We start from the raw sequence: 247,697 nt of genomic DNA on the forward strand, positions 1-247,697 counted from the left end.
ACGGACTGTCTCTCAAATATATGATTTATTTAGACTTCTAATTAAAGTTTTATTTTGGTGCTTGGAGGATATAGTAATCCACTTAGTAAAGCATTGCTTTAGTAAAAATACACCACAGAAAAGTTGCCAGATTTTTGTGGTGCAATTCTGGAAGGATCCAGGACCCTTCACCCCAACCCACTCCAAAATTGGGGCTGGACTGATACATGGTGGTGTAATGGTCTAGAAGCAGCAGCAGCTGGAAATTAGTGTTGGGGAGGGGAGGATTAATGTATAATCCATTTTGAAATTGGTTATCAAGGAGTAAAAGAGTACAGATAGTCCCCAGGTTAAGAACACCCGGGTTACAGACAACCCATAGTTAAGAACGGAACCTACTGTAGCAAAATTCGAGTTAAATACACAATCGTTCAAGTTCATTACACAATACTACTTATACAATATTATACAATAATACGGTTCTGGCTTACAAACAAATTCGACTTAAGGACAGACCTTGGGAGGGGAGCTCATTCTTAAACTGGGGCTACCTATAATAAAATCTCAGCCAGCCTTAAGTGGCTGGGTATGGGTGTCATTTTATGCTAGCTGTTTCCAAGTCTTTTAGCGTGTAGAACCTCTTTCCCTTTACTGACCTATTTTCTTTCACACATTATTATTTCTACAATCGCTTTTCCAAACACAAAAACACTGCTATTCTCCAGAGCAACACCGTCGGTACTTAACTTTGTCCACGTCCCACAGACAGTCTTAAAAGTTAGTGAACGTGTTGCCTTGCCTTTATAAATGGCTTCCGGCAAACAGCAATTACACACTAAATCTTGCCAGTTTCCTATAATTATATTATAGGAAGATTCATCACACAAATGAAGTACGATAACTTTGGTTTTATAATGTACTGTGTGACAAAGCCTTTTACATTTCACAGTTTTTTTAAGTCGAGGCCTGTTCTTGAGGTTGAAAAGTATTAGGAAATTCCAGAAATACTCAGTTAAAAGGCTGAAACATTTTGCTCTAAAAAGGTGGCCATCATGAAGGCAAGCGTGAGTCCTGGTGACTTCATGGCTACATCCGTGTTATTTCCTTAGCAACAATGCAGAGAACTTTGCCATTGCCTTCTTCCTGGATCTTCCTACCCTAGCCTGCAGTCCAGGTATTTTCAAGTGGTCTCCCATCCCTTTATTAAGCAGATCCAGCCCTGCTTAACTTCTGAGATCAGCTTATCAGTCTGTTTCGATGGACCAATCAAGAGGCGGTGCGGCAGTTGTAATGCGCTTGTGCAACTTATAGTGAAACATGGAACTAAAGCTTTCGTCAAACCACGTTTACACACCATTCAGAAGAAACAATAAGCTAAGAAGGAAACCAAAAGACCAGACAACATCCTCTCCAGCAGCCTCCACCCAGATAAGCAGGGATTAACACCAGACAAACAATGAAGCAGAAAACAATAATCAAGGAACTACCAAGGAGAAAACCGCAGCCCCACCAACACTGGCAGGGCAAGCTACTGTATATAAAGAGACAAACCACCCTTACTAGCACTGATGAAGTTACTTAGTTGGGTCACGAAATGTCTGCAAGCAAACCACCAAGCTCCGAGAGCACCAAGGACCCCACAATCTTAGCTCCACGATAATGAGCCATACTTCTAATTTCCACAGTGTTTCTTGAGTCTTTAGGGCTTGCATTTTAACCTGCTCCCAGCAGGCAGCCTTGTTCTTTTTCTCCTCTCACAAAATGCATTGCTTTTCCAATGCTCTTGGAAACGCTGTTAACGGCATGTCTCTTTTTTTCTTTCTGAAACGTGCGCCCTATTTAAAGGGGAAAACGAGCTACCCAGTTTTTGTTTCTTTTTTCCCCCTGACTTTCTTCGCAGAATAGCATTTTGCTATAATGCACTTGACCGGCTTCGTAATTGCTTCAGGTTGCGTTATGAAAAATAAGATGCTTTGGCTTTGGCGTTTGGGAGCAGATTTTCATAGCCTTGGATAATGTGGCTTCCTGTTTACAGAAGAACAAAAAGCAGAAAGTTGTTTTAAAAAAAAAAAACCAAAGAAACACTTTCTGTTCGGCAAAGTTCATCTGCCCAATCTTAGGGAGTGATCGCTGCCAGAAGGGAACGTCACAGGAGATGTACTATTAATATGAAGTTGCTTATTTGATCGATCCTTTAATATTACAGAGTTAAATATTCAGGATTAGGGCTCTGTTGAACCATCTCCAATGGTGATGATGGCGCGTAGTCCCCGTCATCCTCAATCAGCGTAGCCTTCATATGGAAATGGCTGGTGTGGGTGATCCTCATCGTGCAAATAATGTACAATTTCCACATAGGTGTATTTTGGCCGAAAGCCGTGCCCTTATCTTGTGGAGGGGCAAAGTAGATAGGTTGCTACTGAGTATTCTTCACTTGCCTTCCTCTTTGGCATTTCAGATACCTGCCATCATAAGGGTTTGGTAAGTGGAGACTTTCAAGAAAGTGCATTTTGTGGAACTCTGTTTATAGGAAGCTCTGGGGGTTATTTCTGTATAACAGATGGAATGTAGACTCTCCGTTTCATGGTGTGCCAGTACCCTGATCCCTATGGGATGCAAACTGAATGCCGTAAACTCAATTTGAACTTAGATTTACATGTCTGATCACCATCACCACCACCACCTGGCTTGGTGATCTGGATCTCTCCTGCCATCCCCACCCCACCTCCCTTCACGGTCTTGTCATCTTTTGCCATAGTTACAATCTCATTCCTTCCACTTCTGCTTCTGATGCCATTTCAATTAGCGGGAAGTGTAAACGGGCAATTCAGCTTCTTGCACCCGCTTGCAAACACCCCCAGCTGGGCTGAAAGCGTGAGCTATCACTTTCCTTGACAGACTCCATTTATTTCTCACAAGCTTGCAAGTTTCCTGGTTTCTCAGTCCTGCAGCTTGACACAGAACTGATCCTCAGAGCAGCAATAATACAGCAATTCTGTCAGATGGTCCAATGGCTTGGCTTGAAAGCAAGAGTCCCATACTTGACCTCTACAGTGCACCTCCTGAAACTCTGCTTTCCCATCTAGTAGTTTAATCTGCTCTGAGTCCTCCCCCCACCGCCCAACCTCCACAAAAAAGCACACCGAGTGATCCTCCAATTAAATGTTTGAACCGTATATGGAGGCAAAACAGGCTTAAGTTTGTGGATCATTTAACCCAGTATCCATTCTCCCTCAATGGTGAGTGATTCAGGTGAAAGCTGTGATGGAGCATAGTTGAGTATTCAGCATCTTTTCTGGACTGGCCAATGAATAAGAGGCCCTCTTTGGAGCTAGGTTCACACATTATCCTAAAATCTATCCAAACATACAGACCATATTATGTGCCAAATATGATAAGTTGGTTCTTATAGTACAGCAAAACCATAGCTGGCTTTCTGAACCACAATCCACTTTGGAATACTGTGCAAATCCAACTTTTCTGTCAAAATACATAGAATTGGTTGAAATGGTGAGTCACGGTAGACAATATTGATAAGGCCATCTTTGACAGGAGGCTGATTTGAAGAAGGAGAGTTGGCCTTCAAAGTTCATGAGGAGTATGAGTTGGCGGAGGAAGAGGACGCAAATTTTTGAGCCTTTTTTCAGGATGGGGTAGGGGCTCATTTCAGATTTGGTTCTTAACCCTTGCATTTTCAGATTATAAAAAGTAAACATGGTGCCAAAGATAATGTGATGTGCTGTCGGGTTTTGGTGGTGCCTTCCTAGAGGACTTTGAGAACCACAGGAATAGGTCTGGGGAGGCACAGATTGACTACCCATCCAAGGGTTAAATGGATGAAGGGCTGGACTCAGCTCACAGACAATCGCCACAAACTTTTAATCTACAGCACAAAACTGTTTTTATATTCCCCACTGATCAAAGATGAAACTGCTTTACTCTTAAGCATTCTCAAGTAGGAAAAGTGTGCCAGGAATAACATGTGAAATTAAAGGTTGCCTTTTATCCTGTCAATAGCTTGACGGGGAAGCAGCAAAGAAAAATACCTTTTTAAAGATTTTGGGCCTCCAGCATTATAATATAAGTGTAATTGAGCATCACTCGAGAGAAAAAACAGGGAAGAAAATACGCAAACAGTGGATAGTTGGAGGTGTTCCAGTGTGAAAAAATCCATGTAGAATCAAGTGGAAGAGAAATAATACTGGTATTAGACTAATTTGATTATAACATAACTGTCTTCTGCTTGCTTAAGAGAATTACTCTTCCCTATAAAATAGCGTGTTATTGTTTTGTCCATGACTTGCTGATGGAAAATAAAAAGGGGTCTTTTGGTTCAAAGCAATCAGTGAAGGAAGGAGCCATGGATCATTCACATTTTCGAATACTAAAGAAGCTAAAGACTTTGGGGATGCATAAAAAGGCTAAAAAGAGTTGCTTCATTATAGATATCTGTAGATTGACAGATTAGGCGCCATCAAGACATCGTCAGCTCCTAGCAACCACTTAGATTTTCTCCATGACGATCTGTCCCTAACCTGATCCTTCAGGTCTTCCAATAATGCCCCCATCGCCACTGTAATTGCGTCCATCTACCTTCCTGCTGGTCGTCCTCTTCTTCTCTTCCATCTTTCCCAGAATTAGAGCCTTCTCCAGAGAGCGAGATCTTCACGTAATGAGACATCTGTAGACTTCCACATGAAAACCAGCAATCAAACAAACATATATTGTGTATTGCAAAGGACATCAGGAACAAAGAGATGCCGACGTCACGCCCCCAAAAGCTGAGAGGCGATGCTTTCAAATGTCTGTCATCATCTAGGAAAGAAAAACTCATTGACGTCTGTGAGCCATACCCCCAAGCCATTGGTAGAGCTTGTGATATCATAGAAATGATGCAACCTGGATTCTACAGTCTTGGAAATCAAATACCATGAGTCATGAGATGATAAGCCATATAAAGCAAACAAAATGATTTGCATTAACCAAAACCTCTAACCAAAAAGTGTTTTCTGACCTTCTTTGGACCCTGGTGGGCATCCATCTCCACAGGTTCTGGCAATTTAATCGTACGAAGAACATGCACGATCTGCAGTGGATGCAAGCTCTGTTTCCAGCTGTAAACCTACATTGCAGCTGTTCTTCCGGACAGAACAGTTTGGGGATATTCTCATTCATGCATCTGTTCAATAACATGGGGCCAAAGGCTGGGTGTGCATGTCCTGCTATCAATTGTTCTTTAATAATTTCTCTAATAATTTAATCATTTCTCTAAAGATCTACCACCTCTTTGGTTATTGTGGCTCCATTCAATTCCATCCTTCTGTGTTGTTGTTTTTCAGGAAGAGTATTCCTGCCCTTGAGAATTTCTTCTTCCTTTAGAGAAAGGTGGCCCAGTCCATCTCATCTCCCTGTCCAGGTGGAGAATTTTGAAAGGCCGTTGGTAGCCAACTCTAGCTTCCACGTAACAAAACATAGGCATGCTTATTTTGACTTCCCATCTAGCCACAGGACATCCATTTGGATATACAGAAAGAAAGCAAACGACCCCTTTGGCTCAAGTTCTCCAGATAACTCTGATCCTCCGAGATCTTTAGATATTTGTCCTTCCTTGATTGCGCCTTTGAAAAGAGGAAGAGCAAACTAATATTGCTTTTCAGCTTTCCTGGGACAACCTGGAACACATCAACAATGGAAGTTGTCTCTTAATATTCTTGCAAAGATTTTGCCTTCTGAATCTTCTTTTTTTTTTTTTTTTAATAAATGTTTTACTACACCACCGAGGCAGTATGGCAATGATGAAAGATAGAAAGCCTTTGCTTCCAACTCCTACTTCTATATAATATTAATAACCACTTAGCTGACCCATAAATTTGTTGAAATGGGTCTGGGCATAATTGAAATAACCCACACACATTTCCATTAGGGTAATTGGAGAAAGGGCAGGTTTTCATTCCTGGACTGCCTAGAGGCAAATATTAAACCCATTCAAAAGATACTTTTTGCAAAAGCCAGAAATAGCTGAAGTGCCTCCTTGAGCAGGAGGGAAGAATTCTGAATCTCGTCAACAATCTTGTCTAAAAGTTAACTCTACAAAGATAATTGACAATATTTGGGAGGTAAAAGAGATTTTTTTTTTCCTTCTTTCAACTTTCATTTCTCACCCCAGCACACACAATACCCATTTCTCTCCCAGAATTTGCATATCTTAAAAGTTTCTCCATCCCTTTCCCCATCTTTAGTAAACATTTTACCAAGCTGAACAAATGGATCTATTTGCTGTAGTTTTTTTGTTTTTTGCTTATGTATGACTTACTCTGTTTTCCTTGGTTAATAGATCACTTACCAAGATAAATTAATTTTCAGATCTATATCCTCGTTGCATTATACAATCTCTCCAACATTGGCTGCAAATCATTTCCATGTTCAGCTAATAATATGGCACCATTTGCCTAGAAAACGACACATATATTCACATCCCAACCCACACACCTCTAATGTTGCCACAAACATTCCTTATCCATATATTCACAGATATATTCAAAACAGAACAAAAACAAGGGGATTGACTTTTTCTGGAAAGAAAATCTGCAGCGGAGAGAGAGGTTTAAAAAAAAACCAATCTGGCTATTATGATTGCAAGATAGACCATCATCTGGAGGTAAGCTAGTTCACTTTTCATTCCCTGAAGTACTGAATTTAGGGGATTCAGTTCTGAAGTTAGAAGATTTGCAGATTCTGACCTGCTTGTCATTCACATTGAATTGATGCTTAGAAAGATGAGAGCTTTTCAAAATGTACAGTGTTAAAAAGAAGACATTTGCCCTTCAGGACCTTCACTTTCTCCCCAAAAGTAGAATAAATGCTTTGAGATGGAACAAATCAGGCTGGATCATCCCAGCCTGCCTTAGAGTTAAAAAATTTCCACAAGATACCACACTTCTTAAGTGACACTTGACCACAGTGAAGATTAAAGGCAAGAATTTCTGACAATTTTTTTTTTCTTCAATCCACAATAGACACTTGGCTAGGGATCTGCTATAAATGCATAGTTGCAAATTGCCAGTTAAGTTCACATTTTGCAATCATGGAAGAACACATTTATTTTTGCTGTAGAAAATGGGATGGCTTTTCACTCTGCCTAAGTGTGCTAAAATGAGTACAATATAGGAGTTGGGGAAATAATTCTAAAAAAAAAAAAATCGAAAAAGCCTTTGCATTACATAGCAGGGGTTTTAAAATTACAGTGCTATTTTCAACTTCGGGGGGGGGGGAAACCCACGGCCGGACTTTAGGTCGACCCTCTTTTTTCTTTAAAGCAAAGCCTCTAAAGTTATTTTTGAGAATTTGCTTTAATTTCTTATTTGTTCCAAAATGAGGCAGAAGCATCTTTAGTGAATAAATTGCCTGAAAATCATTTACCGTCCTGTTTCCTCGCTTCTAGCCCTGTTCAAAGCAGTCATTTACAATTTAGTTAGAGAACCAAACTGAAATTTTTCAGAAATTATTTTTCTCACACACTCCACTCTCCCAGAAGAGTGGGGGATCATGAAGAACATTTTACATGGTGCCCAATATCTTGGAATAAACTGAAGTCCTGGGAATCTGGTGGGGGAATGCAAGATGAGAACTAAGCAATCAGCCCATGCGTTGTATCAAATCCACTGTCATCTATAACAGGGTTCCTCAACCTTGGCAACTTTAAGACAGGTGGACTTCAACTGGCTGGGGAATTCTGGGAGTTGAAGTCCACCCGTCTTAAAGTTGCCAAGGTTGAGGAACCCTGATCTATAAGGTCTGACAGCAAATCACCAGGGTTTTTAGCAAGTTTGTTTAAGGCAAAGCTATGTTTATACAGCAGACAAAGCAAAGTCCAAGAACCCAGAAGCATTCAAGGATGAAGATAAATCTAAAAGAAAGGTGATAGAATAAATGCTGTTTTCACAGCTGGGCTCTGGAAATTGAAAAGTCGATGTCGCTATGTCAATGGAAGTTTGTATGTTGCCAATTTTCTTGGGTGGCTGAGTCCTGAACATCCCACTGAAGTCTTCCCCATTCACGGTACTCATGAGCAAATGAGGAGGAGGGTGGGTTTTTTTTTTAAGAAGATGTCCCTTGGCATGGCTAGGGAACCACCACCACCACCATGGCACGATGGGTTCTAAACTGTGCCATCCTGCCCCACAGCAGAGAAAGTTCCTTTCTGAAACCAAACCAAGCGATTCTGTTTCTCCATCGTTGCTGCTTTTTGGTCTCTGATCAGGGCAATCGGTTGCCAGATGCTTGGTAAATGTCTGCAATGAATCCTATGGGACAATGTCCTTTTTTTTAATGTACAGCCTTTCACTGTGAGGGTAAAACAATGCAACGATCCATATTAAGAACAAACAGGAGGTAACAGATTTCTCCATGCTTTACTGCGTGGAAATTACAGCCGAGCGGCAAGGATAATCATTTGTTAAGGGGCACAGAGGAGATGTTGGGAAAAAGAAGACACTGAGGTGACATCTTCTCCATTATTTTATATCACATCACTGCTTGGAACATGAACAAGGCATTCATTCACCTGAATTGCGGGAAAGCCACAAAGGGGACCCACAAGAAAAAGTAACAATGAGGATCACAACTCAGGATAGGAAACATTTTGTTCCATGTTGGTTTGAGTGTCTCTCCATAGGATCCAATGGTGTTCTCCTCCACCATCTGAAGGATGGTCATTCAGAAGAAGGATTGGACTTATCCTCCATCACCCCAGAGGACAGGACAGAACAAGCAGGTTACAACTATAAATAGAAGGTTGTGGGTGGACATCAAGAGAACTTCCAACAGGCTGCCACATGAAGTGGTGACATCTCCTCTTTTTGAGGTCTTCAAACACAAGCTGGATGGCCACCTGTCAGAGATGCCTTAGTGGATCCTGCACTGAGCAAGGTGCTGGACTTGATGACCCCTGATGTCACTTCCAACTCTGGGATTCTATGATCAGAAACCCACCCAGGTTCATTACCGGACTTAAATTTGTCTGAAGCCATGAACATCTGTAAATCTCGGCACCAAGTCAAAGGCAATAACTGCCCTCTTTGGAGTCTTTCCATTTGCCAACCTGGAGCACTTAGGAGTTTGAAGAGAACCACTCCAAAGAGGGCAGATATGCTCCCTATTTCTCATTGAGGAGCCACTCAACATCATGCCAGTATTATTTAATAATCAGGTGATGGAAGTCGAGTGGAATCTTTGATGCACAATGAAATAAACCAGAATATTGCCTTTTGGGTATGAAGTCCCCTGAACTATCCTGATGGAATGCTATAGCCATGCTACTGTGGTTCTAGCAACAATGTTCAGTCATCCAGTTCGAACTCATCTATTTTCTCCACCCCAGAAGATGAGTTCAATGTTGAAACAAGGTACAGCCAGATTATAATTAGGGTTTTTTCTTTTCCTAAAATAATTGGAACATATAGATATGCAGAAATGGAGCCTCCAAAAGCGTTGAGTATCAGCAAATGTTTTGAAAGCTTTAGTCGAACAATGGATCAGACTATTAAGCGTGTGGAAGGAAACCAAATGAATTAATATTTCTCTAATTGTTCTTCATTGTACTTAAGCTGAAAATTAAATCAAAGGTACTTTGTCACAGACCCACCCGCCCACCTTTTGTATTAGGTTCCTCCTAGTTTTCTGGAGTGCAGCCCTTGGCATATTAATCCAAAGGTAAACGTGTCCTTTAGATCAAAAAGTTCCAGATTCTTAAAGGCAAGTGGGGTCAGCTAACCTGAACTGTGAGAGTTTTGGAGTCACACCATTCCTACTTCTGCTGAGATGTAAACCTGTCTGTCTCCTCAGGAGCTTCATGTTGGAGCAGAAATTCAACTCAAATTCTCTTCCCAAGCCTTAAAATGAAGCAAAGGTTGACCATAACCTGTCCATTAAAATTAGTCACCCTCCCTGGTCTTCTCTCTTTGCATCTTCCCCATCTCTGTGGACCATAAAGGATTAAGTTTGCAACATCTCTGGGATGCAGAGAACTAGCCCTCCAAACTGCGTCGGCATGGACAACTTCATTAGAGGCAGGCAGAGAAGGATTTTAAACTAACCTTCATAGGAACGTAGATTCCTTTGCTGCAGCCATGAATGAAAGATGAAGATAAGTTATGCAATTCTTCAGAAAACATCAACTTTCTGTTCTTTCCGTTCTACTCAACTCTGTATCATCAACCTGAGAACGTATCTCATAAAGATATAGAGGTTTTTCTTGGCCAAAATTGATCTTCCAAAATGAGTAGCTGCTTTGCCTACTGATGAAATCTCTAAAAAATTGATTTTAATTTTGAGTAACAGTAAAGATTCAGGTCATGATGGATTTCCTGTGGAATGAGACAAAATATTTTCTGATGCACGTCTTCCTTAACCTTTTCATTTCTACAATAATATTTTGGGAGATGTTGTTCCATCATTATCACTTAATGAAGCCTGTAGATACAATTATATCCAAATCAGGGAAAGGTCAAACTCCACACTTCAATTATTAACATATCTCTCTGAATAATATTGATCTAAGGTGAAAACATTTAAGATGTGAACCTGGGGGCAAAACTTGTGTTTTCTCTGTTTTGGGCTGTTATTTTCTCCAATGCCACTTTTTTTTTCCCACCTGAAATCCTATTTAACATGTTTTGTCATCCAGAAAATCAACTCTGAGTAGAAGGTTAAATATGAAAGAGATCTGGGATCTGGAAAGTGAAGCTACGGTTTCTTCTCTCCGTTGTAGCTTTTTCATACCTATGGATACCTCTTTAACCTTTTTAATCAGGCAGACATAGTTCACCCAAAGTGGTAAGCAATAAATCATGCTTTACAGACCACGGTGCCTGTGTTTACAGTGTGAAATCAAGCAAGCCACATTATAGTTAGTACATTGCACCAAGGAGTGCCAATCAATTTAGTAAATGGAGTCAAATAGAGTCAATTTGGTTAGATACTTGAGTTTGAAAGTTGGATTGCTTGATTTGCTTGCTTTCCTGAATCTGGAAAAAAACGTTGTGTCCAATCCATTGTGCTTGATTTTCTGAATAGGTGAATCATTTCTAACCCATCTGATTCTATTAGATTTGACATTCCAAGACTTTAAGTCAGTTCAGTTCAGGGATTCAGTCTAAACTAAACAGGATCTAGATTAAGACAAAAACACCTCTTTCTAACATCTGGGAGCAGTCAAGGAAAATATCACCTTGGTAAAAAGTGCCAAACAGTGACCTTTAAGATCAAGAAAACAACTTATTAATTAATAATGCCTATTGTTTGACTATGCTAACTATCACACTGATGCAGTGGAATATTTTATATTACTAAATGTCTGAATTAATGCTTTTGCAATGCAGGAAAAAATCCACAGAGAAGGGGGAAAGTGCTCAGGAGCAACAGATCTAAACTGAAAGATCACACAGTAAAATGGGAAGTGAAGTTTTCTCTAAATCTTTGAAAGTGATGCATGTGGAAGATGTGAAATATATATTCCCAGCTTTGAAAAGATAAGGGTGCCTTATCTGAAGTAGCCTCACAGACTATTGCAGAGAGTTTTAAAGAAGATCTTTATAACATCTTCAGTGTGACTTCATTTATCTAGAGATTCACTCAGGAACAAATACAGTTTTATGCTTTGTTCATTGGCTTTCTGAACTCAAAGCTTTGCTCACCTACTGAGATATACCCACACGCATTTCTACCCAACTTAATGTCTAGCTGGCTGGTTTGAATTCCATAAGAACCCTGGTGAGAAATCTACTGTGCGTAGTATCTTCTTCTGTTGGTGACTCCACAGTATCTTCTTCTGTTGTTGACTACTGTTCCCATCCCCTTTTATGACAAAACTTGGCCAAACCACATTTACTCATCTTCTCATAACTCTTGATACCTTTCCTCCAGAGGTCCAGGGTCTCATCCAGTTCACATGGAAACCATCTCTTGTTTGAGAACCACTTTGGGTTTAGAGACCTGTTTTGTTCAGAGAATCATCCTTTGTTAAGTGTTAGTAGAGATCTCTATTCTAACATTTACCCACATGCTACATAAGCTGAAATTTTCCCAAACAAATCCTTCTGCCTCTATGGCCTACCTGGAATGCATCTCATGTACTCCATATTTCATACATGTCTATTCATACCTTCACCCTAATACACAGTGCAAGGTGTAGATATAGGAAGCGAAAAAATGCAGATCAATATTTATGATACCTACAGAGTAATGCTGGTGACAATATGGCCACAAGACAAAGTCCCAACACAACAGTAGGGATCCATCAAGAAAAAAGTCCATGACAACCCTAAATGTAAAACACAAAAATGCTGGGAGCAATCTTGTAGAAAAACCCACATCTTAATGCACTTTAGGACTAGTAGTATGCACAACTACTCTGGAAAAAAAAGAGAGAGAGAGAGAGAGAAGGATAAACTGTAATGAAGCATCAAGGGTGGCTGGAAGTAGAGGTGGCAGGCAATGTCACCCATCTGGTGATTGCCCATGCCAATAGAAGAGAATGTATGTAGCTCACGATTGAACTATGATGTCTTTAGAAGTTCATTTGCTGGTTTTTATGAAAGACGCAAGAATATCGGGCAGACCAGATAGGATGGTTTTCAATGGAGTTCCTCGGAATGCCCCTGGATCTATCCTCTCTCATCCCTTCCATGAAGCAATGTCCTGGAGGAGACACACAAGATCCTACTGTTACATTTGGGGGAATTATCCAAGCCCTTGTTAAAAGAAGTAGGTTGATAGAATTTCAAGCTGCAACCATGAAACAAGGCAAGAGAATATGGAGTGGAATGCCGAAAAAGGAGTTGTTCACCAAACAAAGGACTTAAGGCAGGCACTGCAAAGGTGCAGCTCAATCCTATGCAAAAGATGCTGGGAAGACTCCCCAGGGAAGGCGCGCTCATACCTTGTTACCTACAGCATTAATCCTTCTTGTTTCTTAGAGTCACTTTGTTCCAAACAAGCATCAGAAAAGGAGAACGGCTTGAAACAGGATGCCTTTGTTTTTCTGGATCACCAAGTAAAGTCCTTTCTTGCCCCCTCCTCACCATCTGTGCCTGGAAAGCCCCTGGTGAAGAAATTGGCAACACAGAGCTTCTTTCATCTCGAGATATTTCCTTCAAAGAAGCTCTGCCAGGTCTGACTCAGATAGGAGCTGACAACCGATCGAGGATTTGCATCGTTTAATCACTGTCTTCCCTACTATCGTGAAAGGTTATTGTGTTTAAATTATAGGGTGAGTTTCCAGATTTGCACATTATGTGGCAGAAAGAGAGAATGAGTAAATACACAGAATCACCCTTTTTATTATCAATTAAGTTTAAATAGGAATGAAATCAGATTTTGGTTTTGTCATAACCCCATCTGCTGCATTTGGGTGGGCTTCTCTCCAACTTGCCACTCAAAAGCTAAATGCAGCCCAGAGAAAGGGTTGGGTCCTTGATCCCGGGCATTGTGAGAGACCATCATGGCAAAATGATCATTACGATCTATCACTGCAAGAGCTGGAATGAGGTTAAATGCAAGAGATGCTGAAAATAACTTACCTAAATTTCTATTCAAATAAAGAGTTGTGGGTTTTTTTCTTTCTTTCAATACACCAACTGTATTAAGAGAACTGTATTTTTTTCCAAAATGAAATAGCATATGGGGTAGTCCCACAACTTGGCCTGTCCTAAGGATAACATCTGGCCATTTTTTTTAGATGAAAAAATATTACCTATCATATACACAGAGAATAGGATCCAAGGCATATGACTAATAATTCCTTCTTGGTTGTAACATATCATAGATCATAGAGTTGGAAGGGGGGAATCCTACTGGTTTCTCCAACAAATGGCTGTCCAACTTTAGCTTGAAAACCTTCAGTGACGGAGCCCTCACAACTTCAGGAGACAAGCTACTTCACTTCTTCATCGCTCTCCAATCAGGAAATTCCCCCTGATTTGAGTCTTTACAGTCTCCCTCTGTAAAGTCTCCAACCTAATGAGGATTCTTCTGAAAATCCCTGGCTTGGAAAATATACACCAGTCCTCCTGAACCCTGGGAACTGTGCAAGAGAGATGCTGAATATGTGACCACACTCAAACAATTTAATGCAGTCTAAAATATCATCCTCACCAGTGGCTTGAGAAAATCCTGCAGGGTTCCCACCATGTAAAGGATTACAAATTGGGATTTGCTGGTCTTCCACAGTCTTGCTTCAAAAGTTCCCACATTCCTGTGAAATCATCTTCAAGGTCTGCTGGTCAGAACCAGAGAAATATTTATATCTAATCTGGACATGGGAGTCACATTTCAAAATTGTGCCAAGTTGCCTTAAGTGAAAGTAGGGCATCTTTCACAGTCCCAAATTCACCAACCATGCAGTTTTGGCATCTGTGAATTTCTACAAGTTGCTCAAGGGAATGCAACTGTTTTGAAATTGGGGAATGTGGGCCAGAAGAGAAGGACTAAATATGCAGTAAAGTTCCCAGGGTTGGGACTTCAAATTGCTTTCCCTTTTCCCATGGAGATTAAGAATCCCTTAAAGTCAACACAGATGATTTATTTTAATGCCCCTATTTTGCATCTCTCAAAACCATGAAAAATGGTACAATTGAATTGCAGCTGGAAAGACCAAGCGTGCTGCAAAATTAGGTTGGAGGGTATTCTGGGCAGCCCCCAGATTGGTGCTTGTCCACTCCTGCTGCACTGAAGAGCTGTCAGCCTTGCAAGGTAGTCTAGATAAGAAGCACACCCAGATGAACTAATTCTACCTTATTGTAAGGTTACATTAACAAAATCTTGCAAGTCTGAAAGTTCATTTCTCCCCCATTGCCTTTACAGCCCAAGAAACTAGGGAGGGTCCCTTCTGAGACGTTTGCCACACCCTCATTCCTTCTGTGGGCTCAGCCACCTCTTATCTGACCATTGCCCTGGCTGTGGCTCTTCACCCTGTCTCCCAAGGTCCTTCTCACATACCATGACAAGAACATTCACATCTTTTGAAGGATCTCATAACTGCAACATGCTTTTGACCACCCAAGAGACTCCCCCCCGCAAAAAATCTATCCAGTTGCACAACAATGATTTAACAGCATCATTAAATATGGATATTACTTCCCTCCACAAGATGGCTTTTTATTAAATAGCTATCTTGCAATTGCTGAATATGTTCTGGTTTATAATCTACATGATTGGAAGGGATACAAATGGAAAGATCTATTTTCTCTTGCATCTCTCTCTCTCTCTCCCTCTCTCTCCCCCCCCCCTCCTTCCCCCACACCCTCTCCCTCTCTCTGATAGGTGGAAACCAACCTGAAAAGAGAATTTGACTAGTCAAGGCTCAGAGGGAACAGAAAAAAGAAAACAAAACATTCTTGGGGTGATACAAAGCACACAGAAAGCCCCACTGGAATGTGTTTTGGTAAACTTTTAATACTTTCCCCCCCCATCCAAATATCATGAAATACAGAACCTTTCACAAGGGGTTGTAAAGACAGAGATGTCTTTGTTTTCCTTTGATAGTTCTCTAGTGTCTTTTCCTTTGGTTGTATTATAAGCAATTACTGCAGCTTTAATTCGGAGGTGTGGATGTGTGAATATGTGTGAATATTGCAGAAATAGTTAGTGCTCCATCTCAGAAACTGATAGTCCAGTACAGTGTTTCTCAACCTCAGCAACTTTAAGATGTATGGGCTTCAACTCCCAGAATTGAAGTCTACACATCTTAAAGTTGCCAAGGTTGAGAAACACTGGCCTAGTAGACTACAACTTCCCAGAAATATAATCAAATCTGAAGAAGTTTCTTCCAAGGATGGTAGATACCACATTGAGTCTAGAAAGTACTGTAGATCCTTCCCTAGTTTGTAGTGTAATTAGTAGTGCTGCCTTCAGTCCTAACCCTTGACTTCTTGATCTCCATTTCTCCTATACTTGAACCTTCTGCCTGGTTGTGTGATTTGGCCTACCATCTTATGTGAGTCTAGCATTTGCAGTTATGTAAACCAGGGTTATGGCTGATCTAAGTTGTGGACTTGATTGTGGAATATTTAAAAAAAACAAAAACATGGATTACCACATGGAGAACCCAGTGTCAGGATTCCCTAGAACCAGCTGCTTTTCTGAAGACTGTATAGTTGGAGGCTTTGATGAAGACTCTGCTGGGGGACAGGGCAGTTGGCCTGACTCCAAACTTACTATCTACCCATCTTAGAACTTCCTTAGATCACCACTGCTAAGCCAGATTTCTGACCATTCAGAGTCCACATCCTCCTTCTCTAACCTTTTGCATCATTGCTTGCCTGATGCCTCTGATCCTCCTGGACTCCAATGCGCTTGGCACTAACAGTTGAACCATTCCAACTGCTTGGAACTGCCAGGAGTAGTCATTGTCTGGCAAAGCAAAGCAAAGATATTTGGTGGCGTTAAAATAAATCAGTGTTCCCAGCATCTTTCTGATGTCACTCAACTAGTCAATTACTCCAACTGAAAGAGCACTTAAATAGATGCCTTCAAAGAGAAAAATGGTTCCTGAAGCACCCCTGAGGTGACATGTTTGGCCTGCAGACAAGCCTTCTTAGCATCACTAACTCCCTCCAGGTGACCAAGGGCACCTGTCAATGAAATTGGTCACCAGCTTCTCACCGTGCAGTGCAGAGTTTTTGTCCTTTGCTTCTCCCTCATCAAGAAAAATGGCAAAAAGCTCATTAAAGACCCATCATGGGAAAGGCAGCCGTTCAACAAAAGCTTTTTGCAAAGGGCAACATTTCACAGCAGCAGGAAGGATAGATATGTGCTTTCCAAGGCTGTTGATGGTAATTTCTTCCAAATGATAGACGGAGAGCAAAAAGATCAAGCTTTCCCCTGCCTTTAGTAATCCTTTTCAGTTGCTTCTAGCTGCCATTCTTGCAAAGGAAAATAAAAGTCTTCTTCTTATGCTGGGGACTGTTGGCCAAATCCATACTTTGGTCAACACTTCAGAAGGCTTCTCTCAAAGCACTGGAGCACCTCTAAATCTCTAGTTGTTGCTGAACTGAAGCTTCCAACACACCTAGACAGTATGGCCAATGACAAGGAATGTTGGGACTTGTAGGTCCCTCGTGCTTGTTCTCTTCTGTTGGTAGCCTTCTGGACTCATTAGACTGTGATATTTTCTCCTGCGCTTTTGAGAAAGCTGCCCATGTATTTAGTTGCTCCACCTTCTGTTCAGAATGTGACTTCCCAGCTTGCAAGAAGATAAGCTGGGGAGCAGGGCTGTTTTCATACAGCATGCCTAGTTGGTTTGCCTGGGACTCTTCTTCAGAGTATCTAAAGTTGAAAGTTCCTACAGAAGCCCCCAGGCCCCTGGCCCTGCTCAGCACAGGAATCCAAATTAAAGCACCCACAGCAAAAATCTAGCCACTTCCACTTAAATCTATCAACCAATGGGGAATCTATCACCTCCTTTGATTGTCGATTCTATTGTTGAATCACTCTTAGTATTTATATAGTACGATCAGTTGGAATCTACCTTACTATAACTAATAAATCATTATTCCAGAAGGCAGGTGATCATACAGACTATATTCTGTATAGGATCTCTCTAGGTACATGACACTTCCTGATCTAGATTTGGAAGGGGACACCAAATCCAACATCCTGATTAGTGTAAGAATCCAAATTAAGATCACCCCATATCTTGGCTCTGCTTGAATGCTTCCAGTGAGTGTCCTTATCCATGCGATTCTTGCTGTAGCAATGTGTCATGTGCTTTACAGCCAAAAATGTAAGCCATGCAACTAGGATTTCAATCAAAAACTCTTAAAAACGTTGTCAAAAACCCTTGTGGTTATTCCATCCAGGATATAGAAAACATTGGGTTACACATATTAGTTCCCTGTGCAACGTTTGGGAAACAGGAACATTTATTGCAGGTAATTGAATTATGGGGGTTGAAGTCCAACATTTCAGGAGGGCTCCAGCTTAGAGAAGGCTGATGTGTTGAATTTTGTCATTTGCATGGAGCCCTTCAAGTGACAGCTGCTGCCTTTGAGATGGGACTGCTTGGCTGTGTAGTGCTATATCTTCTAGGTAGGTTTAGCCTTGGAAAAGGAATAGTATTCTTCAGCTTCGTTGTAGGATGTCATATGAGACAAAGCCAGGATGGTTTTATTTCATGGTGGAATGGGCTTCTCTTCAATTGCTGTGTTCAAGCAAAGGCTGGACAATCATCTCTCAGGGATGCTTCAATTTAGGTTCCTGCAAAAAACAGGGGGGTGGGCTTGATGGTTTCAGGGACCTGTTCCAACTCTTGGATTCGATCTCCTCTAGCTCTCTTGCTTGCCATTTTTAGAAAATGAACACTACTGTGCTGTGAGGAGGTCTTCTGCATTTTTTGAACCAACCCAACGTTCCTCTGGTCTGCTAGAGAAAAAAGATATGCTTATCTACTGGGGAAATAGAGTTTCTGTTTCCCAAATCAGCTTGTTCAATGCAAATGCTAACAGGAGCCATTAATGTGTGTGTTGGGGGAGGGGGATAGAATAAAAAGCTATCATGGCTTGGAAAAAGAGCTGATTAGAACCAGCTGAAAGTTAACAGTGGGAACAAATGAACACCGGGCAGATAGCAGAAAAGGAGAAGCACAGATTTAATGTAACAAATATGTCCAGGACGTCGGTATAATTGGAAAATGAAATTGTCCAATTGTCGCATTCCATGTTAAGCCTCCCAGCAGTTGTGGGGAGGAAGTTTTCTATGGTAGCTTGTGATGCAAGACAATTAGAAAATATTCATGACCTGAGTTTTTCCTTCCCCCCCTTTCTGAAGGAGACATTATTTTAAAATGGCATCAAATTTAAGCCAATGTATCAAGCGGGCAAATTTGCAAATGTTGGATGCTGAAATTCCTTCTCCTTGGCAGTGAAAGCAAAAACAGTTTTTAAATTTGCTGAAGAGACCAAATGGCTTTTAAAAAAAGAAAAAAGCTAATTCTACAATTCAGATCTGCATCTTATCCCACTAGCAGTCTTGCAGGATTTATGTCTGATAGCATAAAAGCAGTTTTCTGTTCCTCTACAGAGTTTTTATTTAATCCAGATATTTATGAATTAAATACATTTCAGTTTTAGAATAAAATGCCAGGGCCTGAGAGAGAAAAATATCCCAGCTCATTCTCTTAGGTATGAAAAGGCTCAACTGTTACCAAGTGCCATGCTGACATTGTTTTTCCTAGTAAAATGGGTGCTCCAAAACAATCAGGGATCATAAGGGGTGACCCAAACAATCAGCGATCATAGTCCAATTGGGATATCATCTCCATATTGCCCCCCAAATTCAACATACAGTGGTTTCCTGATTGTCATGTCTGGGAAATCTGAGCTAAATGACTTCTCCATTTGCTGTGGCCATCTACTACACACCTCTGTGAGGATAAGAAGAACTGGTATGCCCAAGTAGGGGAGTGTTTGTGTGTGTGTAAAGAGGGAGTATTTGGCTGATTGTATTAGAACGCCTCATTCTGATAATGCCTATGTCTGTTTATATATGGAGTAGGAAACAGGTTCTCATGATCAGGCAAGTTTTAGGCATCTGTGTGGAAATAGCAACTCCATGTTTGGACCTAATTGGTTAGCTAGGGTTGACATGAGATTTTTAGAAGAAAATAGTTAGTCATAACTACTCTGCTTGGCAGGGGGGCTGTGGGTGGGTATCATGAAGCAAATGAGAGAAGTCAAGTTGGAACCTAACACCTTATCTATATAAAGCATGCGTTGTTCCGCTTAGCTATAGATTGCATTGACATATCATGCCACGCAGAGGTTGCTTAACCCAGGTGTAATGAATAAGCCACAACACTGGGTTTGTGTAACATGCCACACCAAAGCTATTTAAACCAAATTATGGCTTAGCACAGTAGGTGACTGCAGTCATTTGCTAAGCTGACTCAACCCAGTCATCGTTTAGCTAAGTGTGATGTGCAAACCCAGCTGTGGCTTCTTCTCTTTCCCTATCCATTCTTCTGTGCGACTCTCCTGATTTGGATCCTCCCCATCCTTACTATGCCCCCCTTTAACAATCAGTATAACTTAGGCCTGCTAAGGAAATGAAATTCAGAAGAGAACAAGTTCTACCATTCAAGGCGACAAAGGACATCATGCCCACAACATCTCCACTGGCCATTCACTCCATCTCAGCTTGGGATGAAATTGTAGTTTACTTTCAAGGTAAGAATGAAAGTGGACAGGGATCTCTTTTGCAACCCAAACACACCAACCTTGTGGCTCAAAGTGGACCCCACCTACATTCTCCTGGCTTTGTGCTGCTCTGCAGGAAAATGGTTGATCTGCCCAGAGTCCTGTCAACTGCCAAGTGGTGTAATTCCTAGTAAAATAAGGATTATGAACTTAGTGGAAAAATCACTCTAGCATGATGTTGCTAAGCAATGTGTGACTTGTCACAAAATACTCCAAGGTAATATTACTTACAAATGAAACGCGGCAGGCAGCATTTCAAAACACGCCTTGAGGGGTTTTAATAAGCACCAACTGATAATTATGGTGATTTTGGCAAAGACCGGATTGAGTGGGAAGAGAAAAGATTTCCCCAAATGAGTGAAGCAGGTTTGGGATAGGCGAATGAGATGGAGCACGCCAGGAGGTTTTCAGCTAAGCTCAGAGGGGAAGGAGAAGATAAAATATGCAGTTAGGGAGCAACGAAACTGGTTGCTTGAAGAGTATCAAAAGATCAGGAGTTATGATAAATTAGCCAAAGTTGCGGGAAGGAAAAGTTTTCCTTCCTTTCATCGTCTCTGCCTTGCAAGTATTTCGAAGGGGTTGCAATCCCTCCTGAGCTATGGATAATTTCCCCAACACAAAGAAGTCATGTCCCATTCTGGAGTGATTCCCATCTTCTTCATAGCCTTCTTTGACCCCATCCTCCCTTTTTGGGCAGTGGGGGTGTGCTGACTTGGTGAGAGACTACTTGGGGGAGGAGGAAATGGAAATAGCACTAGGCTCCCTGACTTACCTGCCTTTAAAAAAAAGTTTGATTTTTTTAAATCAAATGGGATGCTGGGATATTCTGTTTCTCAGTACTCAATCAGATTCCAATGAGACAGGAAAGCCACAAGCAAGATTTAAGACTTACTGATACAGCAAGTAATGTAATACCTTTATGATCAACATATTATTCCTTCCTTACTAAAGGTTATGTATAATTCCTGATGTCAGCATTTGCCCTACTGGTAGGCAAAGGAAGAACGGTGTGCCTGGGTTCAAACACTCTTAACATTTTCATTTAACCTTTAAATAGCTTGGGTCTATTTTTCCAAGGCAGGAAGGGAAAAGCTAGACTAAACTTAAAAACTGGGTCAGCAAATTTTACCTGAGCCCAGACATCATTGGTTAGGGCTTAAAGAAATGAATTACTGAAATATGGGAGATTTTTGGTGAGATCTCTTGAGATGCTGGCATTCTCATGAAATCTCATATTTCCGTATTTTTTAAATGTTATTTGAGGGCCCAAGTGGGCGTCTCTAGCAGATTTGGCAGGTCCCTGAGATTGCAAACTGCCATCATGTAATTTGTGACACTCAACAGCCTTGGGGGTGTTCTTATCTTCCACGTTCCTGTCCAGTCCCCCTTTTAAAGCTGTTTATAAAAAGAAACATTGATCTATTTAAAACCTAAGTCAAACTATTCTCTTTCCACTATACAAGCAGGAACAGTTCCACTCCTAATCCTGGAACAAAAAAGGAGTATAAAGGAGTGTTATCAGTGCTGCCTCCTCCTCCTCCTCCTCCTCCTCCTCCTGACAAATAATTATTTCTTCTTCTTCTTCTTCTTCTTCTTCTTCTTCTTCTTCTTCTTCTTCTTCTTCTTCTTCTTCTTCTTCTTCTTCTTCTTCTTCTTCTTCTTCTTCCCCTTCCCCTTCCCCTGCTCCTGCTCCTGCTCCTGCTCCTGTTGGTTCACGCTGCTTTTGAACTGAGACTCCTCCTCCTCCACCTCCACCTCCTCCTCCTCCTCCTCCTCCTCCTCCTCCTCCTCCTCTTGTTCTTCTTTCCCTTGTCTTCTTCTGACAAGTGAGTATATCAGTGTCTTCATGCACACACACACATACCACTGGCAGCTTCTGTACTGAGTGCACCCTCAACATATTTTATTCCAACCATTCCCCCCCTCCCTTCTTATTTAGAGCTTCTCAGATTATATTTTATTTGCTGTTTGTGGAATATGTTTTATGGTGCTGTTCAACTGCTGTGCCATGCCTCCTGTTTTATTGGCAGAGTTGTATTTTAATTTGCTTTTCTTTAAAATGTGTGAGGCTGCCTTATGCATTGTCATGGCAAGGTGAGAGATAAATACTGAACTGAATCAATAAAAATAACATCCTATTGACCGAGAAATCATACAAGTTTCAGGTAGTGGGATAAAAACATAAAAGACAGGGATCGGGAACAAAGTGGAACTCAAGAGCGGAATTTAGAGGGGGTGGAGCTTTAACTTTGCTTCTCCATTAAGCCCCACCCCTAACACTATCTTTTATCCTGGTTAAACTATCTCAGGATGACTAAAACAAAGCCCACAGTCATGTGTGCTCCAATAATGGTCTGCAGTTGGTCTGCACGGCCAAGGTTCTCCATCCTTCGTTGAAAGGCTGAGAAAAAAATGTTGTTTCTAATCTGAAATCAAGAACCCCAAACATAATAAGAGTATTTTTTCTGCTTTGCTTTTCAATGAGCTCCCCAACAGTCAGTCTACTTCCTTTTAAGACTTCTTCCATTGACCATAACAGAAGTTTGTGAAGACCAGCCTTCAGTCTCCCCGCATGTATAACTGAGCAACAAGCAAATGCTAATATAATTCTGTGCAAAAATTTATGTTCTTCCCATTTAATGCAATTCAGCAGGATTTCCATCCCCGGCTTCTTGCATCCCAAGATGTGTTAGCAAATTAAATCACACGGTTATAAATGAAAGATTAGTAGCAGAAGAAGGGGAGAGAATAGGTAGAGACAGAGCAAAAAAGTTTGTGAGGTTGAGAATCAGAGAGAACAATGTGGATTTTCCAGAGGAAGGACAGTAGTGGTGAAACTCCATAGCAAAGGCCTACATTAATACAGTTTTGGAGAGGGGGGAGAAGCCAATTTCCTCCTGTTTGTGCCTTTTGTCAGGAGCATGGAAAATTAGAAAGCCCACCAGGTGTTTGGTTGCGTGTCTGAGAAAAAAGAAGATAAATCGAAGACATTGTAAGAGGAAACCACTTTTTAGTTTATGGTAGCAAAAAAAATCAGGCTGGCAGCTACATCTCACGAAAGCTTCTGCCTTTTAATAACATTGGTTTGCGGGGAAAAGTGCCCCAGACTTCTGCCGAAGATAAACTGAGAAGCGATATAGTTACGGTGGCCATATTTTCTTGGAAAAAATGAAGAGCGAACCTGAAAAAGGGACAAATCTGAAAGAGGTTCATAAGGATCAAAAAAAAAAAAATGTTTATGTTTATGACTTTGCTTCACCAAGGAAAATTCAAAAGCAAAACCAAGAAAAACTTCACCCAAAGGCATATTCTCATAAAAATATGAGGACATAAAAAGAGAGTTTCTGAAAAATAAACTCATTAACGGACAGTTTTCTGATAGAAAGAACTGTCCTTTATAATAAAGAACATATGGTCACTGTAGATATAGGGTAGCAAACAGGAGGCTGAGCTGACATTAGAAAAACTCCTGTTCAAAGGCTGTTTCCGCCCCGAAAGCAGCGGTTCCTTTCACACCATGTCCTCTTAATCTGGTTTCTGAATGAACTCAGGTTCCAGGTTGGCCCAACAGCTCAACCTCTCAACTCACCGGAAGGCCTGGGTTCACCTCACATACTCAGCCCCAAAAGCTAAACTCAGATTAACCAGGTTTAAAATGTGGCGCCTGTCAGTCACTGCCCTGTTGTGGGAACACAATGGATCAAAGGGCTAAAGCAAGCCCTCTACATGTGCGCGCGCACACAGAGAGACACACACACAAGATCCAGACCAACTCACTAGTTCCCCACCGAAGGCTTAAAACCCACTATCCGAACATCCCTCATCAAATGCCATCATTGATTTATTTATCAGATGTATGTAGCTCCTTCTCTCACAGGACTCACCCAGGTTTCCTACATCCAACAATTCTGAAAACGACAAGCAAAATTTCACGGTGGTCACATCCCCACTGTCACCCTGGCATAGTTGTTTCGTTAACCAAATGAATAACTGCAAGAATTGGGGCCATTTTCCTGGCAACCCAGGTCAACCTTTTGTTTGCTCCCTTTGTCGTCGTCGTTCTGAAAAGCTGCATTTTAATGGCTGGTTAAACTCTTAAAAATGGCTATTTAGCTTTCTCTGCAGGGGTGTGCGTGTTGTGTGTGTGTGTGTGAATTGTTATTGTTTGCCTCGTCTTTTGCAAGACCCCAGGGAGAATGAGTTGGGTGGTTTTGCGCTGTCTCCGAGTAATAACATCCCCCTGAATGATGATGATGATGATGATGATGTGGGAACCGTGAAGGAAAGAATAGCGCCCCTTCGACCCGCTCCGTTGAAGCGGAGCCTCTTTCAGCGGAAAGGGAGCGCTCTAGCGCGCCAAGTCGGGACAGGACCAGCCGCATCCTCGCCCCATCACCCAAAGCCAGGGACGGGCTGCGCCCTGCGGCTCTTGGGGCGTCTCTTTGGCCCCCTTCCCGACGCAGCCCCGATCTCGCAGGGCTCCCCCCACTCCGGCCTCCTGCCCTCTGCGCCCCAACCCCCACCCCGCAGAGGCGCAACCCGCACCCGGGCGCGCGGAGCCCTCCAGCTCCGCTCGCCGCGGCGCTGCGTCTGGGCGCGCGGGAGGGAGCCCCGTGCCCGAGCCCGGAGCGCGCGTCCTCGCTCGGCAGCGCCCCCTCCGGCCTGCCCGGCCCGCGACGGCGCCGCCTCCGCCCCGCCCGCTCCGCCCTCCTTCGCCTGGCTTCTCCTCCGCGGGCGAAGGACTACCGCGGCCGGAGCTGCGCTGCCTTCAGAGTCCGGCGGCGGCGGCGGCGGCGGCGGCGCCTCGGTGTTTTGCTGGGTGGCGCCGGCGCCCCTTCGGGCAGCTGCTGGAGCGCGACGCCGAGCCGAGCGAGCCCGAGCCCGAGCCGGGGCTGCGGGTCGCCCCCCGCCAGGCGCCCTCCGGAGCGAGGCGGCGAGAGCCGGGATCCGTCTCGTCTGCGGGAATTCTTCGCGGGGACTCTTCGGGGAGCGCCCGAGCGCTTGCGGGGCGCTGCCCGCCCGGCTGCCGGGCGCACCGGTTGCGCGAGAAAAGTTGGAGCCGCAGCCGTCGCCGTCGCCCGCCTTCGGATCTCAGCCGGTCCTTCTTCTGGCAGACTTCCGCCGCCGTCCCCCCCCCCGCCCCCGCCCCGGCCCCGCAGGCCTCCCGGCTCCGGCCCGGAAGCGCCTGCCGCTGCGCCCCCCGAGCCCCTCGGCTTGGCGACGCGGGCTGGAGGGGCGGCTGCTGCTGCTGCCGCTGCGCGGGGAGCGGCTTTCCCCCCGCGACAGTCCCCGCCGCCAGCCCCAGCCCGGCAGCGCTGAAGCGCGGATGTCGCCCTCCGCCTCTTCCCCCTTGCGGATCGCCGGCGGCGCCCGGCGTCCTCAGCAGCCCTGCTCGGCGGCTCCGCGGCTGCAGGCGGCGGCGGCGGCGGCGGCGGCAGAAGACTAAAGGGATGTTGGGCAGCTGTTGGCCCCGGCAGTGTGTGCCCCCCCAGGAGATGTTTCTGATGCTCGCCTTTTGCCTGGCGACGCGGCGGACCCTGGCCGCCCCGACCCCCACCGCCGAGGAGATTGCGCGGGGAGTTGTAAGTGGAGCCCTTCCGATCGTTGGTCTTTCTTTTTCCGGGGGGGGGGGGAGCTCCGGGTGAAGAGATGCGAAGAGGTCTTCGGTGGGAAGGGAACGGCTTGAGAAACCGGGCATCCGATCCGCCGGTCCGCACAGCCGGGCCAGGACGCCGCTGCCGCCGCCATCATCCCCAGCCGGCATGGCAGGGGGTGATGGGCGCCGTGGTCCCGCCAGTGCCGGAGGGGCTCCCTGTGGGGGGGGGGGGGAGGATTCTTGGATGTCCTGGTCTTTTCCCCTTTGAACGTGAACATAAGAAGCCGGTGATTCCATTCCTCCCCTGGCTACCAGCGGTCAGCAGATCAAGGAGAAGTCGCTTTCCTTTCTTCTGGGCTTGAGGGAGGGGGTCATTTCTTTCGGGAGGGGGGAAGGAAGCTGGTTGGCAGAGCCGAGCCGGTGGTAGTCTGGCAGAGCCGGGGGGGGGACATGTTGCCTTGCAGTTGGGCTTGGGGGCATCTTAGCCTGGAGATCAGTGCCTTGATGTCCAAGGCATGGAATTGCCTTCTTGCATTTCTCTCCTCCTATGTTTTGAGACCGGTGGGTGCTCGGGTAAGGAAGTCTCACTAAGTTCAATCCTCAACAGAGGATCCTGATCTCTCTAGGAGTTGAAGGAGCCCTGTTGAACGCGGGGGACTTCTTTCTTCTTCCGGAGAAGCCATCCTCACCTGGTGGAGGCTCTGAGGTTGGAGAAGGGAGCTCCGTAGCTTTTAGCATTGTCCACCCACTTCCCATTCCTTTACTTCAAGGGAAACTCAACTTTTCTTAGCATTCGCATTTCCTCATTGGCGGGGGGGGGGGGGAATCTTAGGTCTTACATTCCTTGTGATTCTTTGAGTTAATAGTAGCAGGTTTTGATAGCTTGTATGTTCTCAAGGGCGCTCCCTTGTGCACATACACACGCTTTCTCTTGTATCGAAGAAAAGGGCTTTTCCTCTGAAAGAATCCAGGTTTTCTCCCTTCTCTGGTAACTAGAGATAGTTCTCACCTTCAGCCGTCTATCTCATCCTACCCATGTTACTAAAACAACTGCAACCTTCTGTAGAGAAGAGGATGCTCTGTGTGAAGGAGAGAGATGGATCTCTCAAACTAACATACAAAATGGCTCAGATGGAAAACAGGACACGGCAGTTCCTGACTCCTGAGCTGTGTGGCTGTGGGATCCTGTTTTTTCCAGCCCAACCGTGTTTGCTTTATAGTTGGAAACCCTTTCTGTAGAGCTGCATGGTGGCTTTTTGGGGGCAACAAAAGCTATTTGAGGGCATTGCTGACACTCGGTTTCCACTGCTGGTTGAAATGGTGGTCAGTATGATATTCTGTCCTCCAGAAAGAGCAAGGTCTGTTCTCTAGCTCAGGAGTGGCCAACTTTGATATTCCTAGGACTGCTGAATTTACCCATGTTTGGATTTCTTTTGCATCTGTTTTTGACCATTTGTCCTTTTCCGTTCATGGATTCTACAGTTCTGGATTGGATTGTTTTTCTAGAGGTGTAGACAGAGGTTGCTGATAGTGAAAACCTGTAAGGGAAGGCTGATCTTTTAGCAGCTCTGAGGAACATGTTTAATGAAGGATTCCTCCATCTTGCCATGTTCCTCAAAATCTGTCAGGCCCCAGATGAGAAGAAAGGAAGCATTTTCCCTGGTTGACCATTTCTGCTCCAATGGTGATGTGTAGGGAACTTCTGTGGCTGGTGCAAATTGAGATACTTTGACTGTGGAACAAGTCACTGTTTCTGATGGGCTTGAGGACATGATAGTTTGAAGCTGTAATGAAGTACTATGGTAAAGGTTGCCCAAATGATCGGATTAATGGAAATGGTCATAATTTTCTCTTATACTGAACATTTCAATTCCCAAACAAAAACATGTTCCAGAGAAAAGGAACCGTCTCAGTGTGGTTGCCTACAGAGTTCCCAACTTCTTGAGCTAGCTAGGTTGAGAATGTCTTCTGCTAGCCAGTTGAATGGAATCCTTAGGGGCATGGAGAATGTGTGGACCTCCAGAGGTTGCTAACTCATTTCCTAGCCTTCTTCAGTGTTGACCATCCTGTGTACTAGAGGTTGTTATTCAGCAACATCTGGAAGACCATGAGTTCTTCAATTTTGGAGTAGATAGCACCAAGCTGAGTGGATTGTTCTATTCTTTTAAAACTTTCAATCCTTCTGAGGAACCCATATTGAATGGGGATTATTCTGCAGTTCCATCTTATTTAATAGATTGGTAGCAGTCATCTCTTGAGCAGTCCCTAAGAGAGGACTGCTCCTTAGCGCTCCCTGGAGGTCTCTACTTCTGCAGCTGGTACTTTTATCTAGAAGGTAATCCACATTGGTATCATTAAGAGATTACCTCTCAATTCAGATGCCAGATTCAGAAAGGAAACTTCTTTTATAGAGCAGAAAACAGAGGGAAACAGGTCAAACTTTCCCTCTCTCCATCTTTGCCTCCTCCTCCTCCTCCTGATGTAGTTGGTTTAAAAAAAAAAACTTCTGGTTAGATGCAAACCCAGATGGTTTCGCTTGTATGTTATTACTCTGTATCACCCTGTTTCTCTCTGCCTCCTCCTTCAGGGCCCGAATTTTATCCATGGTTGCCCGGTGTGTTGGAAATCATTTGGGGTGGGCTGCCCTGCAGGTTGAAAAGGGATAGATGAATGTCATTTCCTTAAGCAATAAAAAATTGAGGCTCACTTATAACTGTTGCTCTTGTCACTGGGGAGGTTCATGGATGGGTTGATAGCAGAGAACTGGTGATGATGTTCAAAAATAAATGGTCATTGGTGCTACTGAAAATGCTGCCTTCATCCATTTGGTGTTGCCTTGATGCCTGCAATATTCTCAAGGGTTTGGGAGGTGAGTTTGCTGATAGGAACGACCCAACTGGTAAGTAGAAGAGTCAGCTTTTTTCCAGAGTCAGTCCTTCCATTATAGTGCTCAGTCCCTTGTAATTGGGTCTGTTGGGGTTGTAGGTTTGCTCCAAGACAATTTAGACTCAACTATTTTATAGGTTCCCAACTCCCACCCCACTCTGCTCCAAATCAGTCTTGATTCATGCAGCTTTCTTGGCAAGATTTTGGGAAGTGGGTTGCCACTGTCATCTTCCTAGAGCTGAGAGAGAGAGAGTGGCCCAAGGTCACCCAACTGGCTTTATGCCTAAGGCAGGATTAGAACTCACGGTCTCCTGGCTTCTAGTCCAGTGCCTTTGATCACTACACCAGTCTGGATCCTTGTTTCGATGCCTTCAAATCAGTTTTGAAGCCTTGTGACTACATGGACAAGTCCACACAGGTTTTTTGGCAACATATTTGGAAGTGGTTTGCCCTGGCCTTCTTCTTCCCAGGGCTCAGAGAGCCCAAGGTCATCCACTTGGCTTTTGTGCTTAAGGTGGGACTAGAATTCACAGTCTCCTACCTTCTAGTCTAGTGCCTTTAACTACTACACCAGACTGACTCTGTTTATAGTCCTTAAGGGTGACTAATTCATTTCCTTTAATATGTAGGAATGTCATCTTTCTGCCTTTGTGCCCCACTCTTGACTGGGCACCTGCCTGAAGATTCTGTTTGATCATCCCTCTGTTGTATAAATGTATTAAGTATGTTTATACGCATATGTGGGTTAAAAAACAGTATAGACGCAGATTTAATCTGATTCAGTCTACTTCTATATAGATGTATTCAGAAATATGTCCAATAATGTTTGGTGAAACTTGGTTCCTTGTAATCCCATGTCTAGGATTGCAGGTCAAACTCAGAGCCTCCAGACGTTGTGGCTTAAAATGGTTTATTGCTTCCCCTACCTGGGCCATCTCGCAATTATGAAGACTTCAATCCCCAGAATTCCTTAGCTGGCTTAACTATTCCTGGGAATTCTGGGAGGGATGAACTCCACACCTCTGGAAGGCATCAAGGTTTGGGAAGACAAGCTTGGCATGATGTGTGAACTCAGCTGCTTGTGAGTCATGTAGCAAACTGAGGTTAAAACAAAAGATGGCTCAGTGCAGTGTTTTATTCCCAGTTAGTGGATGACTTAGGCCATTAATTATTTCTCAGCTATGTGAAATGAGAATCACAGATTCATTAAGTTGGAAGATAGTTCAGAGTTCACCTAGTCCATCCACTACTCAGTGTAGGATCTAACCAGAGAAACCTTCCCCAACCAGATATCTCTACAGATATGGGTGATTACAAACCCCATCATGGTTGGGGAGAATGGGAATTTTAATACCACACTTCTGGAAGGTCTTGAAAACTAGGTCAACTGAGTTCAGAGGACTGACTCTCTCTTTTCCACATATCAGCTGGGTTAAACTATCACACTAATTCTGTCTGTCTTTTATATTTATCTATCTATCTATTGGCTGGATTAACCTGTCCCATCAGCTGACCAGCCATAGTAACTAGGTTCACACCTCCTATTAAGTCAGCACCAAGCAGGCCACATGAATGGTTTAGCCCAGAATATAAACCAGACATGCTGTTTCAGCCAAAGCACAAGCCAGCATGATTGGGTTTGCCCTCGTGTTGACCCCCAGCCCTTAAGAGGTTTAGAAATAACCAAATAAAAAGGAAGAAGGACAATGAATCGCTGTTGGATGAAAAGCTCTTTTAGAAATGCTACCTTCTAATTAGTTCATTTGAAATTGGGATTATCTCGGTTCTTTTGGAGCTGGGAGAAGTAGGCTGAGGAAGCGTTCAGGGGGCTTTTCTGCCATCCTTGTCTGGCTTAAGACGCAGAGCCAGCTTAGTGCTCAGGTATAGTTTGGCTACCCTCTGTTTTATTTTATGAAAATGTAAACCTGGCTTTTGCAGCCCTCTAGGGGCCGTTAAAGTGACTTCTGTTGCATCGTATCAAGGCGCTGTGAATTAAGGTGGGAGCTGAAGAAGAGGAGCTTTAAATAGGTTTTCAACTCTCACTCTTAAGCAGAGTATGATGGAAAGAAAGAAGAAGGAAGGGAGGGGGGAGGAAAGAAGGAAGGAAGAAGAGGGATACAGAGAAAGAAGGAAGGAAGAAGAGAAATACAAAGAAAGGGAGGAAGACAGAAAGAAAGGAAGGAAGAAGAGACAAAGGAAGGAAGAAGAGAAAGAAGGAAAGAAAAAAGGAAAAGGGAGGGAGGGATACAGAGAAGGAAGGAAGGAAGGAAGGAAGGAAGGAAGGAAGGAAGGAAGGAAGGAAGGAAGGAAGGGACTCTCCTACAAATGAAACCAGTGATGGTATAGATTTTACCCTGATTCCCTTAGGATAATATACAGCCAAGTAGAATGATGATTACCATCCTGTGCAGACTTTCTGGCTGAGTTCAGACAACACGCTTATCCGGTTGACAATCTAGTGTATCTGCATTCATCAAACTTCCAATGCTTTTGTAGTTTTAATCTTGGGAGGTGCATCCAGCCAATTTGTTAACTGAATCCCCGAACTAAACCCCTTGTGCGAACACAGCTGGTGATCTCAGCTTCACTAGATACAAGACATTTATTTTCAGAGCAAATACGTGTAATAATGCACTACCAGCTTTGCAAGTGGGTTTGTGTTTGGTTTAGCCCTGGTTTGGAGAAGACCACAGTTAGCTAGGCTCATACAATAATTTAATGGGGGGGGGGGTTGAAAAGCACAATCTGTTCTTCAGAAGTGGCCTCCAGTGAATTTAGTGGGATTATCCTTATACAACACACCATCAGATGTTATCTTTTAGTTACTGTTACAGATCTCAACTGATGGGGAAGTGTCCGCCCTCCCAGGTAAACCAGACAGGAAACATGACCAGATGAACTAATTCTACTTTATTAAAAGGCTATGTTAACAGCATCTTACAAGTCTGAAAGTACAAATCTTCCGCCCTCCCTGCTTACTGCCTGAGTAGTTAGGGTGGATCCTTTCTGATTTTCTTTCTCCACCCATTATGCAGCTGTGGGCTATGCCCTCTCTTATCTGATTGTTCCTAGGCAGCATCTCTTTCCCCCATCTTCCAAGGCCACCCTCACACTCCATCACAGTAAGAGATGCAAGGGGTCCTCTTCCAAATAGGATCCTGTAGGACCTTTGGATTTAAACATGTGTTAAACTCACCTTTCCTTCACAGCCCTTTTGCTAAACTCAGCATAACCCTTTTCTAAGATTTCCAAAGATGCATATCTATGGGTACTTTCCTTCAAACAGCTGTTCATTTCTGCAAGCACTTTTCCCCGAAGCAAAATAGTTTTCGGCATTGGTGGGGGGAAAACAGTGCCTTTTTCAGCCAGGGCCCTTCTCCCTAAAGCATGCATCTTTGCCTGCATGTTTTAAAACTGCGTCACCAAAAGTGGACCAGCACAAATCTGGTATCGGTTTGGGAAATCCGAGCAACTGCGCTCTGCAGAAGCTGGAAAGGTCATAAACAGATAAGGCTCTTGTGGAATGCAGCCATCAACTAAAGCAGAGGCATCTTTGGGGGAAATTGCATTAAAAAACAAACCAGATAAATGTCCTTCTCTGATCACTGCTGTATTAAGTAGCTCTCAGCTGAAGCAATAAACCCTTTTGGATGAATAAAAAAGGCTTTGTTTTGGGGAAGCTAGCAATAATGGATAGGAAGGAGTGGGAAGTCCCAGAGAATTATAACAGCAGCTTTTGCTTTTGGTAGTGCGAAATTACTGCATAGGGACTGTGTTCTTTCTCCCGAAGAGACCCTACTTTGGAATGGAATCTTGTAGGGTAAATCAGCAACCCGAGGCCCTTGAAACATTTCAGTTGTAATATTGGGAGGCTGGGAAGAATGAAGCATGAACTCACTTTGAATTATATTTGGGGATTTCAGTAGGATTCTTCTGAGTTTGGGCTGCAAGAAATTGAATGTCAACCGAAGACAGTTGGGGTACAAGCCACCCCCCTCTCCTCTTGAGCCGAGAAGGAACGTTCTTGACTAACCATTAAGTTGATTTTTATATTTAGGAATTCAGAATGAATTGGGTTAACTAGGGTGAATTGAACTAAAAGCAAAACATGGAAAAAAGAGCAGTAGTTTAACAAGGGGGAAGGCTGAGGCTCTTTTAGTGTTGCAGCACGGTGGACTGGATCCCCCTGCATGGAACACGGGGTTGGATTGGATGACCTCGATGCCCCTTCTAACTCTATCATTCTAGGATTCAATGAAGGGTTAAAGCCCTCTCTTCTCTTTTTCATTTGCTTCTCCCCCTTGCGCCCCACCCCTTCCTCAATTGCTGGAACAACTTCTTAAAAGTGGCCTGAAGCAAAATTCAAACTAATTCCCTGCTCTTTTTTTTTTTCTCAATTATATTTTGCTTTTATAAATTAGGGTTGTTTACAGCCTGGGCGACTTGATGACTGTGCCTCTTTTAGTGCTGAGTAAACAGGCATAGGGTTCCCCTGGAAACTGCATTCTTTTAAATCAGATTGTGTTTTCTCTCCACCTGTAAGCACCCTCTTTCCCCAGCCTTTGCCTGCTCCCACCTGATGGGAGAAAGGCTGAGTAACCTCCTGGTTGGGTTCACGCCTTGCTCAGAGCCATCCTTGGCTCAGCTGCAATTCACTGAAAAAAACCCCACAATTGCTGGGTTCAGACATTAGACTTAGCCATGAATTATGGTTTGCACATTGCAGCGGTGGGATGTCTCAGCACACTGAACTAAACGGAATGAATGATACAATGGCTTGCTTAGTGTAGTACGTTTGCTGCATAAGCCACATTTGGAGAGAAGAAGCTTTCTACGTTTCATCACGGGAGGTGTAGCCACGATGTGACGCTTGAGAAAGGGCATATGTTTTTTTCTCTAGCCTCTACAATAGGTAGCTTGGCTTGTTTGCAATGATTCCTTCAACCTGGCAAGCTTTTTCTGGCTTTCTCTTTCAACTGGTGGCAAATTGTTGCTCAAATTATGGGTTAACCTGAGCTGCTGATGTTAGATTCTGGTCTGGGGTGGTAGCTCTGTTGAGTTGGGTTCATCTGGCTGCTGATCTTGAAAAAGCTAAGCAGGATTGGACCTGGTCAGGACTTGGATGGATCCCAGTCTCGATTGGAAAGATGAGGAAAAATTCTTCCCAGGGGAAGGCTGCACCAAACCAGTTCTGTCCTCTTGCCGAAAAAAATACAGGTGTGACTGTGAAGTCAATAGGATTTAAACTCACCTTGGATGTATCGTTCCTACTTCTCGGGCAACAGGAATGATCCAGCTATTATTTTTACTACTGTACCCTGTAAGCCACCCAGAGTTGCACAGATTATAGCGTGGCCTATAAATTGAATACATAAATGGATGGATGGCAGAACAAGGTGAAACAGAGGCTGAAATCGGGGGGGGGGGAATGGGATGTCCTTAATCCAGTAAATGCCTGATGCTGTACCCATGGCAAAATTCCCACAACACCGCCAGAGAAATCACGTGGACTTAGCAAATCTAGAGTTACTCCTGGACAGGAACCAGTTTTAAAACATAGTTTGTTTCTAGATTGTTTTCTCCAGTTGTAGTTAAGAAGACTTTCGTCTTAGATGGCATGCTAAAGTGGTTAATTTAAAAACAGGGCCAGTGTTTCCAAACAAAAGATGTGGAACTGAGGTTTAGGGTTGTGTTGGAATGCAATCATGAACTAAATAGTGGTGAATTTCAGGATGAGCGACAATCATGTTACCACCATGCTTCAGATTGTATGCTGGAGTTGGGGAAGAGGTAGGAAAGACTTCTGCTCATTTTTGGAAGCATTGAAGCTAATCATGTAAAGCAGAGTTTCTCAAACTTGGCAACGTTAAGATGTGTGGACTTCACCTCTCAGAATTCCCCAGCCAGCTTGCTGGTGAACTTTAAGTTGGATGGACTTCAACTCCCAGCATTCCAGAAGTTAAAATTCTGGGAGTTGAAGTCCACACATCTTAAAGCTGCCAGGTTTGAGAAACACTGGTGTAAAGAAATGGTGGGGTGGCTTTGCATGAGGCATTCACAAGACAGATAGTCCTCAGTTTAAGAACAAGTTCCGTTCCCAAGGTCTGTCCTTAAGTTGAATTTGTACGTAAGCTGGAACAGTATTATTGTATAATGCTGTATGGGTAGTAATGTGTAATGGACTCAAACCATTGTGCATTTAATTCAAATCACTGTATTTAACTCGAATTTTGCTGCAATAGGCTCCATTCTTAACTACGGGTCATCTACAACCTGGGGACTCCCTGGACGTATGAAAAACAACGGGGCCCTTTAATTTGGGAGGGAGGGAGGGAGGGAGGGGTTAGTGAGTGTGTAAAATAGGCACCGCTGTAGCTTTTTTCAGCTGCTAACAGCTGCACAAATCTTGTTGGCAAAAACAAGCAACGATGTCTTTTGCATCTGTGGAAACTTGGAAGAGAATATGGAATGCAACGCTTAATGGCAAACGTGTGTGCTGTGCGCTTCTGTAGGTAGCAAACCCTCGCGGAGACGTATCTGTAAAAAATGCATTCTCTTTATCTGGAACGAGAGTCAACCGGTGGTGTAATAATTAAGTGGGTTGACCTACTAAGAGATTTACGCTTTGTAATACAGTTGTCTTCCCCCACCCGGCTTTCAGATTTCTGGTGTTTATCTCTCTTCTTTCTAAGCGCTCTGTGAAAATTGTGTCTTTTCAAACAGATGAACTTTCCATTGTTCTTTGAACTAGGCTGCCCTCACAGTGCGGCTGTGTCGATGTGTTCCTTAGAGGCACCGAATTCCCACTCCCCCCAAATCATACAGACTTTTGTTTTGGTTAACAACAGAGAGGAGAATCATACCTTGAGTAATATAGCCATTCCCGATCTCCCGTTCTTTGTCCCCTCTCTCTTGCCTTGTGATACCACAGAAACGTCTCCTGTTTCTTCAATGAGTCATGCTGTTTGCTAGCATCAAGGGTTTCTTCCAAATAAGATGACCAAGTCAAGCTTAAACGATAGGCTGCGATTTAAGCCTGAGGTTTGGAGCCAAGGTTTGATGCAAGAGAAGTAAATTGGGCAAAGGGTGGGCTGGGGGGGAGCCCAGAAATCTCATCTGAATGCCTAACCCTACTTCGGGGACACGGGAAGAGCCTTCAGGTGACAAGGCCAACCTGATTTTGAAGCCAACTTCAGAATGCGAGGTGTTTTCTCCGCTGGTCATTTTGCTATTTCAAAGATACCCAATCAGATTCTGACGGGTAGTTAAACTCAATTACTCTCCGTGAGGTTTGCTAGAGGGAGCTTGGAGGCAAGGAACCGGGGATGGAGGTCTGCCAACGTTTCTACTGTAACGCATCCCTCACGAAAGGCCATATTTCACAGGGCAGCCATCCAATCTCAGTTTGGACTGGACTTACTTCCTGCTCGTCCCTGAAACCGCTGCAGTGAGGTGGGATTTGGTGAGTTTCTGCAGATCTCACCAGAGCACGGAGCTGATGTTTGCCATCTGGGAAAACAGCTTGCTGGCTGTTACGTTACTGAATTTTTTTGTCCAGCAACACAACATGGACTCTCAGGTAGCCTGGTGTTTTGGCCCATTGTGTGCAGATTCTGGTGCCAATTAGCCCATAGTTGGCTTGTGGAATTCAAGCAGAAGCATTAGAAGCCGTTAGCCTTCCAATCCTTGTAGCTAAATGGGAGCAGGGGTTTCTGGTTCGTTCAAACATGCAGATGGATAGTTAAGTCACGGTGGGGTGTTAAATCCATTCCTGAATTACTTTTGGCTAACTCCTCTGTTTCAAAGTCGAAGAATAAATGAGTATAGGAAGTGTTTGTATTCCAAGTCACAGACTGTGCTGTGCACACTAGATTAATGCAACATGTGCACCTAGCTATTGTGATTGGCAAACCATGATTGATGGCATAGTGAATTGCATGAACCCAGAGCTGCAAATCCCAAATCCCTAGGGCTAGGGCTAGGGCATGTGTGCAACCTTCAGAAAACTCCAAACCTATTACAGTATGGTAGAAGAATTTACTCAGTGGTTCATCTAACAACCCGGGGCTTAGGGCAAACATGTGAACCCCACCACCCCACTGGTCTATTGCATCTGCTTCCTTCAAGAGCTGTGCCTGGAGGGCAAATGGAGGGGAGATGGGGTGAAGTGGGCATCCATCTGCGTCTTGGTTGATAGTTAAATTTTCTGCAGCAGATCTTCCACAGGCACTTCTAAATCTCTTCTGGCAGAGGGGTTGCTTTTTTCAGCCCAGTTTTGCAACGTGCAACTTCCTTCTCAAGACGTCAGTCTCAGCAATCTGTTCTGCTGACTTCAGTGTCTAGGCTTCAGTGTCTTTGTCTTCAAGAGTTGGCAAGGGCCAGAAGGAATCCAGTCATTCTCTAGAACCATCAGCAGGTTTGCTTTTTTCAATACCACCTCTACAAACACATCTCTGGAGGCTTTGTTACCTGGATTCCTCATGAACAGCTGCCTTTCAAAACAAGTCTTTAAAAGTCTACATCCAGATGGTCCTTGTGTTCTCTGTTTGGGGAAGGGGGGGACAGCAAGAGGATCTCTCATTGGCTGAAAATATTTGGCAATGGAATACATGCAGTTCAACTTCTAGGACAGACCAAATTGTCAATTTGGCATGTTTTTGGACCTTGGGGACATCCAGCAAATAAACACAATGTGAGAAAGAAAATGAACATGGTGTGATCCCTACTCACCTGGAAAAGTCTCTTGGGATGATCTCCAAACAGTTGCTGAGCGTGATTCTCATTGTCGTTCTGAGGATAAAAAGAGAGAAGAGGGGGGGAAAAATCATGGGCTGTCATTCAAAAAAAGAGACTCCAGTTTTGTACTTTTGAAGTATGTAGTTTAATACCCTTGGATTCCTATTGATAAACACACTTCATGCTGGAATCTGCAGGTAGCGGATCCCACCATAAACATAGAAGCGAGCTAGGGGGTGACTCTCGTGGTGAAGGAAAGCTGGATAGCAAAAATACCTTCTGCCTGGAAACACTTGCTCTCTTTAATGAAAATCACATTAAAGAGGTGAATTTAAGAGTCTTTGGGACTTTCCCCCCATGAGAACATGTATGAGTATAAATTAGGGAAAACGGAGATGAATTATTCATTTCCAATGTTTTTAAATGAGGATCATCTCTGGTTTCCAGATCAAAGTATTACGAGATTTGAAGTTTGTATGTAAAAAAAGAGGAAAGAACCAAGTTTCCTTGAAGTTCCTTCCCTGCCCAACAGAAGCAAAAAAAGTTCAGGGTACAAGGTCTGAGAAGGTCCTGTGGCAAAGCAATTGAGATTTGGATGAACGTTCTCATCACTGATTTTTTACTGTAGAAAATGCAAGTTGACAGGAGGAGGAGGAAACACTGTCATTCCCCACAAAACGAAGTCTTGAAGATGCAGAGATATTGATTAGCCCTAATGATTAAGTCAAAGATGGCTGGGTTTAGCTTATCATCCCGATGTAATGAAAAGTGAATGTTTACAAGAAGGGGGAAAGTAAGGCTGTAGATAGCCGGTATGATCAGATCTTGAAACTCAAGGCTGATGGTGACATCTCAACGTGGTTTCTTGGCTGAGCAAAGGAAATGAGGCAAACAACCATTTGAGGTCCCTTCCAGGTCTATGATTCTATGCCAGGTATATGGTATGGTATTGGCTATAAAAAATGGCATAATTAGAATCTCAGCTTTTGCTCAAGAAGGGGAGTGAAGTAAGCAGGATTTGAGCTGTAACAAGGAGAGATTTGAAAGGGTTGCAGCATTTCTGCCTGAACATTCTTGCTGGCAACCACGTGCTGTTTAGTCCATGCAGTGAATCTGTCATTCTTTGGTGATGTTTTATTGCTGTATGAATACGAGTCATGGCTTTTGGGTTTCATTCTCTGCTGCTATTTTGCTTGGATTCATCTGTCATGTTGTGCAGTGATTTAACCATGTTCTGTTGAATAAACCACCTTTGGTGGGAGTCACACACCCTGCTAAGCCATAAGCCAGTGTCTGCAAATCGCAGCAGCTGGGTTTATCATGGCAAAGTACGCTAAAACCAAAGAGATCACTTTCTGGCTTGCTATGATCTGGGCACCATCTCCCTTCAGATCTGCAGCGTATTTCTTTGTCTGAATTCCCATGCCAGGTTGACTCATCAATCTGGACAAGGATAGGAAAGATGCTAGCTTCATTTTGCTGTGGTTTGTTGAACAAGGCTTTCTGCACTTGTGTGTGGTGGGTTGATGTGTGTGTGTGTGTTCGGTGAAGGGATGATCCAAGGTCTCCTTCACCCTGGGATGGTAATCTGTTTTGCCAGAAAATGTAGCTCAAAAGCCCAGGCTCTTTTGGGCTTTGGGGGATGGCTACATCTGGAGCTTGGTTATTTCCACATCTTTGTTCCCTTTTGAGCAGATTATGGAATGATGGTTGCCAAGGCCACTGGAGAAAAATTGTGATTGTTGTGATAGCAACCGGTTGAACAGTCTATCTATGCCACCTGTCCAAGTCTGCTGCACCTCCGTTGTGCCATATCCCTCTAGACTGATGGACCACTGGACCATCCATTTTTGCCACTGATGGCAAAACAAATCTAGAACCATATAAATATATTTTGTTAAGGGAGGAGGAGATCTGAGTGGAGGTTTCTGTGGGGTTTTGTGTGTGTGTGTGTGTGTGTAGTTTGTGTGTGTGTGCGTTTTAAAGAAAGTACCGAAGGCATGTACTCTTGATGGTGGCATTTGTTACAACATCTGCTTCATGGCACTGCCATGAGCTTTCTTGTTTACTGGGACACCTGAAATGTCTCCTCTCCTGAAATGTCACTTGTGAGTCCAAATTGTTGGTGAAGTGAACAGCGTGGTGTAATAGTTTGAGGATGGGATTGAATTGGGATGATCTCACAACAGATGTTGTTTCTCAGCCTAACACACTTCTTCTTGTTCTGTGGATAAAATGGGAGAGGATAGACGAGAGTCCTGGTCTGTTGTTTACGAAAAGAGACAAATGTCCTCAATTTTGCATCTCTGTCCTCCTCCTCTTTTTGTATGGATTCTGTAGGTACCCAATTTAATTTCCTTAGATCTTTGTAGAGGGCCAGTGTGGTGCAGTGGACTGGGAGTGGGGAAACCCAGGTTCTAATCCCCTCAACCACAGAAGCTCACTGGATGACCAGACCAGTCACACTCTCCCAGCCAAGAGCCAATATGGGGTAATAGTGAAGGTTCTGGAAGCTCAGATCAGAAGGAACACTGGTTGCCTGAAAATATGAGCCCTTCTTTCTCCCGACTGTATTCTGAAGGTGAAATTATACAATGGAAACCTGTTCTAGGACAGGTGGCAGCTGATGTTCCAAGAAGGGATGTAATGGTTGAAAAACATTTCAGTTGCTACATGGGAGTCGATTCCAATGTCACTCTTGTGTTGCTCTTTGGCCAAACAGCCCCCTTGAAAGTTCAGCACCTTGCTTGTTGGAGAGCTCCTTGGTCTTATCAAAAAGGTGGAGCATCCACCATAGGAGATATCAGGAAGGTGGCACCAAGAACCTGTAGCACAATGTTTCTCAACCTCAGTGGCTTTAAGAAGTGTGGACATCAATGCCCAGAATTCCCCATGCTGGCTGGGGAATTCTGGGCATTGAAGTCCACACTTCTTAAAGCTACCAAGGTTGAGAAACGCTGCTGTAGCCTAGGTGCATCTTCTAACATGCTTGTTTTCTCCCCTAATCAGTCAGAGAAGACCCTAACTTTTGCTTGCCAGACGAGGAAAAAGTCTGGAGCCATTGTTAGGCTGAAGTGAGGAACTGGCTTTGGTAAAACAGCAATACTCCAAAGGAAGTCTCCTTTAGATCTACTTTCTGAAAGAATCCTTTCCTTAATGAGTAGGAGCACGGATGACGTGTTGATGGGACGGTGCTGATGGGGTATCTCCAGGTCTAACCAGCATGGCTTCCTAGGCATGGAACCCAAGTTGGCAGACAGCCTTTCTGTTTTCCTCTTCTGATTCTCCACTGAAAAGGATAAGATCTGCCAGGAGAAGATTGGGGTGATGATGGCAGTCATAAGATTTCAATGAGTGCCTGAAGGCCCTACAGCAATTGCCTGCAATGACCCCTGGATAACACAGTGGTGCTCTAGAGCATTTTACTGTTAACATCATTGATCATTCAGCATTCATTGAAATGCCAATAAGGGAATCCCAAGGCAATAGTATCAGCTTTAGAGGAGTCCTGGCAGAGTCCCAAAGATGCAGCTCAGTCTGGTGTGATGCAGAAGTACAATTCATAAGGAGTCCTTGGTGAAGATACTGTAGAGAGTAAGAGAGATGATTTTGACAGAAATATGCAAGAACTGTTGCCAAGGCAAAGAGGGCTGAAGCAGTCCTTAAGTCCTAGGCAGCAAAATAATATTCAGAAGCAGCTGAGGCAAATGCCCGTCGGATTCATAGGGATAAAGATTGCGCATTCAGACTTGAAAGATTCTGTGTAATGGGAAGAAGGAATAACCTTGAGGAACAGGAGGAAGAGCCGCAATCAAGACAACAGTCAGATAAAAGAAATCTGAGTCCGGGGCAGAACTGTAACCCGAGTAAGTGTCACAGACAAGACCCTCCCTAAAATAGCTGGCCACTATTTTAGTCCCCTGCAGCAATTCTGCCTGCCTGGAGGAGTCACAGCTAAGCCAGGTTTCTCCTTACAGTTTTGTGAAGCCCATAAGATATTCTGCAGAGAGCCGCGAACTTGCTACCTTAGCGACATGGCAAGTTTACTCATCCTGCCCACCTATTAAAGATTCAGCAGCGTATCAATTGATGCTCATTGGGGTCACCCTCAGCTGCCCTTTCTGTCATGCTCCCACTTTGTTCACTCTTGCGCTGGGGCGCTGCATGCGTCATGAACTGTGATGAGCAGAGAAGGATTGTCATAATAAACTTTCCCCTGGCAAGGGCATTTTCTGATTCTGCTGCAGTTCCATTCCTGGGCGTGATTGTCTGCAATGCCTTAAAGCAGAAGGCAACAGATGTTGTATCTCCTTTCTCTTTCCCTAGAACTCCTAAACGCTGCAACCAGATTAAGATTTTTTAAAAAAAAGTTTCCTATCATGTTCACGTATAGTGCTAAGTCATGGTTAGCGTGGCAATATGGCTGATGCTTTTCATAAAGGAAAAAAGAGACAACTGACTGACCAACTCCTGGGCACTTAAAGAGAATCGTTATCCTATTTTGCTATTCAGTGTCCTCTAGAAATCACAGATTCCCCACTCTTACAGAAAACATCCTGCAGAAACCTTCCAAATATGGGTTCACCCAACACTTTTATTTTTTATTTCATTGGCCAAATTTGTCACCACCCATCTCGTTGAAATGACTTTTGATCCAATCCGATCCAAACCCATTTGCGTGATGGCTCCAAGGGCTTTGTTTGAGGATCCAACCTGTAGGAAGGGAAAAGAAAAGAAGAAAAACTGTAGGCAGAAGTTCTTAAAATTGTCATTTCCGTCTTGATCGGGAGAGATGGAAGAATGTGTCCCCCAGCTGTTGGCTGGGGGACAAATTAAGAAGGTCTCGTGGGCTGCTGCTTGATTTGGTGGCATGTCAAGACAGGTATTCGATTGAACACATTTTCATAGGATTTGTTTTCTCACTCTCTTTTTTCCCCTCTCCAAAAAAGAGGTGTGAATATCTCTCACCCTGTGCCTGCTGAGGCTGAGGGTCTGAAAAGCAATGCTGTTTGGAATTGCAGATGTTGGTGGCAGGTTGGAAGATCTTAAAGTTTCTGCAGAGGTGATCTGAAGGGGTGCTGGGCCTTCTGGCTGAGAAGGACTGGGAAAGCATCTTTGCAAAGAGGAAGAGGCCAATTCATCATCGTTGGGTGACATTTGGACTTCTGCATTTCGCATCAACCAGTACGCCAGGGCAGGTGGTAATGAGAAAGCTGTTTTCAAGGCAGGAGACAAGAAATCTGCTAATATGTTGGGGGAAAATGGATAGGACACATCTATAATTAAGAGGACTGACCATCTGTAGAGCAAGTATATGGCTTTCAGAAGCAGGAGTTCACGCTAGAAGAATAATGGGGGGGAAAAAACACTTTGGGCACCATTTTTGTGGCAGATGGTGGCATTTCCAGGCACATGAATTCCACGGGGTGCTCTGTGCTAGCTTGAAGATGTTACACATTTTGCGGGTGTTGCCTTTCATAGGTAACAAAACAATTCATCACATACGGCAGAAAGTAAAGAAGATGACCTTGATTAAATATGCAGGAATTGTCCCCTAGCCAAAAGGGTCTGAAGCATTTTGAAGTCCAGAAAAATCAGATAACATTCGGAAGTGACCGAGACAGACACCTCCCTCATTCACATGGGGATAGGAAGGGGAGGAGGTACAACACAATCAGGCTTGCAAGATGCTGCTGTTATAGCCAATTTCAATCAAAATAGTTCTAGCCTTCCAGTGCAGTGGATTTTCTGGTCTGGTCTACCTAGCGGGGCTGACAAATATTGCCAGTGACGGTTGAATGGGAAACACAATGGGATGTTCTTCTTCTACAACCTTTGATGGGTGATGAACAAATTGATTTGGCTGCCTGGCTCAGGCAGATCATTCAAATCCCCTTCTGAATGGATCTCCAGATTGAATATTCACCCAGCCCTGTTAGTTTCGCCACAGCTAGACTACTGCAACGCAGTCTGCCTGGGGCTGCCTTATCCTGCCCCAAATCCTTCCTACTTCCCTTCCTGCTTCTCCCTTCCCCTCAAAACTATGGGGAAAGTCCTCCTTGAGTTTAAATAAGTGGGGTTTCGGCATCAGGAGACAACCCCACTAGATCATAAAGAGCAATTATGTGTGTCTTTTGGGGATTCGGGAAAAGGCTGGCCGTGTAGGCAATGGAGGCGCCCAAGTTGTTGCCTTCTTGATCCAGGGGCTAATTCCGATTTTATGTTTTTCTGTTATCCTTGGCAGATCACTGCTGCTATTTCCAAATGCTTTTAGACATCTATTTAACCAGCAGCGCTGGCAATAATGGCTGAGAAATCAGCTAATTAGATGGGATAAGTGCCATTGTCTGGAGGGCATTTGGGCTGAATTTCCAACTTCTGGCATATACCAGGGGTGTGTGTGTGTGGGTTTTACACATCTTGTTCCCATTTTTTTCAAGACTGGCAAGCTGCTGACTGCTTTGGGAAGGGCGCGGTGGGATGTCCTGCTAGGAGTTGGGCTCCAAAGGCCATGTTGGCTGTGAATTCTTGGAGATGTAGTCCATCTACTGGAGGGACATACAGGAGAAGAGCGTGATAGAGAATGAAAAAAAAGCAGAATTGACTGGGGAACAACCAGGTTTGTAAGCCCAACTGTAACTTTGCAGTTTGTCCCAGTTGCTCACTGAGAAGTTGTCCAGATGAGTATTATAGACCATAAGTCTGGCTTATTGATTGTCTTATATTACCCCCCTTTTTTTTCCCTTTCCCATAATGAATCTCAAAGATGGTTCTCTGTGGATTTCTAAATGGTCTCCCATCCAAGTAATTGTCTCCCTGGAAAGGACCTTACATAACATACTGTTGGTTCCATAACTTCCAAGCACGAAACAAATAATTTTTATAATCTCTGAGTGCTGTGACTGTAAACTCAGGCCTTTCCTGTTTGTTTTGCTTTATTGTAAAAACGGGAAAAAAAATCTACTCCACCACCTGTTCTTCTCTAGACTTTGGAAAGTTCATAGCATTGGGGTGGATGAGTAGAAAATCATAGGACTGGGAAGATGCCTTTCGTCCACCAAATCCAACTTCTTGCTCAGCGCCGTACTCGGATGGGAGACCACCAGGAAACCCCCGGATTGAGAAAATTGAAAATTGGGAGAATGCAGTGGCAAATCATTTTCGCCACACTGTCCAGAAACCGCTGGGTTGGTTTTCAGGTGGTCTCCAGGCATTGTGTTTGACTTGAGGGGGTCTTTACCTTTCCCTAAACCATCAGTGCTAGTCCCCATCTCCTGAAAACCCAGGAATTTGGAAGTGGAAATGTGTAGATCAGTGTTGTCCAAACTTGGCCACTTTAAGCTGGCTGGGGAATTCTGGGAGTTGAAGTCCACTCATCTTAAAGTGGCCAAGTTTGCACAACACTGGTGTAGATCAATGTGCATTGTGAATACAGTACAGAATTCTAACTCTTGGTCGTCTGTCTTGGCAACCTTGTTCAATGTTTGACTGGGGAATAGAAGCTTCATGCTATGCCACAATGCTTCCAAAGCGAAGAAAGGTGCTTTTGATGAAATTCCCACGTCGGAGCAGCTCTGAAAGGCTGAGCCTCCGTGGGCATCCATGCACAGAAGCTCAGGAATGACCAGGTTGTTAATGCCAAGACTCTTAATGCAACAGGGTGGGTGGACAGACCTATGGCTTGTGGGGTATATCTGCCAGGGGTGCCCTTCCAAAAACAGCTGCCAAATGATACATTTTAAGACTTCATTTTTAATGGGGAAATGAATTACCCAGAGAGCACTCACGGTAATGCATTTAAACTTAATAAATACAGTCCTTCTCCCGGCATTGCTCGGTTTGGGCCAACTGCTTGCTCCTTGAATTTACATGCTGCTATTCGAGCCTCTGCTGGACTACAAGCCCCATCAGCCCTTTGCCATGATGGCGCTAAAGGGCAAGAGCCTGAAAAGGGGGCTGGCATTTCTGCTCAGATGGTCATAAAAGTCATAGAAGCGGTACTCTTCCTGCCACGCCTTTCCTCCCCAGAAAAACGGTTTTCAGTCTCTCGAAATCATTCTTCGCACATTTTCTTTACGCTAACTTTTCTTCATCTGGTGTGGTCCATGAGACACCGAGGCCAGAAGACTGTGAAAAAGGCCTGGCATATAAATGGTGATGGGGAAGGAGCACACAAGCGATGGAATATGGAGTTCATATTCCGTCTCCGCACAAAAGTAACACAATCTTTCTCCCCCTTGAAAATGGCAGTTGAGGCTTCTGCTGGAGGCATTTTTAGAAAAACCCAGCGACAGCTGCTAAGAGTGATGTGGCTCTGTGGACTGACAGAGCTGCAAACACGCCGCGTCTCTCCTTTAGCTGCTTCTTGGAAACGCTCCCTCCCTTAAAGCAGGACCTGATTTCCTCTTCAAAGAGAGATTTTCCCAAGAAGGGAACCTGGCAGAGTGAAAATTAAATGTATGAAATGGCAAGGTCCTAGCAGAGCTCAGCAGGCTGCAAAGAACCCTGAGAGTCAAGGAGACGTGTTGTGGAAATTGCACTCCCCTTGCCACATGGCCCGTGTTGCCTTCACCACCGGCTCTCAGCACTCTTCCTGCAGAATCTGTTTTTGGAGGGGGTCAGCTACCAGTTTCGGGTGGGGGGAAATCCCAGCCTTTTACGCTCAAGTATCCTCTGGGTTTTGGGTTGTACAGAGTGAAGAGAGCCAGTTGGGCATCGTGGTTTAAGGCACTGGGCTAGAAACTGGAAGGCTGTGAGTATCTAGTCCTGCCTTGGGCAACAAAAGGCAGTTGGGGGACTTTAGGCCAGGTCCTCTCTCTCAGCCCCAGGAAGAAGAAGGCATGGGCAAACCACTTCCAAAAATATATCAAGAAAACTAAAGGAACTCCATGTGGTCCATATTCATGTAGTCACGAGGAGTCAAAATGGACTTGAAGGCACCAAGAAAGGAGATAGTTTGGTGAAGTGGTTTAAGGCACCAGACTAGAAACTGGGAGACTCCAAGTTCTTAGGCATGAAGTTGGGGGACTTTAGCCCAGTTCCTCCCTTTCAGCCCTTGGAAGAAAAAGGCAAGGGCAAACCACTTCCAAAAATCTTGTCCAGAAAACTACAATACAGGAACTTGTCTTAGCAGTTGTCAGGAGTCAAGAATGACCTGAAGGCTACAGAGGATCTTGGGTCAGGCAGTTGTCCCTCCCTCCCTCCCTCCCTCTTCAAGACTTAAGTCGTGTAGAGATGTGTTCTCCTCTGCAAGAAGCAGTTCATTTGTACCTGGAGGATTCTTTAAATTGTCCCTTCCCCCTCCCCCATAGACATAGATTGATTTCTTATCTGCCATTTACATTCTTCTCTGGTTAGATGCAGAATATGTAAATAGATTAATTCCTAACCATTCTTTCCATCCGTTCTACTACTGTAATGGTGAAGGTATGGCCTTGCTTAGACCTCTTCCAGCAACTTGTCAAAGCTGTCTCTTCTGATTCCGCTTTTCTCCTTCCTTTCTCAGACAGCTGTCATGGCTGTTTACTAGCATTTGGGTTCTGTGACTTCCAACTTTTCACCATTGCATTGTTCGATTTTGGTATCTAGATCTGTTTAGGACCAAGACTTTTTTTGGACCCTGCTTGGAAACGGAGATGAACAACAATCAGCTGTTGATTTGTTTGGTTCTCGAACCTTTGTCCTCTACCCTTTCTTCACAACTTTTTAGTTTTTCCATTCAAAATAGTTACTCGGTCTATAAGCCAATGAGCAAGGCAAGCCTTTTTTCCCCTTCTTGATTTTAATTTCATGATGGGGGAATGACAATAATCATAGAATCTAGAATAATAGAATCATAGGGTTGGAAGGGACCTTGGAGATCTTCTAGTCCCTGCCCAAGACAGAAGTCCTCATACCATCTCGGACAGGTAGTGGTCCAATCTAATGTAACTCATTATCAGAGCAAACAATTTGCAAACCGAAATTCCAGCAACTTTGTGTTCTAGATTAAGCAGTCTGAGAGCAGCTCCTAATCAAAGCTGACCAGAACTGGAGATGCTGAAGCCCAAGGTTGCAGGAGAGCCCTCAGACACTTAGGTGCCTTTCAAAACGTTGCTATCAAAATACATACCGTGATGCAGAGAGTTTTGAAGGTTAATATTGTGAAGAAACCAGAATTCTTTTTATCGGGACTTATGGACAATGAACTAGAAAAGACTCATGGGAAATTGATTTTGTAGATGGTGACTGCAGTAAGAGTATTGTGTGCATGGCGGTGGAAGAACACTGACATTCCTACAATGGAGGAATGGATGGTGAAATTGTCAGAATTCGCAGAAATGGTAAAACTGACCTCTTTGGTCTGAGAAAAAACAGCAAGTACTTTTTTGAAAGACTGGAAACCTTAGATGGACTTTTGGCTGAAGGAAGAAACAAATGAAATGATGATTTATGGATTTGAGGACTGAGCTGCAGATTAAATAAAGGGGTTGAAAGGATTTATGTATTATCCCAGAGGGAGGAAGGATAATAAGTTGTAAATATCTTTTGAAAAGAAAGTCAGAAGTCATTTCTTTTTTTCTCTTTTTTCTTTTGTTTCTTGCACTCTCTTTTCCTTTTCTTTTTTCTTTCTTTTCCTTTTCTTTCTTTTTCTTTGGAGTCACCTTTTACTTTATGGACAACTCTTAATAAAAACGATAAAAACAAAACGCTGCTATCGAACTGTATCACTGCAGTGCAAATAAAGGAGAAGACCTAGTTAACCTTGAAGGAGGGAAAAGGTTTTGCCTTGGAAAGAGAAACTGCAAGAAAGAGCAAAGAAATCTTCAAATATCTGAAAAAAGTCAACCCCGAAGAAGGCTCAGAAGGGCCAGGTTGTGGTGAAGGCTAGGGTAGATTGGTGGGATTCAGGACCCATTTAATTTGGCCCTGCATTTTGCCTTCTTTTGCCACCTTTCAAGGTTGCTTTGGACATTGGTCCTACCAAAAGTCGTCTTTTCAAGCTTTTTGGTACGGTGCACTGTTACAGAATCTGCCACCTAAAATGGCAAGATTGGAGGCTTCTTATTGTACAGTTCCTGTACTTAGGCACAACTACATCATCAACAGGCCTTAATCCAGTAGAATTGTTCAGGCTAATTGATGTTTGCTTGGTTTGCTGGTTGCAAGTTAGTTGTTGAGTTTGATGGGGCTTATTTACAAGCCAGCTGTAAGTTCAGTTGTTGAGTACAATGGGTCTTACTTATAAACTGGTTGCAAGTTCAGTTGTTGAGTTTGATGGGGTTTATTTACAAGACAGTTCCAAGTTCAGTTGAGTTCAATGGGGCTTACTTATAAACTGGTTGCAAGTTTAGCTGTTGAGTTTGATGGGGTTTATTTACAAGCCAGTTGCAAGTTCAGTTGTTCAGTTCAGTGGGGCTTATTTACAAACTGGTTGCAAGTTCAGTTGTTGAGTTCAATGGAGCTTACAAACCAGTTGCAAGTTCACTTACTGAGTTTCATGGGGCTTACTTACAAGCCGGTTGCAAGTTCAGTTGTTGAGTTCAATGGGCTGACTTACAAATGGGTTCTAAGTTCAGCTGTGGCGTTCAAGGGGGTTGACTTACAAATACATGTGTCCAAGAGTGCAACATGCATTTAGGATCTGGGCCTACATTAGTGGACGCTCTCTGTAACATTTGGCTGCATTTCTAACCCTTGGACTGCACGGACTTTCACAGAACTGCCAAGTGCTGTCATTGCCAGAACAGACATTAACGTATTTCACGAACACTTAAGAATGGAAACTTTGAAAATAACTCTTCTAAAACGGCTGGGTTGCATTAATTTTCCCTTCCTAAGTAGCCCACTCAGCGGCTAATTCTGAGCCAGAGTGAATTCGATCAAGCTGTCTCACACTTCTGTCATGTTTTAATTCGTGGGGCATCTTCGCTGCCAGGTATGAAGGGATAAGGGAAGAATAATGCATTCCCCCCTCTTTTCATTTCTATAATGATGGCGCTCTGAACTCGGTAGAAACCGAGTGGCTTTGCCAGACGACACACTGATTTTCGTCCCCGCAGGATCTGATAGCATTGTTAATGCAGCTTCGCTACATAAAAGATGAAAAAGGCAAATTTGAATGGGATTATCTCACGCCTCCCCAGCACATTTCATTACCATAAATGCCTGTCTTGCAGAAGAGAAAGGGGACCCCAAATGTGAACTTTGGGGCCTGCAAACCTTGATTTATCCAGACATGCAGGTTCCTCTTCAAGAAAGCGTCCATGTTCTTCAGCTGTCACCTTCAATCAGATTCAGTCTGTTGGCAAATACGTCACGGCAGGTGATTTATTTTCTGAAGGAGGGCTTGGAAAGTTAAATTTCTCTTTAAATGCTGTTTTATAACAGAGGTAAAGTTTACGGATTGAGGGTTTGCCTGGCCTGGCCCTTGTAAAAGGGGCAGCCAGTTGCCGACCTGGCACGCTGCTCTTGGACTCAGCTGCACTGGTGGGTTATGCCTTTCTCTGTGTGTTCACTATGGCAGCACTGAGCACCAGCGGGGTTCCAAAAAGAACATTTTTGAACACTTTTTGAACACTTTGACCCAGTTTCGTTTATGGCCCGAAACTGTGGTTTGCTCATATACCACCATCAATTAGAGTCACACACATTACAAAGCCAGAGACAAGCAATACAGGGAGGGGGAATGATGATTTATGTATCAGGATGCAGACCCCCATGATTTAAGAACCTACGTCCGACATTGTCCAATGTTAGGATGTAAATACAGAAGATCAGGGTTTGCGTTGTGAGGTCACAACGCCGTTTCATCATTTTCACTCATTGGGGCTTGTACAGATGTCTAGGACAAGCAAGCCCATTTTTACTTGGGATGGGAGAACACCAGAGCACGAATCCCGGTTTGTATGTCAGATGCAATGCTGAATAAGGATGTTCTTTAGGCTACTTGATCTAAAACAGGGTTCCTCAAAGTGGCCAATATTGACCCTTAAAGGGTCGATGGGACTATCCAAGGAGTTGTTCATGATGACGACGATGATTCATAGTACTGTTACTTAAAGTAGTATTTATTAAATTATTTTCATAGAATAAATGTTTGGGGCTCGCTGAACAATCTGAAACCTCGATGGGTTGAAGAGTTTGGGGACTCCTGACCTAAAATGTGGTACCCATAGCATGCGCTTACGTTACACCAAATGTGGATTGTCCAGCTCTAAAAAGAATAAAAGACTTAACTTCTTGCCGTTCTGGCGCTAGATGCCAGGTGAAGACTGTATTTCCCGTTTTTGCAAATGCATCACAGTGCAGAGTAAAAATGGAAGAAGGGTACTTTCAGACTTGCAAGATTGATGTCAGCCCAGACCAGAAGCTCCAACCATGAGTACTATCACTACCTTTATTGTAAGGTTACAGTAACAGAATTTTGCAAGTCTGAAAGTCCCCCTTCTGTCTCTTACTTTTACTCTCCTGAAAACTAGAGGGGGTCTCTTTTGAGACCCTTTCGCCACTCCTTCGGACTCGAATTTCGTTTATCAGACCATTGTCTAGGTTGTGGCTCCTCCTTCTGTCTCCCAAGATCATTCCCACAGACCATTACACTTTGCCTCTTAGTAGGGCCGGCTCTGCTATAGAATCCTCATCTGGTAATAGTCCTCCAGAGTTGAGGAATGTCAGGATCATGCAAAGTCTGCTATTTTGTTTTTCGCAGTGGCTAACCAGATGTTTCTGGGGTGCTCACAAGCAGGAGATGGAGACCCACTCTTCTCGGCTCTGGGTCCCCTGCAAAGGTATTTGGAGGCATGCTGCCCCCCAACCCAGAGGTAGTGTAGAGTCTTCAAGGCCATTTGGCCCCAGTAGACCCATCCTTCATGGGTTAATCCGATCTCTGTTTAAAACCATCCAAGTCAACGGCGGTCACCACAACTTGCAGCAATGGATTCCATGGGTTAATTAGCCCTGCATAAGGACGTGCTTTCTCTTGTCTCTTTTAAATCTCCTCCTAGTCAGCTTCATTTCGTACAGAAGGTCTGTAAGCCTTTCCTTGGGACCTTTTACATGCCAACTAGATCTTCTACTACAAAGCAGATTAGACCTACCGTGACTGAGCTGTAGTTTCAGAGGCGCTGATGCAATGCCAGCAAAATCACACACGCGTGACGGAAAAGAGATGTTACTGTGGTGCGAAAGGGTTGCACCTCCTTTTCCACCCTGTCTCAAAAACATCTGCCCCAGGGAGGTTTCTGTTGCCATGGGGGAGTCTTTTTCCCATGCATTCCCCCCCCCCCCGTCTCTGACGCTAGCCTGATTTTCCTTTGGAGAGTCTCCATGACAAAGTTTGGGACATCTGGGGACCCAGCCAGCATTTGAGAGCTCTTTCTGGCAGACACCGGTGTCCCTTTTTTTCCAGGAGTGACAGCTTGCTGGGTCCATCAAGCAGACATTACTGGCGCTTAGAGACATGGTGGAAAAGTACAGCAGGAACCAGGGATGGCAAGAATGAGAAGCAGGTTGTCTGGCTCCCTTCTGCAGATACAATGGATCTGCATAGGAGCAATGTGCTACTGATAACAACTGCCTCCTTGCCTATCATAGTTTGAGCAGTCAACATAGGGAGAGGGTTGGAAATGGAGGAGGAATGCTCTCTTGGGTCTGCATGGGGAAGCACCATGAGATCCTCCATAAAATATTCTCAGGAAAGATCCTCTCCGTAATTTTTTATCTCTTCCATGCTGAGCTGTGCCCTTCCACACCATGGGCAGAAATGCCCCAGGATGCCACTGGATGAAAGATCTGGTTTCTAAGCCAAGGTAGCATCTTCCACCATTGGAGAGAGTGCATTAACTTTCTATTCCTTTAAAATTAGGTTCGCCAAAGCATCAGAGAAAAACCAACTGCATGTGTTCCTCTGTCTTCTGAAGCAGCTGCTTAGGAAGTCTAGCCCCAGGGCTGAAATTTTCAAGATGAATGTTATTGCCAAGCGTATCAGTTGGAGGGCACAACTGCACCAAATCATTCTTTCTGCTTCTAAGTACGTTAAGAATTGATTTGGGAGCCAATGTCTAGCCAGAAGGGGTTGGGAGAATTGTGACCAGAGATTTGGGGGCTGCAGATAACTTAGTCCAGATCTAGAAAGAAAGAAGTTTTGTTTTGTTTTTAAAACCCAGAATAGCATTAGCTGTAATATTGAAAATCGGGTGGTCCTTAGCACAAGTTAGTGTCACATTTCAAAGCTTGAGAAGATGCTGATTAGATCTGCCCAACGATTCAGTTTGGGGATTTGATTGAAAGGAAACTTGATGGGAGTCACCTAATCGAATTAGGTGTCCAAATGCTGAATTAAATTGGATATATCCGAACTGATTTTGTTCAAACTGATTGGAATTCCTTGTACACATATTCACGAGCCTTCATAGCATTCAGGTTGAACCAGCCAAGTTGTTCCAGTTCAATTCAAAAGACTGAATTGATTAAAATATTCTGAATGGATTTGACAGTTCGAAGGAAACTGGTTCAACAAGTTGATTCGGATCAAGCTGACCATTCAAATAGGTTTAGAGCGAACTTGCACCCTTTTTATTTTATATTTTACCTTGACTTCATTCTCTTTTTCTCGCTGTTGAGTTAGTCCATTGCCAGAGAAGCCTTCAAGGCTGAATGGGTTTTGTGAGTGGTTATACATCCTCCAGTGGAAACTGAAATCGTGGTGGGAGCACACCCGTGTGAAACTGATCCGTATGGTGCAAATTTGCTTCCAGACCAGATTTGCCACTTGGATACCAGAATTTACACTCCATTGAAGACCGTACTTTAAAGCAAGCCTGGATTTTGTCAAGATTTTGCTCTTTTCAACAAGAACGTTTTGAAATGTTTTCGTCTGCTTTGCAAAAGCCGAGCAGGGACCGTTGGAAGCAGTGAAAATAGCAGTGTCGGTCTTAGATTGCTGGGCAAGGGCGTTTGATGAATCATCATAATTTATTAAATTTATATGCCACCCCACTCCCAGGGACCCTGGGCAGTTTACCCTTGACTTCGTTCTCTCTTTCTCACTCTTGAGTTGGTCCATTGCCAAGACTCAATGGGTTTTGCGAGTGGTTCTACGTGCGCCCATGGAAACTGACATCGTTTTTGGAGCGCGCCAGTCTAAACGATCTAAAAACACTCAAACTTGGATGAATTTTTTTTTAAAAAAAATAAAAACCATTAAAAAACGCTAAAGAAATTATCATGACTTTTTGGGAGACATTTTAGGAGACCGCGCACGCACGCACACACCCCACCCACCCCCACACAAAAGTTTTGCTAGGCCTTGAAGTTGCTGCTTCTTGCCGGGAGGCACGACTATTCTAGCAAAACACTTCAATGCACTTGAGTAATGTTCACTTAATTCTAAAACACTTTTCACGGAGAAACTGCCACCGCGATGTTGTGGCATCCTTCATTAACGTTCAGCGTGTTGTTGCGTGACAAGCGGATAACGGCTTATGCTAGGGACCCTAGAAAAATGGATGGGAATAATTAAAGATTTTGGCTGCGAGGCTGGTTGTTTTTTGGAAAAGGATAAAATAGGAGCAGAACCTCTGCAAGGTATAGGAGATCCATTTTGCAGAAGAGAGCACACCCAGATCACCCCCCACCCCCAAAGAAACCCTTAAAAATTTAAGCCCTGTCCTCTTGGATGACATGACAGCTATAATAGCCATAATTTTGGCCCTTCAAGATTTTTTCTTTTTTCAAAGTGTGATTTGTAGGAGTTGGGACCTTGCCCACTCCCAGTCTACAGAAACACAGTATCATATCTTAACTTTCAAGAAGAGTGTTTTTCAACCTTGGCAACTTTAAGATGTGTGGACTTCAATTCCCAGAATTCCCCAGCCAGCATGGCTGGCTGGGGAATTCTGGGAGTTGAAGTCCACACATCTTAAAGTTGCCAAGGTTGAAAAACCCTGCTCTAGACCTATCCAATAATTTGCTCAAGCTGGGGGCTGGATTCTTGTAGGGGCTCAGGTGGAATGATGCAAGCTTTCAGACCTCCAAAGCGATTGCTATTTTAAAAAATAGGGGTGTGAGCACGTGTATGAATGGTCAGACAAATTCTATCCTGTGCTTTTTCTTCCTCCTCAGAAACATTCTTTCCAGTGGTTTTTGACAAGGGTGTTGGGTTTTTCAAGATCACGTTGGTTTAAGCCTTCCTAAAAGAGCCTTCCCAGCTTCTAAAATTTCCATAACGAAACAGTAAAACCGGTGCATTTTTCCCCCCAGCCCATTCTTGGCTGGAGAGGAACTCTCTTAGCAGGGCAGATGCTTAAATCATCTTAATTATTGCCAACCGAGTTTCTTTCCTCCTGGCATCAGGGAACCGTATCCCATCTTTTCCTTGCAATTTCGGATTGCTGGGTTTCAGATAGCCTTAATTAGACCCTACAAGCGTGTCGCTTTCAGTTCTGACAACTGAAGCTGCATCATGGAAACGGAGAGACACGCCGTGGAAGAGTGAACTCGCCACTCGGAGTAAGCAGACGTTTTTTCCCTCCTCGGATCCAGAATTTAGATGCTAAGGGGGGTTAAAACAGCCCCATCCTCTCTTTAATTGGAGAGTTTGCTTTATAAAAAAGAACGGAAAGCCTAGAATTAGCATTAAGTTTAGAAGTAAAGGAATAGGAGCTTATGTTTGTACAATAGAACAGCTTTGTGGGAGAAAACAAAGGCAGTCTTCTGTACCATATTAAGAAAAACCCCTAACACACACCCTTAATCCAAGGTGTCTTCTTCAAAAAGGTTCATCCCAGATTTGAGGGCTCCTGTTGACAGAGTGGCCCTTTTCTTTTCCGTACCAAACCTCCAACTTGTGGGTCCATCTGGCTGAAGGAGATGTTTTAATTCTGTGTAGTGCTTCTGCGGTCAGTCCATCAGCTGCCTGTTGTGCAAATTTGGGGACAGCATCTTCCCATTCCAAAGGGCTGGGTTCCAGACAGACATATTTGAGTCCACAAAGCTGGACTTTCTGGCCATTTGCATTTTAATCAGAAAAACACCAAGATCTGGGCATGTACATTAACGGGACGTGTTGCTGTAATTAAGTTGCTAAAACCTGGGTTAGCAGACCATGTCTTCCACCCAAAATACACAGCCCATTTAGCTTGCTAAGTAATGTCATGTTTGCACTTGCTCTGGGTGTGTATAAACTGTGAACTGTAGTTGTTAAAAGATTTTTCCCCGTCTGTGTAAATCACTAGTATTTATTTTCTTCCATCTGGTAGCGCTTAGAGTAGAAACAGTGTTGAGAATATAACTGGGAACAGATTCTCTATATTACTTGATAGAATCTCCTCCTAGTCTCTAGACACTTAGGGCAAACTGATGGTCCAACAGTTGCCTTTCTTGCGTTTACTTAACAAAGCCAGCTTGATTGAGGATGCCCTGGAGAAAACCCTCCAGCTCCAAGTGACCTGGTGGATGTTCCTAGAGCCCAGTGTTCTTCTGAAAGCAACCCCAGATTTTTGACTGGGTGCAGATGTTCCTCTTTTAACAAATCAAGACCCATCTGCTGCTGGAAATAAATTCAGCCAACTTCATCCCAAGGGGCAGATTGTCCCAATGTGAAAGCAGATTGCATCATCTCCCTCACCAGCTGCATTAAAAAGAGCAGGCTGTCCAACCCAACTGTGGTTGTAAGAAGAGAAGTTGCTCAGGAGACATCTCAGGAGACATCTCCGTAGATCCCTTGGCTTCCAAAGCCACCACTTTGTCAGTGTCTTGCATTTCTAAGAGTGTATCCTGGGACGCCACTCAACTGCATCATACAGAGGTGGTGAGAGTCTTCAGACATCCAGCATAAAATAACATGATAGCAAATCTGGCCATTGTAAAAGCAAAGAACAAATGGAGACAGACCAGTCTGCTCAAAAGAGGGGGCCAAGGGGCCAGTATTTAGGAAGGGAGCAAAACAGAAACACAAGAGAGTTTGAACATCGTTTCTATCTATTAAGCTTGTTGTTGAAAGATAGGAGAGCTGGTGTGGTTAAGGTGCAGGAAGATCCAGGTTCTAGTCCCCTCTTAGGTATGGAAGCCAAATGGGTGACTTTGGGCTAGATTTGCAAGCAGCCCTAGACTGGAAGGTCAAAAACATTGGTCTACCAACCTGCATTGGATCAATATGGTAGGTTACTGTCCATAACGTTCAATGAAGTGGTGACCATGGGCACTTCTCAACTGAGAGGCATGTTATCCAGCTCAACCACAAATTGATTGTTGTTGCCTTATATCTAGGAATAGAACTTGAGATACAAAGAGATCTGTCATGGTTAGGAGTTGGTTGATCCCCCCATTTCTTATCATCAGTGTGAGGGCTCTATGAAGAAACCAACCCCCAGAAGATGAAGCCTAGGAGAGCAGATTGGTTGGAAAGTGTCCTTTTTCATTTTGCTGCTTGTCTTTTTCTGTGGGAGGGGGAAGGCCATCCACAAATGTCTGCATTCGGATGGATCTCTGCTGGAGCCTGCCAAAAACGCTTATGTGGTATGTTGAGAATGGTGGCGGTTTGCAAGAAGAAATTGCTGGAGGGAGACTACAGCAGAGGAAACATGGGCCCTCTCAGCTGAGGAAGGTGATTAGCCTACATTACTGGGAAATTACCACGTCGCTAAGGACATGGCTACTGACATAACGGGGGGAGGAGTCACTGGGTTTAAAAGCAGCTCATGAACCCAGCAAAAAATGTAGGGGAGGGCCTATGGCTGAATGCACAGAGATTTGAAAATGTAGGCTTGCACATAGACAACCAACAAATGCATTGGAGCTAGGACTTGGCCGGCCTGTAGGATGCTGACTGGAGCTCATTTAAATGCAGCTGTTGGTCCGTCTCCTTCCCGTGGGATGCGTCCAGTTAAGCTCACGTAGTGCTTGGGAGCTTCGAGGATGTGCGCATGGCTGTTTAAGGGCAAAAAGGCACTGTTTCTCAAATGATGGCCAGTCTTCAGGGGCACTTGGATGAGTCCACTGAGAAGAAGACAAGTCCTGCTTTTCTCTGCATCTTGTGTTCAGGAAAAGGCCAGTGTGACGGAGCAGCAGCTGAGGAGTCCCTTAAAACTGGTGCAACTTCAGTTGAATAAGAACCTGTTGGGCCTTCGAGAGAGACCAGACCAGGAAACCAAAGTTATGAACACTAATGCTACTTTTATTATAGGGTTACGGTAATCCAATCTTGCAAGTCTAAATGTGCCTCCCCCTTCCTGCCTTTATGTTCAAGAGAACTAGGGAGGGTCAATTCTGAGATGCTTCCTCAAATTACAGTTCTGCGCCGGACTCAGATTTCATTGATCTGGCTGTTGTCTTGATTGTGGCTCTTCCTCTTGTTCCTCAAGGTTATTCTTACAGCCCATTACAGAACCTTGTCTTTTGACTTGAAGCAGATCCATCTCCTGCTTCTGCTGTTGAGAACAAGAACTCAGGTTTGCTTCTAGTTGGAACAGAAAGTCCCTTTTAGAAGCTCTTTCTCCAGACCTCCTCCTCTACCTTCTCTGCCCCCAAGTTCATTCCTCAACCCAAAATGATTTTTAAATAGTTCAGCCCCTAGAAAAGGAGTGGGGGGTGGGGGGGGGAGACTAGTTTTTCATTAAATGCCTTGACATCTTGCAGCTGGCTTGCAAGGCCAGCTTTTAAACAATGCAGCTGATTGATAAAATAGTTATGCTAAGCAATTGCTATGGCAACCCTGGGCAACAAGCTGGTGGGATTCACAGATGGAGAAATACACCTGTTGCAATTTAAAAATCCGGAGTGTGCCAGGTGTGGCATCCGTAAGTCAGTCTTACAATTTCCAGCTTTGTTGACTAAGTTGCTCAGCCTTTGATTGTATAAGAGGCAAAGCCAACGGTGAGGTCTCTGATCAAATTGCTGGGAGCTGTGCAGAAAAGACAGGGAGAAGCAGGCTGGAAATAGAAAAGATTGACAGAAGATATACTGAGTCCTCGCTCTCCCTCGCTCCTGTCAGCCATACCATGATTACAAATGATTGGTTGTCATTTGAATGGGCTGTTGCATCTCCAAGTTGCTGCATGTGATCATAAACTAACTGCCTGAAAAGCTGAGAAACTCATATGAAGTTTCTACGGTAGGAAACAGTTTAGTCCAAGATGTGTATCTTGCACCAGGAATATGCAAAATGTTCTGAGCTTCAAGTGTCCCAAATTTGGAATGGCCATTTCAAGTGTTTGGAGCTTGGAGCAAAACATTCCATGTTCTTAAGTCTTGGCCCACGCTCGTTTTGTTCCATATTGTTTTGAGTATTCCGCAATTGGGAATGAAGAGCATTTGAAACCAGGCCCCTGCTTCCTCATTTTTTCATCTTAGAGAGCACAGAAGCATTCAGTAGTCCATGCTGAATGCTACCCACCATCCAACCTACAGAAAAATCAGCCAAGAAAATTATTTTAAATGTTTTAAAAATGTGCAAGCAGACTACAAAAAGCAACTTGAACTGCTGTTTTTATTGTTTTTTTCATGGGAATTTCATAAATGTTTTGAAAGCTTGTTTTTTAATTACATCCTGGAGATCCTTGTGGGAAAAATGGAATATAAACCGCATATGGTAATAATGAAGGCTCTTTTTAAAGCCTTAAGATAAAGTTTTTACTTCTGATCTAATATTGATTTCCTTTTTCCTTGGAAAGCCAGAAGAGGTCAATGCCTGTTAGCCATGCAAGGTAGTCTAGACAAGAAGCAGAACCAAGACTTCTAGCTCTATCTTTATTGTAAGGTTACATTAACAGAATCTTGCAAGTCTGAAAGTATTTCTCCCCTCCTTTCCTTTTTACTCTCTGGAAAACTAGGGGGGGTTTCTTCTGAACCCCTTAACCTCTCTTTTTCTGTGGACTTAGATATCTTTTGCCCGATGGCTGTTTAGTTTGCAGCTCTTCCTCCTGTCTCCCAAGGTTATTCTCACATACCATTACAATGCCTGGGGAAAGAAGGCAGGTTGGGGAAAAAGAGGTAAAGTCTCTGTAAAGTACTTGCAAGCCAAATGGCAAAGCTCAATGCGCCAGATTAGTCACCCCAGAGGTGCATGCAATAATACACTTGTAGTACCACCAAGAATTGAGTTTCACTTTTTTTTTTTTTTAACCAATTCAAAAGCAGGGCAGCAAATGTCTTCTCACTTATGCCTACCCAGCTAAGGAGTGAGCAGAGCTGTGGAACATGTGTTTCCAATGGACTCTTTTGGAATAGCAGCTGAGCCCCAACAAATTCCATCTACCACAGCATTAACCAATCCAAGAACTGTTGAAGGTCACATCCCTGTGCTGTGCCATCAGAGAAACTGAGTCTGCTGGCAAGAGAGAGCTGTTTTCACCAATGCTGGGACTTTAAATCAGCTGAGATAAAATGATAGGTTTTGAGGCACTGAGATGAGCTGCCTGGGCTTCAGTTCACCACCACCAGAGCTTCAGTTTATTCCAGAATTCCTGCTTCTCCTTCTCTCGCTGTTGATCCCTCATTCAAGAGGCAGATATCAGCCTTTGGAGTAAAACCATTGGCCCTTGAATAGGCAAGAAGAAATCAACAGCCTCACACATGCTTTGGAGGGGGTGAAAAACAAGAAGCCCTTCCATATGTGTCCTTCTAATTAATGGGCATGGTTCCTAGCTTGGTTTGGAAATAATTGCCAGAACACGTACAAGATTGGAAAGGTTGCCAAAGTCACAAAAAGGAACTGGGAAAAGGGGTGGGTGGGTGTCCTTGCATTTATCAAGCTAGAGGAAATTTGGACTGAAAAATCAAGTTGATGGAGAATCATCTATCTGGTAGAATTTCCCCCACCCCCAACCCCCAAAGAAAATAAATCTTTGGAGGATATGATTGTGGGTATGTCATTCTTGTCCTTGCATGAAAGGCCAAGAAGGAGGTTCCCATCATTGCGCAATCCCTTCTCCAATGATCTGCATCTTCCCTTGCTTCTTGAGCTTCAGTTAAATTTCATAGGACTCCCCCTGCCCATGGAAGTGGGGACAGCTGGAGAGACATATGGGGTGTAACAAAACCCCATATCTGCCATCCTCCACCTTGCAAGGTAGGTTCAGACCCACCGTCCAAAGGAGTACAAAAGGAATTTTAGAATGCTATGAGACTTCTTCAAATATCAACACTGTGTTGTTACTCAGCAAAGCCAAGCGTTTCTTACATTGCTGGACTTCTCCAGCCCTTGGAGGAAAATCACAGGACTACAAGGTAAGATGATCCTCCTTTTCTCAGAATGAGGAACCGATCAACCCATTTTCCACGATGTCCAAGAAAGGTAGCAAAGAGGTCATTACATTCCAGCCAAGGGGTGGGAAATATTTTCTAGGCTAGGGTGTGAGAAACAGTGTCATTTTTTTCTTTTGCTAAGGATGAAAGCTTTCAGTGCAGAAGTCTTTTTTTCATAACGTATATTAGCTGTCAAAAACAGAGAAACATGAGGGGGAGAGAAGAAAGGCAGACTGAAGAAAACAGTTGGAACATCACAGCATTTTCTTGGCAGACTCTTGCCTTAATGTGCTAAATTCTAGATAGCCCAACTGTGTTATTAAACCAGTGGCTGGCTGGCTGGCTGGCTGGCTGGCTGGCTGGCTGGCTGGCTGGCTGGCTGGCTGGCTGGCTGGCTGGCTGGCTGGCTGGCTGGCTGACTGGATGGATGGATGGATGGATGGATGGATGGATGGATGGATGGATGGATGGATGGATGGATGGATGGATGGATGGATGGAGTCAGTTTGAAAACTAAACAGAGACAAATCAGATAATTATGTTATTGGCTGCCCAAAGTCAGATTTGTAAGATGGACAGCCCTGTAAATCAATTTAATAAAGAGATACAATTAATTCATTGATCTTGGGTTTCCTGGAGATTGACTTTTGAGTGAAAGGCAGGGATAAGGAAGAGAACCAGGAAGCCCTAAACTCGAAATAAGCAGGACTTTGAAAAGGGTTGATAACACCTCTCCCAATTTGAAATTGGTGAATGTGGGTTCGTGCTTCAACTGCATGAAGGCTTGCCAAACTGATTGGATAGCAACCATTGTCCTGTGCTTCCACCTTCTCACTGTTGTTGTTCTCTTTTAGCTTCTGAGTTGCGAGCAAAACCTTCTGTTCCTCAACGTCATGTTGGAATCAGAATTAGGGTCTGCAGACTTCCTATGAGACAGACCGGTTGCTAAGCCCTAGAACTACAACTCGACGTATCGTAGCCAGGTTTAACTAGTTGACTTTGAGTAATTAACTCCTTGTTTGCAAGATTGGAGGTTGTGTCCCTGTAGGGATGATTCTCACTGCTCAGCAACAACAGAAAACACCACTCCAACTGTGTTGTGGTAAAGAATGACAGAAAGGAAAATACCATGATGGTTTTTGGCATCTTTTAAAAACTTTTTTTTTCTGAGCATCAAAACAATGACAGAGGGGTGTATGTGTACGTGTATGTGTGTGCCCCCCTGCAAACCTTTTAGCATTCAGCAAAAGCACCAGAATGAATGATTTAAAACAAGAAGAACAATATCATCAGCCCATTGCAAAAGGCAGCTTAACTTGGAGCAGCTTCCATCCTGCTACGATACCTTGAACACCATCAAACAACATCTGCCTATCCCAGGTCCTCGGGAAGGGCTCGATAGGTGGATAAAAATGCCAAATCCAGTCTAAACATCTGGATGACTGTGCGACCAACCATAAGAATAATGCATTTGCTTCTCCTTACATTTTTGCTATTTGTGGAGGAACTTTTCGAACGGGAAGGAGAAGGTTCTCCACGTTAAGCATTGTGCAGTTGGTATGAAAATAAAATGGTAGAAACATGTGTTATTTTTGAAGGATTCTATATCCTGACAACTTTGTGTAAGAGATTTGAATGAGGTCTGGAGTGGGGAGACCCACATTCAAGTTCCCATTCACTGAAACCAATGTTTTGGGGCATCTTCATCTGACCTCTTTCGTATGAACGTGTGTTGGTTTGTTGTAAGCATAGGAAATACCACCATACTATTCAATTAAGAGGTCACCTTTAGGCTGGACTACTGTAGTACATGCGTCTGTCCTTGAAGATGATGGGCAAACATCAGCTTCTGTTTAATTTCTGACAATTATATCTAGTGGTGTTTCCTACGATTTCAGCGAAGGGATGGGCAACAGCCTCCTTACAGAAATGCTTCATAAGTAACAAAAATGCATAAATTCAGTAACTGTCAAGTCCACGATGTCCAACTCTCAGTTCTGAAGCATTCTCACGCAACCAGACTTGGGTCAGATAAATACTTCTTTATTAAGAGGTACATGTAGCTTGTAAACAGAACATTGCTAAAACTAACGCCTTGGGTAAACCTCCCTCTATTTATCCCCCCTCCCCTTATAGCCTGGTGTCGTGACTCCTCTTCACCTGTTGTTGACCTCTCTCCTTCCTCCCCGAGCTTCTTCCGGGCTCTTTGGGCCCCAGCTGCCTGGCCGGCAATCAAGCCAGCCTAAATTGCCCATATATGGTTAAGCTGCTTCCCAACTCCCCTTACAACCATTAACAGCCACCCCCCCCCCCAAAGGTACAAGTGACAGAAACAAATCAATCCAACTCCCAACGAATGCAATACAATGGAAAACAACAACAGTTGGGTGATGCAGGTTCTGACAGTAACATCCCAAAGGTTCTGTAATGATTAGCAACCCCACCTCATTGTAATGGAGAAAAGCTGATTATTCTCTGCCAAGCATTGGCCATTGACGGGGCAGCATAGGTTGATCTGTCAGAGGTGATTTGTCAGGAGACATCAGGACCAAATTAGGTACCTATTTTCTCTCAGAAACGCATTCACTGTGCAAAGGGATGAATTGCTGCAATCAAGAAATCTCTGGGCTGGCTTTTAGGAAATTCGTCTAGCATGACGGAAGAGACACCTTCTTGAGATGTTGAGCAGTTAAAATCAGCTGAGAAGAGCAGTCAGTGATGGGATTGTGAGGTTGGGTGGAGGGGAAGGAAGGAACGAAGGAATGAAGGAACAATGAAGGAAGGGATGGTCTAGGAAGGAAGGGTGGACAGGTTTCTATAAGGAAGTCATTTAAAAGAGGAATTGATGGAAAGATTGAACAAACAGCAAGTGTTGTAGGGAAGAAGCAGTGGATGAAAGAAAGATGGGATAGATGAATGAGTTCCAATGTCAACAGTGCCGGCCCTACCATAGGGTAAAGTGATCGATTCCCTTTAGGTGGTAGTTGCTACTAAGTGGCAGTAGGGTGTTAGCATTGCAGATGCCAGATGGCCTGGTTTGTATCGCCTAAGCAAGTCTGCTGTCTTTAGGTGTGATGAGACATACTTCTATATTGTGAGTGTTCGAAGAAATAAATTCAGCATTTCAGCCAACAAACCCTCCCTCCCTCCTCCTTTCCCCTTCCTTTCTTTCCTCCCTCCCTTCTCTCACTGTCCTTCCTTTCTCCCATTCTTCCTTTCTTCCTTTCCTCCCTCCCTCCTCTCACTGTCCTTCCTTTCTTCCTTTCTTCCTTTCCTCCCTCCCTTCTCTCACTGTCCTCCCTCCCTCCCTCCCTCCCTCCCTTCCCCCTCCCTTTCTTTCCTCCCTCCCTCCCTCATATTTAACTGCAAACCACATAGTTAAACGTCAGATGCAAGAACATCAGTAGGAACTCACATTTGCATGAACCCATCTGTTTTCATGTGGATTTGATGAATGTTTTTACTTTTCCTTGGAAGCTTCCCAAAGTTGTTAAGATGGTAGAAGGCGTATGATTTTTCTAAACTCACTAAATAAATAAAGTCTCTGCTTTTAGAAGCAAAACGCCGCCTCTCATTCCCCTTTGCATCATCAGTGCGAGGATGATTGAATCCGTGGTGGAAACCTGAATGCTAAAGAAAGTAAAACCCAAGTGGGTGGGAGGGAAGGACAATCAGGGGAATGATCTGCTATTGTGCCCCAATAGCCCTCCTGGGGGCAGCTAACCTATGAAGCAATCAAGCAGTTGTGTTTTAACCTGACATTGCTGCCTGACATCAATCATCACAAAGAGCGACGTTAATGGGGCTATTGAACAAATAGAAAGCTTGGATCGATCGCAGCCCTACCAGCTCAATAGTTTGCTACATCTTGGATATCGGTAAAGAAAACTCTTGTTGTCACAGCAATTACCATCTTCTCCAGAGATCAGGATACGCAGAAGATTGAAATATAGTAACAATCAAAATGAAAGGGATATTTGGGCCTTTTGAAGTAAGGAAGGGGGTGGCTGAGAAAAAGGCCAGCCTTTGCCGGATAGAGACAACCACACTTTAGTAAAGTAAATGTAGATGCTACCTTTAGGATAAGTCACCAAGGCTTCCTTACTTTAGAAGCAGCTGCTTTTGCCTCCTAAAGAAAGAGTTGACCCCATAGTAATCAACCATCCACTGTTTGTCAAGCTGAAAATAGCTGCACTGCAGGTACTTCTCCAGACTGGAATCTTTCAGGCAGATGTTCTGAAAACAGCATGCTTGCATGATGCAAAAGCCGAGGTTAGGAAGTGGTCTTGTCTCCCCTTCTGTGGATGCTTGAAGCTTGCACTGGAAGCCAGCAACATCTGAAGTCAAATCAAGGCAGGTCAAGGCCAGTTGAGCTAGATGCAGGTTCCAGCTGACAAACTCAGTACAAGAAGCTTTTAGACGGTACACCAGATAGATAAATATGGTACCTTGGACAGTTCCGAAGGAGCCCTACTAGCTGGAATTCTTGGGTAGATGTAGAAGGACGTTTGTTGTCTCAGGGAACCCATGGAAGCATCAAGGGAGCAAATGAGGCTTACATTGTAATTAGTTGGACGCCTTAGATGTTCTGATCCAATTGTTAAAAGGTTCCTCACCTGATTTTGAAGTAGTTGATCTGGAAAAATGGACCTTCTGCCAAGGACTCGGCCTCGGATGGGGAAGTTGGAGTCAGGGGCTGTATCCTCTGGCAAGAAGGTCTGAATAAGGCAGGGAGAGTCTGCCTTCTGAGAAGCAGTCTGAGCTGCATCAAGGTCTTCTATCACACACGACGAGATTCACTGTCTAGGGTAGATAACAAGGGTCATGGTTGAGTGGAGATGGGACTGTCACATGTCTGCCCCATCACATGTTTCCTTTTCCATACAAGCTGAATGGGTAGTCATGGCAATGACCGAGGTGCCTCGCTGCAGAACTTCCATTAGACGTGCAAATGTTGCTTCGGCGTTCTAATCATTACATCAAACCTATTATGGATGATTAGCAACCAAAGGCAACCATAAATAGCCTGAGAAAAGCTCCAACACAGTTTAGGGTGTGAACAGGCCCTTCCGATGCTTTGTGCTTCTGCAACAGTGTTGGCTAGATCTACTTTTGCGTTGTCTCATTTTCCCCGCTTTCTAAGTGCCACACATTCCCATTTGTGAAAGAAACCCTTTTGTTTGTTCAGAATGGGAGTAGCTACAGCTCGTGTTAGGATCTTTCCTTACTCTCTGCTGAACTCCCAAATTAATGAGCTGCCAGTTCCAACAAGGTAGAAAATCAAAAATGGAGGTGTACACCATGTCATAATCAAAGATGTTTTCTTAGTCGGTTGAGAAAATTAAATGTCAGCCCTGGAATGCATGAAGGTCATTGGATTCTGTTACTTAAACTAATGTACACAGATCTGTCTTGACACATCCATTTGTTAACAAGGAACATAGATATATGGATATTTAAATGAGTGAGACTAGATGAAGCAGAATCAGGCTTTCGGCTTTACTGAATCCTCTTCTTTCTCCCTCCTTTCCTTTTTGAATAGGATTGGCTGACAAAGTTTGGCTATCTGCCCCCGCCGGATCCCATCACAGGACAGTTGCAGACCCAAGAAGAGCTCACCAAAGCCATCATGGTGATGCAACAGTTTGGAGGCCTTGAAGCCACTGGTATTCTAGGTCAGTGAGGGACCAGGAAGGGGTGGGAGAAATACTTCTGTTTCCATTCCTTAAAGCAAAGGCTTTGATGCAGAAGTCATTGGATGAATTTCCAATATCTCCAGGGAGATCTGTCATAACGGGAAGAAGAACATTCTGTGTTGGAGAGTTTCTATACTTGAGAGTTGGGCCGTAATTTATTGATGCCTCTTGGGCTTCCCCTAGACCAATCTTGGAAATTGAAGGCTTGCAGCCAGAGATTCAAGGACACAGTTCTGATAAGATACATTTATTGCAGAAATGCCCTTTGTCATGAAGAAAAGCAGTGGCTGCAAACTCTAGGATTGAAGCCTTATGTCTAGCAGTCTCCAGATTCAATCCGACATCTTTCTCCAATCCTTGGGTTGTAATGGATTGAGAACCACTAGATTCTCAGCAGTAGAAGTAGTTGGCATCTAAGCATTGTTATTGTAACAGACCACTCTAGCTTCAAGTCCTTTGTGCCTGACCTTGCAAGCTCTAGCTCTCTCAATGCTTGTACCTGTTGGCCATCATTGGACACAGAGAGCAGAAGTAGATAGGCCTTGGGTCTGTCACAGCATGGATTTTTTTCTGTTCTTATATTAGATTCAGGATAGTAGCCAAGTTCACATATAGCCATGGTTTTTAAAGCTGTAATTTATGGAATAAACCACAGTTGATTGGGTTTACACAATATGTTATGACATAAATCCTAGTTTACACACTATAATTGCTGGATTCACCTAATGGGTTAAGCCACAAACAAGCAAATGAGATTGTGACTCAGGGTTTAGTATGACCCCCTTGGACTCAACAAGCAAGCATGTCCATTTGAACTCAACTAATAAACATGCCCATTTGAACTCCATCGATAAACACGCCTGGGGCTGAAACCTCACTGAACTTCCTGTGCAGTTATGAATTTGAACGCTAAGCCTTCATTCAGGTCTGGGGCACGAAAAGTCTGTACTATGCTGCCTCTTGGTGATGGTTGTAATAATGAGAAGGGGCTGAACCCATAAGTGCACATGAAAACGAAAACCCCTCCTTGGGTTTTGACATTTCAGCACTGCTTGTCCACAAGGATATTTCCTTCCTCCAAGTGCTAGAACTTTGTGGCATTTAATGAGACCTGAAAGTCTCCGGGAGCTACACTTGGTACATATCTGTATGTTTACAATGGCTTTTTACTTTACTTCCTTTCTATCTGATACGGTCAATAGACTAAATCAATAAAGTTGACTAACTGATTGGTACACGGTTCCTCCCCACCCATCCCACACTCCATTCCCTCCTCTAAAATGATGCACAAGGCTTGTGCTGAGAGGCGTAAAAAGAAAATATTGAAAGGGAGTGTGGGCCATTCCCAGGGTGGGTACTGGTGTCAAGGAGCTACGGGTGGCCCAAGCCCATTCTTTCAGCCAATGGAGATCCAGAACTAAAGAAAATCTCTGCATGCTTTTACTCCACAACTGTGGCTTCCTTTGGAAGTGTGAAAATGCTTGCACATGAGAATCCCGTGCTCCGGGTTCTAAGGAAACCATCGCACGGCTCAGGAGTGTGGCCACCTGTTGCAATCCACCCACAGTCCCAAGCAAGCAATTATTTCACACAGGTACCCTGTTTGCTTCTCTTTCCCCCCATTCAGAGTCTGTAAACTCAACCAATTGTAGCTCTTGCTTCCTTCCCTAAATCATATTGCAAACGAAAGAGGGGAAAAGTCCTCCCCTCTTTCTTTCTTTCTTTGCTAATTAATCCAGTCAAGTCAGCCCAAGGCAGAACTAAAGCGTTTTTCCTTTCTGGATGAGTGTTCCCATTCTTGCCATTTGCGGTGATAAAAAGAAATGTGAAGTTTGAACAAACACGGGGAACCAATGGGTAAACGTCTTTGCCGCTTTAAAAAAATAGAATGATACTGATTTTCTTAAGGTACGGATGGGGGAGAACAAAGCCCGAAAGCCCCCATGTGTAAATGCAATTTGGATAGTACAAGCAAAAGGCTATATTAAAAAGAGGGGGAAAAAACCCTCTAAATAATGTAGACAAGTTCCTACCTACAGAGAAACATTTTAATAAACTCAAACATGAGAAGAGAAAAAAAAGAGAGTAGGGGGAAAGGATTTGCTGAAGGACAAGTATTTTGAAGGATTTGGGGCGCTTTTGATCTCTAAAGCAGCATTTCTCATCCTTAGCAGGTTTAAGACATGTGGACTTCAACTCCCAGAATTCTGCAGAATTCCCCAGAATGCATGCTGGCTGGGGGATTCTGGGAGTTGAAATCCACACATCTGAAGCTTGCCATGCGGCCTGGGGGATTCTGGGAGTTGAAGTCCACACATCTGAAGCTTGCCATGCTGGCTGGGGAATTCTGGGAGCTGATGTCTGCACATCTTAAAGTTGCCATGGTTGAGAAACACTGCTCTACACAAATGCCCCTGTTGAGATATTCCCTCTGGTTTTCCTCTTCTCCCTCCTGCATGATGCTCAAGGGGGAATATATTTGCTGGATTTGTGGTGGGGAGAGAGAGAAAAGAAAGGAATGACCTCATTGTGAGTCAGAGCCTGGGATCCCACATTGCTGTTGCTAAAAGCAGGAAGCGGGGTACGGAGGATGCAACGCAGTTGGCAGAGGGCGGCCATGGTGAGGCAGCAATGTGTCACCCTCCTTTTTCTTGCAACCCCCTACTTCTTTTCACTGTGCGTGACTTGGATTAGTCGCAGGGTGATCTTGACACCAAAGACCCCAATCTCTCTTTGGCTGCCTTTAGCCCTTTCCTGCTATAGCAAAGCCTGCGTCCCAGTGATGCAGTGGGTCTGGCTATGGGTTAAAAGTAGCTCGGGCCATAGAGGAAGGAGACACCCAATTCCTCAAAAGCAGGGTTGTGCAAACCAAAAAAAAACTAACGTGACCCCCAAATGTCTTTCCGTGCTCAAAGAGGCCTCTGTTTTTCTACTTTACACTCAGGAGGCTTGAGAATTTCTTTCCAATTTCTTTCGGTGGTGTTTCTGATTCTCTGTTCTGTTTGGAAGAGCGGGGGGGGGGGGTAGTCCGGCGGTTTTCTCCCACCCATTTTCCATCCCACTCGTACGTCCTTGTTGGAAAGAAACCCACTTGTCTGAAGTATAGGAAGGCGAGGAGTGGAGAAATCCCTTTTGGTACAAGATCTCCACCTTGCTAGCACGAAGATTAAGAGGCCGGGTTGCCTGGTTTGTGAAACTGGCATGGTTTTCTGTACCCTGTGCCATCTTCTGCCCTGGAGTGACTTGATGCTCATTACAAAGTCCCGTCCCTTTGCAAACAAGGAGGGTGGGGCTGCCGATCAGCCGCTTAAGGGTTCAACAGCTATTTGCCCCAGCCTGGGAGCAACCATTGCCAGAGCTCTCGGCCTTGGGTCTTAAATAGATGTAATTTTTTTTCCTCTTTCCCATCTTACGAGATGCTCTGAGTTGCCTGGGAGCCAAAAGGAAGAACGGTTGATTTTTTTTTTCCAAGTGCATTCACTCCGTGCGTTGAGATGGAGAAGGCACGCCGCTTAACGTTTAAAGCCGAGCGTGCAGTCTCTTCCCTCGGAAAGGCCAATTGAAAGAACATTTGCAGAAAAGAATTGCAAATGAAATTCTTCTTTTTGCCCTTTTGCTACAGTTTTTTTTTTTTTCCCTTCCATGAAGGAAAAGCAAAGCAATTCTCAACATCGTCTCTCTTCGAATACCCTCTGGATTGTGTTGCTCTCTTTAAAGCCTCCTTGAGCTTTACTAGTTTCTTTCTCACTGCTGGCAGGTAAATTGATTTGATTTCCAAGGATCTTCGCCTGGGGGGGCCAGAAGAGTCATGGAAGGGCCAAAGAAAGTTGGGCATTTTTCCCCCTCCCTTTTGGGAATTGCGGGGAGGAATGGGTTAACCCAAAATAGAAACGTTAAGTTAGCAGAGGCTGATTTTCATCATGGGTACCTGCACACAATTCTGTCAGAAAAGTGTGCAATTGGAAATGACTGGCTGGCTTCTGAATCGTCTGAGTGTCCAAAGGGGGACAGAGTGGCCACAAATTAAGAACTGCTTACACATACAGTTGAATCTCCAGTCCCCTAAAATCATTGCTTTTCCCACCTTGAAAAGTATATAAGGGACAGGAAATCAGGCTGTTCTGTATTGGTGAAAGTAATCCTGCAACTTTCTGCTCTGTTCCTAAAGCTTTTTCAAATAACTGCTCCAGGTGGGGCTTCTCCATTTTTTTAATTTTGGAGTTGCTGTGACTGTGTGCTTCTTGCTGTCCTTGTTACGGTTTCCACTGATATGTTTCTTCGGGTGATATATCATTTTTACGAAAGATTTTAATGACAGTACTAAAACCGAGTACCAACGAAACTCCGGGAGAGAAAGGAAAGTAAAACGAGAGCATAAAAAATGCAAAGAACCACAAAGTAAAAAAGAAAAGAAAAAGGGAAGAAATATCTGAGTGACCTCCAATCTTCACAGGTATAAACAAGTTTGGTAGCTCTTACAAACAGATCTCTCATCGGTTTCTACTATTAGGTTCGTATAGGTTTAAAAAAAATATATCCCAAGTGGGATGTTATAGTCATGCCCTATATGAGTTGAGGAAGATCCAATTTTCTCTCTTTCGGGTCTTTGGGGGGGTCTCTAGATGAAGCCACCCTCAAACTGATGAAGACACCCCGTTGCTCTTTGCCGGATCTTGTGGAATCGAAGACGAGGAGGAAACGCTATGCCCAGGGAGCCACCAAGTGGAACAAGAGGAATTTATCCTGGAGGTAGGACATTAAATCTTTCATTCCATCACCACCACCTTTGGGTGGGTTGGAAGGGGCCCTTTTAGCCAAGGATAAAATAATAACCTAACACCAAAGACGCTGTTTAACATGCGTGGGATGCAAGCGCTCTCAAATTTGGTCTCCACCATCATTTAAGGTTCTGAAGTTTCTTGGGTCCTTCAACCTCCAGAAAGAGGAGCGGCTTTCATGTATGGTCCAAACTGAGGATACTTAGCTTGTTGGATTATTGGGTGAGCTTTGTTTGTGGTTGACAAATCCTGATCCGGGGAGGATTGGCCAGCATTGTGGTTTGTGACGTGCTCCACAAATACATCTTAGTGATTTAGGGGATAGTAGAGTCATTCGTGCTCTAGTAGAGTTTCCTTTTGACCCAGGAACTGGACTGATTTGATTGTCTGGTTCAGGGAAATATTTATTTATTTTTCCAATGAATATTTTTCCATCTCGTATTATGACTCTCGGTGGCTTACAAACAGGTAAAACAATGTAAAACAACTAGACAATACAACAATAAAAAAAAAAAATACAGAAGCATATATCTTGCACTAATTAGCAGCCTAGTTGCCATATTTTGCTTCAACAGCAACTGTGAATACTTTTTAAGGGTATCTTGACATCCCTGTTTCTCAGCTTTGGGAATTATGGGAAGCAAAGTCCAATCTATCCAGAGGTCCACGAGATTAGGGAAAGATGATAGAAGACATGAATAGAAACTGAGTGGAAGTCTTCAGTTTAGAGGAGATCCATGACTATAGAGCAGTGTTTCTCAGCCTTGGCAACTTTAAGATGGGTGGACTTCAACTCCCAGAATTCTCCAGCCAGCCATGCTGGCTGGGGAATTCTGGGAATTGAAGTCCAGACATCAAGTTGCCAAGGCTGAGAAACACTGCTCTACACAAAACAGATTCTTGTGTTGTGTTGTGTTTTTGCTTGGTGTAGTATTGGGATTGGAGGTGGGGTTGTTAGGCTTCTTGTTATTTCAATATTTTCTTGATCGCTGTAAAAACAACATGTAAAAATTAGAAGCGTACCTGTGTTCCGATTTGCACATGAATCCAGACCGGGTGGGTTTTCCTAAAAATGTAGACTAAACGAAGCGTCTGTTTGGAACGAAAACCATAAGGATCTAGAAATCAGGCTGGAGAGGCTGAGGGGGAAATAGAAATGGATGCTTTCGCAAGACGGATTGCGACTTCTAAGGTTCAGACCTAACCAGAACATTTGCAGCTTTCCTTTTAAATAAACACTCTTAAATACTGCTCCCTTGCCACCCAGGTCTTCAGATCTGAACTCCAATCATGCAGGAAAAAGATAAGTTGGGGCTTTGGGTATGAGTTATTCCCTCACTTGGACTCTTAACATTAACGTTAGCTGGAGATCATTCTCCCTGGAGAGAATTTTGCAGGAAGAGTAAGTTCTGTAGTTGGCTTCTTCTGACCCCCAGCAACTCTTCCAAATTCAGCGACGTGGCCAGAGCGCCCTCTACTGCCACTAACAACGTTTGAGTGTGTGTAGAGCTGATGACAATGACCAAGACCGTGTAGAAATGCACGCCTGGATAAAGCCCCCTTGAGAACAAGGGGTCCCTAGGCTGCTGCTGTATTCCTGAGCAGCATCATAGCTTTCAGAAGAAGACCTCCTTCTCCAGCCCCTGCTGCCCAAGGAGAGCAGCTCCACCAGTCTGTGAGCCAGAATGAAGCACTGAATGCTTGTTGCTCTACAGTCAAGCCAAGAACCGGAACGGGCAGGAGCGGCGTAGTCAAGGCCGTGGAGCTGAAGGGAGGATTGCTGAGCTATTCATGGAGAATTGAGAAGCTCTGGATTCCAACCTATCAGTCTTTGATTCTGTGGTTCTGCTCAGGTTTTTACAGTTGGCTGTTCAAGCTCAACGTGCTTGCCGTGGGCCAGTCGTGTGGGGCACTTTCAAGATCAATTACTAAGCAAGTAGTCTCTGCGGAAGGGAGTTGTTGTGGTTGGTGAAGTGAAAATGGAGTGAGGAGGGGAAGGGAGGGAGGGCACACTACTTGTTTCCTTACTTGCCATTTTCTCTGGAGTAGTGAATGGAAGAGCCAGTTTGGTGTAGTGGTTCAGTGATGTGGTTAGGTGGTTAAGCCAGTTTGGTGTAGGGGTTAAAGCATCAGACTAGAAACTGGGAGAGTGTGAGTTCTAGTCCCACCTAGCCAGCTGGGTGACCTTGGGCCAGTCCCTTTCTCTCAGCCCTAGGAAGGAGGCAATGGCAAACCTCTTCTGAAAAACCTTGCCAAGAAACCTGCAGGGACTTGTCCAAGAATTGGACACGATTGAACAGATTTTTTTTAAAAAGTGAATGGAAAGCAAGTGAGTAATGGTGAAGAAGGAAGAGACCCCTTGTCTACCTCTCATGAAATTATTTTGAATCCCCAAGCAGCCATTGTGGGATTGAGAACCTTTACCAGTCGTAGCTGGTCCACCAGTTGCCTCCACATCTGGACTGGGGTAATCTGCTCATTCATGAACTGGATTGATACCTGGTGGGGAGATGAGGCAAAGGAAGATCACTTCCTTTGCCCATTCCTTGTGAATTATTTCCTTTCATGCTTTAGACACCAGCCTGAATCTAGTAGGGCATAAAGGAGGCTATAAATGCAATAAATTAATAAACCAGTGCCTGGAGCTCGGTTTTATTTTATAGACGAGGATGTCTGGCCACGTTCAATGGAGGGTAGGAAGACCTTTGCACTGCCAACACTGAAGGGGAAAATGCTTTATCTGTATTCAGAGATAGTGACCCATTTTCTGCCTTCTGGATGTCCAGTGGGGGTTCATTCATTTACACTTTGAACCAAAGAATTTCTCCAGTTGGCTTTGTGAAAAGAAATACATTGCCAACTCGAAAATGGATTTCTCTCCCTTGGGATGGCCAGATCAAAAGCGATGGGTTTCCAAAAAGAGTCCCACTCCAGTTTTATCAGGAAGCTATACAACAGCGTTGAGCAACCACAAGATGGGTTGATGATCATTGTTGCTCCAAGTCCTTCCGGGACTTATTTTGCTGTCACCTCCTACAACTTACTCTCTTTCAGCCTTCAATCCTTAAAAAACCCAGCAGGAAGCTCCTACCGATAGATCACCAAAAAAAGAAAGAAAAAAAAGGATTTTGAAAAAGCAAAGTTACTCAGTAGGGTTAAACTCATAATGCAGTATTATCTGGGAAGCGATGGCGCTTGGTTTTCCAGTGGTTTATGGCAACCGTTGAGAGTCGAGCTTTGCTCAGAAGAACAAATAATTTTTTTTCATTCAATCATTTGGTGGATGTTTTCTTAGATGCAGGGAGTAAACATTGACTTTGGGCAGACTTTATGAAATGGTGAAACTCTCCAGTTCTATGAACTGTAATTAAGTTGGGCCAGGTCTAGACAAGGAAATCCATTTTGCTGCATAAGTTGCTCTCTGTGGAAATGTGGCATATGATATATAGACTATTTTATCAATGTAGACAGATGCGTAGTTTTAAACAAATGACTTAAATTTTATTTTATTGATCAGCTCTGCTTTCTTCAGCTAGGTAACATGCTTCATTTTTAAATAAGTTCATTGTCTGGTTTTATTGCTTTTTTTTTTGATAAGCTATAATGAACTTCCAGTTGAATAAGTAGGCAGCCTTCCTACGCTAGGAATATTGGAATGACAGTTCTCCAAATTTCTAGGGTTTTTTTTCAACTAGGCTGGGAGTTGGAGGGCCACAGGCTAAGAAAGACAGAGATACGTCATGGTGGTTCGAAGAAGAATGCATTTCTGATCCTGGCTCCCATCTTTCGTTTCAGAGTTCGAACTTTTCCCAAAGAATCCCATCTGGGCCATGACACAGTTCGCGCCCTCATGTACTATGCCTTGAAGGTGTGGAGTGACATCACGCCACTCAATTTCCATGAAGTGGGAGGCAACAATGCTGACATCCAGATCGACTTTTCCAAAACAGATCACAATGATGACTACCCCTTTGATGGCCCCGGTGGCACGGTGGCACACGCTTTCTTCCCAGGAGAACATCATACTGCCGGAGACACTCACTTTGATGATGATGAGTATTGGACTTTCCGGTCATCAGGTATGTCGGGGCAGGAAAGGGGCCAAAGAATTTGTGAGGGAGGGTTTTGTGTTCCTTCATCAGCACCAATGCAAGATAAGCGGGCGGGGGGGGGGGAGAATAAAGGAGAAGGAGGAAGTCCAAAGCAAGATGTGCTAGAGCTACCCAACCATGGAGACACAGTAGGATAGAAAAAGGTCTAGATGTTGCACCATCAACATCAGGACAGCAAAGCCAGACTGGTGTTGCAGAAGAATTGGATCAAGCACTAGTGTTGGGTTTGAACTTAAGAAGACATTGCACCACAATGGCAGGAGAGTTGAGGCAACCTATAGCAGAGGATGGCTTTCTACCAGTCAGCCATGGTAAGCAGCTGTAGACAGGAGCTCAACATTATGCACTGGTCCATGTATGTCTTCACTATTATTTTCAGATACTGATGGAATGGATTTGTTTGCTGTGGCGGTCCACGAATTTGGCCACGCTATCGGCTTAACCCACATCTCCGCTACTGAATCAATCATGAGGCCTTACTACCAGGGACCCGTTGGAGACCCCCTGAAATATGATTTGCCTTATGAAGACAGAGTCCGGATTTGGCAGCTGTATGGTGAATGTCAGGCTCCTCCCGGCTAATTGGACTAATTATCAAAAAACTAAATAGCCATTGCAACAGAACTCAGATGACTGCTGGGCATCAAATGCGAGCTCTGTTTATAATAATCCATATTCATAGTTGTTGTGCCTCTTTCTTCTACTCACTCTACATAAAAGGCTTTCGGGTTAGAGTTAGAGTAACCATCTCTTTCTGGTTTTAGTAACAGGCAGCTTTAGTATCAGGTAAAAGTAAATGCTAACAAAAGGAGTATTTACAAAAGTAGAATGTGTGAGAACCAACTTTCATGGCGAGTTGGCCTTTTTTGGGCCCATCCTGTCTCAGATGGGTAGAAGAAAAAAGTATAGGTGACCAAGTTCTTAATTCAGAGATGTATCAGGTGCTCCGATGTTAGGGTTGGGGTATGGGTTAGTAATCTGGAGTGATTTAGGGATCTGGAGCTCACATTGAAGGGGGATCATCAGATGCCAGAGTAGGAGATGAGAAGGCCTAACGGAAAATGGTGGAGAATATGATAGTGGGATGTCAGAAGATACTGTCCCTGGAAATATCTGCCCCCTGACCAAGCTGAGTAATATGTCCACTACTGCTCTAACCCATCCTTGTTTTTTCTGTGCAGGAGTCAGGGAATCTGTGTCTCCAACTGCTAAACCTGAAATATCGAACGCAGATGACCATCCCATCTTGCCAGACTTTCCTGAGAATCGCTCCACTGTTCCGTAAGCTAAGCTGAAACTGTTCATCCCCATTTCTTTGGGAAGGAATAGAAACTGAAAGGACTATTGAATTAGGATCAGGTGAAATATTGGTTGCAAATGAGCAGAATTGTGATGGAATGGAATTATGAAGGCCAAGATCAGGGAGAGAAACATTTTCTTAGCTCGCCAGAACCGCGTGAGAGGAACAAGAGGATGAGACTGGCACCTCCCTGAGGAATTCACACTGTTGTGGCTGGAGGACTTTGGGAACTGGGGTTTTAGTCTGGGAAGATTCTTGCTAGAGGTTGTAGCTAATAAACATAGCTGGACTGAATTGGCATCGTCTCTTGGAGTTCCTTGGGCTAGGCCTGACATCAATCTTCCCAGACTAAAACCCCAGTTCCCAAAGTCCTCCAGCCACAACAGTGTGAATTCCTCAGGGAGGTGCCAGTCTCATCCTCTTGTTCCTCCCACGCGGTTCTGGCGAGCTGAGAAAATGTTTGTCTCCCTGATCTTGGCCTTTATAATTCCATTCCATCACAAGAATATAAGTTCTGACATCTCCATTGGAGATATCATATCTTCTGTTTGAAGCAGAATGTATTTGAATGAATTGATCAGGTGCATATATCAGACATGTAGTACTTTAAACAAGGAAGGTGCATAGCAACCATCTTCTGTCTGAGGTTCTCAGAAGAACTGGATATTATAGGATTGAAGCCCAAATTCTGGAGGGGAAGATGCTAAGGCAGATTGGTATGTGTCATTTTTGTGCCCTGAATTCCCGTTTTGGAAACTGGTGCTGGTTGGAGAAAAGCAGCCAAACGGAGATTTGGAACACTAATGGGACTCTCCTATACATTTTAAAACTGGAATTTCAGCAAGTTTCTAATGTGACTGAATTATATATGAGAACTTTATTGGGATTAAAAAAGAAACTTAACAATAAAGAGATGGGAAGCACTTAGATTTTGAATTCTGAACAGGCAGTCTGTGGCTCAGAGCTGAATAATAAAAGTCATCATCATAATTGTCAATAACATTATCATCATCTACATATCACCATCATACCCAATATCTCCAGAACATGCATAGAATTAAAATGCAACTGAATGTACAGAGCATACGATCATAAAACAAGTAACAGTAGCCTAAAATTGTTTATATGCCTCTTTTACAAGTTGTGGTTTAAAGGCTTAGAAGAGAGACATTTAAACAAGGAAGGATAGCTTGAGAGATAGGCTGGGCCAAAAGGGTCCACAGCATCAGAGACTTTTGTCAAAATGATGAAAAGCAGTATTGAACTCTGGCAATGCAATCCCTGCCTTTTTTGTACATGCATGTGATGTATAAAAAGGGTGGAGCCTGGGTCACAGGAGTGCATCATTTGTCCCCCCCTTGACCCATCCTGCAGATGCCTGTGGTCTGGGCTATAACCATGAGCTTCAAACACAATCTTGAGCTCCAAACACCATCTTGAGCTTCAAACACCATCTTGTGTTTGAACCTGGTTCTCTTTGGGAGATCCAGTATGCACCTGATTCTCGATGGACATCGTCTTGGATTCCAAGATTTGTTTTGATTTTTCACCAATGCGCCTGAAAACTGAGTTGGCCTCCTTAATCCCATTCTTTGGGGAGAGAGCCATAGTTGGCAAATAACGAAGAGATCGCTTTCTGATCAGAAGGCAAAGAGGTCATCCTTCCAAGAAGATCTAAAGGGCTTCCACTCTAGACCATGAAGTAAGCTTGCAATTCAGCGGCTCAGTCTGTTTCAAGGAGGAAACTCATTCTGGATAAAAAATTGAACCCTCCTTGCAAGCGGCTAATCTCTCCTGTCCCATTTTCACAATCCCCGGTGATTTAGAGATATCTGTGGTGCTCTCTCCTTCAGGGGCATTTTTTTTTCAGGAGGCAATGTGCAGGTAACCGCTTCCAAGCCAACTAGATTTCACCCCATTTCTCTCCTCTCAGCAGATGTAATTTTGAGATAACTTTGGATGAATTCAAGCAAATGTGAGCAGAGGGATTTTTTTAATGCCAGGAAAATAGGTCATCCCTGCATACATGCTGCCTGGCTTCTTGCAAGCACTGCGATGGGGGAGACATGGTTGACAAAGAGCCCCCTCCCAGAATGTTCAGATTTCATTTAAAAAATAAATGAAAGGGGAAGATCTTTGATGCAGACAAACGTAGTCTTCTCAGCTCCCTTTGTTGTCGTTGGTGGACTTCGGTGCATGCTTAAATTTCTCACTCTGGAATTGGCAAGAATTAAAAAGGCTTCCTTTCAACCTTGAGCCAAAGGTAGATTGGCCAGGCAAGGGTGAGTTAATGATTGCTTTGTTTATTTTATTTATTTTTAATCTCCCCCTTTTCATTAGGTTTAGAAGAGACATGCCAAATAGATGCAGCACGCATTTTGACGCCGTGGCTCAGATCCGTGGAGAAGTTTTCTTTTTCAGAGGTGAGCTGATGTGGGGAAGGGCAGAAACATGGCAACCAGCTTCCCACTTCTGTATGCAGAAAGTTTTGGGTTTGGTCCCCAACTTCTCCTGGGCAGGGCTAGGAAAATGCTTTACTAAAACCCTGGGGAATTACTACTACCCAGCCTTGATACTACAGAGCAAGTTGACTCAGTTTCTTTCAGCCTTACTAGGTAGACCAGACAGGAGACACAACCAGATAGGCTAATTCTATTTTACTGTAAGGCTACATTGGCAGAATCTTGCAAGTCTGAAAGTACAATTCTCCCCCATCTCCTTTATAGCCTGAGAAACTAGGGAGGGTCCCTTCTGAGCCTTTTGCTCCTTCCATTATCCAGCTGTGGGCTATGCCACCTCTTATTTGACCATTCCCTTGGCAGTGTCTCTTGGCCCTGTCTCCCAAGGTCTTTCCCACATACCTTTACACTTTCCTAGGTTTGAAATGAGGGGACAGATTTTGGTGCATTTGTCATCTGCCTTCTATCATATTAATTCCCCTAATTTAGTATTATTGTCAGCCCTTCAAAGACAAGAAGCAGATGGCACAAGGATTCCAGGAAAGCTACTTTGCTGTTGTAGGGTATGATAACAGAATCCTGCCAGAGTTTTTCTTTACTCCATCTTATACCAAACAGAATCAATGTACCCATTTTGAGTCTCTTTTTCATGCATTCAACTTTCCTAGGTCTGTGGGATTTTTTTTATCCTGCCTTTATTATTTTTACAAGTAACTCAAGGCAGTGAACATACCTCATACTCCTTCCTCCTCTTGTTTTCCCCAGAACAACAACCCTGTGAGGTGAGTTGGGCTGAGAGAGGGGGACTGGCCCAAAGTCACCCAGACAGCTTTTATGCCTAAGGCAGGACTAGAACTCATGGTGTCCTGGTTTGTAGCCTGGGGCCTTCACCACTAGACCAAAATGGCTCTGTTTTGTTGCTGTTTTTGTTGTTGTCGTTTTTCCTCCCTTAATGGTTCATCCATTCCTTCATCAAGGTTATCCCCACATTCTGTTACAATTATTTACACCGGGGGGAGGTTTAAGGGTGAAATAAGGAATTTTAACCTCTGCTAAATTCAGTTTCCCAGTTTCAGCCCTTTAGAACTCTTCCCAATATTCCACTCCTGGTTAACCTTGACTGGTCTCACCTCTTCAAGGAATCAGGCAGGAATTTTCCATCCCAGCCTGGAGCTGCCGTGAATTAAATCTGAAGGTTTTGGTATGCAAAGCTGGTGCCGTCCCCATCCCCACATAGTTCATGCATTTCTCCCTCCTGTCAAATTAGCTTCTAGAGCGCTTTGAACTTTGAGCTTCTAAAATACTGTTTAGAAGGAGAAACCACTTAAATCAATGGCATTTCTCACAAAGATATTGGAAACTAAACGGAGGGCCTTACCCCATGGCATGGTAAAAGCTTCATTACGGATGCAAAGAACATCCTGATTTAATCGTGTATAGTTCCCATAAAGATGCAAAGAGACCCAATTTGAACACTGCTTTCCTCTACCTCCCATATTTCCTCCGATTTCCTTTTTAGCAAATTTGAAAGGGTTTATAAATCCCCCTTCTTCAGGATGGCACATGATTCACGCATAGATCAATGTCATATAATGCGAAGGAGGAAAGTAGAGCAAAGTGGTATGAATTTGTATAATGGGATTTACAAAAAAAACCCTGAACCATCCTGCAGAGGTTCAAAGGCTGAAAGTTCTGCCTCCTTTGTTTTTCAGCCTGGGCTTAATGTCCCTCCGGTGTGGAAATACAATGTCACCAGCTGCTAAAGCTGTGGAAGGCCAATGCTCTCTTGAATGTATATTTGGAAAGGGCTACCTTGATTTACAGAAAATATTTCTGCTCTGGGAAGATTTGGGTTTGCAGGCTCTGCCCTTAGAATGCCAGAAATCTTTAACGATCCATACATGGCCTCAACTGAGCTACACAAATCTCTATAGCATTGGGAAAGGACTTAACCCTTTCTCACTACAGGTAGTCCTCGACTTACAACCACAATAGGGACCAGAAAATTTGATAAGTGGTGCAGTCATTAAGCAAGGCATCATGTGACCACACCCGATTTTACAACATTTTTTTTGGCAGTCATTAAACAAATCACCATGGTGGTTAAATGAATCACATGGTCATTAAGTGAATCACACAGTTCCCCATTGATTTTGCTTGTCACAAGCTGGCTGGGAAGGTTGCAAATAGTGATCGCATGACCCTGGGACACTGCAACTGATGTAAATACATGCTGGTTGCCAAGTGCCCGAATTTTGATCATGTGATCATGGGAATGCTGTGATGGTCATAAGTGTGAGGATTGGTTGTAAGTCACTTTTTTCAGCACTGTCTCTAAATGAATGGTCATAAGTCGAGGTCTACCTGTACCTTTTTGGTCTAGTATCTTCTGGAGAAGAAGAGAGAGTCTTGCAGAATGCTAATCCACACTTTTGATTGCCATATGAATAAAGCCAGCTTTCCTCCCCTCGTTACTAACTGGATCTTCTCCATCCAGGCAAGTATTTCTGGAGACTGACTCGCAACAAGCATCTGGTTTCCCTTCAGCCAGCTCAGATCCATCGTTTCTGGAAGGGATTGCCTCTCAACTTAGACAGTGTGGATGCTGTGTACGAGAGGACCCATGACCATAAGATTGTGTTCTTCAAAGGTAGAAGGAAACATCTGCCATGCTTGACATTTGTGACTCTCTCTTTCCCAGACTTTTGGTTTCCCCACTGTGTGAAAAGCTTGCTTCATTCGTTAGCCGAGGTTCAGGCTGAAGGTTGTTTTCATTTTCTTAATGCAGTGTGAGCTGATGCCATCATTGACTTATGGCCATTCTGGGCAAGGTTGGCCCAGAGGAGTGAGAAGGCCAGTTAAGCTCAATTTCAATGTATAGAATAACATCCTAGAATCACAGAGGTTGAAGGGGACCATCAACTTCCAACTCAGTGCAAGAATCCACCTTGAAGCATCCCTAACAGATGAACGCTCAGATTCTACGTGGGCACATCCAGCCCACAGGAGCCCAAGGGACTGATTCCGTCAAACCGCTTTTAATAGCTTGCTAACATTTGGTTGGAATCTGCCTTACGTTTTACCTAGAACAGATTAGAACAGTACAATGGTAGGGTTCCCACCGTGATTAAGCCATAATGTTGCTTGTTTGGCGTTTGGCTTAGTATGCTGCCCTCTACTGGTTAGGTCTGGAACAAATGTTCACGCAGAAGAGAGTGTTCAAGATGCTTTTCCGATTTGGCATTCCTGTTCTTTGCCTCTGGGCTCTCAAGGCACCTCCTCAATGTTCTCATGGACTCAAAAGCCATATCACTTTGTCCAAGTCCAGAATTGCCACACTAGGTGTGGAGGAAACCGATTCCCTCGTGGGATCAGATGTGGCTGATGTCAATAAGAAGTCATGGGACAGATTGCTTACTTGCCTCTTTCTTCTCCCCAGGAGACCGATACTGGGTGTTCAAGGACAATAATGTTGAAGAAGGCTACCCCCGGCCAATTTCGGATTTTGGCTTGCCCCTAGGAGGTATCGATGCTGCCTTTTCCTGGGCTCAGAACGACAAGACCTATTTCTTCAAGGACAATCTCTACTGGCGCTACGATGACCACGAGCAGAGAATGGATGCAGGTTATCCTTTAGAAAGCATGTTGTGGAAAGGCGTTCCCAACCAGTTGGATGATGCCACGCACTGGTCAGATGGTGAGTTTGGACGTTCAAGGGGGTTATTGTGAGACAAACTTTGCTAGAAGTAAGGAGAATGCTTGGAACATCCCCAAATTAGGCCAGGACACCAAACACCAAGCCAGTTGGGTGTAGTGGTGAAGGCACCAGGCTAGAAACCAGGAGATGGTGAGTTCTAGTCCCACCTTAGGCGTGAAAGCTGGCTGGGTGACTTTGGGCCAGTCCCTCTTTCTCAGCCCAGCTCACCTCACAGAGTTGTTCTTCTAGGGAAAATAGGAGGAAGAAGAAGTATTAGGTATGTTTGCCACCTTGAGTTATTTATAAAAATAATAAAGGTGGGACAAAAAACCTTATATATGCATACATACAGCAGAAGGTTCCAGTTGCCTAACCAGCATTCCTTTTTCATGATGCCCTTGTTGAAGAATTCTTGCCTTAGGAAGTTTCTCTTAATGTTTAAGACAAAAACCACCTTCTTGGCCCTGTCACCTCTTTAGCCCTTACATTGCCCCTTGCAGCAACAGAGAACAACTCTGCTCCTTTCTTCAGACCTTTGTGTCAACCATTGTGTGAAGCCCCCAGCCTCTCCCTGAAGAGGAGAGATGTAGCCTTCCACTTCTTTGATGACACCTATCTCAGAAGACTTCATCTCTGCCCAAATAATATTGTCCATCCAAGGTGTCCATGCTGAAATACAATTCTTTCTTTCTCTCTCTCTCTCTCTCTCTCTCCCTCCAGGGGCCACCTATTTTTTCAAGGGCAAGGAATATTGGAAAGTTGCAGACAACGATCTGGAGGCCGAATCGGGTTATCCGCGTTCTATTGCAAAAGACTGGCTGGTGTGCAGTGACATGCAGGCAGATGCTCCTGAACCAGCTGAGAGCTCCAGGACTGGGGGGCGTTCCAAGCAGGGCTACCATGATGAAAGCCGATCTGAAAGTGAAGTCTGCTCCTGCACGTCGTCATCTTCTGAACCCCTGCCATGCACTACCGTCAGACTCTGTGGGGGCCTTGGGTTGGTCACCCTGTGGACAGCGGTGTTGATGCACGGACCTCTATGACCGGTGGGGTTGCCTTGGACTGCAGTGATTCAGGGGTGCAAAAGGGATGTTGGGATGGCGCAGACCCAGGTCACCAGTTGTCACAGTATTAAGGAAGCAGCATCTAACATTCCTAGCAATGTGATGTGGAATTAGTTTCAAATTCTCCATGAGAAGCAAAGAGCATTTTTAATTATGATTATTATTGTTCTTATTTCCTTCTGTTGGTTGAAGTTGGTTTGTGGTCCCCCCCCCTTTTTTTTTTTTTTAAGTTAACTTGCTTTAACACCAGACTCTGCAGGTTTCTCACGTTTCCCCCCTTCGTCTCCTCATTCCCCGGCATTTAAACCATCGGAAAAATAAAGTTTCTGACTAGCCGTGCAGTCAGCCATATTCCCATGGAGTTATTTGCTCCCTCGCTTGGGGTATATTTAAAATACACCCCCCCATCTCCTTGCAAAAAGAAAAAAAAATCAAATGACCTTTTGCTTCCGTGTTTAGCAAGGTGGGACGTCTGAGAATTTAGTTCCAGCGTACTGGGAAGTGCAAGACTGTAGCCTAACTGTGATTTAAAAAAAGAAAAGAAATCATACATTGCCAGCTGGGGGCAGAAAAGATTATTAAATTTGGCAGAACAAAGCCAGATCTTTGGGAACAGAGGAGATTTTGTAGAAAGGATTGGGCTCTATGTACAGGTAATCCCCAGTTTAAGAACAAGTTCCATTCCCGAGGTCTGTCCTTAAGTCGAATTTGTACATAAGTCGGAACAGTATTATTGTATAATACTGTATAAGTAGTATTGTGTAATGAACTCGAACCGTTGTGTATTTAACTCAAATCATGGTATATTTAACTTGAATTTTGCTACAGTAGGCTCCGTTTTAACTATGGGTTGTCCGTAAACCTGGCATCCTTAACCTGGGGACTATCTGGATTAATTCCAATGCTGGGATTGCATTGCTCTGAAAAACCCTTGCCGAGCCCATCAGAAGTCTTTAAGTCCTGTTGAGAACCCTCAGTTGTCTTCGGAAAATGAAGCACAAACTTAAGCCACCTCCGTGAGACTATAAAAACCTGAACCGACGTCACTTGAGTGGGATTGCAGATGTAGTTAATTCCGGTTATTGAGTCCAGGTATTTAATCCCATGTTTTTGTGTTGTTTACATAAAAACATGCTGTAGTGTTTTCCAAGGAGAAAGCAAAAGGAAGAATGGGAGACATGATATGGAAATGCACTATGCCAGAGTCTTTCTGGAAATTGTGGCTTTTGGAGAGAAATGTATTACAGTGGCTGAAGGTTTGGAGGTCAACACACAAGGAGAGCAAAGGATGTGGGTGGAAATCTCTGCACCATTCAGAGTCTAAATGGAGAAATAGCCTGTTTTGCACACCACACTAAGCTATGTTTGGCTAATCCTGCTTATGGAAGAAGCCCTAATTGGTTGGAGTCCCACAGCACCAACCATGAACCATGCTTGAGAAGCCCCCCTGGCCAGGTTCATGCAACCTCTGATGCCAGAATCAAACCAGCCACCCAATAGTTTAGTGCAACATGCAACATTAATGCCACCTTCTCTGGGTGCATGACATGTAGTGTTAGCATCTAGTGTTAGCACATTGATTCTTGGTCAAAAAAGTTGGAATCACCCAAATCTGGCTATGAAACCACCCCTCCCCACCCTAAGTTTGGTTTTGACTAAGTGGAATCTCTTCTCTCCTACTTTCTTTGCTTCCCTGGGCTTTTGATGCATGATGAATGGAGACATTTATTCCACCTGCTGATAAGGATCTTGGCAGTCAACTGTAGGACAATAAAAACAAACTGGAAATTAATGGCTGGTACAGAGACCATTCAAACACCTAGTTTGTTGATCTGGACCATTGCCAGCTCAACAGCTCTACTGATAGCCAACAACATCCATCTGGGCAAATGTCTGGAGCGACGAAATGTGCTAGCACTGCATTTCTTAGGAAATTTGGGGAGGAGGATGCAATGATGGGTGTTTAATATTGGGTTGGGGCTCAGCATGTTGTCCTTCAAAGTCCTTCCTTGGCTTCCACTGGTGAAAGGTATCATGGCTTTCCATTACATTCTTCAAGCAAGACTATTTTTAAGTGACCGCCTCTTAGTGTCGGTTGATGCTGGCATCCAGCAAGAAGGCAGGAGTGCCTTGAAAAAATTACTAGCCATCCTTGAAGCATAAAACACACCCAGAGGGACCCATCTAAATCACTTCTTCCCCATCTTCACTTCCTTTGCCAGAGACAGTGCCCAGGTAATCCCTACAGGTAAAGCCATTTTTTTTCTTTTTTTTCCTTTTCTTTTTTTCCTTACAAGGTCCGTGTGAGATGGAATCAGCAGATCTAGGAAAGGTCAGTCGGAGCTCAGAAAGTTGCCAGTGAAGCACAGCTTTTGAAAATGAAAAAGGAAAAGAAAAGAGAGTGGGAACAATGCAGCAGCCGCCGCCAGAGGAAAAAAATAAGTAAACAGTGGAGGACTGAGATTCGCCTAAACGATTCACTACCTAAAAGGTGCAAATAAGGTAGACATGGACAAAAATAAATAAATAAATGGAGGAGTATCTTAGAGATGCTAATCTTCCACCTATAAAACCATTGCCCTCCCAGCGAGCGATGGCTCCTCCTTATAACCCATATATGCATCCAATCCAGTACTGTTGACCCTGACTTGCAGTACCTCTGCTGAATCCCAGGCTGAGGATCAAATGTAGGACTGTCTGCATGCACAAGGATTCTACCACTTTCCAAAGGACCCAGACCGTTGCTCCACCGGGCCCTATATTGGCAGCTCAGACTGGTAGCAGCTTTCTAGCGTTCCCAGCTGAATTCTCCCAACCCTGCCTAGGGATCACATTTGGGGCTTTCTGCACCCAAAACAGGTGGCATAGCACTGAAGTATGGCTTAGAGTTTGCCACTTGAGCAAAAACTCAGCCTCCGCTGTCAATCGTTCTTGGCATTTGACACCTAAGGAGGGCAGCTGGAACATGTCCTGGACCTAGACTTGGAAAGGCATAGTCTTTACGAGGAGCTAAAGATAAAGACAATAGATGATGTCAACTTCTGAACCAGCTTGGTATTTGAGGAAAAGCAGGACCACACAGAACCCTTCTGTAAAGCTGCTGGATGAAGCTGAGTGCGAAGAGAACTTTGAATGGCCTACTCAGAAGGGAAAGAGAACAGGAGCCTGGAACCAAGTTTGTAGAAAAGGGGGCTGAGAAAAAAAGCTGAGGAGTCTCCCCCCATCCCTTATTAAAGATCCTTCTTGGCAGCTGGTTGGCCTATAAATGCAGATGTTTGGTGTTGGGGAAGAACGGCAGCTTGGTTTTTAAAGAGGTCCTGCTGTTTCAAAGAGGTCTTCCCTGAAGCAAAGTGCGATTCATCCACCTTCTTGATCGGCTGGATGGAAGGATGGTTGGTTGGTTGGATTTTATTTAATACCACCTTGCCTTTTTTCCTACCAGATCTCATTCCATTTGACCAAAGAGAAGTTGCTTTAGGATTTCAGAGAGAGTCCTACAGACAGAGTGCAGCTTTCTTGCCCACTGAGTGATGAGATGGTGAACGGGTGTGCAAATATCTTGTCTCTTGTACCAACAGTTGGCAGCCTCCAGGGGTGACTGTAAGGTGTAGTCAAATGATCAAGATGATGGCCATAATGATGCTCTGCTTGTTTTTTTTTTTATGTGATTTTTTTTTAACCATATCTTGCAGATACTTTGGGCAATCTCTCTGGCTTCTCACCCATCCATGTCAAAAGATAACTCCAATCATTTTTAAAAATTATATTATTAGAATTGATGCTTCTCTCATTGCTAAGCGGGAATCCAGCCCTTGAAAAATGATTAGAAAATGTCTCCGTCCACTGGAGAAATTCAGGTGTGATCACACAATAGGGTTAACCTGGTTAATGAATTAAACTATTTTCCTGGTTTTCACAACACAGGGAATCATAAAGTAAACAAGCAGGTTTGCACTATACATTAAGCCACACACACGCACAAGCCCTAAGTAAGGTTAACACTAACCAAGCTTAAGGTGAGATGTGAGTTCAACCATTGAGCCTTTAACTGACCTGTGTAGCTCCCTAAATTTGGTTCAGAGTTTGGAAAGGTATTTTTGCTCCACAATCATTTGGTACACATGGAATGAGGAAGGATCTCGGTTTGCTCTTTGATTCAAGAATTTGCAGTCTTGGAAACCCACCAGGAGAATCCAGAACTGAATTGGAGGAGAAGACAAAAGGCCAGATGGGACTCAGCCAGCCAAAATACACTGGGAGGAAATGTCAGGACTATGGCAAGCATAAAGCAGTGAAGCAAGTTCTCCCCAGGGATCATGACCTCATCTTTACTCTATGAAAAAAATTGCTTCCTTTCCTGTGTGACACAGCTGAGCTTCACACGGACGTCCTCCCTGGTCATGTTGAAGTAACGTGATCTTACAGAGACACTTTTACTAACCAAGTTGCGCCACTCCTGCAAATTCCAAGATAGGACAAGGAAAGAGCGGCTGACGTCATATGCTTTGGATGGAGAACAACCCTTGGGTTGGGGCCAACTTTGCTGTGAGTGACGGACAGAATTGGCATCTGCCCGGGATCTCCTGCACACCTATGGATCACCCCAGATGAGAAATGGAAATACCAAGTTTGAAATATGATCCTTAAGTTGTTCACTTCTGCCAGGGCAGTTCCAACTGCCCTGTTAACATGATCTTGTTTTAAACAAAACAGGTTGAACTACCTGAAATAATTACAAGCTAGAGCACACAAAAGTGGGGAGATAATTCCACATAGTATTTAGTGTTAAGGAACCTTTCTTTCTTTATGACTGCCAATTTTCATCTTTACTGCTCACACCTCCTTGTAGAATTGCCTGGTGATCTTGAGCTGGTCTTGGTGAACCTCCAGAAAGATAAGCAGGGTTGGATCTGGTTTGCACTTGGATGGGAGACCAACAGGCCTGGAGAGTAGACTAGAGTGACAGAATACATGCTGGAAAGCCACTCAAATCACTTTTGGGCTGTTACTAAGGAAACTTCATGCCTGTGCTGGTACTATCACCAAGATTCACTTTTTGGTGTTGAAGTTAGAGCTGGACATGAGACCTCACATCTGGGATCTGGGGGTCCAACAGAGATCCCAATAACCACATGAAGAGAGGCAGTAAATCTGAGGCCCATCCTTTCAGATACATTCTTTGGGACATCCAATAAGGTAGAATCTTTTGATGAATCCATTTACAATAGAGCTTTCCCCCCTCTTTAATTAAATTGTTATATATTATTTAATACTTGATGTAGAGATAACATGCTCAAATTGTTCCCCTCCCTCCCTCCCTCCCTCCCTCCTTCCTGTAATGATTTCTCATTACTTATTTTGTTTCTTACTTTTCTTTCTAGTTTGTTTTTGTACTTTTGGGGGGAGTTAGGTTTTTTATGTGCATTTTTAAAAATTTGCTAGGAAATTATTAGCTTTTCCTGCCAAATAAAGTAGATATGTACAGTTTAGTGTTAGGGCAGCAGAAGAAAACTCACCTTTGTATCTCTGGTGAGTTTCCATGTGAAAATGTACACATTCAGAATTACTGGCTTCAATTGTCATTCTGGTTGGGGGGGGGTCTAGTGTACACACACACAGATGCACAGAAGCCTAAAATTGGAACATTTTGGCCACTGACTGCATGCTTTGTGCCTATACTGCATAGTTGTGTGATGTTGCTCCTTGCCTGTTACCTGATTTATATTGTCTGTAACTGCAGGTAGGTATGGTTAGATCTACCATAGTTGTGGTACAAACTTTTGGACAACCACTAGGGGGCAGCCCCATGCAAGCATTTTCTGGGCCTCTCTACTGCCTTCTAGAGATCATCTGAATTCTCGCAACCCAGATTTGGTTCTCCTACCTATGACCATTCCTCATCTCATCCAGTAGGCCCCACATTCTCACGAACCACAGCATGGGTGATATCTCATCATAAGATCTCTTGCTAGTGATGTAACTGAGAATCCAGCAGAGCCAGGCAGGGCTTAACATCTTGTTTTGCATATGAGCAACCAAAGTGTGATATTGCAACACTGAAATGGACTCCCAGTGCTACTTGAGGCCACCAGACTGGGGAAGGCCCTGAGATCAAGGCTATTTCCCAGGCTGGTGCCAATTCATTAATTTAATGACATAATTGGTTCACAGGATTCTTTGTGAATCAGGTGAGAACTTTTCCTGCCTCATCACAGAAGCTCAAGATCCTAAATGTTCTGCCTTGCTTTTCGAAAGCAGGGCCCTTGTGATCAGTCAGCAGTTCAACATTAATAGTAGTATTATTATTAATATTTATTTGGCCTTTGTTTATTTTTGTTGAAAGATCAAGCTGGTAGCTGACTCACTCCAGTGCTGGAATCAAAATGACTCACTGGAGGAGAGCGAGTAACGTCAGATCTACAAACTCAGTTACTTCACAGATTATTTCCAGAAATTCAACTTCCAAAGATGGACTATGAACTGTGAGTTAAAAACACCCAGCTGGTTGAGTGTGCAATAGTCTTCAAAAAACTAATATGAAATGCTTTAAATCCATTTTTTTTTCAAACTTGGCAACTTTAAATTATGTGGACTTCAACTCCCGGAATTCTGTAGAATTCCCCAGAATTCATGCTGACTGGGGAATTCTGGGAGTTGAGGTCCACACATCTTAAAGTTGCCAAGTTTGAGAAATACTGCTTTAAATGCTCAGTTCCTTCTGCAAACAATAGCATATGTTCCCACCTCACCCTATTTTCCTCAGCCCAACCCAGTTGTCTAGAATCTGGTAAGTCCTAGATCAATTTGTCTCTCTCTTGTTGGTGTTATTTGCCTTTTGAAAATTGGAGGTGCCTTTTCAAGGTTTCGGTATTGATTGAGTTCATGCATCACCTGAAACCATGGCTGGTTCACAGTAGTTTATTTGAAATTCTCAAAACCTGTCCTCCTGTTTTCAAAAAAGAGTATGCCTGAGGATGGTGAAGATCAAGCACTTCTACCTGGAAGGCAGGGCATCTACTCCTGAGCTGGAGCTCCAAAGAACATACACCAGAATCCATCCACCCAGTATTTTCTTCTATAACTGGCAACCATTCTCCCCTGTTGTAGACAGTTTGGCAGTTTTCCCGTCTCTACCTCAAGATCTCAGGGATCCAACTTGAGACCTTTTAGCAGGAGGAAACAGGTGGTCTGGTCTGACCCACCACTAGAAGACATGAAAGCTCAGTGCTCATCTTTTGGCCCCTTTTGTGAACAAATCTCAGACCAGGATCCATTGCCAGCTTGAGGCAGCACAGGCATGAGGTCAACCAGAGTGGTGGATGACCTTAAGGCTCTCTGAGAAGCCATCATTACAGGTTTCTCCCAGCCTCCTCCAAAACTGAGCAGGGTTGGACTGGTGACATTCACAGAGGTCACCTTCACCATAAAGTATCTACCTTACTGGTGTGTAGATGTTTCCCTTGTTCAAACAAGCAGTCTGGCTTCCCTCTGGTTTGGTGAACCCTAAACCAGAATTCTTGACATCTTTTTTCTGCCACAGATCCCTTCGAGAGTTTGGCGGACCTCTTCTCAGAAAAATACATTCAAATGCATAAAATAAAATGGGTGGATTGTATTAGCAAAGAAACCAATTATACTCACAACCAGCATCATATTTAAAAAAAATAACACAGAGGTAATAGAGTGATATATATAAATAGTTCTTTATTAATCCATTCAATCAATAAGACATTATATAATTGTAAACGATAGGCAAGTTAAAATTAAGCATTTTTACTTCAGGATGGGGTGAATTCTTTCCTTCTTTATAAACCAAAAAAATAAAAACTTCTTCCCATGACGAAGGAAGTTCTTCACGTACCTGAATCTCATTCATTATTTGAGATAAATGTTTGATCAGAATTTCTTGGAAAGTTCCATAGTAAATTGCAGAAATACAAGCAGCTTTATTCAATTTCATTTTTTAAACTGCTGCTGTAGTTTTGTCATCGGTGGTGGGTTGATGGAGACCCTCTTTTTGTTGGGCTGTAACATTTTAAAGAGGTATTCCATTTAAATATTCCTCCGTTTTGCTTCTGAGTCAGATTCCTATTGATCATATAAGTTCAAATAATAATTAACACATTGGTGTATTGTATCCTTTGGAGTCTAGAGGCTATCAATTACTGGAAAGCTAAATTTCAGTTCAAGGTTAGTGAACATAAAATTATGATTTTTTCCCATCCAAGTTTACAGACCCCCCTAAAATCTACATGGAGCTCAGGTTAAAAACCTCAGCCCTAAAGTTTGTTTGGTGACAAGGCCGTTGGTGACAATCTGATTTAGCTTTTTTTCGAGTCAGTTTTGTACCAACTCTAGACAACAAATTTGCCCAACAGAAGCTGATCAGAAACAAATAATGCTATCTCTTTATTTTCTTTTTCTTTGTTTAAACTCCCCACCTACACTGTGATTCACCTTTCTGAGAAGATAAGAAAGAGCTAATCAAGTGCATTTCTCCTTTTGAGTTGCAAATGTTCTCTGTTGCTGGCCCATTGCATCATCACCTTGGCTGAATTGATCAACATTAAGCCAATATTAGGTTTGGCGTCTGGAGGGGCAAAACTGAGTGCTGAAGTGGGTGACTGATCTCCCAAACTTAATTCTGGAATCAGATTGTTGGGGGTAAGAAAAATGGGGGGGGGGGGGGAACGGAAAGAAGGTTTTGAAAAAAGCATCTTCTTGTGTTAGGTCTATAAAGGAAGGGTTTGTTCTGTTGAAAGTGAAGATCTAGCGATTAAGGAGCCTAAGACTGGGGAGATCTGAATTCAAATTCTGACTTAGGCACCAAAGTCAATGGGGTGACTTTGGGCCAGTCCTTCTCTCTCAGCTCTAGGAAGGAGGAGGCCAAGACAAACCACTTCTGAGAATCTTGCCAAGAAAACTGCATGGATTTGTCCATGAAGTTGGCAGAAGTCTGTCCATCTATCATCTCTCTCTCCATCTCCATCCATCCTTTGTGTGTATGCACCTATCAACACATCCAGAGAATCTTGCTGCAGCCCTAGTATTTCCAGTTTATCTCCCATTCAAGCACTAACCCTGCTTAGCGATCTAGAGAAGGTCACCCTAAGAAGATAGAAGACTGCCACCAGACAGACCACTCTGAGCTATTTTTTTGGCTGCCCCTTGGCAAGGAAAAGGGCTTGGAATACAAAACAGCCAAGAAGAATGGCACCAGATATGATGGGAGGAGACTGAAGATACTGTTCCTATGTTTAGTAAACTCCATGGGTTCTATGTGGAGTCAACTAGCACCTTTGGGAAAAAGCTGGGTCTCAACTTTTCTCCCTGATCTACCAGCAAGAAAACTGTGTTCTTTTCAGGGTGGGAAAGTTGTGTTTCTGAACAAGAAGACAGAAGCTTCTTGATGTGGCTTTCTGCAAGGCGTGCAAAACAGCTGATTGATACAGCAGAAAGCAGGGTTTTTTAGACTTTTGTGGTGAACCAAGAGGGCATCTTCTGAACTTTTCTCTCGCAGCTCATTTCCTGTTACCATCCTCCCTGTATCACTTTTGGCTCCAAATATTTGTCAAGGTATGTCCCCATCCAAGCTAAGCCGAGATCTAGCCAAGCTTTGCATACTTGCCTGCTGCTTCTTTCACAAGCCGGCAATGGTTCCCAGGATGGACGTTAATGTTGGCCTGTTTGCAGGGGCTTGAGCTGATAACAAGAGGATGGCAGTGGAACAATTGCACAAACTGGACAGAAGTGGACAGAACTGAAGAGGCTGGACTATGTAGCTAGCATAGATAGCTAGCATAGATAGATAGATAGATAGATAGATAGATAGATAGATAGATAGATAGATAGATAGACAGACAGACAGACAGACAGACAGACAGACATGATGGATGGGTGGCTATAGATGACAGATAGAGATAGAGATGAGAGATAGAGATGATGGATGGATGGATGGATGGATGGATGGATGGATGGATAGTCTAGAGATAGACATTGAAAGAGAGGTAATTAGATATGTTGAAGGGTTCTGCTCTATCTTTTAAAAATGTTTAAACTGCACAGGTCATTTTAAAACATCCAGTCACACTGAAAAGTAGTGGATCAGGGAAGAAAGTTCTAGCCTAGATCACTTTATCGATATGCATTTTCTTCTACATGCAAAGATGGGCCTGAATCTATGTCTAATCTAGTAACACTGAAGTGTGAAGCTCTACAATCTGTTTTCCATTTGCACAGAAGGTGACGGGTCTTCCATTTTTAAACTTTCAAAGTGCCCCTTCCCCAACATAGCAGTGTTTTGAGGCATTGTGAGAGATGAAAGTGGCAGCTGGACGCAGCCATGAGTTCCTAATGTAAGGAAAACAAGACAAGTGGAACGGGGCCAGAGGGAGACTTAGGGGGTTCCAATTGGTCCAGCAGGGATCCTCACTGTCACCTGAAGTGGCAGGTTCACCTTGGCTGATCTCACAAAACAGAGCTGGACCTGGTTAAAGCTTGATGAGAGATCATAAAAATTTCAGAACTTGTAGGCTGAAGTGGGAAGTTGAAAAAACACCCTAGAAGAATAGAATGGCAAACCATGTTTGAGTTGTTACCAAGAGTACTACATGGACATATCCATGAAGCCACCGAGAGTTGACTTTGACTTTGGCTACACTTTAAGGTGAACCTATTCATTCTGGAAAGAGCTTGGGTGAGGACCACAGATCTAACAGAACAAGTGTTTTGGAGACACAGAGAGATTGAGTTCCCACAGAAAGTGGTATAACCCAGACACCATGGTTATAAACCATGTAGATGTGCAGGCTGTAGTAGAATCAGTAAACCATGGTTGGGTTTAGCAAGATGTTGGTCTTGCTGACTGGCAAATCTGGGAAGGATCATCCAAGAACATCTGGTGAGTTCCAGGTAAGACCAGGGTGACCTCAGGAATGAGCCTGACAAAGGGAAAAGTCACTCAACAACTCTGGTTAAAGTATATGACTTCTAACTCTCCCAGAATGTTCCCAGTGGAATTCACCCAAACCTATGCACTCCCTGGTATGTTCTTGGAGCTAAGGTATTGTCCATGACATCACTAATTTTATTATATAACCAAGTAACTACACTTACCATAATGAGCCCAATCTTGCTAATTAAGCAGTGATACATCCAATACTTTCAAAGCAGAAGGGCTGACGAAGGTTACCATTTCTTTTATCCAAAATCAGTATTATTTAGGCCAATGTTTTTATGAAGCCAGCTGGGTGTTTGGAAGAAAATGCAGAGATAGGTTAAATATTAATCAAGGGACTCTAATGCACAAAGTAAATAGCACCACATACTTCATCAAAATTCTCCTCCTCCTCCTCCCCCTCCCCCTTCCCTCTTCATAATTTTGTATAATTAATGATAACCAATTTATGTTTGACCAGAAACTTAAATTGAACTTATTCTGTCCTGCTTCCTGGAAGTAAGCCCCTCTAACTCCATGGGTAGACTACTAAGTAGAAACCAGATAGTTTTGCATTGATAGTCACAATGGAAAGCAAGAGGTCCTCCCTCTTGTTAAGGTTGACTTCAGTGAGATCTAAGGACAACCAACGTCAGATGTAGCCAACCCAGAACTGGATGACTCATAACCTGCTTGGCAGATGATCATGAATTGGTTGAATTCTTCAATGAACTATTCTATCTGGCACATATTTTGCAACTGACTATTGATGAAGGGTGGAATATTGTAGACTGGAAACTTCCAGCTGCACTGGACTAGCAGTACATTCAGAGACTATCCAAGTGTATTGGACTACAGTTCCCATCTAACATGCTGGCTAAGGATCACGGCCATTGGGGATGGAAAGACACAGTCTGAAAGAAACCACCATAGGGCTTGCTTCTCTGTTTCAATGTATCAGAGATACAGCCTTCTCTTTGGACGCTGTGGGGAACGTATGGATCCATAGGAGATGAGAGATGATTCAGGTTGGAATAACTGATTAACACACACAAGTGTGAATCTAGTTTGGTAATCAGTTCTTTGAAAAAGAACGGGGACCGAAGTTGATCACAAGCTGAAGAGGACTGACCAGTGTGATTTGGCTGTTAGACAAGCGAATACAGGTTTAGGCCCAACAGTCATTTCCAAATCATGGAAATTCCCTCCCTCTCTCCCTTCCCAGGGTCAAAAATACATGAGTTTACAACAACGCAATAAAACTTGCAGCAAATTAAACACCATGTTACTAAAACGTTACAGAATTGTAAATCGTATAAAATAACCACCACCACCAAAACAAATACATCATATAGCCAAAATACAAGACACAAAGGGAACACAGCAGTTAAACTGACGTGAAAAGCAGCAGCAATGACTAATTCCATCTCCTCTGCGGTGGTCGGCCCCCACTTCAAATATTAGGTCCAGCTCTAGACCCCCTTTTTAAGCACCAGGAGACCATGGAAAAGAAAACGTACAAGGAGAAATTGAGAACTGAGTATGTTTCTCTTGAAAAAGGAGGAGAAAACTGCAGCATCTCCAGATGCTCGAAAGGAGACCCCAGACCAAAGAACAGACCCTGTTTTCTATTGTTTTGGAGGGCGGGGCACAGAATAATGGATTTAAGTTATAGGAAGAAAGAATATTTGGGGGAAAGAATTCCTATAAGAGCTTCTGGATATTGGCACCAATGACCCAGAGAGGTTGGTGGGCTCCCATACGTGTGTTCCCACATGCAGGAGCTTTCTTTAATTTCCACTCAGCTGTTGCCATTGTAAACCATGATAGATGGCTGAGCCTGAGGGCTGAATCCCACTACAACTCAGTCAACAAACCAGGGATGCCCACAGGGTGGGGTCCAAAAACTCAAGATGGTAGCTGTGATGGTGCAAGTGAAACCCTCCTCATTTTGATGTGTGAGGCCCGTAAAAAAACCGGGCAGAGCTTTCAGTCACGCCACCATGATCACCATCTTGCAGACTCCATGCCAACAAACCATGGTTAAAGTAACCATGGCTTGGCACGGCGGGGGAACTGAAGCACTCCATAAGTGCAGGGACGCTCTTGAATGCTACCTCCCCCATAAATCTCCACCATACCTAACCTGCAAGAACATTAGCTCTGGTTTACCATGTTCTGGGGCATCTGAGAATGGAAATCATTCAGAATAAGAAGTTGAGACTGGAAAGAGGGAAGTGGAGAGGAAGGAAGATCATAGTAGATCCTGACATCTCCCATATTGTAATGGTTTGTGGGGATGACCTTGGGAGACAGGAGGAAGAGCTGCAGACAGGGCAACCTGTGTATAAAAGGTATCTCACTCCACAGAAGGAGAGGAGAAGCATTTCAGAAGGGATCCTCCTTAGTTTTCTGGAGAGTGAAAGGAAAGAAGGGGAGAAATACTTTCAGTCTTCCAAGATTCTCTTAATGTAACCTTACAATAAAGACGGAGCTAGTACTCCCGGTTGTTCTTCTTGTCTGGACTACCTTGCAGGGCTAACATGGGGTCCTCTGCACGGCTTTCATGCAAGAGGAAAGGCAGGAGTTCTATAAAAGGAAAAGGAAAGGAGGGGAGAAATACTTTCAGCCTCGCAAGATTCTCTTAACGTAGCCTTACCATAAAGATAGAGCTAGTAGTCCTGGTGGCGCTTCTGGACTGGACTACCTCAAAGGGCTGAAACATATTTTATTGCTCCCTGGGGACCTGCCGTTGGCAATGGAAATGGGGGACTCAAACATTTAGCAGCCTGCAAAGGGACTGGGAATTAACTGCCCGCCTCCACCCCCCCAGACGAAAGCAGCCTGCATGCTTTCCATCCCACACCCCTCCCCGGCTGATGTTTGCACCCGTTGCTTTTTCCCAAGAACCAGTTGCTTTGGGTTTTGCTTTGTTTAGCTTTCTTTGCAAGAACCTCTCTCTTGTGAAGTAGGCCCCAGCAGATGGCTAAACAGAGTTGCGCCTAGCTGGGATGGGAGGCCACTAGGAAATACCAGCTCTGGTAGGCTAGACTGGGAAGTTGGAAAAGGCAAGGAGGCCCTTCTGTGCATCAAAGGGGACTGGAGTGAGGGAGGGAGGCTACCTTCAGGACACTTGCAAACAAATCCGGCCGTCATGTCAGAATAAGACCAGTAACAGTTCTTGGAATAAAACCCTCATCTGAGGCGTTTGGGTAAATCTTTGGAGCAGATACAGCAGCAACATGAACGGCAGGGCAGTACCAACAACAGAGCAGGAGTGGCAATAGTAGGAATTATAGCAATAAAAATAAGAACAACAGTCTAAAAAGTACCACAACATTCCCTTCCTACAGTACTTGGGATGAAGCTGATGGCTTTGGTGTTATAAGCAGTTGTGATACTTATGATGGTGCTATGATTATGTTGAATGTCTTCTTCTTCTTCTTCTTCTTCTTCTTCTTCTTCTTCTTCTTCTTCTTCTTCTTCTTCTTCTTCTTCTTCTTCTATCATTATGTTGAATTTCTTCTTCCTCTTTTCTTCTTCTTCTGATGATACTATGATTATGTTGAATGTCTTCTTCTTCTTCTGATGATGATGATGATGATGGTACTATGCTTGTGTTGAATTTCTTTTCTTCTGATGATGATGGCGATGATGATGGTACTGTGATTAAGTTGAATGTCTTCTTCTGATGAGGATGATGATGATGATGATGATACTACGATTATGTTGAACTTCTTCTTCTTCTTCTTCTTCTTCTTCTTCTTCTTCTTCTTCTTCTTCTTCTTCTTCTTCTTCTTCTATCATTATGTTGAATTTCTTCTTCCTCTTTTCTTCTTCTTCTGATGATACTATGATTATGTTGAATGTCTTCTTCTCCTCCTCCTCCTCCTTCTGTCGTTGCAACGGAGCTATCCAACAGTCCTGCACGACTGGAGCGAGACAGAGGAACCGAAGCCGACCCAAGAGGGCGGGCGGGATGGCCAACTTCAAGTGGCGGGGAGTCTCGTCGGCCCCGCCTAGACCCCTCCCCTCCCCCCGTCTCGCAGGCCGCGCGCTCTGTCCCCTTAAGAGGAGCCTCCGCGGCGGGGGCGCGCGTCCTCTCCCTCCAGTTCCCGGCCCCCCCAGCCGGCTCCTCTCCCTCCCGGCTAGCGGGCGCCTGACTCACCCGAGGCGGCTGCGCCTTTAAAAGGCCGCCCTCGCCGCCTCCCCGGCTGCTTCTTGGAGGCTGGACCCGGCTGGCTGGCTGGCGGCCCTGGGCTCGGCGCCTGCGCTGCCCTTCCGACCGACTCCAGTCCAGCGAAGCGGCGGCGGCGGAGCAGCGCGGCCGGGGAGTCGCCTTCCCCGCTTGCCTTCGCCCTCCTCGCCCGCAGCGCCGTCGCTTGGGGGGCGGGCGCCCCTCTCCCCGCTGCTCCGGGCGGCGCCCGCCCAGGCTTCGCGTCCGCGGCCCGGGGCGCATCTGGACAGCGGTGGCGCGACCGAGCGGGGCGCAGCCGGGTCCGCGGGCGCCGGAGAGCCTTGCCCGGCATCGCCCCGACAGGCGACGGCGTTTAAGGTGGTCCGGCTCTTAAGGTGGCTGGGGAGGGGGCTCCACCCCCGCTGCTTTTTTGATTTATGTTTTGGTAACCGAGTGGCCTTTCTTCTCTCCCGGGGATTGCGAAGGTGGCCTTGGCGACGGATCGGAGCGGCTCCCGGGGGCGATGAGCGCCTCGCGTCCGCCGGGGGGCGTTTAAGGTGGGGAGCAGCTTCTCGGCACCCGGGCTGGGCTGGGCTGGGCTGCCCGGCTCCGGGCGGAGAGTTGGGCTTGGGATTGTTTCGACCCCCCCCCCGTCCCCCACCGCCGCCTTTCCCGGCCGAACAGGCGCTAATGGGGGCGGGGGGAGGTAGCCACGGTACACCCCGATCTCTTTTCGGCAAAGAGCAGGGGCCGGATGGGAATTTACGCCCCCCTCCCCAGTCGGGCGGGCAGGAGAGAAGCTTTACTTTTTCAAGTTTCTAGTTCCTGGGGATTCATCCCAAGGGGAGGGGGACGAGTGGCTCCCCCTTTCCCCCTAATTTTTTCACTTCTTGGAAAGAGAACTTTGGCCATCGAAAAGCTTGGATTTCCTTCTCTTCTTCCCCCCCCCCATCTTCTTTCCAACTTTGTATCTTTGTCTTTTTTGGGTCCTTGGCGTTCAGCAACGACATGGAAGCGGTTGGCAAATTTGAGTTCAGCCGGAAAGATCTGATCGGACATGGGGCTTTTGCCGTGGTCTTCAAAGGCCGGCACAGAGAGGTAAAGGTTTTTACGGTCTGGCCCCCTTTTGAGAAAGGGATTTTTAGGGGACCTTTCTGTTGAGAGAGGCGTGGGCATTTCTGATTCTCTCCCTTGAAATGACAAGGGGGGACATAGCGATGAAAAAGGGGTTCTTGGGCCATTTATTCATGAGGATCTCCTTTGCCGAAACAACAAGCAAAGGCTGTGTGAACTGCTAGATCTATAACTTCTAAATCTGTGTTGGGACTTTAGATAGCCTCCCCCCCCCCTTCTCCCAACCCCCTCTGAGAAATGTCTCTGAGCTTTCGGGAATCTCCAACATTTCAAACAAACCCACAAGTAGGCCGGCGTGCAAGTAACAGCGTGCCTCTGTAATGTCAAAAAAAGGTCTGTTTGAAAACAGCAATTATTTTCTAGAGGAACTTTGGAAAAGTGGCAGGCTGATGCAATTGGCGGTGATCCTTGAAAAAGAAATCGAGACTCTGCTCAGGCAGAGGAAAACAGGCCTTATCTTGGTGGCTTGGCAACCCTTCCTATCTAAAAGCAGCCACGAGCAAGCGAAAACTCTGTTGTCCTGGAGGAGCTATAAATATATTTCAGGCTTGTATGTAATAGTGTGGTCGCTATGGGCGACTAAAACCTCTGTGCAGGAGAACACCTGGAGTGCTTGTAGGCTGGGACCAGGGTAAGCCTCTATTTTCTCCCTATATACTAATATGTGCTTCCCCAAAGTCTTCAGAATGTCCTTGGAGGAGGGAAGGTGAAAAGCAAAGACAGGTGTGTGTGTGTTTTGAGTAGGCAGGATCTGGGCAATTAGGAGTTTGTAAAATTAAAATTGCTTCTGTAGCAGGGCTGAGCCATGCTTGCTAAAAACAAGCTATCTTGGCCTCAGAGTGTCCAACTTATCCTCCATCGCTTGTAATAAAGTACATGTGCAGTTATCGATTTGGGGATCGAAGGATGAGGAGAGGAAGTGGAAGGAGGCTCCTACGGTTCTCTTTGTAGGGCTTCGGTGGAAATTGTTGCTGGAAACAAAGCCTTGTTTCGTTTTGAAATTGTTGCATGCGGGAGCAAGGGTTAAGAGGGGAAAGGAATTAAATCAGAAGAGGGCGAGCTAAAGACTAGACAACTGAATAACCAACATTTTCAAGACCAGCTTTTGTACTAAGCGTCAGTGGAGTTTGTCTGGATTTGTTGCGGTCCGTGGTGCAAAGTCAGATACTGTGGTTTATAAACCGTCATTTTTGGCATAGGGGCTCGTGAATGGGTCAGGAGACCCTGATGAAAGGGTTTCCGTGCAATGTGGGTCTGCCGGGATGTGTTACGGAAAAGGCAGGAGCCCCTATTCACAGTCTACCTTGATGTTTTAACTTGCAGAAACCTGAAGTAGAGGTGGCCATAAAATGCATTAACAAGAAAAACTTGGCAAAATCGCAGACCCTCTTGGGGAAAGAAATCAAGATATTAAAGGTAAATTGGAGGAAAACACCACGGTCCCCTTGGAGAGCGAGTCTTATTGCCTGAATTCATGAGCTGTGTTTACGGTTTGGATAAATAACGTTGGACCCTCTCTCTCTCCTTCTAGGAACTGAAACATGATAACATCGTCGCTTTGTACGACTTCCAGGTATTGCTCTAAATTCACATCCAAGGATTTCATCGGGAGGGGGAGGAGGAGGAAGGGTTGATGTGCCAATTCAATGGCCAAGAGGATGTTGTTTAATCCGTTTTTTATAGGGGGTGGGAACAAGCATGAGGACTTGAGGAAAACACCAGCTAGATTTACTTGTGGGGCCGGAGATCTTATGCTGAAATGGAGGGCCTTGTCATCCTATAAGAACTGCAGGTTATTTAAAAAAAAAAAAAAAAGAAAACTGTGGGCTTATGAGTGCACCGCTATAATTTTGGGGATCTGCCCCACCAGTATTTTGCCTGAGATTAGTTAAATCTCATCTGGCGTGACTCCTGTTGCAGGCTGAACCTGTTTATTTTCTCCTTTGGGGATGTTTGGGGCATTCATTCCATTATGGGTTCTTTTTTGGAACAAGAAAAAGGAAAAGTGGCAAAGTGCACGAATTAGGCCTTCACAGGAAGGGCATTTCCTGTTTTGTACCTGCGTTTGGGTTTTTTGTTTTTTTGACCTTCCTGTCAAACAGAAGGATGGATCTTGTTCGGTTGTATAAAAGGGACCGGCGTGGGCCTGCTTGTTAGTGGTTGGGGCTGTGCATCTCTCTGCGTTTTCCCTGTGTTGAAATCAGGTTGGCATGTCTGTTTCTCTCTCCGCCTGTGAACGGTACCCACCCTCTTCAGGAAATATGCAAAAGCCTCCTTCGGTTTCCCAATGAAATTGACCAACCTTGTTGGCCTCTGCAAAGATTTAAGGTTGCAATGCTGTGTGTGTATACCCCTGCCCTCTCCTTTGTAGAAGAGGGGTCTTCTTCTAAACCCTGCTTGGAATCGGAGCGCTCTGCCAGTTTCCATCCTCGCTTTTCCTTTGTTTGGGGTGAGCCGCCTTTAATTGCGTCGATTTCCACAGGAGGCGGCGGCGGGCGAGAGATTTAGTTCTTGCGATTGTGCATCGGAGGCTTGTTTGCATGTCTGGCCGTCATGTGGTCTCCAGACCTCCTTGTTTGTTGACATTCCTTTGGCGGGCTCCGATTGGCGGGCAGCGGGCTCTGCGTCATCCTCATCCCTGCCACCCGATTCCCCTTGAACCTTTGGCGTGGGCTGCTGCAATGCAGGCAATGCATGCTGGGAGCTGTAGTCCTGGGGGCACTCGGTTGCTTTTGTTGTAGGGTTTTCTGCGGGCACGAACTGGCTTCCTCCCCCCCTTGCCCCTTCCCTCTGCAAGTTCTTCTTGCTTCAGACTGGATCGAGAGGAACCATCAGGCGGAAAAATAATCCGTTTTGTGCCGTACGTGAGCGTCACATAAGCCTTACCAGTTTCTTTAGTTTCCTCCACCGCCACCCCCGCCCCCCAACTTGGAAATGGAGCTTGCACGATAAAGCTTCTTTTCCGGGTACCCTGAGATTAAACAGTGCAGCATAAAATACACAGCGTGAATGTTGTATAAGGTTGCCCGGCTGTATGTTCAGTTTGGTGTTGCCGCGTGCATGAGAAAACACAGCTGTCTGTTCAGTTTGCATTGGAAAACAGGACTCTGGAATTTGGACGTTGGTTGTGTTTTCTGTTATTTGATATGTGTTTATTTAAAGAGGTTGTTCTCTCAGGCTTTAACTCAAAGGTCCCCAGAACAGATTTAGAGATTGTGTCGCTTTCAGGTTCACGGTTTAAAAGACATAGCATAAAAGGAAAAAAGAAGGGGAGGGAAAAGGTAAGGAGGGTGAAGTAGATTTTTATCCTGGCAGCTAGAGAAAAACTGTCTGATGGCTTAACCAGGCCTGGCTTTGTAGGTGGCTTAAGCTCTGTACTCTTGCACTTCTCATGAGAACTAGCTACTAGAGGGCTTTCTAAACCTCAGGATTTAGAAAGAGCACTGAAAAAGCGTGCATCAGTTTAACCATAACCAGTTGCAAAGAACCAAGGCATTTAGACTTCCAAGGCTGGCTGGGGAATTCTGGGAGTTGAAGTCCACCCATCTTCAAGTTCCCAAGGCTGAGAAACCCTGGTGTACAATCTGGAGCATTTAAGAAGTGCTTTAAAATTGTTCTTTCTTTTTTTTTTTTAACTCCGAATGGATGCTTTGCTGCTCATTCACACAAAGTTGCTTGCCTGCAGCTGAGTGGTTTCTGATAGACCTTCTGATCAGAGGACAGATGGATCTCTCTCTACTTGCCCAATTTCCCATCTGGTGGTTTTCCTTCTGAAGATGTCCCTTTGCTTGCATTTCCTCTCTGAGCAATACAGGCCTTGCCCTAAAGATCTCCAGATATTTCTGCAAACTGCTTCTGTGGAAAAAGCCATCTTAACATTTTTAAAGGATGCTTGTTTTAGCGTGGGAAGGAATGTCTTTTTATTTTTACTTTTATTTCTTACTTCTTTAAAAAGCCCTGAACTTAGCAAGAACAGATTTCGGAGTGAAGAAAGGAAGCTGTGTTTGATTATTATTTTTGTTTAAGTAAGTATTGAGTGAGTGCTTCCGAAGTACTTACAAAATGCAAGTGGTGTTGAAAGCAGGATGGTGTGAGCCACCCGTGAAGTTTCTTCGTTGGCCAAAGATTGAATGGTTGCCAAACCAGAAAACCAGATGAGATTTCAAAGGAACTGGGGCAGAATTGGGACGATGGAGCTGGGGTTGCATGTAGCTATGGGGTGGGGTTTGTCTGGCTGAGTTTATGCTCCTCGGTCTGTTCTGTGAACGTGGCTGTCGGCTTCTCTTCCACGTTATGCTGAAGGTGGCTCCATCTTTCTTTCTTCTCCCCCCATGAAACTAAGAGCATCTTCAAAAGCTTTCAGAAAGGATGACCCAGTTAGGACTTTGCTTATGTATTATTGAAAAGTACTAATGGGGCCTTCGTTGCTCAAAATCCCAGGGAGATGGTCTCTGACGTATCAAGTATTTTTAGAACTTATTCTTGAAGCTTGTTCTAAAAGGTTTGTGCTGTAGCTATGCATTTCTTTGAGGTTGAAAAGAAGGAGACATCAAAGTAGCTACATTAGGCTGGGGCAAACCAACATATCCACAGATATATGGTGATGATTTAAGTTAATGTGTCCCACTAAGCCATGGTTCATATAAACAAGCTTTGTGAAGGTGCAAAGAATTGGTTGCATGTTGCATTAAGCTATAAGCCATGGTTTATAAGGGCAGTTGGTTGAGTTCTGGGCACTGAGCCCAACCAAGGAAGCTATGATGTAGCTAGAAATCTGGAGCTAATCAGCCATAATGTGATTTGCTTATTTGTAGATTAGTATTTATGGTCTGAAATTGGCGGTAAATTGTGGTGTGATTTGCAAGCGGTAGATATCCCAGTCCTGAGCAGGTAACATGGTTAGCATAACAGGTTGTGCGCTTGTTACTGAAATAAAAACTAGACCCTGAACAGTGTAAGACCCCAACTTTTGGTGACTTTCTACTGCAGTCAGAAAAGGTGGTCTCCACTCCAGGGCTGCACAAAAGGAGTTTCTCTGGAATCTTTCCTTGAAAGTTTGTGAGCTCTTCAGATGCCAGGAGCTGTCTCTGGCAGCCCCAGCTGCTTAATTGCCCCACGAGAGTGGCACGAGGTCATGATTTTGGCAGGCAGGTAGGCGGGGCTGTTTTGTTGTGAAAAAAAAAAAATAGCAATGGCTTGCTGACTCAACTGTCAGTCTTTTGCTCCATCCTCTCCCATGCTCAGCACCTGAGCGTGCACCGGAGTGACACGAGCCACAAAATTGGCAACAGCCATTACTCACAGGACTTGGAGGGTGACTTCACTGCTATTTCTCGAGGGTGATTGAACACTAGCATGGAGTGGTGCTTCTTGCATGGCAAGGTGGACCTTGACATAGTTGACATAGTTTCCATCTTGGAAATACTTCTTTCTTCCCAAATGGCTTTTTGGCTTGAGCGGAAAGGATCTGACAAACCCCTCCATCGAAAGGGTGGTGAAGAATGCCTTGGTTTTTGCTCTCAGGATAAAGTTTCAGGCCTGAAACTTTCAAAAAAAGGAAGCCAGTCAGCAAGCTGGAATGGAGAACTGGGCTGGCATAAAGGGCAGTGCTGTGGATGCAGAGTCCGATTCGCATCACCTTAAGCTGCTCTGACATTTACACAAACCACACATTGCGTTTACCCCCTTGGCTTGAGCTTAGAGTCCATCGCAAATCCTATTGTAAGATTTAACCATGGTTTATGGTGCTTGATGACGATGTTACGCGCGTGTAGCCTGTTGTGTTGGATTCAGTCACATGAAACTTAGGTCAGTGTTTCTCAACCTCAGCAACTTTGAGTTGAACACACTTCAACTCCCAGAATTCCCCAGTCAGTATGCTGAGGAATTCTGGGAGCTGAAGTCCACCCATCGCAAAGTGGCCGAGGTTGAGAAGCACTGCATTAGGTGAGAAGACCCCAGTCTCTTTCTTCGTACCATCTCAATCCAGTCCAAATCACTACACAACCAGAGCAAATTTGATAGGCTAATGAAGAGATTTCTGTAATTCCAAAATGTAGGATGTTGAATTCTTTTCAGCTCAGTGTATATTGTACCTCTGACACTTAATTAGACCGTTGACTAATGCAGGTTTTGTGAAGTTTGCTTGGCATGTCCAATTTGCCTTTCTCAGCAACCAAGGTCACTCAAACACTGTTCTAAAAATACCATTCTTTTTTTCTTTGCCTCTCTTGTAAGATTATTTTTGACCGTCTTCTTCCTGTGTCAAGCGACTTTGGGAAGGAGTCTTTTTAGCAAAGCTTCAGTCTTTTTGCTTTGAATAGAACCATTTATGAGGGAGGGAGGGAGGGAGGAAGGAGAGAAAAAGAGAAAGAGAAAAGTTGCAGGTCTTATATTGTTCTTGGCAGATTTTTCACAAGCATTGTGTCTAAGATTGTGAGCAAAACACAGCAGCAGTTTCCAAGCTTGGGTGAGGTTTAATGTGGTTCCTGTAGGCTTAGTCCTGAGATGAAACACAGCCAGAATTAGGTCATTGGTGCACTAACAAGCTGCTGGTTGGCCAGACTTGAAATGTCACTCTTTGATTGCGTTGGGACATCATGTGTGTAAAGCCTCTGCAAACCCAATTAGCAAAGTTTCTTTGATGGCTTAGAGAAACATGCTTGCTTTCCAACAGAAGAGAATCTCTGTAGCTCAGGGTTGGATTATGGAGTTCTTGGTGCTCTCTGAGTTTGGTTGTTTCCTTGCAGACGTTTCATGACCCAACTAGATAACATTAGGAAACCAGACATGAGACCAGCTGTTGGCTTCAAAGAAGACTTTCTCCTCCTTGCTAAGCCCGGTTTATTAGCTAGGAAGCCTGTGCACAGACCGGGAAGATCCTGCTTTGCTTGATCAATTCTCTTTGGACAATCCCTCCCATTTGATTATTCCCATTGACAAATCAGTTTTGACCTTCCCATTCAACTGTTCAGTTGCAGAGTAGATTTGAAGAGTTGGCCAAGACCCCTTGAATCCAGTCTCCAAACTGAATTGTTTTGACCACCCTATCTGACAGATGTCTACTTCATCACTTGTTAGCTGATCCTTTTTAGAGGGAAATTTGGACACTGAACTTCACCAGCGGGCCTGTTTATTTTGCATTGAACCCTTCCTGATAAAGTGTGCCCCTAGTTGTAAAACTGTGTACACTGCATGCATACACACACACACACACAACTTTATTTGTATATATAGTGTGTACGTGTGTGTACGTTAAAGTTTATTTCAGTCCTAGACTAGCATCTAATTATTGGTCTGTCTTTAACACGCATCCTGATGCTATGCTAAAAAGTTCAGAATGAATTCCCATTATATGTCATGAATCAGGTTTTCCCTAGGGATGTCAGCTGTTTGGAAGTCAGACTTCTGTGGCTCTCTTTTCATACAGTTTAAATGCAGGAGATCTGCTTTTGAGATGGGCGGTTGTGGCTGGCCCCAAATCACCTAGTGAACCTCATCAGCGATGGAAGAGTTGGGCCTGCTTGGGCAAGATTTCTGCCTTCACTTGCATTTTCCCTGTTATTATTGATTTAGTCCATCAGCTTGTTTCCTAATTGCTGAAGGCAGTGGCAAAATTGCTTCTGGTTTGCTTGCAATTTTTAATTAAAAAAAAACTTCCTGTTTGCCTGTGCCTAGCTCCTGATCAAGCAGCTAGCAATGGGGATGGCCGCAATTCTAATCCAACTGGAACTGTAAATCCTTCAGTAGGAATAACAAATTGAGTGATTGTTTCTTGCAGTCAGAGCCTGCGTGGAAATACATCTGCTTTGTCAGCAAAAATACTACAAGGAGTAGCCTGTACCAGTCAGCGCCTGGGTTCATACCTTGCATTATCCTCAAGTCTGGTTTGGTTGGAGCTTTAGGGTATTGTGTGAACCTAAAACCTGGGGAGCGGTGTTTCGGATGAATGCTAGAGAATGGGGAGGAGGTATGGGGAACTCTTAAGGCTTTGTTACCCTTGCATGGAGGTCTGTATTTTGGCAAGACAGATCTGGTCAACTCAGCCAACTAAGGCTGGCTCAGTTGCAGTTGGAAGAGTTTGGGGCTTCGTGCGCTGCTGGGGCACATCTCCTTGGGACGATGCAAAGGGGTGGGTTGTTTGGCTAGCATTGCACAATGCTCAAACGGTTTGTAAACACTGGCGTTGCATGTAAAGACAGAGTGTTGATGACGGCAAAGTGGAAGGATCAGTGAGCTGACTGGGTGACTTGATTACTCAGCGTTACGAAGGTTGAGTTTCTGCAGATTCATAGCCAAAACATGAACAACCCGGAAGGGTTTTTAAATGAACCCCTGTACTCAGATGTGTGATTATTCTGGACTGGAATAAGATGATGGATGGTCTTTTCCACATCTGGAGCTGTCATTGCTCTAGGCAACTAGATAGATCTGGTGGCATTTATGTTGTTTTTGAGGTCCACCACAAATGTCTTGATGGTGGAGAGTTGGCTAGAAGAAATGTGTCTCAGGTAGGACTCTTGAAATCATCAGACGCTCGTTCAGCTAGACCAGGGTTTCTCAACCTTGGCCACTTTAAGACCTGTGGACTTCAACTCCCAGAATTCCCCAGCCACCCATGCTGGCTGGGGAATTCTGGAGTTGAAGTCCACAGGTCTTAAAGTGGCCAAGGTTGGGAAACCTTGAAATAAATGAAGATTTGTTATTTATTGCTGACCAGTGGGACAGCAGGAGGTCTTTTCATCCACTCTTTCCTGCAAACGCAGTCCTAAAGAAATTTATCCTGTAGCCCTATAGAAAAGCCCTCCCCGCAAGAAAAAGGCTGAGCCCAGAAAGGGGGTAGTGAATTTTTTCCTCCCTCTGGGCCAAATCGGGAGAAATCATCTCGGTTTCTCTGCCTGCAAATCTGGAGGAGAATTTGAAAAGGCTGTTTTTGCTCCCACGGTGACCTAAGGCATGGCAAGTCTGGGCTTGTTCGACTTCAGATATTTATTTATTTTGTTTTTTGCTTCCCAGTTTGGAGGCGTTTGGGTTGGTGAAAAAAATAACGGCTTGTTCTGTTTTGTTTTTAGGAGATGGCAAACTCCGTTTATTTAGTGATGGAGGTGAGCAATTCTGATATTTTTTCCCAAAGCATTGTGTTCTAAGATGTATCTGAATTTTGCCCTTCTTTCAAGGACCTGATGCAGGATTCTGGACCTTTCTCTCTCCTGTCCCCTATTTTTCCCCAACAGCCTTATAAGGTAGGCTGTAAGTACGATGGCCATCGGCCCCTGATGATAAAGTACAGTTCTTTATTTCAGAAAGCTGACTTCGGTCCGTTTATTCTGGTCGTTTAACTTTTACCAGACAAACGGTACCCTTAAAGGCCCAGTCTTTCACTTTCATGTGAAAAATATGGAAATGGAATGGTCTGTTTAAAATAAATTCACATATATGGTTTGATTTCAGGCACTTAAAGAGAATGTGCCTTTATGTAAAGGTTTCCTTGGTTTTGCTTCTGAATTTTCCTTTGTAAAGCCAAGTTATAAACAGTTTTTTTTTTTTTAAATCCTTGTGAACCTCCTTCAGATTGGCTCCTTTTTCAGGCTTGTCCTTTACTTTTTCCAAGGAAATAGGGTCACCGTCGCTCCAGGTTATAACTGTCTTTCCCTAAATGGATATCCTTCATTCCTTAAATCTCTGATATTCTTGCTGGATAATGAAGGCAATTAATTAAGACAATTAATGAGCCATCTGTTTTCATCCTTAATTGCAGAGTCCTAGTTTTTGCTTTATTTATGAACATGAACATTTAATAATCTGCTTTGCTTATGAATTTTTTCCCCCTCCTTTTAGTACTGCAACGGCGGTGATCTGGCCGACTACTTGCACAGTATGTATTCTGCTTTTCCCGTAATAAAATTAGCATTAAAAAATTGGGATCAGAAAGTAGTATCTGGTATGAAATTCCCTGTCAAATGATGCCATGGTGGGTTTTATTCATGCAGCTTTATTGGGGTGTCCAGATGGCATTCTGCTGGCACGTTTGCCCTGATTTTCTCATTTTTCTTTCATTACTTTTTCCTTTTTAATACAGGCAGAATGAATACAAACGGGGCATATTTTCATCAGGATTAAGCAATCGATGCCCAGGTGTTTCGAAGGCAGTAGCAACATTTTTATTTAGAGCCTTCGCTTATAGAAACTGTTTGGCGCCTTCGATGAATTGTTAATTTTATAGCGTTTCTTCCTTTTATATGTGGTTACATATATATCTATGAACGGGGTGCTGCATTTTAAAGTTTGTGACTTGGTCTTGGAAGGTAAATAAATATTAAAAAAAAAAAAAAGATCAGGAATGCTAATGGCCTGTTCCATGTGGAAGCGTTGGGGAAGGGGTTTTAGTTCCGAAACTAGCTTTCTAAATGCGGGGGTTTTGTTTTTTCAACTTCTTTAGCTAGGAGAGAAGCTGTCCCTTGTACTTTGCTAAACCCCCTGAACGATGGCGTCAGATTAGTTAAGCAGTTTCTTAAATGAACCAACATTGGGGCATAATTACCTAATGGGTGCTCTCCCGTGCGGGATTATTTAAGACAGAATTTATGGAGTGGTTCCAGATGGTCTCCAGGACATCTCCAACTCCATGATATTTAGCAATATGTTTTTATTCAAACTCTTGTATAAACCAGCCATCTGACTGGAATAAAACTGCCAGTTGACATTTCTCGTAGTTGGTCTTCTCTGTCCAGCAACGCACATCACAATAAAACTTTCAAAGAGACTTCCAAACATTTGAAGTCTTCCTGATCTCCAGACAGACCTTGCCATATTTATGAATTTTTAACCAGCGGCTCTTTTTAATTCTCCTGAACTTAATGCATTCAAGTCCGCCAGGGCGGCCTCCCTCTTTAAAAAGCTTTTAAAAGCACGCTAACGAAAAGATGAAAGCCATCTCTTTGTGTTGATTAATCTTCAGTGCCTGGTTCTTGTTGGCCTGGGTTCAGACACGCGGTGTTAATCCAGGTGGCTGCTCCTGGTGTTTGGTTTTGCACCATGCCAACGTGCAAGAAACAGACGTAGGGCATTCTCCTTGGTTGCTCTTTGGGCCTGATTGTGGGAACTGAAGGATTAAAACAAGCTAAATGTGGGTTTATCCCCCTTCCCATCCTCGGATGGAACGTTTGGGGAAAGGTGGGCGAGAAAACTCGCTTTTGAGTCAAGCTCAACTCTGGGCGAATTCCAAAAACCCCTCCATGCATTTTTTTTAAATAAAAAAGTATGATACAGAAGTGACTTGTCGTTGCTTCTTGGAGAATATGTTTTTGACTTCCCATCTGACCTACCATCCAAGGAGAGTTGCCCCAGTTCTGGGGTCTTGTCAGGTCTTCTAAACCAGGTTCCTCAACCTCAGCAACTTTAAGATGGGTGGACTTCAACTCCCAGAATTCCCCAGCCAGCCATGGGAGTTGAAGTCCACCCAACTTAAAGTTGCTGAGGTTGAGGAACCCTGTTCTAAACTCTCGCTATGGGCTGTTGGCTCGATCTTGAGTCTTGTGAAGCCCTGGTTTACTTCCCTGGCTGGATTTTTGAGAATGAACTTCGATGTTCCTTCACAGGGCTGAAGATGAGATGGGTTTGCTCACTGGCAAAACGTCGGGGTGGGTTAGCCAGTACGCATAGGCATGGAGGAGACAGGGTGGCAGAGCTCCAAAACAGCCCCCAAGGTTCTCCGTGCCACCTCTGCACAGGTGAAAGATGGGCAGTGGGTTTCTTCACCCCCTTCCTCTGCCAGCTGTTGATGAAGACCATTTTTCAGTGTCTTCTGCAAAATTAGTCCTTCCCCGTCCCTTCTTGGCTGATGTCGCGGTCACTGATTCCAATTCTGGTCCTGTCTAGGAAGAGCTTTGGGCGGTGTCTACATTTGAAATATAAATTGAAATAAATAAATAAATAAATAAGAGCTTTGATTAAGGTGGGGGGGAGGGGGGAACATGCATATTTGAGATTGGCCTGTATATAGGACATGGGTGTGGGTATTAAAACTGGTTGGTTCTTGGAGGTGTGGTACAGTCATACCCAGACTGGGGTGCTGACTCCTGTCCAGTTATGCTTTCTGTTGAGCTGGGGAGGGAGGTGCCTATCTGAGATGGATCTGCATACAGGAGATGCGTGTGGGGATTAAAATGGGTGGGTCTTTGGAGGTGTGGTACAGTCATACCCAGACTCGGCTGCGGCCTCCTGTGTAGTTATGCTTTCTGTGCAGCTGCTGGGCATGGGTGTATTGGAGTTCGCTCCGTACACGGGATGTGGTGTAGGTTTTAAAACCGGTTGCAGGTCGGTGCGTGGGGAGTGGTACAGTCATACTCAAAGTGGGCTGCTACTCACCGGGAGTCTGAGGGCACCTTGGTTGTTTTCTGTTTGTGAGATGGTTTCCTATTTGATTAAGTCTTTTTGAAAAAGGAAGAAAGGGGGAAGAAGGCATCGATGCCGTTGAAGGAAGAAGAAATTGATTAGATGAACATCCAGTCGTTGGGTCTGAAGTGATTCAGCCCGGCAAAGATTTTGCCTGTCTATCAAAATCAAACCTTTGTTGTTGCGGTCCGTGGAAATCATGGAAAGAGGCGTTAGGACAGCCCGCTGAATTGCTCAGACAGACAGGGTGGGGCCTTTTCAGCCACGGGCCCCTATTTGAGGAACTCGGGGTGCTGCAAGGGCGGGATTTTGGATCGGCCTTGAAAGGCATCTGAATTCGGTTTCTGGTTATCGTTACTTAAGCTCCTTGGTTGAGTTTCAACCGATTCAGCACTTCGGTTTCTGGATCAAGACAGTTTGGGGTGATTCTTGTTAGTCTGGAGCAATAGGTTGCCAGCTCAGGAATATATAGTTAAGGCTGCTTTGGAAATGAGATCTTCTCCTTCTCCTTCTCCTTCTCCTTCTCCTTCTCCTTCTCCTTCTCCTTCTCCTTCTCCTTCTCCTTCTCCTTCTCCTTCTCCTTCTCCTTCTCCTTCTCCTTCTCCTCCTCCTCCTCCTCCTCCTCCTCCTCCTCCTCCTCCTCCTCTGGCAGCCCCCTATTTCATGTGGCAGCCCGTTCCACTGACCCACAGCTCCGAAAACCAGGAGATTCCTCCTAGCATCTTGCCTGAACCTGCTTCTTTGTGGGTCCTGGGGCAACAGAGAATAAATCCACTCTGCCTTCTGGGTGTGTGTCTTTGCTCAGCCTCTGTACCGAGGTCGGCGTGACCGTTGGGATCTGTTGAGTCTGCTTGCAAAGGCTTCGTTTTCCTTCTTTCTTTCAGCCGGGGGCCTTAAACTCTCGCTTGACCACCTCCTCGTAACTAACAGGCACGCAATCAGCGACCTTTCGAGGATTCCACTCTGAAAGTTTAATGTAGAAAATTAACATTCCCTCTCAAGGCAGAACCTGGCTTGAAATCCCCTCTCGCCCACCTCCCATTCAGTTACAACATGCGCTGGGTGATTCTGAGCCAAGCATTTTTCTTTGCCCTCCTATCCTACCTCGCAAGGGGGTTGTGAGGATAAAACCTTGGCAGGAGAGAGGGAACTGGCAGAACTGGGCAGGGCTCCTGACTCCGTTGAGGTCTTCCTGCAGGCAGATGAGACTTGGGGATATGCACGGATGTGTTTCTGTTATCCTTTTGATTTGGGGCTGGTTTTGATGGATTCTTGCTTTGCTTGTTGGTGAGTTTTTCACTAGTTTTGCAGACCGCCCCTTCTTTCCAAAGACAAACGAAGACAGGCCAAGAACAGTTGGGGGGGAAAGTCAATATTCCTAATAATTATGCTAAGACAGTGTTTCTCAACCTTGGTCGTTTGAAGATGGGTGGACTTCAACTCCCAGAATTCCTCGCTGAGGAATTCTGGGAGTTGAAGTCCAGCCATCTTCAAGTTGGCAAGTTTGGGAAACACCGCAGTACAGTAAGACATGGAAATAAATGAATCAGAAGAGACATTTAAAACTATCCAGGAAGAATACACCCAACTGCTTTCATGTTTAACAACTCCTTCTCACCATTGGGGTCCGTCTGTTCCCCACCTTCCTTTTGACAGGCATGAGAACGCTCAGCGAAGACACGATCCGTCTCTTTTTCCAGCAAATTGCAGGCGCCATGAAAATCTTGCATAGCAAAGGGATCATCCATAGGGATCTGAAGCCCCAGAATATTCTGCTTTCCTTCACGGGGGGCAAGAAGTCGAACCCCAATAACATCCGCATCAAGATCGGTAAGCAGGGGAGTGAAGCCCAGGGACGAAATGCACTATGGAAATCACAAAAAGAGAGAGAGAGAGATAAAATTTTGCAATTTTATCTCAGATTGCGGTCCTGTTTGGGTTTTGCTGGGAGTTTGGGGAGGGGAAGGTAAATCTTGTTGAATTCAGCAGATTTTGCTCTCTAGGAAGTAGGATTTGGGCTTGCAATCACCAGTGAAAGAATGTTGCTATTCCAGATTCAGCCTGGTCTCTCCCAGCATTTCATAATCACAATCATCATAAAAAATGCCACTATTGTTGTTACTGTTTTTAATAACTCTTTAAAAAAGACACAGCACAAAAGAAAGCAAGGGTGGGGAGGGAGAAGGAAAACAGCGTTTCACATTTCACGGTGCTTGCTAAAGCCTGCTGTAAAATTTTTCCCTGTCCTTTCCCCCCCGCCCCTGTCCCCTCATTTGCTTCTCTGTGTAGCTGATTTTGGATTTGCACGGTACCTGCAGAACAATATGATGGCGGCGACGCTGTGCGGTTCTCCCATGTACATGGTAAGGGCTAGCTTGCTTTACTTTTTTTTTTCCAAATTGGTTTCAGAGTCGAAAAGCTTGGACAGTGTTACAAAGGGAGCAGTGAATTCGCAGAACTAGATCCTGAGACTCACTGAGCCGCTGTGCCACTGAGTTGTAGAAGCGATCTGCTTACAGCTATCAAATTTTGGGGGTGTGTGTGCTGTATTCAGCTTGTGTCGATGTGCGAGGTTTGTGTTTGACGAGGACTGTGCTGTTCCATCTTTCTAAAGTTTGGAAGCCAGATTGTAATGAAGTTGGCATCGTACCTTGTTGGGGACTTGATCAGTGAACTAGAGACCTGAACACAGCAAACTTCAGTTCTGGTTTCCAGTTGAATGTAGGCGAAACTATATCATCTATTACTGTGTTTCTCAACCTTGGCAACTTTAAGCGGTGTGGACTTCAACTCCCAGAATTCCCCAGCCAGCCTTGCTGGCTGGGGAATTCTGGGAGTTGAAGTCCACACCGCTTAAAGTTGCCAAGGTTGAGAAACACTGATCTACTGTACTGTAAGGGAGGTGTGTGCATTAATAGGTTTGAGGAAAGGAAATAAATACCAAAGAGCAAAGCAAAGAACAGGGAGGAAAATATTCAGGAGAAGTCGAAACGGCCTCTTAGGGACCAAGGATGAAAAGGTGACCGGCTAGGTCCGAAAGCTCTTTTCTGAAGGTCTTCAGAAAAGGCATCGCTGGTTGGCCAGCGGCAATGTCTTTGCTGTATGACTCTTTTTGGAAAAACCGAGCTAAACAAATAGCTGGAAACGATGTTATTGTGCAGGTTCACATTGCGTCCTTGGTTTGCAAGGAGGCGTGTGGGGCCACCTTGCTGCGAGATGGCTGGGTTTTCATTCTAGGGTGACCCGTTCTGGGGCCAAAGACACGGCTTTCCCGTTGTGCTTCAGCTAGATCTGTGTGCTTGGAATGCTAAAGACCTTTCAGGTGGGACCCCAACCGCCGACTCTTCATTGTAGCATCCTCACGTTTGGAGTGGAAGGAGGGGTCTTGGGGGAATGAATTTGATTTTTGACCTTGGCCCCCTTGCTGTAAAGATACAGGCCTCCGATGAGGTTATTCGTTCCCATCTCTCCGTATAAAATTCTGTGCTGCAGTCAGAACACGGCTTCTTCGCAATGGGAGTTACCAGCAAGAAAGAGGAAGCAAACGTAAGAACCAAGTCGAGCATCTGATTCAGACGGGAGGCCAACAGTGTCCTTCCAGCCTTGATTCATTAACAAGATTTATGTTGGACAACTTTCTCCAATTTGTAGAGAATTTGCTTGTTCTGGAAAAAGCAATCGACTGGATCGATGAGTCCATCATCCCTGGAGCTGGGTTTTGCCTGTAACCCCAAGCCGTGTTCGTTGAACCCGTTCTTGGGGGTGTTTAGCACCTACTGAGATAAGGGACCTGGAGATGAAGGTCCAGGAGGAATAGTTCAAGGATCTCGGTATGTTTAGTCTGTGGAATAGATAACTAAAACGAGATAGGATACCAGTTTTGAAATATCGGAAAGGTTGTCATATGGAAAAGAGAATGGATTTATTCTCTGTTGCTTCAGAAGTGGTGGGTTCTAACTACAAGGTGGTCGGTTCAAACTAGACCTCAGGAGGAACTTGATGGGTGCTGTCAGCCAGTGGAACAGGATGCCACGCGAAGTGGTGAGTTCGCCTTCAGGTCTCCAAACAGAGGTTGGATGGTCCTCTGCGAAAGATACTGTAGTAGATCCTGGACTGGGTCGAGGGTTGGGCTAGATGACCTCTTAAGGTTGCTTCCAACCCTTCCTTGAGTCTAAAGCCAAGATCTCTATGTGAGCCAAAGCCGGCTGCATTCCCTTAAGTGAATTCTGTGGAATTTGCTGCCGTTTGGGACTTTTTATCAGGTCTGATTTTTCTTGCTTTATATCAGTTTGCATTAGTTTTTGTCTTCCTTTTTCAAAAATCTTTAATAATTATATATGGATGGATGGATGGATGGATGGATTTGCTGCCACCAGAGATGGGCATGGCTGCTCGTTTAGATATCAAGCTGTCAGCTGGGACTAGTATAATGGCTTTTGATCATCTCCTGGAGCATAGAAGCCCTGCCTTAAATACCAGCTGCCTGTCCTTTCTTGCGACCTCGCAGGATGCCTTTGGCTACCACGATGTGACAGATGATATAGACAGAGTGGGCCTTTGGTCTGATCCAGCCCTGGAGTTCTCCTCCTGTTCTTACATGACCCCGGCCTTCATGGTCTGCTCTGATGCTTTATGTATGGCCTTGCTGTACAGGTCAGAGCGTTGGACAGGTTCTGCAACACCTTCTGTGAGAAGTTGGCCAGACTGCCTGCAGGACTGTTGCGACAGATAGTCTGGGGTCCTTTGAGGAAGTCTTCCGAGTGGAAAAAAAAAAGAGAACCTCAGATTAGAAGCCTTTTTCCCCCTGGGGGAAGGAGAGGAAGAAGATCAAGAAACAGGCCTAGATTTGACTGGGATCTGAATACCTGCAGCACAGAGACGTCAGCAAGACAAATGTTTAAGCCAGTGTCCTGAGGATAAATCAGAAAGTCTGTGTGCATAGGACAATGATGTGGTACCCGTGGTGCCCGTGGTACCAATATGTCTACAGCTGCCCCCTTTGGTACCCACCAGGTTCCTTCCCCACCTGGCTTCATCCCCCACCCCACCTTCTGTTCATTCAAAGTTGCCTCCTATGAAACTGGAGCTTTGCAAATAGAGCATTTTGATACATGTATGTATGTATGTGTGTATGTATAAATAAAATTTTAACAGCAACAAAAAGAACTAATACAAACTAAAATAGAACAGAGAAGGAAGGAAGGAAGGAAGGAAGGAAGGAAGGAAGGAAGGAAGGAAGGAAGGAAGGAAGGAAGGAAGGAAGGAAGGAAGGAAGGAAGGAAAAAGCTAAGTGCAACATAGAAAAAAGTAGGGGAAAAAGGGAAAGATATAAAGGTATAAAGAAGTGGCTTCTGATATTTTTCACAGCAGTTATAAGTAAAATTACATTTCAACCTCTCTCTTTAACGTTACATTGTGACTCTCTTTCCATAATCCAAATAGAGCATTATTCACATTTCCAAGAATATCCTTTCTTATGTGCATGTCTCTCAGTCTTCGGGAGTCTAATATCTCCCTTTGCAGCCCCCCACCCCAATCCCTGGTCACCCCTGCCTGGCTTTTTAATTTCGGTTGAATTCCCATCGTTGGGTTTTTCTTTTTCAAAGGAAGGCTGGCATGATGCAAAAGCGGGTCCCAGGGATTTTCCAGAATGCCTTTGGGCCCCGTGAAAGCTCCAGACATGTTTTAGCAGGAAAATGAACAAAGGAACAAGCTGTATCCCTTTGCTTAGGTCAAAAACAGTTCCAGTTGCACCTTTCCACCAGAAAGTAGAAAGTTAAAAAGCATTCCACAAGGGTGCTGATTAACCCTGGCTTAGTTAGGGATTGTTTGATCTTGCAGCAGCAGTCATCAGATGTGGTTGTAATTTTCGGGTGATGCCCGGAATCAGATTTTCAACTTCTCGTGCAAAGCAAAGGCTTTGCCACCAAGTGACTGGTTTCTTATTGTAATGGTATGTGGGAAAGACCTTGAGAGACAGGGCAAAGAGACACTGCCGAGGGAATGGTCAGATAAGAGGCGGCATAGCCCTCAGCTGGAGAGTGGGCAGGGCAAGAGGCACAGAAGAGACCCTCCCTAGTTTCTCAGGGTGATAAAGGAGACGGCGGGAGATTTGTACTTTCAGACTTGCAAGATTCTGGCAATGTAGCTTTACAATGCAGTAGAATTAGCTTATCTGGTCATGTTTCCTGTCTGGTCTACCTGGTAAGGTTGACACTCATGAACCCAGGTGGGGCCAAAAGGAGGAAACACAGAGCTGTTTTTCCTTCAACTGACTGCCTGAAATCACGCACACACCCAACTTGAAGAGCCATCAGCGTTCAGAAGCTGACTTGATCATTATTCATTCTCGGGATTGTGCCGGGCTTAGGGTGTTGCGTTCTGCTTTGCTGACTTCACACAAAGCAAGCAATACCTTCCTGCTGCATTTCTGCCTTGGACACTGCAGGGTTTTTTTGTTTTGTTTTAAATATTTTTGGCAGTCTTAGCCAACAGCAAGCAAAGCCCGAGGCAGCTGAGTTATTAATCCAGTGGAACCTCGAGTTACGAATTTAATCTGTTCCGTGACTCTGGTTGCAACTCGAATTGGTCGCAACACGAGGCAAATTTTCCCATAAGGTTCAATGTAATTACCGTTAATCCGTTCCGGCGTCCGCGGACCACGCGTCAGGGGTGGAAAAACGGCTGCGGACCACGCGGCAGGGCGGAAAAATGGCCGCGGACCATGTGTCAGGGGCGGAAAATGGCCACAGACCACGCGGCAGGGTGGAAAAACGGCCGCGGACCACGTGGAACGGGCGGAAAATGGCTGCTGACCACGTGGAACGGGCGGAAAATGGCCACGGACCACGTGGCACGGGCGGAAAAATGGCCACGGACCACGTGGCACGGGCGGAAAATGGCCACGGACCACATGGCACGGGCGGAAAAATGGCCGCAGATCCGGTTCATAAGTCGAGGTGAGTTCACAAGTCGAGGTAAATTTTTGGGGCCGGAGCTGGTTGTATCTCGAAAAATTCGTAAGGAGGGGCATTTGTAACTAGAGGTACCACTGCATATTGATATTAAAATAATGAGATCCAGCATTATATTTTTAACACAAAGCTGGGGGGGGGGGAGCAGCAGGTTTTAAAAATGGTTGCCCTTTCAAATATGGTGTGTTATGAGATGGGGACACAGTTAGTAAATGGATTCTGGGCTGCTATGGAAGGGGGCGAATTTAAGAAGACGTGAATGCTGGCCTTTTGCGTGGAAGGGGGAAGAGGCAGCAAGGAGCAATGAATAGGGAGTCGAGGCAGAGAGGGACCCCCCCCATTTCTTTTCCCTTTCTTTGGAATGCTAATCAGAGAATTGGGTGGGATCTTGAAGTCTGGGATCTCACTGCTCCAGAGAGGATCCACTAGAGCAGTGTTTCTCAACCATGGCCACATGAAGCTGTATGGACTTCAACTCCCAGAATTCCCCAGACAGCATGCTGTCTGGGGAATTCTGGGAGTTGAAGTCCATACAGCATCAAGTTGCCAAGGTTGAGAAACACTGCACTCAGCCTCTCTGAAGGCTGTCCCTTCACAGCCTCTGTTCAAAGCCTTCTAGTGAAGGAGCTCAGCCATCCTCCTTCTTCCCCGGTGAGTCAGCTTAACCTACCTCGCAGGCTTGTTGTTGGAAAAGGAGCAGGGAGGGGCTCCTTGTCCAAAAAGTTGAAATGCTGGGGCCAGAAGAGCAAACAAGTCTTTGCTTTTGAGTGCTGCTGGTTACGGGTTTCGGTTCATATTTTGGCAACAAAGGTCCTGGTTCCATCTTGCTGTTTTAATGCGTGGGGCAGCTGGCAAACCAGGCTGCTTGAAATCGTCGCCTGCACGCTTCACTTTTATTTTGGTACAAAGGTGCTGGCGTGATTCTCCGGTGTTGGCTTGAAGTCAATGACTCAGTTGGCCGATAAAATAAAAACAAGGCTGTTGAGCTGTGTAAGGAGAACGCTGAATCTCTCTTTTTCGGCTTTAGCAGATCAAGGGATAAGGAAGAATGGCTGATATTTTTTTTTTGCAAGGATGAATGATGGGCTATTTTTTCCTCATTAAGGTGGACTCTGACCAGATTATCACATAGCCTTCTCTTCGCTTTCATTCTTACCCAGTTTTAATTTGCAAAGAAGCTTCAACCCATCGGCTTTCTCAAATCTTGTGCTGGGAGGGCGTGGGGTGTTTAAGGTTACTTGCAAGCATGTCAGACCCTTTTAGAAGTGGGGAGAGCCATAAAGATAAGGGATCAGAGGCATTCAACCCCCAAATGTGTTTTCTGCCCCACTGTAGGCCCCAGAAGTGATTATGTCTCAACATTACGATGCCAAAGCTGATCTGTGGAGTATTGGAACGATTATCTACCAGTGTCTGACGGGAAAAGCCCCTTTTCAGGTAAGCTGAAAAGTTCGTAGCTGTCAATTTCTCAAGTGACTTCTGGCGTTTCTTAAGTAGGTTGCTGTTGCCTCTACTTAAAAACAGTTTCCAGGCTACATTGAATTTTGACTTCTGATGGACACCGGATTGATTTTAATCAGGGTTTTTCAAACTTGGCGACTTTAGGATGTGCAGACTTGAACTCCCAGAATTCCCAGAGACATAATTGATCCAGGACTAACCAGATTCTAGGAAACTGGCTGATGAACGTAAAGTGAGGTGGGAACATATGCTATTGTTTGCAGAAGGAATTCAGCATTTAAAGCAGTGTTTTTCAAACTTGGCGACTTTAAGACGTGTGGACTTCAACTCCCAGGATTCCTCAGCTGGCATGCTGGCTGGGGAACTCTGGGAGTTGAAGTCCACATGTCTTAAAGTCGCCAAGTTTGAAAAACACTAATTTAAAGCAAGATGCCGGTTGAGGATGCATTTGAGCTGAGATGCAAGCAAGCGCACACACACCACTCAGTTCAGCCAGCCAAAAAAATAGAGCTTAATGATTATTTCTTAAATATAAGCACACATTCAAAACATTTAACTGGCAAAAAGGAGAGAACAACAGGTAAGAGGAGGAAGAAAGAGAGAGAGTTGAACAACAGGCAAGAATTTACATGATCTGTACCTATTTATATCTCTCAGAAGGCACACAGCTTTTCAGGGCTGCTGGAAACAATAATAATGGTTTAGCGTAGACAGTCCTAAAGGGAATAGCCTTTGGCTGTTCCAACTTTAACCTTTTTGTGTAAGTAACACCAACAGAACAGAGATAAAAAGTAGGACACCAGGTGATCCATTCTGCACAATGGAAGGGATCTTTTGGCGAATAGGGATGACCTCTCCAACAGAGGTAAAGGAAGAAGGCAAAATGAGTGCATTTGAATGGATAAGATGGAAGGTATTGTCTGTCTTAACCTTGGAGAAGACAATAGGGTCTCTGTGACCAAGGGCTGAGCTGTGAAGATAGCTCTCTCTGGGTGGCTAAGGATTTGCCTCTTAAAATGTGAAAGTTTTAGCACTTCCTAACTTCTCCTTTTAGTGCCTACATTCCTTTCGTAGGTTCTTCTTTATATCTTTGGCTGCAGGAAGAGGAAGAGAATTTTGGTAGGAGATTAAGCAAATGTTTTCTTGTTGTGATTTTTAGTAGCCAGAGGGTCTGGAGGCGGCCTGGTCCCTGCTGGAGATAACCAAAGGTCTTTAAAGGTCTTCCTGAATAAATATTCCAAGGAAGAACCAGTCGAGTGTGTTTTTGTGTAAATATTTCAACTGTTTCTAGTCTGTTCTGCTCCAAGACCCTTTTATCAACTCAACTGCGTTAAAAGTCACGGCTCTGTTTATTCCTGGAAGTTTCTGATCCAATTTATAGAAGTGAGAGAACCAAATTCGTTGTGAAGCGGCTCCAGTTCTTCCTTTAAGTCTTGTTACCTGTTTCTGATGCCTCCTGATTGCATGGCCAGATGTTCACCATCTGGACCTAGCCCTGGTTGTAACATGTAGCGTTTCCAAGGACATTCCAAGAATTACTTTGACCTCATCCCTCCACCATCTTTGTTGTCTTCCCATTTTGGCTAAGCACATATACGTTTTTGGGTTAAATTGGCCTTTTAGGACAACCAAGATGATAAGAGGCTGGAAGGAAAATCTGATAAGGGGCAGTCAGGAGCATTGGCTCTGTTGAGCGTGAAGTAGAGAAGACTTTGGGGATTCACAATAGCTGTCTTCAAGTATCTGAAGGGCTGTCGTGGAGATGAGGCAGAATTATTCAGAGTTGTTCCATCTTAGGACAAGAAACAAGCAACGTAGCCTTCGTTGGAGATGTTAAATAGGATGGGTGACTCTTGAAGGTATTGTAATACTGTAGTGCATTTCTATACTGCACAGGGGGTTGGGTTAAAGGACTGCCAATCTCCCTTCCAACTCTTAGGTTCTGCAGTTTTAGGAAATCCTGGTTGATGGCTTAGCATATGGTGTCAGTTCATCGAATTGTGGTTTAATATTGGGCACCTCTGTCTTCATGGCCAACTGACCTGTTTTAGTGCAGTGTTTGAAATCTCCAGTGGCCATCCTTAGATGCAGCTAGAACTGTGACCTCTCTAGTTGTTGCTTGTCACGTGCACACCCAGCAGCTGTGTATGTGAACCCCTCTGAGCATTTGGAGGACAAGCTCCAGGTTTACTTAGTATCTTCTTAGGGTTACGATTAGTAGAGGATGAATTCATCATTAACGTAACCTGTCTTGATGACACTTATATTCTTCCTTGACCTCAAAGGTAAAATCTCCTTTGAATCAAGTTATCTCCTTGGGTCTTCATGGACGTGTTCATCTAGTTTTCTTCGAGCAGTATAAAGTGGTTATTGTTGACCTCTCCTGTGACTTTTGGGGGATGGCCCTGAGTTTTTTCTGGTGTTCTTCTTTCCAAGTACCAATCGAGGCCAACCATGTTTAATCAGCTTGTGCTTGACTTTGGCTCCTGCAGGTGGTGTAGGTAAAAATGCCAAAGGCCATGGGCTAATAATCTTATCCATTTTTGTTGAGTAGAGCTAGGTGAATGGAGAGGGAATGCTGATTAGATAAAAAGGTGAGTTTTAGAAAGCTATCAAAATGCAGAAATGGGTGCCCTGCAGCCAGCTGGGCTAAAGATCTCAAACACTGTCCTGGGAAAAGAGGGAGGAAATTCAAAATAGTCAGATTTGCATGTATTACCTCCAGGCATTTAATGTTATGTAAATGGTGTGTGCACTGGAGGGCTTTTGAAAGAATGGGTAGTTTCAGGACACTAAAAGCAAATAAAAGTTTGCATAAAGTTGTTGAGAAGGCAGGGAATGGAGCATCTTGTTCCTAAAGGGTGCAGTAATTTTAATAATTTTAATAATTTTTCTTTTTTCAATGGTACTGTGAGTTCCCCAGTGCATGTGTCATGGAACCAGTGGAACCAGTGCACGCATGCACTCCATAAAAGTCCATTTTAACATAGCAAAACAAAACCAGTTTGCAGAAGGGCCAAAATACCATTGTACTAGAACGTCACGATTGTAATCAAGGAGGGGCTGGCAACTGCTTTCCCCCTTCAGCATATATGAGTTATAAACTTGCTGGAGTTTCATTTTCTGTCCGGGTTTGTGGGAACTGTTGGTTTTGGTCTCTCTGTCTTTTTACAATCTTTGGCGCTCCGTTTTGAAAGAATTATTTTGAGAGAACCTTTCCGAGTGTCCCAACCACTGATGGTCTTCATTGTTCCCTTCCCAATTGTCCCTCACCTCCACCCCTTCTAGGGCCAAACCATCTCATGGGAGGAATACAGGAGGGGACCTTCTCAAAGAAGTATTCTGCTACTTATGAGTAAAGTAGGTTGCTGTTTCTTTAGAACAGTGTTTCTCAACCTTGGCAACTTGAAGACGTGTGGACTTCAACTCCCAGAATTCCCCAGCCAGCATTCTGGGGAATTCTGGGAGTTGAAGTCCATACATCTTCAAATTGCTAAGGTTGAGAAACACTGCTTTAGAAAGACCAAGCAAGGGCTTTCTACTACAAAGAGTCACCATGGCAGTGGTGCTTCGACATTCTAGCCATGTGATTTGGTTTCAATGGCTTGGGTATCAAAGCCATGGCTTGTTGAATAAACCATGATGCCTGGATGAGACCACAGGCCTCTTCTGTGGTAGTCCCTACCCTTTGGCACTCTTGATTCCCAAAGGATCATAAAGCTCCCTCCCTGATGGTTTTTAGACGATCTTTAAAGAGAGTTTTATTTCACCAGGACTTCAACCCTTGCTAATTTCTCTTGGCATCTGCCTTGGAGTTGATTGATTATTTTGGTTGTTCTTCATCGTTCGGATTAATTCTTGTTGCTTTTATAGTGTTAGGGTGTTGTAACTCTCCCCCCCACTCCTTCCCCATGAGTCTTTTGAGTTGGATGGGCTCTGAAAACTATCTAACGAATAACAAAACCATGGTTTACAAGCTGTGCACGAAGCCCAAACCCTCACGACTTAGACCAGACAGGGGAAAAAGACCTCAGAGAATTGAATGGCGATTATTATAAATAGAACTCACATTTGATACTCAGCAGCTGTTGACATTTTTCATAATGGTTTTATGGCTTTTCTACCATAAAATCTGCTGATCTGAAATTCTGGAATCTTGGGTGCCTGGGTCCTTATTTCAAGTCCAGACTGTAGGAGAGGAACCTCAACGTTTCATCATGTAAAAAGCCAACTGTAAACACATCTATGCCTTTTTTTTTTTTCATCTATCCACATCTGTGGAAGCCACGTGTTTCCTGTGTTTTGCTCACCGGTGCTCTTTATGCTGCTGGTTCAGCAGTTCTGCATGGCCAACTGGAGTATATATTTTGGGTCTGGCAGAAGAGGGAGACGTTGTAAATGTTCTAGCTGCCTCTGTCCAACCTGGCTGCTCTCCAGATGTGCTGGAATTGGAGTTCTTGGAAACCTCCACCAGCTTGGCCAAAGGTCGCTCAGAAATCCTGGGACCATCCAAGCCATCGGAATGAGGAAGGTTAGATGAGCGAAGAGAGTGATTTGCTCTGTGGTTCCCCAGGGTTCACGGTTTCAGAAACAGTAGTGCTACACTTCTTCATCCTGTCTGTGTAATTTATTATCACTGTTTCAGACAAAGTACACCAACAAAAGCTGGGTTTGTCTGCTGTGTGAAATGATCATCCATGGTCTACAAGCACTGTGTTCACCCCAACCTAGCCGAACTATGATGGGTGGGTGTAATTTATGATTCATGATCATGTGATGGAAAGAATCTCTTCACCCAAGGATCATGGAGAGTTATGGGAACCACGCGCTGGTGCCTTCACCACTGCACCAAACTGGTTCTCACAGTCCTTATAATATTAATAACAGATTTTATTACAGCCATTGGAGAGGCAATCTCTTCAACTTCCTTTCTGATACGTGGATATTTTGTGACTGCATCAGCCCCAATAACAGCCATGTTGGAGTGTGTCTTCCTGGCATGCTCTCCACATCTCAGTTGTGCAGATTGCAGATTTGGCCAAATGAAAACCAGAGCCTGGTTTGCCCTGGTTTGTGAGTAAACTACAACCGGTTGGCTGCCTACATTGTGTTACACAAGCTGCACTGGCTGTTGGTGCACCAGATAGCCCAGCGGGATGTGTAAACCTGGTGCAAAACCTGAGTTCTCAAATGACAGGTTGAAGGTTAGTGCTAAGCCTGGTTTGCCTTCTTGAGATATAGCGGTAGAGCCCAGAGGCAAAAGTTTGCACTTGGAGAGGCTTCTTCCTGTGTTTGAGGAGCTTCTGGACCAGTGTTTTTTCAAACTTGGCAGCTTTAAGATGTGGGGGCTTCAACTCCAAGGATTCCCTAGCTAGCATGGGTGGACTTCAACTTCCAGAGTTTCCCAACCAGCATGGGTGGACCTCAACTCCTAGATTTCCCCAGCCAGCATGGATGGACCTCAACTTCTAGAATTCTGGAAGTTGAAGTCCACACATCTTAAAGTTGCCAAGTTTGAAAAACACTGGTCTAGACTTTGGATTAGTTCCTGCCTCTCCTTTTGCTTTCTTGGCTGGGTTTCTCCACCTGCTCCGTAAGCAGTTTTTAATGCTCTCTGTGGCCACCTGCTTTTTCTGTCCCTTTACTTGGGGAACAGATTCCAGATGGCATAGCTGAAGGAGAGCCGATCTGATGCAGCCTTCCCAAAGAGGTGAGAGACGCTGGACCTTCTGGCATCTGTTCTTTGACCCATTTTCCTTCAATGCCAAAGGAGGAGGGGAGACACGCACTCACCCCACCCGCAGCGTTCAGCATGGTCCCAGTGGATCATTCCACCCTCCCCTCCCTCTTCTTGTGTTGCGAGCGGCTTTTTTTATTTTTAAAAGAGTTGCCAACGCTGCACACGTAGCTAAAAAGGCAGGGCACATGCCTGTGCAAAATAAACACAGCTATTAAGATGATAACAGGCTTGTTTTGGCATCTGTCTTGATCTTTTCTCAAAACGTAGCTCAAGAGAGGTGAATTGCATCTGTAAGTTCCAAGCTCCACGCTGAGGGCCAGCAGACTAGAGAAGAATCTATTATAAGCACTATTGGTTGGCCAATGGCTATAATAAAATCTGTTATTAATATTATAAGGACTGTGAGAGTCAGTTTGGTGCAGTGGTGAAGGCACCAGGCATGAAACCAGCTGGGTGACCTTGGGCCAGTCCCTCCCTCTCAGTCCTAGGAAGAAGCAGGCCAGGGCAAACCACTTCTGAAAATCTTCCCAAGAAAGCTGCAGGGACTTGTCCAGCCAGTCACCAGGAGTCAACACTGGCTCAAAGGCACCAAAAACCCAAAAATGATAAGGACTAGAGAGTAATCTATTAATAGGGCTTTCCCCCTTTGAATTCAGTTTGGCAGAGGGCTTTGGGAAATGCAGGAGCACTTCCAAATACAGTTGCCCAGTTTAAGAACGAGTTCCGTTCCCAAGGTCTGTCCTTAAGTCAAATTTGTACGTAAGTTGGAACAGTATTGTTGTATAATACTGTATAAGTAGTATTGGGTAATGAACTCGAACCATTGTGTGTTTAAGTCAAATCACTGTGTATTTAACTCAAATTTTGCTACAATAGGCTCTGTTCTTAACTATGAGTTGTCTGTAACCCAGGCATTCTTAACCCGGGGACTACCTGCATGACATTAAATATTACCATCAGTGGTCATTTACATTAAATATGATATTAAATATTACCAGCAGTGTTTTTTACAAACAGATAGCCTTTTCCAAGGCACGCTGTTTTGTTCCCCCTCAACCAGCGCTCAGGATTGGGTGGAGACCCAACGCACCGATGCCAAGAACATGGGGCAAGGGTAGATGCCCACCATCACCCTGTTTCACTCCCCCACAATCCCTCTGTGGGCATTCCCCAAACCCTGGGGAGGGGCACCCAGGGTGGTCGGGGCTGTCTTTGGCTGCCAAAGCATCTGTGCTCAAAGCCCGTTGTTGCAACCCAGCGGTGGGTTGACGTCCAACTTTGCTGATCCTCTCCTTTCTCCCCCTTTGCAGGCAAGCAGTCCTCAAGACCTGCGTCTCTTCTATGAGAAAAACAAGATGCTCGTGCCAAAGTGAGTCTTCCTTTTCTCTCCCGCCCTCCCCCTGCACCGCCTGTTCCTTGCTGTGTTTTGCATCTACACCTGTCCCCTCATGTGCTTTGCTGGCGGGTTTAGCAACAACTTGGCCCCTTGCCTTTTCTGCTCTCTAGCTAGCAATGATGGATCTCGGCAACCGGCACGTCAACTTAGTTACCCCAGCTGACCTCGCCTGGTCTAATTATTTCAAAGGGTGGGGTGGGGAGAAAAGGAAGGAATGTTGGGCAACCAGGACCCAAAATCTCCACCAGATCAACTCATTCCAGCCAAGTGTAACGAGCTCCTTGGGTTTTCTTCTTCTTCCGTCCCACACCCCCAAAATAAAAATGAAATAAAAGCAAGCATGATTCCAAGTTCCCAATGTCACATTTTATTGGGCTTACCTTAGAAAGACTGCAGGTGATGGTGAGGCTACATGACCATCCCTCTGGGAAACTGAGTTAGAAATTCCAGAAGGGGGAAGCTTTTAGATGGAGTTGTAGCCTTTTTTCTCCAGGGCTGAGTTGTGGTTTGTTGGAACGGCGGTTTGTGGAATGGTCATAGAGGGCCGGTTCACAGGCGGGGAAAGCCCAGGGCAGACTTTGCTGGCCTTGTAATGGCGTGCTGTTGGCTGCAGGCCAAAAAGGAAGTTGGGGCTGGCCAAAAGCTCAGTTTGGATTTGATTTGATTCTAGTGACGTTTCCGTTTCATTTGAAATAAAGGATATTAAGTATAGTTCGTTGGCTTGCTCTCTGCATACTTCATCATTTTTCCTTTGGGTCAGATTAAAAACTTTTGGGTTGGAAGTGTTGAAATGGCTTTGGGATGGATCCAGAGTTTTTGTAAATAAAAAAACAGTGGCCTTCAGTGGCCTTCAGGTCATTTGCAAACCCCGGGGGCTGGCGTTATTCATCCCCAGCCCCATAAATCAGGTCAACAGTTGGATCGCTTGCTTAAGGCCCCTGGAGAAGTTGAGCAAGATGTGGTTTGAACTGGAGATTTTTCTTGCTTGGAAATGCATGATTGGAACAACCTTGCAATCTCAGACAGGATAGATTATGGAGAATCAATCTGTACAGTATAATATTGTTTTGCTTTGCTTTTTTCTTTTAATCATGATATTAAATAAAACCTTGATGGCTAGGAGCAGTACAGGTAGTCCTCGTTTAGCGACTACCCTGTTTAGCGACTGTTCGCAGTTATGACGGTGATGAAAGAGTAACTTTACGACCAGTCCTCGCATTTACGACCTTTGCAGGTCTGTGAAGCACAGGAACGCTGAAGTCAGATCATAAGCACAGTCGCAGTTTCCCTTGGTGACCGCTTTGCTGAACGGCTGAGTTTGCTGGTCCCCATTGTGGTGGCTAAATGAGGACTCCCTGTGTAGATTTACACTATAAAATGCTGGGAAGAAAGTGAAAGAAAGCTGGTGTCCAAAATCTTCGGAACAAGCAAAAGGACAGTTGGGAAAAATAGCCTTTTTTCTTGAGAATAAAACACTGCAGGATTAAGACACGGAAGCCCCAACCTGGAAAAAGATGTTTCCCTAAGTTCTGAGCGTGCTGGGTTACCAGACAGGCAATTGAGGACAATGTTCAGAGATTCGTGGGTCGATGACAGTTTCGTGGGTCGATGACAGTTTCTCAACCTCCTTAACTTTAAGACGGGTTGGACTTCAACTCCCAGAATTCCTCAGCCAGCATGCTGGCTGAGGAATTCTGGGAGTTGAAGTCCATACATCTTAAAGTTGAGGAGGTTGAGCAACCCTGGTCTACGATATCCCTCCTGCAGGCTGTCCCCTCTCCAACCGCGAACATAAATCTCCTCTTGTTTCTTCTGGCAGCGTCCGACTTGGCTAGCAGCTGCGTCGCTGCCCTGCGCGTTCTAGGAACCCCCGGACGGCTTTCCTAGAAATCCGGGAGGATTTTGCAAAGACGCTGCCAAAGATGCGCGAGGACGCTTCTCTTCCGCGTCCCGCGCTGGGGGGAGACGCTTGCTTCCCCTGCTGGCCCCCCTCCCTCCGGTTGATCCGATTTCCCTAAAAGAGAAGAGGGGAGGCAGAAAAATTAGGGGAGATCCACGCCCCGGAGATCACCCCGGCGAGCCGTTAATGCTTGCCAAGGGCAGGGGGAGGCTTTTTGGACCAGGAGGACCGAAGGATCGAGCCTTTGGCAAGCCAGAGCGTGGCGGGGTTTGCGTCGAAGGGCTGAAAGACGGGCTGCTTGGCGCTGTTACCTCCTGTGACTTTTCCAAGCAGGCAGCAAATGCCTGGCGGCCTGGATTTGTCAAGCAGGAATTTTAATTGATCCTGCCAGCCCTGTCGTCTTCCTCCTTTCCTTCCTCCCTTCCCTCCCCTGTGCGTTTTGTTTATTAGCATTCGGTGTATACAGCCGCCTGTCTCCCCGACGTGACTCTGGGCAGCGCACGGAGGTAAAAGCCCCAACACAGGAGCCCAAGACGTAATCCCCAAAACATTAAAAGCCAGACCAACGATGGAAACCGTAAAAAACACCCCCAGCCGCAGGAGCGCGCGGTCACTTTCACAGACCGTACAGCCCCTTGGCAGGCTCCGCGCCGCACCGTGGTCTCCCTTGCTTTTTTTTCCCTTGTGGTCAAAACTGCGTTAGGTAAAATGGGATGGTCAAGAAGTCCAGGATGGCTTGCAAAAAAAAAAAATACTCTGAGATTTCTCAGGCGTGCCACCCACCCTGTTGGAGACGGAGCAATAAACTGCTAACAAATAAAAGCCGGCACCGGACCAGAACTCTTCTGTTTCTCTCCGCCGGCAGCAAAAAGTAGCTGCCCCGTTGGAAATGTTTGGATTATAGTCTGATATCCTCATCCTCATCCTTGTCGTTGTTGTTGTTGTTGCTGTTTATTAAATTTATATGCCGACCATCTCCCCCAGAGGGCAACTCTGGGCGGCTCACAGTTAAAATCCCAAACAGGAAAAAACAATGAAGAGATAAATATCCATATTTATAAGTATGTGACGCTGTTTTCTTGGAAAAAATAAAGGACAAATCTGTAAAAGGGGCAGATCTGAAAGAGGTTCATAAGGATATCTATCGATCGATCGATCGATCGATCTATCTATCTATCATCTATGTCTGTCTGTCTATCAATCATCTGTCTGTCTATCTATATCATCAATGTCTGTCTGTCTACCTAATCTATGTCTGTCTGTCTATATCTATCATCTGTGTCTGTCTATCTGTCAATCATCTGTCTGTCTATATGTATCATCTATGTCTGTCTGTCTATCATCTATGTCTGTCTGTATCAATCATCTATGTCTGTCTGTCTATCAATCATCTATGTCTGCTGTCTATCAATCATCTGTCTATCTATATCATCTGTGTCTGTCTATCTACCTAATCTATGTCTATCTATATCTATAATCTATGTCTGTCTATCTATCTATCAATCATCTGTCTATATCATCTATGTCTGTCTGTCTATCTATCATCTGTGTCTATCAATCATCTTTTGTCTGTCTATCATCTGTCTGTCTATCATCTATGTCTGTCTATCAATCATCTATGTCTGTCTGTCTGTCTGTCTATCATCTATGTCTGTCTATCTACCTAATCTATGTCTGTCTGTCTATATCATCTATGTCTGCCTGCCTGCCTGCCTGCCTGCCTACCTGCCTACCTACCTACCTACCTATCTACCTACCTACCTACCTACCTACCTACCTATCATCTCCTTATGAACCTCTTTCAGATTTGCTCCTTTTGCAGGTTTGTCCTTTATTTTTTCCAAAAAAATAGGGCCACTGTAACGATAATTCCATTATAATTACATTAATTTTATAATCCATTGCTGTTATAATTAATCATGTAATTCATTTTAACTTAATGACACGCCCACGCACATCTATGTCATTGCTGATGTTTACAGCTGTGCCTGACAAAGGAAAATTCAGGAGCAAAGCCAAGAAAAGGAATAATTAAATTAAAGCAATCCAAAGGGCAGCTCGGTGAAATAAAGGACCGTCGTTCACAATAAAGGACGTGGGGTTGCTGTAATTATAATTCAGAAAAAGGTCTTTCCAATTCCATTTTCTTTCCTGGCTGCTCACTGAACCAGCAGGGAGGCGGTGGGCGGAAAAAGATGGCGTCCCTTGCTCTGTTAGGCTCAATGGCACAATATCCTCAACGTTGCGCAACAGTGGTGCTTTTCTTCATTCTGTTAAAAACTTTGGTTTGTTTTGTTTTTAAGCATCCCCAGAGAAACATCAACCCATTTGAGACAACTGCTCTTAGGGCTGCTGCAACGAAATTACAAAGACCGCATGGATTTTGGTAAGAAGCATTTTGACCTTTGACTTCGTAGGTCCAGATGGGGCCACCTTAAAGGCAAACTTATTTTGTACTCCTTCTTTTCCCTTCAAAAACAAACCGAGATCACGTCGTGAACCCAACTTCTGATCGAGAATGAGGTTTGCTTTAAAAAAAAAAAAAATCTGAGTTTTGTTTGTTTTTTTTAAATATTGAAACGATATAAATCTTGATGCATTATGTTATTTCAGTGCTGCAGTGTTTATATACTAGGACTAAACATTAACCGTCTATTATTTAAAAAGCTGAAAGTATTGAAAATAAAAAGGGAAAAATAAACATTCGATCAGTATTAATTGCCATTTAGGATGCCACTGCTATAAACATAAGTTGATTTAACTTTTTATCCAATGTTGAGTATAAGATGAAAAAGAAAGGACCGCTGGAATTCACATCAAAGTATTAATTACATGATAATAGTTTCAGTCTTGAACAAATTACTTAATATTAAGATCTTCATTATATTGTTATTAATGTGTAACATATAGGGGTGTGTGTGTGTGTGTGGCGTGGTGTGTTGATAAAAGTAAATAAAAAATAGACAAAGCAAGGGTAACAAATGTTAAAAAACCTAAAAAGTAGTGGGGGAGGAAAGGAATAATAATAATAATTAAAAAGAAAAGAGAATGGGTTTTTTGGAAGATAGCCCTTTTCCAGAGTTTAATATCCTAAGAATTCATTCAACCTGCTGCGTTATCCAGACTTGGCCACAACTGAAATTTGACTCATCCGCAAGTGATTTTATTCTTGTTGATTTTTTTAGATGAATTTTTCCACCACCCCTTCTTGGATACTAGTGCCTCTATGAAAAAATGTAAGTTCCTTTCGTTTTTTTCTCTTCTGTGTTGATACATAGATGCACAGCACACACACACACCCAATTCAGCAGTGGGACTTTAAATATACTTCCCTATTTTTTCCTTGAGGTTGTATTTATGTGTGTAAGGGGCAAAAACCTTCTCTAAATCCACTAATACTTAATAGGGAAGATTTTGCTTTCTGTGGATTGGGAAGTTGGGTATTATTAGGACTAAATTCTAATGTATAGCATAGTTGGCTATTATTAGTTGGCTGTTATTAGGACTAAATTCTAATGTATAGTATAGTTGGCTATTATTAGTTGGCTAGTCTTAGGATTAAATAGTTGGCTATTCTTAGGACTAAATTTGATGAATAAATAAATAAATTCTGTCTCTTGCATTTGAATGCTCAAGATAAAAACAGTTCTCCCTTTCAAGCTCCTAACTGGTGAGCAAACAGACCTCCTATGTTCAGATTTTCCAGTTAGAGATCTACTTCTAGGTCAACTCATGCCAGATTTCACCTTCCTAAATTGTGGGGAAGAACCCTTTCATTTATGACAGGCAGTGACCTCTGTGTCTCCTGATGAATGGACACACAGATCCTCCTTTCAATGCTCTAAAACCTGATAATTTTATTATCTACCCGGAATATAACAGCCTTTCTTGCTGTACCTTTATAATCGGTTCATGAAAGCAATGGGTTCATTTCATGCTATTTTACATCGCTCATGTTGTCCTTGACGCATGCTTTAGGCTAATTCTTTTATTTATAGTTGGAGTTTCTACTTTTTCACTACCTTTTTCTCACCTGGGCCTGTCGTAATGGATGATAAGGTATGCTTAAATGGGACAGAAATTCACTTGCTGGAGAGAGATGCAAAATCGCGAATGTGCAGTGAAACGGTTTTTCAGGACTGGAAGGAGATATAGGCACTCACTTGTAGGAAGGAGAGATACGCATGGCATCTGTGAGATTTCCTCATCCAGGGAGTGCTGGTAAATACGTTTTTAACAAAGAAGCCAAGTTGTGCCTCTGGGAACACGTTGCACGCCAAGTTCTCTTGGTCTCCTGCTTCATGCATCCAAGAGTAGAAATGGTTCTCTTTCTGCTAAAGATGTTGGAAAGTCACCCTCACAGAGTATTCAGTGGTCAGATTCACACATCACACAGAGTCCTGGTGTAATTGGCTTCATCTTGGCTTAGCATGTTGTAGGAGATTTAGAAATCATGCTTAAGAGTACGTGTACCCAATGAGTAGTGGTTGATGAAGTAAACCTTAGCTTAGTGTGAGGTGAGAACTCCATCCAACGTTGAGTGGTTCAACCTGTTCCAACGTTTTGGTCTGAAGAGGGTGGAGAAGGACAGCTCTTTTCATACCCACCCAGCAGGGGCATAGAGGTTATGTGGTCCAAAATTTGAGACAGGCCAAGCTCAGTTTGGGATAAGATTGTTTGATATGTTCAGTTTCAGAATTCAGTTCTTATGGAATGGGTGGTATTCTGGGTTATTCCCTTATCTAGACACTGAACTAGCGCAACACGGCCTAATCCCCTTCTGCTTAAGTCACCACATTTATTTTTGGTTTAGCACAACATTTGAACCCTTCTCCCAAAGAAACCATAGTTTCTGGCAAGACACCCTCATTTGAAATCATGGTTTGTTGGTTTGGGGATAGGCATTCGTTTCTACGCAGATGTAGATACACATTTATAAATAAATAGTATAAACACTAAATTAAATTAATGAAATAGGAAATCAAATACTACAATTTGGTTTATAATCAGAAGCCTCGCTAATTCCAGATTTGTTTCGGGCTTTGCTCATTTCTTCTGCGTATCAACCGCAGAAATGGAAAAGAGACAATCAGGAATTGGTTAAATAAGCTTTATTTGTTTTATTGTTGTGTGTTTATTTGTGTAGTCTTTCTACTGCCTCAATCCTCATGGATTCCAGGGGGTTTACAAATACTAAAGTTTGCTCAACTTCCCAATTTTCACATAGTTTGTCTGACAAACTATGGTTTAAACAAAGCCTGAATCAACATTCTGTTTGCACATAGCAGGAGATATTTGGGGGGAGCAATAAGACAATCCTGTTGTTTTCTGTTTTCATGTCAACTGGGGCTTTTAAGCTGCTTTCCTTCAATGGGTGCCAATAAGGGGGAGTTTTTAAGGGTGTTAGATGCTTCTAGGAAAATCAAGGTTGTAAAGCAGGAGTTTAGAATGCCTCCTGTATTATAACTTCTTTCAATATTGAACCTCCTCATCCTTAACTGCACTCAGGTGTCACTCCTGCGGGCAGAAAAAAGTTCTCCTGGTTTAGGGCTGCGTGCAAGCCTTCTCGGTCCTTACCTTCAACAGCAGGAACCCCCTGGGGTTCTGGGCCAGAGAAGGGCGGTCACTCTCCAAACCGGAAAGGATACTCCCGTTTCAAGGGTGTTCAGAGACTAGCAGATTCTTCTACCCCATTGGTTCTTCCATCAAGGACAAGGGTTTCAACCAAACGTGATCCATTTGTTGGCCAAGAAGAACCTTCTCAACCTTGGCTTTCATTGCCAACAGCCCGGCAGCCACCCCAAACAGTGCCACCATCTGCACCCCCCCTATGGCGGCCAAGCCAGCAGGGGTCTTCACACAAGCCGGAAAGGATCTTCTTGACATGGCCTCCATTCCCTTCATTACCAGCTGCTTCAGAAAAGCGACGGGGCACCGCTCTGCTAAAGGCACAAACCCAGACCCTCAATTGCCAGAAATGGATTCCCATGATCCAGCCACTACCTTCAGCATCATCAGGCCAAATGCCTTGGGACCCCAGTCCCCGAAAACATCAGCATCAGCAAGTATTGGTGACAACCTTGCGTCCCATGTCACGTCCATCCCATATCTGGATATAAATCAGGAGTCAGTCATACTGGCACAGCTGCTCTGTCCCTGTCATGCTAGAAGGGAGTGATGCTACAATGTGAAATGCAGGAGAAAGGAGGTTTCCCATTTCCATCTTTCAGGAGTTAATTAGGATAGTGATGTGGGCTGACCAGAAGACAGTCACACAGTTTGCTAATTAGGGCACCAATTAGCAAATCAGTGCTGTTCACTGAATTGAGAGAACAGCTCACCATGTGACTATGGTTTGGAAGTCCTTGGGATGCAAAGCACCATGTGTCCACTTGTGAACCTGACCTTTTGGGAAGAGCATGAGGGAATAAACTTTGGCTTGGATGTTGAGAGAACAGTTTCAAGAAAGAAGTTTGTTTGGAATTTCAGATCCTTGGAGGTACCTGAATAGCAACAGTGACTGAACAAATGGACCAGGTCAAGTCATCTTCTCAGTGACCTCATGCAGATGTGTCCTGAAGCACTTCTTGTCCAAAGCTGCTTCTGGGGGGAATATTTGTGCAATCACTTCATGGCATCTGAGGTGCCCACCATTGCTCAGAGCAGGGCATTGATGTTCTTAATTGAAGATCTCCAGCTAGGAAGTGGTCAAAATTTGGAGAAGACCTTGGGTGATATACTTGGAGAAAATGATACAAGTCAGGACAGATTCTTATTATCTCCAGCTGCAGAGCAGAGAACATCATCTGTACGGTGGTCCACCAAAACATTGTTTCTCACCTATATAACCTTGTAGCTCTCCTCTTTTAGTTTACCTACCTAGTAATGCAGGGATGGAGATCTTGATGTCCTCCAGGTATTGCCGGACTAGGAACAGGGAAACCCATATTCAAGTCCACCCTCAGCTATGGAAGCTCACCCGTGGACCAATAATTCCATCTCAGCCCAACCTACCTTGAAGGTAGTTGTTGTGGAGAAAAATCAGAGGAGGGATTACTATGTTTCTTGCCTTGAGGAATTATGGGTTATAAATCAAATAAATGAGCAATGGTCAGGGATACGTAGTCCAGCATATGAGGACCAGAGATTTTCAACCCTGTAGCATTAAAATGTGAAAATTGTATTAGCAATGATCAGGACATCTTGCAAGATCTTCCTTTCAATTCTAAGATGTCCTCTCTCTCTCTCTCTTTTCTTTTTTTTAATTTGTTTTGCTAACTTTGAGCCTGTCTTATTTATTTATAATTATACATCATTGAAATGTATTTTGAAAGATGCATTTGTATTTCATTTGTATATATGGCTGGTTTTATTTTTGTTACACATTTGTATATTGATGTATTTGTGTAAATGGAGACCTGTACATTTTGAATTCTAAAAGGAAAATAAAACAAAAGAAAAAAGAAACATCTGACTTAGTTGTGTTTTGATTTCAGAGCTGTGTTTTGCTCCTTCCCTAAAGAGAAGGTGTAAGCTGACCATATGTCCTAAGAATTGATGGCGTAGAGCAGTGTTCCTCAACCTTGGCTGCTTTAAGCTGTGTGGACTTCAACTCCCAGAATTCCCCAGCCAGCCATGCTGGGGAGTTGAAGTCCACGCAGCTTAAAGCAGCCAAGGTTGAGGAACAATGGTGTAGAGCAATGTTACTCAGCCTTGGTGATGTTCAGATGGGTGGGTGAACTCCTTTCAGATCCCTGAATGAACTCCTCATATTCAGTGTGAATTGGAGCATTGCTCTGTTCTTCCTCTGCACTGCTTCTAATACAAACAATGCCCCCCACTTTCCCCTTAGTGATTTTCCCAAACCCATTCATGCAACATCAGATCTTGGAATCCCATTACTGTGTTTCTCAAGCCTGGTCGCTGAAAACAAGAAAGGAAGGAAGGAAGGAAGGAAGGAAGGAAGGAAGGAAGGAAGGAAGGAAGGAAGGAAGGAAGGAAGGAAGGAAGGAAGGAAGGAAGGAAGGAAGGAAGGAAGGAAGGAAGGAAGGAAGGAAGGAAGGAAGGAAGGAAGGAAGGAAGGAAGGAAGGAAGGAAGGAAGGAGACAGAGATAGACAGCAGTGAATGGACTCAGCATCAGTCTCCGAGGATTTAAAAAACAAAACAGAAACATTACGTGAATTTCTGTCTTCAGTGGAACATTGACTTTGGGGGTCTAAAACTCATGTTCTTAGTTTTGGGTTAATAAGCCAGAAAACCATCTATTGTCTGCTTTGCTGGGAAGCACAGAAGCTAGTCACCGAGCAAATGAACAGTTGGGAGAATGAAGGATTTAATTAACATCATGCCGCTTGTTCCTTAAATTATTCTTGGCTTCAAATCAAAGGACAGCAGTCTCCAGTGGGTCCAGCCATGTTTGTACTCCCAGTGGTCCCCCGCTCTGATTTAAAATTCAAGAACTATTCTATTTCTGTCCCTCTTTCATTTATGGGTTACCAGTTGATTTGATTAAAAGCATTTGTGTCTTACTCTCTGTGCCTCAAGCTAGAAGAAGAACTGGGAAGGTCAGAGAATAAGCTACCCTTATTCTGGGTCAAAATTGATTGTTCCCAAGTTTCCGAAAGTTTTCTTTCCTTAGCAAATGAGGAATCTGTTTTTCCATCTCGTTCTCGGGCTGATTGAGAAGGTCATGGAACAATGCCTTTGGAGCCTACTTTAGGACTACATGTTGATGGAAGGAGCTTGCTCTACTGCACGGTTTTGGAGTCTTCCCGGCTGCCCTTATTTTTCAGTCTGGAAGAAAAAAAACCAAGAAAACACTTCCTTCTGGAAGCAAAGAGGCTGCTGGTGAATGGATTGTACAGCAACATGACATTCACAAACATATTGTCTACCGCAGCCTATTGAAAAAGGGCTCATCAAGGGCAATGTATTTGCCTCCAGTTGAATGAGAATGTTTGTTTTAATCAGACCACATTTTCGGCACAGTTTTAATTGGAACATTGGCCTAGTAGCCATTGAGAGATACAAACTTTCTAGATGAGGATATGGATAGGCTATAGCAGGTTTCAAGCAATACATTAATTTCCAGCCTGGAACCAATCTGGTCTTATTTACTGGATTACAGCATGATCTTAAAAATACGAGTTTCCACATAAGTTTAAAAGCTGGGGGGAAATTCTAGGCATATAAATGAAAATCAAGAAGGCGGGGGGAGGGAGGGAAAATAAAGGATTGGGTGAATGAAAGAGATCAACAGGTTTTGGGTGGAAATAAAAGCTACCGCTGGTGAGACAGGGAGAATGTTCTGCACTTGGGGCGCTATTGAAATGAAAAGCAGTATCTGCAATTGAAAGGGAGAAAATCTGAACTACCTGGACCATTCAGTCCAGCTAATAAGATCTTACAAAAGGGGGCTGCTGAGGACCTCATAATGTTGAGCAAAATAGAGGGTTGATTTGTTTTTCCCTTCTTTTATGACATTGCCCTAAGTTGGTTGACCGAGGAAGCTGAAAAAGTATTTTTGAATGTTGTTGTGGAGTCCTTGGTGCTCTTTGAGCTTGGTTGTTTATAAACAGTAGCTTGCCCTGCCAGTGCTGGTGGGCGTATAAACAGGGAGCCAACCCCACACTCACTAGCACCGATGACATCTCTGAGTTGGGTCATGAAATGTCCACAAGTCAACAACCAAGCTCAGAGAGCACCAAGGCCTCCACAGTTCAACCCCGAGCTACAGAGATTCTCTTCTCTTTTAACTTTGTTGTTGACAGTCTTGAAATCATGATCTTTCTTTTCCTTTTCCCTCCTCCCCTACCTCTTTTCTACAGCTGCATCTGTGCCAATGCCTTCTTATCCAAGCTCAGGCTCAGGGAGCTCCTCCAGCAGTTCTTCCACCTCCCACTTGGCATCACCTCCTGTGAGTATATTAGATAGGTCCCTCCCCCACAAATCGTTTCTGGGTGTTTTAGGGCTTAAAGTGTGCTGGACTCACCCAGGTCGCTGTTTTCAGTGGCATTTTGATGGCGGCAATGCATAAGAAATTAAGGTCAAGGTGAGGGCTCCCAAACCATCCCCCAGCTTTCATGCCTAAGGCGGGATTAGAACTCACCATCTCCTGGTTTCTAGCCTGGAGCCTTAACCACTAGACCAAACCGGCTCCAGTTTTGTAGATTTAAATTTAGAACTTTGAGTTGTTTTGGGGTGGGCGGGATTATACCTTGACTCTCAGTCCTGACGTTTGTCTTGAAATTAGATGCTCGGAGAAGTTCTTTTTCTTTCTTTGTCCCCGTGTTGTCTTCTGGGACAAATGGGGGTCATGACTATGGCAACTGCTTTGAGAGCCCGCGCCATGCACACATGACATTTCTAACGCACGCGGGGTATATTAGAAGCTGGGGACTCTGTGGCAGAATGTTATGGGAATGCCTTGGACAATTAGCCAAGCATCTGGAAAAACGACGAAGGCTTCCTTTCCAAAGCTGTGTTTTCAATCTGTGTCTTTTCTCTTCCCTCGACAAGTCCCTTGGCGAGATGCCCCACCTCCAGGAGAAGACTTCAGCCTCTCCCCCACAAGGCTCCCCTGCTTTCATGCGCAGGTCAAAGGAGTCAGCAGGAAGCAGCAGCAAAAATTCATCATGTGACACCGATGACTTTGTCATGGTGCCAGCCCAGTTTACAAGTAAGCTGAGTTTTATTCCAAAGCCAGCGAGAGCTTGGATGGGGTGCTGGGGGCAGAGAGATTTTGTACTTTGGAACATCAGAGGAGGAAAGCCCTTCTTTCTGCCAGCAGAAATTAAGTCTTGGGAAAAGAAAAAGGAGTGAATGGACCACCTTGACATTTCAAGATAAAAGTTTGTGGATGAGCAAGCTTGGGCAAATGACTTCTGTTCCCTGTTGGGTGAATGGAATAGTTGTAAATGTCCATGTTTAAGAGACACATGTCTTGCACCGTTCTTCTGCCCAGCTAGGCACGTATGTATGGGGCAATGCCTGCCTTGCACAAAACTTGGTTTTGCAAAATTAAGCTCCACCCTACATCAGAGGCACCATGCTGTCTTCTGCCCAGCCCCTCAACGTCAGACTATTAGATGTCACTGGAGTGTTCCTCAACCAGGACACCTCCAGATGGTTCATCTTCCATCAGCCCAGACAGTGTGATTGAAGATGTACCAGGAGTGATGGAAGTTGTGGTTGAAAATATGTGGAGGAACCAAGTTTGTGAAGGAGGTGTGGTCTTCTGACTTTCTCATTCTGGTCCATATCTACAGACCTAGGAGAAAAATTGTATTTTAACCCATAGTGTCGGGCACTTGTAACCCAAATCTTCAGAAATTTCTGACCAAGAGGTTATAATTTTCTTCCTGCAAGACCTGACTCTGGCAGCGACTAAAAAGTTTGCCAAGTTTCTAGCTCTGGCTTGCAGAAGTTGCGGGCACCCTCTATTCATTGTCAGTTGTTTCAAGTTTCTATATTTTAAACATCATACCTCTATTGTATTGGTCCGGGACCATAAATAAATAAAGCATTGTAACTATACTGTTAGCTTCTTCAGCTCAAATTCAGCAGAAGCTACTCAGATCCTGAGCACAGCACAGTTAGAGAGAAATCTTGATTATACGCTAGGATAAAACACTGTAAGAGGTTGATTGCTGCGAACATAAAGCAAAAATCCTTTTCCCCAGGGCAACTTAATTCCTGTGGTTTTTTTTTTCTTTTTCCTTATTTTTCCCACGGTTTGATGGATATTTAGCCTTCTGTTTCTCAGCCTTGGAGCTTAGTGACTTCTTAGCTGTTCACAGAAGCCTTCCTTCTGCCCTGAAAAACTTTGACTCCAGCCTAACTCCCTTATGTATGTATTTGTGGATATGAAATACATATTTTTTTAAACACCCCCCCCTTTTTTTTTTCCTTTTGATTTTAGGTGATATAGCTGTGGAGGCTACTGGAGGAAAACCGATCCAGGACAGTCTGATGGGGAGTGGGTAAGGAGGAAAAATAAAAGCCTTCTAGTTTTGTTTTCAGTGTTTTTCATCGGAATGAGCAAAGGGTTAAGTGGGTCTTGGCGCGGGTGTCTGCATTCAGCTTCATCCAACACAACCTGGAACAGTTTTGCAAGTGAATAAATAAATACCTGAATTATTGCCCTTAAAATAAACAACTAAAAGAGGATTTCAACATTTCATAGAGATATAAGTAGTATGAATTTGTACTTCAACCCTGAAATGTGAGCTCAGACCATTGATGTTTCTTCTGACTTCTGTGTAGTCTATGATCCATAGAGTGAGACCATCCTATTTTAACGTCTGTCTTCCCAACCAAGTATTCTCCAGATTCATTGGGACTTACAACTCCTAGAAGCCCGCAGCTATTTATGGAGTTGGTTGGTAACCATCATCTCTCTGGTGTAAATGCATTAGTGATTCATATTTTTTTTCTGTCCTTGCCTTTTGTAGGAGCTCCCTGGTGACTTCTGCAGACTTGGAAAGCCATGGAAGGACTCTGTCTCCTTCCCCTCCATACAGCAGTTCTCCTAGCCCATCTGGGTAAGACAAAATCTGAGTAGGAGAGATGATATTCCTTACCTTCCCAATGAAAATGAGAAGGGCAATGCCCTGGTTTGGGCATCCCATTACGTTAGCGCTGGACATCGCATCCAGATGGCCTTTCCCAGATCTCGGTCTCATTTGTGGCCAGAGAAATTGGAAGGAGAAGTTCAGTGAAGTTGTCTAGGAGAAATAGTCATTCTGTAGCTATTTCTCAAGGACAGGACCTTCTCTTGGTCTGGCTGGAGCATCCTTCTGGGAAAGGCACCTGGAGTAAGATGTTCCCCACTGGAGTCATTCCTGGGGAGGTGGTGGAAGAGTGAGAGGTTGCAGATGGTTGGAAGATGGATTGTCCAGGACGTTCTCAGCCCTCCCCTTGCCCCCTTATCCTCTAAGTAAGCACCAGATCCTGCAAATCTACCCAAGACAATTTCTTCAATATATTCTTCCCCTTGGAAAAACATTTCAAATTCTCTTTCATCAATTTGAGTGACCTGGAGGATGGATTTAAAGCTAGGTCTCCTCAGGTCTTCTCCAGCATCTTAACAACTACACCACTAGAAGAGGATATCTGTAGCTCAGCGTTGAACTGTGAAGTCCTTGGTACTTTCTGAGCTTGGTTGATTGCTTGCAGTGATGATAACCAGCACTGATGATGTTACCTAGTTGGGTAATGAAACGTCTGCAAGCAAACAACCAAGCTCAGAGAGCACCAAGGACTCACAACTGGCCAAACACATCACATTATGGCTTAATTTGATGCATGAAGCCAGCCCTAAAGTATGGGTTTAGGACTTAGTCCAATGGGTGAACTGGGCTGCTAGGATTTGTTCAACAAACCGTGGTTAAATCAAACCACAGCTTAAGATGATGGATCGCTCTGCACATCTTTTCTCCCTAATCCTCCCCACACCTAGGATGTTCAGTCATTCCTGGTTTTGTCCTAACAAATCCTCGTGTGTCTCCTGCATCCTCACAGGCGATCAAGCCAATTTTCATCCAGCACTAGATACGGACAATCAGTGCCCATCCCAGTTCCTACCCAGATCCAAAACTACCGCCGGATTGAGCAGAATCTTCAATCCCCTAATCAATATACTTTGCCACGGTGAGTATCAGGTGATGGGGGGTTGAATCTTAGCAACCTGGTGCTGATGTTCTCTTGTATGATTCACTCAGCTACAGGATTGTCAAAAGAAGCTTATAAGGCTTACATGGACCAACCTAACCATGGTGTGTGTGCTATCTTTTGCAAGCCCAGAACTCAACCTCTTGGGTTTAATTCAGTCCACCAAAGGTGTAGAACTTTTTGTGGGATGTAGCAGCACACCAGGGCCAAGTCCAAGTTTGTGGGCAGTGCCAGGATGAGAACTTCAGTTTGGTTTCTTTTCACTTTGAGTTTTGTACTGAACTTCGGGTGCAATTAATGTTAAATCCAATGAACGTGATGCTTTGCCAGGCGTGACTTTGATTAGTTTCCCCATTTTGTCACATTGAAAATGGCAAGTTGGTAATAACTTAGGGAATGTACCTCCAAATTTGAGTTGGGGGACACTCAGGCTGGATTCTTCTACAGTTTGCAAGCCAAACAATCTATAGCTTCACATTCTGGGTGAATCCATCTGTTTGCACAAGAGAAAACTGTTCTCAATTGCATGTACATTTCTGTTTTGCATCATCTTAAACGAGGTCATCCCTTCTGGGCATGTGTTAGGGATCCTTGAAGTGTTTAATTTTCCGGGCAGAATTTTTATTTGAACTTACTCATCTGCCTAGTCAGATGTTTCAGCCGTTTCTCTGAGGTGTCCCTACAGTAATTATACAGAACATGACAGAGCCATGCTTCTGGCATGCAATTTTGGACTCAGGAACCAGTCAGGTTGCCTGGATGTATGGCTTAGAGCCCTGTGATGCATTCCGTCCATCCTGTGTAGGTGGCACCTTTTTGTTAAATCTTGCCAAGAAGGAGCCTGCTGATGGTACCAGCTACTTTGGCTGGGAAGGAAAGATGGATGAGAAGAATCACATCTCTGAGTACTTCTGGGTTCTCTTTCGCAAAGGATCTGTGTATCTGGCAAAGGGTGGAAACAGGTTGGATTTTGACAAGCTTCTCTGCTTCAGAAACTAGGGAACTAGCTACAATTTGGTTTCTTCTTCCTGGCAGATCTTGAGAGATGTATCTATCCGCAGGTGACTTCCACACTCTTTAAATCTGATGGAGACATGGCTTGAACTATAATGCAATCATGCTTTCATGATGATGATGATGATGATGATGATGATGATGATGGTTGGTCACACAGTTAGCCAAATGTTTAGACTAGATTTGGCATTTTTATCCACCTACTGAGTCCTTCCCAAGGACCTGGGATAGGCAGATGTTGCTGTTGGATGGTGTTCAAGGTATCGTCGCAGGATGGAAGCTGTTCCAAGTCAAGCTGCCTTTTGCAATGGACTGATGGTGTTTTTATTATTGTTGGTTGCACAGTCAGCCAGATGTTTAGGCTGGATTGGGCATTTTTATCATTTTTCTCATTATTGTTGTTGTTGTTATATCTGCATTGTTAATCTAGACTTCTTGAAAAAGCTAAAGCTTGCCATTTTGGTAAGCTGACTCTTGACCTGATGGAGATATTATTCAAAAGGGATATCAAGATTTTCCCCGCCACTCTTGGTAAACACAGCAGTGTTTGATTTTTATGTCTGAATCAGTGTCTTTCACTAAACTGTATCCTGGATTAGTGTGTTCTGAGACCCCAGCCAGTGTGGTTTACAAACTTTGATGTAAGCAGGAACTCCTTCATAGATAGGAATCACATTTAACATTGTCTGGACAAAGTGAGTAGACTCACAATGTTTTGGCTGAAGAGTGAAAATCTTGGTTGTCGGGGTGAGTTTGTGGGATTTTAAAAAAAAATTATGCCTGTTTTAAGACTTATTGTATGTTTTTTGTGTGTGTTTCTGTTCCCAAAGGCAGGCTTCAGTGAGCTTTGGTTGATGTAGCTAACCTTCCTTATACAAATCATGATTTAACATGATGCACAAAACAGATGCATATGACAAAGACAGAGGGTGATGGGACTCTATTCCCTAAATGACATCCAGAAGATGTAGGGTCCAGATGGAGATTTAAGTCAGCATTTCTTTGTCTCTGCTCTTTCTTGGATCCTGAATGTCCATGCACAAGGTGGGATGGGGACAACCTGTTGATTCTCCTCCTCCTGCTATGCACATCCTAGAATGAACAAATTCTCCTTTCTATTAGGTCTAGTACTGTCAAAAGATCCAGCAGCACGAGTCCACTAGGCTTCCTGAAAGCCAGCCCATCCCCTCCATTTTCTGCTGGCGAGCATGGAGCAGTGCCATCCCCTAGAAGGTTTTCCTTTGGTGGTGCCAAGCCTTACACACCTTCCCCGCAAGGTAGGCTATCCAGCTAGTCTGGAGGTGGGCAGTCTTTCATGGTCAGCAGCTTTGTTGAACATTTGAAGGGCTGGGCAAAGACCATCATAGGCGGGGCAGGGATACAATCAATGGGATGGACCTAAGCAGCTGGTTTGCTGGATTTTCATAGCTTATTTTTTGTAGGAGTTTGTTGTTGTTGCTTGGGTACATCAGTTGCCTGCATGTCCCACCAACAAAGGGAAGACACAAATCAGGGTCTCTGGGTGGAGGTGATTCTGTGCCTACAAGAAGCATTTCATGAGCTGCAGGTTCAGATTGCCCATCTGTGAGTCAATCCATTCTGCCTTCAAGAGAGAATGATCAATGATCAACCTGAAAATTTGCATTTCTTTTCTCCGCTTCGTTTCCATCTGCAATCCCACATGGAATGCTCTTTTGACCTATGACCCTAATCACTTCCAAAAGTGAAAGCCTTATTCAGTTCAAATTAACCTGGCCTTCCTTGTGGGTGGGAAGGGAACTACCAATGGCCAGTGGTGTGACTCTGCTGTTGCCTTCTTCATCTTGGTGTCCTTCTTGATTCCTGTGTGAACTTTGCAATGATCTGATCCAAGTGAGAGGTGTTTTATGCAACTTTGATCTAAGGAAATATCATCTCCCTCTGAGCATGTGATTTCTCATGCTGGTATTCCTTTTCCTTTTCCTGAAGTTGGAACAATTCCAGAGCAGCCAGACCAGATGGTCATGCCTTGTCCTCTTGGAGCAGAGTTGAGAACTCGAGTGCCCCTATCAGGTACATTTGATGCTTTCGAAAGTTCTCAATCACTGCAATTCTCTGGGCACTGTTAAATAGTAGGCAGGGAGGTAGGTAGATGATAGATAGATAGATAGATGGATGGATGGATGGATGGATGGATGGATGGATGGATGGATGGATGAGAGAGAGAGAGAGAGAGAGAGAGAGAGAGATGCAGCTGGAGAACATTTAAAGTTTGGGTAGGTGAATGTGGACAGAGGCGCTTCTCATTAGGACTTAGAAGTTTAAAGCCAATTCTTTGAATTGGGCCTAGAGTTGGGAGCCAGTGTGTCTTGCAAAGCATTGGCTTAATCCAGGGGTCCCCAAACTCTTCAGCTCACTGACCCCTTCATGAGGTTTCTGTCAGGTTCAGCCCAAAGAACTCCCCGAGACAGTGCAGATACAGTTCTGTTGTGTTTATTAGCTTCCACCTCAAGACAGAAATCTCTCCCGACTGAACCTAACTTCCCAAGCCAGCAAGGCACAACACCATGAATTCCTTAGGGTGGTGCCAGTCTCATCTTCTTAAACTTCCCACTCTCCTGTTGAGGGCTAAGGGAATGCTTATCTTCCCGAGCACGGCCTTCATCAAACCATTCCATCACATCTTCTGATGGTTCATCAACCCCCAAACATTTATGATATGAAAATAATTTAATAAATCCTACTTTAACTAATAAGACTACTACTACTACTGATAATAGTAACAACAACAGCAACAACAATGGATAGTCCCCTTGGGGGTTGATATTGACCACTTTGGAGAACCCTGGTTTAATCTAATTCTGATCTAATATTGACCAACCCTCTTAGGGCCTCTGTTTTGAACCATTCGAAGTTTCTAGACCAGTTTCCAACCCGGCCTCAGATATTGCATTCATCCAAATGGTTTGCCCTGATGTTTTCTTCTTCCTTTCTGCTCTTCACTCCCTCTTTTGTTTTATTTGTCTTCCCTTCAGATGCTTCAGGACCGGACCCTTCCCTGCAAGGGCTGGGCTATCGCCTTCACAGCGCTCCCAACCTCTCCGATTTCCATTCCTGCCGGCAGAAAGTCACCAAGCAGTACTCAGATCCGCTGGTCGCCCACTTCAGCCCCATCCCAGCTGGCCAGCCCACACGGCTGCCCAGTCTGCAATCTGGTCGGCCCCTGAGGTCTTCCCCAAAGCTCTCCGAATTCATGCAGAGGACTCCCTTGCCCACCATTTTGGGTTCTCCAACAAAGGTAGTCCATTTTTCCTCAGGACTGCATCTGGTGGAATTGGAAAGCTCTAAATTGGGAGGTTGGGTGGACTGGAGAGAAACCTTCATTAAATGGAGAGAAAATGACACCCCTGTCCCCCGAAGGGTCAAGCAGTGTCACATGGTCATGGCTCAAAACCCTCTTTCACTGTGATGTATCACTGCTGTTTGAGCCGTAGCGTAGGAGGAACCCAAAATAAATTCCCTCCCTGTATGCTATCCAGACCAAATCTGTAGGTCTGCTGTCCTTATAACAGAAGAACCCTGGGGAAAAAATGGGAACAGAAGAAAAGTCCCACATCAGACCGCTTGCCGAGCCATGCTTCCAATTGTGTGTGTGAATGCCCTTGGCCCCTCTCTGCTTTATCAAGCCGTCCTGATTCCTCTGCCCCATTTCTTCAGACTTTCAACTTGGAACCCCCAAACTGTAGGGGTTTGTTCGCCGTTTGCCTCAACCCCTTGATTTGAAAGTTCTTTTAATAATTACAAGAAAGCTGACCGGCTGTAAAACAAGACCTCAGCTTCTAGCCTTTAGGTTTACTCCCAAGAATGGAAGTGGGACTCGCAGAGACCCTCAGAGATATTTCGTAGAAAGTTAAAAGTTCAAAACTTGGTTTGGAAGGCATCCATGTCTGTTTGTCTTGGGGGAGGCAGTCAGCAAAGCTCAGTTGTGGGGTGATGCAGAACATCTTAGAATGGCCAGAGAGGGTGACGCTGAACATCCTCTGCAGTTTACCAACATCCAACTTCCATGCCTTAAGGAAGGACTAGAACTCACAGTCTCCTGGTTTCTCATCCAGGAGAAACTTTACCCACTCCACCAAACTGTCTCTCTGTGAGAAAATAAATATGAACGAGAGGGTCACATCCATTGCAGCAGCTCTTTTGGTGCTAAGCAGACCCCCCTGGCCCCCTCGTTGTATGTGTGTCCCACAAGAAGTTCTAAACATCTCCAATGTGACCAGCAGCCTAAAACGCACAGACTTCATTTTCCGTTTCTGTCCACTGATTCTGTCACTTCTCTCCTTCCTTGTGATTTTTTGTTCTGTTCTGTTTTGTTTTGAAATATAGGCAATGTCACCATTTGAGTTCAGTAAAACACCTAGTTCCCAAAATCTGTTTGCTCTCCTGGCCCATCAAGCAGTTGTCATCACCCCGACGAGGAACAAGACTCTACCGGATTTGAAAGAAATGGGTCACTTCCCTTGCCAACAAGGAGGTCTCAGTTTGAGGCCGATGGAAGACGCCAAAGGCAGGTGGGAGCCCACACAACCAAAAATAAAAGTCAATGTTGGTTTGCAGATACACTTTAACGATGACATGTTTTTTGCTTTTTAACTTTGGGGTAGGGTGGAGAGGATGTTCATTTTTGATGGGTTTCCCAAATGTTGTGCCACTTTCCTATCCTGTACACGACACCCTGAAATGTTGACCCCAAATTTAGAAACTGGGGATGCCTTGTTAGATGGTGGTCCTCACTTGTAAAAATTACAGCAAGACTTTATGTTTTGCCACCTATGGCCTTGTTGTCTTGGGGTGTAATTTAAGATGAATCCTTCTTTTATACAATAAAAGACATCACGTGTTTTCTTCAGACTGGTTGAGGTCCAATGAGAGCAATGCAGTAGCCTCTGTAAATTGATGCACCATTTTTAGGAGAATGAAACTTGGTTTTCAGTGCTAGCAGAGGAATTTATGTAGGCCTGATTTTGGTCTATGATTGTGAATAAATAAATTTGAACTTGGACCATCTTGAAATTAAATGGGAAGGTCTGAGAGGTTAAAACGCAGCCTTGCTTGACTCTGGGCCATGTCAGAATTTGAACTGAAAGGTAAACTAAGTGGTTACGTTTAACCTGATTACCGGTATGATCATAAAATATTGTCTTGCTGTTGTTTAAAACTATTTGGATTCTTATTCCAAAGAACAAAATATTATTTTTGTTATCGATGGCTGAGGAAGGACTCCCTCTCAGAGGAGAAGAAAGCATTCTTTAAAGAAAATATTTTTCTGGCAAGGAGGTCTTCTTACTGGGTTACACAAATAGAGACGCTTTTCAACCACAGGTTCCTTGTGGCTTTTTCTCCTTCTGCAGGTCACTCAGCACTGGCCGCCTCACCGATCTGCTTCTTAAGGCTGCTTTTGGGGAAGCTAGCAATAATGACAGCCTCAACAGCGAAAAGCCCATGGAAATCACAGGTACTGGAAACTGAGGAACTCGGGGGTGCTTTCATGGTGGCCATGTTTTCCTCCCCAACCGGTCCACCTCCTGTTTCTAGTCCACAATTCTTTTCTCCTGCATCCATGAAACTTTAATTGAGCTGATCATCCTTTCTCCCTCTTTCTCTTCATCTCCTTCCATGGCCTGTGGAGGAACCTTTCACTCAGGGGCTAGAGAAGGTTGTTCAGTAAGTCCTTCGCCAGTGGTCTTCACAGTTGGATCACCTCCTGCTGGGACGACACCACCACAAACCACCCGGACCAGAATGTATTCAGGTACCAAAAATGCCTTTGCCTCTCTGAGCTGGAGGCAGATGGAACCTGCATTGTCTATGTCCTCCTCCTTTTACATTGTAGAAGGAAGGAATTACCCGGGCACCCTTTAGGCTACACATGGTTTGCTAGCTTTGAAAGGAAATCATGACCCTAATCTTAATAAATGTATGTTATTCATTTACTTTCACTCAAAATAAATGTATGGTATATCAAATGTACTTTCTGTCCTGGCACCTCTCAACCTTTGTGCACCATCTAGCAGGCCAGTTGAAGCCCCCAACTGAAGCCCTTATACCCCACAAAATTCCAGATGCATGGATTTCAACTCCCAGAATTCCCCAGCCAGCATGGCCTCAGCTAAGAATTCTGGGAATTGAAGGTTGCCCTCCAGAAATAGGGACATCGGCTCCCAGGCTTCCCTAGCCAGTGTTGCTGAGAATTCTGGGAGTCAAAATCCACCCATCTGAAAAATGTCCGGATTGGGAAAATCTGATCTAGGGGCTAGATATACATCATCCAAAAAACTCACAATAGTTTAGAAAACAATGTATAGTTTCACACAGTGTGGTAAGCTATCACTGAATGAACCCACATTCTAGGTTGCTGAATTTAACGGCAATGTTTTAATACAAGTCATCAATGAAAATGTTGAAGATACTGGGACCAGGCCAAGCCTTGTGACACCCCACTTGAAACCTTTATGTAGGTGATGATGAGTGTCCTTTGCATACAGTTTTCTAATCAAACCATACAGCCTATATTAAACTAGGTTGCTAGACAGAATATCAGGAAACCTTGTCAAATGCTTTCTGAAGTCAAGATATATTATGTCTATGGCATTCCCATGGTTTACTAAAGAAATGTTTTAAATGTGGAGATAGGAGGTGGCTTTTGTTTTCCTTTGGTTGCACATCTTACTATGTTTTAAACTGTATATTCTGTGTTTTTTTTAAGTGGGATCTTCAAGTTCTCTTAGTTCTGGAGGATCTTTCACTGGGCGCCACTTAATTATGGGAGCTGGTGGGGAAATCCTTGAAGCCCCATCAGGTCTCAGATATACATTTGCTGATCCGATTGCTGCCAACCTGGAAGGAGCAGTTACCTTTGAGGCACCTGAGCTCCCAGAGGAGACCCTCATGGAAGTGAGTTTCATTCCCCACAACCCCAAATCCAAGTTGAAAACAGTAAAAAGTTCATTTCTAGGCTCTAATCCACCTTCAGCCATTGACATTGTAGGAGAAGAGCCATGTTGGTCTCCTTCTAAGGTCTACAACAAGAAGCACCATGTTCAGCTGGATGGAGTGGAAACCTCAGCCATAGAAGCTCCCTGGGGGACTTGCAGTCAGTCTCTTCTTCTCAGCCCAAGAACCAGACTGGGAGTAGGAACACACAGATTCTAGTCCATCCTCAACCAAGGAAACTCTCTGGGGTACTTTGAGCCTGTCACTCTCAGACTACCCATTCCAAAGTGTTGTGGTGAGACGAAATAGGCCGTAATGCAACCTCCACCACCTTAAACAAACTGATGGCTGTTTCCTGGCTGAAAGCCCATGGCTAGACCTCGGGGGGAGTTAGCAGCACTAACCCTTGTCATGTTGGGTCCGTCTCTGTGTTTTCAGCAAGAGCACACGGACATCCTGCGCAGCTTGCGGTTCACTCTGGCTTTTGTTCACTACGTGATGGAGCTCGCCACCATCAAAGGCAGCGCCAGCGAGATGAGCAGCTCGGTGGCCTCGGAGTACCAGCTTCAGGAGAGTGTGGTTGCTGACCAAATCAGTTTGCTCAGCAAGGAATGGAGGTACGTGGCAACCCCGGGAGAATCCTCCAGGTGTGGGATCCAATGGTGTGAGGGCTTGCTGCCTCAACCAACAGTATGGAAATAAAGCAACTGGGTGGTTTCATTCTGCAGCTCCATTCACCTGTTTGGGTTTTTGTTTTGTTCTGTTGAAGCTACGCTGAACAGCTGGTGCTGTATTTGAAAGTTGCTGAGTTGCTGTCCTCGGGCCTCCAGATGGCCATTGACCAGATCCGGGCAGGCAAGCTGTGTCTCTCCTCCACCGTCAAGCAAAGTAAGCGTTTGGCCCCCAACCACATAAGGAATCCCTGATTTCTGTTGCCCCAGCAAGCATCGCCCTGTAAATACACAGAGTTTTTAGTAGCAGTAGACACGAGGAGGCATCCTTGCTCACTGTCCAGATGTCGGGAGGATCACATCCTTCTCCCATCTTGCTAAGAACTGTGGTTGCTCAGAAAGGTCAACAGCGTGTTGGATAATGACACGGTTGTGCTCTAGCCTTGCAAAGAGTGAGTCCCACACTAGTAAAAAGGTCCAAGTGGACCGACTGATCTGGTGGAAAGCAGACAGCTGTTCAGTACTAATTGGAACAAATTGCTTCCACCCAGCAACATCAGGCGTGGTCCCCTTTCAGTTCCTTGGACCAACCGCAAGTCATTCTAGCCATGAATGTTGACTCTGTTGACCACTGCAAGATGCCAGGTTACCCCGAGATCTAACGAAAGCGAAGGAATTGAAAGAGCATCCATGGACCGCAGACTTAAATTCGCTTAGGGATGCTCATTTCCTGTGTTAGCCCCCAGTGCCTCAGGGCCCTGCATAGTTTCCACCGACTTTTTAGAAAATAAATATGGTGGGTGGATTTTATTGGATCTATCCATCAGCCCAGAAAAAAAAAAATTAAAATAAAGGTAAATTGGGGAGCAATACAAAGTGTTTTGGGGTGCAACCTTAACAATTTACCTTCTGGTTAATGGGTGTTTTTGTGGCTAGCTATGGCCTCCCTGGTCACCATTTTGAGGGTCCCAACCGGTGTCGACCCAACACTATTAGAACATCCAAAGAGAATCTTCTTACAGTCCCACATTTTCAAGAGGTGAACGGGGGGAGGCTGAAGCTAGTGCATTGGAACAGACTCCCCATGGAGATCAGGTTGGCCCCCACTTTACCAGCCTTTTGGAAAAGGTTAAAACCGAATTATTTTGGAGTGCCTTTTCTTAAGTTTATATTGAGGCCGGCTTGTTTTTTCTTATTTTTATATATTGCTTTTTAGAGTTTTGATGAGGGGGTTTTATACTGTTATTGCCACTGCGATTGGGATCTGAAGGTGAATGTTTTAAATCTTGTTTTATATGTAGTATAGAATGAATGAATGAATGAATGAATGAATGAATGAATGAATGAATGAATGAATGAATGAATGAACTTGCACTCCAAGTTCCAAAGATCTCCATAGGGTCACATTTCCCCTACAGTCTATACTTGTTCTTCCCCATCTCTTTCAAGTTGGAAATTGTTCTTTTTTGCCCTATGTTCAGTTCTCTCTGAAATACAGATGTCATTCTGTGCTTTGTCAAACATCCTGATTGCTAGTCTTGGAGAGAGAAAAATAACACGTATTACCCGATTGGAATTTCTCAGCACTTCGCTATGTGCTAACTTAAGGGCTTAAGGATAATTGATGTGGGTGCGACTTCATAATGACAGAGAAGGCCTGTGATCTTACATTAATATGCCATCACTCAGCCCGTTGACTCATTCCTTGGCAAAGGTTGCTCCAGGGTAGATGGAGGAAAATAGGAAGGAGGTGACACCTACGTGTTGAGCTGTCCTTTGCCACCCCCTTTCAGAAATGCACACCTTGGTTTTCCCTTCCAAACGGTCCGAGACACGCAGAATTGACAGAAAATGAAGCAGAAAAAACGGCAGCTTTTTACAAAGAAAACTGTAATGGCCAAACTTTTAAAAAAGATATAGCTGAAGTAGACGTGAAGTAAAACATTGAATGAAGTGGCAGAAAAAATAATTAAAAGATGCTTTTCTGAAAGGGATGTTTTAAATACCTCCTGGTTGATCTTAGGCATCCTTTGTTTTTTTTTAAAGTGTCTTTTTATTTTAAAAATAAGCGATTGGCTCTCTGTCCCTGCTGGAAAAAAATGTTCTTCCGTACTGCTTCCCTATCTTATCTGTGAATAATGAGAAGCATGAAGAAAGGAGTTTGAAGTTCTGATAGAGATGTGTGAACCTTTTGGAGTTGGAGGCTCCCCTGTGTAGTTCTTACATTCTTCTTCTGTCCTGTTAAAAACTGCAGTTCCAACAACTTTGGAGTGAACTTTAGTAGCCCACATTAAAGTTCAGGTTGGTGCTTACTTAGTTCAACTATATCCCGTCTTTCCTTCCTGGAGCTCAAGACGTTAGAAGAGGCTCTTTTTGCCTCTTAATACGGTAGCCAAGGTTGAATGATGGCAATTGGTCCAAGGATATCCAGGGAACATTAAAAAAAAGAGAGACTTGAGATTTGCAGGAAGTGTGCGATCAGTTTTCCTATTGGGTGAGTGACTTCCTTCTTTTATTTATTTCCTTCCTGTAGTTGTGAGAAAACTCAACGATCTGTATAAAAGTAGCGTCTCTTCATGCCACCACCTGAACTTAAGGCTACAGAGGTGGTTCATGGACAAACAGAAGCTCATGGACCGCATCAACAGCATCACGGCTGAAAAACTGATCTTCAGCCACGCTGTGCAGATGGTAGGCAAGATCTGTGTTGGTATTGCAGTGTGTGATGAAGGTGTTGATGGCAGCAGTGGGGCACAGATATGCCTCTGTGTGTAAAATCAAGAGTTTTGATGTTAAGGCAATAGAAGAACCCCAGGATGTTTTTCTTCTCCAGGTTCAGGCTGCGGCGCTGGATGAGATGTTCCATCACCGAGAAGACTGTGTTCAAAGATACCAGAAAGCGTTGCTGTTGATGGAAGGACTCTTGAACTTCATCACTGAGCAAGGAGATGTTGAGAACATCAATAAATGTAAGGAGGACCAGGAAGGAGACTTGTAGGGCTCCTTCATGGAGTTTTGTTTTATTTTGGGTTTTTTTTGGAATCCCGCTCCTTTCTCCTAACCTTCTCGTCTAATTACCCTGGCTTTTTTCATAATTGCATTGCCTTATGGTGTATCGTTCTGACTTTTTTGGAGAAAGCAGTATTGTCACACACAAACTGATTAAAAAAAAATCACAGAACAGCATTAGGTACAGGGACTTTTGTGCAGTGTTTTATGGTTGGGAGTTACGTAACCCAACTTCCTGGGTCAAAGCTTGCAAACCAAGTTGTGTGTATTCACCATGAGTGAGAACCATTATATATAGTAAACTGGAACAGCTCTGTCTCTTAATTTGTTTTAGTGTATATATGCAAAGGAGAGAAAGGCTGGCTGGCTGAGAAATTTATAGCCCAACAGCCATTATTAATTCTCAGAAGCTTGTTAGTTTTTAACGGGCATTTTCCAAGAGTAGCTTAATATTTATTGCAGCCACAACATTATCTTCTGAGGTCAGAGTTAGGTGGACTCCCTTAACTTTCTTATTAAAATATCCTTTAATCACTTCCTTTGACATCTATTTGCCCAGAAGTATAAAATTGGAGTTTAAAGCTATTTTCCCCACCTGTCTTTTGAGATTTGGGGTATTTTTCCCGTGCTCAAGAATGTTGATATGTCTTGCCCAACCCATAACGTTGGCGGGAGGGCTGATTAATCACATTCCTCATATACTTCTCTCTTTTCAGGCAAAATGTGCATTGAACGCCGTCTGTCCAGCTTGCTATCAGGGATCTGTGCATGACAATAAGCTTTGTTTCTCTTTCCATGCAGGTAATTGCTTTGGTTCCTAAAATGCTTGGAAGTTAACCCTGCCCCTCTTTTGAATAAATCTCAGTTGGGACAACTTCTTGGAGGCCACTGTTGGTTTCCCCGGTTGACAATGACACCTTTCATGAATATCTATTCTCTTTCTTTCTCTTTTTCAGGAGTATCAGCTGGTTTCCTGCTTAACCTTTTTGCCCCATGCAAACTGGGAAAAGGTAGATTCAGAAGGCCTACATGTCCCCCTTTTCCATCTGGTGGAAGAGGGCTGAGGAAACCAAGGACCAAACCTCCTTTGTGTCCACTGGTTTTATTTTTTCTGAGGAAGAACAGATGAGGTTATTGCAATGCCAGCTTGGCTCCCTAAATCTGGAGTTACTTCGTCTACTGCTGGCAGTGGACGCCTGGAGGGCTTCTCCATTGCTGGAAGGATGAAGCTCAGCCAGAAAGGAATGTCACTGGTGAAAAGACGTGTTATTATACAACTGTTGTCCAGTTGCACGCTTGGGCCCTATCCACCATCCCCGATCTCCATGTTCTTGGCTTTCTTCAACATCACCCATGCTTCTCATCTCTTTCTGCGTGGGAAGAAGAAAGAAGATCTGGAGCTCAGTTTTGCTGGAGCATACTTCTTCCATTCGAGTGCTGGAAACCTGACTATCTCCTTCCATGGTGGATGCAATGGGGCAGAGGCCATTCCTTCTTTATCTATGGGGAGGCGGACAAATCCATAGAAGGACGTAGACCTCTTTAAAGCGGTTGGAGCAATGCAATACAATTTTAAGCTATCATGTTCTCTCTCAAGAAGCCAAAATGTGTAGAATAAAGAGATCTACACCCGGGGAAGGGGGCATTAAATCATTGCATGAAAGTGGCCCCTCTTGTCCAGAGTAGGCTGTGAGAAAACATCTGTTCTGGAGAAATGCTGGGTTTCTTTTGTCAGTAGCCTTTCTTCCCCGAGGGACAGGAAATGAGGAAAGAAAACACGTATGCAACACACACTAGCTTTGTGAATCAAAGGAGCACTTTATGGAGATTCTGAACTTGATGCTTGTGTACCTGGTCCTCTGTAATTGCTCCTAGGAGGTCTATAGGACAACTTCCTCCTCCTGACTTTTTCTGCTACGTGCTAATTTCATCGTAGAGGGTTCGTCTGTGCGCGTTCTGTTTTTGTTTCTTTTTTAAAAAATTGCACTACAAGTGTGTGTGCGTGGGTGTACACACCCACGCACACATTGCTCAGATCCAATATGTATTTATGTGTATATAATGTATAGTGTAATCTTACGTGTTTTAACTGTACTGTATGTTATTCTTAGGAGGAGAGGGGAAAAAACATCTGTGCTTTTCTCCTGTTCTGTCTGTAATCCAGGTTGCTAACTTGAACGTTTTCTAACACCGAGGATGGTCTGTTTTATTCTCTCTCCCTCTCTCTCAGCATGGTCTTCAGAAGCTCAAGGACAGGATTGCGATGGCTTGTGTATTTGCAATTTAGTGGGTCCCCCCCACCCATTTTTGCAAAGAAGGTTTTTTAGCTGTCTGTTCTCCCGTTTTAGCATTTAACGGGCCCTCATTTCCCCCCTCCTCTGTTTTTAAAGCAATGAAGTGGCCGGAAAGAGTTAGGGCATAGCGTGCATGTTTCTGCATTTTGGAGTGTGTGTGTGTGTGTGTGTGTGTGTGTATGTGGGGGGGGCTGTATATGCACATTTGAACTTGTGAGGGTGCCACACCCGCGAGCAAACGCTTGAGACGCACCAGTGGGCTTTTTCTGTGTTGCGTGTTGTGCCGTACTGTTGTGTGCCTGTTTTTTTCATGGAGGGATCCAACGTTCGGTTAATTTTGTTGGTGCGAAGCGAGAAGGCCTCCTCGTGAACCGTAACCGAGATTTCAGTATTAACGTTCTTTTTTTTCCCCCTCTTCTAAAATAGAGTGAGTCACGTTTATTTGCACACCGCCAGTTCAGAATTCATCATTTGTTTTCTCGTAAGGAACAATCGTACTGACTTAGAAGCCAGTGTTGTACCTTTAAATATATATATATATATATATATATATATATATATATATATATATATATAAAAAATAGACACGGCATGCATTAAAATAATTTTTTTTTTAAAAAAAGAAAACCCACGTACCCTCATTTACAAGCATACAGGGTGGGTTTTGCACGATCTCTTTCATGCACCTTTCGTTTATGCCTTTTCTGGCAATTCGATCACATTTAGACTAGGTACAAAGATGGAATTTTGTAGAGGACCATTCGTTGGAGAGCAGGAATATTCTTATTTCTCCCCCTAAGAGGGGTGAGGGTGGGAGGGAACGCTGGCCTGTATTTGCACATTAATCACCCGGGGCTATCACAGTCTGATTCCCGCTGTGTTTCTGGCTCTTGGTTACTGACTTGCCTATTGCTGTATGGATCTGTTACAACGTGGCTTGTACCCACAGTCTCTCTTTCTCTCAGATCTTCTTGTCTAGCCATCAGCGCCCCAAGCAATCAAGGTTTAGCTGTCCTAGCCCCTCTAGATATGATCCCCATAAATGCAGACACGTCCCCCCGAAACGTTCGTTCTGATGCTTGCTACCCACAAAATGTGAGGGAAACCCCAACAGACTACACCCTTCTCACGGGCCTGCCCCAAGATGATGGAGGGTGGGAAAGAGATTCCACTTACCTTAGTAAGCCATGTTTTCCTCCGTAAGTCTTTTTTCATTTTTATTAAGGATTTTTTTTTCCATTAGTGAAGAAAACAAAAAAAACCCCACCTAATAAAATAGAGAAGGGAAGAGAAAAGAAGAAAGAAAATAAAGTGGAAAGAAAAAAACAAAAGAGAAATAACTTAAGAAACTAAAGTAGATGACTTCTGACCTTCTTTTCAACAGCTCTCAACAAACCCAACATCTCCCTTTCTTCTTAACTATTCCAGAAATCCCTTCAGCCCCCTATTTAACTCTCCTCTTTTCCAATCATTAAATCCATCAATCATCGCTTCATTTTTTTAGCAACAAGTCCATTCAAGGTTTCCAGTCTTTTGAAAATGCACTTCTGGTTTTCTCCCTGACCAAACAGGTCAGTTTTGCCATTTTGGCTGTTTTCCTCCCTAAGTCTTGTTCTCCGGATGACCGCAGCATCACCATTAGCCGATCTAAGGTCTCAAGAGATTTCTGCTCCTGCTGGTATGGGACACAGCCACCTCGCCTGGTTTGCAAGAATGGTGGTTTCAAACCATCCATCCACCAAGTTGCCAGATTTACTTTAAGGCTGTAGATTTCCAATTGACCTACCCAGCATTGTTAAACCACTTGGTCTACTCAGTGCTAACTTTCCAGCTATCCTTAGTGACTTGAAGGCATTCTAGTTGTCCACGCTATTCATTGCTCCAAAAAGGAAAAAGAAAGAAAGAAAGAAAGAAAGAAAGAAAGAAAGAAAGAAAGAAAGAAAGAAAGAAAGAAAGACAGTTTACCAAGCTTCGTCTCATATATATATATATATATATATATATATATATATATATATATATATATATAAATAATATATACACAAACACATGCACACACACACATATATATAATATATATATATAAATATATGTGTGTATGTAGAAATAAATAAAGATATAATATTTTCTCAATACTTGAAATTTAGCCACTGTGCTTGGATTAAAGAAAAAAATAATAATAATAGAAACAAGGCATTTTCTTTTTTAACGCCATATTGGTGACTTTGTTCTTATCATTTTGTCATTTTGTTTTCCGACTAACTGCATGTAGCATGGAACATGGTTGGGTTCTGTTTGTTCGTTTGTTTGGTGGGAAAAGTAGCTATTTATTGATCTGTAAGCGTCAGGAACAGGGAAGTTTTCAAAGCCGAGTTGGGAGGGGCGTCTTCTATCGGTTCCCCTTCCTATACGGGTGCGTTACCGTTCCAGCATTTCGTACGTAGCGTCTGAACTCGATTTCAACCCACCTTCAGCTTCACCGCCATTCTGTTCATGTTTGTGAGGCAGTATGTTTGATCTTCACTTGACCTTTATTTTTATTTTTTATTTTTTTGGAAATGTGTTATGTGACTTTGCGCGTGGGTGTATCCTTGCTTTCCGTTGTATAATGCCGACTTAAGGAAAATAAATTTTGATTTTTCATTCTTGGGGTCCTTTGGGCTTTTTTCCCCCCCTCCAGAAGAGGTTGCAATACGGTGGTCCTCAGGTTGAATAGCCACGTTCCCCAGGTGGTGGCCCGCCATGCTGACGTCATCCTGGAGGTGACTTGATTCTTGGTGACCCATGGAACTTGATTCCTGGTGGGCAAACCCTTGAGTTTTCTGGGCAGCAGCATGGAAATGGTTCATCCTGGCCTCCTTTTAAAGGATGTTTTGACTTTTCAATCTAGCCTACAACCGGGGATTTTCTAGTGGCTTCCCATCCAGGCCCAACCATGTTGGGCTTCCAACTTGAGACCAGGTTGACATTGAAACCATAGGATCATTCCTCACTCCTTCTGAATTATTTCTGCTGGAAGAAATTGAATCCATATACCCATATCCAGGAATCCTTTGACTTGGATTTGCCCCTCCCCCATTGGGTGGGGGATAATTAATCCCCCCCCCATTTCAAGCAAAAATCCCCCCAACCGTGGCGATCTATTTAACGCTAGTTTAACTCTTTTTCTGAGTGGTTTCTGCTGATAGCATGGAGAGCTTTTCATTTATTTTCTTGTTTAACTGACTTCTCCCACGGAATATTCTCCTTTCAACCAGACGGTATGCTTTGACCCCAAAGGACATTTCATAAATGCTTTACAAGCAGAGATTGGCCAGTTGTTTCCAGGAGCACCGTCCAACACCAGGGGTTTCGTTCAAAACCCAGAGCTTAAAATATCGCTCACTGTTTGTTTTTGTCAAAGAATTCCAGGAAGTTTCCCCCCCGCCTTCCGTTGTGGCATTAAAAAGTGCTGCGTGCCAGACTCTGTTTAATATATGATACCCCTTTGGAAGAAGAGAAGGGCTAAATAGGACTATATTTAGGCTCCATTTACTTCGGCTTGATTGTGGTTTCTCTTGTAATAAATAAGCAACAGGCATCTCTGCAAGGTGGCTAAAATATGTCCCCATGCCACCGCATCTTCCCACTGGTGGCATTGGTAACGTACTTTAGCACAGGCTTCCAAACGTTGAGTTTGGGTTTGCTTGGAAATCATGTTGATACCAATTAAATATTTAATTTCAGGTTAATGAGTTTAATATTCATGCTATTGTTTTAAATTTCAGGAATATGCCCGGTCTGTCTCCACTCCCTACTCTCCTCTTTTTCCGAGGAGAAACCTGGCAAAGAATTAAAAAAATCACAATCCAGAAAGTCCTATCTTGGATTCTTACATGCATACATTAACCTTTCTCTTTCCAGCCATTCTGGAAGGGAGGAAACCTTTTCTGTCACAAACTGCCTGACAGCTTAAAAGGGGTGGGTGGGTCTTCTTTTGTTTCAATTTCCTGTTGGTTTTTTGGCCTCTGAACGGCAGATTCCACCACAGATGCTTTTCACGGATCACAAAAGAACAAGTATGATCGTTTTGATCGGGGCCCTGGATTCACCTCCTCGCTCAAGACAAATGTTTTCTGGTCCCTTTCCAGGGATACCTTGCCCAAAACAGGCAGCAATTTGAGCCCCTTGTCCTTGCTCTCACTTGGATCTACTTTACAGGGCTCAGAGAAGCAAGGTGTGATATTAAGAAATAAGAGTAGCCCATCCAAAAGCTGGAAGTGACTGATTCATACACGCAGGGAGGGAGCACTTTGGCATGGGCACTCCCTTGTATTTTCTTCTTACTTTCCTTGGGCTTTGGGAGGGGGAATAAAAACCAGCTGGGGCATGCAGAGTTTTGAATGGAATTTTATCCACATTCATGCCTTGGGATTTTTCTGTGGGGCAGGGCTGCCTCTTCCTGGAGAGCACTGCAGAAAACTGCATGGAGATCCTCTACAAGCCTTGGGGATCACCTTGCTTCCCATCTCTGTTTTCACATACAAGAAGAGGAGGCATGTCACCAGATCCCTGGATCTGTGGGGCAGATTTGAGAGCAGAACAAGAGATGGGCTCAGGGACGGTAGCGATGGATGTCCTGTTGGAAGAAGACCTGAAGGACCAAGTTAAGGACAGATCATCATGGAGAAAAACAATCTATGGGGTCGCTAAGGGTTGAGGCCAACTTGATTGTATATAATCGACGTTTAGATGACCCTGGAGAACAAGAGCTGTGTTAGTCTACGGTGGTAAAATCAGGAGGAATCTGGTAGCACCTTTTTCAACTAACCCATTTTATTCAAAGGTATAAACTTTCACACGCTACAGCCTATTTCATCAGACGCCATGGAGTGACTAGACTGATTCTTCAGGTTCCAGGCTATCTCTGAAGATCTCAAGAAACACTGGGCATTTAAAACATTACAACTGATAAAGTACTTGTAACCTGTCTCACGTGTTCCTGCATCTGCATAACCAACCTGTTTTCCCTTCGCCTTCTTCCAGTTTAGACGGTGCATCAATTTAACCCCTCCGTGCATCTGATGGAGTGAGCTGTTGTTCACAAAAGCTTATGCCTTTTAATAAAATGTATCTTGCAGAAGAGGTGCTACCAGACTCCTGACTTTTGGAATCCAGCAATTTCTCTGCCAGGAATCTGCTGCCCTCTACTGATAAATCCCAACACCTCTGTCAATGAATTTATCCTCAAAGTTTCGAAAGAAAACTCAACAGGGCCATCTCGACCTAGGCTCTCTCGAAGGAGCACATAATCTCGGTGTCATTCAGTCCATTTTGATCGGAGGTCAGACGTTTTAAGCACACACAATGTAAACATTGCCTAAAGAAAGATGCAAAGATATGGCTTGATAAAATCCGAGGTCGTTTGTTATGGACCTCAAAGAGCCGCTGCACCAAACTTGGCGACGTTGCGGGTGGCAAAATTCTTCTCGTCTGACAAAAGGAAGAGAACATGAAATTTGTCAGAGCAACCTGGGATCAAGAAGAGGCTTCCATGAATGTAATTATAAAGGGAATCGTCTAGCAACAAGCAAACAATGCACGTAACGTGCCAGACTCGCAGGGCAGGTTCATAATTGGTGTCTGATGAAGGCTGAATGACTGAGTTTTACCAACTTGTTGATGGCATAGTGTTACTCATTTATTTATTTATTCAGCAGCCCCCAATCCTCCAACAGTTAAAGTGGCTCTCTGTGACTTACAGTATGTGTGTATATATAGAATGTGTGTGTGTGTGGTGGGGGGGACAATATATAGGCACAATAGGGACAGTGCCTGGGGCCCATGAAAATGTTTCATTTTTTTTTAACTAGAATAAAAATAAAGAAGTTTTCATGCCTTTTAATAAGTATTGATATTCATGCCTTTTCATGAAAGACTGTGATGGAATGGAACTATGAAGGCCGAGCTCAGGGAGATAAACATTTTCTTAGCTCACCAGAACCATGTAGGAGGAACAAGAGGATGAGACTGGCACCTCCCTGAGGAATTCACACTGTTGTGGCTGGAGGACTTTGGGAACTGGGGTTTTAGTCTGGGAAGATTCTTGCTAGAGGATGTAGCTGATAAACATAGCTGGACTGAATTGGCATTGTCTCTTGGAGTTCCTTGGGCTAGGCCTGACAAAGACAGACAAGAACATTTGAACACCCAACCGACGATCTTATTTATAACCTATAGGTGTCGTGTGAAGACTAAATCTAATAACTTTAATGATGCACAATGGACATATTTAATCAGCAGCAACCTATTATTTAATTAATTAATTAATTAATTAATTAATTAATTAAATTTCTCGCCCGCCCATCTCCCCCCGATGGGGGAACTCTGGGCGACTCACAACATTAAAAACATAAATATATATAAATACATAAAATACTACTAAAAAAGGGGAAGGAGAGTCCAAGAAGATGAAAAATCTGAGGCTGAAGACAGGAGGCCTCTATGGGGCTAGCCATCCCCATGCTTGAGGTATTCCCTCCCCACCCCAGGCCAAGTGGCAATATTATTATTACAGAATAATACATACATCATTTACCATTCCCTATGTCTGTCTAAAAATGTGAAGAAACTATTGGAAACCATAGGAAGTATAATTTTTAAGGAGAGAGGGGCCTATGAACGCAAGAACACCCAGGGCCAACAGAAGTCATAATGCAGCCCCATCCCCCCCCCAAAAAACCCTCTTGAAAATGAGGTCCTTGGATGTTCCACTAGATTGAGCCCATGCTATAGAAGCAGCTTTTTGCTAGTTTCGTAAATTCAGTGCCAATTAAAACCAACCCCAGTTGAATCCAGATACTGTACAGTTACAGATGCTGAACGATTTTACGGTTGATGCATAGTAGCCCCCCCAGACTTCTGAAGTTCGGATCCGGTGGCCTTGAAGGAGAGTCCATTCTGGGTTCCCCAATAAGGCAGAAAAGACGGTTGTCCCGCGTCATCTTGGTCTGTCCTTGCCTAACCTGGTCCCTGATGCGATCCGAGTTGCAATCGCAGTCTCCTTGGTAGGAAACAGCCGACGTACCCCCCACCCCACCCCACCCACCAAAAATCTGGGTTCGCCCTTGGTGGTTGATTGCATAAACCGCGGTTAAGCGGGTTTGCCCGCTGCAGGGACGCAGATCCAAAGAAATCCCGGGAGGCTGTGCCAGTCTGCAAACGGGTGCGCGAAAAAATGCAGACGAACTCCGTTTCTGCTTCTCCACCACCCTTTCAAACTGGGCACCCGATTCACCGTCTGCGAGGTTCCCACCGGCCCTGAACCCTGAGCCAGCCAAAGGCCTGGCTTCCCCCAGCACATGCCAGCCCCGGAAGATAACCCGCGGTGCCCGCTTCGCCCGCGCCTCCGATGCCACCGCGGCGCTTCGGTTTTCCGGGTCCGCCGCGCTTCGGGAGGGCGGCTCGCACCGAGGCGGGCCGAATTCGCCCCACCCCGCGGAATTACCCACGGGGCACCCGCCCGCCTGAGCCAGCCGGACGGGCGAGCCAACGGGGGCTGCGCCACCCGCGCCCGTGCCAAGCGCGCAGCAGCGGCGGCGGCGGCGGCGGCGGCGGTTCCGTGCGCCGCAGCGCCTCACCAGGCGCGCGGAAGACCCAGCGGAGGCTGCACTCGCCCCTCTGCAAAGCTCGTTGCCCCTGGGCAAGCTCGGGGGCGCGCAAGGGGCGGGCGCGCAGCGCTGCGGACGACGCCCCGGCGCGCCACCGCGCCCGGGCGGGGCTTCCCATTCAGTTGCCCGGCCAAAACGCGCAGCGCAGCGCCGCGCACGGTCGGCCCTCTTCGCCTGCCGTAGGCCATCCCATCGTTCCTCCCCCTCCCTTCCCCCCCCGGCTCCTGCTCCCGCTCCCACGTGGTCCCGGGTCGGGAAGCGGGGCAGGGCGCACGTCGGAGTGTCCCTCTGGCGGCGCGCGGGTCTCCTGCGCGAGAGGCGGTTTGCTCCAGCGCCCGCTGGAATGAGATGGTTCCTGGGGGGGACAAGGGGGATTTTTTCTCTTTGGGGGGCCGCTGCTGGGGCATGGGGAGGCGCCCCCCGGCGGCGCCCGCGTCCTGGGTCTCTTCGGCAAGCGGCGCCGTGCGGGCTCGGCGGCCGGAGATCCGAGCTGGCTGGTGAGGCCGGCAGGGGAGCCGCGAGTCCGTGGCGCGGCAGCGGAGACCCGAAGGTGCGTGTTCCCGGGACCGTCCTCGGGAGCGGAGGGCCCGCGGTGCAAGGGCGTGCAAGCGCCGGGAGCCGTGCGTCCGTGCAAGAGCGCGGCCTGCTCTTCGGCTCTCAGCCGGGGCGTTTACAGCATCTCCCCACCCCCGGTTTGTTTTAATTTTACTTCCATACGCGAGCCATGCAGAGCCCGCGTTCCCATGGCGCGCGAGCCCTTTGAGCAATTCTTTCTTTCTTTTTTTTTTTTGCAAAAGGACGGCCTGCTTCTCAGCATAAAACAGGGGCATTTACGACATCTCCCCCCCTTCCCGTTAATTTTTGTTTTTATTTCTATAACCAAGCCGTGCAGAGCCCGCGTTCCCATGGCGTGCGAGCCCTTTGAGCAATTCTTTCTCTTTTTTTGCAAAAGGACGGCCTGCTTTTCAGCTCCAAGCAGGGGCATTTGCAGCATTACCCCCCCCCCCCCATTTGTATATAGAAGCAATGCCAGCTTCACAGCTCACAGGCTCCAAGTGGGATGAAGGATCCCAGATCTGGGCTGCAAAACGGCCAGTGGCCATTTGTGGCCACAAAGAAATGGAGAAGCCAAGCTCTTTTCTGCCTTCTAGTGCTAGTCTGGATATTTACATCCCGACCCCCATGTCATGCTTTTAAGTTCAGACTTTTCACTTCTACTGCTGAAGAGTAAAAGAGTAAAACCCAAATGCTTTAAATCCACCCTTCTCTTCCGTGGGTTCTTTCTTTGCACCTTCGCTGTACCTAACAAGCATTGCAACGAAGCGGCAACATTCATCTGGTTGGGCGTGATCTCTTCCAGGGTCTTGCGATGGCCGAGCCGCTGGAAGGTCTGGAAAACAGCCTGGCTAAGAGGCTGAGGGAGGAGGAGGAGCTGAGAAAGCAGGAAGAGAATGGACACGACGCAAAAAGGTTCAAGGACAACGAGGAAGAGGTCAAGGACGAGACGAAGAAGTTCCCGAAGAAGAAAGTGGTGCTGTTGCTGGTGTATTCTGGGAAAGGCTACCATGGAATGCAGGTGAGTGGCTGGCTGTAGTGGCCTGTGGGAAAGACCTGGGGCCAAGTGATGCTGCTGAGGGAACGGTCGGATAAGGGACGGCATAGCCCGCAGCTGCATAATGGACGGGGCAAAAGGCTCAAAAGAGACCCTCCCTAGTTTCTCGGGCTGTAAAGGAGACGGAGGGAGAATTGTACAGAGACCTGCAAGATTCTCTGGGCTCGGGTGAGTAGAAAGCATTCATGTCCCCCCTCTCTGTTCCCCTCCCAGCGCAATGTGAAGAATTCCCAGTACAGGACGATCGAGGATGATTTAGTCTCAGCCCTCATCCGGTCCGGATGCATCCCAGAAAACCACGGGGAAGACATGAAGAAGATGTCGTTTCAGAGATGCGCCAGGACGGATAAGGTCAGGCACCCCTCGGCTGCCTTTGTGCGGGGTGGGTGGGGAGGAATGAGCGACGCATCTCGTAGGCTGCACAGCTTTTAGCAGTCTGGTTGCAGGCGCGTCTCGTAGATAGGAGCGGACTTTGGACACTTTTTTGAAGAGGGAACTTAGTATGATGTGCTTCCTTCACAGGAGTACGAGAATCATCCCGTGGGTTTTCTTCGATTCTATTTTCATCCATCTTCCTTTCCTCTCCCTTCCCTACATGTTTATCCCACCACAATCTAGCAATTCTCAGCAGCTCTCTTGGTGCAAACTTGGAGACTTGAAAGGCAGTCACCGCTGTCCTACAAACATCCAGCAACTTCAGATCTTCTTTTTTTGTTCCTGTTGTTATTCCCCATCAGGAATTTGGGGAGAAGACCTGACGTGGCTTTCTAGGTCACAAGACTAGGGTACCAAATTTTCCTTCACCAAACATGCTGATCCTGAAGCAGGTTATTCCAAATATTTCCTGGATTGCCAAAAGGAGGAGTTTTCAAGGTTCCCAGAACAGTTGGAATAGCTTGGTCGGAGTTGGGATTTTCCATAAGAAAAGGTTTTCCATGCCCCTAAGCATCAGCTCATCTGCTTCCTTGGTGTGAAGCAACCAGTTAAAATGATTGTTTTCCTTTACTTTCTCATCTTTCTAAAACAGTGCACTGAAAGGACTGGGTTTTTTTTCCTGGACTTATTGTTGACATGCGGTATTTTCAAGCCTGTGAATCCTAAACTAAGTTGCAAACTTTCTTTGAAATGTGACTCAGAGGCATGTTTATAAAAAGTGCCAATTCTGTTCAGTTCTTCCCTTCTCTAGACCTTTCCTGATTTTTGTTTGATTTCTTTTTGGGGAAATGCAGGGCGTTTCTGCGGCTGGACAGATAGTTTCCTTGAAAGTCTGGCTGATTGAAGATATTTTACAGAAGATTAATGAGCATCTTCCTTCTCATATAAGAATTTTAGGTAAGGAAATACTAATTAAAACTCTATGATAGACATGGGAGGCGTGAGGATTTCTCGTTTCAGGTAAGGGATCTGGATCCCTATCACCAAAGCTGGTGTAACGGGTGCGAAGTCTTGCACAGCTAAACAAAACAGAAACAAGGAAATGTTTTTCTGCACCAGTGGAACTTGTGAACTTCTGGCCTTAAATATGTTTTTTGTTTTCAGTTAAGGTTGTGCATAGGCAGCCTGGGGCCCTCCAGATATGTAGGATCACAGCTCCCAGGATCTCTTGACACTAGCCATGTATTGTGGGCTAGTGAAGTTTGCAAAGCATGGCACCTGATGGTGCTGGATCACCAGTGCCAATGTAAGGGAGGCTGGGAAAGAAATGGAGAATAGGAATTGAGATTCAGCAGGGCCTCTACCATTTTAGCCTTCTGGAAAGCCATAAAAAGCTGGCTCCCCCCACCCCCAAGAGCTGGGATAGGTGGAAGTATGGCTTGCCAGAGAGTTGTGGATGGCATCAAAGGAGTTTGCTTGCAGCACCAGGCTTTTATTTTTTTGTACAATACTGTTCTTAGGGTTGCGAGCCATCCAGAGTTCTGGTTTGGATGGGCAGCCATGCAAAAATTTTAAATAAAGTATAAACATAACGAAGAGACAGAAGGTGAATCCTTCTAAGAATTCCTCTTGGCTTGGGGTTTAACCCAGAGAAGTATTAAGAACTTCTCTTACTGAGATCTGTGTGGTTCTTGCTTTCTTGATCCCACCCAGCTGTGAGAACATTATAAGGTCAAGATTGACCCAAAGCTGACATTGTCCGAACGTTTTGTCTGTTAAAACAAATAGGGCTCAAAAGGGTGACAGGAAAGTTCAATTCCAAGAACAGGTGTGATGCCCGGACCTATTCGTATATGCTGCCCACGTTCGCCTTTGCACACAAGGATCACGCTCCTCAAGATGAAACATACCGCTTGAGCACAGAGACTCTGGAGGCCGTGAATGACCTCCTGGGTTGCTACAAGGGCACTCACAACTTCCACAACTTCACCTCCCAGAAGGGGCCCAAGGATCCGAGCGCCAAACGTTACATCATGGAAATGTATTGTGAAGAGCCCTTTGTGAGGAACGGCTTGGAGTTGGCAGTGGTGAAAGTGAAAGGACAGAGTTTTATGATGCACCAGATCCGGAAGATGATCGGCTTGGTGATCGCTATCGTGAAGGGCTACGCCACAAAATCCATCATGGAACAGAGCTGGGGAGAGGAGAAGGTGGACATCCCCAAAGCTCCTGGACTGGGCCTGATTTTGGAACGGGTCCACTTTGAGAGCTATAATCAACGTTTTGGGGACGATGGACTCCATGAAGCCCTGGAATGGGCAGAAGAAGAGGAGAAGATCACTGCTTTCAAAGAGCAGCACATCTATCCCACGATTATAAATACAGAGAAAGAAGAAAAGTCCATGATGAACTGGCTGGAAACGCTCTCCAATCATCAGTTCGATTCCACCATGTCGAGGTTACAGGAAGACACTAGAGATTCAAAGGTAAGGGGAAATAATTTGGGGTCCCTTGTTTTCTTCCCCACCCAGCAGAGAGCCCAAGGAGGGACACCACCTTCTAGCCAGAGATTTGAAGTGCTACCTTGGGTCTGCATGGACTGACCCTGAGGAGTATCCCGTCAGCCCTACTAGGTAGACCAGACCAGGAAATCCACTCCACAGGAAGGCTAAAACCACTTGGATGGAGAAGAGCTCTAATGACAGAATCTTACCAATCTGATTATGCTGAACCTCCTCCCCCAACCTTCTTGTAGTTCGGTGAATTAGGGAGGTGTCTGCCAGAGCCACTTCTAAATGTTACCTGCACATTCCAAACTTAAAAAATGCTTCGGCCTCAGGAATGGTTCCTGCTTATCTCCATCAAGGTCAACTTCCTTATTCTCCACATGTCCTACCCATATAGGTCCTCAGTGAGAGGGCCTAAATCAGGAAGACACAAACTGAGGTTCCATTTGGAAGGCCCCAGGAGACGTACTAAAAAGCTGCTAAAATATAAGGACTCCTTGAGTCAATCTGAATGAGTTGGCCACTGCCTTCTCCCAGGACGTTCCTTTGACTTCTCAGACTAATCTAACAACCTTGCGATTTCCTAGTAGACTTCCACCGCAGTCCCAACCACATATGGCCTTGTGTAGCTTTTGTGGTTTAACCAAGCTTAGCTAAGTAGTATCATCTGTTGAACTAAAATTAACTACACTCTATTATACAAAAGTGAAAGCAAATGTGGTGGTGTGTTAGACCAAAACAGACACACCCAATTCAAGTCTCCCCTCAGTCATGGTCACTCCCTGGAGGAATTTGGTTAGTCCCGCTTTCCCAGCCCAAGAACAAGTGTGAGGCAGTGGGGAAGATGCTGGACTAGGAGTGGGGAGACCTGGGTTCCATTCCTCCTTCAGCCATAGAAATCCCTTGGCTGACCTTTGTCCAGTCCCTCTTTCTCAGCCCAAGAACCAGAGTGGTTCAGTGGTGATGGGGCAAGTCTAGGGGTGGGGAGGCTCAGATTCAAGTCCCTCCTCAACCACAGAAGCTCCCTGAGTGATTTGGGGCTAGTTCTTCTTTCTCAGCCCAATCTATTTCACAGATTGTCATTGTGGGGATAACATGACGGGAGGCCCTGATGGAGACTTCCATGAGGTCCTTGAAGAAAGGCAAACTGTAAATCTAAAAAGGAACCAAGGTTGGGACATCCAGCCATGATACTGCAGATTGTAACAGTTGCCTCGTGGGTTTTTTCTTTGGGAAGAATTAAGTGTTTTGTATGTTTCAGTCTGATCCTGAAGGCAGTGATGGATGTGAAGACAACTCGGACTGATGATTTCAGCAGGTGGCCGAACCCAGGAAGACTTCGATACCATTGATTCAAGTCACTATGGCCATGAACTCAAGCTTTTCTCGATGATGATGGATGTTCCTTACTCTCGAAAATGGAGGAACTAGGAAAAGAAGAAGGGCAAAAATGATGTTCTTCATTCTCTCTGCAGTAATGGAATGGGAGACATGCTAGCTAGAACAAACAGTGCTTTAATTATGCTTGATAAAAAAAATAATTTTTTAAAAAAAAGTTGGCTAAATTATGGCATTTTGTTAAAATATGTCAGAGAAAAATAATTATTTATCGGACTCTTATGGATAAGTGCAAGCCATTAAGAATATTGTTCCCTTTTTATTTTTCAAGACAGCCAAAATTAATTGTTCCTTTTTAAAGCTTTCTATGACTATCAGCTCAGCCAAGGAATAAGGACTTCTGTGACTATTTCTTCCTCTTGTAAAAACAATATTTTTTTAAAATCTCTTATTTCCAGTTTCTCATAGACCAAATAATGTGGTTGAAACAAACTTCGTTGGAACACTTGACTTTCATCTCCATTTTTTTAAAAAACTCTCTATTCAAGTTTTTTTTAATGCTCCTTTTGAAAAGAAAAATAAAGGCTTCTTATGGCACGAGGTACAAGGTTTTAAAAAATAATTTGTAGTCCAGGTTGCATACAATGCAGCTGTGATTTTGTTGATCTGGGGGGAGGTCAGGGAACACTCTAAGCATTTTCGAGAAAAAGAAATCAGAATGTAATTGTTTTGCTTAGCAGTTGGCTATATTAAGTTTAGACCAGAACAGAAAGGGAAATGTAAGTTAGCATTCGGTGCAATTGTTTTGATCAGTGTGTGATTTAAAAAAAAAAATTGTTCTCCCTGGACAGATTCTGTGCGATGGCTGTCTCAGTTCCCAAAACCAATTCCCAAAGTGAGAAAGAATTGTCATCAGCTAGTCAGAGCTGGGTCTCAGAAGTTGGTAGGTGGCTAAGGAGAATGGATGGATGGTTGGGAATCCCCTAAAAAAAAAAAAACAGAAGAATAAAAACATTCCCGGAAAATACAAGAACAAATCCAAAACCGCTCAGTTCTGTAGCCACCGAAGTGGTGGGGAATGGAGGTGTGGATGGTTAATAAAATGGAATATTTTAAGAGAGCATGGCATAAAAACTCTTCGGTTCAGGATCCCAAAAATCAGAGTGGCTTTACGTTGAGAAAACAGGCTTTACTTATCAGTAGAGGGAAGTATGGAGTATCTTGACTGGGGGGCATTTTTATTTCCCAGATCTTAAATTGCATTGTTTGTGGAAGTGCAGACTTTTCCTTAGATAGATTTTTTTTTTCATTTCAAAAACGATTATAAAATGCAGCAGCAAAGTGAATGGAGTGGTGGTAAGTGCACCATTGGGAGACTTGAAAGAACAGGTTATGGTATTTTATTTTATTTTATTTCAAATTTATATATAGCCACCCATCTACCAAAAGGAATTTACAGCTAAGCTGATGCGAACAAGATTAAATCAACTTTAACCTGTTCTGTGGATCCTGTTACTATGTGAATATATTTTTATGAGCGAAATGGATGACCGTGGGACAGCCTTACTTATTGATTTATTGATTATTAAATTTGTATGCTGCCCATCTCCCCCAATGGGTGACTCTGGGCGGCTCACAATTAAAAAGCAAAAGCCTATAAATTAAAATACCCCATACATAATTAAATAATCCATTAAAATCCACTATAAAATGAACAAATTGGTGGAAACCTGCTGGAAAATTAATCATCAAGGTTAGTAAAATCTTTCTTTTCTTTGGGGGGCCCTGCAAAGCTTCACAAAAACTAGAGTTTCCATGCAAGAATCAACCTTGTTTGTTAAAAGTTTTAAAATAAAACGTACAGATATATAGATATAGATATATAGATATGAAGCTTCATTTGAAAAGCAATGCGGTTCACAGTCCAGCGCATTTTTAAATATGTCACGTGTTCTCACTCTATAGTCCCATTGGTTAAGAGAGGCGACTTTGTACACTTCGCCTTCCGCTGTATTTTGCCCTTGCTGACTTCCGTAGCGGGAACCTTGTTTTGCCAGTCTCCTCCTCCCGCTTGCGATCGGCAGGCTGACCCATCCCTCGCGCCTGCGCTGCCGGAGCTCTCCGTTGGAATCGACCAATAAAATCTCTCTCCCCCCACGAAGGGCCCGCAATGGTATGATCTGGAGAGGGGGGTTCTTAAGTGGTATCGCCCGATGCAGAACCCACCTTTTTGGATCTGGAGCGTTTCGTTCAGTGGTGCAGTTTACACGGGGGGAAAAAAGGAGTCGAAACTGTAAGTGGATTAAATTCAATTTCTTAAAAAAAAAGAGGATTAAATTCATAAAAAAAAAAAAGCAACAGGGGAGGGCGCTCCCCTGGGTGGTGGGAACTTAAAGTGGAGACATAAATGCAAATATAAATAAAAATTACAGTCGGTGCAATGGCTGTAGTGGTTGCTTTTAATGAATGGGATTATAGGCTGTGAGTTTTATGTATTGTATGATTTTTTTTGCATGCTTTTACATTGTTTCTTGCTCGTTTTCCAATAGTGTTGTTCTTCTGGGTTGTTTTCCTCTCTGTTTTAATTGCCTGCAAGCCGCCTAGAGTCCTATAGAGCAGAGGGGCGGCTATGTAAATTGGAATAATGAATAAGTAAATAAATAATTCAGTGCCATTATGAGCTTAGCTGTTTAGCACGGTCCTCTGGGGTTCTGCTTAGGAATCCAAGGGTGTGAAATTGGAATAATGAATAAATAGATGGATAGTTTAGTTCCATCATGGGCTTGGCTGTTTAGCATTTTTCCTCTGGGGACTTGCTTATCCTGAATCCAAGGATGTGAAATTGGAAAAAGGAATAAATAGATAGATACGTTTAATTCCATCGTGAACTCGGCTGCTTAGCACTTTTCGTCTGTGGTTTTGCTGGTCCTGAATCCAAAGGTGGGAATCGCTTTCTGAACTGCTGCAAGCATTCAATGCAACTGGAGCTTCATCTGCTGGAAGAGAGGAGAAATGACCCAGAAGGAGCAGGGGGTGGAAGTTCGCCCTTCTGGAGTGGATCCGCTGTGCTGCAAAAAGGGGGGGGAGGTGGCCAAATCTTCCAGCATTTCACTTCCAGCCTCTTCAAGATGGACCTAGAGAGCTGAAGCTACGGGCAACGATAGCGCGTGATCCTAGCAGGAGGGTTATCTGCTCCTGTATGCTGGCTTTGTGGCAAGGCGCTCTGCTGATTTGTAAGACTAAGCAGCAAACACGGTGGTATAGCTCACAAGCAGGGTGTGGGGAGGCTCGACTGTCCTGTAATTAATGGCCACTTTGCTTTATTTTTGCCTTCAAGTCCGTGTTGATGCCTGGTCAAGTCCCTGCAGTTTTCTTGGCAAAATGTTTGGGAGTGGTTTGCCCTGGTCTCCTCCTTCCTAGGGCTGAGAGAGAGGGACGGGCCCAGAGTCACCCAACTGGCTTTGTGCCCGAGGCAGGACGGTCTCCCAGCTTCTAGTCCAATGTCTTTAATCACTACGCCCATCTGAATTCTTCTTTTGATGCCTTCAAGTCAATTTCAGTGCTTTGTGGCTCCAGGGACAAGTCCACACAGTTTTCTCGGCAGTGGTTGGAAGTGGTTTGCCCTGGCCGCCTCCTTCCCAGGGCTGAGAAAGAGGGACTGGCCCAAGGTCACCCAGCTGGCGTCATGCCTAAGGTGGGACTAGAACTCACGGTCTCCCAGTTTCTAATCTGGTGCTTCAACCACTACACCAAATTGTCTCTCCGTGTTGTTTACATGTGGTGCAATAATTAGAATGTTGATTGCAGCCTATGCCTTTCCTCAGCCTTACTCCAGGGACTCCACAACCCATGGAGTGTCTTGGCATTGCCTGAGGATACAGTGAAAGTGTGCCAAACTCGCTGTCCAGAAGGGTGCTTGGTTCCCTTTGAGGCCTAGAGTTGGAGCAAACATACATCTCAGCAACCTCAGTTGCAGCCTTCAGACATTACTGGTTCTTTGCTTGCGGGCAATAGGCACGCTTAGACATTTTATTTCTCTTACATCAGTATGTTTGCATTCCTGCAGCTCAGAAGGCTTGAGGAAGAAAAAAATTAAGTAACCCCAGCATGGCTTGAGATGCCTCCAGCATCTGCAGAATGGCAGATGTTGGATTGCTGGGTCTGAATTCCAAGTAAAAAAGGGTGGATTTGCTTCTTTAAGGTGTACCTTTAAATAGGTACAGTATCTTTAAATCCTATCCTTTAATAGGATGCGAAACTGGAGAAGAGATGGTAACTGTATAGACCAACTGACAAATGTGGGCATCAATTCTTTCACAACTTATATAATTATTATGACTTTATTATATTTTCAGAACTATTCTGTTTTGAAAGATGGTGACCATCAGTTGATTGCTTAGGGAGCAGTAAATTATCTCATATCTAGCTTGCTAAATGTATTGTTAAGACTATTCTATTTTTGTTTTTTTCCCCTTTAGGCACTTATATAGCTGTGATATCCTTGATGGATAGCAACTTCTGAATCCCAATTATACCTTCTACGTAACAACAGCAGTTGATCTCCAGAACAGATCCCAGGGGTATATAATGTATTTATCTTGAGATCTTCACAACAAGATATGTACCAAGATTCTCACTTTTCGGTATGAGCAGAATGAATTAGTACTTTGAATTAACTGGGCTGTAACCTGAAAACATTGGAAGGAATTTGTCTGTGTTAGTGGCATTGCACGGTTAGGTTATACCATTAAGAAGCCTAGCTGTTCGATAGGAAAACCACAATGCTCTTCATGTTAGCCCAAGTCCCACTTTTTAAAACATAGTTAAAATTGGCAGGGGCACACAGCGCCCAAAACCAAGTTATATCACAGTTTAGGGTGACACAGGATCTCAGCCTCTTGAGTAAATAGAGGTAGGATCAGATCGTAGATCTAATTGTTCTGTCTACCCTACCTAAACATTTTCTTCTGGTTCTCACATGAGTCTTGGGGTGATCTCCCATTCATGAGGGGTTGTTAACATTCTGTCCTGCTCAACTTCTTGTGTCTTGTCCCTTTACCAGCAGTTTATACAGACATCTTGCTCTGTGCTGAGTAAAGCTACCTGGTTGTTCCTAAAGATCAAGGATTTTTATGGTGGATCCTAGCAAGTATCTTTGTAACTGACCCCTAAATGACTTTGGAGGACTGTTGTCTTTCATCCATTTCTGTATCTTCAAACTGCTCAGGGCTTAGAGGTCTGGGAAAGTGACTTTAGGGTGTGTATGATATAAAATAAACTGAATTCTAACAGCATGGTTGTGTCTGGACTTCTTTGAAACTTTTTTTTAAACTTGCACCATTTTAAATTTAGAATCAGACCTTGCCTTGAGATCCGGGTCCCGTTCTGGTTGCTGTATTTGAGTGAAGGAGTCAGACCACCCAGAACACATTCAGAGAAGAACAGTGAGAACGAACAGGGGTTTAGGAACTAAGAGTTATGGAGAAAGATCGAAAGAACCAGGGAAGTTCCGTAGTAAGAAAACGAAAGGAAAATAGCTTTCTTCAAATATAGGGTGGACTGTTGCTCAGGAGGAAGTCAAAGCCTATTCTCTCTCAGCCCAGATGTAGAGCATGGAATAATGGTCTTATGTTGGAAAAGAGGGGGAAAATGTGTGGTATATTGGTTACTATTTAAAACCTGAGGCATAAATGACCAGGCTCAAATTGTCATACATATTTTGGACACACGATGCAAAAATCCAGCCCTCTGGAGAAGGCTCTAATGTTGGAAATGGGGAAGGAAAGAGAAGAAGAGGATGACCAGCAGCAAGGGGGATGGACTCAGTTACAGTGGTGATGGGGGCACCGTTGGAAGACCTGAAAGACCAGGTTATGGACAGATCATCACAGAGAAAATCCATCTATGTGGTCGCCAAGAGTTGCCAACGTCTTGATGGCACGTAATCAAGTCCGCACAGAATTGCGAGTACATCTGTCTTTCAGATTTGGGATTTTCCTGGTTTGAATCCAATTTCTGCCAATTAAAAATCCGTGCAAACAGTAAACTTAAGTCCCCCTTTCTTATTATATAGTCCCCTCTAAGGTCAGGGCAGCCAACTTGATTTTCAATGTGAAATAAAAACCTATTTATTTTGCATTGCGTGCTTTTGCACTAGAGCAAAAACTAGCACTCTTTTGCACTAGAATGAATGCATTCAAGAATTCATGAATGGGGGCACCAATAGGGTACATCTCTCCTTAAGAGAAGCATAAACCCCATTTGTCTATTTAGAAGGTCCACAACTAAAATGCAGGACCAAAGCCCTTTAATCAGCAATTCCTTCCCGCTGCGCATGCGGAGTGCGGACTCTCCCCTGCTTCCCTCCCGTTTCGAGTCCACGCCGGGCGGAGTCTCTCCCGCATGCGCACTAGTGTGCCCCACCGGCCGCGACAGTAATAAAAGGAAACCGTCGTTTTTGTGATTTTTGTCTCTTGCCGGCGCTCGTCCGCCGGCGCATGCGCCTTTTTTTGTTGTCTTGCCCAGGCTCCTCCCCCGCCGCAGTCCGTTTCCTGTCAGGAGCGGATGGCCGAGGCTGGGCCCGGCTCGGAGCGGGCTGTCTTCGCCGAGGACCGCTTGACGTTTCGCTCGCGCGCTTCGGCTTCCTGAGCGAGCCGACGCGGGAAGGAAAAGGTAGCGAGCGGGGCGGCGGGGGCGGCAGGGCCGGTGGGTCTAGGCCGGTCGCAAGGAACGTTACAGTCCCCCCCTCCCCCCCACCCATCCCAGGCGCCGCGCGCCTGGAAGGTGAGAAATAACGGGAGCCCGCGAGGGCCAGAAAGGGCTCGCGCGAGGACGCGAATGCGATCGCGGCGTTCCTCCAGCGACGGAGGGCGCGTTTGCTGCCCGGTGGGCTTGGCCGGGCGAGGCAGGGCGGCCGGCCGAGACCTGCCGTGGCTGTTGATCCTCCTCCTCCTCTTAATCATCCCTGCCAGCGAGGTTAACAGCCACGATTAATGCTCACGGGTGGGTTGCTGAGATTTTATTTTATTTTAATGGTATTTATCCTCTTTGCGACAGCCGCCCGTCTCCCAACAAAAAGGGGCTCTGGCCAATTTGGTCCGGAGAAGCGTCTGCAGGGAAAGGATCGAAAAGCCACCCAAAACAGTCGCCCTCCATCGATCCTGCAGCTCCTAGGGAACTCCAGCCCTTAAGAGCAGGGGGGAAATGTCTGGGGGAGGCTGTCCCCCCCGCCGGAAAAAGCTTTAAATTTAATTAGTTCATAGATTAATTGCAGTCAATCACCGGGCTTTCCTGGTGCAGATGGTGGAAGAGTGCGTTTTTTCCATACACACACCTTTTTTTTTTAATGTCTGTGTCTTGCTGAGTATTGTTTTAATTTTATTGGGGTTTATTTGATGGCTGGGTTTTTGCAAACTTTCTCAAGAAGGCTTTGGCGTAGGAAGCGGTGTACGCAAGTAGGCCCCGGTGAGGGCAGTTCCAGAATCCCACGAAATGATTGCATTGTTTGAATCCGCACTCTTCGAAGTGAGATTTCTGTGGAAAAGAGGGAGCTCAGCGGAAAGAGGGAATGAAATGTTTTGAACGTAAATGTTTAGGTGTTTATTAATGAAATACCGTATAACAGTAACTGTCTCTGTTATCTCTTGTATTCTGCTGCAGTTCTTCAAAGTGAATCTCTTCTTTTCTGAGCTTTCCTCAAACGAAACCTTCCTTTTCCCCGTTTTGCACACAAGGTGATTAGCATCCAAAGCCTCAACTGTGCACATGCTAGACTTGCAGTAACTGAATTCTGACTCTCGTTAAATGGGACCTGGTATCAATTTATAACTCACACTAAATCGGATATTGCAACAATTTGAACTCACACTAATCGTGACCTACCTGTAAATATACAGTACTGTGTAAAAGTTTTAGGCAGGTGTGAAAAAATGGTGTAAAGTAAGAATGCTTTCAAAAATATATCTTGTAATTGTTTATGTTTATCAATTTGCAAAATGCAAAGTGAGCAAATGTAACATTCACGCAGTTACCGCGGGCCTCTCATGAGTGAGGGGAAAGAAGACACCAAACTGATTCTCCTTCGAGGGGGGTGAGAGCGCCCAGACCGGAGTCTGGAAACCTCTTTTATTGAGTACATCAGAGGGCTGGGTTAGTACATCAGAGGGCTGGGTTAAGCATCAGAGGGCTGGGTTAAGCATATATACGTCACACTACCTAATACAAGCCCATAACCATATATGATAATACATGAAACACAAGGGATCATGTGCTTCGATTGAGCACGTGACAAGCTGCGGGGGCTTGCCTCCTGAAATTTGAGGCTTTTCCCCAGGTTGTTGCTGGTACTTTTCCATGCTAGCTTCCTTGTTAGCGTACAACTGATTTTACTAGTCTGCACTAACAGAAATGCCTAGCATGTGATGGGGTGTTATAATGCAACAAGCAAACAGAAGAGAAATCCAAATCAAATCAATATTTGGTGTGACCACCCTTTGCCTTCAACACAGCATCAGTTCTTACACTTGCACACTTTGTACACTTGCACAAAGTCGGGTATCTTGTAGGATTAGCGTCAGGTGTATGATTAACCAGTTATACCAAGCAGGTGCTAATGATCATTAATTTCATATGTAGGTTGAAACACAGTTATGAACTGAAACAGAAACAGCTGTGTAGGAGGCTTAAAACTGGGTGAGGAACAGCCAAACTCTGCTACTAAGTGAGGTTGTGGTAGACAGTTTCATGCCACAGGTCATACACCATGGCAAGACTGAGCACAGCAACAAGACATGAGATAGTTATACTGCATCAGCAAGGTCTCCCCCAGACAAAAATTTCAAAGGAGACTGGGGTTTCAAGATGTGCTGTTCGAGATCTTTTGAAGAAGCACAAAGAAACGGGCAACGTTGAGGACCGTAGACGCAGTGGTCGGTCAAGGAAATTTAATGCAGCAGATGAAAGACACATCATGCTTACTTCCCTTCAACATCGGAAGATATCCAGCAGTGCCATCACCACAGAGCTGGCAGAAATCAGTGGGACCCAGGTACACCCATCCACTGTCTGGAGAAGTCTGGCCAGAAGTGGTCTTCATGGAAGAATTGCAGCCAAAAAGCCATAGCTCCGACATGGAAACAAAGCTAAGTGACTCAACTATGCACGAAAACATAGAAACTGGGGTGCAGAAAAATGGCAGTAGGTGCTCTGGACTGGTGAGTCAAAATTTGAAATATTTGGCTGTAGCAGGAGGCAGTTTGTTCGCCGAAGGGCTGGAGAGCAATACAATAATGAGTGTCTGCAGGCAACAGTGAAGCATGGTGGAGGTTCCTTGCAAGTTTGGGGCTGCATTTCTGCAAATGGAGTCAGGATCAATGGTGTCCTCAGTGCTGAGAAATACAGGCAGATACTTATCCATCATGCCATACAATCAGGGAGGTGTGTGATTGGCCCTGAATTTATTCTTTAGCAGGACAACGACCTCAAACATACAGCAAATGTCATTAAGAACTATCTTCAGTGTAAAGAAGAACGAGGAGTCCTGGAAGTGATGGTTTGGCCTCCACAGAGCCCTGATCTCAACATCACTGAGTCTGTCTGGGATTACATGAAGAGACAGAAGGATGTGAGGCAGCCTACATCCACAGGAGATCTGTGGTTGGTTCTCCAAGATGTTTGGAACAACCTACTTGCCGAGTTCCTTCAAAAATGGTGTGCAAGTGTACCTAGAAGAATTGATGCTGTTTTGAAGGCAAAGGGTGGTCACACCAAATATTGATTTGATTTGGATTTCTCTTCTGTTTGCTCACTTTGCATTTTGTAAATTGATAAACATAAACAATTACAATATATATTTTTGAAAGCATTCTTACTTTACAGCATTTTTTCACACCTGCCTAAAATTTTGCGCAGTATTGTATAATGTTACTGTTACTATGATTATTGTTTTTCTTTGGGGCTGTATGGCTGTTCCTGCGAACTATTGACTTGCTGATAGTTTTCTTGTTTTTAATCCTAATATGCAAGTTGCCTAAAGTTTCTTTGGGGATTGAGGTCGCATGGAAGTTGAAAAATAAAAATACAATTACTGCTACTACTATTACTCTTTTTTTTTTTTGTGGCTATATTGCTATTCTTGTGAACTATTGATTTACTTATAGTTTTCTTGCTTTTAATCCTAGTGTGTACGCTGTCTAGAGTTTCTTTTCTTTCTTTGCCTAGTGTTCCTGTTGAGGTGGCATGCAAATTAATAAATAAAACTCCTGAACACCAAGGTCTCTTATTGGTGTCCAGTGTCAAAATTAAAATAAAATGAATTGTTTTAATTTGATCAAGTAAAGTCAACTTTAGAGCCAGAGATACTGAAAAAATAGACAACCATTAAAATGCTTAACTCAGAGGTTCCTATTTATTTAATTAGGAAGATATATGTTTTAGTTAGGAAGATGGGTGCCATCAAATTAGGTTTGATTCATAGTGATTTCTTGGACAAATGCTTAACAGCTTAGTTCATAGCTCTTCCAAGATTCTGTCTATATTTTCTATTGTCTGGCTCTTCTGTTTTTCCCTCAGTCTTGTCAAGCATAATCCCCTCCTGTTTTGTGTGTTTTTACAGTTTTTTATGTGTAATTGTTTTCATGTATTTATTTTTTAATTGTACGCCACCCAGAGTCACCTTGTGTGAGACAGGCGGCTATATAAATATGATAAATAAATAAATAATCATTCTTAAAAGCCAAAAGCTGTTCAGAAATTAGTTTTCCTTCCCTTCCCTTCTTATCTCTCTTTGTGTTTATGAACTGTGATATGGAATTGTAGAAAGTGCTGTAACGAGGCATTTGATTTACGTTTCTCTTAATGGAACTTTGTAAACGATCTTCTTTTAGAATTTGAGACTGCTGCCAGCGCGATAATGCACCATGGGACTGGTCCACAAAATGCACAGCGCCAGCTCCAGCGGTCCCGTTCCTTCACCGGCAGCGAGGGGGAAGATCAGCAGGCAAACCTACCACAGTCTCCAGCGCCTTCCTTTGCTCCTTCCGCAAGTCCTTCTGCGCCTCAGTCTCCCAGTTACCAAATCCAGCAGTTTATCATGAGCAGAAGCCCAGTAGCTGGGCAGAACGTGAACATCACCTTGCAGAATGTGGGACCTGTTTCTACAACAAACCAGCAGATCACGCTTACCCCATTGCCAATCCCAAGCCCGACATCCCCCAGTTTTCAGTTCAGTCCTCAGCAAAGAAGGTTTGAGCATGGGTCACCTTCCTACATCCAGGTTACTTCCCCACTGCCACCTCAAGTTCAGTCTCAGAGCCCCACGCAGCCCAGCCCGGTGTCTGTTCAGACCATTTCAAGCGTTCGGGCAGGTACCCCAGGGCCTGGCTTGGGGATGTGCAGCCAGAGTCCAACTCGTGGTTTCGTGGACGCGAGCGTGCTTGTAAGGCAGATCAGCTTGAGCCCTTCGAACAGCGGGCACTTTGTGTATCAAGAAGGGTCCGGCCTCACCCAGATTGCTCAAGGTGGCACGGCTCAGGTGCAGCTTTCATCCTCTGGCGCATCGGCCACGGTTAGAGAACGCAGGCTGTCCCAGCCCCATTCTCAGACTGGAGGTACTATCCACCATCTTGGACCTCAAAGCCCCGTAACTAGTGGAGGAAATATCCAACCTTTACCTAACCCTGGTCACATTACAACAAACAACCTACCACCGCAGATCAGCAATATCATCCAAGGGATGCAACAGCAGCAGCAAGGGCAGCCATTGAGCAGACCCCTTGGATTTGATAGGACTTCTGCTGGATTGATAGCTGGGGTAGGTGGGCCTGCTTTTGGAATTACATCACCACCACCTCCCACAAGTCCTTCTCGGGCGAGTATACCTCAAGGACTGACGAGCCTCCCTCTTGCACCGTCGGTATGTGCCGTGGTGAAAAAAGCAAAGAAAGTGGAGGAAATCCCGCCTGCTACTCCAGAAGCTGCTCAGATGAGAAAACAGTGTCTGGAGCACCACCTCAAGCAAATGGAGACTTTGAAAGATGCTTTCAAAGAGTATTTAATTGAGTTATTTTTCCTGCAACACCTGCAAGGGAATATGATGGATTTCTTAGCCTTTAAGAAGAAGCATTGCATGCCATTGCAAGCGTACCTTAGGCAAAATGACTTGGATTTGGAGGAGGAGGAGGAGGAAGAGCAGTCTGAAGTTATCAACGATGAGGTAGGAATTGCTTTTGTAAGTCTGCTAACACTGAGGGTACGTTAGATAGCGTTTTGAAGGCTGTGGCTCTAAGTGGACATACCTAAATGAAGTTGAATGAGAATTTTATCAGGGAGAAATATTGTTAGGACTAGATTGTTTGGCCCAGCAGTTAATCCATCAGTCTGCAATATTCATTCTGAATTATGGTATTAACGCTAATGTTGCAAGTAAGCGTGCAGGGCATGCATTTTGGATTGAGGTAAATTTAGAAGTGAGTTTTAATTCAGCTTTGAGGGGTCATTATAAAATGTTGAAGTTCAAGGAAATGGAGAAGTCGATGTGCGTAGTGATTGTTTCTTCAAAGAAACAGCAGAATACAAATGAGATAATGAAATGAATTGAGCCTGAAATAATTGTAAGTCTCGGTTTTTGCTTCGCTTTATCACATCACTTTATGATCTAAGATTTTTTTCTAGTTGCAACCCAAATGTATTGTCAGAAAAGACAGTTTTAATAAGGAATCAGTTGTTGTAGGCCATTTATTTATACTTGCGATCTCCAATATAGAGAGGAAGGTGGGGCAGAAGGTGGGGTGATCCAAAGAATTCTGTGGCTCTTCTACATATTTGCTGTGGAAGAGAAACATGTATAAATAATATATCACTTGGATGTAATTTTTGGATCCCGATTCACGTTTATTCATTATGTTTTTTAAAAGTTGCAAGTTGGTTACCCCAATCCAATATTTTCTTTGGGCTTTTTCAGTAAGACAATCAATCTCCAGCTTCTTTCTGAAAAATTGAAACAAAATTCTAATGTAATTCTGTGCATACTTTTTCAAGAATTATCTCTTGAATTTAGTGAGACATTGTTAGGTAATTGTATATAGGATTGCAGTCTAAAGTAGTTTGAATCATGTTGTCAACGTTTTATAAACTGGCCTGTGTTTATCTCTGTTTATTTGTAAAACCTGGGCATAAACTTTGCCATACTTTTATTTTGAACTTTCATTCAGCTCAGTGAATACGCTTTACACAATTCCACAGCTTAGAAACACTCCTCCTTTTTTGGGAGAGAAAGAAAAAAAGTCTTTGGCATTTTATTAATATTTTATATTCTGCAATTCCAGTTTGGAGCGTCATTCATTTAACAGAAAGTTGTTTTCTTATGGATACGGAACATTGTTTATTTCTGAGATACTTGTATTTTTTGGATTGAGGCCTTGTGAATTGACCCAGTTGCTATTAAACTTTGTTAAAGTTATGGAATATGTAGTTTTTGACTTGCAGATACCATTTCCTGAGAGAGGTTTAAATTTGTAAGATATGACAGATTTGGTTTTAATCAAAAATATTATAATTGTAGTGTTAGTAAACTAATGGTATGTTTGTTTCCATCATAACGGTAGTGGCTGTGGTCCTAAAAAACTAGGGATAGTGAATAGTGAGTAGGCTTTCATATTGGATGGGATTGTTCATTAGGCATAATAAATATTCAGAATGATGTAATTAGTGCTGCATCTCCATCACACGGGAAATTAATTACTTTGTACTGCTGAGTAATAAATAAAATAATAAAATAACCATTTAAGCCAGGAAAAGCTCTCACATCAATGTAATGTACCTTTGTTTGATTTTATATTCACAATATTTAGGCAGAGGCTCCATATTTTAAAAATAAGTATTACTGAGAAAGTCCCTTTAGAATCTATTCACCTGAGAAAAGTGAGGTGGCAAAAAAAAATTACATACTTTCTATGGACGAAATTAATTATACTCTTCTCTGTTCATTGTGATAATTTAAAAGGTGGACTTTTAACTGTTTCTCCCCTCAAGGTATCTTTTTTTAATGGTCCATTTGATTTATGCAGTTGTTGGATTTCTGTGACACACAGGCTTTTGCTTCCAGTTTTTAATTTTAACCTTTATTTGATTTAGTTGTTTTTTAGTTGGACTGGACAAGTGCTCTGTTTTTTGTTGTTTTTTTAATCTCTATGATGCTCACTGAGATATCCAGATAAACGTTTCTTACACGTTTATGCTCATTTTGGGAAATCTGTTTATAGGGACAGTAGAGGGAGCCAAAAATTGGTCTAAATGGATTTAGGGAAGGCTGTTACAAAACCACGAAAAACTGTCTTCTGTGACCAGAAAATGGTAGTGTGTCAAACTTTGACACATAAGGCACTCCAGTGTCTCTTCCTTCCTTTGTATTTTGTGATGTTCCTCTCTTATCTTCATCATCTTCTGCTCAGCTAAAGCAGTGCACTTCATCCCTCGGGGCTGACCGTTATGGGACTGGTGATTGGCAGGGTGGGGGGGAATGGGAGGTATGCTCATTGCTTAATAAATGTCTGGGGCTTTTCTGAGTGTGAACTGTCTGTCATGCTAATGTTGTTGTTTGTTAGAAAGCCAAGATCTCAGAAGTTAACCTCCGCTAATGTCTACGTTCAATTTCAATATAGACTTTTGCATGGCAAGAGAAAAAGACATTGCCGCTAGTTTGTCCCTCACTCTGTTTTGCTATTTAACCACAAAGCAGAACTCTTTAAAAAATAATCAGGGTTAAATGAAATTACACGGATGGGCCTTTTGTTCTCAACCCCATTGCTGTAATGCAAAGTGGGGTGTGTTCATCAGATTTTTTTAAAAAGAAAAGAATGAAAGAAAATGATTTCCCTTTTTGTTTTTCCCCAAAATATCTTCTCTCAGGTAAAGGTTGTGACAGGAAAGGATGGGCAGACTGGTACTCCTGTTGCTATAGCAACCCAGCTTCCTCCAAATGTTTCTGCTGCTTTTTCAACTCAGCAGCAACCATTTCAGGTACCTTTTCAATGGTTTTAAACTCATAGTTTCATCCCAGATGATGATGATGATGATGATCATTATTTTTCTTCAGTCAGATTTGGTATTTGAGAGTGGAATCTGTTTTTTTCCCCAAGAGCCCATCCCTCCTCATTTTCTAAAAATGAGCAATAAAACATTTAAACTTTTCAAATGCATGAGTGTTCATGGGATACCGAGGAAGTTTTTTTTTAAAATTTATTTTCCTTGTCTCAAAGTGCTGGCTTATTTCATTAACTTTCAGCTTTTAATGTGTTCCACTTTGGTTTGCTTGTCCTTTGGTTCCCTTGTATGTTCTACCTGGTAACTGTGGGTCTCTCTCTGTCTGTGGATTCTTTCTAAAAATCCTTTTGGGGGCATGGTGGTGGTCCTCAAATGCTCAAATACAAACATGACAGGTTTGCAACTGTGCCTTCCTTCTTTCTGGTCCAGGTGAAGCTAGCACACTTTATAAACATACAGTCCGACGGCATGCTAATTTATTGCCAAATGTATGCATTACAGAATTGCTGGATTAATTGTAAGTGCCATGAAACAAGCGTGGGGTTCATGGCATGTGCTGCAAATAATACCTTGATTCAGTACTAATGACAAACCATGGTTGAGTGTTACAAGAAGGAGCCTTTGCAAATCTTGGACCGGGAGTTTCCCTTCCTCCTGCAACAGGAGATGGATAGTTTTGGCATTTGGATTTTAGAGAACGAAGTTCTCTAATCTTGTTTGCTCTTATCCAGGCCAGGGAGACTTTTGGAATTTTGAGAGCATGTACTGAGTGGGACTCACAAATGGGCTACAATGAGACATTTGCCTGTCCACAAGCATGGCCAGGCCCAAAATATCCGTTTCCCAGCAGATGAGCCCCATACTCCCCCAGTGCTGGTCCATCATCCCTGTGGGACCTCTGGAATCTAGAATGTTTTAAATAAATATTTAAAAGATATTTAAAATATCACATGGGGCCCCTAGACATTTTAAAAATAGCACCATGGAGAATCTAGTGTGCATCAGTAGAAACGTCAGGCGATGTTGCCTTTCTCTGCTCTGTTTACTCAGTTGAGTTAGAATAACCTATTGCTTCCAGAATTCAGAAGCAACAGAGCTCTGATTAGTGCAGAAGCCTTTACAAAGGGAAAAGGGAGGTGAGATATGCTTTCCTAAGGTTTGTATCATTCTTGGAGTGACCAACCATTTGTTTTCAGTGTGTCTGAAATAGGCCTTGGTGATCAAGAATCAGTAGGGACTTTGGAGATCAATAATCAGTCCTTTGCTTAATGTCAATTCTCCAGTGCATAATGCACCCTTAATATGGCTGCTGTGGGCTTTAGAAAACACTTGTTGCGTCCCAGGGCTGCTCAGAGTCCTTATGAGTTGGGTGGCCTATAAATATGCTAAATAAATTAACATCAGATGAGCCCCCTTATGCAAATGAGTTTACAAAGCAACATACAGAATCTACTAGTTACTACTAGGGTGACGGGACCCCTATATTTGTAAGCCTTGTTATCTGGAGCAGTGCTTCCAAGTGATACATGCATTTCTTTACAAGGTCTTTAATGCTTTGATAAAGATAAATGCCCTTGTAGAAAATATCTGGAGCCTTTTCGTTTGAGGGAGTTGGGAGAACTTAACTGAAGGGGAATAAAGGGGATTAAAAAAAAATCTGTACTGTGTAGAAGTGGATGGAGAACAGAACTAGATCCCCCAATGAACTCGATGTGGCTTAGATACTGAATGAGTCAAAAGAAGCACTTCTTCCCTCCAAACTAGATCATGTCTTTAAAAGAGAATTAGTCAGAATGGTTTGTGGAGTAAGAGAGTTCAGGTGATGGAAGTTAACTAGAAGGTTAAACTGATGCTCCGTGCTTAAGGCAAAACACTTCTTCCTTGGGAACCAGAATGGGGGAAAACTGTTGCCTTAGCATCCTGCAAAGTATTAAGTAGACGCTTTTAACTGCTTGTTGGAAAAATGAGGATGCTTGACAGGATGGGCATTTGATCTCATTTCATGGACACATCCCACTCTTCTAATGCATAGTCCCACTCCCCTTAAAGAAATGGCAACATTCATTGCCAAAAAAATGGCAAGATATGGAAGAGCTTCATGGCTGTATGTATAGGGGACCAAATGACAGTGGTTTAGAAGGAAAACAATCCAGTTGCATTGTGAACTGGATTGGACCCTATCTACGTAAAATTATTTCCAGTAATACTGTAATGGCAAATTGCTGAATGTTTCTTATACAAGGTATAGAAATTGGGAATAGGGCAGGTAACGTCAGTTGCACGATTATAGAGAAATAGGGAGAGAGAAAAAGTGTACTGGCTTTTGGAGAAAGTCACACATGTAATATTGCAAGTGTTAAGCTCTTGATGGATCTGTTTGTAATGCAAAATAAGTGATGGATTGTACTATAATGGTAGAAACAAGGTGAGAGATTGAGTTGCAAGAGAGGAAGTTTTTAGCATATTTTTGTGTTATTAGTTAGGAAAGAGAGACCCAACCAGTTGGCACGTGTATCTTGTTTCTGTAGCCTTTACATTGGTGATTTAAAGGATCGTTATAAAATGGATGCAAAGACAAATCGTAATCCTTGACAATAAAACTTAGCTCACAATCCTTCATTTTAAACTTTTTAAAAATGATGGTTAACTGCTGTTAAGAAAGCTGCCTTCGACAGCCTTTTGACTTTTCTGTTTTGTCTTACAATAGCAGGTGCATGCAGGGACTCCAGTAACGGGAACTGTGAATGCCATAGAAATTGAAGCCTTTAAGAGACAACAGGCACTTGCATCAGCAGGTATGGCCACCTTCGGCAGAACTTTTATGGTCCTTTTAGGGTCTCAACCCAAAGACGTTTTGACTAGCACTGCTTTAAACTGCTTTCCTCAGCTTGATCATGGTGCCAGAACCTTTGGCCAGTCTGTTGTGATGGAAAGTTCAGTCCATGTCATGTTCCCCTCTTGCAACCTCTGCGACTGCCCTGCGCTTCCACAATATTTATTAAAAAAGAAAAAAAGAAATCAAAATATTTCTGAGTTATCTTTTAGGGCCAAGCCCCTCCTGGTAGATTTGTAGATATCAAAAGCTAATCTTAAAACTCACGGGAGCACCGTTGTAAGCGTTATAACCTGAACCCCTTGTGCTCTTATCCTGCCGTAAATGGAATTTGAATATCACCAGATTCGTCTAAGAGACCCCGAATTGAAGTGGGCCGTCATGGGATGGTTTTTCAGCATCCGGGCGTGGCTTCAGGAGTCCCTCTTCAACAGCTTATGCCAACTGCACAAGGTACTGTGTTGCCACATGCCAGCCGCAGATTAATTTAGCAAGGGGGTGGGGTGGGGTGGGGGAAGCAGAAGCCTCCTTGGGTGAAGCCTTTTTGAGCTCTCTGGTCCTTCCCCCACCCCCTTGCAAATTAATGTTTGGTGTGAAATGGCTTGTTCATGTCAAAGGAGCTGGGGAGCGAGCTCGAGCGATGCATGCGGGCATGGAAAAACCAGTCATGCACATTGAGGCCAAAATAATTTGCTCTGGAGCCCTGGTAGTTTGTAGACAGGTGGTCCTTTTTTTTAATGAACCTTCATACATACATTTGTACTGCGTGTTTTGTTTCTGTTTTGTTTCATAATTACCTGTCAGCACCTCTTAAGCTATAGGACCTTTAGCTCCTTAGTCAATAATAAGCTTCATTTGCTTTACGTGTCTTGATTCCGTATGCAAAATCTTCTAATTCTGTGCCCGGTCAAGCTGCGTTGATGCTTGCCTTACTGGGGTTCTCCAGTGACTTTTAATTTACGAGTTTGTGAAGATGTTTTATTTAACTGACGTCGTTGACTGGCCAAGTAAGTATGAAGATGAACTTTCTATGTCCTCCCCATGCTCTGGCGTGCTACCAGTATAGGTTTTTGACCTCCGCCACCTTCATTTTTCTTCCCTTGCTTTGCAGGTGGAATGCCCCCCACCCCTCAAACCGTGCAGCTGACGGGACAGAAGCAGAACCAGCAGCAGTATGACCCCTCCAAAGGCCCTCCGGTGCAGAACGCGGCCAGCCTCCACACCCCTCCCCCTCAGCTGCCAGGGAGACTGCAGCCAGCCAACGTGCCCATCACCTCTCTTCCGCCCGCGCTGCAGCTTGCACCGCAGACAACTCAGACGAGCGACCCTCCGGTGCAACAAGCTGCCATTCACGTGAAGGCCCAGCCCCAAAGCGTTTCCGTCACCGCTGCTGCAGCGGCTGCTGTGTCACATGGCCAGATTCAGGCACCAGCTCAGCCGCAAGCGCAGCCCACAGCGCATGTGCCGGGGCAGATGACATCCCAGGTGGTGCCCTCTCAGACTCCATCCCAGCAGCAGGTACATCGGCGCAGTTAACTGGCGCTGTAGTCATCGTCGAAAGTCTGTTCCAAAGAGTGGAAATCCCTTTTGCTAACTCCCTTTCTTAAAGATAGAAATACGAGTTACCCCGTTAATGATAAATCCATATTCAAGCGGGCTCACTTTATTTTTATTTTTATTTTTTTATTATTTTTATTCATGTTTTTTAGATAGCTCATTGTGTTCAAAAACTAACTGAGGCATGCGTTGTCAGCTGTTCACATCCATGGCCAGAGCAGTAATGCTTCCTTTCAGCAAGGGTGGATTTGGATAATTTATTTTCTGTTTGACTGGTACTCTAAGGCAGAATATCAACATATTATCATGTATCCCTTGAAGCTGTTTGTTCTTCTGATCTTGTATCCAAATTTGTGTGTGTCCTTTGCAGATCACAACTCTGGCCCGGCCCTCATCCGACTCCAACCAAAACTCCCAGCGTCTTTCAGCAAATGTGATTCCTCCTACCTCAAACAACCCACCGACGTCTGTCTCCAACCCTGCCCCGCAAGCTACGCACTCAACCCAACCCAACCGGTCCTCACCAGGAACAAATAAATCAGCCTCTCCCGTTGCCTCCAAACCGCCAGGGTTGGCAGTGGCAGCAGCACCCAAAACCCAGAACACAGCACAGAACACCACAGCAGCCCTGCCCCAGGATAGTGCGCACGAGAAGTTGGCTGAGCAAGTTAAGTTGGTGAGAGTTTCCCTTTCCCATCTGATGCCAGAACAACACACTAGTGGTGTGCAAAATGTTTTGAATTTGAAGCTTTTGAGGCAGGAGTCTCTGTTTCGAGTTGAAAGAGCTGTGCTGACCTTGTTGGGAGGGTTCTGACCCTGTTCCGTGGCATTAGTACCATTCTGGAACAGTCTGGTCTGAAGCGTACAGGTCTTTGTTTTTATTTTAAAAACATGAATTAGCATATGATACAATCTGGATTTTTTCCCCTTACTTTCTGCGGTGGTTCCAGAATTGTCTGCCTTACTACTAGCAGTAGTGAACCAGAAGCACAATGTGATAGTTTTGTTGACTGTCACCCAACTACCCTGCATTTATGCAAAATAAAACCAGAGGTAGTTTTCTACACTGAGGTCTTTTGGGGCAGGTGGGAACATGAGCTTCCTGAACTCGCTACCTCCTGGTTTTCATCTTCATTAACTGATAAGTAGCTGTTTGTAAACTGTCCTGCCATTTTATTCAATAGCCTGAAAGATGATATTCGTGTTCCAGATTTAGGGTTTGAGCCGGCGTAGGCTCCTTGAGTATGTGTGCTCCGTAATGACTGCTCTGACTAAAGCTGCCTGCGTCTTTTGATGTCGCTGGAAGCCCTTGCCAGCGGCTCACTATTCTTGCTTGTTTGCTTTCAATAAAGGAAAACCAAGTCCACCAGCGGATAGCGGAGCTGAGAAAGGAAGGCTTGTGGTCTCTGAGACGACTGCCCAAACTTCAGGAGGCTCCCAGGCCCAAATCTCAATGGGATTATCTCCTGGAGGAGATGCAGTGGATGGCAACCGATTTTGCCCAAGAAAGAAGGTGGAAGATGGCCACCGCAAAGAAGGTCTTGATGGTGGTTCTTTGTCATTCCTTAGCCAAGTCCAGAATGAGGAAGCATGAAACAAACCAGGCCCTGACTTGCTTTGATTGCAATACCATAGTTTTCTGGGTCAGACATAAGGGAGACTAGTTAATAGGCCGTGAAGTGTTGAATCGTGGCACACCAAAGTGGGAGGCGTTGGTGTGAGAGGGAGCGGGAGGGTGCAAGGTTTGTATGCATCACCAGCTAACCCGAGATGTATTGATTTGTAGCTAAGTCAGGACACGTATTATGGCATGAGCTTTCATGGTTAGAACAGTGCTTTATCAGCTGTTACTGTCGATGTAAACATGCCCATTTGTGCATTTTATTCCATGCACATGTTGTTCAAATACATACAATGTGTGGATTGATTGATTGATTGATTGGTTAATTGATTGATTGATTGGTTGATTGAATTTGTATGCTGCCCATCTCCCCCAGTGGGTGACTCATAAAAAAATAATAATATATAAATATATACATAAATAAACAAACTTTATTCAGTTTATTCCCAGTCTTTCTGTTCAGGCGAATAGTCAAGAGAACGAACGCAAAACAAGTATTAGTATTCAGCTTAATATTTTAAAACTAAATACTGGTAATAGTTTAAAAGCTTTATGAGAAGATATATATCTTTATAGGTTTTCTAAATTTGTAAAGACGCCTCTTTTATCCTTGTATACCTTAACTACTGATGTGATGGGATAATATCCTTGGGGAGAAGGAAAAGTAGGGCTTAAAATGATGGAGCTGGTCTACGCTAATCCCTAAAAGTTTGGAAAAATGTTTATTGATGGGGGAATGCTCCCATTACAAAACTTTTGACTCCTCCCTTCAAGTAGCATAGTGGATTTGAAGATACATGACTAAGAATAAACAAGCTTTCCCAACCTGATACTTTTAGATATATTGCTATTGCAATTCCCAGAATCCCTTAGCTAGCAACGGTCATGGGAGCTGCGGAATTCTGGGAATTAAAGTTCAGGCAGCTGGAAGGTGCTGGTCTGAAGGAAGCTGCAGTAGACAGTTCGGGGTTTGATAAATCTATTATATATGGGAGCTTCCTAAAAGTTAGATAATTAGGAACTCTTGTCTTCATGAATTGCACAAAGTAGCTGGCTTTTTCATAGGGAAAAAGTAGCTGTAAAAGCCAGAGCTGTAATAAATTGGGCAGAAGACCTCACTGTCTAGTGAACTGTCTTTTCAAATTTTTTATTAGATGGTCAGGACAGTGGCCCGCTACCATGAAGAGAAGCACCTCAACACAGTGAGGGCCAAGAAGGAGGAGAGGACCAAGCTAAGGCGCATTGCTGCTACAATTGCCAGACAAATAGAATATTTCTGGTCTAATATTGAACAGGTAATACTTCTCTTTCTTCGCCAGTCGGTTTTGACACGCTTGAGCTGGAAAAAAACATTCCCCGGGACGATATTCTGTTGACCTGGATGAATTTGGCTCCTAAGGAGGGTTAAACAGCAGCTCACATTTTGTGATGCCCCTGTCTGTCCGTGTCAGTCCAGAAAACTGCACGTAGCTTTGACATTCAAATTCTCAGTTTCTCTGGTGTGTGGGTCCGACGGTTGCTGTGAGTTTTGACTAAGAGGCATTTCACACCAAGCTATTGCAGTTCCCTTGTTCAGCAGTAAGGGAAAATCAGTCTGTATCTACTCAGGGACATGTTGTCTTCCCTCATTAGGCATTGTCAGTGTACCCTAGGCAGACACAGTGATAACGGGGCTAAATTTCGCTGAGAATGGTGAAAAACAGAACATAGGTTACCTGGGTTTGGGACTATCCCCTCCTCTCATTAGGAGATTCTTTCTAAGGTGAATAAAGCTCCTCTCCACACACATACCTCTCACCCGGGTGCCTCTGCCTAGGACCACTCTATTCAGTCTCCCTCGCAGGCTTGTCCTTGTGCCACGTAGGCCACGTAAAGCGAATGTTATAATCATCATGATGAATAAGTGAGGCTATAAATGTCTTTCTGGTCTGTCTTTTAGGTGGTAGAAATAAAGCTGCAGATTGAATTTCAGGAGAAAAGGAGGAAAGCATTAAATTTAAAGAGACGTTCAAGGAAAGGTAGTTTTTCTGGCTGCTGTCTTTTGCTGCAAATGAGGTGGCAATATTACAGACGAGGAAACCCATTCTTGCTCAGAGTTACAATGTCTTTTAAAACAACTCTTTTAAAATCGTCAGATTCTGCTGGGCTGAAATGTTCCTGGTGTCCCTTCATCCTAGCTTATTATTATTTAATTTCTAGGCTAATTTAAGTATTTCATTAATTATTGGGTATGATTCTAAAAGGGGAGCTAGACTCTTTGGGTTTCATTTTTTAAACTCAGCCTGAAACCTGTTAAGAATTAGTGCAATGAGCAAACACTAATGTACTGTGCTTAAAATGCCTGGTCCCCATGCTATGTTCTGAACTAATGAGTTCAAATTGATTTTCAGAAAGCTATTGGGTGGCTTTCAAGCTGGCTTCATAACAAAAGACTCCACCATTTTGATTGTGTCAAGAGCAACTATTTAGCCACTGTGGTTGCATGTAATGCCCAGCCATTGTTTGTAGGCGGTAGATTGCAATAATCAAATGAAGATGGGACTGTGTATGTCCAAAAATGTTCATATAATGCTCAGTCATGAGTTGCTGCAAACTCTGAATTGGACCTTTAACTTCATTTCACATGAACCAAGAAAAAAACTGTTATAATCTGGAACTTGTATTTGACATCTGTGATACCCAGGCTGTGTGCTGTCATATTATCTATCATTGCAAACAGTTATTCTGTCTCTTCTGGCCTCTCCAAAACCTTTGTCCAAGCCTGTTTACTGTGTGGGAATATGTAACGTTAACTTTTCACTGGGTTTATTTTCTTGCTTCTGGCTGAATTTGGATGCTAGGCTAACATACATGGTTGAGTGACTTAGAAGGTGCATAAAAGCTAACCATTTTGCAGGTAAAGATACAAGACATTTAGAGGATATTCTTCTGGAAAAAGAAAACAGTTTGGTAAGGGACTCTTCTTCCCATCTCCATGTTGGTAATTCTGGATGTATTGTATGTTTTTCTATTATTAGAAATATAGTTTCTCAGGAAGTCCTGCCAGTAGATAGCTTTCTCACGTATAAGGAATATTTCTCACATATAAGGAATATAGTGGAAAGTTGGGGAGCTGTACTGGGCAGCCTGGTGTATAATACAAAGCCATTCTTTGTTGGCTTCCACTGATAACATTTGAGGAAGGAACCTGCTTTACACCAGGCTAGCCTATATGTCGATCTCTTTCGGTAATGTCTGCTCTGGTTGGCAGATACTTTTCATGGACCCTGGTAGTCCTTTCCCATCTTCTGCACAATCCTAGGGCTATTGGCCCTGTTCTGTTTCTCCTTTGAGGAAATGAATCCATCTGGATGACTGCAAAGTGCTCTACATGGGGCCGCCCTTGAAGAGCATTCAGAAGCTTCAGCTGGAGCAGAATGCAGCTGCAATGGTCGTAAATGATGTTGGATATTTGACACATGTAACACCACTACTTCATGAGCTGCAGTGGTTGCCAGTATGTTTCTGGGTGCAATTCAAGCTGTTGGCGGTCACCTTTAAAGCCCTTCATGGCTTGAGACCAGGTTACCTGAAGGACCATCTTTTCCCAGTTGTTTCTACCTGTCCAATCCAGTCCGGGTCCTGTCAGCCAAGGAATGTCATGTGGCAGGGACTAGGAGGCATGACTTCTCTGCCATAACCCCTGCCCTCTGGAACATTCTCCCTCCAGAGATTAGGATGGCCCCAACCCTACTGGCCTTTCGTAAGGCCTTGAAGACCTGGTTATGTGCCTGGGCCTGGGGCCCCGAATGTGTTAAGGGCCCCGTTTCCTGGTTACATTAACATCTCTGGTTATAGTTTTTCTCAGCTGCTACATATATTTATTTTCATATTGTCTTTGTACTTGATTTTATGATCATTCGCCATCCAAAGTCACTTGTTTGAGATGGGTGGCCATAGCAATTGAATAAATAAAATAAATAAAATTAACAGGAAATCATGCATTTGATGAAAGGGGTAGGGAGAACACTTTTAAGACAGATGTGCAATATTTATATATTCCTTTTGTAGGGTTCATGGTCCTCTAGAAGAAAGAGGAAGGCAAGCACATCTCTAACAGATGATGAAGGTTGGTCATGTGCTGTCTCCTGTTCCATTCTTTTAATCTCAGCTACTAGCATTGCTCCATCAGTATGGTGGAAGATGTGAAACTTGGAAGAAAACAGTACAGTATGAACTGCTCCCGTTTGGGATTCTGTTTTATTTTCCCTCCCTTACAGTTTTCTGTTTTCATCCCCCTCAAGAGTCAGGCAGAATTCTGTGACTAAGCCTGCTCAATTCTAGCGTGGCTGGTTTAGTTCTTCCCTTCCAGTTTTGTGTTTTGTAAATTGTGGGATTTAGTAATACTTGGGCTTGGAATCGGCCATTCTAGATACATAAAGGTGGCCCTCATCAAACTGAGTGCACTATTTACTATATATGATACAGCTAAATCTGTATGTGTGACAGAAAAATCAAGTAGGCTGGACTGTACCCCTTGAGTCTGTGGGATTTCAATGCACATGCTGTATCAGAAGGAAAGAAGCAGAGCCAAACAAGAAACAGTCCAGAAATAGTCACCCTAATATATTTGCTGCTTTCCGTTTATAAAAAGGGCATTGTTTAATTTTTAACTCGAAAAATGCAAGGTTGTATCCTAAGTATCAGCTTGAATTGGTGCCTCTGCAGATCCCACTGGAGTTTCTAAAATAATTTTCTCCATGCTAATGGCCTTCTAGATGTAAAAATTACAGCCAACCCATTGTGGTAATAGTCTAAGCGGTATAGTATGATATGAAATGATATGAAAATAAGAAATTACTAAAATTTAGATCAATATTCATTAGCATATTAGACTTTAAGGGAGAACACTGCAATGCCCACCTACCCAGAAGTGATGCTCTATTAAATGGTTGGCTTGGAGAACATAGGAGAAGTGTGTGTATGCATATCTATATTCTATTTGCATAGAAGTCCCCATAGGCAAATAGAATATTCTGGCATATGCATATTCCTTCCTCTCTTTGGCTTGACCTGTGGCCCTGACATTTCCTTGTAGTGGAAGATGAAGAAGAAACAATTGAAGAGCAGGAAGCTAAGGAAGGGAATGTCAACCATCAGATGGAGCTGTCCACGTTGGCCAAGGAAGGTGAGTGCAAGGGCTTCTGCATAGCCTTCCGTAGGGCATTGCAAAATACAAGTAGTCCTTGGTTAACAACCACTTGTTCAGCAACCGTTTGAAGTTATGACGGTGCTGAACGAATGGTGGTTATGACTAGTTCTCGAAGTTCCGGGCGTCCCAGGACCCCTAGGGTGACGATCCAGGCACTTGGCAATCGGCTCACACTCACAATGGTTGCAGCGTCCCACATCGTGTGATCGGAATTTGTGACCTTCCCTGCCAGCTTCCCACCTGTCTGCTGGCCTGCTTGCAAACCTCCTGGAACTTGCAGCTTCTTGCCAGCTTCCCCACTGACTTTGGGTGTTGGAAGCTGGCGGGAAGTTGTGAGGAAGTGCTCGCTTAATGACCCATGATCCTTGCTTAACGACGGCAACGGGGACTGCAGGGATTGCCTTCACTGCGGTCACCTGACATCACGCTTTACGACCGCATCACTTAGTGACAGAAATTCAGGTTCCAGTTTGCCCTTGTAGCTCGAGGACTTCCTGTATATTCCTCTTCTTCTAGGTATTCTTACTTTTCACTCTGCCTTAATCTCAAAATTATTACTTAACACTGTTTGCTTTAAAAAAAAAAAAAGATTTATTCAGAGCATGTTGTGTTGTTATAGAGTGCCAGATTATGATTATGGCATGCCATTTTTGCAGTTCTGCTCTGTTACCTTTTGGAGCACCCAGTGTATTCCAGATGCTTTTCTCATTTCTGTGTCAGAATGTGGAAAAAATAAGAATGGCCCCACATGTTAGTTGTGAGGGATGCCCATAGAGATGAGAACCCACCACCCACCAGAGATACTCTTCTGGCTAAGGAAGGTTGTATTGTCACATCTCTCTTTAAGCACTGATGAGAAAAGTGCTCAGAAAGCTTGCAAGGGCCTGACTTGCTTGGGGTCCTCAGTTGTGAAGGTGCTAAAGGAAATGAGTAGTGTTAAGGAATGGCTGATCAATTCTCCCTTCAGATGAGAAGATGCCCTCTGGATGAACGATCTCCCTGGTCGGTCAGGAGCCTTCCGTGTTCTGTTCTGTGGTGAGCCGATAGATCTGATCTTATCTAGAAAGGCGAATCTGTGCTCCAGAACTTAATACCTTCAAAAATGGCCCTGCATTTTCTTCCCCAAAACACTCTGAATGGAACTTTGAGGATAGGAAGGTGAAAAGTTTGCTGGGTGTTGGGTTGAAAGGGTCCTTGTTGAAAAGACATGTTTCTTGCTAAGCAGCTTCCACCTACCTCGGCTTTTAGAGCTGAATCAAAGCTGGAATCTCATGTTCCTTCTCTTTTTTTCCCCAATCTTTTTCGTAGCTGAGCTGCCTTTAGATGATTTGATGAAGATGTATGAAGGTGCCTTTGCAGAGAACTTTCACTGGCCCCAGCCAAAGCCGGAAGAAGAGACTAGTGAAGAAGGTATATTCTGGCAGAGTTTCCTGTCCAAATGCTTTTATAGTAGATACCAATTTGAACAGAGAGTGGCAGATTTTTTTAGATTTATGGAACTCATCCACACTAATATAATGCTTGGCATTTATATGGAATTTTGAGATGTTCAAGGGGTATTATCTAACACTAATTAAAACAATCCCTCCCAAGGTAGCCCAGATCTATTCTCTCCTCGCTCCACCTTTGTGACTTGGAGAGCAGGGGACTAAAGATGACTGAGAGTGGCTTATGTGGAGGCCATCAAATGGCAAAATTATACTTTTGACCTGGAGACTTCTGGCTTCCAAAATTCCCATGTGTCGTTCATGCCTCATCATCAAAGTTTTTCAGAGTATGGTGGATTTTTCAGCTTTGGTGTGATGCAGGCTTGCTTACGGTTACCTGTAAGTTATGTTTAAGTGGGAGTTTTGTTTCTAAGCCTAATTTGGTGATGGGCTATATTGTGTACCAATGGAAAAGATTGCCTCTGAGTAGTCTGCGTTTGGAGTGGTGCATCATTTTGACCAGAGGCCCCACATACGTACATTTGTGTATAATTAAGAGTAAAATCTCACAAGATCACCATATTTGATAATTTTATATTCGCCGGCTGTTTTTAAATAAAAGGTTCAGTTTTAGGATTCTGCTGGCAGCCTCTAGAAATATTAGAGGTGCCTTTTTGCGGATCAGTTGTTTCCGATTGCTTCGTCTTGCCTCCCCCGCCGTGGGCGTGAAGGCTTGCCACAGGAGGTCAGCCTATCAAATATTTCTCCACGAGTCCCACTTGTGCCAAGTGTTTTCAATTTATTCTTTGTTTAGAAATGGAAGACCGCCCAGCCGAAAGGGAAATCCTTCAAAAGGAGGTGATCTTGATTGACTCCCTCCTCAGCATCGAACAGTACAAAGGGGCCGAGAGAGTGATGCCCGGCAAGAAACATGGGCGAGATATAGCAGAAGTGGCAGCTGCGGCAGAAACCCTCTTGCCAAAAGGCAGTGCCCGGATCACAACCGCGGTAAATATCTCTGTGTGTATTTATATTTACAGGTAGTCCCCGGGTTAAGAACGCCTGGTTTACAGACATCCCATGGTTAAGAACGGAGCCTATGGTAGCAAAATTCGAGTTAAATACACAATGGTTTGAGTTAATTACACAATACTACCCATACAGTATTATACAATAATACTGTTCTGGCTTACATACAAATTTGACTTAAGGACAGACATTGGAAACGGAACTTGTTCTTAAACTGGGGTCTGTCTGTATTTCACTGGTGGTATATGTTGAACTGTATCCAAAGATTATTTTCTACAAGCGCAGAAGGGGAGGTTTGTTTATTTATTTATTTATTTATTAAATTCCTCACCTGCCCATCTCCCCCCAATGGGGGAACTCTGGACAACTCACACCGAACATTAAAAAGATAAATATATATAAATACATAAAACATCAGTTTAAAAGCATTTCTAAAAAAAGGGGAAGGAGAGTCCAAGAAAATGAAAAACCTGAGGCTGAAGACAGAAGGCCTCTATGGGGCTAGCCATCCCCATGCTTGAGATATTCCCTCCCCACCCCAGGCCAAGGTTCCTTTCACTTGCAAAAACTAAGAGAAAGGATAAGGGCGGGGGGGGGGAGCCTGTATCAGTCTGTAGAAAGGAAGCAGAGTTACCATTTTACTGTGAAGTTCTTTATAAATTGTACAGTGAATTAATGAAGGAGCAGCTGAAGGTCATGGAGAAGAAGAAATGTTGGGTTTACACGTATTCTTCTTGCAGGTCAAATATAACACCCCTCCCCTCTTATACGGCTCCCTTCGAGAATATCAGAAGATTGGCTTGGATTGGTTGGCCAAGTTGTACAAGAAGAACCTGAACGGCATCTTGGCTGACGAAGCTGGCCTTGGGAAAACTGTGCAGATCATTGCCTTCTTTGCACACCTGGCATGTAATGAGGGTAAGCCAATCGTGCTATCCTCCCTTGCTCTGACCCGTCGGTTGCATAAAGGTAGTGGGAGTCAGGTAGTATAACTAGTCTTAATGAGCATCTAGTTCATCATACTAGAGTGCTCTGTAATTTGATAGATACAATCTGCCACATACTAACCTTTATGCTCCCCTATACCCATCTAATGCTCCTACCCCTCCTTTTAGATACATACTTTCTGTTTCATATCTTTTAGCTTTCTATATATAGACTTTGATGTGTTTTCTATGCTTTCTAATTGACTCTACCCCATCCTCCGTATGCTGGCCTTTCATCATAATAAAGAGTTGAGTTGAGTTGAGTTGAGTTGAGTTGAGTTGAGTTGAGTTGAGTTGAGTTGAGTTGAGTCAGACGGTGAATGAGCGGCTTCCGTGCAGAGATTGATTCTTGGCACCTCTTCTTTTGCTTCCTTTTCAGGGGACTGGGGTCCTCACCTTGTTGTCGTCCGAAGTTGTAACATCCTAAAATGGGAGCTTGAGCTCAAACGTTGGTGCCCTGGGCTGAAACTCCTGCTCTACATTGGTAGCCAGCGAGAATTAAGAATGAAAAGACAGGTAGGCCGTTTTATTAGTTCGTATCTGTTGGCAGGATTACTGCGATTTTGGTTTATAAGTTCAGCTTTTGCTCCAGTTCTCCAACCAAGTGTTTTCAGCATCATCTACTTGGTCGTGAGCTGAGCTAGGCTGTCTCATACTGACTGGATTCATAAGTCATGCTAAACCCTGAGGTGTCTGACTTGGGTTGGCTGGATTCATACAGCTCAGGTTGCAAACCCATTAAAAACCATGAGGGTTGGGTTTTCTTAAGCCATGGTTTGTTGAAGGAATTGTGATTGACTGAGTTCATGCATCGCACAGAAATACACGCCAGGGTTTAATAAGCCACAGCGCCTGGGTTTGCACTGAGCCAAGCCACCCCCCCCAAAAGGCCTCCACTACCCTTTCTTGGTGGAGCCTAGGAGCCAGCAGAAAACACTGCAAAAATCCTTTGACCATGTCAAAGCTTAAACCTTGGAAAGGAAGAGATACTGAGATCTAATAGGTATTTGGTGAAACCGTCTGCATTTCCTCGTGGCAGTTTAGAACAGAATATCGAATTGCAGCAATTTATTAGGCGTTGGCTGTAAACTGTAGCTGATATGAGAAAAGGTCATCGCATTCGGTCCTAAACTGAATGCTTCATCATGAAAAAGCATAGAAGCCTACTTGTTCTTCTGGAAGTAGATACCAAACGTTTTCTGGAAGGTTGTGTGCCTCACATGGAAGAAAATAGAGGAGTGGGGTACAGGAGAGCATACCTGCAACTTGTTTTAAAATGCACGAGTTAATAGAGGTGTAGATTCCAGGACCGGTTCTCTAAATCTTTGTTTACTTTGCCTCCCACCCCCCCGAGTTTGTTTGTTTGTTTGTTTGTTTATTTATTTATTTATTTTGCAGGAGTGGATGGAACCCAACAGTTTTAATGTGTGCATCACCTCCTACAAGCAGCTCTTCAAAGGCCACCAAGCATTCATGAAGATGCGATGGAAGTACCTCATTGTGGATGAGATGCAGCAGATTAAGAACATGACCGAAAAACACTGGGAGGCGCTTTTCCATCTTCGCAGGTCTGGACCCTCTCAAAATGCGCCTTTTCTCTGCTGTCTCCCATTTAGGGGTACTTAGTCGTTGGTTCTTGTTATGTAAGCTAGCCCCTGGTGATCTTCATTGGTTTGAGCCTTGTTTGGGACAAGGATCCAAATTCAGCTCTCTTTGGGTTATGTTCTGCTGCCGTTTCTCAAAAGAAGCTAAGGAGTATACATCTGTGTAACGTATAATGTAACGTGTAACGGTCACTATGCCACCGTCTCTCTCTGTAGTCAGTACCGCTTACTCCTGATCGATACCCCTCTGCACAACACCTTGATGGAATTGTGGACCATGGTGCACTTCCTGATTCCAGGAATCTCCAAAGCATATCTAGATTTCCCAGTAAAAGCTGCCAATGAGGAAAATCAAGACTACTGCCATAAGCTGGTCATCAGACTCCACAGAGTGAGTCACTCAGGCCCTGGGTTTGAATCGGGTATGGGGCTGTCCTAGTCTCACTTTATTAATATGATTTAACTATGATTATATTAATAGCAAATTCCTCTCTCTCCCTTCAACCTCCCCACCCCAGATGATCCAGCCATTTATTTTGCGCAGATCAAAAAGGGACGTAGAAAAACAGCTGACGAAGAAATATGAACACGTGCTCAAGTGCCGACTTTCAAACAGACAGAAAGTGATGTATGAAGATGTCATACTCCAGCCGGGGTATGGATTCTGTGTGGAACATTAAATCATTGTCTGGATGGAAGATCATCGTGCTTTACATGAGCAGCTTCCATCTTGCGCAGGAAGGGCAGATACGGCTAATGTGAAGTCTTGGCAACGAGGCGCTGATCTCAGGGATGTCCCACAATTAATTGCTTTAGTTTTGACGCCCTGCTTTCTTTCCTTTTCCTTTGGCAGGACCCAAGATGCTCTTAAAAGTGGGCATTTTGTCAGCGTTCTTCACGTCCTGATGCAACTGCAGAAGATCTGTAACCATCCGGATCTGATAAACCCTCGGCTGTCCAGTTCGTCTTACGTTTCGGAGGTGTTGCAGTACACAACTGCCTCACTGGCCTTAAAAGCACTTGAAAACAACCTATGGAAGGTGAGTTGAACAGTGGATTTGCAAAATACCCTGTTGGGTGAAGGAGAGAGGGAATATTTTCAACTTGTCATTCCGAATTTTATCTTGGTGCCACAACGGGTAAGAATTCCCAACCTATCTTAAGGGTACCAGCTTCCTGAGAGTTCAGGGGCCTGGTCCACAAAGCAAACGCTAAGCCATCCTATGGCTTGGTTTTGGCTTAGCCCGTTGAGCAAAATCTTGTCATTGGGTTTTATAATCCATTGTTAAAATCCATCTAGGATTTTAAGCAGACATCTCCCAAACTGCGTAAATATTTCTGACGTTTACAATGTTGTGTGTGTGTGAGAGAGAGAGAAAGAAATGAAATGGACTAAATAAAATTACAACAGGAACCCAGATTCACTTTTTTTTCCTCTTTGTCGCCCTGTAGGTTGCAGACTTGAGTCTCTTTGACTTGATTGGGCTTGAGAATAAAATGACGCGGTATGAATCGCAAGTGGTGCCCAAGCACAAAATAACCCGGAAGCTTATTGAAGAGATTTACGCCTCTCCGCTGCCACCTCCCAGGCCGAACCCCGTAAAGCTGAAGCCAAACAGGTAACCCCATCACATTGGTGCCCCTGATTCGCCCAGCCATACCTTTTGCTGGACTGTCGGCCCTGTTAAGTTTTTGATGGCCACAGTCCAAAGGTGGGTGGAGGCCGGGGCACAATTTTAGAGTGGAATTCAAGGGCTTGGAGGAGGGAAGTAGGAGCTTCAAACCCCCCCAAGGCTTAGGGCACCCCCATCGTGCCCCCCCCATCTAAATATTCCTGCTGAGGGCATAAAAGGGTGCTGACAGCTTAGGATGTGAGAACCCAAATCCATGACCTCGGTTGCAAAGACAGCTCCTCAAGTTTTTGTATGGCCGGAAGGAGGCTCTGAAATAATTCTGCTTGGTTTTGCCCTTTACTTGGTGTGCTTCGTGGAAAATCATAACAGCACCCAACCCTGTTTTAGGTTGTTTCAACCTGTCCAGTATGGACAAAAGCCAGAAGGCAGGATGGTGTCCTTTCCCAGCACCCAAGTGCAACGTGCGACATGCGCGGCTACCGTTGCTCAACAGGCCCATGTCCGAGGAAGATCCCCCATGACTACGGTATCTGCAAACCAAGGTAAGAGAGGTGACGTCACTCCGGCTTCCTTCTAAGCCTCTGAACGCCCATTACCACAGATGAGGGCTGGTTCCCCTCCATGTTCCCCCTCCTCCCTCCCGTCCTCCCAGTGACAACCAGTCCTTTGAATTAAATTGGCCTTCCTGAATTATTCAGGTTCAACCTCCCCACCACCCAAGCCAGAATTCCTGCACATCTGGATGAAATCCAGGCCAGGCAGGGTGTAGAAATCTTGAGTCGTCCACCTGGGATTGTGGTAAAGGCCCAGGCCTTGCCTGACCTTCTACCCAGCTCGGCTGGATGCAGTTGCTCTGTTTTCCTGAATGTGCCCTGAACTGTCTCCTGGAAGCCTAGAAGCAGGGTCCTGAACATGTAAAGCACCCTCCTGGTTTTCGGTGGGTGCCTTCACTGAGTTGCAAGGCAGGATGCGCTTGTTCAGTCCAAAGTGGGCAGAGATGTTTCTGGAAATTTTGATGGATTCCTCTCTGAAGAGCTGATTTTAAGCCCTCCTGCCCCCTCCTTCTTTTTTTCTTCTTCTTTTGGTTCGAAACTTCCGAGAGGGAATAAAAAGGGCAACAGCCAGTTGTAATGCTCCTTCTGGAGTCGGTCCAGGCGAGGGACTTGGGGCTTGAATGCTTTTCTGCATCAAAAGGTCGCTGTTGGTCCGAAGAAAATTAATCACAGCCTGTTCACTGACATTCTGGGAGAATCTCAGTTTTGATTGCCCTAGGAGAAACCAAGTGTGCTTTTTCTGAAAATCTGGAATGGAGGGTATGAAAGTGTTCAAGCGAGACGTCGTCTCAGCTGTATTTTCATCGTCTTTTTTTTTTTTTCCTGAATGTTTCAGCTTGAGTGGAAAGCGAGTGTTTTCAGGCAATGAGTTTGAGGGCTCTGTGTGTGTGTGCGCGCGGGTATTTGGTCTCAGATTCAGTGGGTGGTTAGGATGGGCACAACAAAGCTGTTTCTTCAGGGCACCTGTGTTTTTATACGACAGCGGCTGCCCTTTGATACAGTTTGAGAACTTCCCGTTGGAAAGCGTTCAAGGCCTTTGAAGCAAAGAGCTGGCAAACCAGTCTGGCCCACTAAAGCTATGCAGCCAAAGTTGTGTGCGCACATGTGTGCGTGTGCTTGCCGTCAGGCTTAACCAAAGCACAGAGTTACGATCTCAATGCCATGAGCATTTAAGCTCCCAAATGTCTCTGGATTTTTTCTTTCTTTTTTTTTTTAAGGCCGCATGTCTGTACTTAGGCCACAACGTTTAAAACTGTATCATTTATTTTTTTTAAAAAAAGATCTCCATTGCTCTAACCCTTTAAACGCAAAGAAAAGGACCGACTCTAACCGCTTGCACCCCCCGACCTTATTGATTGCAGCCGCCGCCGTCTCCTCTGCTGCAGCCGCACCTCAGTTGCAGACAGCCCCGTCTTCCTCCAGTGCTCCTCCACCTCCTCCTCCTCCTCTTCCTCTTCCTCCTCCAAGACATCAGCCAGCAATGACCTTCACCACAGCAACTAGCCCAGCCCATCCTGTGAAACTGCGGGGCCAGGCTAGCACCCAAGGCCTCCAGCTAGGGCAGGCCCACCCACCGGCCCCCTCCCACACCATCCAACAGAGTGTCCTGCCTCAGAGGCTCGTGTTGACCTCTCAGGCACAGGCCCGGTTACCTAGTAAGTGCCCCTCTGTCCCTGCTTCCCAGATTTCTCCCACTTCTCTCTCTCTCTCTCTCTCTTCTTCTTCTTCTTCTTTTTTCCAAAACTTCCCTGAGGTTAAGTTATTAGGCACCCTAAAATGTGTACAGGATGAGAGATATATATACATAGATATATGTATGTATTTTTGGATGGTGGCTTGGTTTGGTTCTTCCCCCTCCCTTCTCCTCTTTGGAGTTGCCTTGCTCACCCTTTTACGTTGCTTATTTGACAAAGAGTTGTGTTTTGTTTTCAAAGGTGCAACATTTAGATAAGAAAAAACAACTCCAAAAATTGCTGTGAAACATACATTAGCGGTGTCAACTTAATCTCCTCGTTTCTGCATGTTCCTTCTCTTGGCCAGACTTTCTTTGAACCTGGAAACTTTTTTTCTTTTTTTCTTTTTTCTTTTTTTTGGGGGAAAGAAAAAGATTTCCTCTTCCTAATTTAATTCTTCCTTTTTTGAAAACACTAACCACATCCCGCTAAAGAATGCCCCGCTCGTGTGGAGGCGCGCTGCGTAAGTGCTAGAGAAGAATGGGAAGCTGGGCTAGGAAGAGGCTAAGGTGGTTTATTTCAGATTGTAGATGCGCTATTAGCACATCTAGAGACTGGAGCACTGATGTACTAATGTTTCAATCCCTGGAGGGAATCCACTGCCTTTGTAAAAGCTAAATATTTCATGCTCACCTCCAGAACTTGGGAGATTTGAAGCTTTGGAGGCACTGAAGCATAGACGAGGGTTTTCAGGCATTAATAATACTGATTTTTCCCAGTTGACCTGAAATGATTTTATGGAAGAAGCTTTTAGCTTCTTGTGAGCAGAACCTAAACTTCACGTTTACATTGCAAGAGCAGGGTGACAAAACATATATATATATATATATATATATATATATGTCCCTTCCAACTAATAAACCTTAAATCCTTAATCAGATGGTGTTTGTGAAAGACATCTTCTGTGCACTGTAAAATACATTCACCGAATCAGTGTTGTTTTGGCTACGGCTATATAAACTTACAGGCCCACCGCACAAAATTAACGATTGCTAATTGGACAATTCAAATCAATTTGGAAAAGTAAGCCCTTTTGAATCATTCATCAATGGGATTTGGAGGTCTAATGAATCTGCTTCAAACTCATCCCCAAACCCAAACTTTGCAACACCCTAAAAAAATAACCCTTCCAGTTAAGTTATTAACTATGCCCCGTGCATTGCTAATCCCTGTAACCCTTTTAGCCTCTCTGGATCTTTGTTATATTTTGCTTTTGAAAAGGCAGTAGAGGTCTGACCTTAATGACTTTTCTGCTCTCTCTGAAGTGTCACATGAGTTTTTCCAGGTCACGCTTGTTACCTGTGAAAGTGGAAGGATTTCTGCCCTCTCTCTGCCCTATCATCAACCGTTCTGCATTGAAAGAAACCAAGCAAATGCAATTTGTCCACCAAAGCAGTACCTGTGGAACTTCTGAATGACACTTCCCCCCTCTCCCCACCACCACCTCTGCATTCTGTACATTTCTGCATGTGGGCGATGTCAGTTTTACTAACCAAAATGAGAGGAAAAGGGGGATGCCTGGGAGATGGCCCACTCAGCCTCCCCTTTTTCATGGGTGCTTCCACCCCTCTCCCCCAGGTGGTGAAGTGGTCAAAATAGCCCAGCTGGCTTCCATTGCAGGGGCACAGGGCCGGATCACGCAGCCAGAGACGCCAGTGACGCTCCAGTTTCAGGGGAACAAATTCACTCTGTCTCACAGCCAACTCCGCCAGCTGACCGCAGGACAGCCACTGCAACTGCAAGGTGGGCAGCTTTCAAGAACGACTCATCAGGGCTTTCCCATCCCTGGGATTTTCTTGTTTGGGATTGGGGCTGCTGATCCACCCGTACTTTGGACGCATTTTGGATTTTGCACAGTCCTCTGTGTGTAGGCGTTAAGGACAATTATACATCTAACTAGCCTGGATCACTCCTGTTAGGCAGACCTGTTGAGAGCAACAGAAACCAGCCTTCTTTAAGCCCTCCCAAGGAATCTGTGGGTTGTTTAACTGTAGTCAGATCCTCCTGTATTGAGCCTCTGTTGGTTTCATTTCAGGTTTATATGAGACACGCAGAGAGATACAAAGGGAGGAATTGGACATAGCATCCATTTACTCCTTATCTCTGCTGAGTGCAGGTTGTTTTTATTTAAACGTAAATTCCTTGGTCAGATCCCCCCCCTCCCCAGTAAAGATAGGAGGGAAAGTCTTGGTGAGTTGAGGGACGTGGACAAGACGTGGACAAGTGGCAAAACACGCATCCCAACTTCAGGATGCAAACTCTTCCTCTTACGTTTGTGCTTCGTTGGGTTGGTGTCATCATGGCTGGCCGCAGATCCTCTGAATGAATTTGCAAAAAGGAAAGCCACCAAACTGCTCCCAAGCTCATTTTTGAGGTCACAGGAGCAAAGGTGACTCCAGTCCCTCTGATAGCCTGGGCCTTGGTTTTAAATTGGCTTTCTCAGAATCAGTTTATTAATTTGGAAAGGAGTTTCTTTCCATCTCAGGAGCCCATCTCCAGATTGTGGATTTTTCCCCTTAAAGTTTGTTTACTGGATTTGAATTGATGCAGCCTTCTTCCCTGTGTCTTGTACTGTGAATCTCATAAATCCAAGACAGCTTCGTTCTTCCGTTCTTCACATAAGATGTGATGTAAGAAATCAGCGGGATGGTCTTCCTTAAAAGGACAGTCGGTGACGTCTTCTGCCTTAAATTTCTACCCACCAGGCAGCGTCCTGCAAATTGTTTCGGCTCCTGGGCCCCAATATCTCAGGCCTCAGGGCCCTGTGGTGGTGCAGACAGTGCCTCAGGCTGGGGCTGTTCAAAATGCTCTGAACGCACTAGGGAATCAGCATCCAGTGGGTTTGCAGACTTCGGCAGGAACACAGCCAGGTAAGGATCTTCCTTTGCGTCTGTCTTATCTATTTCATTCCTATATTGCTGTTGCACTCAGAGCATTAACAAGAGAACAACGGAACCCGAGTTATCAATAAAGCCACTGCAGTGGAACCAGCGACGCTGACGAACAATAAATGGGAACATTCAAACTTTTTTAAAATGCCCATTATAAAGCTTTGGTCCCTAAGGCAGTGCCCATTGGCAAGAAGGCCCCTCTGCAGACGTTCTTGGCTCTGGGAGACGTCTTTGACCTTTCGACTTTTGTGTGGGTGGCTTTAATTTTTCAAAGCCTGGGAAGCTGGCCTGTGACAGTCTCAGCCTCTGACATCCCCTTTATTTCCAAGAACGCTTGTAGGCTCTGAGCAGGTCCCAGAGGTATTTCTGAAAATGAAAATGGGGAGTGGCTTCCTTTGGGGAAATCTGTTAGATTTGTTTGGAAGGAAAAGACAAAGGGAAGGTGGAGGCACAGTACAAAAGTAGCTGCCTTGGAGACACTTCATTCGGTCAAGGTTTCCTCCTGCCCCCTGGGGCCATTGCACGGAGATGTCTCTGCCCTACCTTGGAAGAGGAAGAAAACCAGGGGTTCAGCCGTGCCCTTTGTGCTGGATTCCTACAAGACTTATTGCAAGACATAGCAGGAAATAAAAATTCAGAGTGGCTTCTAAGAGTGGGTGAAATTGGTACAGCCAGTGATTTTGGATTTAGGGGATTTGGGGAGATGTGGCTTGTGTTGTTACATCTACTTCCTGCAAATCAGACGGCAGTTATGTAAGAGATTCTGATGTTTCTCTTTGCCCGCCCCCTCTTTAAAACAAGGTGTCCCTCTTCAGTAAGGCCACGAAAATCACTAGCAGGCATTTCACCCATAAATCAGGCAGCAGAGAACCAGAGCAGAGGCTCCCTTCTCTTCCAGGCCCTTTGATGAGTAAAGCCCAAGGCTGAAGGAGGTGTGCAGGGTCTCTCCTCTACCTCTTCACTTACCTGGGTGAAATTTCTAATCTCCTTTGGTGGCTAGTAAGTAGTTAAATGCAAGGGTGCCCTTGATTGCCAGGGCATGGAATATGAATGCCACCAATGACCTCAAAAGCCTGATTCAGAGCAGTCATATCCTGTGTGAAGTAATTTATAAGAGCGTTCTTGAGCTGTGTCAACACTTGATTTATGTTTAAGTGTGTGTTCCAGGAAGAATTCTGGGTGCTAATTTAGCATCGGGGGACTCTGCTTCATCATTAAAATCTGGCATTCATGGAGGACACTCACAGGTACATGCACTGCAAAATTAACTTCTCTTTTAAATCCTTTCTGGAACTAAAAGGCTATATTGCATGCAACATTTTGTTTTCTTTTTTCATCCGTGGCCTTTTGAAAACCTTTTTTCTCTCTTTAGCACTATCGTTCTTCTCTTCCTTCGAGTTGGAGCTGTGTATTTTAAATTATGGGGGGGGGGGAGCTACACTTTAATTATTTTTGATGTAAGTGAGGCTTAAGAAGAAAAAATCCATCAGAGATGCATGACAGCAAATCACAGCACCTGGGGAAGTTTGTTGGAATTATTATTGTTATTGTTGAACAAGCACTATAGAAAACACTATCTGTGAAGACCACCTCCCCCCATTGAAAATGGGGGGGGGGGGGTTAATGCAGTTATAATCATTGAAAAAACAAAAAAAGAATGTTCCTGTAGGATTGGATACTTGCAACTGTATATAGAAGGCCACCCTATGTATCCTCATTTGGAGTTAAAAAATGTTTGCAATTAAATTTAGGATTGTACCAGCAGGCAGCTGTAGAATACTGTCTTTATCCTTCTATTTTTAGAGTATTAATGAGCTTTGGGACCACTGTTGGAATAATTGTTTTTGTCTTCTACAAAGGAGTCGTTTGAGGAAAAAAACAGGCTTCTGAAAGAGCGTTTAGACAGGATCTTTTCTTGCAATGAACGTCGTTGCTCCAGAGCACCAGTGTATGGAAAGGACCTTCGTAGAATTTGTTCTCTGGTGGGCAACTCTAACACAGCCCCTCAGTTTTCCACTGCAGCCAGCAAATGGAGCTGGGCTGGTTTTGTAAACTGCTGCCTTTCCAAAGATCGCCAGGAGCCTCTCCGAGGGCTGACATGGATGCTGGAACAGCAACAGGAATCTTTGAGGGACACCATCAATAGGTGATTCCGAGCTTCACGCATGGCTCGAACTTCCTCCTAACAATTCTTCTAGGGCTTATCCAAGTGTGTTTGTGGAATTGTGTAAGCTCCAGATGGTTGTCTAGTTAATATTTTTAGGGGTTCCTGAGGCAACTGATTTGAGCCCCAGATGATTATAGTTGGAAGGCTAGGTATATTTTCCCCAGTCTCTGCTACTGAAGAGCTGCATATGATCGTAAGGTACCAAAAATCCATCTTCTCCATCGTCCGTTCCTATGCAACCAGCCAGCCGGTTCTAGAGCAGGTGGGGAGCTTCAGCCGTCCAGACGTTGCTGAACTCCAAATCCCATGTTTGACCTGCCTGTGTACTGTCTGGTCTTAGTGCCTTGCTCAGAATTGGGGATTCTTTGCAGCTGAGCTTTGAGCTCATCTCCAGCTTGATGTGCCCATCTCCTTTCAGCATGCTCTTCTCCTCTGCTTGCAGTCTTCAAGACCAGACTATAAATTGCCAGACTCTGGAAGGCTTGGTCAGGGGGTAGATTTTTTTTCGCCTCAGTTTGGCAGTGAATGGATTTGAAATAACTTGGGCCACCAACAGGACCCTACCAGAAACATCTGCCATGTTTCTGCTTTGTTTCCAAGGGTGCTCTGCGTGTTACCTGCCGCTGTGGCTGCTCCTCCATCTTTGCACGTGGTGAGGCTTCCCCCTGTTTATAGCCATCAAATGAAACTCCTCCGGCACAACCTGAAAGAGAAGGTGTTGCCTTACTTGAATCAGCTGCGTCAGCTGACCGTGCCCCGACTGCTTCCGTTCCCTGACCTCCGTCTGATACAGTACGATGCAGGTAGGGGAGAACCCTCGATCGCCCTCTGTCCGTCATCTGACAGGGACTTTACGCTCCCAGCTCTAATTCTTCTTGCATTGCAGGGAAGTTGGAAGCCCTGGCAGTTTTACTCCAGAAGCTGAAATCCGAAGGACGAAGGGTGCTGATTTTGTCCCAGATGATGCTCATGTTGGACATTTTGGAACTATTCCTGAATTTCCACTTCCTCACCTACGTGAGAATTGATGAGTGTGCTAACCAGGAAGAGCGCCAGGTCTGTCTCACTGTTTTTCCTCCTCCTTTCCAGAATGTCCTTCCCGGATACTATTTTACCCTTGTAACTCTCCCCTTAGTATGCTTACTACAGTTCAGCCATATGTGGGTTACCATTGGAGGAAACCTGTATGCACCCCGTGAGCAGGTTCACACGCAACATTCAGCTCTCATGGGATTGATTCGTTCTTGATTTTGTGTCTGAAGCCAGCCGCGCACTTCATAAACCATGGATTTGGGTCTAGTTTGTTGTGCAAATCCGACTGTTTTTAGCTTAGTAGTAAACCGTAGTTCAGGAAACTGGGTTGGTGTGAAGTCCAAATCCAGCCAATGAGAATGGGACAGCTACTGTTTTTCGGTCCTACTCACGTCCTTTTGCCACCCACGTGTTCTTTCTCCCCTCTCCAATTCAGGAGCTGATGAAAACCTTCAACCGAGACAAGCGACTCTTCTGCGCCATTCTGTCTTCCCACAGTCGCTCCACAGGTGTCAGCCTGGTGGAAGCTGACACCGTTGTGTTTTACGACAATGACTTAAACCCAGTGATGGAGGCTAAAGCTCAGGAGTGGTGTGATAGGATTGGCAGGTGCAAGGACATCCACATTTACAGGTGATGCTTGTGGAAGGGAGAGACCAAGCACAAGAAAAGGGCAGGAATAACTCTGTCCCTCCGAATCGTGTTCTTGATTATCCTTTAGAGCCTGTTTTATATAGAGAGATGAATGTAACAGCTCTACTGTTAAGTTTGTATCTGGCTTTAGGGCTGTAATAAACTGATTTGATTGGATATGACTGTCCCTCCCCCCCTCCATATCTATCTGTGCATGCATCCAGGCGTCCATCCTATTCTAGCTGTCTGTCTGTCCACTCTAATCTGCCCATCCATTTATCTTTATTTATACATCTACCCATTCATCCTAATCTGTCCATCCCTCCCTCCATCCATCCATATCTGTCTGTAGTTCCTTCCATCCCTCCCTCCATCCATCCATATCTGTCTGTAGTTCTTTCCATCCATTCATCCTAATCTGTCCATCCCTCCCTCCATCCATCCATATCTGTCTGTAGTTCCTTCCATCCCTCCCTCCATCCATCCATATCTGTCTGTAGTTCCTTCCATCCATTCATCCTAATCTGTCCATCCCTCCATCCATTCATCCATATCTGTCTATAGATCCTTCCATCCCTCCCTCCATCCATCCATATCTGTCTGTAGTTCCTTCCATCCATTCATCCTAATCTGTCCATCCCTCCATCCATTCATCCATATCTGTCTATAGATCCTTCCATCCCTCCCTCCATCCATCCATATCTGTCTGTAGTTCCTTCCATCCATTCATCCTAATCTGTCTATCTGTCCATCCATTCCTCCCTAGCTAGCTTTTAAAAAGTCTCCATTTATATCCCTTTCACCAGACAGCTTCCATTTTGGCGGGGGGGGGGCCACAAAAACCTCAATTTGCGTTACAGGCTCTGAACTGGTTAAGCTGAAGGAGCAGCTCCTTCCGTGTGAATCTGTCCATCTTTTATTATAAGGGATCTTCTTCCACCTAGAAAAGCGAGCATCCAAAACCAGACCTTTTCAGTAGCAGGTGCTTCCCCAAGGAAGTATGGTTGGCTCCTTCTTTGCTCTGTTTTCCACCGACAGTAAAGATATTTTATTTTGAATTGCATGGATTTTGCCCCTTTCCTTGTTTTAAAATGGCTAGCTTTCTGCTCATTTTTAATAAGCTTTTTTATATTGTTCCTGAGTGACTGCAGACAGTGGCATAATTTATACATTTCATGAATAATGAAATAGCAGTTAAAAATGTAGACAGAAGAGAAGCATGAATGTTTTGTATTTTGAGGAACATATGATCAACAGTTTGGTCATAAACCCTTGGCTTTTCTTTATGTTAACACAACCGTGCATTAGTCTATATTCATTTGAAGCTATTTCAGGCTTCTGTTGCAGTTTAAAAAAAACAAACATCCATGGCTTTCCTGTTTCCTCCAGTGCTGTCTTTGATCCCTTTTTTTAAAGTGATGCTTTGTCTCTGATTTCTCTAGGCTTGTCAGCGGGAACTCTGTAGAAGAGAAACTCTTAAAAAACGGTACTAAGGATTTGATCCGAGAAGTCGCTGCGCAGGGAAACGACTATTCCATGGCCTTTTTAACGCAGGTATCCCTATTTTGATCACAAGGTACTCTTTGGGTTTCTTAAACATTGTACAGGGATCACCTGGGCCTGAGCGAACAAGCTGCTGGACCCTTCCTGTAACTGGCAACTGAGAAGCACCCGATCTGTAGTATGATGACTGGCTGGGTGCTCTTTTTTCTGTTTGTCCCCCTGATTGGCGCTCGGGATCCCTTGGCAGCAGAGGGAGGAAGCTTCATGGCTTTCCTTCCCACCCAGTGTCCCCTCCCACCATCGCGTCCCCACTGCAAAAGGATTGTCAGAAAGCAGCAGTCCTGAGTAAAAGTGCTAGAAACGGGGCCAGGCCTACACAAAGGAGTGCCAACCTTCAAACCGTTGCCTGCTCACGCTCTGCTGCCTTCAGGATGGAACCCAGGAGAGGAAGGTGCAGATGAAACAGGGTGGCTCCCTGCTTGATGGCATCCTCCCCTTAATTTAAGGGGAAAAGTAGCTTGAAATCGGTGAGAGCGGAGAATAATTGGCCATTGCCCCTGATCTTGACCAAATGCCCCAGCAAGACCGGGAGCCATTTAGTCCTCCTCCTTGGTCCTAAAGAGGCAGCCCTGCAGTTAGCACTTGGTCGTCTCTTCCTTCTTGCGACAGGCTTTCCGCGGCTCCGTTGAGGAGCTTCAGCAGCAAATGAAGCCTTTCTGGGTGGGAGCTGCTGCAAACGCTGGCTCAGGGCTGGCGGCTTTGGAAAGTCTGGCTGCCTGACAACTCCTCTGGAGCCTCCTGAAATGAAGTGACTTAGAAAGCAAAGCAAAGAAGCAAGGGAGGTTAAGAGGGAATTAGCGTTTCCCTCCCTTTCCTTCTCTCTGCAGCAAACCATTCAGGAACTTTTTGAAGTTCACTCGCCAATGGAAGATTCGGGCTTCCGGGTGAAAGCCGAAGAATTTGTCATGCTTTCTCAAGAGCCTTCTCCCACAGAAACCATATCTCCCAAAGTCGCCAGGCCCTTTATAGAGGTAAGGAAAGTGTAGAGTGCTTCAATGGGAATGAGAAAAAAGAGCATTTGTGCTTCGGATTTGCTAGTTGAGAGTTGAGTTGCTTGACTACCGTATCAATTGTTTTACATAAAGTATGAATCTTTTCTTCCTTACGCAAGCAAACTTACCTATTCAACTTGTAAAATCCAGATTGTGGTGGCACAGGATTACATTTAAAACCGTAAGAAGTAGTTATGTCTTATCAATAGGGGGAAAAAAAGGATGCTTTGTGTTTCCCAAAGGCTCTCAAAAGTACAGAACGAGAGGAAGAGGAGAAGGAGGAGGAAGAGGAGGTGGAAGAGGACGAGGAGAACGAGGAATGGAACCCACACGTTTTGGATGGGGAGACCGAGGCGGTGTTGAAACCTCTCGTTTCAGAACTCGGGAAGGCCCAATATCTTGAGGAGCCTTCTCTGCTGCAGGAGCTGGTGGCTGTTGTAGATCAGGTGCCCTTGGCTTCCATGTGCATTTCCACCTCTGGACCAAGAAGCATATTCTTTTGCTATTTGTGTGTGTTGTACTTTCGAGTCAGTGTTGACTCCTGACAACTCCTGGACTAGTCCCTGCAGTTTTCTTGGCAAGGTTTTTTTTAAGTGGTTTGCCATTGCCTCCTTCCTAGGGCTGAGAGAGAGGGACCAGAACTCTCAGTCTCCCACTTTCTAGCCTGGTGCCTTAACCATGACACTAAACTGGCTCTCCATTCTTCTGCCTTACTTATTTTTTTTATTAATGCGCCTGTTTCTTCCCAGGGAGCACCCCTATTCTGCTCTGAGAAAGAAAAAACATGCTGGGGTTAGTGGAGTTCAGTTGTCCCATTCATTTATTTTTTAAAAGAATTATGCCACATTCAAAACCAAGCACTTGTGCCTGAAGAAGAGATAACTTTCTCAGTTTTAACTCACTGATTAATTATTGTGGCTCTGTTTACCATATGACAGCTAATTAATGCAATCCAAGCATGTTTTTTAAAAGCCTTGTTGGCCTTCTATGGCCCATTCCAGAACGACATTAATCTGTTGCCCATTAACATTTTAATTTGTCGTGTAATTGCTTCTCTTTGCCTTTTTTTCAGCTCACCCCAATTGAAAAGTATGCTCTGAATTATTTGGAGTTCTTTCGTATTTCTGCTGATGAGAATGAATCAAAAGAAAACAAGGTAAGGTCTCTTTGTACGCTGGGAGGTGGGAGGGCTAGCACTATTATGCAGTTAAACTTTTGTAAGGATCACTTATGAAAGGAAGACAACATTTCTTGCCACATTCAGCGGACACAGGCATTGTTTTTGAAGCCCCCCAGGCAATCTTTTTATTCAGAGATATTAAAACACTGCTACATTGAATACGAGCTCTCCCGAACACATGTTTTTTCTGATTTTGCTGGATTTGCGTTTAACATCTAGGTGGAAGTGAGAACGGCAAAGAAGATGTGGGAGACTCATCATCTGAAAGAACTGAAAGAGCAAGAGGAGAAAATGCTTCTGCAGGGGGAAGAGGAAGACCTTTTCACTTACACCCGGGAAGATGCATATAACAAAGTAAATGGACTTATCAGCTTTTACGCCCATCCTGCAGCTCTGGAAATATTTCCACACTTGTCTGTGCTTTTATTTCCACTTTTCTGTGCTTTTATGTAACAATCACCGTGTGCCATCATTTCAATGTCCGGTTGCTGTAAACCACCTTCTCCAGCCTAGCACTAACTGATGTGAAAGCCAGGACTTACGGGAGGTGAACTCCAACACAGCAGGCTGAGGAAGGCCAGCGTGAACGTTTCCATTTGCTTCCCTTTTTCTCTTCTCTGTTTCCAGCTGGCAATGCCATTCTGTGGTTAGAGTCTCACTCTTGGAGGCAGGGGATCCCCTTAGATACTGTAATCTGTGCTCGCTGTTTTGAATTTGCTGTTAGAGGGGTGGTAAGCGTTGGTTACATTTTTCATGGCATTCAACTGAATGAGCATCTCTTTATCCTCCCTCTCCCCACCCCCACTATCCCTGGTACTACAGGAATATTTTTATGAAGGACCAGATGGACAAACTGAAATAATGCCAGTAAGTTTCCCTCCTTCTGCCTTCTCTCTTCTCTTGTCTTTCTTCTTCTCCTTCCTCCCTCTCCCTACTCCCTTTCCTTCTCCTCCTCTTGTCTGTCCTTCCTTCCTCCCTTCTCCTTCCCCTTCATTATGAAAAAAAATCCTCTTTCTTGTCCTTCTCCTTTTCCTTCTCCTCCTTTCTCCAAAAGAATGAAACCCACCCAACCATGCCCATACTTGTATAGTTAAGGAAACAAGTTAAGGATAACTTTTTCCTGCTGTTTTGTGAAGCTTTGGACTCCACCCACCCCACCTCAGGATGATAATGATATTTACATCGACTCGGTCATGTGTCTGATGTATGAGGCGGTTCCCATCCCAGAGTCAAAGCTGCCTCCCGTGTACGTCAGGAAGGAGCGCAAGCGGCACAAGACAGACCCTTCCAGTAAGCTTCTGATGGGGTTGGGAGGGGGGGATACGCCTTCTGCTTTGAATATTTCTTTTATATCGCCTTGTCGCCTTGGCTGCAAAATTCTTCTATATGTTAACTCTTTTATAGTTTTATTGTATGCCGCCCAGAGTCACTTTTTCATGAGATGGGCAGCCATACAGATTTGAGAAATAAATAAATTAAAATGTCTCCATCAAAGTCATCTTCCTGATTCTCGACACCACGTCCTTAACACACATACACATCCCTGGTTGGTTGGTTGGTCTGTCCATCCGTCCATCTGTCCATCAAATTTATATGGCTGCCCATCTCACGAAAAAGTGACTCTGGGTGGCGTACAATAAAACTAAAACAGTTAACTTATTAAAAAAATTATTATTAAAAAAAATTGAAAATCACAAAAGACTAAGAAAGGACAGCAGTCGTTAACAGCAATGGAGCCACCTCAGTACCTCGCCAGTCCCCTGGAGCCCCCAAGCCTGATGGCATAACCAGGTTTTGAGGGACTTCTGGAAAATTAGCAGGGATGGAGCCAGCCCTGCTTTGGGAGCAGGCGGGGGGCGGGGTAGGATGTTCTATAAGGCAGGTGCCACGGCAGAGAAGACCCGCCCAGTGTAGCTCCCCAGCAGACGGGACCCATAGCATGCCTCTTCTGCCAGATCTTAACACACACACACTCACACACACACACACACACACTTCACTGGTTGTCCTGCTGAGTGTGGCGTCCCTCTCTCCCAGCTGTAGGAAGGAAGAAGAAGCAGCGTCATGGAGAAATGGTCATCCCCCCTCGTTCCCTCTTTGACCGTGCCACTCCGGGGATGCTGAAAATGCGACGGGAGGGCAAGGAGCAGAAGAAGAACCTCCTCCTCAAGCAGCAGACCCCATTCGCCAAGCCCCTGCCCACCCTTGTCAAGCCAGCTGCGGAGGCTGGCCAGGACAATCCTGAGTGGCTGATCAGCGAAGACTGGGCTCTCCTCCAGGTGTGGGGTGGTCTACCAAGGGGTGGTCTTCTAAACTAGCCGAAGAGCATCTCTCTACTGCCGACCAAATATGACCCCTTCCTTGCCATCGAGCCATTGGGCATTAGGTGTCCTCTTTGCACCTCTCTTAAGAGAAGGTGATTTTCAGGAAAGTCTCAGCTGAGAATCAGCTAAGGAACCTCTTTTGTTTCTTCTGTAGAACTGTCCCCCCCCCCCCCCACACTCACACACACTTTTGTAGCACAGTGGGAACTTCTGCTTTTTACTCTTGCAGTTCTTGAGTAAAACAATTGCTGTTTTATTGCCCGCCATTCCCTGGAAGGAAGACAGTTTTTTGGTGGTTGCAAGGCACAAACAGGGCCATTTTTAAAAGAAATCACAAGAATAGAAATCCAGAAGAGTAAAATGTGGTAGGTTCCCACGGCCTAAAGCTTGTGAAATAAAATGGAAAGGTCTTGGCTGAGTGCCATCGGAGCTTAGGAGCGGGCATCAGGCATGTTTCCCGGTTGAAGAGACATTTTTTCCTAATCCCCACTCAGGTGACAGAGGCTTCTGTGGGGACGTGCCCAAAGGTTACCACAGCACATAAGGAAATGAACACGCTGCCCTTAGGGGCTGCTCAGAGGCCGTAGAAGCCATGCCAGGCTGACCCCAGTTTGGAAGGCTCCTCTTTCCCCACAGGAGAAAACAGTCACCGCTTTATCTACAGAGTAAAGGGCGATTAGCTAGATTGGTTTCCTCAGGACGAGCAGTGTCGTGGTCACTTGTGACCCATTTCCTTGGCGTCTCAATATTCTAGTCTTCTGAGGCCTGCCCCGGTTTTGTCCTGGGATGCTTCTGGAACAGTCCCACGCCTCTTTCTCTTTTTCTGTAGAGAGAGAGAGTGTATTTCGGGGGGCTCCCCCAGCATCTGTCTGTGTGCTTGCTAATAGACTTTGGCCTTCTCCCAGACATCACTGGCAGTACAGCGATCAAAAGCCGCGTCCCGGCTGACGCCTTCCCCTCGGTCTCTCCGCCTCCACTTTAGGCCGTCAAGCAGCTGCTGGAGCTCCCGCTCAACCTGGCCATCATGTCCCCCGCCCACACGCCCAACTGGGACCTCGTGAGCGACGTGGTGAACTCCTGCAGCCGGGTTTACCGCTCCCCAAAACAGTGCCGCAACCGCTACGAAAACGTCGTCATCCCCCGCGAAGAAGGGAAGGTGGGTGCCAGTCCAAGCGGTGACGCTGCCCTGCGCCCTCTGCCAAACGGGCAGCGCGCGGGGCTCCCAGTGTTGTTCAAGGCGGCTCCGCCTTTGTTACCGTGTGTGTGATGGTTTGGTGTGGCGCTTTTTCCTTTAAAAAAAAAATTATTATTATTATTATTTTGCTTATTAAAAAACTGCCAAGGTGCTTCAGAGACCGCCCGGCCGCCCTGTGAGCTAGGTTCACCCTAATGCCTCTTCGACTGACGGGGAGTGAGAGCGAGACACCGTAGCTTGTCCAAGGCTCCCAGCATGCTCCCCGCTTCCTTTTTGGGGTCAGTCAGGGATGATCCCCAGGCCTTGCGCCCCTCCTTTGTCCACCGGCTCCACTAGAGAATTCTTTTTTTGTGTCGCTAATCTACTCCCCAAACCCCTCGCAGAAAGTCAAACTTTGCTTCTTATTTTACAGCTTATGTATGAAGCGACCCCTAAGAAGAAGACAAAAAGCATTTATAAGGTGTGCACTTATAAATTGTTGTTCCAATGCAGACAGTCTGATATCTTAAGCATCAGCGGAGGCGGGACCCAACCTGAAGTAGGAGCTCCACATTCGAGTCCCGATTCGGAAAGCCGAATCGGCCAATTCAAAATCTTCGCATTTATTCCGCGTCCGGCGCAGTAGATCTGTGGTTGCGGTGCCCGTTGTCTCCAGCGTGTGGCTTAGCGATTTCCTCACCCTGAATCACTTTAGCCAGTTTGAATTCCATTTTTTTTTTAATTATTGTTAAAAATAAATAAATAAAATCCATCCGCCTCCCAGAAATGCCACCTCATTCCTCATGATTTAGTCCTTTTTTTTTTTTTTTTAATTTTTTGGTTTGAATTAAAACAATTTTGGTTCCTAGCTTTTTTTTTCTTTTTTTTTTTTTTACTTTTCATTTTGAAATCTGATTGCTTTGCAGAACTTTAATGAATTAATCCCTGCAACACCCCATCAGGTAATGTATCATCTCCCCCCTCTTCAAATTACCCCTGCAGAATTTGAACAGTGCAATAGCTATATTATTACTAGCTGTAGTGGTCCTTCTGAGTGGTTCTCTGCAACTTGGATTCCCCCCCCCCCAATTGAGGGGGCAAAGCTGGGTACTCTGGATGAAGAGCCTTCTGTCTCAGGTCACAAATCGTAAGCTTTTTTTCAGGGGGAAAAAAAGCAACCTTTGTTGAAAGATTTGTGAGGCTGCAAACTTGCAGTTTACAAGTTTATTGGGAGACGAATGTTCAGAGAAAAAGGTACATGTCTCTGTGTACCATGCACAGATGCGTGGCCGAGTTCACGCATGACACTAAGCCTTCGTGCGGTTGGCTTGACTTCGGCTCCGCACGTTATGCAGATCCAACCCCTGCGGGTGTGTAAATTGTGGCTCTTGGCTTAGCCTGTTGGTTTTAGCCAGGGCATTGTGGCTTGTTCAGCAAACCAGTCTTTAAAACAATGCAAGTTTTAGGGTGATGGGGAGACCCAGCCTGCACTTGGGAAACGTTTGAAGAGAACTCGCTCCTGTGGCGTTCTTGAAGCTCAAGGAGGAGACCCTCGATCAGGGTGGAAGGAAAGGCCAGGGAGAGAAGAGAGGGGTTTCAGAAGCACATTATTGTCTGATAATGAACAGCTTTCGTGCCCTGCTGCAGTGATCCATTGACAGCAGTGTGGTGGCTTGTAGAGTGGACGTGGAACTGGCTTCCCACAGTCTGGGCTGCTTAGAGGTGAAGGTGGTTCCAAAGATGTAGAAGCACGGAAGCAAACGTGGATGCTCTGTCCGATTTAAATGTACTGTGGCAATGCAGTAGAAACATCCCTGGCCGTTTAATCTCCGGCTTTTATGATTTTGCGAAGTTGCAGCTCGATCTGGCTGGCTTTGTTTTTCCATGTCTGTGTACCCTTCCTTCCTAGCAGCACCCTGCAGGAACATAAGGCTTCCTGCTCTCTCAGAGAGCCTGTGAAACTGAGTTCCAGCTCCAGGTTTATTTTTCCTTTCTTCCATCTTGTTAAGCAAGCCACCGCCAGCTTGGATTTCTGTTTTAAAGTTAACCCCAGTTTTAATGCTAACCATACTTAGCTTGAGTCAGAGTTTGCAAGCCTTCTGCAATCTCTGGCTGGCTGTTCACATCACACTAAGCCACGGTTGGTTCTAGCTATAGTTTAAAGGAGCCATAGAGGGCTAATTCTCCAGAACGCTAAGCCACAAACAATGGATTACAAACCACAGTGGTTGGGTTCATACATGATGAAGAGTCGCTTTTCAGTGAGATGGGCGGTGACAGATTTGATATATAAATAAATAAAATAAAAATTCTGCGAAGGGCAAACCAAAGGAGCCGAATTTGCAAATGCTACGTTGTGGTAAATGCTGGTGCTACAACAAGCTATGTTCAGTTCTGAAAATCAAAAAGAAGAGGATATGCAACTGAGAGATAAATCAGTAGCTCGTTCACCTCTTCCAAATAATTTTAGCTAAGACACGGGAAAATACATATTCAAAGCTGTATTATGTTAAGGTTTCATCTCCTCTCAGCCTTTGTGTGAGTTAGTCTTTTCTAGCTATCTAGACTGGTATCCTCCAGTCTAGGTGGAATCCGTAGCCTGTCATAATTGGAGGACACCAGATTAGGGAAGATTGGTACATTGAAACCCCCAGATGGGTTGATGCGTAGACCAGTGATTCCCTGTGCCTCTCTGTATGTATCTTCCATGTAAGAAGTTTGTTGTTTGTTCACATTTAGACAAAGAACAGTCGCCCGCTTCGAACCAACCAGCTGTACGCTCAGGACGAAGGTGCATCGCACACCCATCTTTACACAAATCATTTTGAGATCATGAAAATGATTGCTGGGAAGAGAAGCCCACCCATCAAACCCTTGTAAGTTCATAAAAGAACAATTAGGGGGGGGAAATGAACCGTTTCCCTGTTGAACGGGCCTGAATCCAGTTTGCAGTCCCCAGGTGTAATATTTATAAAGGAATGCAGTTGTGTGTTAAATAAGAGTGTTTGCATTTCAGAAATGCATAAGGACTGTATTACGAACAAAAGGTATGCCCGGAAATGCCCCTTGTGATATTAATTTGTGGCGTCTGCGCTGTTTTGTGTGCTCAAGCAGATTCCTGCGTTTCAAATTTGGATACACGTCTCATGATGTATGGCAATTTTAAATTGTGCGGCTTTCCAACAAAGGCCATTGTTTGGGTTTTATTTCAGGCTCGGCATGAACCCTTTCCAGAAGAATCCAAAACACACTTCAGTCCTTGCGGAAAGGTAAGAAACAGCAAGGAAGTGGGAAAGCTGATGATGTGGCATTAGGGCATTCACCCCAACACCTTCTTATGTAAGTGATCTGTTAACATATGTTTGTACACAATCCAGCACTGAAATCATCAGGGTTTCATTTATAACTGCTTTGTGGCTCTTTTATTTTCCTTTCATAACATCTGACTTGCCTTATTCCTCTGTTTCTAGCGGCATCAACTATGATAAGCCACTGCCTCCCATTCAAGTTGCGTCTCTCCGAGCAGAACGCATCGCGAAGGAAAAGAAGGTATGTTGAGAGAGAGAGAGAGAGAGACTGTGTTTTAAATTCTTGGGCCTCTTTGCAGGTCATACTAAGTCATAAGGGAGAAATATGCCTGCTGGCTCTGGCTGTGGTTAGCCAGGTGTAGGGTGATGCTTAGATGCAAGGTGTTTACACCTGGGGGCAAAAAATGGAGAGCAGAATCTTTCAGAAACTAAAACCAAACCATGATTTCCACCACTGGTTGTCTTCCAGGCAGACAGATCCAGAGTCTCATATTTGCTCCTCACCTTAACTTTGGTGATGCAAACCAGAGGCCGCCGGTGGGTTAGTTTAGGACCAGGTCCAACCTGTAAAACCCAGTCAGAGCTTCCTGGAGAGAGGGAAAAAAACGGCGGTCCCTCCACTGTCTCTTATTAGTGGGGACGAGTTGATATGTAGGGCTTGCTTAGCACGTTTGAAAAGGGGAGTGTGTGTAAACAAATGAGAGCCAGTTTAGCCTAGTGGAACTTGTCTCTGTAGTTGCCAGGAGTCAAAACTCACTTAAAGGCACCCCCCAAAACGAGTCAGTTTGGTGTAGTGCTTAAAGGCACCAGGCTAGAAACCAGGAGACTGTAAGTTCTAGTCCCACCTTAGGCACAGAGTCAGCTGGGTGACCTTGGGCCAGTCCCTCTCTCTCATCCCTAGGAAGGTGGCAGCAAAGGCAAACCATTTCCAAAAACCTTGTCAAGAAAACCACACGGGCATGTCCATGTAGTCACAAAGTGTCAGTACTGACTGGAAGGCACCAAGAAAGCCGAGCCAGTTTGGTCTCGCCATGTGAGAAACCAGGCTAGAAACTGGGGCGCCGTCAACTCTAGTCCTGCCTTCGGCAAGAAGCCGGCTGGGTAATTCGGGGCCAGTCCCTCTCTCTCAGCCTAGGAAGAAGGGAGCGAAGTCAAGCCCCTTCTGAAAACCTTGCCAAGGAACCGGCAAGGGCTTCTGACTCTGCCAACTCTTCTGCTCCCTTCTGTCCTCCAGGCTCTGGCAGAGCAGCAGCGAGCACAACAACAAGCCACCCCACAGCAGCAGCAGCAGCAACAGCAGCAGGCCGGGCCCCAGGCAGCTCAGCCCATGGCGGGACAGCAGGTGCAAGCCCCGCCCCAAGTTCCAGGCCAAGGCATTCAGCCGCCCCAAGCCGGGCTGCAGGCGGCCGTGACCACCGTGGCAAACACGGCCGTGCTGGTAAGACCCCCTTGCGGGCTTGCAGATAGGCGAGGAAGAACCCCCGGCAGGCAGTCAAGGGGCCGTAAAGCCACTGAACATTATGCGTGGCTTCAATAGCATTTCTTCTGCTGGTTGCCACTCAGAGGTCAGGATTCACGCTCAACCTCCACAAGCTGCTTTAGAGGCTGGGAGCGATGAGCACCGAGCCGGACTTGGGCTCTGCTTCCAGGGTCTCCTCCGCGTCGCGGGCCTGATGGGGTTAACGCTGGGAAACCTCTGGAAGGGATCATGGTGGCCTGCCCCTGGTTTCTTCCATACCAATGTTGATGCCTTTCTCTTTCCAGGCTGGCACCATGAAACCCACAGTGACTGGTACAAACATACAGACAGGTATATCTAGCCAAACGATCCTTTAAAAGGGGAGAGTGGGAGAATAAAGTTGCCCCCCACCCCCAATTCCTGTTGTGTTCCACCTCCCACCTGAGTGACCTTGGCTTTGCTTCCAGCCACCGTGAGCGTCAACACCATGGCTGGTGTCCCTGCAACTACATTTCAACCGATCAACAAGCGGTTGGCTTCACCCATTATACCCGGGACACTGGCGGTGAGTGCATGTTCCTTTGAGCACAAAATTAAGGCAGCTGATTCTGTGACAATCATGACAATGTTCCATTAAAATGGAGGGCACCATTTGGAAGATTAGGTAAGATCGGAATCCTGCATAGCCACGAAGCTCCGGAGGAAACCGGCTTGTACATCCCTGCAACTCAGAAACGAAACGTGCGAGTTTGAACTGAGGAGATGATCTTTGTCTCTGATGTTCATGCATTCATGAAACTTAACGTCAAATGGTGTCCTGTGGATACAAAGCAGTGGTTTAGCTCAGTTATAACACTAACCCCTATTCAAGTAACTTGAAGGCGATTTGGCTGGATTGACCAAAAGAAGATCCCTGTTATATTGTACCAGCAGTCATTCTGGACCACCCTCCTGTTCTTCTAAGATGTTTCTGGAAAGCTGAATCAGCACATTCCAGATGAGGTTTTCTGTCTCCTTGGCATCCCTCAGTTACAAACCCTGATTTGTTGTGGGTTTACAAGGCACGGTTTCGCCCTACGTCTGTTTGAAGAAGTGGCCAAATTGATAAACTGTAGCCACGCTTCAGATGTGGCTGAAACGGGACCGGAAAGATTCAAGAAAAGATCAGCTCTGGATGAAGCTTTGCAGCCAAGCAGCTGGGATCACGGCTCACGATGGTTCAGTTCAGGCAAGACTAACCTGACTGCAAATGCACAAGCGTTCAGAATTTTCTCCTTCCCTTTAGACCTCAGGGGCAGGAACCACCACTGCCCAGGTGGTACACCCCCAGCAGAGATCCACCGGGACGTCAGCTGCCTCTGCAGAATTGGTGACCCTTGCGTCTACGCCTGGAGTTCGAGCGGTGACTTCTGTGACAGCCTCGGCCGTGGTGACCACTAATCTGACCCCAGTCCAGACCCAGCCAAGATCTTTGGTCACTCAGGTCACGCCAGGTAGAACCTGTGAATCTGATCTGTGGGGGCTGCTGCCTTTAGAATAAAACATCCGCGGCTCTTTGGCCTTGTGGGGCTCTGGAATGCAGCACTAGTGGGTTTTAAGCACTTTGGGAAGCCTAAGCCAGTTTTCCTCAAACTACTGCCTTCCACACGTGTTGGAGCTCTACCTTCCATACCAGCACTATTGATGGGAACCTGGAGAGTGCTTTTTCCTCTTAATTATTATTTTTTCCCTCCAGCTGCTCCAGCAAGCGTGCAGCTGTCAGGAAAGACCATCCCCCAAAATCACTTCCAGCTCCTGCGCCAGCAGCAGCAGCAGCAACAACAGGCAGCAGGACAAGTCCAGGTTCCCCAGATCCAGGCCCAAGGGCAGGCCCCATCACAACCCCAGATTAAGACCGTAGGCAAGATATCGCAGGTAAGGAAGAGGAGGGCTCATGCACAGGTGGCAGGGAGGCTCGTCAGGCCCTCCCTCCCGCTGCTTCCGGTTCCACAGCCGTTCCCCTCCTGGCTCGGGAAACCCACGTAAGAAGCTGGGATTGATGGACTGGGGCGTTGGGTTCCTCCCACCAGGAGCAGCTCATCAAGTTCCAGAAGCAGAAGATGCAGGCGGCTCAGCAGCAGGCCCCCCAGCCGCAGGGGCCCCCTGGAGCACAGCAGCAGGCAGCCCAGGTCCAAGTGCAGCAGCAGCAGCAGACCCAGCAGCTCACTGCAGTCGCGGCCTCCAGGCCAGGCGCGGTCCTTGCTGGCACCACGGTCACCAACCTCCAGGTCGCCCGACTGGTGAGTTACTGCTTGGCCTCCCTGGGGCAGCTCAGTGCTTCGCTAGGTCTTAGAGGGCAGCCTGAAGGACACCGCTCTCCCTGTGTATCATTGGCCCTGGAATGGTACGTGGGAATGACCATGGGAGGCGGAGGGAAGAGATGCTGCTTAGGAACGATCAGAGAAGAGAGGGCACAGCCTGCAGCTGCACAATGGGAGGAGAAAGAAACTCAGAGAGGAACCTCCCTAACTTCTCAGGCAGTAAAAGAGACTGGGAGAATTGTACTTTGAGACATGCAAGATGCTGTTGATGTAGCCTTACAATAAAGTAGAGTTAGCTCATCTGGTCGTGTTTCCTGTCTGGTCTACTCAGGAAGGCTGACAGGCCCCGGCCAAGCAGTGGCTGCAGAACCATTGCATTTAGTTGTTATGGCTGGTAAGGGATTAAACTTCCTCCTCCACTGGTTTGTACGAAGACCCCCATTTGAAGCCAGCATCTGCCCATTTCACTCAATGCCTTTAACCACGCTTTAGTGAGTAATCCACCATCAGCCAAATCCACAGAGCAGAGTCTAGCAGCCATTCATAAACACACTAAGAGCCTATGTTTTGTTTTGGGACCGGCGTAGCCTGACGTCTGTTGGGACTTCATAAATTACAATTCGTAGCTCCCATAGCAATCCAAACACTATGATTTCTTCAACAAGCCACAGTGACCGTGAAGGGTGGCGGCATGCTCCGGAGCGAAGGAATGTTGCCATTTATCCAACTCAGGTTTCTGCCAAGGAAAATGGTTGGGCGGTTGAAAATTCTCCCGCCGTGAGAAAGAAAGCAAGGGACACCCCGAAGCTGGTTTCTTTGGCTGGCTGCTGAGTTGTGCAGGATAATTAACGCAGGACAGCTTTCTCAGCGTGAAAACTCCATCTTTTTGGAGCCAAGTCCTGCCTTGCACTCTCCGCTTTGCATTTCTGAGTATTGTCTACATCAGTGTTTCTCGACCTTGGCAACTTTAAGAGGTGTGGACTTCAACTCCCAGAATTCTGGGAGTTGAAGTCCACACCTCTTAAAGCTGCCAAGGTCGAGAAACACAGGTCTACACGGACAACCTCAGGTTCATTTCCCCATCGGACAATCTTGGAGCCACCAACGACACAGCCAGGCATTTCCAATCACAGCATTCTTCCAGCGGGGAATTCAGAGTTGGGATCCCTGCATCTAGGGATACACCCCCCCCCTGTTTTTCCTAGATCCCCAATAAACACGTCTCGATTCGCCTTGGACAGCGTCTCCCCCTTCCTTCCATCCAACGCCCCTCCCACGGACCTCTGCCCCCCCCCCAAGCCAAGAGGCAAGACTTCCTTTATGCCTGTACAATAATCCCAATTCCTTACTGCTTAGACTCGTGTTGCTGCTTCTCAGCTTCAAGCCCAAGGCCAGATCCAGGCCCAGACGCCTCAAGCAGCCCAGGTCGCTTTGGCCAAGCCGCCCGTGATGTCCGTTCCAGCTGCCGTGGTGTCATCGGCAGGGGTCACCGCCCTCCCTGTTACCGTTGCTGGAATAAGCGTGGCTATTGGGCAGCCGCAGAAAGCAGCAGGTATTTGGTGAGGGGGGGTTGGGGGCAGGTTAGGGAGGAACAGGGGGCATGCCTGAGCCTGGGTTCCGCTTCTTCCTGAAGACAGGCCTCAAAGATTTCCTTTGATCATGGACTACCGAATAACTAAATCACTTCCTCATGAGATGAGCAGTGTCTAAATTTGATTTTTTATACACACACACACACACACACACGCCATCTTACTGATGTACTCCTGGATGCTCTGGGTTTCATCCAGGACAGTGGCTTTGACACTCATCAGACCGCGACCGCCCTCCTTGCAGCTGGTGTACAATCTCTGGGTGTTGGACTTGGGGTGGAAACCTCCATAGGTTGAGGAGCTTCTGGGTCTTCACATCGACAGCCTCCAAAAGGCCAAAGTGGCCCCAGTGGTGGTAGGAGCACTCGGGGCCATGACTCCTAATCTGGGAGAGTGGCTCCAACAGATACTAGGAACAACATCAGAGCTCTCTGTCCAGAAGAGTGCAGGGCTAGGAACAGCTCAGATCCTGCGCAGAACCCTCAAACTCCCAGGCCTCTGGTAGAGGACTCGAGATTAAGGAAGACACAGACCACCCATAGGGGTGAGAGGGGATTTTTTTTTTTTATAGAAATTGTATACCATTTTTGATTGCCCTGGCAGCTCTGACCTTGTTGCTGGGGAGTTTGCGATCCAGCTTCTGTGAGAGAAAGGCAGAGTTTCAGTTCAGGTCTCCTGAGAACGTTTTCCAGAGGCAATTGTTTTCTAAAAGGTCTTACCTCCCAATTACATTAGGAGTTTCAGTCAGAAGGGGTTGCAGCACCTTGGGAAAAAGGAGTCAGGGGTCCAAGTATTGTGAAATGTCCTGAAACATTCTGACCTGGCACCCGAAGAATTGGACGGGGTGGCCCTCTGCGTAGCAGTCGTCCCCAGCTCTTCCAAGCCTCACAGGACGGCGTACAGGGCTCAGAATGAAGAGGATGCAGGAGGCAAGATCCGAAACCAGCTGGGGATGAGAGGCAAAACAGTCTGAGCCAAGTCTTCTGTTCTTTGCGCCCTGCACAGGAGGACAGGCAGTGATGGCTCAGCCGCTGCACGTCCAGCAGTTTTTGAAGGTGAAGCAAGCTCAGCACCACCAGGCAGCCCAGCAGAAGGTCATCCAGCCGCAGGTGGCCCAAGGACAGGCAGGTGTTCAACAGAAGGTCAGTCTCTCTCTCTCCTCCTCCTCTATGTAAGGGTTCCCTTCAGAGGTCATCCAAAACCACATGCGCTGGAGACACCACATGGCCGTTATTAGGGGAAGATCGCTAAGTTGGCAGGTCCTGCGGGCAGTTTCTGTCTGAGAAGGAAGGGGTCTTGGTGGAGCAGAGCTGCTCTCCTGAAGATTTGCATGTGTTAGATGGGAAGCGATGGATTCATCCATCTCTTAATCCTTCTTGATGATTTGCCTTTACACCAAGGAATTCAGGCGACCGTGGGCATTCTCCCCATCTTCCTTATCCTTGCAACTCTTTGCAAGGTAGAGGAGCTGATCTTCCTGGCCAAGTAGGGGATGGAACTTAGGTCCCTCCAGGTCTAGTCTAGACTGACACAAATCATTACCCTGCCCTCCCGGATTGTCTCCAGATAAACGCCCAGCAGGTCACCGTCCAGGCCCAGCAGTCAACATCTCAGCCACAGAAAGTCTATGCCACGCAGCCAGCCATCAAAGCCCAATTCCTACCAACGCCGATTTCTCAGGCTCAGAAGCCTGGCGGGACGCAGCAGGTCCAGACCCAAATACAGGTAACAAGGCACCCTGTTTCATTTCATTTCATTTCTCAGGAGGGGGGCAAGCAAGCTGTGGAAATCTGCTGCGGGGGCTCTTCTCTGCTTTCCCAGATTTTTCCATCCACCCGCAAACGCATACAACTCACAGGCATGGTCTGAACATCAAACTGATGGAATACAAATCGACCTGTGTGGTTTAATCACGCATCCCCTGTCCCAATATCTTGTTCTTAAAGGTTGCAAAGATCCCACAGGTGGTCTCCCAACAAGCAACGGTGGCTAACATCCAGCAGGTGGTTTCAGTTTCCCAACAGGTAAGGTTTGTTAGAACGCTGTTCCAGTCCTGCCCTGCCTGGAAGCAGCTTCTCTGTAGAAGGCAGCTGGGGCTTGAGGTTTAGTGCAGTTGTGGTCTCGTCTTCGCCAGAAAGACACAAAAATGGCCCGCCTTTGGTCCAGGCAAATCTATTTTCCTCCAATCCGCCAGCGATGGGGACCTTGTAGTAAAGCAACATCCAGATGTTGCTTTAAAGCAACTCCTCGTTGGCCAACAGTGAGAAATGCTGCTGCTGGTGGTAGCTCTGCATTTTCTGGAGGACTGCTGGTGGGCTATCCTTGTTAAGCCTTTTTCACCCCGCAGTGAAGGTACGAGAAGGTGCAGAGGGGAACTCGAGGTTTGTGAAAATATGAAACGAAAGGCAAATCCATGGGGGGAATTTGTTTTTTAAAGCAGTAGGTCAAAAATAAAAGCCAAGCGTCTGTTCCACAAGAATGCCTGGCTTGAGGCACAATTGCCCCTCAGCAGAAACCCACCCTGCTGGGATTATAACACCTGGAATAGCTTGTAAGGAAACTAGGTGCCAACCTAGTTTCTTCCTCTCGCTTGGCTCTTCCCACGCCAGGTTCAAGCTCAGCCTCAGACAGTAACGTTGTCCCAGACCACAGCGGGGCAGCACCAAGTCCAGGTCATCCCGGCCACCACTGCAACGGCTCAGGTCGTTCCCCAGAAACTGATCCAGCAGCAGGTGGTCACGACGGCCTCCCCCCAGATTCAAGCTTCCGTCGTGCAAAACCCCGCCCAGGCTCCCACCCCATCCGACGGGCAGGGTCAACAAGCGAAGGTGCAGATGAGAGCCCCTGTCAGATTAAAGGCTCCGAACAAGCCCAGCTGAACCTGCAACTCGGTGGCCGCAAGCCAGGGAGGCAGATAAGAGGCAGGCTCTTCCAGAGACCCTTCTTTTGCAAAACCTCCTCTCGTCCACACCGGAAAGGGCTTGCTCGCGTGCCGTTCGCCTGCTCCAAACACCTCGCCTGCGAACTGAACTGCTCTACTTCTCAGAGAGATCCGTGGTTTCGAACCCAACTCCAAAGAGAGGCCGTTCTTTCAAGCCCTCCGTTAGCCCAACCGCTCCACGACTCTCGCTGCCCTTTGGATGGAAACCACGAGGTTGCTTTTCCAAGGCTGGCAGAAAGGCCCATCGTATCCGTCATCCCCGCCAGAAGGAAAACCTTTTGGCTGGGGAGGGGTGCAGAGCCGGACGATGTCCAGGCCGTGCTTGTCCAAGGGGGGAGGCGGGAGGATTTGCCAGAAGCACTCCTTGCTGCGTTTAGCCAATAAATGTGAAGATTTGTAAGTATCTGTAATTATGCATCATATTTCAGTTGCCATTTTGGGGTAAGCCTTTTTTAAAAGAAACAAAAATATCGGCTCGTTGCGTGTCGGTTTGTACGGGGAGCAGTTTTGCTTACTCTGTATGTGTGTTTGTGCGTTTGTGTTATTTTTCCTTTTGTTACAGAGAGCTCTTATCTTTTCAGCGTTTGCTTCCCCGTTTCACGGTTTAAGATAATAAATGTATTAGATATGTGGTTGGTTTGTTTTTTAAAAAAGATATTACTATTATGTGACGGTAACTGTGTATTTAATTGTAGTCCACCATTTCTCAGCCCCTTCTTTTTCATTGGTAAAAAGAAAATGTTTAATTGCTAATCCAATGTTTTGTTCTGGTTTTTGGTGTGGCTTCCGCACTGAAGGAAATTTGGCTCATCCGTTTCCAGCACTGTTTTGGCCCTTATTTTTCCGCAGGCTGTTTTAAAAGTTCAGGTATGTTTCTGTTTGGGAAGAACAGAGGAGGGAGACATTCAGGCAAGCCATTTGGGCGAAGAGTAAAATCTCCATTTTTTGTTAAGAGAGAGAGAATCAGCACCAAAATCTTCAACATATTTTGCAGACGATTCTAATGTTCAATTTTCATGTAATTAAGCAGTTTGGAACAACAGCTTCCTTCTTTTTTTGTTGTTGTTTAAGGAAGATGTCTTTGCCATGAACTTATAGGTTATAGGTTTATATGTTTTAGCTAAAATGCACAATGGTGCAGCAGAGTGGCACTGATGCCAAGCTTCTGGATGATACAGATGTCTGTCCTATCTCCAGACATTGCAAAATTGAGATCCAGGAAACACTGTCATCTCTACTCTTTTGAACAGGCAGAATTATTTCCTACCCCTTGTTATTGCTTACTGCTCTTACAGTGACATGTCCTTTCTATTTGGAGCCTCCATTTTTAGAGATGGTATGCTTTTTAAAATTTAAAAAAAAAATTACCTGTGTTTGTACATGAGGGAAGGTAGACGTCATTGGGTTTCTCTTCCCACAAACCCATTTTATACCACAGACTTGTATTTTATCATTTTGTCTCTGGGAAAGAGCTGCTAGGGCATAGTTTGCTTGAAAGCCAAGACATTTCGTGGAAGCTGTTTGGTCTTGAGAGTTTCCACAAGAGTTGACTCTTGGTGTATTACTGCACCCATATGAAAGGTATCCTGTCACTCTTCTTCCCATCTGCCATACCAAACTGCAAGTAGTCCTAATTTTGCTTCTAAAAATGCACAAATCTTCATTACGTGTGTACAAGGCAGTAGGCTACCGATGAATTATATATGCATAAAGAAACAACCCCATCACCAATATTAATTTCACTGTCCCAGTTGTATGTCAAGAAGCAATGTCTGATTTCCACGGAGAATGCAAATTAGATGGTTCCTCATTTCTGATGGCCTCTCCCTTTCTTCCCTTTCTCCAAGGACCTTGATAAACTGACTTGTAAATATCTTTATGAACATAAAAATTTGTACTTGACCTGTAGGATTGGAAGGATTTGTGTTGTATCTTACCTGAAAGTGTAATAAAAGTGTACATTTTTTATAACATTCTTGTAATGGTTTGTACCTAAAGTGTATTTTATATTGTGGTCCTGGTTCAGGGCTGTCCTCACCAATGACATTGTCTCTGGCAAGTATTAATGAAAATAAGACAGAATGACAGGCCATAATGCACTGTTATAAAATAGTGACTAAATGAACAGCCGAGCCAGTTTGAGGTAGTGGTGAAGGCACCAGGCTAGGAACCGGGAGATGGGGAGTTCTCGGCTTGGCTTGGGCACGGAGCCAGCTGGGTGACCTTGGGCCAGTCCCCCTCTCTCAGCCCTGGGAAGAAGACGAGCAAAACATTTCCAAAAATGTTGCCAACAAAAACTCTGTGGACTTGCCATGTAGTCACAAGGCTTCAAAACTGATTTGAAGGCATCAAAGCAAGGATCCAGATAGGTGTCGTGACCAAAGGCACTGGACTAGAAGCCAGGGGGCCATGAGTTCTAGTCCTGCCTTAGGCACAAACCCAGCTGGGTGACCTCAGGCCAGTCCCTCTCTCAGCCTTAGGAAGACGGTGGCAAGGGCAAACCACTTCCAAAAATCTGGCCAAAAAAACCTGCAGGGACTAGTCCAGGCAGTGGCCAGTAGTCAAGACTGACTCGAAGGCACCAACATTTTTTTTAAAAACATTTGAAAAGAATATCTAAGAGGTCACTCACTTTTCAATACAGCAAGATTTCATGCTGTATTCAAGTCGTCTGCTCGAATTCAATTTCCAAGCCCCGGGTTGGGAACCTCTGCTGTAAAATCCTGCTTTCGTTCCTGGCATTTCCCAGGAAAGCTGGAAGAATTCTCCCCGGGCAGGTGGCACCAAGGCCAGGCTGGTTGACAGGCCTGTCCTGGGGGGCTCTGGCCGCAGATGGCAGCGGAGCCTGCAAGTCCACCAGCTGGAAGACGGAACGGTTGATGGACAAACACTTGTCTTTGATTAGAGAAAGGACGCTCTACATTTATTGGTGACTGGTAACCCCCGATGGACTTCTTGCATAAAAATGACGAAAAGCGAACGTGTGATTTATGGTTTTGAGGATTAGACAGCGTCGAGCATAGGAAAAAAGAGGGCCATGATGTAACTTTAGAGAAAGATAAATTTACAACTACACTTATCACTGCTGTAAAGACGATCAGAGGCCACTCCTTTGAATCTTTTTTCTTTTTTTCCTACACCTTTAGCTTTTTCTGGTGTTTCTCTTTGTTCTAATTTGGTTTGCATTCGTTCTGAGTACTGTACTTAAAAATTAGGTAGGTAGGTAGGTAGGTAGGTAGGTAGATGATAGATGGATGGATGGATGGATGGATGGATAGATAGATAGATAGATAGATAGATAGATAGATAGATAGATAGATAGATAGATAGATAGATAGATAGATAGATAGATAGATGATAGCAAGGGGGCTCCACGGGTGAGGCCCCCGATGGCATCCTTTGGCAACCCGGCGCTGCCCAGACGCGCCGGATCCCACGCCCCGAATCCTCCCCCGCCCGCCCCGGCCTCTCCAGAGCGGGACTCCTCGGCCCCCGCACCTTCCCAACGCGGCTGCCCGCTGTTCAGGGCTCGGCCCCGGCAGGGCAGCCGCCCAGCCCTCCGCAGGAGCCGGGCAGACTCCCGGCGCCTCCGCTGCGCTCCGCCCTGCGCGGAGGCGGAGCGGCTGCAGCGCGTCGCCATCCCGGGGAGGAGCCGGGCGCAAGGCGGCGCCTGGCCGGGCTCGCTTCCTCCCTTCGCCCCTTCCTTCCTTCCGCGCGCGCACGTGGGCAGCGAGCGGGCGAGCCAGCCAGCCGCGGGCTGGTGGTGGGCCATGGCGGCGGCGGCCCCCGAAGGAGAAGCGCGCCGGGAAGCCGAAGCCGCGCTGGCCGCCTGCCTGGAGGAGGCGCTGGGCAGCCGCCGCTGCGCCAACCGCGTCTTCGAGATCCTGGAGCTTCTGCAGGTGGGCGCCAGCAGCGCCGCGGGGAGCCCAGCTGCCTCGGCCCCGGGTGGCTGGCTGGCTGGCTGTGTGTGTGTGTGTGTGTGTGTGTGTGTGTTGGAGCGCCGCACGCGCAGTCCCCAGCGCCCCCAGCCCGCCCCGTGGTCAGTCGTGCGCTTCCAGGAGCGAGCCCGGTTGGGTGCGCAGCCTTCGGGCTGCTCCAACTCAAGCAGCTTTCCGCGAGTTGCGCTTCTGATTCCTTCCTCGGCCCCTGTTTGTAAACCGGGAAACCGATTGGAGGGAGGAATAGAGCATAGGCAGAGTGCTCCCCCCACCCGCCTGGGAAGACCCGAGTTGGCTCCCCCGCCACACCCCCGGCCAAGCGGCAGGAGCAGTGCAGCTGAGTGGGCCTGTTTTGCAAAGCAAAGGGCTTCGGACCCGCAGGACCTTGAATCCAGCGGTGCTTTCTCCAAGGGGGGGGGGGGTTGAGGATAGCAGGTGTTGGCAGGGTCGAGTCTGAAGGCCTCTCTTTTGGAGTGCAAGGGAGGCTTGGAGAAGCAAGAAAGACGTGAAATGCGGCAGCTGGCACAAAACTGTAAGGATTTCTCTGGCCAGTGCAAAGAGAGGGATCCTTTTGGACCGGCAAGGACACAAATTTGGAGAATGAACTGAGCCATCCCTAAGAACTACAGGGTGTTCCTGAGCACGGGCAGAGCGTGGCTGCCGCTGAGCACCTTCTCTTGTGAATCAGGAAGATGCAGCTGCTTTCAATAGCATGAGTGAATCCATCTTCTTCTTTCCAAGAGCATTTCGTTTAGGGAAAAAAGCTTGGGAGAATGAACTGAGCCATCCATAAGGGCAGGGGAAGGACAGGCTGTCCCTGAGCATGGGCAGAGTGTGGCTGCCGCTGAGCATCTTCTTTTGTGAATCAGGAAGACGCAGCCGCTGTGTCTTAATCCTCTGCGTTTTGCTCCCTCTCTTCCCTTCCCCAAATCCTGGTTTCTGATCCTCCGCAGGCCGAGGACCAGGAGATAATCTTATGTGCCATCCGGACTTGCAGCCGCCTCTTTGGAGCTTTGCTCATGCGGGGTGAACTCTTCGCTGGCAAACTTCCCTCCGAGGAGGAGTCTATCCAAGGTGAGAGGATGGGCTTGGGGGAGAACACCGATGGATGTGGGAAACAGGACCTCAGTGCCTCTGATTTGACTAAGTCCCTGTCGTTTGCTTGTGGTAGCTCTTTTGGGGTCGTTTTCAAGGCTGCGCATGCTTCAAAGATGGTTTGGCAGAAGTGCTTTGCGCCTCAGGTGAGCACAGCACCTCTGTGTTCATTAAAGCAGCTGGATTTTTTTTTTTAAGGATTCTGTACAAGCAGGGACAAAGCCATGATTGTGTTCATGAATCTGCTTGTGAAAACCGTGAGGCTTTTGTGGGACCCTGAAAGCCGCGGCGTATTTTTCAGGCTCACACAAAAGCTGACACGGCTGCTTTCATGAGCTAGGAGACAGGGGCTCTGCGTGTGCAAATTCTGAAATAATTCTCAAGCATTTTTGAAGCATGAACAGCTCAGGGAGGTTTTCAACTTCCCAGTCTTTCTTACAACCCTGAGTTACGCTGATGGGCTCTCCTGCAAATACTAACCGGATCTAACTCTGATTAGCTTTCTGAAGCTCTGCCAAAGTTGGCTACCAACTGTTGTGACTTCAGGGATCTATCTGTCTGTCTGTCTGTCCGTCCGTCCGTCCGTCTGTCCATCCATCAAATCGATAGGGCCACCCATCTCACCGAAGGTGACTCTGGGCGGCATACAATAAAACCAAGAGTTAAAACAGTATGCAAACACCAATTAAAACAAATACAAATTTAAAAAAACAAAACAAGGGCCACTGCTTGATTTAATCCTAAAAGTGACTGCCCTGCTAAGGATATTGAACTAAATGGAGAAGTTTTTTTTTCTTTTTAAGTTTAGTTTTTAGTTTAGAAATCTTATGGGGGGGGGGGAATATACTAAATTCTTGATTTAACAGGCCAGCATCCATTAAAGACAGATGCCTATTAGATCAAGGGTTTACCCTATTAATAACAAGGAAGGCAAGGTTGGTGTGCATTAATCAATCACCCTCCCTTGCAGTAGTTTCCAGCATAGTATAACCCCCCAGCCCATCCTTCTGCACCCCTCGGGTTCCCTGTGCTTCCCACCTTTTGCCTCTCTACAGCCACCGCTGCCAACGTCCCCGCACGGCACACGCCCTGCAGCAGATTTTGTCCGTTGCATTCAAAGTCTGCTAAAACCGAGGTCCGTTAAATCAGAATTGTTTCAAAAAACGTTATCAGCTAACTTTGAGGAGTTGGGCAGGAGAGAAAGACCTCAGAGTCCTTTCATCAAGAGCAAAATCAATTACCACCTTTTCCTAATATTTTGTATATAAGCCAAGAATGTTTGGTTCCAAAACACACCCCCAAAATTGGGTTTGGCTTATCCGCGGACTAGAGCTTAGATTTAAAAAAAAAAAAAAATCACGGGCTTTAAGTGATGGTATAAAAGTTTGCCGTTTCCAGCCTTTTGCTGCACCCATTTCCAGTAGGTAGGTAATCACCATGCCTGGAAATGCCCCAAAGTTAGTATATGATGCAGCTTTCAAGCCTCCTGTAATGCATTTCAATTCACGTTGATTCAATTGATTAGTTAAAATATTGATCCTTTTTACTATAAACCGCCCAGAGTCGCTCTGCCGTGAGACGGGCGGTGACAAATTTGAAATATAGATACATAAAACAAATAAATAGTTGTTAGTACAGTGGAGGAGTCAAACAATTCTGTTGTTGCCAGAGAATTTGAGGTGTACGAACAAGAAGTTTGTGAATGGAAGAAGAGGAAATCTTTCCCCTGGTTGATTGCGATTTTGCGGGTTGGCTTATCTGTGGATGGGTTTATACCGAGTGTCTGTGGTAGCTGATGATCTCAAAGCATCATCAGCCTTGGTAGCTCCTCTTTATCTGTCTCCTGCCTTCGCCTTGCCTTGTTTCAGAGAGTTGCAGTGCAGAAACGAAATACAAAATCTGGATGAGACATCGCTACAACAGTTGCACCAATTGCCTAGGGGAACTGATGGGCCACAAATCGTTCCCAGTCAAAGTGAGTTTCCCAAAGCGATCTTCGTCTGATGAGGGATCCTTGCAAACAGGTGGAGTAGCAAAAGCAGTAAGGAGGTTGTAAGGAGGCCACTCCATTTCCGTCTGGGCCTTTCCACTTCAGATTTTAGCAACGTGCTGGAAAAGCGTCAGGCTTCTTTATCTCAACATTCCCCCAATGTGGAAAGCAAGCATGTCAGGGAAAATAGGTCTGCTTTTTCTTTCTTTCTGTTTTCCCCTGGACATGCTAGTTGTCTACCCGCAGGGAGGTTGCGCTGCTGGTTTTCATGCAGAAGAGCAATTTGCAAATCTTCATTTGCAGTTGCAGAAGCCAGAGGAACAATATGAGCTGAAGAAGTTACGTTCTCAAAGAAAAAGCATTCTAATTTTGTAGCAGCAAAAGCCAGAATTCTGGGGCTGGTTGCATAACCCATCAGCGTGTACTGTGAAAATTCTGCCCTAGCAAAGGAAAAAGAAAGGGAAGGAAGGAAGGAAGGAAGGAAGGGAGGAGGGAGGGAGGGAGGGAAGGAAGGAGGGAGGGAGGGAGAGAAGGAGGGAGGAGGGAGGGAGGGAGGGAGGGAAGAGGAAGGAAGGAGGGAGGGAGGAGGAAGGAAAGAGGGAGGGAGGGAGGAGGAAGGAAGGAGGGAGGGAGGGAGGGAGGAGGAAGGAAGGAGGGAGGGAGGGAGGGAGGGAAGAGGAAGGAAGGAGGGAGGGAGGGAGGGAGGAGGGAAGAAGGAAGGAAGGAGGGAGGGAGGGAGGGAGGGAAAAGGAAGGAAGGAGGGAGGGAGGGAAGAGGAAGGAAGGAGGGAGGGAGGGAGGGAAGAGGAAGGAGGGAGGGAGGGAGGGAGGGAGGGAGGGAAGAGGAAGGAAGGAGGGAGGGAGGGAAGAGGAAGGAAGGAGGGAGGGAGGGAGGGAAGAGGAAGGGAGGGAGGGAGGGAAGAGGAAGGAAGGAGGGAGGGAGGGAGGGAAGAGGAAGGAAGGAAGGGAGAGAGGGAGGGATTTCATACACAGATAGATAGATAGATAATAGATAGATTGATTCAGGCTCTGTGCTGAAAGGGTTCTCTGCCTCAAGAAGCATCACTATATAAACTCAATGAAGCAAGAGGGTTATTTTGCTTCTGTTCTATTCTGTGTCCTCAAGAATTAGGGTCCTCAGTCATTAGTGGGAATAAAGTCATGGTTCCCCCTTGTATGAAATACCGGCCTGATCTCTTTCTCACCATTGGCTCTCTTCATCTCAGATCATCCTCCTAAATCAATGAACCGATTTTCACATTGCACCAAGTCAGCGTTTTACAAACTTGGCAACATTAAGGTGTGTGGACTTCAACTCCCAGAATTCTCCAGCCAACTTAAAGTTGTCAGGTTTGAAAAACACTGACTTCATGCAATGTGTCCTGTTTGATTTCACCTTAGCATCCTCAGTGCATCTGCCTAATTGAGGCTTATTCTGTAAACCACCATTAAACAGTGGCTTAGTGCCGCCCAGCTTTCTTAGTCCCCAAAGCGTTGAAAATGCTCTACGATTCTTGAAGAATGTTTGGGGAGGAAAAATGGACTTAGTATTCAACATCTCTTTCACTCTTCTGCTTTCTCGCCTGTCTGTTTGGATGGAAGGAAACTGCTCTTGGTACCCTGATGAAATTCACTGAACTAGAAGCCAAACACCCTTTGGTCAAGAATGAATGGAGTTTCAATTTCCCCCGGGAGCTTTTACAAGTAAGTTGTGTGAATTCTGATACAGGCATCCTTGGACCTTGGTTCCTGTTGTCAGAATTAGAATGTGCAAGAACAAAAAATTGTAGTGTGGGCTCTCTTGATTCAGCTTTCAGTTCCATTTCTTCCTCTTTCTTGTCCCCCCCCCGAGAAAATTATCATGTTTGGGGTTCCTGAGGGGGTGAACTCTCCCCAAATTCTTTGTCATACTTCTCCAAACCTTTGAGGACCCTCCTGAGTTCTCCCCTCTAGGAGAGAGAATTTATATCTCCCAGGGGAAGGCGTGGTGATAAAGCAATTTTGATCCATTCTGCTCTCCGAGCCTCTGATTCTCTTTGCTCTCTTTCAGGTGGTTGTGGAGGGCCTAATCCAGACAGACCAAGATTCCTCGCTCCTAATCTCTCACTTCCAGGAATACATGGAACAGGATGATGTCCGGTTCTTTGTGATGAAGGCAGTAGCCGAAAACCTGGGCAGCGTGATGCAGAAGGCCAAACGGGTACCCCAGTGTCCTTGTTCAAAGTGGAACTCTGTTTTTATTTATTTCTTTTTCTGGGTCATTCGATCAGGCATCCCTTTGGGGAACAATACCACTGCACCAGTTCTGTCCTGTCTCCTAGGACTTCCTTGGCATGAATGCCATGGTTGGAGGCATGCACAGTATGCCTTCTAAAATGAAAGCTCCATTGTCATCTTACCTTCCTTCTCCTCCTTCTCCTTCTCCTTCTCCTTCTCCTTCTCCTTCTCCTTCTCCTTCTCCTTCTCCTTCTCCTTCTCCTCCTTCTCCTCCTTCTCCTTCTCCTTCTCCTTCTCCTCCTCCTCCTCCCCTTCCTCCTCCTCCTCCTCCATCTTCTCCTTCTCCGTCTTCTTCTCCATCATCTTCTCCATCTCCTCCTTCTCCTTCTCCTTCTCCTTCTCCCCTTCCTCCTCCTCCTCCATCTACTCCTTCTCCGTCTTCTTCTCCATCATCTTCTCCATCTCCTTCTCTTTGGCAATTCAAGAGGAGACCGTGAGTTCTAGGCCTCTTGTATGTAGTCATTTATTTTATTCTTTAAAAGTTTTGAAATAAATAAAACAAACAGAAAAAAAAAAGTTAAAATAGGAGGAGGAGGGCTCACTGCAAAATGGGCAAGAGAAGAACATTTTCAAGATAGGAAAGAATGGCATCATAAGGAATATTTTGTTTGTGTTTAGGGGGCAGGGGAAAAAGTTCCTTGCAGTATATTTGGTGTTCCCCAAAAGCAATTAAAATGTCTGCATCTTTTTATTTTTATTGTCTATTTTTTTGCCTACAGGCCCCATTTCCGATTTACCAAAAGAATGCCTTCACTCTCATTTCGTCCATCATCATGCCGAGTGAGGAAGGCGAGATAAAAAACTTTCTGGTGAAACATGGTGAGTGAAAGTTTCCGGTTTCTTGCATCCACCTGTCCAGCCAGAATTGTGATCTTGGCAGATGTGTCAAGTGTGAACTCAGCTTACTTCAGGGTTTAAAGAACCCATAATGTCCATCAGGCAAAAGCCAAGTCCTGGATTGTGGCTTGGTTCTGGTATCACACCAAGCCATAGTTTGTTGAAGAAGCTGCGAAGCCACCATGGCTGGCCTTGCATGTCCTACTAAGCGATTACTGTTTCCAATAGAAGAGAAGAGAATAACAGGCAACAAACTAAACCAAAAACAGACTTAAGCCAGTTTGATATAGTGGTGAAGGTGTTGGATTATGAGTAGGGAGACCCAAGTTCCAGTCCACCCACAGCCGTAGAAGCCCACTGGGTCACTTTGAGCCCATCACTCTCTCTCGGCCCAACTCGTTCCTGACGAGGTCGTTGTGGGGATCAAATTGGAGGCATCCCTTCCTGAAATCTTGGAGGAACAGCAAGATGTAAATTCAACAGAGAAAGAAGCAAGCTTAGCAAACCTACACAATAGCTTTATGCAGTGCGTGAACTCCAATCCATCTCTGATTGCCATCTCACAGGCTAAATTATTCTAGAGCATTGAGGGGATATACGAAGAGTTATTTAGATTCTTGCAGGGTTTTTTTTTCAGTTGGATCTCTCTTTCTCTTTCTCCCTCAACAGCTAATCAGGAGGAGTGGAAAGTGTCCAAGCTAAAGGTATATCTTTTGACTGAGTGAAATTATTCATTGTTGCACTTCTGTTGTCCTTGCTTAAGGGACATTTTGAGGCTGGGGGTGTTGCATGTGTGTGGAATGCCATAGAAGGGGTGGCACAACAGACCAGACAGAGGATAATAATGACCAAAATGAGCAGGTTGTGTGAATTCAGTTGCTGGGTCTGATGTGTGAACAGAGCTGGGAAAGAAGAGATTTTTCAACAAAGCGGGTATGGCATGACATCCTCTCCGGAGCATCTCAAGAACTAGGATGTAATTTGATGGACACTTGGCTTTCCCATTGAAGCCTGCATGATAGTTCATTCCAAAGGCTGCTTTGCTTCTTTCTCCTTAATTTTCTTTCTTTTTTTTCAGGAACACAGGCGGGCCTTCGAGAGGATGTGGCTTGGATTCCTGAAGTACAAGGTGGGCATTGAAAATCTTGAAGGGCTGACTGTGGGGTTAAGGTCACACCCAAGTTATCCATCTAGGCCTGGCCTCAAGTGCACCTTCATCAGGAGAGATCAGAATGTTTCTTCCTAGAAAGATATGAATATAGAAGGAATTCACCTAGCATTCCACCTTTGCATCAGACCACGCGTGAAGGAAATGCACTTGACTGCCGCATCCGCTCCCCCTACCTAACGTGGCCCCCCTTCTCTCTCTCTCCCTTTGCAGTTACCTGGAAGTCTCTACAAAAAAGTGTTGGTCATCCTGCATGACTCCATCTTGCCCCACCTGAATGAGCCCACCCTCTTGATGGATTTCTTGACGGTCGCTTACGATGTTGGTGAGTGGTGGTGTGAAGGAATGTAGGGTTGACCTTGGGCTTAGGGAAGGAACAATCGAGCAGAAAAGATGACACAGTCCTGAGAAAGAGGGAAACACGAAAAAGAAATTCAGAATAACCCTGTCTTGATTTTGTTAATATGAGATGGATCAGAGAGGAACTTGGACAAATTTAAGATTGATGTCAACCCTTTCAAGATGGGCTAGGTCAAGAAATGGGCATGGAAGGGATTCCAGGAATGTTCTTTATGATGGTAAGGTAGAATAACCGAATCTGAAAGCTTGGTCTTTCTCCCATCTTATACTAAACAAAACCTAGGTGGGGTTTCTCATGACTGCGTCATCTTTCCTGTGAGCATCCCTTGAATGGCACGTTCATTCCATCTCAATGCCCAAGGTCGCCCCTATATTCCTCTAGAGGTGGGAACAGGCCTCCTGGAGGGATTCTTCAACGTTGGCATCCAACCACTGGGGCATCTCCCTCTTGCATGTGGTTTGGGTGAACTGTGGACATCTAGCATCACACGTGGTGGGTTGGAATGTAATTGGTGGCTCTGCTGGGTCATCTGATGGCTAGCTGTAACTCATTTCTTATGTCACCCTGCTCTGTGCTTCTCCTTCAGGTGGAGCCATCAGCCTTCTTGCGTTAAATGGACTGTTTGTTCTGATCCTCCAACATAATTTGTAAGTTCCTTAGCAAGTCCACCGTCCTGCAAAGTGGACTGTGTTCCTCAGCCAAAGGCTTCAGTTCCCCAATCATCCATTCATACATTACAGATCGTTTTTAGGCCAGCTTTGCCCAGCCAGGAGTCTTCCAGATGTTTGGGGACTGTGATTTCTAGCCAGCATGGCCTTTGCAGACTCCACATATCTGGAGAGCATCTTTTCAGAGGCAGAGAGAGACAAGTCAGGTTCAACCACTGCCGTCTTACAAAACTAGATACTACTTCTGATCTAGGGTAGAGTTTTTCGAGCTTTGTTCCTTCAAATCCTAGGGTTCTGGGATAGCCTAAGTGGGGAAGAACCACTTGAACGCAGCCAATATTTTATCATTAGAGCTTGCCTCCTGGTCAGGGGTTCCCCCAATTTTTCAAATAACTAACAGGTTCTGTAGCCTGAGAAAGGTGAAACCCCTGATCTAGCCTGCTAGCCACCTTCCCTTTCATATTTGATGAAGCTACAAGGCAGTTGAGAGCTACTCTCTTAAACCTGGTCTCCTTTGAGTCTCTTTTTTGAAAGTTGGGAAACCTCTGGTTAGCTATAACTATGATTCATGGGGGGGAAAGTCAGCAACTTTACAAACTCTGGTTTGAAGGTTGTACTATAGTTGAGGTTAGCTAAACATGGTCCGAGTTAGGACAAAGCAACAGGTTTCAGTTAGTTAAATTTGCTATGTATGGTTGCTCGCACTGAAATCATTGGCTAGGATTTACAGATCTACTTCGTTGAGAACAAGGTAGCCCACTTTCACTGTTTCTGTTTCTTTCTGATGTCCCAACACGCCCAGCTACTCTTGAGTATGAGAATGTCCTAATGATCAGAACAAATGGGAATGAAGTCATGACTTTCTTCTGCCAAAAAAAAGGGACTATTTTCTCAGGGCAAGACCTTTGGAACCCAGCTAATGACTTTCTTGAAGTAAAACAAAACAAGAACCCTTTTTCTTTGCTTGTTATAGTTTATAGTCCAGGCATATAAATTCATAGGTGATTATTAATTAATCTCTGTTAAATCCTAGAGGATACTCCATTAATCATATTTTTTTAGTCCATAAGTGATTATCGTGTAAATTACCTCTTATTATTCATTTTGGTGGGTTCATCATAGTTTCAGAACTTCACTCTTAGGTGTTTCCTCTTGAATGCCAAACCCCCCTAGGCAGAGACGTATATTGGGGGGGGGGGTGTCAGATGACACAAGTGGCCCCATGATGTCACTACCATATCCCAAACTCCAACCTTTTTCTACACACGTGTGTCATGGCATTGTCCACCCGTATAAACAGGACAGTTTGACCTCCTGGTGAGCATTGTTGCATCCTAAATGCTGCCGAAGCATAAATTATCCAATTGTGAATTTGGGACAAATCTAAATAATTCTTTGAGTTAAGCAGGTGTTCTGTTTTTGTTTTTGTAGGGAATATCCAGATTTCTACACCAAACTCTACAGTCTTCTGGACCCCTCCATCTTCCACGTAAAATACCGGGCCCGATTTTTCCGTTTGTTGGACATGTTCTTATCGTCTTCGTAAGTAAAGGTTTGATGGAGCACCCAAGAACTGCTTCATATCCCATTGCCCATTAATAGCCCATTAAGGTCCCATTAATAACCCAGGTGGAGAGTTTGTTTCCTTGTCATCTCCAGCCCGGCCCCTGGAAAAAATTTTTTTACTGTTAAACAAAGAATAAATGAGACGTGTTTTGTGCATTTGTAGCTGAAAGGAGACAGTAATTCTGATGATTCTGCAACCTTGTTTATTTGTTTTGTTTAAGGAAGAGGCTGTGAATTGAACCTGGAATTTCTATGCATATAAAGAACAGATAGTCCTCAGTTAGCGGCTGCATTTGGGACCGGCAACTTGGTTGTTAAGCAAAGCGGTCGCTAAGTGAAACTGCAGCTGTGCTTCTGATTGTCCTTCAGCTTTCCTTTCCTTTGCAGGCCTACTTTATGGTCCATGCGAGGATTGGTCATAAAATTACTTTTTCATTACTGTTGTAATTGCGAACGGTTGCTAAACAAGGCAGTCGCTAAATGAGAACTACCTGTGGTGGCTTTATCATTCAGTGCTGACCTTTCCTGAACAGAAAGGGAGTTTTTTTAGGCGGTTCATGCTAACGGTGTGGACTTGTGCGGGTCATGGGTGGAAAATAGCTTTCTCTTAGTGTCTCTTCTGCTTCCAACAGACACTTGCCAGCATATCTGGTGGCAGCGTTTGCGAAACGCCTCTCCCGCCTGGCACTCACTGCCCCTCCTGATGGCTTGCTGATTGTCATTCCATTTATCTGTAACCTCTTGAGGAGGCATCCATCTTGCCTGGTGCTCATCCACAAGCCCAACAGCCTTGCAGGTGAGAGAGAAACACAGCTCAGAAAGGCTGTTTCCACTAGCTCAGTGGAGGTTGACTTAACTTTGAGGGGAAAGAGTGGAACCCACAAGTGCATAGACACAATCTGGATTGTATCTGCTCAAGGGTCTGCTGGATTGGTTCTCCAAGGAGAACCACTGGCTGGCTAGCTTCACCCCAGTTTTGGTTGCTCATTGCACAGGGCAGGTCCACACCGATCTTTGTGACTGGTTTCTATCTCAGTGGTTCCCCCCACTATGGGTGCATGAAGAATGTTTCTTCAGAAATGTGGGTTTGAGAAGACGTGCTCATCTCTCTCTTGTGATCACGGATGGCAAGGAGAAGGCCTCATCCCACAGAGCTACAAAGTTGACCTTGATGGTTTATTCTGGTTTTCTCTCTTTTATCTTCTTTAGAGATGTCAGAGGATCCTTATAAGATGGATGAAAAAGAGCCCTTGGAAAGCAAGGCTTTGGAGAGCTCCTTGTGGGAAATAAAAGTATGTTTTCATCAGAGGGGAGCCTAAGGGTTTGGTGGAATTCTAGCTGCACACTGTTTTAAAAAATCCATGAGGGAGGAAGATGGGTGTAGCTGTTGACATCTCCCCCAGCACGAACAGCTATGCCGTTGGCAGTCACTTGATCTGCAGCCGTTGACAGCTGCTCCTATTTATTTCCATGCAACTTGAGATAGAATTGATGGCACAAGGAACCAGCCAGGTTTAGAAAAGATCATTGGCAACCCATGGAATCTGTAACCCCCCCAGGATGAAGGCAGTTGGGTCTGTGGTTTCACGGCCCAGTGCGGAAAGAACTTAGGTAACATCTGGCAATTTGAGAAGGATTTTGAAGCATTCCTTGGCACATGCTCTCTGCAAACTCTTGCTTCATCTCTGTGAAGGAAGCTGGAATTGATGTACCTACGTTACCAAAGTGAGGACCGTGAGAAGATGGGGAGGCTGTCCTGGGGATTGAGCTGGAATGACAGCTCTTTCTCAGGGCTTTAAATATAAGTCAGCTGTTTCTTTCGTTCTCCTTCTCTAGACGCTGCAGAAGCATTATCATCCTGATGTTGCCAGTGCCGCGGCTGAAATTAACCTTCCTCTATCTGAGATGGAACAGGATTTGTCTGAGACCCTAGAATTGACAGCTTTTGAGGTATCTATGTCCATATAAAGCCTGGGGACAAGCCTTCTCCACCCTGGGGCCCTTTCCAGATGAGTGGTCCAACCTCCTCCAGTTC

General features: G+C 44.8%; 5 protein-coding genes and 1 non-coding gene across 17 annotated transcripts in view; all 6 read left to right on the forward strand.

Annotated features, from left to right (window-relative positions):
• Positions 1 to 25,017: 25,017 nt before the first annotated feature.
• MMP17 (matrix metallopeptidase 17) lies at positions 25,018 to 85,551 on the forward strand. Its single transcript, XM_088135303.1, has 10 exons — positions 25,018 to 25,810; positions 66,212 to 66,344; positions 70,988 to 71,114; positions 74,939 to 75,222; positions 75,635 to 75,811; positions 76,437 to 76,536; positions 78,896 to 78,978; positions 81,512 to 81,664; positions 82,454 to 82,711; positions 83,432 to 85,551. Exons 1-10 carry the CDS (start codon positions 25,679 to 25,681, stop codon positions 83,752 to 83,754), a joined length of 1,770 nt encoding a protein of 589 aa, XP_087991429.1. The 5' UTR covers positions 25,018 to 25,678; the 3' UTR covers positions 83,755 to 85,551.
• A 13,445-nt stretch (positions 85,552 to 98,996) lies between these two features.
• On the forward strand, positions 98,997 to 159,478 carry ULK1 (unc-51 like autophagy activating kinase 1). Of its 3 annotated transcripts, none has more exons than XM_088135304.1 (31): positions 98,997 to 99,266; positions 99,374 to 99,445; positions 99,890 to 99,986; positions 101,346 to 101,438; positions 101,554 to 101,595; positions 109,094 to 109,126; positions 109,860 to 109,896; positions 114,072 to 114,245; positions 114,705 to 114,778; positions 120,725 to 120,826; positions 127,901 to 127,959; positions 132,190 to 132,272; positions 133,072 to 133,122; positions 139,715 to 139,803; positions 140,406 to 140,565; positions 141,808 to 141,868; positions 142,340 to 142,429; positions 143,409 to 143,537; positions 145,695 to 145,849; positions 146,541 to 146,624; positions 147,587 to 147,849; positions 148,938 to 149,122; positions 149,963 to 150,066; positions 150,241 to 150,363; positions 151,318 to 151,505; positions 151,983 to 152,161; positions 152,314 to 152,432; positions 154,749 to 154,906; positions 155,049 to 155,184; positions 155,941 to 156,025; positions 156,181 to 159,478. In XM_088135304.1, exons 3-30 carry the CDS (start codon positions 99,897 to 99,899, stop codon positions 155,994 to 155,996), a joined length of 3,117 nt encoding a protein of 1,038 aa, XP_087991430.1. In that variant the 5' UTR covers positions 98,997 to 99,266; positions 99,374 to 99,445; positions 99,890 to 99,896; the 3' UTR covers positions 155,997 to 156,025; positions 156,181 to 159,478. The 3 variants fall into 3 exon arrangements, with proteins under 3 accessions (XP_087991430.1, XP_087991432.1, XP_087991431.1); XM_088135306.1 differs by having other exon boundaries at positions 150,256 to 150,363; XM_088135305.1 differs by lacking the exon at positions 99,374 to 99,445 and having other exon boundaries at positions 98,997 to 99,283.
• Positions 159,479 to 165,128: 5,650 nt separating this feature from the next.
• PUS1 (pseudouridine synthase 1) lies at positions 165,129 to 171,620 on the forward strand. The gene is made up of 6 exons (XM_088135307.1): positions 165,129 to 165,717; positions 166,528 to 166,743; positions 166,993 to 167,130; positions 168,009 to 168,111; positions 168,943 to 169,640; positions 170,923 to 171,620. Exons 1-6 carry the CDS (start codon positions 165,511 to 165,513, stop codon positions 170,965 to 170,967), a joined length of 1,407 nt encoding a protein of 468 aa, XP_087991433.1. The 5' UTR covers positions 165,129 to 165,510; the 3' UTR covers positions 170,968 to 171,620.
• A 3,194-nt stretch (positions 171,621 to 174,814) lies between these two features.
• On the forward strand, positions 174,815 to 174,952 carry LOC112540406 (small nucleolar RNA SNORA49). The gene has a single exon (XR_003084487.1). It is a non-coding gene; the product is annotated as a small nucleolar RNA SNORA49 (small nucleolar RNA).
• Positions 174,953 to 177,533: 2,581 nt separating this feature from the next.
• EP400 (E1A binding protein p400) lies at positions 177,534 to 233,717 on the forward strand. 10 transcript variants are annotated; one of them, XM_088135309.1, is made up of 56 exons: positions 177,534 to 177,671; positions 178,659 to 178,732; positions 181,883 to 183,210; positions 185,904 to 186,014; positions 188,746 to 188,833; positions 189,217 to 189,324; positions 189,983 to 190,389; positions 190,799 to 191,104; positions 191,781 to 191,966; positions 193,204 to 193,344; positions 193,989 to 194,067; positions 194,946 to 194,998; positions 196,100 to 196,157; positions 197,127 to 197,216; positions 198,549 to 198,650; positions 199,482 to 199,675; positions 200,437 to 200,614; positions 201,062 to 201,198; positions 202,081 to 202,250; positions 202,503 to 202,677; positions 202,805 to 202,941; positions 203,140 to 203,326; positions 203,739 to 203,905; positions 204,308 to 204,462; positions 205,836 to 206,129; positions 207,786 to 207,950; positions 208,913 to 209,077; positions 210,254 to 210,345; positions 210,958 to 211,244; positions 211,866 to 212,068; positions 212,152 to 212,321; positions 212,734 to 212,930; positions 214,373 to 214,484; positions 215,321 to 215,464; positions 215,728 to 215,931; positions 216,558 to 216,641; positions 216,885 to 217,019; positions 217,488 to 217,532; positions 217,802 to 217,955; positions 218,703 to 218,944; positions 219,972 to 220,145; positions 220,597 to 220,644; positions 222,903 to 223,039; positions 223,376 to 223,432; positions 223,634 to 223,712; positions 224,706 to 224,909; positions 225,236 to 225,281; positions 225,398 to 225,495; positions 226,216 to 226,423; positions 226,666 to 226,844; positions 227,000 to 227,209; positions 228,587 to 228,782; positions 229,828 to 229,964; positions 230,389 to 230,547; positions 230,769 to 230,846; positions 231,432 to 233,717. In XM_088135309.1, the coding sequence occupies exons 3-56, from the start codon at positions 181,909 to 181,911 to the stop codon at positions 231,699 to 231,701; spliced, it is 9,504 nt and encodes a 3,167-aa protein (XP_087991435.1). In that variant the 5' UTR covers positions 177,534 to 177,671; positions 178,659 to 178,732; positions 181,883 to 181,908; the 3' UTR covers positions 231,702 to 233,717. The 10 variants fall into 10 exon arrangements, with proteins under 10 accessions (XP_087991435.1, XP_087991434.1, XP_087991436.1 ...); XM_088135308.1 differs by lacking the exon at positions 178,659 to 178,732; XM_088135310.1 differs by lacking the exon at positions 178,659 to 178,732 and having other exon boundaries at positions 228,608 to 228,782.
• Positions 233,718 to 235,449: 1,732 nt separating this feature from the next.
• The window catches only part of NOC4L (nucleolar complex associated 4 homolog), a 13,175-nt gene continuing 927 nt past the window's right edge, over positions 235,450 to 247,697 (forward strand). Inside the window, exons 1-14 of the mRNA XM_088135317.1 lie at positions 235,450 to 235,662; positions 236,655 to 236,775; positions 238,665 to 238,771; positions 240,388 to 240,489; positions 240,836 to 240,985; positions 241,782 to 241,881; positions 242,569 to 242,603; positions 242,978 to 243,028; positions 243,281 to 243,392; positions 244,015 to 244,075; positions 245,528 to 245,638; positions 246,295 to 246,458; positions 246,872 to 246,954; positions 247,499 to 247,612. Of these exons, the coding sequence (XP_087991443.1) occupies positions 235,534 to 235,662; positions 236,655 to 236,775; positions 238,665 to 238,771; positions 240,388 to 240,489; positions 240,836 to 240,985; positions 241,782 to 241,881; positions 242,569 to 242,603; positions 242,978 to 243,028; positions 243,281 to 243,392; positions 244,015 to 244,075; positions 245,528 to 245,638; positions 246,295 to 246,458; positions 246,872 to 246,954; positions 247,499 to 247,612 (1,440 nt within the window). The 5' untranslated portion in view covers positions 235,450 to 235,533. The remainder of the gene's footprint in view (positions 235,663 to 236,654; positions 236,776 to 238,664; positions 238,772 to 240,387; positions 240,490 to 240,835; positions 240,986 to 241,781; positions 241,882 to 242,568; positions 242,604 to 242,977; positions 243,029 to 243,280; positions 243,393 to 244,014; positions 244,076 to 245,527; positions 245,639 to 246,294; positions 246,459 to 246,871; positions 246,955 to 247,498; positions 247,613 to 247,697) is intronic.

This window comes from Python bivittatus, unplaced genomic scaffold (assembly GCF_059951505.1).
Source record: "Python bivittatus isolate LINGU-HERP-01145 unplaced genomic scaffold, Pbiv_v1 ctg000100_np1212, whole genome shotgun sequence".
NCBI classification, from domain to species: Eukaryota; Metazoa; Chordata; class Lepidosauria; order Squamata; family Pythonidae; genus Python; species Python bivittatus.

Excerpts from the sequence above, each read along its gene's own strand:
- ULK1 (XM_088135305.1), top strand. The coding sequence starts at position 99,897 with ATGGAAGCGGTTGGCAAATTTGAGTTCAGCCGGAAAGATCTGATCGGA. Across the intron at positions 114,246-114,704 it reads TAACATCCGCATCAAGATCG|CTGATTTTGGATTTGCACGG; the intron begins GTAAGCAGGGGA and ends TTCTCTGTGTAG. Across the intron at positions 132,273-133,071 it reads CAAAGACCGCATGGATTTTG|ATGAATTTTTCCACCACCCC; the intron begins GTAAGAAGCATT and ends TGATTTTTTTAG.
- EP400 (XM_088135309.1), top strand. The coding sequence starts at position 181,909 with ATGCACCATGGGACTGGTCCACAAAATGCACAGCGCCAGCTCCAGCGG. Across the intron at positions 217,533-217,801 it reads GACAAACTGAAATAATGCCA|CTTTGGACTCCACCCACCCC; the intron begins GTAAGTTTCCCT and ends TGTTTTGTGAAG. Across the intron at positions 223,040-223,375 it reads AGCCCACCCATCAAACCCTT|GCTCGGCATGAACCCTTTCC; the intron begins GTAAGTTCATAA and ends GTTTTATTTCAG.
- MMP17 (XM_088135303.1), top strand. The coding sequence starts at position 25,679 with ATGTTGGGCAGCTGTTGGCCCCGGCAGTGTGTGCCCCCCCAGGAGATG. Across the intron at positions 25,811-66,211 it reads AGGAGATTGCGCGGGGAGTT|GATTGGCTGACAAAGTTTGG; the intron begins GTAAGTGGAGCC and ends CTTTTTGAATAG. Across the intron at positions 66,345-70,987 it reads TGAAGCCACTGGTATTCTAG|ATGAAGCCACCCTCAAACTG; the intron begins GTCAGTGAGGGA and ends GGGGGTCTCTAG.
- PUS1 (XM_088135307.1), top strand. The coding sequence starts at position 165,511 with ATGAGATGGTTCCTGGGGGGGACAAGGGGGATTTTTTCTCTTTGGGGG. Across the intron at positions 165,718-166,527 it reads GCGGCAGCGGAGACCCGAAG|GGTCTTGCGATGGCCGAGCC; the intron begins GTGCGTGTTCCC and ends GATCTCTTCCAG. Across the intron at positions 166,744-166,992 it reads AAGGCTACCATGGAATGCAG|CGCAATGTGAAGAATTCCCA; the intron begins GTGAGTGGCTGG and ends TTCCCCTCCCAG.